At 38.0% G+C, this 224,337-nt stretch overlaps 11 protein-coding genes, 1 non-coding gene and 1 pseudogene across 26 annotated transcripts; 2 read left to right on the top strand and 11 right to left on the bottom strand.

The window, feature by feature from the left end:
- Window positions 1–16,094: 16,094 nt before the first annotated feature.
- On the bottom strand, window positions 16,095–30,747 carry LOC127452808 (tumor necrosis factor receptor superfamily member 1A-like). The gene is made up of 10 exons (XM_051718538.1): window positions 30,582–30,747; window positions 30,093–30,206; window positions 28,876–29,002; window positions 28,546–28,674; window positions 28,130–28,288; window positions 27,967–28,048; window positions 27,154–27,239; window positions 24,752–24,912; window positions 23,784–23,877; window positions 16,095–17,337 (listed from the first exon to the last, which is right to left on the bottom strand). The coding sequence occupies exons 2-10, from the start codon at window positions 30,135–30,137 to the stop codon at window positions 17,039–17,041; spliced, it is 1,182 nt and encodes a 393-aa protein (XP_051574498.1). The 5' UTR covers window positions 30,138–30,206; window positions 30,582–30,747; the 3' UTR covers window positions 16,095–17,038.
- LOC127452810 (tumor necrosis factor receptor superfamily member 23-like) lies at window positions 30,181–44,663 on the top strand. Of its 6 annotated transcripts, none has more exons than XM_051718541.1 (6): window positions 30,181–30,227; window positions 32,576–36,194; window positions 36,818–36,952; window positions 37,642–37,800; window positions 41,754–41,876; window positions 43,866–44,634. In XM_051718541.1, the coding sequence occupies exons 2-6, from the start codon at window positions 36,038–36,040 to the stop codon at window positions 43,979–43,981; spliced, it is 690 nt and encodes a 229-aa protein (XP_051574501.1). In that variant the 5' UTR covers window positions 30,181–30,227; window positions 32,576–36,037; the 3' UTR covers window positions 43,982–44,634. The 6 variants fall into 6 exon arrangements, with proteins under 6 accessions (XP_051574501.1, XP_051574503.1, XP_051574505.1 ...); XM_051718543.1 differs by lacking the exon at window positions 30,181–30,227 and having other exon boundaries at window positions 30,899–35,193; window positions 36,071–36,194; window positions 43,866–44,629; XM_051718545.1 differs by lacking the exon at window positions 30,181–30,227 and having other exon boundaries at window positions 30,899–36,194; window positions 41,754–41,770; window positions 43,886–44,663.
- A 54-nt stretch (window positions 44,664–44,717) lies between these two features.
- Window positions 44,718–55,724, bottom strand: LOC127452809 (tumor necrosis factor receptor superfamily member 5-like). The gene is made up of 9 exons (XM_051718539.1): window positions 55,584–55,724; window positions 55,128–55,196; window positions 53,979–54,042; window positions 48,985–49,092; window positions 48,642–48,860; window positions 47,224–47,340; window positions 47,083–47,114; window positions 46,821–46,980; window positions 44,718–45,840 (listed from the first exon to the last, which is right to left on the bottom strand). The coding sequence occupies exons 2-9, from the start codon at window positions 55,194–55,196 to the stop codon at window positions 45,599–45,601; spliced, it is 1,011 nt and encodes a 336-aa protein (XP_051574499.1). The 5' UTR covers window positions 55,584–55,724; the 3' UTR covers window positions 44,718–45,598.
- An 8,395-nt stretch (window positions 55,725–64,119) lies between these two features.
- LOC127452806 (non-homologous end joining factor IFFO1-like) lies at window positions 64,120–84,489 on the bottom strand. The gene is made up of 9 exons (XM_051718535.1): window positions 83,083–84,489; window positions 77,989–78,049; window positions 77,116–77,211; window positions 75,608–75,748; window positions 72,106–72,293; window positions 70,096–70,216; window positions 68,123–68,212; window positions 67,286–67,416; window positions 64,120–65,723 (listed from the first exon to the last, which is right to left on the bottom strand). The coding sequence occupies exons 1-9, from the start codon at window positions 84,120–84,122 to the stop codon at window positions 65,639–65,641; spliced, it is 1,953 nt and encodes a 650-aa protein (XP_051574495.1). The 5' UTR covers window positions 84,123–84,489; the 3' UTR covers window positions 64,120–65,638.
- Window positions 84,490–85,597: 1,108 nt separating this feature from the next.
- LOC127452807 (opsin-5-like) lies at window positions 85,598–97,649 on the bottom strand. Of its 3 annotated transcripts, none has more exons than XM_051718536.1 (9): window positions 97,528–97,649; window positions 96,737–96,869; window positions 95,634–95,784; window positions 93,358–93,497; window positions 91,619–91,757; window positions 91,190–91,304; window positions 88,062–88,142; window positions 86,892–87,426; window positions 85,598–86,535 (listed from the first exon to the last, which is right to left on the bottom strand). In XM_051718536.1, exons 2-9 carry the CDS (start codon window positions 96,861–96,863, stop codon window positions 86,249–86,251), a joined length of 1,575 nt encoding a protein of 524 aa, XP_051574496.1. In that variant the 5' UTR covers window positions 96,864–96,869; window positions 97,528–97,649; the 3' UTR covers window positions 85,598–86,248. The 3 variants fall into 3 exon arrangements, 2 of the variants coding, with proteins under 2 accessions (XP_051574496.1, XP_051574497.1); XR_007899314.1 differs by having other exon boundaries at window positions 86,416–86,535; window positions 86,633–87,426; XM_051718537.1 differs by lacking the exon at window positions 88,062–88,142.
- A 4,138-nt stretch (window positions 97,650–101,787) lies between these two features.
- On the bottom strand, window positions 101,788–111,053 carry LOC127452980 (glyceraldehyde-3-phosphate dehydrogenase). Its single transcript, XM_051718923.1, has 12 exons — window positions 110,960–111,053; window positions 110,249–110,294; window positions 107,988–108,087; window positions 107,766–107,872; window positions 105,455–105,545; window positions 105,006–105,121; window positions 104,674–104,755; window positions 104,278–104,429; window positions 103,935–104,013; window positions 103,552–103,635; window positions 103,333–103,430; window positions 101,788–102,088 (listed from the first exon to the last, which is right to left on the bottom strand). The coding sequence occupies exons 2-12, from the start codon at window positions 110,269–110,271 to the stop codon at window positions 102,019–102,021; spliced, it is 1,002 nt and encodes a 333-aa protein (XP_051574883.1). The 5' UTR covers window positions 110,272–110,294; window positions 110,960–111,053; the 3' UTR covers window positions 101,788–102,018.
- Window positions 111,054–117,078: 6,025 nt separating this feature from the next.
- Window positions 117,079–122,089, bottom strand: LOC127452981 (C-type natriuretic peptide-like). The gene is made up of 3 exons (XM_051718925.1): window positions 121,828–122,089; window positions 119,409–119,634; window positions 117,079–119,306 (listed from the first exon to the last, which is right to left on the bottom strand). The coding sequence occupies exons 2-3, from the start codon at window positions 119,505–119,507 to the stop codon at window positions 119,007–119,009; spliced, it is 399 nt and encodes a 132-aa protein (XP_051574885.1). The 5' UTR covers window positions 119,508–119,634; window positions 121,828–122,089; the 3' UTR covers window positions 117,079–119,006.
- Window positions 122,090–130,255: 8,166 nt separating this feature from the next.
- On the bottom strand, window positions 130,256–149,439 carry LOC127452684 (probable 28S rRNA (cytosine-C(5))-methyltransferase; annotated as a pseudogene).
- On the bottom strand, window positions 143,540–143,680 carry LOC127453534 (small nucleolar RNA SNORA29). Its single transcript, XR_007899427.1, has one exon. It is a non-coding gene; the product is annotated as a small nucleolar RNA SNORA29 (small nucleolar RNA).
- Window positions 149,440–150,117: 678 nt separating the features above from the next.
- Window positions 150,118–164,855, top strand: LOC127452744 (general transcription factor 3C polypeptide 6-like). 3 transcript variants are annotated; one of them, XM_051718411.1, is made up of 3 exons: window positions 150,118–150,390; window positions 158,813–159,313; window positions 164,403–164,855. In XM_051718411.1, the coding sequence occupies exons 1-2, from the start codon at window positions 150,256–150,258 to the stop codon at window positions 159,281–159,283; spliced, it is 606 nt and encodes a 201-aa protein (XP_051574371.1). In that variant the 5' UTR covers window positions 150,118–150,255; the 3' UTR covers window positions 159,284–159,313; window positions 164,403–164,855. The 3 variants fall into 3 exon arrangements, with proteins under 3 accessions (XP_051574371.1, XP_051574369.1, XP_051574370.1); XM_051718410.1 differs by lacking the exon at window positions 164,403–164,855 and adding an exon at window positions 152,575–154,892 and having other exon boundaries at window positions 150,250–150,390; window positions 158,813–160,377; XM_051718409.1 differs by lacking the exon at window positions 164,403–164,855 and having other exon boundaries at window positions 158,813–160,377.
- Window positions 160,527–163,557, bottom strand: LOC127452743 (ribosomal RNA small subunit methyltransferase NEP1-like). Its single transcript, XM_051718408.1, has 5 exons — window positions 163,231–163,557; window positions 162,976–163,077; window positions 162,606–162,747; window positions 162,240–162,448; window positions 160,527–160,961 (listed from the first exon to the last, which is right to left on the bottom strand). The coding sequence occupies exons 1-5, from the start codon at window positions 163,378–163,380 to the stop codon at window positions 160,848–160,850; spliced, it is 717 nt and encodes a 238-aa protein (XP_051574368.1). The 5' UTR covers window positions 163,381–163,557; the 3' UTR covers window positions 160,527–160,847.
- Window positions 164,856–165,142: 287 nt separating the features above from the next.
- Window positions 165,143–176,775, bottom strand: LOC127452741 (kell blood group glycoprotein-like). Of its 5 annotated transcripts, none has more exons than XM_051718401.1 (18): window positions 176,485–176,769; window positions 174,163–174,346; window positions 173,757–174,071; window positions 173,413–173,540; window positions 173,161–173,307; window positions 171,098–171,169; window positions 170,747–170,935; window positions 169,171–169,331; window positions 168,960–169,074; window positions 168,781–168,876; window positions 168,552–168,671; window positions 168,399–168,476; window positions 168,188–168,291; window positions 167,302–167,391; window positions 166,607–166,674; window positions 166,356–166,516; window positions 165,993–166,082; window positions 165,143–165,910 (listed from the first exon to the last, which is right to left on the bottom strand). In XM_051718401.1, exons 1-18 carry the CDS (start codon window positions 176,575–176,577, stop codon window positions 165,746–165,748), a joined length of 2,376 nt encoding a protein of 791 aa, XP_051574361.1. In that variant the 5' UTR covers window positions 176,578–176,769; the 3' UTR covers window positions 165,143–165,745. The 5 variants fall into 5 exon arrangements, with proteins under 5 accessions (XP_051574361.1, XP_051574360.1, XP_051574364.1 ...); XM_051718400.1 differs by having other exon boundaries at window positions 165,145–165,910; window positions 168,960–169,077; window positions 176,485–176,763; XM_051718404.1 differs by having other exon boundaries at window positions 165,145–165,910; window positions 168,552–168,611; window positions 168,960–169,077; window positions 176,485–176,762.
- A 1,968-nt stretch (window positions 176,776–178,743) lies between these two features.
- Window positions 178,744–224,060, bottom strand: LOC127452742 (zyxin-like). 2 transcript variants are annotated; one of them, XM_051718407.1, is made up of 10 exons: window positions 223,890–224,060; window positions 193,078–193,279; window positions 192,089–192,339; window positions 189,011–189,106; window positions 188,270–188,815; window positions 186,719–186,851; window positions 182,022–182,191; window positions 181,405–181,583; window positions 180,865–180,985; window positions 178,744–180,738 (listed from the first exon to the last, which is right to left on the bottom strand). In XM_051718407.1, exons 2-10 carry the CDS (start codon window positions 193,271–193,273, stop codon window positions 180,625–180,627), a joined length of 1,806 nt encoding a protein of 601 aa, XP_051574367.1. In that variant the 5' UTR covers window positions 193,274–193,279; window positions 223,890–224,060; the 3' UTR covers window positions 178,744–180,624. The 2 variants fall into 2 exon arrangements, with proteins under 2 accessions (XP_051574367.1, XP_051574366.1); XM_051718406.1 differs by lacking the exon at window positions 223,890–224,060 and adding an exon at window positions 220,423–220,667.
- Window positions 224,061–224,337: the final 277 nt, after the last annotated feature.

Here is a 224,337-nt window from a genome sequence, read left to right on the forward strand (position 1 = left end):
CAGGAAGTGTTGACAATACTGCTCTTTTGCTAATGAAACTGTTCCAGTGATTAGTTCAGTCTTAAATGGGAATCACTTTGGATGAAAGAGCAAATAATACATTTGACCTGAAAATATAAGCAGTTCATTTGCAGACCTGGTAAACACATACAGAAACAAGTGACCCAATAATGTGGTTTTCAATCATTTATTTGATTTACAAATAAAAGTAATATATTTTTATACAAAAGGGCACAGGATACATATCACTGTTTGGTGCTCATGCCTGTGTGCCTCATGCAATATTCCTTATTTTCCGCTCTAACGGACTATTTATTGACTGGCGTTGTTTTCTGTGTGCATGTCAATTAGAAAGTATTTTTTAGGCCAACGAGATAATGGAGCACACATTTGTGGAGCGAGGAGGAGAGATAATCGTTTACAATCCTTCAACAAAAAAAAAATTACTATGAATCAATATAATTTAGAATACGAGTGAAAGCACCGCAACTATCTCAAGAATGGCATAACAACTTTTTGATTTACAGATTTGAATGACAGCAGACACATCAACACAATTTGTTCATCAGTCCATGCAACTCAGTCCTACTACATTTGTTTGAAATGACACGTGAGGTACAACACAAAGTCACTTATGAGTCAAAGCACTAAAATCAAAATTATCTTTCCTAATTATTTCAACACTGACTACGACTGCATTAGAGTTGAATCTTCACCATATAGTAGGATTAGTAATTTTGCCCTCTGCTTTCAACACGACTGAAACAACAACAGGCTGCTCAGTCAGACTCCTACTACATCTGTTTGCAATGAACCATGAGGTACAACACAATTTCATTTAACTTACGAGCCACAGCACTAGGGATGGGCGGATCGATCCTAAAGTATCGATACTTCTGATACTGATGTTGAATCAAAAATGTCGATTCTAATTTTTTTTTTTTAAGTAGGGATATTATTATTTGGTTACCATGAACATGAACAATAATCATAAGCTTCAAAGTGAAATAAAATGGATTAGGCTATATTAGCAAATACTTGTGCAGGACGGGAACTATTTCTTCCTCTGCTCATCTTAATATGCATAAATGCTGAAAGACACAAGCAGACAAGCGCTTCAAACCAGAGGGATCAGTGCCTTGTGGAGGTAATGAGAGAAAATCAGAGAAACAGCTTCTGGACAGTAGTGTAGTCTAGGGCATACGCCCCACATATCTTTCTTAGGATTTTGCGTATGCCCACCTGAAATAAGTGATGATACATGTGGCCTCCAGAACAACGAGAAGTCTTTTGAACCAGAACTTTTTCAATGTGCTAATGTGATCCCGCAGCACCGTTGAGTGAATTTTGTGTGTCTGTGCGTGTGTGTGTATATATATATATACACACACACACACACAGAGAGTCCACCTGTGGCAATTTCAGTTGATTGGACATTATTTGGAAAGGCACACACCTGTCTATATTAGGTCTCACAGCTGAAAATTCATATCAGAGCAAAAACCAAGCCATGAGGTCAAAGGAACTGCCTGCAGAGCTCAGAGACAGGATTGTGTCAAGGCACAGATCTGGGGAAGGCTTCAAAAAAAATTCAGCTGCATTGAAGGTTCCCAAGAGCACAGTGGCCTCCATAATTCTCTAAAGGAATAAGAATGGAACAACCAGGACTCTTCCTAGAGCTGAGCAATCGGGGGAGAAGGGCCTCAGTAAGAGAGGTGAACAAGAACCCAGTGGTCACTCTGGTTGAGCTCCAGAGATCATGTGTAGAGATGGGAGAAACTTGCAGAAGGACAACCATCAATGCAACACTGTACTGATCTGGGCCAGACATACAGGTGCATCTCAATAAATTAGAATGTCGTGGAAAAGTTCATTTATTTCAGTAATTCAACTCAAATTGTGAAACTCGTGTATTAAATAAATTCAATGCACACAGACTGAAGTAGTTGAAGGCTTTGGTTCTTTTAATTTTGATGATTTTGGCTCACATTTAACAAAAACCCACCAAATCACTATCTCAACAAATTAGAATACATCATAAGACCAATAAAAAAAAACATTTTTAGTGAATTGTTGGCCTTCTGGAAAGTATGTTCATTTACTGTATATGTACTCAATACTTGGTAGGGGCTCCTTTTGCTTTAATTACTGCCTCAATTCGGCGTGGCATGGAGGTGATCAGTTTGTGGCACTGCTGAGGTAGTATGGAAGCCCAGGTTTCTTTGACAGTGGCCTTCAGCTCATCTGCATTTTTTGGTCTCTTGTTTCTCATTTTCCTCTTGACAATACCCCATAGATTCTCTATGGGGTTCAGGTCTGGTGAGTTTGCTGGCCAGTCAAGCACACCAACACCATGGTCATTTAACCAACTTTTGGTGCTTTTGGCAGTGTGGGCAGGTGCCAAATCCTGCTGGAAAATGAAATCAGCATCTTTAAAAAGCTGGTCAGCGGAAGGAAGCATGAAGTGCTCCAAAATGTCTCGGTAAACGGGTGCAGTGACTTTGGTTTTCAAAAAACACAATGGACCAACACCAGCAGATGACATTGCACCCCAAATCATCACAGACTGTGGAAACTTAACACTGGACTTCAAGCAACTTGGGCTATGAGCTTCTTCACCCTTCCTCCAGACTCTAGGACCTTGGTTTCCAAATGAAATACAAAACTTGCTCTCATCTGAAAAGAGGACTTTGGAACACTGGGCAACAGTCCAGTTCTTCTTCTCCTTAGCCCAGGTAAGACGCCTCTGACGTTGTCTGTGGTTCAGGAGTGGCTTAACAAGAGGAATACGACAACTGTAGCCAAATTCCTTGATATGTCTGTGTGTGGTGGCTCTTGATGCCTTGACCCCAGCCTCAGTTCATTCCTTGTGCAGTTCACCCAAATTCTTGAATCGATTTTGCTTGACAATCCTCATATGGTTCTCTCGGTTGGTTGTGCATCTTTTTCTTCCACACTTTTTCCTTCCACTCAACTTTCTGTTAACATGCTTGGATACAGCACTCTGTGAACAGCCAGCTTCTTTGGCAATGAATGTTTGTGGCTTACCCTCCTTGTGAAGGGTGTCAATGATTGTCTTCTGGACAACTGTCAGATCAGCAGTCTTCCCCATGATTATGTAGCCTAGTTAACCAAACTGAGAGACCATTTTGAAGGCTCAGGAAACCTTTGCAGGTGTTTTGAGTTGATTAGCTGATTGACATGTCACCATATTCTAATTTGTTGAGATAGTGAATTGGTGGGTTTTTGTTAAATGTGAGCCAAAATCATCACAATTAAAAGAACCAAAGACTTAAACTACTTCAGTCTGTGTGCATTGAATTTATTTAATACACGAGTTTCACAATTTGAGTTGAATTACTGAAATAATTTAACTTTTCCACGACATTCTAATTTATTGAGATGCACCTGTAATGTGTGAGTGGCCAGACAGAAGACGCTCCTGAGTGCAAGACATGCGAAAAAGCACCTAAAGAACTCTCAGACTGAGAAACAAGATTCTCTGGTCTGATGAAACGAAGACTGAACTGTTTGGCCTCAATTCCAAGTGTCATGTTTGGAGGAAACCAGGCACTGCTCATCACCTGCGCAACACCATCCCAACGGTGAAGCATGGTGGTGGTAGCATCATGCTGTGGGGGTGTTTTTCAGCGGCAGGGACTGGGGGACTGGTCAAGGTTGAAGGAAAGCTGAATGCAGCAAAATACAGAGATATCCTTAATGAAAACCTAGTCCACAGTGCTCAGGACTTTAGACTGGGCCGAAGGTTCACCTTGCAACAGGACAATGACCCTAAGCACACAGCCAAGACAAAGCAAGAGTGGCTTAGAGACAACTCTGTGAATGGCCTTGAGTGGCCCAGCCAGAGCCCGGACTTGAACCAAATTTAACATCTTTGGAGAGACACTTCAGTCTATTACGATGGACTTCAGAGGATGAACTGATGCCAACTCCAACCACAAGACATGTCAAGTCATTTTAATTTGTATAGTGCTTTTCACAACATACATCACAAGAAGCTTTACAGAAAATCATGCATAAACAGAAAATGAAACTGTAATATCTAACTGTAAGAGTGATCATTGTATATCATTGTTTGTTTTTAGATTGTATATTGTGTCTAAAAATCAAATAATTAAGCAATAATTGTATTTAGAACCCCTGTGAGCAAGCTGAAGGTCACTGTGGCAAGGAACAGAAAACTTCATAGGATGCTGGTTAATGGAGAAGAATAACCTTGGGAGAAACCAGGATCACTGTGGGGGCCAGTTCCCCTCTGGCTAACCAGCATGAATATAATGCCAATATTAGTTATTTATGTGCAGTGCAGGTCATGGTTTAAGATTAGTAAATTAAGCGTTAAGGTCCAGTGTTTAAAAAAAACAAAAACTTTTTTTATGACCTGTAAGATTAATGATTAATGTTTTTGAAGTCCATCCTGGACTAACTGCAGAAGTTCACATAGATGCATTGTCCTTTGTTAGTTGGCAGATGAAGTCTTTTGTTGGCAATTAAATGATAGTCAATGTACTCCGTTTCAAGAGTGTAGTCCATCAATAGACAAAGGTGATGCAGGCAGAGATCAATGAGGTGGATCGCAGTTCAACCGGCAGGTAAATTCGGTGAGGTTCCGTGGGGTCCATCCTAAGTCCAAGGTTCAGGCAATGGCATATAAAGTATCTGATGTCTTACAGTTGGAGTTGGCATCAGTTCATCCTCTGAAGTCCATTGTAATAGACTGAAGTGATGTCTGGCTAGCACCGGCTGCATTTAGTTGTCATCACTCAGAGACACATAGCAGTGGAGTCCGGCACCAAGCAGGAACGGAGCTGGATCTGGCCGGCTCTTGTAACCTCGGGATATGAATCCCGGGTTCAAGTTGAGACATAAGAGAAACAAATAGAATAATATTAGCGTAGATGGCATTCAATTTTATGCAGAGTTACAGATCATGATAGATGTTTCTGGTTCCGGCTAAAGCAGCCTAATTGTGAGTTGAAGGATAAATTAGGTTGGCCTGGCTAAATAGATGAGTCTTTAGTCTAGACTGAAACTCAGAAAGTGTGTCTGCGTCCCGAACAGTGTTCGGGAGAATATTCCATAGTTTAGGAGCCAAATAGGAAAAGGATCTATCTCCTTTTGTGGATTTTGATATTCTAGAAACTATTAACAAGCCAGAATTTTGTGATCGTAAGGAACATGATGGAGTATAGCGTGTCAGAAGGTCATTTGAGTACTGTGGAGCTAGACCAGTCCTGTTAACTATATGTAGTTAACAGAAATGTATATGATCATATTTCTTGGTTCTAGTCAGCACTCTGGTAGCTGCATTTTGAACCAATTACCAGTTTATTTATTGAACTTGCTGGACATCCTCCCAGTAATGCATTATAATAATCTAGTCTTGAGGTCATGAACGTCTGAATTAGTTTTTCAGCATCAGAAACAGAGAACATGTGTCGTAACTTAGCAATATTTCTGAGGTGGGAGAATGCTGTTCTGCAAACATTGGAAAATGAGTTTCAAAGGACAGATTGGTATCAAATATAACACACAAGTTCTTTGCTGTAGAAGACGATGTAACAGTATATCCATCGACAATCAAATGATATTTTAGCGGCTTATTTTTAGAGGTTTTTGGTCCAATAATTAGTATCTCTGTTTTGTCTGAATTGAGTAGAAGGAAATTTCTGGCCATGCAATCTTTGATTTCATTGATACACTCTGCTAATTTGGAGAATCGTAAATTTTCGTTGGGTTTAGAAGAAATATAAAGTTGGGTATGGTCGGCATAACAGTGGAAACTTATTCCATGATTCCTGATAATATCTCCCAGAGGAAGCATGTTTAAGGAGAAAAGCAGAGGCCCTAAAATTGATCCCTGTGGCACTCCATATTTAACTTTTGTTTGATTTGACAATTCCCCATTTACACATTCAAAGTGGTAGCAGTCTGATAAATTGGACCTAAACCATGCTAATGCAAGTCCACTAATGCCAATATAATTCTCCTGCCAATTCAAGAGAATGTCATGATCTATCATTTCAAAGGCAGCAGTAAGATCTAAAAGTACTAGAAGTGAAATGCAGCCGCAATCAGATGATAAGAGCAAGTCATTTGTAACTCTGATATGTGCAGTCTCGGTATTGTGATGGGGCCTAAATCCTGACTGAAATTGTTCATATATACCATTTCTCTATAGAAATGAACATAGTTGGGAGGACACTACCTTTTCTTGTATTTTCGACATAAATGGTAGATTTGAAATTGGTCTGTAATTAGCCAATTCTCCAGGATCAAGCTGTGGCTTCTTAATAAGTAGTTTGATAACTGCCGTTTTAAAGTTTCTTGGGACATGTCCTAAGGATAGCGAGGAGTTAATAATATTAAGAAGCGGTTCTGTGATTACAGGGAATACCTCTTTTAAGAGCTTAGTTGGTATTGGATCTAACATACATGTTGTGGCTTTTGATTTTTTGATAAGTTTTGTTAGCTCTTCATGACCTTTGACAGTGAAGGATTGAATTTACTCGTGAGCAAAATTATGAGACACTGTTTTCTGAAGTGCTGTGACAGTTGTTTCAGTTCTACCTGAACAATAGCATGGTGTAGATTGAGTGACATTAGCTGATCACAGCAAACAAGAGATCTGAGATGTCATTGCTCTGCGGTAGAATTTCTATAGTATCAACATCAACTCCATATGACAGAATTAAATCTAGCATATTATTATGGTGATGAGTTGGTCCTGTCACATTTTGTCTGACTCCAAGAGAGTTGGGAATATCGATAAATGCTAATCCCAGTGTGTCATTTTCATCATCTATGTGAATGTTGAAGTCACCAACAATTAAAGCTCTATCTACATTACTAGATCTGACAGAAAATTTGCGAATTCACCAAGGAAATCTGAGTATGGCCCAGGTGATCTGTATACTGTAGCAAGGGCAAAAGACGACAGAGATTTTTTATTTATATCTGACTAGGGTTGGGAATCGTAAGGATTTAGGATTCCGATTCCTCTTAACGATTCCGGTTCCTTAACGGTTCCAGTAATGATTCGAGCAATTCTTTCAGTACTTTTTTTTTCAAAAGAATTATTTAGAAATGAGAAATGCAATTTTTATTGCATTTACTACCCTCTGCTGTCTGTTACCAAATAATGAGATCATTTCTAATTTGTACAGAGCAGAGATAACAAATCAGAAATTGAATACAGTTCTTGTAAAAGATGTGTTTGCAGACTTTTTAGAGACATAAATACAATCCAATAATAGATCCTTACTCTATTTTAAATAAAGGCATCTAAACCAACACGAAATGTGATGGCATATTTCATTAATTCATTTATTATTTGATAAAATCCCACTATTACAACAAAACTTGCATATCTTTAATTATACATTGTCATATGAACAACCAGTCAGTAACTGCACTGCTTGATTTAACATAATTAAATAAACAGTAACACTTCCAAAGACAGTTTAGGCTGTGTTTTGTACCCTAATGTTGTACTTCAGGCTTGTGAGACTTCAACAGTTCTTATTTAATTTCGAGTTGGACATTCATAACTTGCACATTAGTATAAGATTACTTGTATACTGGAAGCGCTGTATGTTTCACGCTGTAGATTCAAAAGAACCGGCTCATTAGAATGGTTCTTTCGGGTTCTGACTATACTGAAAGCACCATATGTTTTGCGCTGTTGATTAAAAAAAAACAGATCCTTTGAATAATAATTTCGGGAATCGAACTGTACCGGAAGCGCATATGTTTTGCACTGTAAAAAGAGCCAGCTCGAGACTTGTTCGATTGGGAATTAAATACACTGGTAGCGCTGTGTTTTACACTGTAGAGTCAGAAGAGGGCAGCACTGCTACAGAAATGCGCTGCTGGAAACACTGTCAGAGTATTTCAGGACGATGTTCCAGCCACATCGTTGGAAAATTGCATGCTGGAGAACCGTTAACGGAACCGAAAGTCACGAAGATCATACAATTTCTGTATTTTTTTTAAAGAATGGAACCGGTTCTCGGTTACCAACCCTACCCTATATCTGATGGTGTTACATTAAGCATTATTAGTTCAAAAGAGGTAAATTTATATCCTGTCCTCTGAGTAACACCAAAAACTTCACTGTAAATTGTAGCAACACCTCTTCCTCGACCCTTCAGACGATGCTCATGGTTATAACAATAACCTGGGGGAGTAGATTCATTTCAAACTAATATATTCATCCGGTTTAAGCCAGGTTTCAGTCAAACAGAGTGCATCCAAACTATGATCTTTAATAATTTAATTTACAATTAGTACTTTGGTAGAAAGAGATCTAATGTTTAGTAGCCCTACCTTTATATGATGTTCATCTTCAAATTTTATTTTATTTATTTATTTTCAAGTTTGACCTTAATCAAATTTTTTCTAAATGATTTAGTGAGGGGTTTGTGTTTGGTAGTTCGGGGAACAGACACAGTCTCTATATGATATCTAGGTGATACGGTCTCTATGTGTTGTAGTTTATGTGACCTGTGTGACGTCTCAAGGCAGCTAGCAGACGTTCGGATTAGCCAGTTTGTCTGCTTCCTGATCTGGGCCCCAGTTAGTCAAATACTATCATTATTAAGACTATGAGCCAAATTACTAGAGAGGAGAGTGGCACCTTCCCTGGAGGGATTAGCAGGTCAGGTCTACCCCAGAAACTCTTCCAATTGTCTATGAATCCTATGACATGGGATACTTCATATGCCACTGCCTGAACCTTGGACTTAGGATAGACCTCACCGAAATGACCTGCTGGTTGAACAGCGACGCACTTCACTGATCTCTGCCTGCATCACCTTGGTCTAATGATGGACTACAATCTTAAAATGGAATACATAGACTTTCAATTATTTGCCAACAAAGGACAATGCATCAATGTGAACTTCTGCAGTTAATCCAGGCTGAACTTCAAAGACATTAGACATTCATTTTATAGTATATACAAAATCTTTGTATAAACACTGGCCCTTAACACTTACTTAGTTTACTCATTTTAAACCATGATTTGCACTGCACATAAATAACTAATATTGGCATTATATTCATGATGTTAGCCAGAGGGGAACTGGCCCCCACAGTGAGCCTGGTTTACATGTTATTTCTCTCCATTAACTAACATCTTATGGAGTTTTGTGTTCTTTGCCACAGTCGCCTTTAGCTTGCTCTCTGGGGTTCTAAATACAATTATTATTTAATTATTTATTTTTATAGACAGTTTACAATCATATTTAATCAATCTACATGATGATGACTCTAAGACTTAATAGATATTACAGTTTCATTTTCTGTTAATGCATGATTTTCTGTAAAGCTACTTTGAAACAATGTGTGTTTTGAAAAGCGCTATACAAATAAAAATGACTTGACCTGAAAATGAGTAATGTAAAAAAATAAATATTTAAAACATTTTAGCATAAGGCAGCAACATAACAAAATGTGAAAAAAATGAAGGGGTCTGAATACTTTCTAAATGCATTGTAGACAGCATAAATCCACACGACTCCAGTCGATCAATTAATGTAGCAAACCGATAGGTTGGTGTAAGTAAAAAATAAATAAATAAAAAGTTTTTAACTTTAAGTCATTGCTTCCGGCCAGCGCTGGGATGCTGTTTGAAATGAATTAACTCTTGTGTGACGTTCGTTCCTATGTTGTATACAAAGCACGTGCTTCCGACTTCTCATGTGAATGCAGCATTGTGCTTACATCACTGATGCGGCGACTGCTGGCAGGAAGCTATTTTTTTAAAGTTAACAAAGTTTTAATTATCGGTTTGCTACAGAAGACATTAATTGATTGGCTGGAGTTGTGTGGATTACTTATTTCATTTTATTTTTAAATTATGTTTTTTTAATTTGATCCCCTTTTCTTTTGGAATGGAAGGAATGCCCAATACCCACTACTTACTAGGTCCTTGTGGTGGCGTAGTTTCTCACCTCATTCTGGGTGGCAGAGGACAAGTCTCAGTTACCTCCAATTCTGAGACTGTCTATCCACACATCTTATCACGTGGCTCGCTGTGCATGACACCGCAGAGACTCACAGCATGTGGAGATTCATGCTACTCTCCGCGATCCACACACAACTTACCACGTGCCCCATTGTGAGCGAGAACCACTTAATCGCGACCACGAGGAGGTTACCCCATGTGACTCTACCCTCCCTAGCAACCGGGCCAATTTGGTTGCTTAGGAGACCTGGCTGGAATCACTCAGCACACCCTGGATTCGAACTCACGACTCCAGTGGTGGTAGTCAGCGTTAATACTCGCTGAGCTACCCAGGCCCCCATGTGGATTACTTTTATGCTGCCTAAATATGCTTTTTGGACAGTCAAACAGCCAGCAGCCTGATGACACCTATTTACATACATTTTATGGACAAACTGAGCTGAAATCTGCTTATTGTTTGGTTCTGCAGAAGAAATAAAGACATACATATCTGGGATGGCTTAAAAGTAAATCATAAGAGGATTTTCATTTTTGGGTGAACCAACCCTTTAATAGTGAGGGTATTGAAAAGTTGCATTCACAGTTTAACTTTGATTATGTGTGTTAAAAGCCCAGACTGAATCTTCACATGCATAACTCTTCACAGCAGAATTCACAGCAGAATTGCAACAATTCTCATTTATAAATGCTCTTCAAATTCTCCAGCACTTGAATGTTGTTTTGAAATATTTTGGCTAATTTTATGATGCTTTTAGCAACCAATAAGTATAGTACTCTTAGGTTAATTTAGCACATTTTAACATGTTTAAATCCCATCCGCAAAATTCTGCAGATTTTCCCAGAAAATCTGTGAAGAAAGTGCCAACAAAGTCTATAGATTCCATCTGGGCCTAAGCTTTCCTATCTTTAGACTATTGTGAAGGTTACTAAATCTATGAATTTGGGTGGGAACTGAAGGGTTTTGGATAATTCACAATTTTTTTGGCTGAATAACACATTCAACATGTTCAGTATTTAACACTAGATTAAAAATGTACTTTCAGGATCAACATAGTGTCCATACAAGTTGAACCACTGTGCTTCGTGCACTTCCTGTGCTGCTGAGAGAAGACGCCTCAAGATTCTTCAAAACATGCAGGTAAATTACTTTATTCATACATTTCTAAATCATACAGATTTGAAACTTAAAGGAATACTTCACCCCAAAATGAAAACTGTCATTATTTACAAGGGAAGCACAATATGTTGATATATCCTTGTTATGTTGTTTTAGGGCTGGTTTTAGCAGAGGTGGGTATTAACATGCTACATTTACTCCGTTACATTTACTTGAGTAACTTTTTGAAAATTTTAAAATTACTTTTAGAGTAGGTTTAAAATTGGGTACTTTTTACTCTCACTCAAGTAAATTTCTAATGAATCTTTTTTACTTTTACTTCTATACAATGGGGGGCGTTCCAGTCGTTACATTACTGAGTTTAATTTTAGTTAATGTGTAATTTATTGAGAGATTATTGAATGGGACTTTTACGAGAGCAGAAGTTCACAGCTGCGCGCTGTGTCACTCAAGTCATCAGTGCTGCAGCATCAAACTCTTAAAAGTGAAACACTTTCTTCGCTCCGCACAGTGAAAAAAAGAATAGTTTTGTCATGCAATGCCTTCATATAACACCAAGACAAGCTGATATTTCAAGATTAAAATCTCATCTTCAATTTAAGGCAGCACGCTGAGGTAAGTTTTGGCTTTAATGCTAACACGGGCTTTTCTGTGTAATGTGATTGTCATTTTCAGGGTGATAATTTAACTGGGCTCTTATGACATCAGTTTTTAAGTGTACATTTTTAAATCAGTGCAGCAATATATCAGCGCGCTTTGTCCGTGTCCCGCATGTCATGAGCAGTATTTACGCATTTACCGGAAACTATTGCAGCTACTTCGGGCGGATTAACTGTATAAATACATGTAAACATCCAAGTTAAGTGTAAATGCCTTTTGCTCTGCCGTTCACATGATTGACAACCGGAGCGCGAACGGACAGCATTTCTGCACGTGTACAGAATCATTTTTGTCATTTTTAATATATACTGTTTGTTAATATAAAGAGTAAACACATTTTATCAAATAAAGAGTACATTTTAAAATGTATCTGTATGTTTTGCCTCTCTATATGTTATTATGTTATTTTAATCAAGTAATGATTTGTCAAAAAGTAATTTAATACATTCAGCATGAAATAAAACATGAAGTAAACTCCCAGCTCGTACGTCTTCCCCGTGATGGACTGTGGGCAATTAACTGTTGTCGAGTGTTCATCAAATATACACTCGAAATTAGAGTGCATTGTGGGTAAGAATGAGTGAACAAAAGTAGGGAACGAGTGGCTCACTCAGAATTCAGACACTCATACTAAATGGTGGACACCCGAAATAGTGCACTATATAGTGGATAGGGGGCAGTTTCAGACACCACGACCGGGGTTGGTGCCGTACGCAGGCTGCGTACTCTGCGTTTAGAGAACGGCGGTACTACTGTACATAACTAATGATCTAAATTATTTTAACACTGAAAACTGTAACTACACTGAAATAAGAATCCATGCAGGACTTTAAAAGCTATGAAATAGTGAAAGTAGGCATTAATAAAACGTGATCTTGTTTTGGTTTATATTTCAGCATTATATATAATGTCCTTGTGGGACATTTTCACATTTTCACCGTAATAATTAATAGAAATGTTTCCAAATCTCTCTTCTTATTGACAAATTCATCCAGATCTGACAAGAGCCCTGAAAGTGATAGTTCACCCAAAAATTTAAATTCTCATTATTTACTCACCCTCATGCCACCCCAAATGTGTATGACTTTCTTTCATCTGCTGAACTAAAATGAAGATTTTTAGAAGAATTTCACAACTCTGTAGGTCCATGCAATGCAAATTAATCAGTGGCAACATTTTATAGCTCCAAAATCCACATAAGGGCAACATAAAAGTAATCCATAAGACTCCAGAGGTTAGATCAATATCTTCAGAAGCGATGTGATAGGTGTGGATGAGAAAAAGAGATACAGATCACCTTCACATTCTTCTTCTTGTGTTTTTGGTGATTCACATTCTTCTCTGCATATCACCCCCTGCTGGGCAGGGAGAAGAATGTCTAGCAGAAAATTACAAATATTGATCTGTTTTTCACCCACACCAATCATATCACTTCTGAAGATATGGATTTAACTACTGGAGTCTTATGGATTACTTTTATGCTGCCTTTATGTGCTTTATGGAGCATCAAAATTTTGGCCTACAGAGCTAAAATATTCTTCTAAAAATCATAATTTGTGTTCTGCAGAAGAAAGTAAGTCATACACATCTGGGATGGCATGAGGGTGAGTAAATGATGAGACAATTTTCATTTTTGGGTGAACTATCCCTTTAAAGTGATAGCTCAGCCATAATTTAATATTCTGTCATCATTTCCCTAGCCTCATGTTGTTCAAAACCAGTGTAACCCTTTGTATTCTGTGGAACACAAAAGATGTTAGACAGAATGTTAGGGATTGACAGTCTCGGTCACCATTCATTTTCAAAATATGGAGAAAAAAAAACATTCTCTAAAAGTAAATAGTGACTCAGGCAAACATTCTGTCTAATATCTCCTTATTGTGTTGCATGGAAGAAAGTCATATGGGTTTGGAACAACATGATGGTGAATGATGACAGAATTTCCTTTAAAAATAATTCTGTAATACATGTTAAATGTGTATTATGTAATGGAATATAGGGGAGTAAAAGTCTATTATGTCATTTGTGAAAGTAACAAGTTACTCACTACTTGATTACTCTTTTAATTGGATACTTTCTTACTCTTACTCAAGTAATTATTTATGTTAGTACTTTTACTTGAGTAAATTTTTTTTTTTTTTAAAGTAATTGTATTTTACTTGAGTACAGTTTTTGGCTACTCTACCCATCTCTGGGTTTTAGTCAGTTGCTGTAAGTAATGATGGCATTTCCCATATTATGTTTGTTTCATGAGGCAAAAAATGAGGCTATCGTTTTCGCTTATTACGTCGCTTATCTCATCGGGCGTTAATATAAACAGTGCACTCTTGATAATCTTCACCCAAACAAATGTCATTCAAGTGTCATGCATGAATCAAATGCTGCTGTAGCACTTTAAATGTTGCATTTTTAGGCAGGAAAAATGTCCTCTCACAAGAGAAGCAAAGTATCAATGGGGATCACTGGTCATGCTGCGGGAAGCGTAGTTATAAATTGTTCCTTAATTTTGCCACTTTTTTTCTACTTCTGCATTTCAGGGCTAAAGATTCAGAAGAGCCAGATGTTGGAGTCACCAGTTGCCCTGTTAACAGCGGTCAGAGAACTCACAGATGCTGCAATTTACTACAGTCTGGTCAGAAATTCTGTTCTTGAAAGTGAAGTCATCACCCATCTGCCCAGGCTTTCAGATGTATTTCTTTTTACATTTAGACTGATCCATGCATTGGATCTGAGTGACCCAAATGAGTTTTAAAGACAGGTGGCTTTATAAGGTTTTAATGTTGAAGGATTTGCAACACTAATGCAGCTGTAGACAATTTATCCTGTCGCTGTCAAATGTGTTGATTTAAAAAAAAAAAAAAATGTCAGGGTTGTGCCCCATCTTTTGATAACAGTTGTACCTTATATTTTTATATTAAAATATGTTTACTGCATGATGTTTGCTTATTTTTTTATTATAATGTTCAAGTTGCAAAATTTTCATATTTAAGTTAAGGAAACTTATTTATTTAAGAACCGACGTTGTCTTCTGCTGTTGTAGCCCATCCCTCCTTAAGGTTCAACATGTTGTGCATTCTGAGATGCTATTCTGCTCACTACAGTTGTACAGAGGGGATATCTGAGTTACCATAGCCTTTCTGTCAGCTTGGACCGGTCTGGCCATTCTTCGTTGACCTCTCTAATCAACAAGGCGTTTTCGTCCACAGAACTGCTGCTCACTGGATGTTTTTTTAATTTATTTTTTGGCACCATTCTGAGTAAACTCTCAAGGGTCTGTTGTGTGTGAAAATTCCAAAAGATCAGCACTTACAGAAATACTCAAACCTGCCCGTCTGGCACCAACAATCATGCCACAGCCGAAATCACTGAGATCACATATTTTCCCAATTCTGATGGTTGATGTGAACATTAACTGAAGCTCCTGACCCGTATCTCCATGAATTTATACATTACACCGCTGCCACACCATTGGCTGATTAGATAATCATATGAATAAGTAGATGTACAGATGTACCTAATAAAGTGCTCAGTGAGCGTATATGTGTGTGTTTTAACTGAAAACACATTTTTCAACTATAGAGAATGGAGAGACTTCAGTCTTAACAGGACTGAAGGTGCAGTCTGTACTAGCAATCTGTGCACAAACCATATTTATTGCACAAATATGGATGTGAACTTGCTTTTGATAATGCTTTTGATTGTTTTCTTTGAAGCACAGTATTACTGCAATAGCCCATGTGAAGCTGATATGAATGATATACAGTAAATGAACAGCTATACAAAAGTGCGGCTATAGACAGCTCTTTGCGGTGAAAACAGTCTTAGCTGTACAACATGAGCAGACAGAAACATTATTGGGTGAATCTCATGAACATGTCTATAGATTATATTTCACCCCACATTCAATGCAAAAAATAAAATAAAATAAAATAATAAAATAAAAGATGTTTATATTTTGTTTATTTTTGGGCATTAAGATTTTATTACATTTTTTGCATTGTTTTTGCATTTTCATGCACCCCTGCTCAATTTCCATAATGCAAAAAATATCTCATTCTAATTACTGTAATGTAAAAAAACACTATGATATATTATATAAAATGTAAATTATACATAATGGAAGTATTTGTTGCACTGGCTTTGATTTATGTTTATTTTAATTTTTTTAAAATCATTGTATTTGCATTGTACAGTACTACATGACAGTAATTAAAATATAATCTAATTAATCTAAAATCACCATTGAAAATAACGGGAATGACAAAAACCTACATTTGAAATGTCCTGATTCAATATGGAAATGAAAATATTTCTTAATGCAAAATATGATTTTTTATTTAATTTTCCTTTTATTTTCACTATTATATTCAAAGGAGAACTGGAAAACATTACACATATGAGGAACATCTTTCAAGAGTCAGACATCCATTCCTACAATCACACAATCAAACCAACATAAAACTACACACCACCATCCTCGTTCAGATATACAAGCTATTACAGCACTCATATAAAAGCCGTGATGCTAATGCACACATCAACATCAACATAGAACTATGGTATGTTCATAAACAACAGCACAAAAAAAAAAGGAAAAACTTTAGTGTGAAATCTCTGATGCAACTGGAAATATAACCTGGTGTTATAATACAGCTATAATTACACCTCTACTCTAAAAAAAAATCTAATGGTATTTAGTGAACATTTAAAGGAATACTTAAACCTAAGATTAAGATGAAGCCTCATGTGGAACACAAAAAGGAAACATTTTAAAGTATATCCTGGTTTCTTCTTTTTTTTATTTATTTTTTTTACAATGGCCGTGGAAGGTGATTCCACTTTCAAGCATAAAAAAGGATGCAAAACTGTCATAAAAGTAGTCCATGCAAACTTGCATTGAGAGTGTGAACACTCGAGACAGTATGAGTGTCTAACGCACTCTCATGAATGAACATGCGATGAAAGTTAAGCTTTTTACTAAATAATGACTGAATAATGCAGAGTGAATAAAGTCACATGGACTACTTTTATGATCCTTTGGGGTCCTTTTTGAAGCTCAAAAGTGGAATCACTTTCCATTGCCATAGTATTGAAAAGAGGGAAAAGGATATTTTTCATAATTTTCCTTTTGTGTTCTGCAGATGAAAGAAAGTCATACAGGTTTGTAGTGACATGAAGGTGAGTAAATGCAGACAGACTGTTCATATTTGGATGAACTATTTATTTAATATCTCTTTTAATGCCGTTTTCTCCATTCACCTTCAGTGGCCTCAGTGTGAACAGCTTCTGTCCTGTGAAAGGAACTTGCTCTCAATGCTATCCGCACAGCCAGCTAAATACATGGTTTTTAGTATGTCTATAAAAATCTGGATGAGGTGACATGACAAAATGTTGTTCCCTCCTCCACTCCCACTCCAAACCTTCAGCATCTGGTACTGGGCATCTTTGAAGGACCGGTGGTCTCGTTCTGCCCTTTCAATTTCCTGCTCAGAAACGCCAAGTCTCCTTACAAGTTCTCTAAATCGTCCAACAGGGACCTCGTCCAACACAAAATAGAAGAACTCGTGAGCTAAAAATGTGAAAGTCAGAGAGAGAACAGATAAGAATTACTCATCATTTACTATGTGTAAACAGTAAACAGAAATATACAGCCTGATCTCATAAAAACAAAAACATCACTATGCATACATTTTCGCGAAACCCCAAAACATTCCACTGTATATGTTCCAATGTACTGATGATGCTTTAAAAATGTTATAAAGGTGATCATAATCACAACCAACATAAACTTAACCTCAAGCCATAACTCTTGCTGAATTTTAAAATGATTTGTGATCCAAAATGAAACTTCAGTGGATAGACCACTGCATTTTTGATGCATTTAAGCCCCTTACAGTGCATTCAAGGTTCATTCTGTCAATTTGTGTGTTCCCTGGGAGATGAGCCCTTGACTTTGGCATTGCAAGTGCCATGCTCAACCAGCAGAGCTACAGGGTACCCCAACTACAAATATTTGTATTGGGATAGTGTCATGATCTTGCTACTTTAGTCTTAGTTTATTCTTGTTGTAGTGGGATCATAACAGTCTCCTCCGCCCAGTGGTTATGTTTGTACATGTGCTTGTGTTTTCTCTCTCCTCTTGTCTCCCACAGGTGCCGCTCAGCAGAGCAATCAGAGCAGAGCAGAGCTGGTTCGCGCTGCTCGTTAATAGATCGGCGGCACCTGTCTCCTATATCCTTTTTGCCTTTTTAAACCCCTCTTGTTTTCAGTCTTGTGCAAGATGTCTTGTGTTTTTGTGTTAGTCTATGTCAGTTGGTCGGTCGGTCGGTCGGTCGGTTCCTCTTCAATTGGGTTATGTTTTTGCTTTCTGTTTGTTCTCCCTTGTGTGAGTTTTTGTTTATATACTTTATTTTTTTAAATAAAGCCCATTTTCACTTGCCTCCTGAGTTTGGGTCCTTCCTCAAAAACTGTGACAGATAGTTAAAGGTGCTATATGTAAGATTGACAACAAGTGTTTGAAATGGGTGCTGCAGTCCAAATTCAAAATATTGGAGAGTTGTCTGCCCCACCCCAGACTCGAAGCTCAAGCAGGTTGCCAGAATGAGGACACGCAACAGGAACGAGCGAAACTGAAAATGTCTCCAATATTTATCCTTGTTTTACTACGCCTCTTGTCATGGTGGTTTATTAGGTCGGTGGAATCTGCAGCACGCAGTGTTGTATGCCTGCAAACTTGTTCGGTGTTGAAATACTATTGGTGAGTGGGCAGGATCACACAGGCCAAATCATAAACAGAAATTCCGGCCCGGAATGGAAACTTCAAAGTGAAATATACTGGCTTTAGCATTGTTATCTGAGAAGCCAATATTTCAACTTAGCATGTTTCCTAATTCTCTATTTTATGATTTAGTACATTAAAAATATTACATATAGCACATTTAAAAGGCAAAATAAAAGTGTTTTATCTGCTCACCCTTAGGTTGCGCTTTTCCATATAACTTATCAAAATCAAATCCCTTTATTGTCACTCAACCATATACATGTCATGTGTATTTTGTTGATTCTTGTATTTCATGTCTTTTGTTTTGAAAATTCTAGTTCCTGGTTCAAGTTATGTGATTCTTGTTTTCCCTTCATGTTCATGTGTCTTGTTTTCTTTGGTTTATTGTTTAATTATCTTGTTTAGAGTTCTGTTTGTTCATTGGTTTGTTCTCCCATGTCCATGTATTTAAACCCTCATGTTTTCCATTGTCCTTTGTCTAGTTTTGTATATGTTTGGTACGCTGTTCATGTCAGGTCAAGTTTATGTCTAGTTCATGTTTATGTCTAATCGAGTTCATGTTTATGTTTCAAGTTTATAGTTAGAGTTTTATTGGGTTTCACTTTTTAATAAATTACACTTGGGTTCTTTAATTTGTCTTCATCTTCGTCATTGCCAGCGCCAGCAGCTACGTTAAAGAAATACTAGACCCAACAATGAACCCAGCAATTCAGCTCCTCCGCCTACGTCAGGGGAATCGTCCCCTGGAGGACTATGTGGAGGACTTTTGCGTTCTGGCCTGCCGGGTGGACTTCAATGAGGTCACCCTCAAAGACTGTTTCTGTTTTGGACTAAGTGAGCCAATCTCCACTTTGATGCCTGGCGGTCACAGTTCCCTCAGCCTCTCTCAGTATATCGACCTTGCCCTGAAGATCACTGGTTCTACATTCACTGTGGGCGAGGTGGATGCCGAGCCAGAGTTCCACGACATGGCCGCCGAGCCAGAGTTCCACGACATGGCCGCCGAGCCAGAGTTCCACGACATGGCCGCCGAACCAGAGTTCTACGTCATGGCCGCCGAGCCAGAGTTCCACGTCATGGCCGCCGAGCCAGAGTTCCACGACATGGCCGCCGAGCCAGAGTTCCACATCATGGCCGCCGAGCCACAGTTCCACGTCATGGCCGCCGAGCCAGAGTTCCACGTCATGGCCGCCGAGCCAGAGTTCCTTGTCATGGTCGCTGAGCTAGCGCCATCTTTTTTCACAGCAACGCCTCAGCCTGCTCCATGCCACGTCACAGGAACGCCTGAGCCTGCTCCATGCCACGTCACAGCAACGCCTGTGCCTGCTCCATGCCACATCACAGCCACGCCTGAGCCTGCTCCATGCCACGTCACAGCCACGCCTGAGCCTGCTCCATGCCACGTCACAGCCACGCCTGAGCGTGCTCCATGCCACATCACAGCCACGCCTGAGCCTGCTCCATGCCACGTCACAGCCACGCCTGAGCCTGGTCCATGCCACGTCACAGCCACGCCTGAGCCTGCTCCATGCCACGTCACAGCCACGCCTGAGCCTGCTCCATGCCACGTCACAGCCACGCCTGAGTCTGTTCCATGCCATGTCATGGCCACATCTGAGCAGTTGGACCTGGAGATGGTTCCCACCCTTGTACTCACCCTTAGTTCTCCTGAGCAGGCAAAGGGAACTTTCAACCCTCCAACCCCGCATGAACCCTCCGAGCCCTGGAATCTGCCTTGGCCTGTCGGTCCCTCGACATTGCTTCGGCTCTGCGTTCCCTCGGCACCACTGCGGTCCTTCAGCCTGTTGGCTTTGCCGGGGTCCCTCGTCCCTCCGGCTCCTCCTTGGTCTGTCAGTCACCTGGCTCCACCTTGGCTCTCCGATCCTCTGGCTGTGCCTCATCCCTCCGATCTGTCAGCTCCACCTTGGTCCTCAGTCCCACCGGCTCTGCCTCAGTCTTCTGATCCTCCAGCTCCGCCTTGCTCCTCTGAGCCTCCGATGCCGCCTTGGTCCTGTCTGCCTCCAGCTCCACCCTGGCCCTTCAAGTCTTCGGCTACTCTCCAGGTATCCAGTTCTCCATGGCTCCGCCCCTCGAGCCTCTCACGGCTCCACCTTCCATGGCTCCGCCCCTCAATCCTCTCGTGGCTCCACCCCCCCACGGGCTCCGCCCTGATCCCATGCTCCACGCCCTGCCAAGCCATGCCTCAAGACCACCCCCCAGCTCCCTATTGAACTTTGAAATTTATGTAATGTTTTATGCGTTTTGTTCATGTGTTGGGGCGTCAGGAGCCGCCCCTTAGTTGGAGGGATACGTCATGTGTATTTTGTTGATTCTTGTGTTTCATGTCTTTTATTTTGAAAATTCTATTTCCTGGTTCAAGTCATGTGATTCCTGTTTTCCCTCCATGTTCATGTATCTGGTTTTCATTGGTTTATTGTTTAATTATCTTGTTTAGAGTTCTGTTTGTTCTCCCAGGTCCATGTATTTAAACCCTCATGTTTTCCATTGTCCTTTGTCTAGTATTGTATATGCTTGGTACGCTGTTCATGTCAGGTAAAGTTTATGTCAAGTTCATGTTTGTCTAATCAAGTTCATGTTTATGTTTCAATTTTATAGTTAGGGTTTTATTGGATTTCACTTTTGTTTAATAAATTGCACTTAGGTTCTTTAATTTGTCTTCATCTTTGTCATTGCCAGCGCCAGCAACTATGTTACAATACACAAGTGCAACAGTGGGTGAAAGTCTTGGGTGCAGTTCAATGTACAGTATACAATATACACAATATAGAATACACAGTATACAATAAAAATAGTATATATAAAATACACAGTAGGTTGTATTGTGCTGTATTAACATTCAGGCTGTCGGTTGATAGTCAGTTGCCAGTGTGTTGTTAAGAGAGAATATAATTTATGACAGTCCAGTGTAAGATTAATAAAGTGCAGTGCTGATGTATATTGATCGTGAGAGATCAAGAGTTCAAAAGTCTGATTTCTTGGGGGAAAAAGCTGTCATGAATCGACTGGTGCGAGTCCTGATGCTACGATACCGCCTGCCTGATGGTAGCAGTGTGAGCAGCCCATGGCTCGGGTGGCTGGAGTCTCTGATGATCCTCCGAGCTTTTTTCACACACCGCCTGGTATATATGTCCTGGAGGGAGGGAAGCTCACCTCCGATGATGTGTCTGGCAGTTCGCACCACCCTTTGCAGGGCTTTGCGGTTGAGGGCAGTGCTGTTGCCATACCAGGCAGTAATGCAGCCAGTCAGGATACTTTCTACAGTCCTGGTGTAGAACCGTGTGAGGATGCAGTGGTTCATTCCAAACTTCCTCAGCCGTCTCAGGAAGAAGAGGCACTGGTGAGCCTTCTTTACAACGGTCTCAGTGTGGACAGACCATGTGAGTTCCTCTGTGATGTGGACACCGAAGAACTTGAAGCTGCTGACTCTCTCCACCGGTGCTCCATAGATGGTGATGGGACTGTATTCTCTGTCTTTTCTCTTGAAGTCCACCACAAGCTCGTTGGTCTTACTGATGTAGAGGGAGAGGTTGTGCTCCTGACACCAGCGTGTCTGAGTGTACACCTCCTCTCTGTAGGCTGTTTCATCATTGTCAGTGATCAGAACTATCACCGTCGTATCATCAGCAAACTTAATGATGGCATTGGAGCTATGTGTTGCCACACAGTCATGTGTGTACAGGGAATACAGAAGTGGGCTGAGAACACAGCCCTGCGGGGCTCCAGTGTTGAGGGTCAGTGATGAGGAGATGTTGCTGCCCATTCTAACCACCTGGTGTCTGCTTGACAGGAAGTCCAGGATCCAGCTGCACAGTGAGCTGTTTAAGCCCAGAGCCCAGAGTTTCACATCAAGCTTGGAGGGCACTACGGTGTTGAATGCTGAGCTGTAGTCTACAAACAACATTCTCACATATGTGTTCCTTTTTTCCAGGTGGGAGAGAGCAGTGTGTAGTGTGGATGCAATGGCATCATCAGTGGAGCGGTTGTTGTGGTATGCAAACTGCAGTGAGTCTAGTGAGGCAGGCAGCACAGAGCAGATGTAATCTCTGATTAGTCTCTCAAAGCATTTGCTGATGATGGGGGTCAGAGCAAAAGGACGCCAGTCATTTAAGCAAGTGATTTTGGATTGCTTTGGTACAGGCACAATGGTGGACATTTTAAAGCATGTGGGAACCACAGATAAGGAGGGGGAAAGGTTGAAAATGTCCGTAAAAACACCAGCCAGTTGGTTCGCGCACGCTCTGATGACGCAGCCCGGAATGCCGTGTGGACCCGCGGCTTTACGGATATTCACCCATCGGAAGGATCGGTTTACATCTGCTACAGAGACAGCATGCTACTTATGCATAATTATGCATACTACTCCAAGTGTTCTGAAGCTGTACAATAGCTTAAAACTTAAAATTTCAGTTATTATTAACTAATAACCTTCCCTTCCAATCTTGATTTGTTTTAATAGGTGGAACATACAAGGCAGTATATTTTTGACTTTTGCAAAGTGTATGCGTAGGCATGTTTGTCTCATGAGACCAAGCAGGAATATACACAATGCAATGCATTAGGGATGTCAAAAGTACTTGTACTTCGGTACCCTGTCTATAAAAATAAAAATAAAAACAAAAATAAAAAATTGTCATGATGATAGCAGTCTTTCCACTGCATCGGTAGCACTGAGCAGTGACTCAGTTCAGAAGGGCTGTCTGACTGACAGCTGCTTTCGAATGCTAATGTGTATTTACACCCATGATTTGTAAAGAGTGTTCACGCCTCAATGCAACTGAGCACATCAATGATCAAAGTGCTTCTTGGTCAAAATGCCATCACCTTCAACCTTTTTTTGTTTGTTCTTTGACTGTTTATTAGAATAATTACTAGAAAAACTTGAGGCAATCTTTATTAAACTGAGAAAAACTTGAAGACTACACGACATGGTTTTTATTTATTATACTGTAATTAAATAATTATAATTATTAAACAGTAATTAATTGTTATATTTTTAATATTTATATTCATATTCAACTTTTTAAATAAAAGATGCGTTCCACAGCATATTCTTTTTTTGCTGTGGTTTCAAAATTGGTACAGAGAACTGTGAAATTTCACTTGTAGTGGTATAGACTACTGAAATGTTAGTATTGTGACAACCCATCTGAACAATGCATGGCAAAAAACCTACAGAGATTTGTGCATAGAAAAAAATACACACACAAACATACTTTTGATCTCTCTTGGGACACAGTCTGGAAGTTCTCTGCACTGTTCAGTTTCACATGGTTGGTTTGTGTCTGGTGACACTGTGACAATCATCGGCTGTGGAAAACATTCATAAAATATAACATTTACAAAATAACATGCAACAAATGGCACACTAATCACAACAACACCAAATGATTAGCATGTAACACAACATTACATGTTCTTGAAATGGTAAATAAATGCTCTGGAATGAGGATTTTCAATCACTGGGCTATGAAGGAACTGCAGGGGATGCATGGACTGATACACATATAGAAATTTCTAAAACAATAAATAAAAAAAATAAACAATAGATGATAGATAGATAGATAGATAGATAGATAGATATACAGCATATATATATATATATATATATATATATATATATATATATATATATATATATATATATATATATACAGTATATATATATCAGAATTTATTTGTAAGTTTTTTAATAGCTTTATTTAAAATGTACTGTCAAAAGAAACAATCTCTTTTCTAATATTTAGTTGGTACAAATGATTCTATAGATAGAACATTAAAGCATTTAGGACATAAAGCTCAGCTAGTTAAATCAACTGGTCAACATTATCATGTGACCGAATGTAATAATGATTGTTAATGTTATTACAGGAATTTTATACAGTGTCATGAAGAAATGTCTATATTTTTAGATTATTTTTATAAATATTATTATATATCCTGTATTTTATATTTTATGCTATTATAATATTTTTTATATTTAAAATAGTCTAGTTGGGGTGTCCCTGGTTTAGAAAAAGTTGACAACACTTGCTCTAGAACATTAGTGTGTGTTTGTCATCAAACATGAATCGTCTTCTATGAACAAAAACACGAATTATGTGCTTAGCGTCAAGCATGAATCATTCACAATGAGAAGAAGGATGGTGTGGTGCTTTTGTCATAGGTCAATCGAGCATTTTACCTTGTCTTCAGACTTCACCTCAGCATCAGGTAATGATAGCTGGGGCGACAAAGCCCGTTGTCTCTTCCTCCAAAGCCTGATGCCCTCGTATACCATAAACACTCCCACTGCTAGAAACGTGATACATGCGCAAACAGGGACCAGTATCTCAGGCAACGTGTCTGAAACATCAATGTAATCAGGAACAAAAATGACAACATTAAAATAACTAGACATGACCATTTACCTCTGATATGATCAGTGATTGACTGAAGATACATGTGTTGTTTTGGACAAAGTGGAGACACTGCTTAGTCATGGCAGAGCAAATTCAAATGAACATGATGAAACAGTGACTGTTATGACAAACTGAATGATAGATGGGGACTTCCTGAGATTAATCATGTTTTGTTCAAGATTTCAGCCCTATACACTGTAAAAAGTGGTAACCTGCAAACAGTGCATCCGGAAAGTATTCACAGCGATTTTGTTATGTTTCAGCCTTATTCCAAAATGGATTAAATTCATTATTTTCCTCAAAATTCTACAAACAATACCCCATAATGACAACGTGAAAGAAGTTTGTTTGAAATCTTTGCAAATTTATTAAAAATTTAAAAAAAAAATCACATGTACATAAGTATTCACAGCCTTTGCTCAATACTTTGTTGAAGCACCTTTGGCAACAATTACAGCCTCAAGTCTTTTTGAGTATGATGCTACAAGCTTGGCACACCTATTTTTGGGCAGTTTCTCCCATTCTTCTTTGCAGGACCTCTCAAGCTCCATCAGGTTGGATGGGGAGCGTCGGTGCACAGCCATTTTCAGATCTCTCCAGAGATGTTCAATCGGGTTCAAGTCTGGGCTCTGGCTGGGCCACTCAAGGACATTCACAGAGTTGTCCCGGAGCCACTCCTTTGTTATCTTGGCTGTGTGCTTAGGGTCGTTGTCCTGTTGGAAGATGAACCTTCGCCCCAGTCTGAGGTCCAGAGTGCTCTGGAGCAGGTTTTCATCAAGGATGTCTCTGTACATTGCTGCATTCATCTTTCCTGCGATCCTGACTAGTCTCCCAGTTCCTGCCGCTGAAAAACATCCCCACAGCATGATGCTGCCACCACCATGCTTCACTGTAGGGATGGTATTGGCCAGGTGATGAGTGGTGCCTGGTTTCCTCCAGACATGACGCTTGCCATTCAGGCCAAAGGGTTCAATCTTTGTTTCTCATGGTCTGAGAGTCCTTCAGATGCCTTTTGGCAAACTCCAGGCGGGCTGTCATGTGCCTTTTATTGAGGAGTGGCTTCCATCTGGCCACTCTACCATACAGGCCTGATTTGTGGAGTGCTGCAGAGATGGTTGTTCTTCTGGAAGTTTCTCCTCTCTCCACAGAGAAATACTGGAGCTCTGTCAGAGTGACCATCGGGTTCTTGGTCACCTCCCTGACTAAGGCCCTTCTCCCCCGATCGCTCAGTTTGGCCGGGGGGCCAGCTCTAGGAAGAGTCCTGGTGATTCCAAACTTCTTCCATTTACGGATGATGGAGGCCACTGTGCTCATTGGGACCTTCAATGCTGCAGAAATGTTTCTGTACCCTTCCCCAGATCTGTGCCTCGATACAATCCTGTCTCGGAGGTTACAGACAATTCCTTGGACTTCATGGCTTGGTTTGTGCTCTGACATGCACTGTTAACTGTGGGACCTTATATAGACAGGTGTGTGCCTTTCCAAATCATGTCCAATCAACTGAATTTACCACAGGTAGACTCCAATTAAGTTGTAGAAACATCTCAAGGATGATCAGTGGAAACAGGATGCACCTGAGCTCAATTTTGACTGTCATGGCAAAGGCTGTGAATACTTATGTACATGTGATTTTTTTATTTATTTTTTATTTTATTCTTTCACGTTGTCATTATGGGGTATTGTTTGTAGAATTTTGAGGAAAATAATGAATTTAATCCATTTTGGAATAAGGCTGTAACATAACAAAATGTGGAAAAAGTGAAGCGCTGTGAGTACTTTCCGGATGCACTGTATGTTACCTTGGGGAGCTATTTTTAACCCTTAAAATTAGTTTTGTTGGTGTAACCTCATGGAGTTAGGTTGATTCAGGCATATTTAAACTAGTTAATTTAGTTGTTACATTAAAAGTTAACGTGCATGTGGTAAAATCTAAATTAACTGGTTTTATTCAACTCAAAAATATTTAACATCACTAAGACTGTAACCTAAATGCATTAGGTTACTACAACAACAACAACAAATATTTTTTTACGGGATGGTCAAGTAGAAACAGCTCCATATAGTAACAATTCCAGGTTACCACATTTTACAGTTTACATTTTGAAATTCTGAAGACAAAATTTGTCAAGTATTAAAACGCTGAATGCACACACCCCATTTTAAATGGATGTTAATCAGTACTCACTGGTAGGTTTAGTTGGGTTGACAGATCTAAGAGCATTAGGTGGAGTGCTGGAGGTGCACAAGTATTCACAGCCATCTGTACGACATCTGTAAGGCATGAAGTACATTTAATAAATTGATTTAGTTTTTGGTGTCTAATGCTATTCAAATAAAAAACAATCTGTTAAAGGTGAAGTGTCTGATTTCTGGACCACTAACATCACCAAATGGAATTGCAAAAATAATGACTGATTTCAGATGAGTTTCCATTATTTATTTGTCAGACAAACAGATCTGCCCCCAAACTCAAGCTCATTTTTGGAGGAATCAGCCTACAAATGGATTATATATCTTTCCAATATCTTATCTTATATACAGTAATGTCTTTGCATATTAAGCTGGCAAAAGAAAAAATATATTTTAAATTAAGAAAATGTACACGCATCTCCTTTACTTAATCATTGCTACAGTATAAGGGACCAACTTCAAATGCTAATTCACATCATTGTTTAAAGATCCATGTATTGGCAGGTGTTATGAGAAGCAAAAACTGAAGATACAGAGAACACATCCTGTAGAAATGTTTGCATTAGGATGCTTACTTCATGTTACAAAACATTTGCAAACATTCTCACTATATAGAATTTGCATGTCTTAAATAGTGTTATTCATTTATATTTGAGAAACTTTGATCAAATAGTTTTTATGAAATAAAACTTCCCATGACAGCAGAAATTACAGGTTTGTCAATGTCTAAAAAAAACGTGTTGGTGCATTCATTAGCTTGTGGCTCCTCACAATAATGAGTATTGACGAAAACTGTAGTGACACTTACTCAACACATGGCTTGCAGGAGAATTTGTCAACAGGGTAATGTTTTTCTTTGCATTGACACTTGGTATTATTTCGCCCAACACCTGATGGAAATGAAAACATTAACATCTGCAACATGAACACATGATTCATTTAATTAAATTAATTATGCTTGAAGGACTTACATTCTCCAGTTCTCAACTGATTAGGTCCACACTTGCTACAGCGAGCACATTCCCATGTCAAAGAAACAGGCTCGTCTATTATCTTCATGTAGTATCCAGGCTTACACTCGCATACACTATTGCTGTGCCTCTTACATTGTGATTTCACCACTGCATGGGCTGTGAGTGAGTGATAGACAGTCAATGAAATAAGAAACAACAAAAACAAAAAAGGAGATGGTACACAGAATGTTAGACTCTAGAATGATGAAAAAAAGATGAAGAAAGTAAGTCATAACAACATAAAGGTGAGTAATCGATGAAAGAATTTTTATTGTTAGGTGAATTATCCCTTTTATCTCCCACCTCTTAAAAAAAAGGTTATTAACAAGAAAAGCATTAAAGATTTTATAATATAAATTATAAAATGACAATACGTTTTTTGCAGTTCTGACAAGTGAAGCAATTTTCAGAATTGTTTGATGAATCGATGTATGTCTCATCCTCGCATGGCACACATGTGGACCTTGTGCCCGATTTAGGGCATACCTTTTTCAGCTTAAACCCTAAAGAAACGAGTGTAAAGAGCAGGCAAGAAAAACGTTGTTCAGTTTTCAGTGGAAAATGCACCCTGTTGAAACATCATCTGTGAGTAAGCTCATGAGCTCTGTTTCGCATACACTGCCACCATTCAATGAACAGACAAATACTCTATTGCTTTCAATGAAAGATTCGGTCACTATAATAGTAAATTAATTTTGCTATACCTGGATGACATCTATCACAACAGAAGCCCGCAGGATTCCAGTATTCACTGTCAGAACAATTCCTTTGCACAGCACCAACACTACTTATTGCAGGATCTAATGTTCCAAATGATTGGCTGATTAGAACCTAGTGGGGAACACATGATCATTTGGGTTAGAAATGCCAGGGGAGTTCAGATTTGCATACTACACTACTCTTTCTATTTCTGCAGTATATAGCATGTATACTGTGTACAGTATGCACATTTACTGTATGCATGGAATATCTGGATGACCTATTACAAAATGTTCAGTATACAACAAAGCACAATGCATGGCATATTGTACCACCCAATGCAACGTGCTCGACTTGACCTTTAATGTCCAATGTGACAAATGAAGTCACAAACTTTAACAACTCCTTCTTGACTACTTGATCAGACTGTTTAATTTAGCATGCGACATGATGAGCTCATTTGACCATTGAAATGTTTATCATTACATACTGCATACTGTTTTACATACAATAAAAAAATTAAAAAAATAGTATACAACATACAGTCTATACTACGTAGTACACAGTAAGCAAGTTTTCCATTCTTGAAGAATTTGTTAGCTCAATCAGCTTATTACAACATAACAAACTTTGATTTGAAGCAAAAAAGTATGATATTTGGAAAAAGTATGACGGTAAAACTTAAATTCTTTAATAAGGGAATAAACTACTCATCCCACAAAGCATTGTAAAATGATGTAATTGAAACAATGGCACGTTTTCACGTTAGATTATCGTCATCGAGACTCGATGACATCATTTGCAATGCATCATGGGAGTGGGCGGTCACTGCTGAGCTCTTGTAGTTTACATGATAACAGCGACTTCACTGATTGGTGGATCCTTCTTCAGGATTATGGGGAGAGTAGTTCTTCACCAGGAATTTGGCAATTAAACAGGATTTTAAAATTTTTTATTATTGTTATTCTTGAAAATACATTTCTATATGAAGAAATTGAAGGGGGTGTTTACTTCTGAAGCCCTTAATGTCAGCAAAATTGATCAGCCAATAAAAATGCAGCTGTATGATATGTATAATGTTGACTGCATAGTCAGCCTCATGATGAAAAACATACAAATATAATCTTCTGCAGAAACATTCAACTTTATGACCTATTTTAATAATAGCCTTTTGAAAATGACGTCTCACTGTTGAGTAAATGCTTTGTAAATACTGTCTTACCAGCAAAAAATTAGCGCTCAGCTGACATTTCCTCCAGTGCCTCATGGCCACTCTAGGGTGCGCTCAAGCAGTCCGTCTCACTTCATCAAAACACTGGCCGGACGCGGGGGTGGACTGGTGAGAAGAGAGGGGGAAGTATGGGAAAGATGAAAGAGTTATTAACTTCAGTATCTATGAACATTATTCTGCTAAGGAAAAGCTGGAGTTTTGATTAACTCTGATTTTACGCAAGGCACCTTCCTGGCATCAACCTTACAGTAACCTGTTGTGCCTGTATGATGAAACTGACAATGAACGAAAACAACATTTCAAATACAGATTTTAGTAATAGTCTAATGCCAGAAGTGACTCAAGACAACTAGATCACAACAGACGCAAAACTGGGTGACGTTACTAAAATCTTTCCACCCTTCTTTTAACCTATGGTGGGTTACAACGCCCACGGCTGATCCGCGCGGAGACTTCACACGTGAGAGCGCGTGATCTTACCTCTAACTCATGTTGATCCTCCTTTATTGCTCTACTCGAACTTTTTACCCAGCCAGATTAACTCAAAAATATACATCAACAACAACAACAAAAACGCTTTTAAAAAACGTGAAGTCGGTGAAGTATCGGTATCGTCCGTTGCCTCGGAGAGCAGCGAAAAGGGCAGTCTTTAACTGGAAATGTTATGCGTCACATCAATCCGCTCCTCCTCGCGTGCCATGTCAGATGCAGGAATTCGATCGACTGCGAGCGCCAGGATGAAACCGAAACTACACACACTTCAGCTGCAAGCTATTACTGTCTATAAATGTAACTTTACATACCAGTATTTATAGTGGCACACAACAAGTCCCCAAAAGCTGCAACGTTTTTTAGGAATATAGACACTGCAATGTTGTACAATGTTGTGATTGCTTGAGAATATAGGCTAGGCTTTAATCATGTAAATTCTTTGACCTGCCACAAACTCGATTTAGTGGAACATTAAAGACCCTACTAACACGAAACCCGAGTATGATGCGAAACATACGTTTTTATAAAGGAAGCCTACATATAATTTATCAGATCCAACCAAACATAAGTCATACAATAAATGCATGTCACATGAATAACAACTGCTGTAATGATCAAAAATCATTTAAATTACGTTCTGTTTGTATTTATTTATTCGTTTATCTATAGATGGAATATAGGCCTAGTAAATCCTTTAAATTCTTCACTGCTTAGTTGAGGAAAAAGTTAGCAGATATTTTGATTATGGAAGCAGACAGAACTGTTTTAGCTGCACTGAGGCACAGAAATAACTTCCTCACCTCAGAAGCCACATCCTGTCTCCACTTCCCCTGAGACCTGCCATGTAACCATGGAGATAATACCAAAACCCACGGGTCGGTACTGAGAATAATTAAAAACATAAACAAAACATTTCATGTGGGTAATTGCCATTGGATATTTAAAATAAAAAAGCCATTGTTTGAGGGTCTTTATGCAATTTGCATGTTATGGTTCGGTGCTCTGTTAATCAGTCAACAGTGTATTTTGTTGAGCTTTTCTTTCAGTTTTTTCTATGTGATGGCAGTTGAGATGCTTTGTCTGAGGTCAGCTGAGGCCATTTGGGACCTCTGAGACTTCTGAAATCTCTCATAATCTTGATTCTCTATTGCTTTTAATAAGGAATGAGAGATGTATCTCTTTACTAGTGGCTTTAATTATTGAAGATAGGGAAGACTGGGGAGTATTAACTTGGGGTGACTATCATTGGAGGGTGGTCTTTGTACTTGACTCTAATTTACCCAATTTAATAGATTTTTAAACAGCTTTAATTTCTAACAGATGCATTTTACAATATTGTAGGACCTGAGACCAAAGTTTGAGACTCGTAGCGCAAAAAAACACTCAAAATGTGTTAAAACACTCCCTGGTTTCCCCCTGTTTAGAAAGGTAAGCATGTAAATGTGATAATAATGCAATTACTACAACCAATATTGTAATATATGCCTACATGTGGTTGGATTCTTGTGGTCTACTATGAACCTTTCAGGGATCTCGGTTAGTACAAGTGTCAGCAAAGAGAGGGAAAGAAGGATGATGTATTTATACTCTAACAATAGAATGACCTCAGATTCACTAATAAATCGTTCTTTTAAATAATGTGTTGTTAATGATTCACACAAATCAATTCACTAATCAAACTGGAGCTCCTGAGAAACTCTAGCATCCAGTTAAGGCAAGTTACAGTTGGTTACTTGTGAGTAAAACTTGTATACGTAAAAGAGAAAAGTCTGAAATCTCCAAAACTGCTGATTAAAATTGTTCAAATAACATATTTTGAATCATCAGTAAATTCTGACAAGAGTATATTGTGCTTCTTTAGCTTAAATGCAGCGACAACCAAAAATATATATGTCAAGCTTTTTTTATTGTATTTACTAAACAGACAGACAATGTCTCTATCAAATAGCGATTGACGATTGGCACTTTTAACTGTGTGGCAGATCTTCCATTCCAGTTCCTTGCCCTTGCCAGAGACCCCTGTTGCCTAGCCCTTGCCTGAGTCCTCTGGTCTATGGACACCAGTGGGTCTCCAGATCTACCATTGCCTTTTTGGTCACTAGCTCGCCCGCTGATGCCCCTGTGGTCTCCAGCTTGCCCGTCCCTTGGTCGTCTGCAGAATCTCCCGTGATCTCCTGGCCATCCACCGGATCTCTCGTGGTCTCCTCATCACCCGCCAGCACCCCCTTGATCTCCTAGTTGCCCAGAGGCACCTCCAGGTGGTCTCCCACACTACTGGTCTTAGAGCCTGCTCCTTGTCTGCCCTCACCCTCTTTAAATTTGTTTTTGTTGTTGTTGTTATTTGTCTTTTCCTTGTTCGGGCATCTGTAGCCGCCCATTGAAAGAGGGTAACATCTGGGACTTCCCTTGTGGCCAGTAAGGGGCACTATGTTGGGCTTTTATTTTGAAGTTTTTGTTTTGTCTCCCCAGTTCCTTTCCTGATTGTTTCCAGCTGTCTCCTTTCCTATTAGTCTGTGTGTGTGTGTGTGTGTGTGTGTGTGTGTGTGTGTGTGCAGTATACAGTATACCCCAGTGTTCATGTTCCTTTGTTAAGCTTTGGCTGTCTGTAATATGCTTATTTCATGTTGAGTTATTTGTTGATTTGATTGTTTCTTTAGTGGTTATCATACACATTTGCAACAGGATGTTATAAACTACAGGATTTTAAACAAAATATTGCAAATAAAATACTGCACTTCTGTAACTGTGAATGCATTGCAGAATACAAACAGAATGATGATGTGGCATTTAACACATACTGATTTGTCAGTTTGGGTTCAGAGAACAAGTCAATATACAAGAAACGTGTCATTTTAAGACCTTCGGCAAATGTTTTTCCCGAAATATGTAAATTCTAAGAAACTAGAAAATGGGTTTTGGCAGTTTTCCTGAGCTAGGAAAGCACTTGGTTAATACTACAAGGAATTTGGTTGTTTTGTTTGCTGTCAAAAATTCTTATCTTATATGTGTTTTTTGTCCACATAAATTAACGATGTAACAAAGAGCATTAGCAGCATCAGAAATGTCTCATGCAGCCAGCACCGTGTCACTGATTCTCAATTAAAATGCCACTTATCAAATCAGATTTTTGGAGGGCTGGGACTAACTTGTATAATTAAAGCTGAAATGTAATTTCAGTGCCAATAGTGTCACCAAATGGAATTGCAAAAATAATCACTGTTTCCAAACACATTCTAGAAAACTCCCCGTCTTCCATTGGTTGTACTAACAAATAGTCCCACCCCAAACTCAAACTTGCTGTGTCAGCTGAACGGGCTGTTCAAACAGAGGAATGTTCTTACAGCGCCACATTGTTACACTTTTAGGTCAAATGAACATGCAAAATATCAAAATGACTTTGAACTCAAAAATGGGAAAAATGTTCATCATAGTAAAGGTGTATTCATGTAATTGTTTCATGTGACTGGCATTTTTAATGTATTTTGAATAACTTAATAGATCCAGACAACAAACAGCATCGTGTAATTGACTTACTTGAAGACTGGAGCCCTGTAAGGTTGTAAGCCTGTCAGCACATGATGTTATCACTGTATGAGTGAGCTAATGTCGCAATTCCTGTAGCTTAGGGCTTGTAATGATGTTGTGGTAAGACCTTTTACTGTAAACATGAAATGCTCTCATGTGCATGTGTGCTCTGTGATGGGATTTCTAATCTGTGAACTATCTGGAGGACATACTGCTGCACTATTGGTATCAGTTCCACAGAATATAACAGATGAGTTGCAGTGACAGCTCATTGGTGTGAGAAGTAGTTGAGGAGTCCGTTAAGACAAACCAAAGATATATACAGGATAATAATAATAATAATAATAATAATAATAATAATGTAATTATTCTAAATAGAACATACAGAAATGTAATAGAAATATAGTCAGAAAAATGCAATGTGAACAAGGGGAAAAAAGAAAAAAAAGAAATATATTTTTTTCTGGCCAAAAATAAAACAAATCTGTGCACAGTTTACAGTCATAATGTGTTTTGCGCTGTGCAAAATCTTCATTAAACTGAACCAAGAATACAATTTTAAGCTTCATGGAGTCTGTCTTTTGGGGCATTATACCATTGACCTCAATGGCCAGCATATCTGCTGTTGAATATGAATCACTCATCTCAGAATGAGTTGCTGTTCAAAGTACTAGTCTTTTTTTAGTCACCTTTTTACTCAGAATGAGAGACAAGACTGTTTTCATCTGAGTTTGTGCACATGTGATTGTTTCAAAGAGAGACAGAGAAAAAGAGAGAATTTGTTTTGGAACAAGTTAAAAGTAAAAAACGACAGAAAATGTCTGATGGAAAGTTTGGGGTAGAGGAAAAAGAGAGATATTGACAGACAGAGAGATGCTATAGATATCAGGGGGTCCTATAAGACAAGAATTAAGTCATCAAAAACACTGGTTTAAGAATGACTCATTTGACATTTATGATAAACTGATTGAAAACTGAAGTCTTGTCCCCTCACCTTCAAAGTCTCAGAGGGGCCCGACTCACTCACATCTCTTGCCTCTTTCTCGCTGCCTTCCATCTTATACACAGACTTACGGTAAGACTTTGCTTGTCTCGGTACACACTTGAAAGTTGTGTAGTTTAACAGGTTTGGGAAAATTATGCCAGCATGTTGAAATGAACAGTCTATGTGATGCTGCCAGGCAGTACTGACTTTTGAGATGTTATGTTAATGTTGCAAATGTTTATATAGATGCTAATTAAAAGTTATAGGGAATATAAATTATAGCCTGAAATCTGTGTGCTTAAGCAGACCTAGCTGAATCTTTAGCTGAATCTTTGAATCACCAGACCTAAAGGATTCATTCATTCATTTCCACTGTGCATGGTAAAGTAAAACTATGAAATGCAAAAACAGAAAATTATTGTCAACGTCTCTGTACCACCTTAATCAGCTCTTAAAACCAGCTCTTAAAAACAGGTTAATCTAGCCTAAGTTGGTTTGCTGGTCTTAGCTGGTCTCCCAGCGTGGTCCGGCTGGTCTAACAGCTATTTTTAGAGGGGTTTCGGTAAAGAGACCAGCTAAAAACCTGCTTGGCCAGGCTTGGAGACCTATTAGATGAGCCTGGTCAGGCTCGGAAACTAGCTTGAACCAGCTAAGACCAGCAAAGCAGTTTATGTTCAATACGGTGGCTATTTAACTGTTTAGCCATTAATCTTAATGTTTTGCCATTGATTTCAATCTTAATGACTTAATGAGTAACATTAACAATAATTTCATGCATATTTGGCCATGGATAGATATGAAAACTATTTATATAAATCATTTAACTGGAAGAATTTTTATTTATTTATTATTATGATTATTATTTTATCTGTTGCCAAATAATATATACATTTATATCCATGCTCAAAGGTTCTAAAAATGCTAACATATTTACATGGTACATGGTTCTTTTTTCTCTTCCAATCAGATGTTTACCTTGCTCAGTATCCTCCTGCTCTCATCACATGCCCTCTCTCTCGTCCAATCACTGAACTGCGATGAAAAAACTGAATATAGTGAAAATAATCAGTGCTGCAAGAAATGTAAACAAGGTAAATGAAATCCACTGCCTCATTGCTTGGAATAGAATCATAGAGAATTTAAGCAGAGTTTAATGTAATATGCACTTAAGCTGCACTTGAGATAATGAAACTGAATTGAGGAGTTGAGCTAAATTCAGAGAAATTCTTTTACCTATGAATTAAATGATCTCAAGATAGTTACAGAAAAAGCAGTAGGGTACAAGTACAATGTCTACACACAGTAAAAGTTCAGATAAATCTTGACTAACCAAAATTAGGCACATAAACAATAGAAATTAGCTAATATTAATGAGAAAGGAATCTTCACAGCATTAACTGCAGGCTGTCAATGCAGATTGCTGTGTTAGAGATTCTTTGAGGCAAATTTTTAATTGAAACAGGCAGCATATACTGGACACATCACAAACGGTTGCTTTATAGTCCCTTAGCCTATAAGAAAAATTTCAATGTTTGGTTGTATGGTTTGATGACATTTGCCGAAGGTCTTAAAATGACACACATTTCTTGTATGATGACTTGTTCTCTGAACTCAAACTGACAAATCAGTATGTGATAAATGCCACATCATTCTGTTTGTATTGTGCAATACATTCACAGTATGTGTTTGCCTGCATTTGTGTATGTGTTCACAGGAGAAATGATGAGTTTGAGATGCAAACCAGGATTACACGATACTCACTGCGAGCCATGCCACAATGGTTACTTCACAGACAGCTTCAATAACAACTTCATGAAGTGCTTTCAGTGCACAAAGTGCACCAAGGAATGTACGTCCACTCCATTTCTTTATCTATGATGTCATAACGGAGGTCAGGTCCCTTGTTACAATGATACATTTTGTCTGTTATCTGAATCCTTAGATGAATCAATTCAATAATATGAAAAGTCATAAACTAGAAATGGCAAACATGACAGTAAAACATGACGGGGGCTTCCCCTTTTTTTGGGTCTTGGTGGGTTTTTCATTACAGGTGGGTGGGGGTCTGAGAAATGTCTCAGTCTTTGGTAACAAACAAAAGTCATGAAGCAAGTGATGAAAATACAAGCGGAAATTAGGAAAATTCTGCACCTGAGAGATAGAATATGATAATTAGACAGGAAAGGAAATAGCTAATTGCTAACAGGTATGGGATGTCTTGGTATGCACATCTCATGCTAAATAGAGTCAATTTGAAGATTAAAAAACGAATAGAAGTAAAAACAAAATTGAACAAAAGACTTAAAAGGTACTTTGGGTAAGATCATCAGGCAATAGAGTCTTGAGAAAAAGAAGTGATAAACAGAAATGCACTGAGATGCAAAGTGAAATTCTTGAGATGGTGAGAGAATTTATGTAATTCTGCAGATAAATTAACCCGTGTATGAGCTCATTTTATTTTGACACTTCAACCCAAGTTGGTGAAATGACTGTGACATACGCTTGTACTTAACACCTTATCACACCCTGATTTTGTAGATATGAAGTATGCGAAGAACTGTACGCTGACACATGATGCCGAGTGTATATGTGATGAGGGGTACCAGTGTAGTGGTGAAAAATGCCAAATGTGTGTGAAAGTCCTCCAGACTACTACTACTGCTGTTACAATGTTCACTAGGCCTACTCCACCCACAGGTGAGTGTCTGAACCCCTCATACACAAACTGAAGTGCTGCTGTTAATCTGTTTAAGGGTGATTCTTCAAATAGAGGCACTTTTGGCTACTTAAAATCTTGAAAAATGAAACTTGTTTCATTTGTTAAAACATTTATCTGGAATTTTGTGTGTGATTGTAATGATGTGTGATGGTAATGACATTTTTCCAACACAATCTCACCACAACTCGTACTAATTAGTAAGAATTAACTAATTAAAAATAATCATTTGTACAAAATGGCAAAATTGTAAGATATCGTTCGACTTAGCTTGAATGAAAATAGATGACTTTTATTCCCACAGAGACCAACCAATCAACTAACAGAATTTCAAATCAATACAATACAGCTATCAAATTCTATACAACACTTTATCTTAAAGGAATATTCCGGGTTCAATACAAGTTAAGCCAAAGTCTTTCTAGGAAGTCAGTCCACTGTCGGCCATCTTTGGAACGCCCCGGGAGACTATTTCCAGTCATGCTCCTATCTACTTGAATGGGGAAAGACCAAAATCTCAAAAATGGTTGGACAAGATTACGATCAAAGAAGATATTTCTAATCAGCAGTAAAATCTGACAACACTGGTATCAGAAATTGTGCTTCTTTACCTCATATTATGCTAAAAAACGCAGTTTTTTCGGCTTGTATAGCTAATGCGCATGCACGCTCTCGAGATGATTGACAGGTGATGTCTGTATCTAAAAGGTGATTGGCTCTTATACCTGTAAGGTAGGACTTCATTTCTATATCCGTTGACCATTGGGCACTAGAGCTTCTTGGATGGGCATTCCACTTTCTACCATTCATTTTAATAGAAGTGACCCGTCTCTGCTAAATAGTCTCTGCTTAAACTCAATCGACAGCATTTGTGGTATAATGTTGATTACCACAAAAACTGATTTCGACTCGTCCCTCCTTTTCTTAAAAAAAAAATCTAAAAATCTGGGTTACAGTGAGGCACTTAAAATGGAAGTGAATGGGGCCAATTTTTGGAGGGTTTAAAGGCAGAAATGTGAAGCTTATAATTTTATAAAAGCAATTGCCTTAATTCTTCTGTTAAAACTTGTGTATTATTTGAGTTGTTTTAAATTGTGTAACGTTGGAGCTGTCTCCCGTCCACCAGAGGGAGCCCTCACCTGAATTTTGAACTCTGTCACTTCCTGTTTCCTGCCACATCAGTTCCTGCCATGTCACTTCCTGTTTGCCTTGTATATAAGCTATGCATTCACACTCCAATATTGCAAAGTATTGCCAGTTCACCTGCCTTATCAAGCGTTTATCAAGTGTATTCTCGTTTTGCCTCGTTATGATCTTCTGCCTGTTTATTGGATTCACGTTTCTGGATTACCCTTTCTGTCTTGTTGACCATATTGGATTGTTTGCCTGTTATCAACCACTGCCTGTTATACTGACCACGTTTGGGCCTTCTGATTTGGATTTGTTCATTAAACTCTTACGCATAATGGATTCTAACCCGACTTACAGTCTGAGTTTGTTACAAATTGTAATTTTTACAGTCATTTGAGTTTTTTTAGTTTTTTTTCCTCCCCTTTTTCTCCCCAATTTGGTATGCCCAATTCCCAATGCGCTCTAAGTCCTCGTGGTGGTGTAGTGACTCGCCTTAATCTGGGTGGCGGAGGATGAATCTCAGTTGCCTCCGCATCTGAGACAGTCAACCCGCGCATTTTATCACGTGGCTTGTTGAGTGCGTTACCCTGGAGACATAGCGCATGTGGAAGCTTCATGCTATTCTCCGCGGCATCCACACACAACTCACCATGTGCCCCACTGAGAGCGAACCACATTATAGCGACCACGAGGAGGTTACCCCATGTGACTACCCTCCCTAGCAACCAGGCCTATTTGGTTGCTTAGGAGACTTGGCTGGAGTCACTCAGCATGCCCTGGATTGGAACTCGTGACTCCAGAGGTGGTAGTCAGTGTCTTTACTCACTGCAACATCATTGCAACGAAGATGTAAAATTGGCTATAACGTTACACAGAAAAGGTTAGTAGGCCATTATATCACTTTAAAATTATGTTAACAGGCATATTATTTATGTCTTGTGGCTATAACTTTGAAATAGTGAGTACTTTAATGTTTAAGGATTGGCCCCCATTCACTTGCATTGTAAGTGCTTCACTGGAACCCAGATAATTTCTTTTTCAAAATAAATTTTTGGGGTAATCAATATTACGCCATAATTGCTGTCAACTGAGCTTAACTTATATTGAACCCGGAATATTCCTTTAAGAAAGGAAACATTAGTGAACAAATTTGGTTGCTCATTCCATATGTATTAATGCGATTCAAATGACTGATGTCTGTCAATAACCTGTGATACGCTTCCATCATCTCTTACAAATGTTTTCTTCTGCGGAACACAACAGTGATTTTCCTATTAAAATCATGGTTAAGTTTGGGTTTGTGTAATGGGTAAAACTTTACAAATCATCATTACAACATTGTTCATTAATTTGTTTGTTTTTCTTTAAGAAAAAGTCGTCCATTTTTGTACGAGTCAACTCGCGGGATTTTTTATGATTTTCTCGTACTATCATTACGACTTAAAAAATCTGCATTCAATTTCTTGAATACCAAGTGGTTTGGAAATGACTAATAAAGTTACTCCCAGATCATTGAATTAATCACACTTCTGATCATCATACTGTCACTCTCATACTCTGATAAAGATGTCCTCCCCTGTCACTTCTCATTTCCATCTTAAAACTCAAACTTGTACTATAAAATGCTTGGTGTGACGATAATGACGACAATATCGGGGACAAAAATTCTCTTTTATAAAAAAATACAAACAAAAATTGTACACACATTAAATGCCAATCGAATTGAAAATATATTTAAGTTCTTAGTAAAAAGGAAAATATTCCTGATTTTAACTTTTCATAAATGTGTTATAGAGGTGAAGTTAAAGAGAGAGTTCACTTAAACATTAAAATTCTCTCATCATTTACTTACCTTCATGACATCCCAGATCTGTATGATGTTCTTTCTTCTGCAGAACATAAATTAAGATTTTAAGAAGAATATTTCAGCTCTGTAGGTCCATACAGTGCAAGTGAATGGGTGCCAATATTCTGAAGCTCCAAAATGCACATAAAGGCAGCATAAATGTAATCCTTAAGACTCCAGTGGTTTAATCCACGTCTTCTGAAGCGATATGTTAGGTGTGCGTGAGAAACAGATCACTATTTAAGTCCTTTTTTTACTATCACTGTCCACTTTTACATTTAAATTTTTTATCATTTGTTTTTGGTGATTTGCAAGCTTTGTGCATAGCAGGGAGGAAAATGTATGGTAAAAACAGACTTAAATATTGATCTGTTTCTCACCCACACTTATCATATGACTTCTGAAGACATGGATTTAACCACTGGAGTCTTATGGATTACTTTTATGCAAAATTTTTCAAAATTTTGGCATCCATTCACTTGCATTGTATGAACCTACAGAGCTGAAATATTCTTCTAAAAATCTTTGTGTTCTGCAGAAGAAAGAAAGTCATACACATCTGGGATGGCATGAGAGTGTTAATGATTTTAATTTTTGGGTGAACTATCCCTTTAAAAAGTCTGGTAAGGAACAAGCCCAAAATAGTGAAATTCTTGCAAATGTAAAGTTTCAACATTTCAATAGTAATGAAAGAGACAGGATAGAAACGCTATTATAGTCTATCACTAAAAATTAGAGGGATGGGTGTTTTTCTTTAAAATCATCTTTGTGGACAGAAATGTTGCCCTAATTGAAAAATCACTCTAAAATAGTTGCTGTTGAATTACTGTCAAATGTCAGAAAGCAAGCAGACAAACACACACAGATAGTATACCAGGTTTATTCGCTATTGACCTGTTCACTCTTTCTCTTTCCTTTTCTCCATCCATTTGCTCCCTTTCTATCATCCTCTTCCAGACAAAGTGTGGATCTTGGTGAGTCTGTGTTTTGCGTGTGTGTGTGTGTGTGCTCTGTTCATCTGTTTCCTTCTCATCAGCAGACATGTACGACCATATGAACGGATCATGTCAACATCAACCTGTGAGTGCCACTCATCACTGAACAATCCATCAATGCCCTAATTCAGTGGTTCTCAACTGATGGGTTGCAGGTCTCTTCTGATAGTGTTGCAGACAGCAGGTTGAAAACAAAGCAAAATGCAAATGATAAATTGACCACATAGGATTGCAAAATAAGTAGGCTTTTTGTTTAGCTTTTAGAAGGATGAGAAAATACTTACCGTATCTTTTATTGTTGACATCAAAGGCCATGCAGCAAATCAAACTCTACAGGATTTCAAATGTATCTGTCGTTGCATGACATATTTTAAAAATATTAACAAATCTACGAAAGAAAAAAGAAAATATGAACCACTACATTAAATGTGGGTTCATTTGGGATAAAATCTCACTGCACTTCAAAAGCAAAAGGATTACAACAAAGAAACCATTTAAATAAATAAATCATATTTGTGCTGTTCTGCATGCACAAAATTGTCCCTTTTCCTATCATGCCTTCACAATTTTGCATATTTTTTTAGCCTATAACTTTTTTTTGCACTTAAATTTCAGTGTTTGATTTTCAAGACATTTGACTTTACTTTTGTACCATAAACTATTTTGAGTTACACTTTACACTAATGTTCCCTTTGTTCAGGGAGTAAAGGGATTCGTTAATCACTAAAGTCATTTATATATGCATTATAAATTGATATGTGGTTATAACAAGATGAATAAAAAGGGCAACTTTCATGCAATACTTGCCAAACAGTAAGCCTTTTAAGTTACATGTTATAAAGGCTTAAAAAAAACACTTACGTATTACTTATAGCCTAATTACTTCCTATTAATCAAAAGCATAAAGTCCCCTAATTTAAGATATATGTCACAATTCAACAAAAATGTATAATTATAGTGAGATTATAAGGAGGGATTATGTCACTTTGCTAAAGTCCGCATTATGATTACATTAATGACTGTAGAGGGAATGGTGTCATGGTGCGAGGAACGGCAGCCGGTGGAGTTTTTGCCCCTAAGGTAAGATGGTGCCCCCATAGGGAGCAGGTGCACCACATAGACTGCGCAATAATATATGTATAGGGAGCACCAGTACCGGCCAGTAATACTACATTGAAGATGAATAATACCAAGAAATTGACCCTGTATTCAGATCGTCCCTTACCACATCCTTCACAGTTTAAGCAATAAATGCTTTTTGAGTTATTAATAATAAAAAGTGTATATCCTCTCTTATATGCTGAGAACTGTTCTGACCCATGACTTATAAAAAAAAATTCTTTATTTATCTTCTTTATCTTATTTATGTATACCTCTGTGTTGGTTTATGTTTTTTTTTATTATTTTTTTTTTACATTTTTTATTTATTTATTTATTTTTCCTTCACCTGTACTTCTTGTCTTTATGACTCAGTGATTGTATTCATGCATTGTTGGATCTGTGTAATTTAGTACATCTTATTGAACATTTATATTGAACCTTCTGTTTTTCAGTAAAAAAAAAAATCAGACGGTCCCTTACCACACCCTCAGTATTAGCACATTTCAGCACAATGTATGGACTTTTCAGATGACCCCTTACCCACGTATAAAACATTTCCAATTTATATCAATGTTAAATTAACGACCTGGAACGATTTTGTCCTGACGCCATCTGACCAACTTACGGGATGTTGTTACTGCATATCAGTGATTTATAGTGCATTTGTAAACAGCTTATTAGTCATAAATAAACATAAAAATAAAGCTTTTATAAATCCTTAACAAAGGGAAAATTAAGGTAAAGTGTCACGCAGTTTTGGTAGGCTACTATACTGGATCGCCAATTGATGTCAATTAATGAAAATATGTGTCCCAAAGCAAAACCAGTTGAGAACCACTTCCTAAATTCACAAATAACAGCTCTTTATACTCTCGTGTGACTGCTTCATATACTGACATACATTAATGCTTAAATGCATCTATTAAAGAATGTAGTTTGTTGTTTAATGTTGTCTGTCCTTTTGGGTCATCAGGTTTCTGGTCCTCCCAAAAGAGCGACTTCGGCTCCAGTCAGTGCACAGAGGAAGAGGAAGTACCAATGCCAGTGCAGGAGGTGTGTGGAAAGACAGAGAAACTGGAGGAAGTCTGAGAAGGGAGGAAGAAGACAGCTGATGCATCTGTGGATCGAGTATTTACTCTATTACAAACCTGCTGCTGCCATTGACTCATGAGATGAAGAGCATCTGCACTCAGGCGGCCTGTCTGAAGGTTCTGTGAGAATGACTGTCTGTGCACAACATCCTGAGAAATGCTAAGACAGAGAACTACTTTACAAATAACATTTTACATTTTCTTCTCTGTGTGATTGTTTGTATTTATAATTGGGTAGTTGATGCATAATGGTTTTTATCAACATAAAGATTTTAGGTTAAAATTTATTTGAATGTACTGTATAAGGTAAAGTGTATCTGGTCACCATTTCTTTAAAGTTCAACTATTCCATGTAGTCTCTCAAGCAATTAAAGCTGCATGCAAAAATATATATATATATTATATATACTTTACATTTACTGTATATTTATGTATTCTGTATTATTATTATTATAATATGTATTGTGTGTGTGTGTGTGTATATATATATATATATATATATATATATATATAATTATACATTATATATAATAATAGAAAAATAGAATGAGCTAAATGCTGTTTAAAATGATTTCAGATGAAATATAGTATGTCACACATTTTCCCAAAAGTATTTCATGTCAGCTACCTGATTGCATAAAATAAAAGTGGAATTTATTTCATTCTCTGTTACAGTGAAATGAATTAAGTACTCCTGGAAAATATATGAAAAAATAAACTTTTATTGATACTATTGCACTTTACAATCAATACCAGGTGTAAGAATTTGTATTCCTGTAAATATAAAACATATTAACACGATAACACATAAAGCTTTGTGTGTTCCTGAGTTGTGCTTATTGAGTTGTTTGTGTTTTGAACTAAAAAAGGAACAATGTTTACACTTCCAGACCACCATCAAAATGTCATCAAATGTTTTTTTCAAAAGTCTGCCACAGAAATGACAAAGAAAAGGGGAAGAACACTGACAACATCAAACATCAGGGACTTAACGTGATAGAACACTGAGAAACTGCGTGAGAGCAAAAAACTGTCAGTACAATGATAACAAATTATAATAACGGTTTTAATAACGGCTTAAAATAAATAAAACGTACTATTTAATAACGGCAAATGTTAAATCTCAAGATGCTGTCCTAAGCTTTTCAGCAGGGTGCAGTTATTGACTTCACTACTGTATTGGACTTTATTTAACATAAATATCTCATACATGTTACAGTATATATCTGTTAGGTCTAATGAGTGTCTTAGGCCTGCTCTTTGCCTTCAAACTCTTCGACAAAGATTTAGATTTGGCTGAGATATAGATTTGGGCCTATGGGTTATTTAACCATCATGATGAGAAAGACCTGCACCGACCTGGAAGCTTTTGATCTTGATTCTTCATGTTATCATCAACAGCATCCAATAAGGTCAAGCCTGCAAGTCTGATCTTTTAGAAACAGTGAAGCATGAAGGTATGGGTGATATTTCAAAGTTGCATGAATGCAAGACTCATCCATACTGTCTGTTTCCCTAATGCAGCCTCCTGCTCTCTAGATGAATCCCCTGCCAGGGTTAGAGTTTTAATACCGGGTACTCATGAAGCATCAGTTAAAAAAAAACACACAGCAGCTCAACAGTTCAGAAGCACCTCTTCTTTAGAAATATGGCACTCTTTCCCTTGCTCTTGAGAAGGGAAGATGAAGAAATCGTTCTCTCTACTCCTTTCCTCCTCAGATAGATGGACTGGGGGAGACTGAGGGTGATTTATAGATTCTTCCTGGAGTTCATGTGTTTTTTTCTCTCCTCCATCCCATCTAAACTGGTTGAGCAAACTAACAAAAACTGTATGGGGACCGTAGATGTGGAGAGGGCCTATGAGAGAGGGACAAGTTTGAGTCTTTTCATACTATTTTTACATAGGAATTCTGCATTTCACAGACCTTTAGGAATGAAGAAATTGAAAATGAAGACAAAAGTGGCTCAGATATTTAAAATGTGGGGGCCCCCTATTGTTTTTTTTTTATCTCTCATAAAACTTTAGTAATTTTTCTATTCTTCTAGGCCTATCTAGTTATGTTCAATACAGTTTAGTGGCTCTGCAGAAACATTAGAGAGACCTGTAGCTGTCAGTATAGTTCTGTATTCACTGTGTCAGTGTGTGAGTGAATGTGTAACTAATATGAAATCAACCCTGAAAACACTGAAACAGTGATTTTATCAAAAGAGACCAGCCTAAATAATGTAATAGCCTACTGTATGTATTCTAGCTTATGTTTATTGTGCTATGATATATGGAGGGTTATTTATTGCTACTTTTTTACTTGATATAATTTAGTCTCGTCAAAAAGAAAATTTGTGGATGAAGAAAGGCATTTACAATGGAAGTGAATGGGGCCAGTCCATAAACATATAGCCACAAGATGTGAACATTAAACGTGTTAATATGACTTCAGTGTAATAAAATTGCATACTACCTTTATTTGTGTAAAGTTTGTTGTCATGGCAACATACAGTTCCGCTGTAAACTCAGTAATCTGGCAAACGCTGTAACGTTGGTAAATCCCTGGTTTTGTAGTCATAATTTAGAAAGAGTATATTTTTAATGTTTATGTCATGACCCCATTCACCTGTATTATTTCCTTATTGTAACCGCAATTTTTCCTTTTTTAAAAACAAGCGGAAGACGAGACGAAATTATATTTTGTGGTTATCAAAATTATGCCACAATTGAGCATCCCTTTTAAAATGTTAAATGCATTTATGACACTGCGACTGTTTTGCTTCTTAAAGGAGAAGTGTTTTATTAAAAACAGAAAATCATAAGAACATGAAGTAATAACTCTTTATAGTACCTAAATTGCCAGGTGGAGGCACAGCCTGTTCAGAGCTGGTTGGTTGATGAAAAGAGCCATCTGTGTTATGATTGGTGGGAGTACTAGCATGTGACAGCACCTCCTGGGCATGAGGCTGCTCAATTGGTTGGTTTGGAGGAGGTGTGGTCTCACTCTCCATCTTAAAAAATAGAGGGACAGTCAGTAGCTAAGATAACTGGGATAAATCATGACTTGCAAAGTGTTATTTTACTGCACAAATGTGCTCTCACTCACTGCTTACCTCTAGATTACCCAACGAGTATCTTCTGACAACTACAGAAGACAGACAGTTTCTTAGACAATTGCTAAGTGATCAGCCAACAATCCAGCAAAACAACTGAGAAGAAATGTGTTTGCATTCATGTGTGAGTGTGTTACTCACATTGCTTAAAGCATTCCTTCTCTTTCTTTCTGCAGAGTCGGAGGAAGATGGTAAGGAAAATGACGGATAACATTATTGACATGAATCCAAATAAAATCCAAACCAAAACTTCATCACCTAAAAAATACATGAGGGAAGTGATTTAGAAACAGCAATGCAAGAGAGAGAAAGTACAAAAGATACAAAAAGAGAAATAACCATGTCTAGATGGTAGCCCTCTTTCTACAAAAGGTCTCACAAGACTCACAGTCGTCAGTCCCAGGAACCCTACCCCTAACCTTAAATTATTCTCACATCTTGCAGGAGTTTTACAGAATGACATTTAGCATCAAGACATAAGAGAAACAGAGAGATACTTTTGACAAACTTTGTGCTGGTGGAAATAAGGGGAATATGGGGAACAAACCAAAATAATGTTTGATCAGTGGTTCTCAACTTGTTTTGCTTCAGGACACAGATTTTATATTGACAATTTGTTTCTTGTACAAAAGTAAACAAAAATGTCCTTAAAATAAAACATTAAACTGTATTATTTTTATTTATTAAAGGAATAGTTCACCCTAGAAGAATATCTCAGCTCTGTTGGTCCATACAATGCAAGTGAATGGTGACAAGAACTTTGAAGGTCAAAAAAGCACATAAAGGCAGCATAAAATCCATATGACTCCAGTGGTTTAATCCATGTTTAATCCAATGTTTAAGTCCTTTTTTACTATGAATTAACATCTGCGCACAGTAGGTGGCGATTTGCCCAAAGAATGTGAATCGGCAAAAACAAAAGAAGAATGTGAAAGTGAAAGTGGAGATTGATAGGAAATAAGTCACTAAAAAAAGTTTCTCACCCACACTTATATCGCTTCTGAAGATATAGATTTAACCATTGGTGTTTTATGGAGTACTTTTTTGCTGCCTTTATTTGCATTTTGGAGCTTCAAAGTTCTGGCCAGCATTTATTTGCATTGTATGGACCTACAGAGCTGAGACATTCTTCTAAAAATTCATTTGTGCTCTGAAGAATAAAGAAAGTCATTCACATCTGTGATGACATGAGGGTGAGTAAATGATGAGAGAATTTTCAGTTTTGGGTCAACTATTCCATTAAGACATTAATTAACCACACAAAACAACACAATCATTGCCTATCCTAATTTCAAGTGAACCCATATTTCATGATGTCCGGGTCATATTTTGATGTATTTTTTACATTGCATAGTTTCTACCAAGTGATGAATTTGCACCAAAATACTGTAGAGTTTTATTGGACTGTGCACACAGCCTTTGGATATTGGAAGCACTTTCTTCACCCTTTTAAAGTTGATAAGCCTGTATTGCTATCCTAATTTGACCAGTTTTTGGGTAATGGCCCTCCAGAGGTTTATAATATTACCACTAAATAGAAGACAGACAGCAGCTCTTACTCAGCCAGCTCTGCGGGTCATGTTGGCGAGTGTTTGAAATGGTGACAGAGGGAAAGTCAGTGGAGGTGTAGGACTGGTCTGGGGTGGATGCTGTGATCGGCTCACAGGTGCGACAGTGGCCTGTGTATATATCTTTTTCTGTACAGAAGAAACCATCCAGGCAGCGACACTGTACATCTGATGTGTTTGTGCACTCCTTTACCACCTCCTTATTGAAGTCTAAAATACACACACACATTTATTTTCAAAATGAAGCACATTTTTGCTATACTTCCTGTTTCTATTCTCAGTTCATCTTGTTTATGTACTATGATGGTTCAGTAGATATCTTAAGCATTCATACCAGGTTTGCAGCTCTGGTAACAGCGGTGGCAGCTGTCTTCTCTGTTCTTCTGACTGGTGAAGAATCCAGAGGAACATGGAAAACACCTGCAGTTTGATAGGTAATATCCTGAAAGATTGACAGACAGGAAGACAAAGAGGAAAAAGAGGAAGTGGAGAACAAAAAACAAGAAGATGGAATAAGAAAAGTGAAAGGTCAAATGAACAATTAGTAAAAAGAAAATGTGTTTAATTCAACTTACATACTTGCACACAACTTACACACACACACTTACACACTCTTACTATTGAACATGATTGCACAGCATCAAGTTAAAACTAAAATGATTATCTTAGCATATTAAAATGTGAAGTGTGTAATTTCTGTGCCACTAGTGTCACCTGCAAAATGGGCACACAGGAAAGTGACGTGCTTCCGAAAGTTCATGTACCCTGAAATCAAGCTCATTCTGCCAAATTATTGACAAGCGCCATCCGTAATCAGACATTTTTGCATCAACTCATCGATGATCACCTTATCCTCTAGCGCAAAGTCACTCAACTTTGGAAAGCCAGGGAGCCAGAAAGCATGGTCCCTTTAGTCTCGAGGGCCACACTCTTATAATTTTGTATTTAATTAAAAAAAAGAGAGAGATTTGAATAACTTTTTTATAATAATGAAGTGAGTAGATTATACTAAATGTGCAATTTAATAGATTATGGACACATGTAATTAACAAGAATAAAATAAAACTATATATATATATATACTAGCGGACAAAAGTTTGGAATAATGTACAGATTTTGCTGTTTCAGAAGGAAATTGGTACTTGAATTCACCAAAGTGGCTGATGTAAAAAACAGCACCATCACTATTTGAAAAAAGTCATTTTTGATTAAATCTAGACAGGCCCCATTTCCAGCAGCCATCACTCCAACACCTTATCCTTGAGTAATCATGCTAAATTGCTAATTTGGTACTAGAAAATCACTTGCCATTATATCAAACACAGCTGAAAGCTATTTGGTTCATTAAATGAAGCTTAACATTGTCTTTGTGTTTGTATTTGAGTTGCCACAGTATGCAATAGACTGGCATGTCTTAAGGTCAATATTAGGTCAAAAATGGCAACAAAAGAAACAGTTTTCTCTAGAAATTTGTCAGTCAATCATTGTTTTGAGGAATGAAGGCTATACAATGCTTGAAATTGCCAAAAAACTGAGGATTTCATACAAAGGTGTACACTACAGTCTTCAAAGACAAAGGACAACTGGCTCTAACAAGGACACAGTGAGATGTGGAAGGTCCAGATGTACAACTAAACAAGAGGTTAAGCACATCAGAGTCTCTAGTTTGAGAAATAGATGTCTCACATGTCCTCAACTGACAGCTTCATTGAATTCTATCTGCTCGACACCAGTTTCATGTTCAACAGTAAAGAGAAGACTCAGGGGTGCAGGCCTTATGGGAAGAATTGCAAAGAAAAAGCCACTTTTGAAACAGAAAAACAAAAAGAAAAGATTAGAGTGGACAAAGAAACACAGACATTGGACAACAGATAATTTGTGGGATCAGCTAGACTTTAAGGTGCATGAGAAGTGCCCGACAAGACAGCCACATCTATGGCAAGTGCTACAGGAAGCATGGGGTGAAATGTCACTGAGTATCTGGACAAACTGACAGCTAGAATGCCAAAGATCTGCAAAGCTGTCATTGCTGCACATGGAGGATTTTTTGATGAGAATTCTTTTTGAAGTAGTTCTTGTTTTTTGTTTTGTTTTTTTGTAATAGTAATTTTTCATGTTAATGTCCTGACTATAGATTGTGATCAGTTGAATGCCACTTTGGTGAATAAAAGTGTAAATTTCTTTCCATAAGACCAAATCTGTACATTATTCCAAACTTTTGGACGCCAGTGTATATATAGCTTCATTATTGTAAAAGTGTGTTTTTTTGTAAAATAAAAACTGTGATATTAAAATAATGATCATATATAGGCCTATACAGTATGTTTCTTTTTTTAGATCCACAGTTTTAAAAGTGGGCTATATACTGCAGCAGAATGCACCATAAATTTATATTTTGTGAAATATGTAAGTCATGACACACTCGCTACCTAGTGAACACACACACACACACACACACACACACACACACTCCATAGCCATAATGTATTTTTTACTGTACAAACTATATATTCTATCCCCTAACCCTACCACTCACAGAAAACTTTCTGCATTTTTACATTTTCAAAAAAACATCGTTTTTTATGTTTTTTTAAGCCTTTTGGTTTATGAGGACACTTGAGGTGTCCTCTTAAACCACGTTTATAGCATAATTACATGTGTATAATCCAGAATAGTGCTAGTGAATAGTCCTTGTAAACCTCGTACACCTGAACACAAACACACACACACACACACACACACACTCACACACACATACATACACACCAGAAATACAGTACCATCAAAACATGACAGAAATATCCAATAATAGCTCCAAAAGACTGAGAGTGTGCACAAACTGTTTCTATCAACTCTTTCTGTTTGTTATAGTTTATAATCAGATTTATATTCATGGCTTTGAAGTGTAATTCATTCTTTTGCTGTTTCTTTTCCTCTATAATGGGCCAGTAACTTAATAAAACTGAGAATTACCATAAAGGCTCTAGAAAATCGACACCTCACAACTCACGTTAATAATTTTATGTCATGACAACATAACGGGGGCCACAAAAAGATGCTTTGTGGGCCATATGCGACCCATGGGCCACCTGTTGAGTACCATGGCTCTAGAGCTATTGAAAGTGCATTGCGCAAACAGTCCCAGATATACAGGTTCTGGACCAATGGGAAACTGGGAAGAAATTGTGTGTACATAAACAATGTTGACTGCATTTCGAGGGTTGCATTTTTGCTCTAAAATTATTATTTTTTTCTCCACTGATGGTTAGGTTTAGGGTTGGGGTTTAGGTTAGGAAGAACAGTTAAAGTCACCATGAATTCAGAATTGACAATTTCTTATTTTCATATTGGATGTTGGCGTTTTTTATTATTATTGATTTATCCGTGAAAGACATTTTTTTTTTTTTAAGGGTTTGCCCTCTTAATATTTAATAAAAAACAACAACTTGCCCCCCCACTCAGAACAACTTCTCTTCTCTGCTGATGTTAGTCCAGCAATGTGCAATGTGCAATGCTGAGCAATGTGGTTGATCAATAGCCAGACAAGTTTCAACCCATCCCCTCCAGCCCCCCATCATTCACATGAAATGATCGCAGCAATTAGCAAACAGCATGGTGACAAGGTATATTTTATGTTGCTCCCCTCCCCAAACCATTTTCCCCATCCCCAAACTACCCTGGTTGCATGCCCACTAGCTTGAATTTTTACACTTCGAAGAAGGAAAGATATCAGAGAATTCACGTTTGTATTGCAAGGACAAGTGGCAGGAGTTTACTTATATTTTTTTGTGAAGCCAGAGATTTCACAGGATGTACAGTTTGAGTAAGTATTCTTTATTCATTATGGTTATGCTTATTTAGTAATGTTGACAGTTAGATCATTCGGTTCTCAAAACTTTTGAAAAGCTGTCCGGTATTGAGATCGCTTCTCAAATTTTCTCTGTAAGCAACTCTGATGTGAGTAGCACGGTGGAAAGGGGTTTGTGTGTGTGTGTGTGTCTGTAATCTAAAGCCTATTGGCTATTTTTAAAAATGGAATGAGTCTTTTGACATGTCCCGCCCCCCCAATTCCTGTTTCGGTATGAAATACGTCAAAACAGCTAATTGAACAGCACTCGTCAAGGCACTTCAGTGCAACTTTGTTGAATATGTTTTGTAGTTTACAACTAAAAATACAACTTGCTTTAGGTGCCACCCCGTAGATATTTCTTCTCAATAACACTTCCAGCTTCAGCCACTGGGGGCACTGGTTCGAATTTTGGTAAGCAAACTTTCAACCTACTGTTGCCAAATTTACAGTGAGATCAGTTGTAGGCCTATTTTGCTTGGCACAGTACAAAGGACAGAATTGTAGCCGCTCATTTAAAGTGACAATTTTAAGACCAGGAGGTTGCATCGGCAGCAGTAAGCAAAAATCCGACTATGATTAGGGCCTTTGAAGTCAATCAGGTAGGCCTATTGAATATGATGCCACATTATCAATATTCACGAGTCAAGCTGAAATGTTTTATAAAGTTCACCCTTTTCAGATCGACAAAAATGATTGTTTTAAACAGAAAGTTGTTATGTTCAAACAAACATAGCAATGCTTTGAAAGTGCCACAGAGCCTGAGTGTTCACACTTTTCAGGGAATCAACCAACCAATGGTTACTTATAGCTGTTTTTGCATACTGAAATGGGACAGGAAAAAGTATTCTTACAAAAATGACAAACTTCAGCTTTAAAATGTAAAACAAATTTCAACTTTACACAAACACAGATACACACTTTTCCCAGCAAAAATGATTGCCCAACATCTAGTCGAAACTACATATATTAGCATAACATATATAAAGGTGTAATAGCTAAATTTACTTTTGACTGTGCCCAGACTTCGGCTTAAAGGGCATATACTTAATTTCTGCGTGTGTCAGTGCTTAAAGGCGGATGTGGGCGCTTGCACACACACTCATGTACATGCACACACTCGTGCATATAGTTTCTGACTGATGTCTCTCGAGGGGAGAGATGAGAATCTGCATCAAAAACAGGACGTTAGAAGCTCAGACAGGCAATGGCATTCTAATGAAGGAAGTGGTTTATGCTTCTGTGTCAAAGACACACCATTTCCCATCACGAGATATGAGAGAAAGAGAGGGAAAGGAAGAAGAGCGCAAAAAACATTGATTTCTTGGGCAATTCGTCAGACCACAAGCGTAATACTGGGAAGTGTTCTGCCAGAAACACGCTCACGCGCACCACACAAACAGGGAAGGTTTCAGAAAAAGTGATGCTGGATATTAGACACTGACTCTGAAAATAACTGCCTCAAACAAGCTCTCTCTCACCTGCTGGACACAAAGATGAGCAATTTCCTCCTGGCAAGGCTCTCGAATAACTGATTTTACCATCCTGCACAAAAAAAAACAAAGAGTGGGCGAATGAGTTAGCTTGCCATGGTAACACAGTCGACACAATGAAAATTATATTTAGCAAGTAATGGATGCAACCAATAAACAGTGTTATTATAGTTTGGGATTTTTAATTTAGTTTTTATTTCCATTTTATATTCAATTTGTCATTACAATTTAGTTGAATTTTCGTTAGTTTTCACAGTTTGTCTGTTAGTTTTAGCTTAGTTTTTGCTTTCTCAGCGTTTATTAGTTTCAGTTTAGTTCGTTTTATTTTAGTTTTAGCTTTAGTACTTTATATGGCTACAAAAGCTGAGCGTTTACAGGGGTAATTTAAAAAGTCAAACATCTAATCTAGTTATGCTTATAAACAAGTAAAAGTTAACTTAATGTTATGATGTAAAATTGTAGAAGAAAATATAAAAATGAATTAAATATATATATATATATATATATATATATATATATATATATATATATATATATATATATACACACACATCTGGGATTTGGTCAAAAGAGGATCTTCAAAAATTCTACTTCCCAGTATTTAATATTTCTTAATTTTTGCTTTTGACTATGGTAGAAGAAATCCTAAGCTTTCTTCAAATGTATAATGTTACTGTAGATTATATGGCATTTGGATCATAAATCAAAGTATCAAGAAAAGAAAAATGTCCAAAATTGTCCCACTTTGCCCATATTCACCATATTTTGTCAAAAACGAAAACTAAAATGGATTCAAGATTATTTTAATTCGTTTTGGAGTTATGAAAAAGTATTTTAGTTTAGTTTCAGTTATTTCCAGTAATTTCAGTTTTTATTTTTATTTTAGTTAACTAAATGTATTTTAGTTAGTTTTCATTTTCGTTGACTAAAATAACACTGCCAAAAAAGTCACGCTTTATCTTTAAAGCACAAGAACACATTTACACTTGGGTTCTGTGCTAATAGTCGACCAAGATCAAAGTCTGATGATCCATTTTGGATCCAGATCTGTTTATTAATCTTAACACAGAGATCTTCTAAATGTCTGTGAAACACATTGTCTTATCATATGTAGAATGTTCAAAACAAGTAGTTTACCATAGGGAGGCCATATATCAGATGATCAGTCAGCATCACCATGCATACAAGTAACACTGTAACAACCATCTGTAAACAATACAGTTATATCAGGAAAATTGTGATCTGCATAAACAGCATACATACATGTCATTATCACACCCTCTTTATCGAGCAAAACACTTAAAAGTGCTGACTGTTTGTGATATGCAATCAAACTACTGAAAGAATGAACTTATTTCCGCACAGAAATATTTCAAGTTCCACAATATCATCTTTTGCACTGCAAAAAAAGGTACGCTGAGTGTTCCTAAATTGGGGGTTAGATTGGTGGATTGGATGCAAAATAGCACATTAATAAGATGTTTATTTTCTTTATGCATCGCATCTTATGTTATTGCTGCGAGTTAAAAAATGCAGCAATAAACAAGCAAAAAAACAGAATTACTAAAACATGTAGGTGAAAATAATCAGTACCTCACAAGAATCCAGACTGTCTTCAAATGCTTTCCAACTCAATAACTGCCTCTTCTGCCAGTCGGTCTTACAGTATGTTCAACTTTTCTCATTGTTTCCTCACCTGCTGTCTCTTCCTGTCATTCTCCTCCCTCTCTTTCTCACACTGCCCTTCACCTGCTTACTGTTTTGGAGAGAGAGAAAGAGAAAGAGGCAAGTGCAGCAATAGACAATTGCTTTATACTCTGCATCTCTCTGGCACAGTTTCTATTACTAGTTTGATTAAGACCCGTAGATACATTCAGAATGTGAGTGTATTTAAAATTATGTTCGTTTTGGATTGCCTCATAACAATATACACTTATAAACACATTTACCGAATAGCTTTGCATGCATGAGTTAATACACAGAACTCATCTGCAATTTATTGTTTTATGTCCAGCAAACTCCCTTTGAATTACGCTCTCAGTCAGACATAACGTCACCATCATGAAGCATTTTAAAGACAAAAGGTCATATCTAACTATTTAAACTCAAACATTCACATGCACACAAATGTCTGTGGGTTTTTTTTTTCTCTCTTCATTTTGTGCCATTTCAATACTTTTTTTCCAGTATTACCTTATTAAGTGACTTTGAGTGCGTAACAGAGTGACAGAGAAACAGATACTAGAGGAAAAAATTACCTATAGAATGAAATAGAAAAACATGAATCAAACGCTATGACACAAAAACTCCACTGCTCAAAGTGTGTTTGTTCAGCAGTAACCTTTATTTTGAAATCTTTTTAAAGCTCCAGACTTTCTGTGCACTTGCAATGAAGCGAGAAATTCCTGTTCGGCTTTGGGTTACATACATACGTATTTATATATACACCGATCAGCCGCAACATTAAAACCACCTGCCTAATATTGTGTAGGTTCCCCTCGTGCCGCCAAAACAGCGCCAACCCGCATCTCAGAATAGCATTCTGAGATTATATTCTTCTCACCACAATTGTACAGAGCGGTTATCTGAGTTACCGTAGACTTTGTCAGTTCGGACCGGTCTGGCCATTGCCTGTTGATCTCTCTCATCAACAAGGTGTTTCCATCCACAGAACTGCCGATCGCTGTTTTTTTTTTTTTTTGTGTGGAACCATTCGGAGTAAATTCTAGAGACTGTTGTGCGTGAAAATCACAGGACATCAGCAGTTACAGAAATACTCAAACCAGCCCATCTGGCACTAACAATCATCCATGCAATTATCTAATCAGCCAATCATGTGGCAGCAGTGCAGTGCATAAAATCGTGCAGATACATGTCAGGATGCGGGATGGTGCTCTTTTGGCGGCACAAGGGGGACCTACTATTAGGCAGGTGGTTTTAATGTTGTGGCTGATTGGTGTACATATAGTCCTGTTACTCTTTCAAAGGAACTCTTTCAATCATGCTACACATATCCCATTGTCGCAGTCTGGGTCCTTTTAGATTCTTTGGACACTTAGGAAAACATCCGCTTGGACACAGTTGGATCCTAGGGTACTTTTTAACTGTTTAGTTACTGTGTAAAATATATCTACATTTCATAGAACCAGACAGAATTTTATTGGAGCATATTGTTTGGAACCCACAACCACAGAGGCACATGTGTAAATTCAAAGAGAACCCTTGGAAGAATTTAACTCCATAAAATATAAAACTTTCTCTATCACGATTCCACAGTAGGAACAAGTTGAAATGTTACAGAATGACACACCTCTGAGAGCATTCAGAGGTTCCTCCAGAATGCCATAAAGACCTTTTGAGTCTCAAATGATCATTTCAAATTGAAATAATTATCTTGTCCAGGACCATCATTTGAGCATACACTACTCAGCTGCAACCTAGTCTCATAGAATGAACATTATTAATGTTTACGAGACCAGTCTGCTACTCTCCCCTTACACTCTCCTCTGTATTACAGTATCACAACATTCATACTGTTATTGCATATAAACATTCTTTCTAAGCACTTTCTCTTCTTTTTCAAATTCCGTTATTATTTCAGTGAAGAGATTTTGTGTGGAATTTACACTTTGTTTGCAGCCAATGCAAATCTGAGGTATTCAAAAGCCATTTAAGACATAGAAACATGGAGAATTCAGTCAGTTCCAGTGAGTAATTTTTCCTGCGTACTATTGTCATTTTCATACAAGACCAGATTTGTGGTTATGCTGCAAACTGAACTGTTTACAGAATTCTCATAAAAGACTTTTGCCTTAAGGTCATATAACAACAAACATCAAGTAAATTGCTGTGGCAACCACTTAATCATTGCAGAAATCTTGAGCGCACACTCTATACATTTACACATGCATACATAGTCTTATATAGTTTAGCGGAGTGCTCCAAAACAATACAAAACAAGTCAAATCAAATTTTCTGTGGATGAACAATGGCTCAGTTGTTTACAATGCATTTTAATTGGAAAGTTCTGAATAGCAATATTCAGTTCACAAAGAAACAAACCCACTTCCTCAAAATCTAATTTGAACATTCTAAATTAATAACTGAAAGATCACCTGAGATCTCTATTGTAAATGTATTTAGTTGACTAACTGCTCGAGTTACTATTTTTCTCTATCAAACTAAGATTTTACAGACACTAAAATCATAAGGCTGTGATTAAATCAGCACTTCCATTGAACCCCTTTATACAGTAACCACAAATTGTGTTTTAAAGGGAATTTGCCTTATTTGATAATTAGAAGAAGAAGAAAATGAATCTGCAAATACCCTACAGAATTTCAGTGTGGTCAGAGGGAAAAACCTAAGGCAGACATACAATGCTGTTATCAGTCAGTATGCAAAAAACAGAATGAGATAAATAGCAAAATAACCTGAGGATGGTTCATAACATATTGTTCATATGATGAAGTTCTATTCTGGCTCATCATAGAAAATGATATGTACTGTAAACACATAAATGTTTTAAAGCTTTCACTCTTTGCTTTGTCTTTCTACAATGGAAATGTACACACTGGATGTACAGCACCATGTATTCAAAAACATGAGATTTTCATTTTCACTGTGTGAAGTATCATTTATTTCACATTTGGCACTTCAAAGGTCTCTGTCAGACTTACTCAAAGAGTTTTTCTCTATTTCTGAAGTCAGCCTGTGGCTTACATTCAAACTCTTTATTTGAATACAGATATAAATGACCATCAAAGCCAACAGGATGTCAGTATGTCAGTTTCTTTTAAAACTATTAGACTGAGTGGGCGTTTGATTAGAATTAGACAAGACTCTCCCAAAAGGCAGAGATTTATTACAAATCTTGTGATGTTGCTGTAAACATTAGCTCAGAATCAGATAATTAGCAGGATATAATGCTCAAGAAAATTCAATCTCCAGTAGATCTAACCCTCAGCATCTCACTCTCCAGATCATTCTTCAGTAGGTATAACCCATCTGGATCTTGCTCTAAAGACCCCATGAAATCCAAATAAGCAAAGTTTGGTGACTTTTAGTCAAAAACATTGATTAGTCTTGTTCAAAGGGGCATATAATTTGTCCAGTAAAATGTTTTTCAAAAAGCAAACTATACTTTTTGCTGGGCCAGGGAATAGATATTATTTAGGCAGTTGTGAAAAATGTTGCATAGTGAGGATGTCTTCAAAAAATAATTTTCATTTATTAATTAACATCATAAAAAGTCTAGTAAACATAAAAAATCTAAATCATTATTTGGTGTGATAACCTTTGCCTCCAAAACAGCACCAATTCTCCTAGGTACACTGGGACACAGTTTTTCTTGGTTGTTGCCAAATAGGATGTTCCAAGCTTCTTGGAGAACATGCCACAGTTCTTCTATCTATTTAAGCTGTCTTAATTGCTTCTGTCTCTTCGTGTAATCCCAGACTGATTAAATGATGTTGAGATCCGGGCTCTGTAGGGGCCATGCCATCTGTTGTAGGACTCTTTGGTCTTCTGATCAATTCTATTTGCAAAGGAAATGCTGAAATCTAAAACTGATATTTCCTACTGATACACTAATAGCAGAATATATACAGATTTCATATAAAATATGTCAACGCAGGGAAAAAAATTGCATTTGTCAGGCCATTTCAGGGGGTCTTTAAGAAGATCATCTTTCTTCAGTAGATCTAACCCATCAAGATTTCACTCTCAAAAAAATCATTCTCCAGTTGACCAACCATCCCCATAGTGATACATCCCTATAGCGACTTTTTGCCTGACCACTATTTATTCACCACTCAGTCATGTGCCTGAAATATGTTTTATATTGCTGATAAGTGCTTAACATTAGGAATGGGTTTGGGTTAGGGGATCTGAAATATCGATATGATAGTATAATGTAACTAAAATAATATATTTATAAGTATAATGAAACATATTGCGGTTAAACACATGATAAATCCGAAGATTGTCGGGCCCATGACTGAATCCTCCGAACAGAGGCAGGGGCGGTTCTAGGGTCACACCCTGTCTACACCGGGCTCGTCTGTTGACGCGATGCAACAGCTTGAGGCTGTCTACACTGGATGCATCGACACGAACATTCTAAACTGTTTAATTTGTGTAGTAGTGCCAGCGCGTGCAGTGCAAAATGGAACGGGACATCCGTTTATTGTCAGCACATCCACTTCCAGTGTATACAGCATCACTGATTATAATAGGGTTCTACTGCTTTTGACGAGACCCGACACACCACTTGTGTCCGGTGTAGACTGTCATGTTTATGTGTTTTGTTCTTGTTTTCATGTCTTTTATTTTCAAGTTTAGTTCCTGTTCCTGTCATGTAATGTGATTTCCTGTTCCGTCATGTGATCTTGTCATGTGTTTCCCCTGTTCATGTCTTGTTTTCATTGGTTCATTGTTTGGTTACTTTGTTATTAGTCTTGTCGTTTCATTGGTTTAAGTTAATTTAGTCTTGTTATCTTGTTTATAGTTTAGTCTTGTGATTGGTTGTCTTGTTTACCTGTTATCCATGTCCTTGTATTTCAGCCCTCATGTTTGCCATTGTCTGTTGTCAGGTATTGTGAATGTAACTTTGTTGTTTAGTCAAGCCAAGCCAAGTCTAGTTTTATGTCAAGTCAAGTCAAGTCAAGTCAAGTCATGTCATGTCATGTCATAGTCAAGTTCATGTTTATGTTTATGTTTTATTTACCTTTGGATTTACTATTTGGGATTTCACGTTTTGGATTAAATTGCACTTGAGTTCCTCATTTCTTCGTCATCGTCTTCATCATTGTCTTTGCCAGCCCATCGTTACAGAATACCTGACCGCTTACAATGAACCCAGCAATCCAGCTCCTCCGCCTACGTCAGGGGAATCGTCCCCTGGAGCATTATGTTGAGGACTTCTGCATTCTGGCCTGCCTGGTGGACTTTAATGAGGTTGCCCTCAAAGACTGTTTCCATTTTGGATTAAGTGAACCAATCTCATTTTTGATGCCTGGCGGTCGCAGTTCCCTCAATCTGGTCCAGTATATGAACCTTGCCCTGCAGATTACTGGTTCTATGTTCACTGTGGGGGAGGCGGATACCGAGCCAGCATCCCACGTCATGGTCGACGAGCCAGCGTCCCATGTCATGGTCGGCGAGCCAACACCCACGCCTACCACGGCCAACAAGTCAACGCCCACACCTGCCACGGCCAACGAGCTGGAAGCCTCGTCTGTCCCAGAGCCTGCGTTGCCAGCCTTGTCCGTCCCAGAGCCTGCACCGCCACCTTCAGCCTCCCGGAGGAGGAGGAGGAAGAGAAAGGCTTCCGTTTTCAAGTCTCAGCCCGTGTTCATGACCACAGAGGTCGTTTCCAAGTCTCAGTCCATGTACACAACCACGGAGGTCGTTTCCATGTCTCAGCCCATGTTCACAACCACAGAGGTTGTCTCCGAGTCTCTGTCCATGTACACGACCATGGAGGTTGTTTCCAAGTCTCTGCCCATGTTCACGACCACGAAGGTCATTTCCAAGTCTCAGCCCAAGTTCCATGTCATGGCCACCAAGCCCGAGTTCCACGTCATGACCGCCAAGCCTGAGCTCCACGCCATGACCGCCAAGCCAGAGTTCCATGTCATGGTCACTGAGCTTGCGCCACCTTCTGCTCCGGATCCTCAGTGTGCTCCAGGCCATGTCACAGCCACGCCAAAGTCAGCTCCAGGCCATGTCACAGCCAGGCCAGAGTCAGCTCCAGACCATGTCACAGTCACGCCAGAGTCAGCTCCAGGCCATGACACAGCCATGCCAGAGTCAGTTCCAGGCCATGTCACAGCCACGCCAGAGTCAGCTCCAGGCCATGTCACTGCAATGCCCGAGTCTGCTCGAAGCCATGTCACCACCATGCCTGAGTCTGCTCCAGGCCATGTCACCGCCACGCCTCGCCTGCTCCATGCTATGTCACAGCCACGTCTCAGCCTGCTCTATGCCATGTTGCCATGCCTCAGCCTGCTCCATGCCATGTCACTGCCACGCCTCAGCCTGTTCCATGCCATCTCACAACCACGCCTCAGTCTGCTCCATGTCTCAGCCAAGCCCCAGACTGCTCCATGCCATGTCACAGTCAAACCTCAGTCTGCTCCATGCCATTTCACAGCTTAACCTCAGTCTGCTCCATGCCGTGTCACAGCCGAACCTCAGTCCGCCCCATGCCATGTCAAAGTCAAGCTTCAGTCCGCTCCATGCCATGTCTCAGCCAAGCCCCAGACTGCTCCATGCCATGCCATGTCACAAGCAAGCCTCTGCTCCACGGTCCAGGCCCACCTCTGCTCCACGGTCCAGGCCTGCCTCCACTCCACTGGGGACCTCCATCCCTGCGGATCCACCTCTCGAGCCTCTCAGGGCCCCACTTTCCATTGGCTTTGCCCTGTTCCCACGTCCCTCGCCCTGTCTCACCAGGCCACGTCTCAAGGACCCCAATCCCCCCTCCAGCTCCCTGAACAACTTTGTTATTATGTTTGGGGGGGGGGGGGGGGGCGGGGGATATGTCATGTTTATGTGTTTTGTTCTTGTTTTCATGTCTTATTTTCAAGTTTAGTTCCTGTTCCCTCATGTGACCTTGTTATGTGTTTCCCCTGTTCATGTGTCTTGTTTTCATTTTTTTATTACTTTGTTATTAGTCTTGTCTTTTCATTGGTTTAAGTTCATTTAGTCTTGTTATCTTGTTTATAGTTTAGTCTTGTGATTGGTTGTCTTGTTTACCTGTTACCCATGTCCTTGTATTTAAGCCCTCATGTTTGCCATTGTCTGTTGTCAGGTATTGTGAATGTACCTTTGTTGTTTAGTCAAGCCAAGCCAAGCCAAGTCTAGTTTTATGTCAAGTCAAGTCAAGTCATGTCATAGTCATGTCAAGTTCATGTTTATGTTTCATTTACGTTTGGATTTACTGTTTGGGATTTCACGTTTTGGATTAAATTGCATTGGGTTCCTCGTTTCTTCATCATCGTCTTCATCATTGTCTTTGCCAGCCCATCGTTACATAGACAGGGTGTCTGTGTATATTTGGGGCTTAGCCTAAACCTTTGTGGATATGTATGGGGCCATCCTTTGATGAAATATCGGAATATAATACACTTTATAATAAAAGTTTAAATGTTACATCTGTGAGATATCATTTATATAGTAAATCTCTAAAACACTATTTTGTCCCTTTCACCTTTCCGTAGTTAAATGCTCATTGTATACATTTGATAGTTTTATAGCCTATTATTGATTTGTTCGGAGATAGCAGGCTGTAAATAGGCTGAAATGGTTGCTTATGAGGAAAAATAGTTTCTAATTTTGCCAAAGTTTGCTAGGCATTATGGTGACTTAAGAAGTTTGGCAAAAACGCAAACATCCTGGCTTGTGACTTAAATTGAGCAAATTCCTGAAGCACCTCTGCATACTGTATTACCCTTTTATTAGGGTTTTATATCTAAATATTTGGTACTTACTGCATCTGGATGGACCAACTCTACACAGTTTCACTTATCTCACCAAGACAAGGCATTTAGTCATGGGAGCTCCTCTTGCATGCATGCACATACACAGCATCCGCAAACTAGACAGCGTGAAGGTACTGAATTGTTAGTATTTGCTGTTATCGATACTGTAGAAAGACTGGTCTCATTAATTTATACATATATTACTTAATTTTTGAATATATTTATATTTCAGATTGAACTAGTAACAAAGCACTGGTACTTTTGAAATCACTACATGATGATAAAAACATTTGGGGCTCTACAGAAAACAATCATGGCTTAAGTCCTGGTAACCCAGCCCTAAAATAGGAAAGACAAGAATGATTTTATGATGCAGGCAAAAAGTCACCCTAAGTAGACCTATCGAAAAAGAAAGAACAACTTTCTAGTATCAAGAAGACCTCTGTCATGAACATCACTCTTCAGCATATCTGCAACCACACATGTCATGCTCTCCAGTTCTTAAAAGAACACACCACTGCAGTCAATCAAGACAACAGAGATGTTCACAATGAAAACTACAGGTCAGACAAACAGAATTATCTTTACATCAACACAAGTCATCAGAGTCACCAGCAAGGTCTCAGAAAAGTGCAAAGAAAAGTAATAGGTGAACTACAGATGCATGGAAAGGTGAAATATGGATTGAATACGGGGTTTCACATCTATAGTAGTGTTACACACAGAATTTTATATGAATTTCATATGAATCATGGGTGGGAATCAGCAGGGACCTAGAAATACATTATTTTATTGATATCTAGGTCCCGATACAATAATATTGATTCTTTATATTTAGTGTGTGTTTATTTAAAACTGATATACATTGCTATATTTTACTCTCTTGTTTCTCTTTCATCTGCACTGGACTTCTGTGCTTTGCACAGTTATTCTTAGTTCATTCTGAGTTTGATGTTTTTGATGACCTAATGCTACAGTATGTTACGACTTCTCACATGATACTCTTTTCCACAAACTTTTTTATGTGAAAACTGTAACAAAAAATATTGATTCTTGTGAGAATATCAATACAGTTTTGTGAGGTAAAATACTGCAATCATTTGAAATATTGAGCTATTCAAACTATCGCAATGTTTTCCCCACCCTTAAGTGAACTACTATCATAATTTCTCTCCTACAGCAGAAATAAATGCTCATACAAATGCTCAATATCATTTAGCTCGATAGGAAAAGAAAAGAGTGGAATTGTGAGAAGGAAATAATGAAGTGGTTAACATGCTCAACTCTCTAACACATAATTTGAGCCATACTTTCTCAAGCCTTACTCGTCTGACCTCACCCATCATCACTCATGTTTTCCACCAGCAAGAGAGGAAGGAAGAAAGAGTTCATTATTCTAAGAGCACATAGAACTGAGACTCTAATGCTGCCTGTCAACAGCCCAATGCCGTTTGCATGAAATGTCATATATTTCATGTGAATTCGGGGTTTGAGCAGCAGGAAGACAGCACAGAAACGGGGGGCGTGCAGGCTACAGTTACCTCCACCCTTCACTAGCATCAACAGCCCAGTATTTAAAACAGCTCAGACAGGAAGTATAACACCCGATCAACCCACAGCTTACAGCAGTGCGTAATGGTTCTTGCAGCAACAATAAGTGAGCGAATGTCCCCTCGTTGCTCAAAGTCTCTAGGAAATGGAAACTTGGTGAAAACGTTTTCAGTGAATCTCTGCCAGATATGTGAAATCAAAAGTGATTGTATTCACTGCTGAAAATATAATGACTCAGACATTTGGAGGACAAGATCAGAAAACATGATTGATACCCATTTGCGAATGGACTCGATGAAATTAGATAAAAGCAAATAATCTTGTGAGGACTCGGTTAACGGCCTTTAAGATGACATGGTGTAGGAGTGAAAACAGCATAGCTGCTCTGCACAACCACAAGGGAAAATCTCACATAGATTATTTATTCTCCTTCAGGCATTGAGCACAGTATGATGTAATTGTATTTACCACCACTACAGGCAGTGACTGGATTCACTGCAAAAACATGTGAAGGGCTCTTGTTGGTTAACTTTTGATGATGGGTGCCATGAATCAGGATGGTTAGGTTCTTGTCTTCATGCCAACACCATCTTTAGACCCGTTTCAACATCATTATCTCCTTCCCTCCTCAGATTTATCCCGTTCTGTGCCTCTGTTTACATCTGCACCTCCTCCAGGTATGGGAGAAGTGGATTTACTGCAAGGAGGGTTGAAGTCATATTTTACCAAATAAAAAAATAGACAAAAATACACTTTTCTTGTGCTTCATAAAACAGCAAACATGAAAAATCTAATTTAAAGCTGAAGTGTGTAATGTTTTGTGTTAAAATACTTTCTCCTATCCCAGCTTAATATGCAGGGCAAAATATTAGTAAACCATTCGTATGTCGGTTCCCGTGAGAAGTGTAAACGTTAAGTACGATAAGTACATCTACATGAAAATCAGACAAAAAGAAAAATGTAAAAGACTGTGTGCTTAACGTCTTCATTGATGGTGTGAACTACAATCCTGTGAAGCACTGCGAATGATGCAATCGAATTAAAATCAATGGAAAAAAGAAACTATTTATTTGAAGATGTTGTGTTAAAATTAGAAACAGTATGTTTAGGATAGCCGTCTCGATTGCGTCATTCACAGCGTGTCATGCGAGAGAGCGGTAGCTGCAGAGCTTGTTAGGCTGGCTTTGTTTGTCACGATTCTCTGATTGGTGGAGCATTTCTCCTCAGGATCATGAGTAATATAGTTCTTCACCAGTAATTCTGCTATAAAACACAATTTCTAAGAGCTCAATTTCTCTGAACTCAAGATAAGTTGGTCTTTAAAGGTTTATAACTTATAGTTACAAATTTTTTTGGGATTTTGGGATGGGATTTTTACTTCCAGAACACGACTGTTATGCTATATTGTGGTCGGATTAACGTGTAAACATGCTGGAAGAAGCCGATCTACAATTGCATTAACTAGGTCTGTTAGTCCGACTTAAAATTGGACGATATTAGTTGGACTACATGATGAAAACGCTTTAATCGGAAGCCAATCACCTTGCATCTCTATCTTTATGTAACATTTAAATTGCTCAGTTTCACAGACAAGCCAGTTTCATTGCAGTGTGCAGCAAGAGTTTTTCAATGAAACCAACCTCCACCCCAGCACCATTTGTCTAGATCTGCTACATGGGGATAGTTTGTGATGTCTAATTGTGCAGCAGCATGTTCATACATGCTCGACGCAATATGTCTTGCATTTTGTCTAATTGTGCAGCAGCAGCATGTTCACATGCTTAACTTAGAATGTCTGTCAATGTTCTAGCAGTAGCAAGTCTCAGTACTTGCTCTGCAGCAGCGTATTAAATCTAGTCGACCAAGGCCAATATCCTTTCAATATGCCATACCCACATTATCATGCTAAATCTTTCTGAGAGTTGTCGTGACTAGAATATTGTTAACATAACATATTAAAAAGACAAAATTAATATAGAAGTACTGTCTGAGGCACAATCAAAATATACTTATGTTTCTTTGAGCATTCCGACCAGCCTGAAACAGCAACATTGGCTCAACCTTTGGTCTGAGTTTGGGGTGAGACTATCTGCTTGATTCTGTGTTTGGGAAACCTGTTTGAAAACAATGATCATTTTTTTTCTAATTGTTATTTTTTATTAAATAAAATAATTACACGAGTTTGGTGATGGTAGGGGAGCAGAAATTACACACTTCAGCACTAACTGTCACAGAATGTGTATGTGGAAATATGCATACTTGTTTCCACTCTGGGTGATGAGTCTCTTGCAGGTCTCCATCTGCACATCCAGTCCTCTCTTCATACTGCACATCTCCATGTACTCATGCAAGTGTCGGTTCATGTCCGACTTTGCTGTGGCCAACTCCAACTATAGAGAAACAGACTGCATCAAACGGGGCTGATGGGACACAGCTTTAAACCTTTTATATTTTATTTGCATTTATTTACTTAGAAAACACTTTTAAACCCTGCATCTTGCTAATCAAGAAATGACTAGTACAGTAGTCTTTATGTGTAAAATATATTAAACAGGGCTGTATGAATAGGATAATGCACAGTCAGTCATTATTGAAAATAAACCTCAACAGGGTGAACAAGGCTGTGCAAAAAAATAACAAACCATTATGAGGACTGGGTTTCATGTCACAGCTCATAATATACTGCATATTTTAGCACAGCTGGAACACTGTATTGAGCAATGAGTATCAAGGACCAGAATTTTCCACTTTATAATTAGTGATAATGACTGGCTGACTGTACATTATCCTGCTTATTACACAGCTACTAACCAAATATTGATTTGAGCTGAAATTACTTTATTATGTAAGAAGAAAGCGATACAAGAGACATAAAACTAACTAAAGACATTGACAGCCTGGGACAATGGTCAATTCTACAGTTTTACAGTCATTATGCAACAATATTTGATCACAGAATGCCACAGTTGACCAATCAGAATCAAGTTTTCCATGAAAGCTGTGAAATAATAATCTGATAATACATGAATGTAAAGTAAAATACTGGTTAATGTAAAAAAAACTGAGATCCATTCATCGGTACATAAATCATCTCACCTCTATCTGGTCTATAGTCTCCTGATATTCCTTCTCCCTGGACTTAAATAGACACTCAGTGTCCTTAATCACCTTCTCCAAACACTCTTCCTGCTCAGACAGACAGAGAGAGAGAGAGAGAGAGAGAGAGAGAGAGAGAGAGAGAGAGAGAGAGAGAACATACATTTTCTTAGTGCTAAAGCATAAGCACTCAGTAGCAGATGAGATTTTACCAGAGGGAAAATAAAACACTAGATTAATGACCCCGCTGATGGAAAACTCTAAACACTTTGAATCCTTGACACTTGAACACTTTGAGCTTTCCATGAAACGCAACACACTTCCAGCCAACATCGCATTAACTAATGTCAGTAATGTTTATTATCGAACTGCCCCTCAGCAAGAGTAGCCTGACCTAAATCTGTGTATGTCTGCATGTGTCTTATGCCCAAAACTCATGACTCAACATGACTGGATGAACATTAGCATGCTATACTCATCTGGATAACCTCTATCACACTCAGAGCGAGCATGTGAACATGAGATTCAGCCTATATCACATTTTATAATGTTGCTACTGTGTCTTAAAAATTCGGCACTCATGGTGCGAGATGCTAAAAAAAGGCCCAACCATTAAAAAACAGCACATAAGGACACAGGAAATAAAGTCCTATGTGAATGTGACACACTTGCTTGCAAAATGAATTGGTGTGGACTATAGGCAAGTGACAGGTTTATGTTTAATGATATGGAGATATAATACAACCAATATATTGATATTTGAATTATTAATATTGTCTATTCAATTATTAAATAGCCTTCCACAATGATGTAATGTTTTTGAAATATGTTAATTTAGCCAGTTTTCTCAGCAAATATTGCAATTTACAATTAATTATGATTAATTTGATGAATCAGCATATCATGCAATTAATTAAATTAAAACATTTAATTAAGTGTTTACAATCTTGGGGATTCAAAAAAGAATAAAAGTCGTTCAACTCAAACTCAAAGCTCTTAGTCTGTGTTCATCATCCACAATGCTAAACACAGGCTTCACCTTCAAAACACTACAACAACACAACAAGTACACCCTCTGCCCAGTGTAAACAATAACAACAACAACTATTGTTAAGATTGCTTTTAAAGCACTGTTTAATCTTGAAAACAGTATTTAGGAACAACAGGTTGCAAGAGAGTGTGTGTACGATAAAAAGACAAGAGATACTGCACTTTGTGGATATTTTCAGAAGCAGAAAAAGTCAGAAAAAGGACATGAACAGAGCTAGACATTAACGTTTTGGCTAACCAGACACTGTGGCTTGTGGTTTTCACTTGACACGAGCCACTTGGCATTTTCACAAGCCAAAATCCCCACAAAAAAATGACATTCCCTTTATGATGACGGTGCAGTAAGTCTGATAATCAATGTAATGTGTTATTTTTTCACATTTTATCACATTGACTTAATTTGATTATTTCAGATCCTTTTTGTAAACAAAATTTTTCTAGAAAATGCTACCAAATTGGGGCATGGAAGGGGCAGTGCCAACTATATTGGACCAGACAGCAAACCCACAATTCAAGAATAGTTATTAATTTCACATGCTCTTTGCAATCATAAAAGTGGTCATTTACATATGGTATGTCTATATGGAAGTCTTAATAGAAATTGTTTGTGAAATGCTAAATTATGAGCAGTTTTAATGCTAGAAACTTGGCTAACGTTGTGGTCGGATCTCAGAGAGAAAAAAAAAATGATGACGTGTAGGATATTGCCTCTTCAATTAATTATTAATGGTGAAGTTTCCATGTATACAAAAACGTGTTTATTGGATAAGGAAGTAGTAAGCAATATGTCTAATGTCTATACAAGAACATCTTTTCACCCACAAATATCAACCAAACATAAACCATGTGATTTAAAATCAGATGGAGGAAACCATCACTCTAGTAAACTTAAAACTCAATGACCAAGAATGCAATGTACGTACCTCGCCCTGATTGGTGTCGGCTGTTAAAGTGGATCCTGGGAAATCCTCCCACAGCAGCAGCGTCTCCTCTGTCTCTTCCCAAGCAAGAGAATCACAGTCATCCTCAAACTCACATTCACGCCTGATAAACACACATACACATGTCAAGTCATTATGTTAGTACGAATATTCACAGTGTATTTTTAATGATTTTGCTCCCAATATAAAATTAAGCACAATTGAAAATGGTTTTGATGCACTTTTTATTTGCCCTTTAAATTTCCTAAAAAGTTTGTCATAAGCCTAGTTTTACAGTTCACAACTCTCAAGTATGAGAGCATTAAGAAAGATGTTTTAATAGAGCCTCTAATTTAAACATCAGTAGCAAAAAAAAACTAAAAGGTAATTTAATACATTTAAGTTGATTTAAACAATTAAGAGTTAAGTTTTGATTAATTTTTGTAAATCAGTTCACACTGGTCATTCTACCGAATGTATTCAAAACAATGAGCACTTTTACATGCACACCAATATGCTGATTACTCTCTAAAATCAGCTTATTTAAAAACCTGACAAAACAAGAAATCTGTGTTTCCATGACATTTGAAATAATCATGTTATTCTCAGATTTTTACATCAAACCGCGAAGAGGCATGTGCTCAACATGTGCGCACATTGGAGGAGCCAGTGAGAATGCAGTTAAGGTGTTTACATGCCACACGAAATCGGCTTAATGGGCAAAAATCTACCCATATCGACCGGTTCATTATTACACCGTTTATGACCTTACGCCAATGCAACCTGCATGTAAACGTGCTCAAGACCTCAACAATTTGTTTCATCAATATGCACGTTTGCATGCACTTAAGAAGACAGTTTATTGCAGGGTTTTTGCAGAAAGTGGCATTCTGAAACGTCACGTAAACTAGAACGCTGGTTTCCAACTTTGGAATATCTGGAAATAAAAGATAGCAAAAGAGAATAAAATACTGAAGTCTTCCCCTGTTATTTACACAAGAGTCACTTGGAAATTACATTGAGGGCTCTTTTATCACAGTAACTCACTTTCTCGCAATAAGCCACTATCTGGTGTCTATGTAAACGTAGTCAATCAAATATGTTCACAGAAGTCGTGCATTTTTCATATATTTAACTGCTAAGTTTGTTACAACAGTATGTTCATATATCATGTGACTCCAGCCAGGTCTCCTAAGCAGTCAAATTGTCCCGGTTGCTAGGGAGGGTAGAGTCACGTGGGGTAACCTCCTCGTGGTCGCGATTAGGGGTTCTCGCTCTCAATGGGGTGCGTGGTGAGTTATGTGTGGATCGCGGAGAGTAGCAAGAGCCTCCACATGCTGGGAGTCTCCATGGTTTCATGCACAGCGAGCCACGTGATAAGATGCGCGGATTGGCGGTCTCAGAAGCGGAGGCAACTGAGACTTGTCCTCCACCACCCGGATTGAGGTGAGTAACCGCGCCATCACGAGGACCTAGTAAGCAGTGCGAATTGGGCATTCCAAATTGGGAGAAAAGGGGACAAAAAAATAATAAAAAATAAAAAGCAACAGTATGTACCATTATTGGTGCATATAAATTATTGTGATTAAATTATTCTTCCTTGTGTTCATTTTGTTAAAAAAAAAAAAAAGTGGGAACATGCCTTGATTATGATTAACTAGATTTTTAGTTCTTGAATTATACTTTTTTTGGGGATTTTTCATCTTTTTTAAAAGGAAAGTTGAGGAGACAGGAAACACCAGGGGAAAGTAGGGGAAAGGGATAGGACCTCGAATCAGGACTGGAACTTGGGTACCCACAAGGCTACGGCCCCAACTACATTAAACTACCTTGAATCTCTGATTGAAAACAATAACCCTTTAAACCATTTCAAAGCAAATACATACATCCATACATTTATTATTTTACCCAGTCCTAGTCTAAAAATAGGGTGGAAAAGAACAGCAAAGATGCAGTTCACAGTTTGGAACCACAGCTCTGACCAAATATTGCACTGCTTATGAAAGTGCTCACAGTTGAGTTAACATCCTCTGCATCTCTTCATTGATCTGCTGGGTTGAAGGGGTGCACACGTCCTCCTCTCTCGCACCACCTCCATCACTCTCAGAGGTGCTGACTGGCTCATCTGTCTCACTGCCATTGACAGGCTGAGATGCTTTTTTACGGGCACGAGAGGTGATGGTATTCTGAGGACTGGGAACCTGAAACAGAAAGAGAGGAAAGGTAATACCATTGAACTTAATTTAAAGGAGTAGTTCACCCAACAATGAAAATTCTGTCATCATTTACTCACCCTCAGGTTATTCCAAACCTGTATTAGAGCTTAACAAGGATGGCCAGGGGGACAATGTGAGGGCGTTTTGGGCAGTTGACAAAACTGTTGTGCCAGTGCTGCGCTGTCACTACTTCTTATTGTTGTTCAGCATGTACAGTTCATGGTTTTTATGCCTTGCAAACGTAGCATTTAAAAAAAATAAAAAATTCTTCTCCCCAATTCCCAATGCACTCTATGCCCTTGTGGTGGCATAGTGACTCACCTAAATCCGGGTGGGACCGTCAACCCACGCATCTTATCATGTGGCTTGTTGAGCACATTACCGCGTAGACATAGCGTGTGTGGAGGCTTCACGCCATCCACTGTGGCATCCACACACAAATCACCATGCGCCTCACCAAGAGCGAACCACATTATAGCAATATTATAAGGAGGTTACCCCATGTGACTCTACCCTCCCTAGCAACCAGGCCAATTTGGTTGCTTAGGAGGCCTGGCTGGAGTCACTCAGCACACTGTGGGATTTGAACTCATGAACTCCAGGGGTGGTAGTCAGAGACTTTACTCACTGAGCTATCCAGGCCCTCAAGCATTTGGTTTTCTAGGATATACTGATCAAAACTGTTCCAAATTCTGCTGATTTCACCAAGGTAAAGTTATTTAGTTGACTGACACAGATTGTTAGAATGGCTTGATAAGAATAAACTCGATAAGTAGTTTGTGAAGAAAAAATCTGATGTTGGCTTGAGAGAGCCATGCCTGAAAGTTTAAATAGTTTTGAAGTTTGATTGGTTATCTATTGGTTGGTTATACAGACATTATAGAGACAAACAGCCAGTTACCTAGCTAGATAATCAGACAAACCATCAGATACATAGATGGAGAGAGAGAGAAATAGTGAGAGCAACTTAAAGGTAAATGTTCCGGGTTCAATACAAGTTAAGATCAATTGACTGCATTTGTGGCATTATATTGATGACCACAAAAAATAATTTAGACTCGTTCCTCCTTTTCTTTAAAAAAAGCAAAAATAGAGGTTACATTGAGGCACTTACAATGGAAGTGAATGGGTTTAAAGGCAGAAATATGAAGCTTATTTTATAAAAGCACTTACATTCATTCTTTTGTGTATAGTTTGAGCTGTAAAGTAAATCGTAACTTTTTCAGCCGTTTTAGGGTTTTCGGCATTACATCATCATGGCAACAAAGTTGTCAAATTGGATATGACGACTGTGTCTCGTTTTGTGTGCTTCGCATTTGTCGGCCGCTTATGTCACAGAGTCTCATTTCAGAAAAACAAGTAGGATACTCTGAATGCAGCCTTCGAATGCAAACTTCTTTCACAGGAATTCAGAGGATGTAAGAGGTATATCCTTCATTGGCACTCATAACACACAAAAATCTTTGCTTCAACGGAAACGTACACTATTTCTCTAAAAAATTACGTCGATTTATCCGAAATATGATGTTCAAATGCAAGTAATGTTAATTCCCATCTTGAAGTACCTCAGTAGACGGGAGTGAAATATACAGTATATATTATTTTCAATATAAATATAAAAATGCAGCCGCAAAATACATTTTCTTTTCTCTCTACATCGGTATAACTCTCCTAAAGTTGACCTCAGATGGTCCCTTCTCACACAGAGCACTTGTGCAGGTTGAGAGCGATGCGTGCTGTCGTAGCAACCATGATTTGTTGTGTTTCCGTTTGTCCTACGAAGGTTGTCTCGTTTAAACAAAGCTAATTCGAAGTTGAGGACACTCGCTATACAGCTGCCTACAAAGTCCTACTTAACAAAAATGTTCTTAGTTAGCAATTTGATCACACTAAAATCATGTTAACACACTGTTTAAGTGCTGAGGCTTTACTTTTGTGTGCCTTACTGTAACCCAGATTTTTGTTGTTGTTTTTTTAAAAAGAGAGGGACGAGTAGAGATTAAGTTTTTAAGTAATCAACATAATGCCACAAATGCTGCCAGCTGAGCTTAACTTGTATTGAACATATTGAACAAACCTTTCGAAATATTCCAAATAAATTGCTCTCTCTCTCTCTCTCTCTCTCTCTCTCTGTGTGTGTGTCTCTCTCTCTCTATTCCTTGTCTGGTTTACTTTTTATTTAGATTTTTTGGTTTTTTGACAGTTTTAATAGGCCCATTTGAACATTCCATCAATGTAAATCTATGGGATTTTCTAATTCTTGATAGTCCACTCTATGAAAACTGTTATTTGGATCAGTTAGAAAAGTCATAGCAACCCTTGTCAAAAATGGTCTGAAGGTCTGTGCTGAGTTAGGTGGATGTTGCTTGAAAGCTCTAGCAGGAGTTACAACTGATAATTTTGTCTTGGTTAAGGGAATTTGGAAAAACCTCAAACCGTGTCTGTAGACTTGTTGTAACTTTCAAATTTTTCAAAGAAAACTAAACCTTTAATGAAAAATATAAATGTTTTTCTTTTTGACACATATACAAATGTTGGCAAGGCAAGAAAAAAATGTAACAACTGACTCGACCAGGTCAGCAGAAAATGTCTTATTTTGAAGACCTATATCTGATTTTCTTTCTTCCATTGAACACAAAAGGAGAAGTTCAGCAGAATGCTGACATCTCCGTTTGTGGTCTACAGAAGAAAGAAAATCATTGGAACAACATGAGGGTGAGAAAATATTGACAAAATTAAACTTTAAGGTGAACCATCCCTTTAATTGTTTTCTTGGACCAAATATAGTGCTAGACCAAAAAATATGAAGAGGTTGAACCGCTCCCTTGTCCACACCATGCAATACAGATCAGTTCTCAGAGCCACTAGTGAGATACCAGTGCACGCATCAGCAGAAAAAACACTGCAGCTGAATCAGAGAGTGAACCAGATACACAGAGAGGCTCTTTACACATATGAATTGCAAGCGTGCAAGATTACAGGATAAACGACTTCCACATAACATATCAAACCAGCTTATAGGGGTTAAACATGTAGCATATAATATTTAAGGCATAATCTAAATATGAAAGGGAGTTCAGGTGTTGAGTTGATGCCATAACATGTCCAAGGTTTTTTCTTTTTTTTTTTTTTTTTATCAACATCATCATTTCAGTTTAAAATAGATATGATATACTAAGGAAATGGTACTTTAGATGCCGTCACAGGTCAAATTAAAATTTCTACCATTTTAATCACACGTTGCCTTCAATTTGTCCTTTTTATATCAACTACCCAGATGTCTATGTGTGAGTGAATACCTTAAAGATCTTGATCGGATCTTCACAGTTTCTTTGTTGGGCAACGTCACACAGGCGAGCTGTGATATCAATGCGTCTGCAGATGTCCATGTCCACCTTCATGGCTTTCTCCTGGATTTTACTGTCCAACTCTGACAGGTTCTGTATGTGAACAGATTTGTGTGGATATTTTGTGTCATTTGTAGCAATAGTAATTAGATTACTGATAGTCTCTTCCTGTTAATAACATAAGTCAATTCCTATAAAGCCTTCTTTTTAGTATTGATTACAATGGCTCTCATAACAGTTTCATATGTAGCCTACTAATGTGAAAATGAAACCGCAGTGATGCTCAATTAGGCAAACTGCGATGTTTGTATCATTCTTTGGACAAACAGCTAGCAGCAAATGTGTGTACTAATACTCATTTACAAAAACAAGCTATTTTTAGCTCTTTGAACTCTGTGATAAATCATTTCTGGAAAGAATATTTCCACGTTTAAAACGTTTAAAACAGTGACATTCTTCAATGAAGCACTTTCAAAAGCTTCAAATAAACAAAGTGCAAATTATGGAAAGGTGGAGGTGGGCAATTCTAACGGTATGCTGAGCATGTGTGTGTTTGCATGTGAGCATTTATGTGAACATTCATAGCATTTCTTCAGAAAATGTTATAATTGTGGTGGTGCTCTCAAAAATGAGTCTAGCTACTAGGAATGCACATTACAGTTTTCTTCAGAAACAAACCCCTGACTTTGTGTTGATTTAAACACTACATGAGCGATGCAATTAAATCAAATGGCTGCTGCACTATAAATAAATAAACAGCTTAGAGCAGCATGAGTTTCCATGTTAGTCCAGGCTGGTTTATGCTGGTTAGTGCTACTCCGATGCTGGTCAACCAATGTGGTCCTGATGATTCAGTTGACAATCTGTGGTTAAAGAACTCATTAAAGCAAAATTTTAATTTTGTAGTTTTAGTCCAAGCCTGTTAGCTGTGAGGTCATGTATATGCTTGTGTACTCCTAAAAGTTGACAAAATGAACTTTTAGCACATAAGGTGGACAACAGACAAATGCTGATGACTCATCTTACACTCATGGGCATGTCAAAATTTGTATCTAATAAAATTCTGTCTAGAATTAGAATGTCCCTCCCCCTTCCCATACCAACTCCCTCTGACTAGCAATAACAAGTAGCAAATCATGTCTCACAACTGTAACGTAAATTAAAGGCTATTGTCTTAAAAAAAGGGCACTTTGATATGCCCCGTCCCAACTTTTTGTTTCAATAGGAAATGTGTCACAGGGAAGAATACTGCGCTTGTCAAGCCATTTCATGGGGACTTTATCAACTGAATCAGTTGAATCATGGAACAAAATATAACATCCTGGTGATCAGCTATTCTGTCTTTATTAAAGGTGTATTGTATATTAAGGTGTTGCATTGTATTTGCTAAATGTGCGGTCCAGTATATCTGGAGCATATTTACAGGAGGTTTGTCTGAGTGTTTTGCCTCTCACACTCACATTACTCATGAGTCCTTTAAAGAGCACGAGTTCGGCTTTCAGCTGTTGCACCTTGAGGGCCAACTCATCCTGACATACCTCGCTCTCCTGGAGGTCCTATACATTGAAACGTATATCCAAAAACATTCTTGTTAGTACACAATTATCTGGCCATACAGAGAAACACATTTCATACTTCCTACAACCCAGGTAAACCTAACTCATAGTGTCCAATAGTCTTACAGTTCACCTACTTAGCCACAATGAGCAAAAAGTTACATTATTAAAACTTTGAATTTTTTTTTTTAACTAAACCTCTCCTTAAACACAAATAAAGATGCATTTTTTTGACAAGCTTAAGAACCATACCATTTTGAACACAAGGGATAGTCATCTTACACATTATGTCCTGGGATAAAATAATTCAAATAGGAATAAACAATGAAACAAAAGAGCTCAGTGGTTGAAGCTAAGACTGAATGCCAGATTTCAGAGATTAAAGTAATGCAGTGAATAACAGAGCACTTTTCAAATAAACAATAACTGCCAACATCAAACATTACAGCAGCTTACTAATGTAGAAAAGCTGCAATTTTGCCTTTAAATGCCTCAACACTAAGAATTTTGACTTTTGAAGACTTTTGAAGCTAAATACTCATGTACTTACTGTAGCTTTAATATGATTTAGTCAAAGTAAAAATTGATCCCAAAGGTGCAACAAAAGCCCCAAGCCTGCTGATTGACAAAAAAGGGTCAGGACTCAGGATAAGTTGTAATTAACATCTTAGATGCACAATTAACATCTACAAACAGCACATCAGTTTAAAGAAAGGACCTTCTCTTTTCTTTTAACTGATGTGCTGTTTGTAGATGGCTTTAAAAGGTGTCTCTCACCTCCTGTAGATCACTGACTCTCTGCTCCAAGTCCATTCTGATGGCGTATTCATCTTCCCATCTGAGAGCAGAAAACCAGAAAAAACATAAGAACCAAACTCAGAGCATGTGTGCCAACAACAGTATGAATTTTAACTGTTGTTTATTTGACTAGGTAAAGATTTGAATAAATCATGCCTTAAGAAAATGACGTTTTAAAGGGATAGTTCACCCAAAAATGAAAATTCTCTCATCATTTTTCACCCTCATGTCATCCCAGATGTGAATGACTTTCTTTCTTCTGCAGAACACAAATGAAGATTTTTAGAAGAAAATCTCAGCTCTGTAGGTCCAAACAATGCAAGTGAATAGAAAAAGCACATAAAGGCAGCACAGAAGTAATTCATAAGACCCCAGTGGTTAGATCTATATTTTGTGATATATATTAAGTGACATGATAAGTGTGGGTGAGAAACAGATCAATATTTAAGTCATTTTTTACTATAAATTCTTCTCCCTTTCCAGTAGGTGGCGATATGCACAAAGAATGTAAGTCGCCAAAAATCAAAAGAAGAATATGAAAGTGAAAATGGAGATTTATAGTAAAGAAAGGACTTAAAAATGTATCTGTTTCTCAACCACACTTATCATATCGCTTCTGAATAAATGTATTTAATCACTGGCATCATATGGATTACTTTTATGCTGCCTTTATATGCTTTTTGGAGCTTCGAAGTTTTGGTCACTATTCACTTGCACTGTATGGACCTACAGCACTGAGATACTCTTCTAAAAATCTTCTTTTGTGTTCTGCTGAAGAAAGAAAGTCATGCACATCTGAGATGGCAATAATTATGGTCATAATTATTTTTTTGGTGAACTATCCCTTTTTAAGTGACTTTTTTTAAGCATTAGAATAAAAAAAATGAAAAAATAAAATAACCATTGACCTGGTGATATTAGCCCAAGTTAGTTTATCCCACCACAGAGGTCTTGACATTGCTGACTTATCCAACAATTAAAATAATACAATAATGTTATAATTTGTACATAAATAAAATTAATTGATATTCAATTCACTGTGGTAAAGTGACTAATTTTAATACTAAAAAAACATACTACTTAGTGTAATCTTAACACATGATTTGCCCTCCAAATAAAAAAACGTAACCTTCCATAAAATTTACACCACATTTTTGTAAAAGGGTTGCAAAACTCGCAAAACTCATATAAAATGAATACAATATAAAACAACATATAATATTTAATTTGACCTCCTGCAGTGGACAAACAATATTTCCTGGAGATCAAGATCGCCTTGACCATTTGTAAAATAAAAATTGTCATATTTGACAAAAACTAGCAGTAAAGTGCAGCTGAAAAGTGTTTATGTAATCTTCAGTTGTAATTTATTTTTATTTTTATTTTTTTCTGTGACTGTGCTAGCTCAACTTAAGTGCAATGACTGCATACTTTCAGTCCTTTAAATGATCCATCTGTTCAGTCAGGGCTAATTTATTGTGTAGTTGTTCAACAGTAATATTGTCCAGTGCAGTAGTACAGTGAAATGAGGTGGAACAGAACAAGCCCTGTTCATGTAAGAGCTGTTTAACATTCAGAGCACTGCAGCAGCCTCTACATTTATTAAACATCCTCACTGGACTGTAAGGTTGGTCTGAGGCTATGCATTACTGCCAATTCAAGGTGCAAACATATAGTTACTGAGGGGAGTGACAGATAATAAGAGGGAGGGGAGGAGAAATGGTGGAGAGAGAGAGAGTCAGAGAGATGCTTCTTCTCTGCAGACTGAGTCCTTGTGTATGTACTGCAATGCAGAAACAACACAGATCACTGCATGCTGCTTGATGTTCTGGTTCAGATGGAGTGGTTGAGAGAGAGAGAGAGAGAGAGAGAGACTTGCATGAGTCTAAATAAGACTAATGACACAAATACCATGCGTTAAAGAGTTAGAAAGATCCAATAAATGGTACTTTCCATGAATAGAATACAAAACAGGACCTGAAACTCTGAAAGGGGTATTTTGTCCTTTTTCAATAAATGGTCAGTAAAAGGAGGTGCTTAACCTTCAGCAAACGTCGATTGTCAACCTCAGGAGGTCAAACCAAATATTATGTGTGCTGATATATTTCTATTCATTTTTCAATGCAATTTTTGCAATCCTGTTACCCAAATTTGGGACATGTCTACATACTGCTTAAAATACTTTGTGATTGTATTATTTTCTGGCAATAAATATTAAACAAACATAACAATTAAATAGACCAAATGTATTTAATTAAAAAAAGGCTTGAATGTTTTGTAGCCTAAATTATGCTATTACTCGGTAAGGCCAAGCAAGTTTTAGACCAAATGATAGTGTATCGTTATCGATGAGCTTATATTTCCTAAAAATTCCAGAAAAATATTCTTTTGATAATAACAATAAGTATAACAAGGTGTAACAAGGTTGCATGCTGAGCTTGACTAATCAACATATTTGTTAAATTTTTGCAATACAGTGAGAATTAAAATGTGGGTAAAATTAGGAGTTTTGACGTTATCGGACAATTTGAATTGTTGGATACAGTTAAACAGGTCAAGACCTCTGAAGTGGGAGAGGTCTGGAGGGATACAGAGATTTGATGTGTTGAAAACCAGCTACTGTACTTCTCATGCTAGCTACATTTTATAGACAATAGTTTATCTATCCAATAGTTCTCATAACAAATGTAATGGAATTTGTCCCTCTAATGCCATGAAAAAAGTAATGGGACACCAAAGTGTAACATACTCATGGAATGTACCAGATAGATCAAAACAGACTTTCTAGGATGATTGCCACAGATACCAAAAGCCTGCTTACTAAATTAGCAAGCCAGAAAAGAAATAGAAATGAAGAACAGAAAGCCATGAGAAGAGGTGAAACCAGAGTAAATGGCAAAGCAGCCAGAGAGAAAGATGCTGAACACGCAAAAACATCTGCTATGAAGACCAAGAGTGAAAATGAATTTTCTGCTTTTCAAAAGTGTCTTCACCTGTCCTGATGAGTCAACACACATACAGTAATGAGTTTGCGTGCTGACTGTCCGTTCAGCCCTAAATGAAGCTGCAATCCATGACTGACAACAGGTGGAATGTGGCGCTCTGGCTGCTGCAGGTCTGGACATAAACAGCCGTTGGCTTTTCCTGATGGTTTGAATACCTCTGCTTATGAGAACACTGAGCCATTATGAACAGAACTTCTGTATTTCCATTTAGACACATTGGATAAGCCTGTAAGAACGCCGGTAAAGGTGTTTACATAAAACACAAAATCGGCATAATGGACAAAAATGTACCTGTGTCAATCAGTTAATTCTTATGCTGCTAATGACCTTACACCAATAAAGGAACACCTTTGAATGCGTTTACATGACCACACATGTTGTCGGCTTATTAAGCATAAAACGGTGTAAGAAAGTGCATGTAAACGTGCTCACTGTGAATTCGCTTGATATATTTCCCTTTGAAACAGGGCGTTTGCAACATGATCACACAGGAAGTCGGCATGTTGTTTCCGAGAGTTCCAGTACACTAGGATCGGCCACATAATGCAGACTCACTGACGAGCTTTGATATGCTACTTGCTATATGTGATGTTCTTAATCTAAAGAACATTTGATTGGACAAAAAATATTTGTCATGTAGGATGGTCATAAAATTTTTTGTCCATTTCTCGGAAGACAACGTTTTAAACATATCTATCTGCTAATAGTGAATTTTGTCTAAATTTAGGAGTACACTAACATACAGACAACCTGAAAGCTAAAAAACATGGACTAAAAGCCTCAAAACTTAAATTTTAGTAGTGCATTTACCTCCACCTATGATGAACACAGAGTTTTACTAATGTAGGAGAAAATTTGTCACATTAAAATCTTGTCTTAGATAACGAGTTTCTGTGACCCTCCATTTAATAATCTCAGGGAATATTTAGTCACACGTGATGCTAATAACCTCAGTAGCCTTGAGAAATAAAGATCATGTCTACTTCATGTCTCTGCACATGACTGCCAGCAAATGATAAATGCACATGTGCTCCATTTCATCATACAAACGTTGCAAGTCAAAACTCGTTTTCTCTTAACAGGTTCCAGCCACAGGATCACTAATATTTTGTTGTTGTCATTAAGACTTAGTTTAAGGCACTAAAAAAAAAAAAATAAATAAACCAATTCATATTAGCAGCCACAGTTTTGATTAATGCCTGAATTAAAGCAAGATAATGTAGCTGCTGAGCATTCAATTCAATCACAAATGCAGCCTACTCTGCATTACAAAAGTGTTTATCTGTGACTAAAGCACAGTTCCATTATGGAAGAAAGATTAAGCTTTCCTCTCAGCACCAGGAAATGGACAGCGTATTAGAACATGCTGAAATAATCCAGTGTGCAGGTGTCATATCCTCCTGAGACCCAGCAATAAGTAAGGCTTTGGCATTTATTAATTTTTTTAACATTATTATAGTGTTTGTTGCAAAAAGCAAAATATTACAAAGATATATAATTTTTTTAAATAGAATATTTATATTATTATTTCAAGTATTAAACAGATGTATACAGATATATTTGTAATACTTTAAAACAATATAAATATTTTATTATAAACAATAACAATAATAATAATAATTTTATTGTATTATGATGTTAATATTTGAATTATATTATAATTTTATTATTTTTATAATCACATCCTGTCAGTATTACAAAATAATTTATCTCATTACCTTGGCCACACCCCCAAAAATTTGGTATCATAGAAAAGTCCTGAATGTCCTCTTTAAGATACACCATAAATGCCACTGACTTAAAAACAGTGACATGCAATGTCTCAGAAATATTAACAAAAACGTATAACACTAGACTGGGCAAAAATTATTTGCTGGATTTCATGAATATATTCAAAGTGATTTGGCTGTGATTTTTCATTATAAATTCCATCATCGCTCCCATTAAACAGAAAGGTTGGGGGCTTTGCAGAAAAGGCCTGAAATAAGTGCCCAACACTGAACCTTTCTTATAAACAAACATTTTAGCCTGTCAAAAATACAACACATATAATATTCTCCATATTCACCTTCGCTTGTACTCATCCCTCTCCCTTTTGATTTTAGCCAGGACGTTATAAAGTGCTCTGATCTCTGGGGTGATGGTATCTATCTGGACGCCCACTCCATCCGGGTGGACCCATGAAACTCCTGGACTGGTGACCCGAGTCTCTGACCCGCTTCCCAGTTTACAGGTGTGGTTGAAGGACCAGATAGTGCCTGGGAGGAACCGTGGAGGAGGGTTAAGCGATGTCCCGGTGCCAACACTGCTGACGTGAGGAGTATTATTGGAGTTGTTGGTGTTGGCCGAAGCGGGTTCGGTGGTGGGTGTAGAGAGACTAACTGTGATGGTTGGATTTCTGTTGGAGTTTGGGTCTATTCTGCTCTCATCATCAGCTTTACTGGTCTCAAGTTTGAGGACAGTTGTAAGAGGAGGCATAAACAAACTAGTGGGTCGTTTGGCAGAGTTGTTGGTGTTTTGGAAGGGTAGAGACCCAGGCCAGACAGCAATAGGCCCGATAAACCCAGTCTGGACCCCAATGTCTTTGGTCTTTCCATCCTCCACGCATCCACCCGCATTATTGCTGCCTAAAGCCTGCTGCAGCTGTAACTCCAATATCTTATTGCGTCTCTCCAGTTCATGCACTTTGGCCAGAAAGCATCGGAACCGCAGATTGAGGGTCTTCAGGACACTGATGTTGGAGCCCAGGTCGTTTCTCAATGCCATGGCTGTAGGAGGAGGAGGTTGGGACCAGTGGAGTGATGGGTTGAAATGCAGGTAAGGCAGCCCAGTCTGGGACGATGCTGGAAGGTCAAGTACGGTTTGGGGGACGCCAGCTGGGCCCAGTCCGAGTCCGGATTGCTCTCCAAGGAAAAAAGCGGATGGGTCAGGAGCTCCGAGGACGGCAGCCTCGGGGAGTAAGCCGGAGGGTGAATCGGGATGGCCGAGTCCTCCTGCGTTCTGATGCTGCTGGTACTGCTGATAATTGTGATAATGATGGTGATGATGGTGATGGAGAGGAGAATTCATGCTACGGTACGGGAAACTGAAGCGCTGCAGATCGGGCATGAACACCAGCTTTACCTGACTCTCTAAACACTAAACGGCTTGATTTCAAAAGTTAATGATTGTCGCCGTCACAATGATGTAATGACGTAATGTCCACGTTTAACCAGTTAAAGCCTTATATAACTAGTTAAGGGTATTACTGATTGCGCATGAATGCCGAGTAAGAAGGATGAATAAACGCTGATGGAGATCTTCACTGCAGCAACACGGATAAAGAGCAAAATATGAACACATTTTGGATTTAAAATGGATAATAAAATCAAGCAAAGCACTATTCTAACAAACTAATTAAACTGAAATGACTAATCTAAACAGAAATACGTTTAAAATAGGTCCAAACGCACGTATTGCTGCATCCCAACCTGTAACCCGAATACACGTGAGCGCGTCTCTCTGCAGGGCTTCAGCACGCGCACTAGCGTAATATCAGCAGTAGTCTGGGCTTGAAACTGCTTAACTTCAATATTCCGCTGCTGTAATATGGTGTTTATTAGATGACATTGTACAAATGTCCTGTTGTATATAAGCCATCACTGTTCCACAGCAAACAATAGCGCCTTTTGTCTTTTTCCTCCTTGTGGGTTTGTGTCTGAGGAGAGGTACTTACGGTAAACAAAAATTACGTCATGCATCATAAAAACAAAGCAAATCTGACATCACAGATCTGCAACAAATAACCCTTTTACTTGATTGGGGTTCATCAGTGTAAACGTGCAATCCCTTTAGGAGAATTTGAGTTCTTATTTGTCTCCCTTTATATATCTTATTTGAATATATATATATATATATATATATATATATATATATATATATATATATATATATATATATATTGTACATCTTATTTGGATATACCTTTAATTATCTTATTTTCTTCCTTTATAAACTGTGAGTTAATATTATCAATGGAAAATATATTTTTCTTTATTTTATTTTTTTTTCTTCAAATAGGCTAATAACTATGCAGTTAAACATATTAAGTTTTTTTTTTTTCTTTTTTGCAGTGTAAATATTTTATTCATGAGAACAAATTTGTTGAATCTTTGCCTAGATTCAGTATCTTTTTGAAATATCCCACATTGTACAATCTCTAAAACTCATTAATAATGGCAATGATTAAACATTTCTAAAATATTATTATTTTGTTTTTCTTTCTGGCTGAGATATTTTTTTTTGTTGTCTTTTCCCCTCTTTTTTCCCTGTAATTCTCTTACACAGTACAAATGTTCTGTTTATGAATGTGCTATAAATCTACTTCGCTGAATCCTATGGGGCTTCTGATTTAGGTCTTTTTGGAAAGTACTAATAAAGAATAATTTATATATATATATATATATATATATATATATATATATATATATATATATATATATATATATATATAATTATAGTAAAGTTTATTTACATTTCACATTTATTCAGAAATAGTGTTTTAAAACACTTTAGACTGAATAGAAAGCACGAAACATGTAGAAACTGTTTCATAAAATATAATAACACACAAGACATTAATTAATAAATACATGGGATTCAATAATAAACATACATAGGACAAAACAAATAAGAAAACAAATAAACATTAAGTACCTATGAGAGCATAAAGATTGCGTGGATGCAAAATTATTTTTTAAATTGTGTGTAACATTGCATACTGAACAACACTTATGGAAAAGAACATTTTACTTCACACTGTATTTTAACTACAAACATAATAGATACTTTTAGTTAACTAATTGCATTAAAGAGATTATTCACCCAAAAAAACAAAAAAACAAAAACAAAAAAAAAACACACCCTCTTGTCATTCCAGACCTGTATGACTTTTTTCCCCCTCTGTGGACAATAATGGGAAATGTAATTCAGAATGTTAATCTCAGTCACCATTCACTGTTATTGCATCTTTTTACAAACAATAAAAGTGAATGGTGACTGAAGCTAACATTCTGCTTAACTTCTCCTTTTCTGTTCCAAGGAAGAAAAAAAAAAACATCATGTGAGTATGGAACAACATGAGGTTGAGTTAATGATAACAGATTTTTCATTTTTGAGTGAACTATCCCTTTAAGAAGTACATGGCATTTCTCTGTAAAACTGCATTTGTTTGGTATAGTAGACATGACTCAGCATCAGTCCTCACATGTCACCAAGCTGCTAGAAGTGGATCCTCCAAATTCTTTCTTTGTCTCTTTCTCCCCTTCCTTCCCTTTCTCTCTTTCTAAGTTGGCCTGCGTATCTAAGGTTGCAGTATCCAGTGATGCCCACCCGGCTGATGCATTGCCCTGACCGGACCCTCTCTTCCCTCTACTCTTTCGTGAAGACTCTTTTTTCACACACTCCCCAGACGGCTGACTTGTAGGTGTGCTTCTCCTTCTCCAGCTGTGAATATAAGAAAGACTGATGCTCCCACGATACCCTGTGTTAAAGAAGGGGATAAGAATGGAGGGAAAGAACAAGAAACAGGCAGACATACATATTAAATAAATATAAGGATATGAACTATTGTTTGCTACCTTGTATCTAATTGCATCAGTGGTTTTATGAGGAATGAATAGCCACTTTTCCACCATCGGGCCGAATGGTTCTGAGTACAGTGAGGAACGGTTCCAGTAGCATTTCCCACTTGAGCATGGTTCAGCACGGCACCCGTTCTCGGCCCGGATTTCTCAGCAGTCCTAAAAACTGGAATATGCAATCATCCTCCATAGCACACTCACTCTAACTTTACCTTTCTGGTGGAAAAGCAGCTATTGTGATCATTGAACTCCTCACCATCAGAATCACTCCCCTCTCTGCTCCTTCCTCTCCTCCTCTCTCCATCTTTCCCTCTAAAGCACAGCAGATCATAGACATCCTCTCTGAAGTCGCGGTTCATGATCTGATAGATGAAGGGGTTTATCATGCAGTGTGACTTGGCAAAAATGGCAGGTATCAGTGTGACCTCTGGCCTCAGGCTGGATACAGGATGTGACATATGTCCTTCCACTCCTCCATGCATTGAACCCACAGCTGAACTGGGTGCATTCCCTACTGAATGAGAATGAAGATGATCTGATGTCATATTCCTCCAGGAACCAAAAGCATCTGGAAAGTGTTCTGGAGAGGTCCAGTTGATTAGGAAGGGAAAACCAAAGACATCAGAGAACCCTCCACCATGCCCGATCCCAGTTCCGGACATTCCGGCCAAGAGAGGCGTTCCTCCATCATCTCCAGGGTGCTCCTCTCGAGCAGTTAGAGCGGAGTAAAGTGAAACAATCGCATAGGGAGTCCAGGCAATCAGAAATGAGGAACACACCACTGCTGCTGTCTGAAAGTTTCAGAAAAAATGTGTCGTTTTTTTAAACTGTATTACACAAGAATGAGGCGTAAAGTTACATTTGAGCCATATAAAGAGAGATTTGAATAAAAATGTGCACTCAGAAATACAGTTTTAGAATTACTTAAACTATCATGTCAAGTGGTTTATGGCTGTGTACATTATAATTATGCAGTCATTTAGCTGGCACTATTATCCATAGTGTCCTAAAGTACACTTATTACAAGTTCAGCACTTGCTAAAGGGCTCAATTGTAATGGCTCATCTCTCAGCCTTTGTAGGACACTTTGTTGAACCAGCAGCCTTTTTATTAAGAATCATGAGTTTTGTCCACTACACCACTTTTACATCATATGGCTCTTGGTTGGGTGAAAAGCAGGTTGTGACATGTTCGGTGCATGTCGAGGGACAAAAATAATTTTACCAAATATTTGTGTTAATGTTGTGTTAAGCTAAAAAGCACTCAATTAAATCTAATGAGACAAAGCAGCTAGCTTAGTCTCACCATGTAACCTGGGCTCCTTACCCTTGGTAGTAATTTCAGTAAAAAGGGATTTAATAAAACCAACTAAATGTATATTTGGATCATTTCCAACATTTTATGGATGATCAATTAGAGTGGGTACCTTTGTCAGCCGGAGATCTTTGCTGCTGTGAGTGACATTTGATGAAGGAATTGAGGCCAATACACGACCAGACCGATACACCTGAGATATTACAACATCGTGAGTGAAAATTAAAAATTATTTTCATAGTCTCAAATGTGTCAGTTCATCTGCACACAAGTATGTATTAAATATTTTTTAAGCTTGATTAAATATATTTTTATCATTTTAGTTGATATCAGTAATTATATTATATTATATTACATATATATTTTTTATACTTTATTATGTATTTTTTAGACTGAATTATTTGTGATCCTACACTCTTAAAAATTGCTGTTAATTTACTTCAAAATATCAACAGTATAATCCTGTTATTTTTAAATACAGTACATTACTGTTAATTTTGGTTGGTTAAATGACTTAGACGTAATATTACGGTATTTTACAGTATTGATTGCTCAAAGGAAAGAAAACAGTACTTTACAGTATTTTTTGCATTGCATTTTGGGAACACAAGACTACAGTGAGCCCACACGTGTTTAAGGGGTGATTTTTTTCACCCATCTTCATCTTCTGAATTAATAGGTGAGTACCGTTTTGCTTTGCTTTTTAGCATAGCCATAAAACATTACATTTATGTTCAACTCATATTGTGCTGTGATAATGATTTTGGTAGCCTACCTGCCATCAGATCCCAATATCAACTAAATAAGCTGATTGTAACATTATATTTCTGTCAAGATCTTTGTTTCTTTTACTAAAATTGTTTTCTTTAAGTGATTTGTTGTCAGATTGAATAATGCACTGGATTTGGGTTAATTTGTTAATTTGCATGTCAGATTTGAAATTGGAGTCACACAAAACAGTGCAGAAACACCTCACTCAAGCGGTCAGTGTGCTCAGATAACGATAACAACTTTAACGTTCAGATCTGGGCTGCAAATCGCAAAAGCATTTTAAGCTTAAATAGGTTGTAGAAACCATTGGTGACAATACTTTCTACAATCTACTTACAACGAAGTCGAAGTATACAACGGTTTTGGGAAACGCAGCTGAACAGCTGATAATGTTAAGTTTTATGCAGGGATGCATGATATTCCTTCTCTTTTAATCTGAAAACATTGGTGATACTGGAATTGTATCTAACTTTTTAAACACTTGTTTCAGTGGGAAACCAACTGTAACTGTGACACTGAGTGCAGCTGGATTTCTGAAACGGATCTTCCATATTACAGGGTGAGATTCATAAAAACTTAACTTCTTTTTATTCTGCGAAGTGCAGCTTTCAAACAACGTTGCCAATTTTATTTAAATAATGTTCCATTGTTGTCTCTGTAGCGCGCTGAAATGACAAGCATCTTCGTTTGTGTTATGATGATGATAGAAAATCATACACATTTGGCATGGCATTAAGGTGAGTAAATGATGATTGAATTTTTATATTTGGGTGATCTATTCCTTTAAGAAAGCTCTCCTGACACTAATTATGAATACACACATTTGTTTTTCAGGCGTTTCATCGGGATAATCCTGAGAGAGGCACCAAGGCTGGACGAGGCAAAGTCCTGTCAAAGTGTACGGGGAAAGTCGCCCAGAAAAAGATGACATCAGTCAACCCTCGTGTCTCCAGTCTACTAAAGAAACTAATGGACTTTGAGTGGGACTTTATATAAGTCAGTGAACCCAGTCATTCACACACACACACTCACTCAACTCACTCAAACTCACACAAACACTCACATACGAACACTATCTCACACTCAACACACACAAACTCACACAAACACTCTCTCTCTCACACACACACACACACACACACACACACACACACACACACACACACACACACACACTCAACACACACAAACTCTCTCACACACACTCAACACACACAAACTCACACAAACACTCTCTCTCACACACACACACTCAACACACACAGTCACACAAACACTCTCACACACACACAAACAGTCTCACACACACACACACTCAACACACACAAACTCACACAAACACTCTCACACACACACAAACAGTCTCACACACACACACACTCAACACACACTCTCTCACACACACACACACTCAATACACACAAACTCGCACAAACACTCACACACACAAACACATGCACACACACACAAACTCACACAAACACTTTCTCAGACACTCACACACACACATACATACACACACACACACACACAAACTCACATAAACATTTTCTCAGACACTCACACACACATACAGACACACACACACACACACACACACAAACTCACACAAACACTTTCTCAGACACTCACACACACTGTTTTAGTCATTCATTCAGCCACTTTCTCAGTTATTTACTGAGTGTTTGTGTCCAGAGTTCAGTGTTTGGACAGACAGAGATTTGTTATTATTTGTTATAATATGTATTTATTATTTATATGGCTGAAATGTAAGTTTATTTACCCAAATCAGCTTTGGGCTTTGTTTTACCAATTGCTTTATAATTTTGTACAGATGTTTTGCAAGAATGGGGTTTTGCAAATAAAGAGAGACGTTTTGAAAAGACACTTTGAAGCTGTATTATTTGTCTTAAAAGTTTAAGTCACCATTTCAAAGGCTACATTTATACACTATTAAAACATGGTATTTTTTATTGCAAGACTAAGGAATAATTTATTAAATCACAAGGTTTAGAAAAAAAGTAAACACATTGTATTCCTTTTTGCTAGCAGTCCATTACTCAATAGCTTATACAGTAGCATGTAGTGTATTTTTACTGTAGTTTACAGTAAAAACCTGCAAATATACCTCTTGTGAAAAAGTGCAAATAAACAGTAATTAACTGCTAATCTTTTTGTCAGTATTGTACTGTAAAGGTATTAAAATAACAGCTTTATGCTGTATTTGTAAAAACAGTAGCAAACTGTAAATTTCAGCTACAGCAAGATACTGTTAATTTTACAGTAACTTGCTGGCAACCCTGCTGCCAGTTCTTTACTGTTTTTTTACGGGAAAATTTTTAACAGTGTATATACTGTATAACTAAACTCTTATTTTAGAAAGGGATTTAGTAGTGCAGTTCTAATAATGTCATGTCAGTTGTTGTTGTTTACCTGTTACCTTTTTTTCCATTTCTGTTTTTCTCTTACCGTGACGAGGATAGCAAAGTATGAGGCAATGATGGTGAAGGTTGGTATTCCAAAGCAGAGTGTCAGGATAACAAAAATATAGACTCTGTCATTCAGAGAAGACTTCATTCTCCACCTGTAGCCATGGTAGCAATATATAAATGCATCAACACAGGGAAAACTATATGAATGCATACCCACCAGGGAGAAATGTATGAATACATCAACGCATGTTTCTGTGCTGTGGGCATGTTCTAATGTTTTTTTTTTTTGTTTTTTTTTTTTTTGGTAAAATTATGCTTTCAGCTGCATAGAAGTGAAACTCGTTTGTACTGGTCCCTTGAGCATGCATTCTAAAAATATACTGCAAGTATACAACAGCAAATAATTTGGGAATAGGTTTACAACCTTATATAGGATTACTTTTCACTAAGTTTATGGTACAGTTACCAGTTTATGGTACAGCTGGTCCCAAACGGTTCAGGTCCATAACTACCAAAGCCAAATGCAGGAAGTGAGGCCCAGAACATTGTATAGATCCACACCAGAGCAATAGACAGAGAGGCATGTCTTTTCTCAATCCACTGACCTGAGTCAGAGGAAAAGAGACATAAATAAACATAAACAAGCTTGTTTGATGACTCCATAGTTGCTGGAAGAATTGAAATATACTGGTATTACTGCCATAATCTGATTGTGTTATCTCAGAGGAGAAAACACAATATCAGAATCAGAGATTTATATTTTGCATTGGATATGTTTAAACGACAACTGTAATCTCTATGGAGATCTTGTGCAATGACACATAAAGTTAAAGTAATGGAGACCAGGGTCAACTCTAACAGGGGACAATTGTAACACTAAATTTCTTAAATCAGCAACAAGTTAAAGTTGCCAATTGGTTACTAATGAAAAATAAATTGTATGACTGAACTGAGTGGCTGAATCTTTAAAATATGCAATGGACATTATTTCATTAAAGTATCCCATTGAATACTGTTCTCGACTTATAAGATGATCAAGATATTTAAAAAGATTAAACTCATTGCAAATAATTATAACGTGGGTTCCACTTAGACTTTTGCTTAAACACATATTAGCTAAAAGAATTAGAACCAAGTAAAGACTATTTAGTAATATTAATAAGTTCTAAGGCAAGGATATTTTTACTTTGATGTGTGCACTTATTTGAGATTATTTGAGAATATTTTTTCAAGTGCTTCCAGCCATTGTTCCAATCACATCTCTGATAGAGTAATTGTAACATTTTGACACCACGTACACACTGCAGCTAAATTCGGTTGTCAGATCACCTTTTATCCTGTTTTGTATACACACAGTTTGATAAAATACGGGAGTGACAACCGCATTCTACAGCTTAAAAGGATAGTTCACCCCAAAAAATGAAAATTCTCTTATCATTTACTCACCCTCCTGGCATCCCAGATGTGTGACTTTCTTTCTTTTGCAGAACACAAATGAAGATTTTGAGAAGAATTTTTCAGCTCTGTAGGTTCATACAATGCAAGTGAATGGGTGCCAAAATTGTGAAGCTCCAAAATCCATATAAAGGGAGCATAAAAGTAATCCATATGACTCCAGTGGTTAAATCCGTATCTTCTGAAGCAATATGATAGGTATGGGTGAGAAACAGATCAATATTTAAGTCATTGTTCATCATAAATTCTTCTCCCTGCCCAGTAGGGGGTGATATGCACGAAGAATGTGAATCAGCAAAAACAAATGGACAAAATGAAAGAAAAGGGACTTAAATATTGATCTGTGTCTCACCCACACCCATTATATGAAGTCTTATGGATTACTTTTATGTTGACCTTATGTGGATTTTGGAGCTTCAAAATGTTGGCACCCATTCACTTACATTGTATGGAGATATTCTTCTAAAAATCTTCATTTGAGTTCAGCAGAAAAAGAAAGTCATACACATCTGGGATGAAATGAGGGTGAATAAATGATGAGAGTAATTGTTTGTCCAAAAATGTATTGTCCAAAAACACAATTAAACCTGTTCTTCCATCAATAATTCAAAAAAAAAAAGAAAAAAAAACGTTTTTGACAGATGTGCACAGCCATTCAAACTGGACTGGATAAACTGGAGCATCTCATTTGATGTGCAATATCAAAACATAAAATGGCACTGTATACATAAGAACATTAGGGACAATTACCATATTGAAAGCTACAGATCTTGAAGCAGCGGTCAAGGGAGATAAGGCAGGTGGTGATGAGGGATCCAATGCCAAAAACAAAGCCCTGAAACCCATACCACAAACATCCTGTTTCACCAAAAATCCATGCATGGGACAGACTAAAAGAGAGGAAAAAAGAGAGAAGCAGTTTCAGTAACAGTAACAAAATCCAGAGAACAGCAAATCCAAAAAAATATCCAGAAGAACTATTTAAAATGCTCAAATTCCACAATAACTCAAATCATCTAAACAGCACATGCTACTGTCTCTTATCCATTATAAACTCTGGTTACGTTTTAATAGTAAGCATGTGAACCAAAAACACAATCCAAAAAGCCAGACAGAGTGACCCTTTATCCATTTGTCATGTAAGCTCTATAATGTCTGTTTTACTGACCCAAAATGTCCAATGAATATACAGCACTGTAAAGTTAATAAATTATGAGCTGCAACCTGGAAGCACATGAGAAGTACTGACCTAAGATTTTAGAGAATTTGTATTTTCTTTCTCCTAACAAATGTATTTGTAATTTAATGACATAAAATTATAGCCTAAATTAAAGACCCAAAGAAATGGCTTAATATGCACCACTTGCTTTCCTGTGCCTTAAACAGGAAGTTGGGCTTTTGTTGTTGTTGTTGTTTTTAAATAGCCAGTGGCTTTTAGTTTACATCACAGCCATAACACAACTTGCTACTTGCTATATTGCTTGTCAGACAGAGACAGGAAGTGTTAGGGTAGGGACATGCTCATTCTAGAGAGCATTTGACTCGACAAAATTTGTTCACGTCCCTCAGTACAAGATGAATCTTAGATATTTTGGGATAGTTTTCCTGAAAGGCTGTAAATATGTGTTGGTCTATGTCTGCTAAAAGTTTGTTTTGTCAATGTTTTGTGAATGAGTGAGCTAGCATTTAGATGATCTTAAAGCTAATACACAAGGACTATAAAGCCACAAAACTCCAGTTTGGAGTCCATGCAGTTTAAGTCAAAGTGATATAGGCTATAATATAAAACAATGCACTTTGTTTTCTGTATACAACGGATACAAGAGCACATCTAAAGTGTTTTCCTTTGACTAAATTCCTGTTAAATGTTAAATTGTCTCTCAAGCCAAATCAGCTCAATATTATTCCTTGGTCTACACCCAGATAGCAAGAGCCTTTGGGCCAAATGTGGAACCTAGCCATCACACATCTGGCCCAGATCTGGCATGGCTAAACACATTTGGGCCAAACCTGTCACCATATATGTTATGCCAAAGCTTGAGAATTGGAGGGAATTTTCTCTTGAGTCACAACTGGCATTGACAACAAATAGCTGAGAGCCATGTGTGGCTTGGCTATGGGAAATATTAACTTGTGGTTGACATTTGGTTTGTACTTGGAAAAACACATGTAGACAGGTGTGGGAGTCCACACCTCAGCCTGTTCAACAATGCCATTGGTTGGTCTTGTTTTTATTGCATCTTCTTTCAATTCCTATTGGTGGATTAGTGAAACTGTTACTGCAGCAGCAAATTAAACACTGGACTGTGGCCTTTTGTCCCACTCTTTTCTCTCCTCACAACTGCCGTATCCTTACACACCCTTAAGTAGCTTCAGAAAAGTGGAGTTTTGGCATTTTAAAATCCTATTACTGATATATTCCCATCAGACGAAATGACTGGATGCCACCCCTTACTCAACACTTGCCACCTCTTTGCCACCCCTGGCAAAAAATCCTGGACACACCCCTGCAGTCAGGCCTTAACAGAACTCACCAAAACAACAATTATATTTAAGGCCCATGTATGGGCCACACAAGCTTTTCTAATTTGGCTAATTGAGTTATGGCACTGTTTTGGTTCAGTTATGGCAAAAAAGATATGCACCAGATTTGGACCGTCATTCACTTTCTGAGTTGGGCCACATTCAAGCTATTTATTTGGGCCAAAGCTGTGCCAAAAGGAAATTTGCTGACTGGGAAATTATGTAATAGCATCATTAATGGCTTTCATATGGACTGCCATATGGACTCCTTTCTTAACCAACACAAAACTCTTTCCTCGTGTGATACCTGTACTCTAAAAGACATTAGAGTTACATTTGATACATTTGTGATATCAAAGACTAATACCCTGACAGGCTTTGGCAAACACAAACAGAGCTTTTCTGTACTTGTAATGAAGACTACGGGCATACCAAAGTAAACAAATTAGTGTTACCCTCTAAACGTTTTATTAAAATCATGCCTCATCTAGATATGGTGATACCTCGAGATGATGAGACATGGCGCTCCCAGCAGGCTGTAGCCGAAATCACACACAGCCAGATTGATGGTCATGAGCTCGTGCGCTCTGAGCTTCTTTCTCCTCTGACCGTATACCAACAGCACCAGGCCATTCCCAACCACAGACACCACACCTGAGACATACGCACACAGAATATACAGCAATATTAAGGATTATGTGAGCGCATGTTAGTTTTAAGCATCTCAAAATTCGGTAACACTTTACAATAAGGTTCCATCCGTTAACGTTAGTTTATATTCCGGGTTCAAAACAAGTTAAAATCAATCAACAGCATTTGTGACATAATGTTGATTACCACAAAATAATTTCGACTCGTCCCTCCTTTTCTTAAAAAAAAAGAAAAAAGAAAAAGAAAAGAAAAAGAAAGAAAAGAAAAAATCGAGGTGACAGTGAGGCACTTGCAATGGAAGTGAATGGGGCCAATTTTATATTAATTTAATACATTAGGTATCATGAACAAACAATTAACAATATAATAATATAAATATTTTTTTTTACAGAATTTATTCATCTTAGTTAATGTTAGTTAATAAAAATACAATTGTTCATTGTTAGTTCATGTTAGTTCATAGTGCATTAACTAATGTTAACTAATACAACTTTTGATTTTAAATATTTATTAGTATATACTGAAATTAACATTAAAAAAGATTAATAAATACTGTAAAAATATTGTTCATTGTAAGTTCATGTTAACTAATGTTGTTAACTTATGTTAACAAATGGAACCTTATTGTAAAGTGTTACCAGAAATTCAAACATCTGTGTTGAGTGGTAAACTGAAACAACCAAACTAAAAATATTGATCTGGCCTTGACTACATAGTAGATTATTTTCCCATCTGACGTAGCCTATATAATGCATTGATTAATAAATATAGCCTTACAGTGGTGTTCAAAGGTCTATGTCCATTGTGAAATTGTAATACATTTTTTATTACAAATTATATTATCAGCATAATTTCAGAGACCTCAGATTTTTGGACCCCACTGTAGATAATGCAATGTATAGACCATTAAAGCAATATAATAGTGTATGGCCATCACGGTGACACTGTGACTGACCTGTGATGATGAGGAAGATTGCTATGCTAAGATCAGCGGATGAAGAAAGGTGAGAGCGGAAGGCAGGAGGGATGGAGGACGGGACAGAGACAGACCCCATCCATGAGCCATTCAATCCCTTAGACATTAACTACTGAGAGAGAGAGAGAGAGAGAGAGAGAGAGAGAGAGAGAGAGAGAGAGAGAGAGAGAGAATTGTTGTCATAAAGTCCAGGAAGAATTAATTGGTTTTAAAATCCCTAACTAATTTGTAATAATGAATCATCTAAATCTTAATTAAGGCTGGACTTAAACATTAAACAAGAATGAAAAAAAATATAGCTGCATATTCAAAAAGTATTAAATTACCATGATAGCACTTTACAATAAGGTTTTATATGTTAACGTTAGTTAACACAATAGTGAATGAGCTAAAAATTAAATAAACTCTTTCAGAACTTATTAATCTTTGGCAATGTACATTTCTACAAAAATACAGTTTTTCACATCATAAGTTGTTTATGTTAAAATTTGTTAATATATCTATTATGAACTAACAACAAACACTAGTGTAATAAAATATTGATTGAAAAATTAATTTAAAACAGGAAAAACATGACAATTACTTTTTAAAAAAAAACTTATATTTATAACCCAAGATAAAAGACAAATATCTATTGCATTCAAGAGTGATTACGATTGTTTCACTATAGTGAGCTCTACGCTCAGGCTTTAGCCAAGACTATGCAGAAGCATTAAACATTAGAAGTAGAAGCACAGCTGATCAAAGCAGAAAGCAAAAGTTTTAATCACCTTCCTCTTTGCCAGTCCTTTCCCTCCTGTGATTATCTCTCTCAGTGTTTCTCAGTCTGCCACTGTCCGTTAATCTCAAAGTGAAATGCTTGCTTTTCAGTTTTAAGCGTCTTTTGTTCTTGTTTCTCTGTTTATACGAAAGGAGTGAATCAATTTTGTTGTGGTCAGTCAGGACCTTCAGGATTCATGCACACACCAGACAAACCCTCCCATCCTTTTGATCCTCCCTCTATTACTTTCTCTCTCTCTTTCTGTATTTGCACCTCTACCTAACTCTTATCCCTTCCTCTCAATCCTTTGCACTTTAACTTTGGAAGTGGGGGATACCACCAATGAAAGTTTGTTAGATGCCAGAAGCTATTAATGATGTTTAAGTGAGTATGGGAGAAGTGACTCTTGGCAGACTCAGCACAAGATTAATAGAGCACTATGACATAATCTGTGTATGTGTGTAAGAGAGAGAGGAGGGGAATGCAGTGGGGTGGCATCACATATTGAAGAGTAAATGTGCATAAGTAATAGCAGTCTGAACTGAGCAACATAAGTCTCTAATCCTCGAGCCCCATTTTTATCAAAAGAATTGGACGGCTTAAAACAGTAAAAGTACATGCAAACACACACACACATACATTTAAGGACAAGATGTCCCATAAATGTCCTCGAATGTTCAAATCAATAATCAGAATCAGAGCCATATGCAACTATTCATTCATTTTTCTACAAGATGATTGTTGGGACCCTTGCATTGTAAATAACCGTTGCGAATGGCATTATTAAAAAAAAGAATTCAACTTCCATTATAAATGACATGGTAAACAATGTTATGCACTCTTCAGTGAAAGCATTTATGTTTCCTTGGTTTTATTGTATTATTAAAGGGCTAGTTCACCCATAAATGAAAATTCTGTCATCATTTACTCATCCCCATGCTGTTTCAAACCTAAATTACTTTATTTCTTAAGTGAAAAACAAAAGGAGGCTTTAGGCAGAATGTTACTCTCGGTCACCATTCACTTTCAATGCATCTTTTTTTTTCCATACAATGAAAGTGAATGGTGACCAAGAGTAACATTCTGCCTAACATCTCCTTTTGTGTTCCACACAAGAAAGAAAGTCATACGGGTTTGGAACAATGCAAGTTTTCGGTTTTTCTGTGAACTATACCTTTAAGATTGGAAAAAAAAAAGAAAAGAAAAAAATCTATATCAATATAATCAATATATATATATATATATATATATATATATAAGAAAAGCAATAAATTAATAAAAGAAAGTTCAGTTATTCCATAGGTGACCTATTAATTATTATTATTATTTTTATTTTTTATTTTTTGCCCCCAGTACACCATGTTCGTCATTGTCAAAGTGCCCTGCTAATGCAATACATTAATGGTATGTTGAAACGGAGGAGGATAGCTGTGTCCACTGTACTGCTCTTATTCCCACATCAATAACATTGATAGACATATTTCATAAAGGTCCATCAGGTAAAATAATGGCCTGCCTATGTCAGGTTGCATTATTCATGGAAAACTACCCCCCGATCTACAAATGGACAGAGTATTGAACTAAAAGAGAGTGTCATGGAGCAAAAGATAATGTGATAGAGAGCTTAGATGAGTGCACAGTGTAAAAGCAACAGACAAGGGAATGTGAATTCAGTTGAAAACAGTAGGAGGTTACAAAATATTAAAAATGACTTACATGGCCATTATAAATTGTTGGCCCCTACACTAAGAAACCAGGTCCAGTAAAATGTGGGAATGTATTCTCAGGAACAGTGATCACGTTCAAATGCATATCATTTTCTGATTGAGGTCTGTATTCTGGTTAAGCCTTTACTCTAAAGACTTTTACATGCTTTGTACAGCTAATGGAATACACCTGCATGCCTGGTAATCAGCATATTCTGAATAACTATGAACATTCTTTTCCTGCTTTGTGGAAACCCTGGAGATCCTTGCTTTAGCCATTCATTTTAATTAAGTTTCGGCAATTCTGCATAGTAATATGGCCACAATATTATTCATGTCCTTGACAACAGCACATGAGAACAATGAATTGCAAAAGCCAGAATGTTATATTCCATTTGTCTATCTGTATATATTGATTTATGTCCATTTCTAGTAATGTTAGTGAACAACCCATCTCACACCAAAAAAGTTTTTTCTCAATAGCATGACCTTTGACAACTGCCCACTTTAACTGCCCATTTTATGAATTTCATTTGGACATGCATAAAATGTAAATTCAACCTAAAGTCAATATTCCATTGTTTAAGTTACAGAATTTTAATTAAAACTGTCAATTAAGTGGTCTTACTCAGATTTCTAGAATCCAGAATAATGGCTAAATCAGGTTATGGCAAACAGGTTGATGTTTACATGACACAAGCATAACCAGAATAGAACCAAATTCCACTATTAATCAGAATTGTCATGCGTACGTAAACACTGTCATTGAGCACATATACATACATGGTCTTACACTGATTATGCTTAATATGCCAACAACATACTATAAAAAGGTTTTTTTTATTGTGGTTTGATCAAAAACGGTTTAGGCATAAATGTAAAAATCAGCACTCATTGATTTTTGCCTATTACCCCAATTTTGTGTTGCATGCAAACACATTTACAGCTTACCAATGTGTACAAGTGTTGTGTGTTTGCAAGTTTATTTGATGTTATAAGTAGCGAATAACCCAGTGATTTTAAGTTAGGTAAACATGGTTTTCTTACATTGCCAGATATGAAACTTTTTTTGGTAGTTATCACCGCATTGATGGGCATGTAATCACACTCACTTATGTCCATTTAAAAGACAACTCTTTGTTTTAACTTTTCACCCACTGGTTGGATTTCCCACTCTGCATCAAATTCATTAAACCTGCAAAAAAATCAATCTTGAAATATCATTGTGGAAAATATACACAGGCGGCCAAAAGTTTGGAATAATGTACAGATTTTGCTCTTATGGAAAGAAATTGGTACTTTTATTCACCAAAGTGGCATTCAACTGATCACAATGTATGTCAGGACATTAATAATGTGAAAAATTACTATTACAATTTGAAAAAAAAAAAAAAAAAAATTCAGAACTTCTAAAACTACTTCAGAGAGTTCTCATCAAGAAATCCTCCACATGCAGCAATGACAGCTTTGCAGATCTTTGGCATTCTAGCTGCCAGTTTGTCCAGATACTCAGGTGACATTTCACCCCACGCTTCCCATAGCACTTGCCATAGATGTGGCTGTCTTGTCGGGCACTTCTCATGCACCTTAAAATCTAGCTGATCCCACAAAAGCTCAATGGGGTTAAGATCCATAAAACTCTTTTCCAATTATCTGTTGTCCAATGTCTGTGTTTCTTTGCCCACTCTAACCTTTTCTTTTTGTTTCAAAAGTGGCTTTTTCTTTGCAATTCTTCCCATAAGGCCTGCACCCCCGAGTCTTCTCTTTACTGTTGTACATGAAACTGGTGTTGAGCGGATAGAATTCAATGAAGCTGTCAGCCGAGGACATGTGAGGCGTCTATTTCTCAAACTAAAGACTCTGATGTACTTACCGTCTTGTTTAGTTGTACATCTGGCCTTCCACATCTTTCTGTCCTTGTTAGAGCCAGTTGTCCTTTGTCTTTGAAGACTGTAGTGTACACCTTTGTATGAAATCTTCAGTTTTTGGGCAGTTTCAAGCATTGTATAGCCTTCATTCCTCAAAACAATGTTTGACGAGTTTAGAGAAAGCCGTTCCTTTTTTGACCTAATATTGACCTTAAGACATGACAGTCTATTGCATGCTGTGGCAACTCAGAAACAAAGACAATGTTAAGCTTAATTTAACAAACCAAATAGATTAAACTGTTTGATATATTGGCAAGTGATTTTCTAGTACCAAATTAGCATGCTTAAAGGATAAGGTGTTGGAGTGATGGCTGCTGGAAATGGGGCCTGTCTAGATTTGATCAATTTACTTTTCAAAATAGTGATGGTGCATTTTTTTTATATCAGTAATGTCCTGACTATACTTTGATCAGTTTAATGCCACTTTGGTAAATTAAAGTACCAGTTTCCTTCCGAAACAGCAAAATCTGTACATTATTCCAAACTTGCTGCCAGTGTAGGTTGCCATGGAAACAAATTAACAACTCTGGCATGCTGTAATGAACAGGGAGAGAACAAGTGTTTAGTTTTAGAACAAGTGCTCACATCCAGAGCATGTTACTAGATATAAAATAACACAGACAGATGTTTCTCCAATTCTCACAAACAGAGGACTTTATTCCATCACAGGTTGTAAGCAGACAGAAATGCTTTTGAAGTCAACGTCCATTTTAAATCTCACACAAACAGAACAGAGCGTTTACATATAAAAATAACATTGGTCTTCAAATAAAGCATGTAACTTCCTTCCAGGCATGTGAAGCAGGCATCCAATCAGATGGGAGACTGGTGGGTCACGCATCAAAAAAAAGGTGAAAAATGTCACATTTACTCCTTCGAGGCCATGTGTGCCATCAGGTCACAGACACGGTTGCTGTAACCAAACTCATTGTCGTACCTACGGGAGAAAGTAGAAGAATCAGTGCCCTTTTGAAACTACATGAGGCTTTTTTTGGAAAAATATATCATACCAACAATTTGTGAAGTATATAGCATGTATACTCTGCATACATAGTAGTAGGTCCTCACATACTACGTCAAAATGTGAAGCAAACAGAGCAGTCCGCCAGGTACTGCACTGCAGAATGCAGCGCACTTTACCTTCCATTTCCAGTGTCATACATGAACCCGAATTAATGACTATTAACATCTTTAAACTCATTTGATCATACTGAAGGTAAAGACACTTTACATACCCTACAAAATAACTTCATTCCAAGATAACTGGGCTTTGCGGATAAAAGGAATATTCCGGGTTGAATACAAGTTAAGCTCAAATCAACAGCATTTGTGGCATAATACTGACTACCAACCCCCCCACAAAAAAATAAATAATATTTTACTTGCCCCTTGTTTTCTTTGAAAGAAAAACTCTGGGTTACAGTGAGGCACTTACAATGGAAGTGAATTGGGGGCAATGTTTTAAATATAAAAGTATAGCCACAACACATATGCATGTAATGTCAACAAACCATAAATGACCGCAAATTTAAAACAACTCATTCAAATAATACACCGTTTTAACAACTTATTTGATAAAAGCAGTTAGATTAAAAGCTTCACTTTTCTGCCTTTAAACCCTTCAAAATTTTTCTCCATTGCAAGTGCCTCACTGTTACAATGATCTTCGCTTTTATATAAAAAAAAAAAAAAAAAAAGTCAAAATTAACTAACAAAATTAACATTATGCCACAAAGGCCGTTTGAGCTTAACTTGTACTGAATCCGGAAAATTCCTTTAAATATGCAACGTAGGGAGTTCATGTGCCATGTTGCACACAACTGCATGAAATATTTCATATAGAATGCAGAACTACAGCAGAGTAAAACTTCAAGTAGTACATAGAATAACATGGGAATGGATTTTGAATTCCAATGTGCGGTTTTTTTTTTTTTTTTTTTTTTAAAAAAACACTGGCCGTCATACCCTCAGCTATATTTGAAAGCCCACTGCAGCGGCAATTATTATTATTTTTTTTAAATGCAGGCAAGTATAGTAGTTTGCTAGATTTCAGCTGCTAAATTACAGTGGAAAGAGGGTCCATTCAACTGTTCCAGATACTGAAAATAAATGTACTGTGCAGTATTCAAGTACACCATTCCAAACATAGCTCCAAGATTCTCAAAGGCAACTCAGCCGTACCATGTGACAAGTTTGACAAAGTGATCGTTGAGGGCGATGCCAGCACCAGCATCAAAGATGGATGAGCGACAATCTCCATTGAAGTCAGTGGACACCACCTACAGACAACAAATGGCTAAATTGTACTTGAAAATTTAAGTGTCAAGACTATAAAAAAGGAATTCCAAAAATTGCTTGGCACCACCAGGAGCATTTTAAAATGGAATGAACTATACACACCTGGTGCTCTGTGTATCCAAGAATGCCCTTCATGGGTCCATCAGCTGCAGCCTTGACCACTTTCTTGATGTCATCATACTTAGCCTATAATTACAGGGAGCAGAGGAGAGACATGAAAAGCCAAAAAGAGTTAAATCATTCATTCTGAAATTTAAGCGTGTGGATTAAAGCCTCATTACAGAATATCAGAAGCAGGAAGAAAAAAAGCTTACAGGAACCCTTCAGGACACCCATTAAAAATGTTCGATTCTCAACTGATTTATGTAGGATTTGTCAAAGCAAGTTAAAGTAAATGAATTTCCCCTCCTGCATTGGATGAAAACAGAATTGAGCTTCAATTCAACTGGAGTATCTTCATCATGCAGGTCTGGAAATGAACTCACTGGTTTCTCAAGGCGGACAGTCAGATCCACCACGGAGACATTGGGGGTTGGGACGCGGAAGGCCATACCAGTAAGCTTGCTGAAACAGGAAGCAAAAAGCATTAGGCTATGTGTGGATGGCCAAAAATGGGAAGCAAGAACGAAAGTGAAAACACTTCTGTGGGAAATTGAATTTGTCTTTAGCCACTTTTTGCAGTCAAGAAAATCCACTGTGCTCAAGTTGTTTTGAAAGTTCAATCAAGTCTGACCTTTAATGTGGCCATGCGACACTAATAGAAGGGAGCGTTTTTTGTGAATGTTGGGGGGGGGGGGGGGGGGGGTGGTTGGTAATGCTGGTACTAACCCGTTGAGCTCAGGAATGACTTTGCCCACAGCCTTGGCAGCCCCAGTGGAAGCTGGGATAATGTTCTGACTGGCACCACGGCCGTCCCTCCAGAGCTTTCCAGAGGGCCCATCAACAGTCTTCTGTGTGGCTGTAATGGCATGAACAGTGCTCTGAAAGACAGAAGAATGCAGGCATAAGTGTTATTGTTCTGGGAACGCAAAAAAAAAAAAATAAAAAGTGGTTTTATAACCATCTCATTTACTTGCATCATTTGATGCACTTCAATAAGAGTCAAGTGAAGAGCTTGACAAAGAAAATGAAACAGAATGGGGACAAATCACATCACAGCAGGTCGCAAAATTGCTTTTAGGTCAAAAGGCTTTTGGCGAGATTGAAATGAGAGATTAATCTTACCATAAGACCCTCAACGATGACAAAGTTATCATTGATGACCTTGGCCAAGGGAGCCAGACAGTTGGTAGTGCATGAGGCATTGCTAGAGTAAACAAAGACAATAGAGAGTCAGTCATAAAGACTCTTATATATATATAAAAAAAAAAAAAAAAAAAAAAAAAAAAAAGTCACGTCAATTTGTTTTACGTCGCCCTCTACAGGACATTGACTATCATTACAAATCTTCTGCAGAACATGGGCACTGACAATTGCATTGCACAAAATGACTGGTAGTGTCGAAACTCCATGTTAATTCAGTACATGTTTGCAATCATCCAGATCTATATCCCTACCTGACAACTTTAAGGGAATTATCGTATTTCTCATGGTTGACGCCCATGACGAACATGGGGGCATCAGCACTGGGGGCAGAGATGATGACCCTCTTAGCACCACCCTTAAGGTGAGCCTAATGAGAGAGAGCACAAAGTTCTAGAAGTTAATTCATAAGAAATGTCATACACGCACCATTTTAATACATGTAACAAAGGGATAGTTTAAACACACACACACCACGAGATGTTAGGCAGAATGTTAAATCTCAACAACCCTTCACTTTCATTGTATGGGAGAAAAAATAAATAAAAAGGATGCAATGAAAGTGAATGGTGACCGAGCCATTCTGCCCAACACTTTCCCACAGAAGTCAGCAGGGCTTGGAACATCATAAGGGAGAGTAAATGACATCTAAACTATCCCTTTGAGCATTCCTTCTTGGCTGACAGCCTATTGGGATACATACAGAAGCCTTCTCAATGGTAGTGAAGACACCGGTGGACTCCACAACATAGTTGGCGCCTGCATCACCCCATTTGATGTTGGCTGGGTCTCTCCTGCATGGAGACAAAATGGAGGATAAGGGACTTTCCCCACTGGTGGTACTAAAGCCCATTTTAGGTACGTTTCCCCTAGGAAAAGTGCTTTTCGTTGCTTTTGCACCTAAGGAACTATAGTTCTTCCAAGCCGTTTTACTCTGGGGTAGATACTTCTGGGGCGTATAGGGACTGTGGGAGGTGCTGCAGCCTGTGATTGGTCAAAAACCTGCATTGAGAAAGGAGCAGCTCCACAGCCACCATAGTAAACAAACTAGCTGCTAGCCTGCTACTGAGAGGATTGCACTTATTTTATTTCTGTTAAGGGAACTGTAAAATATCCAAAGAGAATCACCCATTTCAAATGTGCGTGTATGTGTGTGATTTCATTGGAAGACATGCTTTGAGTTTTTAAATTGCATCTGTACTGTGCGACTATACAGAAAATAAAGTGAATTCTGGATTACTACATCAAATTTTTCCTGGGATGACGGATAAATAAACAGATGTTTATCAAGGGTGGGTAATTGAACTTACACTAAACTCATTAAATCTAGTTTCCATGAGGGAAGCATCACGTGCCGGTTACTGCATGGTTAACTTGCATCAAGATGTCTTAAGTCAGTGAGTGAGTACTTCGGTACAGTAATTTGAGTAATAAAAGCCTTTATTGTAAAAGGTCATGTTGATAAATAGGTTTATCGTGCATTTTCAACATGTTGTTCGACAAGTTCAGCATGTGCTCCATGGTTAAAGAGCACTTTTCGCTGCCTCCTCATTTCCAATTCTGGCTCAGGCAGCACGGAGCACTGCATGCACAGTGCATGCGCTTAGTTTAAAGCTTACTTTTAACCTGAAGACACAGGCTGCATATGAAAACAGGAAAATGCTGCCTTCGGAGACTGTATAAGGATGGATGAAGGTAGGATGTAATACGGTGCTTTTTAAAATGTTCAGGGAGTTCCATTCATCCAAAGACACTGTTGGTTAAACTATTAACTGATAAGGCAGCTGCCCGTTTTCTAGTGCAGCCAAAGTTCATATAAAACAGCCCTAACAAAAGCATAACTTCGATTCCCTGTTGTTGATTTAGTTGTTGCCATTGAAACGCATGTGCAAATAATCGGGCTGGGTACTGATGAGATTTCCTGATTCAATTAAATTCCAATTCACAAGCTCTTGATTAGATATCAATTCATATGGGTTTATTTCGGTTAAAATGTCCCTTTACTTGCATATAAAAAGGGATTCTCTCCCAGCTAATGCCATTTATTATACAGGGGACCTTCTAACTAGGTACATTAATAAAACATAATTAGGAAAATATTTTACTAATTATATTTTATTACTCATCTTTTTAAAAGATAATGCAATCAATAAGATTTCAAATATTATTCGTTACATATTTAAAATTGCATAATTTGTACCATTTACAAGTATTTACATTGATTTGTTGAACACATGCTTAAACCAGTAAGGTCTCTAACAAAAAAAAAAAAAAAAAAAAAACACACCTTTAAATTAGCACGTTAACTAGAGGACTCTAATGGCTTGACCTCATCTGTGCAATGCATGATTAGAATTTTTTTCTCTCTTTTTTTTTTTTTTTTTTTTTTTAAAATCAACAACTGACTGTAAAGGACAGAAAGTGTATTAAGAGTATTCAATGACAAATGGGTTGTGAGGATCTAGTCTTTGGACACGTTACATGGAACAACTTTTACACTCAACATGCCGTGAAAGGATCTCGCTGCTGAACATTTCACGACTATACTACACAATTACCGGCGAGTGAAAATGTAAACATTTACAAGCCAGTTGCCAAATATATTCATTTCGGGTCACATAGCGCGAAATTTCATTGCAAATGCGAGTGATTTCTTCTCACTGAGGTAGCAGGTTGCGCATTGAGTGAAAGATGGAACTTGGGATTTAAGAATCGATAGAGATCATTCAAATGATGATTGCGTTTAATCGGAAAAAAAATCTTTTTTACCCACCCCTAGCAAATAACCTCACAAGAAAAATGGTCGATACTAGATGTCACTACGATGGTACTTTATGAACGCAAATGCAACAGGGGAAAATTCTCCTTGTGTATTCCATTCCTCATAGGAGTTCTCATCTAGAAAGTTACTAAGGGAAAAGTACCAGGACTGTAGGTCAGAAAGGGCCTATAGATAATGAGCAGGTCTCTCCAGGTGCAGCACTTAATACAGCGTTTGTATAGAAAGCACTTACTCGCTAAAGACTGTGATAGCATGACCGTCGATGATTAACTTGCCTCCTTCGGCCTTAACCTCACCCTTGTATTTTCCGTGGGTAGAGTCATACAAGAACATGTAAACCTGTGAAAAGGGAGGAGAATCAGACTGAAGATGTATACAAATGCATTTGTGTAAGGTGTCAGTTTTTAGGAAGTCAAACTCTCAAAATCACTCAAAATTAGGAATCAAGACTCGCCATGTAATCAAGGTCAATGAATGGGTCATTGATGGCCACAATCTCCACTTTCTTGGATTGGAAAGCAGCACGGGTCACCAGACGCCCAATGCGGCCGAATCTAAGAAGCAGAGGACTCATTTTAAACCATTTGCTGCAACTGCTGCCTGTATATAAAATAGTTTGATGCTGACATGGCATTAAGACTAAACAATGTCTATTTTCATGGCAAGATCAAGGCAAGTATATAAATAGTACACAGTATATAATATACCCCGGACACTGACGTCAGTTCTTGCATTGGGGAAGACCTAGGTTTAGGCAAATAGCAGTAGAAATCAAAATGGTCAAAAAGGACCTCAAAACATCAGGACTAAGTTTCACATTGCCAGAGTTTCTCCATTTTTCTACTCTTGCTCAACATTGAAACAGCTTTGAAGTAATTTGCTGCATCTCATCCACTAGATGGCACAGGTGCCCCATTTCTGAGCAAATCTACTTTCTCTCCCCCCCCCCAAAAAAAAAAAAAGCCCTGTGACTGGCCCCCGCATATGACAGTCAAAAGATGGCAAGTAGGCTCACCCTTCACACAATCCAGAATGCCCTCTCTACATAACTTAAGCACTTCATGCAATAATGGTTAAAGCTAAACCTTAGCCTTACTCTAATAAAATAAGTTTAGCAGTTTTCCCAGATGCTGTTGCTGCCAATGCATTAGACAGTGGCAAACAGGTAACTTAGTTTGTCAAAACTTGACAAGACTGCATTCCAGACAAGAGTTTATGCCTCCAGCTGTTTTTGTGGGCTATTGAGGCATAGACCACCAGAGTTTTACAAGCAGCAGATACAAAAGACAACAAATCTTCCACATCCCTACTCTGATGTAATCTGTTACCCTTAAATTGGTAAACTAACAGTACACATTACTTTCCACTAATAAGACATACTGATATGGTTAAGATGCAATCACCTAAATGTTTTTTTTTTTTTTGCATGAAATCAGTAAAAGGTTGAGTAACAGGACAAAGGTCTCATCATTTGACCAGTGGAGTTACCATTTAAACCTTTTAATTAACCAGAAAGCAATCACTTCATTGAGGGACATGGTACCAACGGAGTACACTTAACCAACAGCAGACTTCCATGAAATGCACTTATATAAAAGTGCATTTGTAGGGGGGAAAAGGGGGTTAAAAAAAAAAAAAAAAAAAAACACGACTTTACCAACAACAGCGGCAAGTATTGCTACACAAAAGCCCCATACATTTAAAACTCAAAAGCCAAGGCAAGGATGCAAATAGAACTTTGGAATAAAGGGTGCTTGTTTTACTCTGCTGGATGGTACCTCTCAAAGAGCAGGGTTGAGTTCCAAATTAACACAAAGACCTTGCCCAGCTGGTTCAAGCATGTTGGTTTAAAGCTGGACCCAAACGCTGCACGACCATAGATCAATAAGCAACAACCCCCCCCAGATAAGGAATAAAAGGGTGCATGTGCCCTGTATGAGTCACCCAAGGATCAGATTTCCTATTGCATAACAGCACAAGCTTTTGAAAGGTTACAGCTGGTGCTGGGGGTCGTCTATGGCAGGGAGGAATCAGACAGTTATTTAGACGTGAACTTGTGTTGTAGGGGTGTTGCACTGCAGTGCCCCTAATGAAACAGGCAGGCAGATTTGAAAAACTCTGACCTTGGAGTAAAAAGTGGAGGCTAAGAGGCAAAGTACACAAGATAAAACATGCCATTATTTGACATCGGATGACGTCATTAAAGCATGGCGAGCGATGGCACAATCCCAATAGAGTGGCGCGACTGGCTCACACAGCCTACGCCCCCTCTCTAATCATTCATCCGATTCTGGATCAATGAGCGGCCAATAAACACACCCTGACACAAACACATACAGACTGATTTGCTCTTGAAGGGATTAATTGCCATATTGGGATACTTTTAAAGTACTTTTAAAGTTTTTTTTTTTTTTACATAACCAAAATAAACACCTTGCTAGAATAGATCTTATTCAGAGTAGCACCATATATAATATTTGACTGTATAAAGTGTCCTAAATCACACTGATTTCATAACTAATTTTTATCTACTTAAATTTTCAGAAAGAGGTTTCACCAATTTAAAGGAGCCAACCCATTGAAGAGACTGAAAGTCCATTCTTCACACCCCTCACTTTCATTGTTGTCAAATTAAATATGGCAATACTCTAAAGAAGGTCAAAGTAACTTTGATTTCTGGATAATTGTGTCACTTGGAAAAGACAACTTTCTTACCCATTGATACCAACTTTAACCATGATGCCTGATTTGGTCTTGCCCTCTGAAAAAAAGAAAGTTTGATCATACTCTAATGATACGTTTTGAATGCTTTAATATTTGTTGTATTTTGAATCAATACATGTGATATAGCAAAGAGCCTAATTCAACACACACACACAAAAAAAAAAAGATATATATATATATATATATATCTATCTATCTATCTCAAACAGAAGATCACATAAGTTACAAATATAAAATATACGCTTTGAATATACAGAGATATGATGCGTCTGTCATTTCGAGATCAGAGAACAAAATACAACAGTTTGAATACGTGCAAAGTTGAGATCTACACATACGGAGTACGTGTAAATCAAGTTCATGTCTTTTAACACACTGTTTAAGTGTATACACAACTTGCATATTAATAGATGTTCAAAGGTCGCTTAAAGGAACTCCTTTTGTGTTTCTTGCATCGAGAGCCGGTGAAGTTATCCTGAGTTAATGCAACGTCGTGGCAAAAATACATTCCACACTTTGTGGGAGCTGTGCATTCCATGAATGTATAATAATTTATTTTACATTAACTCTGTGAATAAGATTGATTTATTATAAAAAATTAAATAAAAAAATAAAAATAAATAAATGTAAGTCTAAATTATGAACACGTTTTCATTCAAGGATCTGAAGTTAACTTAAATTAAATTATGAACGCTGGTTTACCGTTTGTGAGAATCTTCTGTCCGTCTTGACACTTGGTGTGAGTTAAGCAGACAACAGGCACGAGGTTCAATTATATCTGGTGAGACAAGTGTCGGCCACGCCCCACTTGGATTTTAGAACCTAATTGCCACGCCCCCTTATAATGTCAAGGTCGTGTTGAGGTAAAGTTGGAGAAATCAGCTGCATCCTTTAAATAATCATAACATATGCAGTCAAGCTAACAGCAAGTGTTCTTATATAAAAATATACATTATATTTATTAATATCTGGTGTTTTTTGTACGTTTGTTGTTGAAAGCCACAGTGGTTAGAATCAGGTTTTGACATTCAGAAATGGGCTAGACCTATGTTGTGAAAACTCTTCAGTAGGCTATTAATTTCTTCCTGAGTTTCCAACCCTCTGCTGGGTTTTGCAGGTGTACCAACTGTGCAATTAGTGCACTGTGAGTCATTTTAGATAAAACACGCTTGTGAATGCTGTGAAAGTATCTAACTAGAAAACTCTTAAAAGCAAGAAATTGATGTGAGCATGTTGATCCCCCCTGACCTTCTAACAGTAACTGGCCCTGACTGAGAGAGGGATGGAGCAGGGGATCAAATCGCCATCATAGTGAGTGTGTGACATTTACAGGAAAGACCATGACCCCTCACTTGTATTCAGCTGTCTCTCCATCCCTGAATCCATATATTTAAATCCTCACACTGATAGGAACTCTGTTGCCTTTGTTCCTACAGCATCTCTTACCAGGGCATGCAAAGTGGAGGTTAGGCAGAATGTTAATTACATCTTTTTTTTTTATTGCATCTTCCACACAATGAACGTGAATGTTGACTAAGGCTGTTGTTCTGCCTAACATCTTTTGCGTTCCACAGAAGAAAGTAAGTCATGCAGGTTTGGAACATCATAAGGGTGACTAAATTATGACAGAATTTTAATTTTCAGTTGAACTAACTAAACTAAAATGGACGGAATTTCCATTTTTGGGTGAACTAACCATGGCCGGGTCTAAACTTCTGACACCCCCTCTCATGGTCTGATGAAGACACAACCACTTGCCCCAACTAAAGATCAAAATGAACCAAGTGTAGATAAGTTTGGACGGTCCTGACCACTCTTGCAAACCTTCGGTCTTTAAGCTTCCTTTGATAGTTCTGAGGCCACAAAGATGAAGAGAAGGTCAAACTGCATTGTTACAGGTTGTTGAAATTGGATGGGAGAGCTTGTAAGGTTACTATCACTCTTTTCAATCGTTCTGCACAGATTGAGAGTGCTCAGTAACCGGCCCTCTGTAAAGTGTATGTATCCCTGCTATCTTCTCCCCCACCAGCAGAGAGAATGTGCTGGAGTGTCACCAGGGTCAGGCTAAAAATACACAAACACTTTAGGGCTGACTGAGCACCCTTTCCTCTGTAGCTACCTTGTGCTCCTGTGGAGTGACCTGCACAAAGCCACTTTGCACTGTGACGACTGCCTCACATGATTCAGACTGAATCAGACAAGCTTTTAAACGTAGCACTTATACACACAAACAGCACGTCTGTCACGTCACAGTACCGAGTTCACCGCAGAGAGCTCAGCTTCTTGAGCTGGAAGATGTTGCCAACTTTTCCGAGGAATTTTAAACTCTGTTCTCTTGTGTGTATCATACTTTACTAACCCTGTTCATAGGCATGTGAGTGTGTTATACATTAACTGCTGACCATAAAGCTGCCTAGCTGGACAGCTCAGAGTCCAGGATCCCATATGCACTAAAGTGCAAACTACACAGACAAGTCCAGTGCCTTGAGTCTCAAGATATAGTGCCATCTTGTGGTCAAATGCAAAACATGCAGCTAAAGCTGTTTAACTTCCTTTAATAAGACAGTGCTCCCCTAGCCCTTTAAATTTCGATTGGTAGTAGACTGAAAGTCAGACCCAGATCTGATTTGCACATCTTTTGACCCATGATAATCAAATGCCCATCATTAACCATCTTTGCTTTAGTTTTTTTAACTTCAGCACTTAAAAGCATTCTCACAATTTTACATAGAACACAATACATTTCAACCAAATGTTTGAGGTCAGTCATTTTGTTTCATTAATTGTCAGAATGAAAAACTGCAGAAATCTCCATTCATTGAAACCTTTTACAGAAAAATCTATTTTTCCTTTACTATTTGTTGTAGTTAAAGGGTTAAGATTTAGACAAGTTTACTGTACCCAAGAATACTAATACGTTTCTATGGGCAAATATATAGATAATTGACATTCATGATTTGTGGAAACATATGGGAAACAGTATGTAAGTACAAAACACCATTACAAAACACTATATACTGTAGATTATTTATCAATTATTGTAAATGTCAATTTAAGGATATAGTACATTGTTTACTGTTTCTATTTGTAAAGGGATAGTTCACCAAAAAATAAAAATTCTCTCATTATTTACTCACTCTCATACCAACCCAGATGTTTATGATTTTATTTCTTCTGCTGATTATAAATGAAGATTTTTAGAAGAATATTTCAGCTCTGTAGGTCCTCACAATGCAAGTGAATGGTGACCAGAACTTTTCTCATTTGAATGAAGCATAAAAGTAATCCAGTGGTCTAATCCATGCCTCAGAAGCAATATATATGTGGGTGAGAAACAGATCAATATTTAAAGGGATTGTTCACCCCAAAAAATTAATTTTACTCACCCTCATGCCATCCCAGATGTGTGTGACTTACTTTCTTATGCAGAACACAAATTGAAGAATATTTCAGCTCTGCAGGTCCATACAATGAAAGTGAATGTGTGCCAACATTTTGACACTCCAAAAAGCACATAAAGGCAGCATTAAAAGTAATCCATATAACTCCAGTGTTTTAATCCATAACTTCAGAAGTGATATGATAGGTGTGGTGAGAAACCGATCAATTTTAGCTAGAAATTCTTCTCCCTGCCCAGTAGGGGGCGATATGCATGAAGAATGTGAATCACCAAAAACACAAGAAGAAGAATGTGAACGTTAAAGAGGAGATTAACTGAGTAGGGAGGAGAATTTATAGTAAAAAAGGACTTAAATATTGATCTGTTTCTCACCCACACCAATCATATTGCTTGTAAAGTCATTGATTTAACCACTGGAGTTTTATGGATTACTTTTATGCTGACTTATGTGATTATGTGATACATATCATAGCACTGAATCTGCCCTTCTAAAAGTTTTTAATGATATTCTTTTAACTGTTGATTCAGGGAATTCGGCGATCCTGGTCTTATTAGATCTTAGTGCAGCTTTTGATACTGTAGACCACAGTATCTTTATCTCACACCTTGAGCAATGTGTGGGTATTTATGGTAACGCTCTCAGTTTGTTTAAATCCTATTTTACAGATAGAAGTTTCTGAGTTCGTCTTGGGGAGATCTCATCTGTGTCAGCTCCTCTTCTCTTTGGTGTTCCTCAGGGCTCTATCTTGGCCCCTGTCCTGTTTTCTCTCTATGTGATTCCATTAGGAAGTATTTTTAAGAAACATGGGGTATCATTTTGCTGTTACGCAGATGACACCCAAATTTATTTACCACTAAATAACAGAAATGCACTAAAACCCCTGCTAGCCTGTCTAACTGATCTGTAATCATGGATGTCACGCAATTTTTTAAGCCTTAATGATATTAAAACTGAAATAATTATGTTTGGGCCATCTGATACTACTGGTCCCTCCAATCTTAATCTGGGCCATCTGGCTCCTTTCCATAAATGGTCAGTGAAAAATCTAGGTTTTGTATTTGACAGTACCCTTAAGTTCAACAAACAGATAAATTCTGTTTAAAAACGTTTTTTTTTTTTTTTCTAAAACTTTTATCTAAAGTCAAGCCTTTTTTGTCATTTAACAATTTTGAAAAGGTTATTCATGCCTTTATCTTTGCCCAACTAGACTATTGCAATTCCCTTTATATAGGAATTAGCCATGCATCCCTTGCTTGACTGCAAATGGCCCAGAATGCAGCCAGACTGCTGATAGGTGCCCATAAGCGTGAACATATTACTCTGATCTTAAGGTCTCTTCACTGGATTCCGGTACATTATAGAATTGATTATAAATTATTATTATTTGTTTTTAAATCCTTTAATGAATCAGCGCCCTTGTTTCTTGCCAACATTTTACATAGACACAATCCCCTGAGATCACTTAGATCCTCAGATCAGAGGCTATTGACATTTCCTAGGTCTAAACTAAAGCTGAGGGGTGACTGTGCTTTTGCGGTAGCTGCGCCAAAACTATGGAACAGTCTACCAATTTACATTAGAACTGTTTCAACAATACATGATTTTAAAACCAAGTTGAAGACATACCTTTTCTCCCTGGCTTTTAACCAACCTTAGAAGTTGTATTTTGTATCTGTGTCTTTTAAATAATATTTTATTATAAGTTTTTTGTGTCTAAATTGGCTGCTGTACAGCACATTGGTCAACACTTGTTTTAAATTTTGCTTTGTAAATAAACTTGAATTGAATTGAATTTTTGGAGCTTCAAAGTTCTGGCCACTATTCACTTGCATTGTATGGACCTACGGAGCTGGGATATTCTTCTAAAAATCTTCATTTGAGTTCAGCAGTTACACACATCTGGGATGGCATGAGGGTGAGTAAATGATGATAGAATTTTCCATTTTGGGTGAACTATTCCTTTAAGTCCTTTTTTACTATAAATTCTCCTCCATGCCCAGTAGGTGGTGATATGCAGGAAGCATATGAATTGTAAAAAACAAAAGAAGAAAACTGTGAAAGCGAAAGTAGAGTTTACAGTAAAAAATAAAAAGGACTTAAATATTGACCTGATCTCACCCACACTTATATCACTTCTGAAGATATGGATTTAACCACTAGAGTCATATGGATTACTTTTATGCTGCCTTCATATGCTTTTGGACCCTCACAGTTCTGCACACATTCACTTGCATTGTGTGGACCTACAGAGCTGAGAGATTCTTCAAAAAATCTTCATTTGTGTTCTGCAGAAGAAAGAAAGTCATACATATCTGGGATGGCATGAAGGTGAGTAAATGATGAAAGAATTTTCATTTCTGAGTAAACTATTCCTTTAAGTGTGAATCTTATTTTTAAGAACAGAGGACAGGGCTGCTCTTATCTGCTCTTTGCTTATCTGATTAGTTGCATCATTACAGTCTAAATTATCTTTACAGTCTAACTCAATTTGTGGTTCTCATTGAAGAGAATTTTTGTGCATAAGATCAGTGGTGTAACTACAGACAGTGCAGGGTGGGCAACTGCCCTGGGGCCCAGGGTAAAAGGGGGCATTGAAAATAATCGAGGGGGACCGCATCCCCTCCCAGAAGGTGAAAACGACCAAAGGTTTCGCCCCACCCCTACTGGAAGGAGAACATTTTTTGGTGGCCGACAGGTGCTTTGAACTGGGGCCCATTAGATCCATGTTACGCCACTGTATAAAATGTTTTCGTTGATAATTTAAGCTATAATATTTTGTCCCTGTACTAAGGATTTTTCATACATGATTCAAGGTACTTTATAATCCCAGTGCCTACATAAACATTTCACAGTGAGAAGATTTAGTGGCAAGAAATGTAAAAGGGAATTTTCATGCAGTTTTCAAATTGATTCATGTTGTGGATGTGGATGTATATAACACAACAAATAACATCTCAGTGTCAGAGGAGGAAAAATATCATGACATGCAGTTTAAATTCTATAATCGTTGGGTATTGTTTAGTACCTCATGTTTATGTTAGCCTGACCTCAAGGTGAGAAACTCAGATAGCAACCAAATTAGTTGATTAATCCATAAGCAATTATTAGGTTCCTTGCAAATAATGCATCACTTTTCATGTAATGTGTGTCAGCCAGTGTGTCAGCAGCTAACTGATACTGTGAAAATTCTGTGGGTTGAATCTTTGCCTCAGGGTTAGAGATGAACTTGATGATTAGAAGTAGATCATGAAAAAAAAAAAAAAAAAACAGGCTTGTAGAAATTGGTGGAACTCTCTGATATGCAATGTGTGGGAGTAGACGAGGAAGACACCATGGGTTTAAAAAATGGTGCCAGATCTGCAGGACAGAAGTTCTCCACATAAAAACAATTAAGACACATGCAGGGTGCAAAAAGAAACATGAATTAGGAGAAATTTTATTCATGCAATATGTACAGAAATATAAGGTGAGCAGTACTACATTTGTTCTGTAAATCATGCATTTCCCTTAAAACAGAAATTTCCATAGTTTTAAGATCTTTGCTCACTAATAGTTGAAAACCAAAATACAGGTAATTGTAACTTACAGTGGCATGCAAAATTTAGACACCCCTGGCCAAAACTTCTGTTACTGTGAATAGTTAAGTTAATAGAAGATGAATTGATCTCCAAAAGGCATAAAGTTAAAGATGAAACATTCTTTTCAACATTTTAAGCAAGATTAGTGTATTATTTTTGTTTTGCACAATTTTGGAGCGAAAAAAGGGAAAGGAGCACCATGCAAAATTTTGAGCACCCCAAGACATTTTAGCCCTCAGATAACTTTTACCAAGGTCTCAGACCTTAATTAGCTTGTTAGGGCTATGGCTTTTTCATAATCATCTTTTGGAAAGGCCAGGTGATGCAAATTTCAAAGCTTTACAAATACTCTGACTCCTCAAACCTTGTCCCAAATATCAGCAGCCATGGGCTCCTCTAAACAGCTGCCTAGCACTCTGAAAATTACAATAATTGATGCCCACAAAGCAAGAGAAGGCTATAAGATGATAGCAAAGCGTTTTCATGTAGCCGTTTCCACAGTTTGTAATGTAATTAAGAAATGGTAGTTAACAGCAATGGTGGAGATCAAGTTGAGGTCTGGAAGACCAAGAAAACTTTCAGAGAGAACTCCTTGTAGGATTGCTAGAAAGGCAAATCAAAACCCCTGTTTAACTGCAAAAGCAGACTCTGGAGTAGTGGTGCACTGTTCTACTGTGCAGCGACACCTGCACAAATATGACCTTCATGGAAGAGTCATGAGAAGAAAACCTTTCCTGCGTCCTCGCCACAAAATGCAGCGTCAGAAGTTTGCAAATGAACATCTAAACACGCCTGATGCATTTTGGAAACAAGTCCTGCAGACTGATGAAGTTAAAATCTAACTTTTTGGCCACAATGAGCAAAGGTAAGCTTGGAGGAAAAAAAGATGCAGAATTTCATGAAAAGAACACCTCTCCAACTGTTAAGCACAGGGGTGGATCGATCATGCTTTGGACTTGTGTTGATGCCAGTGGCAGAGGGGAATATTTCACTGGTAGAAGGAAGAATGTATTTAATTAAATACCAGCAAATTCTGGAAGCAAACATCACACCATCTGTAAAAAAGCTGAAGATGAAAAGAGGATTGCTTCTACAACAGGATAATGATCCTAAACACACCTCAAAATCCACAATGGACGACCTCAAGAGGCGCAAGCTGAAGGTTTTGACATGGCCCTCACAGACCCCCGACCTAAACATCATCGAAAGTCTGTGGATAGACCTCAAAAGAGCAGTGCATGCAAGACAGCCCAAGAGTCTCACAGAACTAGAAGCCTTTTGCAAGGAAAAATGGGTGAAAATCCCCCAAACAAGAATTGAAAGACTCTTAGCTGGCCACGAAAAGCGTTTACAAGCTGTGATACTTGCCAGTGGGTGTTTTGCTTTTTTGTTTTTTTAAACTGTAAAAGATTGAAGAAATGTGTCATCTTTAACTTTATGCTTTTTGGAAATCAGGCCATCTTTTGCTCGCTTAAATATTCACAGCAACAGAAATTTTGATCGGGGTGCCCAAACTTTTTCATGCCACTGTATCTACTAATTTAAACATTTAATTTTTTCTAGCCTCCTTATTAAATTAATATACATATACAGTGAAACATGTCATTCCAAATCCAATGTAGAGATACACCATATAATGAATCTGTCCACCTTGTTTGTACAACTCTTTTTACGGGGTCCAGACCAGACCAGAGTTTGGTGGTGATCTCTACCTAAAGCTAAGCAGGACAACAGTCATCTCATCTTCTTGGTTCATCTCTCAGTCCATTATTAGCACCCGAGCCCACTCATAGAGCCAATCCGGTCCAATTTCAGGCCAAAACAGCCTCGATTCCAACCCCTCCGCAGCCGGTCTGGTGGAGCTCGCTTCTGATTGGCCAAAGCCCCTTTTAAGAGGCGGAGCCAGGCATTCTTGCTCTGCACCGGTATGTCAATCCACTTGGGATGCTCTGCAACCTTCAACCCAGAAATGAAGGTCTGCATGGGTTCTTCTGATTGGTCAATTGTGAGGTTCTCAAGATCATCAAGGGTCAAAAGGTCATTGTAGCGCTCAAGGAACTGCTCGATGACCTTTGAAAGAGCATTGTGGAGACAGAAATTTTTTTTCAATGACAGGCGACAGTCTATTTACTTAAAATGTAAGAACACACACTGTGAGGATTGGAAGCCCACCTGCATGGCTTTGTCAGGCGTGTGCAGGGCTCGGGCATGTCCGGGCACTGGATGAGCCAGCAGGACTAGAAGTACCACAAATACAGAGGAGCACAGCATGGTGCAAATAATATTGGCCCCAGATACACCACTAATGCAAGCCGGTATGGGCAGATTTAGACGAACAGATTTAGATGAACACACTCAGACACATACAGAGTAAAGAGAAATACAAACACAAAATATTCTGCATAAAATATAGATACAAATACACAGTGCACACAAAGAAACACACAAAACACAGAGAGAGGTTAGTTGCACTGTGGAATCGGTATTAAACCATTTTGAACACATTTAGGTACATATACAGTAAACTATTTAGATTTTCAAAACCAAAAATACAGTGGTGGCCAAAAATATTGGCACACTTGGTAAATATGAGCAAAGAGGGCTGTGAAAAATATATCTTTATTGTTTATCCTTTTGATCTTTATTCAAAATATTCACAAAAATATATCAAACAATGGATATCAAACAATTGCAAACACAACACAAGTTTTATCAAAAAACAAAACAAATATTATGTGTGGCACAATTATTGGCACCCCTAGAAATTCTTATGAGGAAAATATATCTGAAGTACATTCCCATTCATATTTTACATTTTTAGTACACCTGGGTGACTAGGAACATGAAATTGTTCATCCATGACTTCCTGTTTCACAGGGGTATAAATATGAAGTAACACACAAGCCAGATTCCTTTAATCATCTATCACAATGGGTAAGACCAAAGAATAAAGTTATAATGTGTGGCAAAGGGTTGTTGAGCTTCACATAATGGAAAATGGTTATAAGAAAATAGCTAAAGCATTGAAAATACCCATTTCCACCATTAGGGCAATAATTTAGAAGTTCCAATCAACTGGAGATCTTAAGAACTGACCTGGAAAAGGACACGTGTCTATATTGTCCCAAAGCACGGTGAGGAGAATGGTTCAAGTGGCCAAAAATTCACCAAGGATCACAGCTGGAGAATTGCAAAAATTTGTTGGGTCTTGGGGTAAGAAAGTCTCCAAAACTACAATTAGATGTCACCTACATCACCACAAGTTGTTTGGGAGGGTTTCAAGAAAAAAGACTCTGCTCTCATCCTACAACAAATTCAAGCATCTTCAGTTTGCCAGACACTACTTGAACTTCAAATGGGACCGGGTTCTATGGTCAGATAAAACAAAAATAGAGCTTTTTGGCTGGAATAGTACCTCATGCCCACAGTTAAATATGGTGGTGGATCTTTAACGTTGTGGGGCTGTTTTTATGCAAAAGCTTAAAATGGGCCCTGGTTGCATCTTCCAGCAGGACAATGATCCAAAACACACATTAAAATCGACACAAAATGGTTCACTGACCACAAAATCAAGGTTCTGCCATGGCCATCACAGTCCCCTAACCTGAACCACATAGAAAACCTGTGGGGTGACCTGAAGAGGAGAATCCACCAGCGTGGACCTCTGAATTTGAAGGATCTTGGAGAGATTCTGTATGGAGGAATGGTCTCAGATCCCTTGCCATGTGTTCTCCAACCTCATTAGGCATTATAGGTGTCTACCTCATCAGAGATGTTATCTTGGCAAAGGGAGGTTGCACAAAGTATTGAATAAAATGGTGCCAATAATTGTGCCACACATATATTTGACAAAAACATTAATTTTTTGCTAAAACTTGTGTTGTGTTTGCAATTGTTTGATATCCATTAGAGGATAGATTTTTGTGAATATTTTGAATGAAAGATCAAAAGGATAAACAATAAAGACATATTTTTCACAATATGGTGCCAATATTTTTGGCCAAAACTGTATAAGAATACACTAAAACACTGTATGTGTGAATCTAATGAAAATTAATTATATTTTTAGGACCATTATATTTTTTTTTTTTTTTTTTTTTTGAAGTTATGAGAATTAATTTTATTTGGTTATTTGCATAAAAGTGAGAAATATTATATTGGTTACATTTTGCCTAATTGTCATGAAAATCTTAATGGTTAAAAAATAGCCTCCATTTTCTGTTAGAATATAACTTCTTATATCCTTCTTTTGATTTCAGGATGAAATATGACCATGACAGATTTAATGTTCTTGACAGGTTTCATTAGATTTTTACCACGCTAAACAAAACAAATTTCAAAATAAGTAGAAGGTTCATGCAAAAATGTGAAAAGTATTGCATATTTATAAAAACAATTTTTTTAAAGAAATATATTTGAATACATTTCTTGTAATAAATCTGTTACAGTATATACAAATGATAATTGGATATTAATTATTAGGCATTAGATGCTTTTATAGTAAAAGCTGTCCTGTTGGACCTATTTCAAAAATATAAAACACATAAAAATATAAAACAAGAAGTTTTAAAAGAGAAGAGGGTTTACTTACCAAGGATAGTTCAAGTGTCTTCTATAACGTTACTAAGTGTTTTAGTCTTGCTTCATCCCTCTGTCTCTTTCTCGTCTCACTCAGTTTTTGGCACCTGCTAAGAGCATCCCTGTTTTTCCCTTTCCTCTCTGAGTGCAGGAATTTGATTTAATGGTGTTTGTATGTCAGTGTGTGTTTGCATGAGCTGGGTGAGTATGTTAAGCGTACCTCATGTGTAAGGATGAGGTGTCTATATATGCTTTACTTTCCCACCCTCCCACTATATGGCACACACACACCTCTTTTCCCTCCCATTCTGTTTCTCTCTCCCTCACACACCAATGCACTTTTATTATCTTGATGTCTCTCGGATGATGTCAGAGGTATCATAGGGGTGTTTGACATTGTTAGGGTGATCAGGCAGGGGGATGCCACCTTCTGCCTGGAATATGACATCATACGCACACACAGCACAAAATAAAAGTCGTAACATGAAACCAGGACACCACAACCAGGTGTTGTCTTCCTTCACCCTGTACTTTAAATGATCTCATCCTTCCTTTCTTCATTCCTCATCCATCTATCCCTTGACTCCTAACATCCTTCTGTTTGCAAGGTGCAACTTTGGCTGCCAAAAGCACCACAGGCTGGCAGAATCTTATATCTGTTGAAAGGATGCCAACATGTCTTCAGTGGACTTAAGGAGATATAGAGCTTTCAATGTCTATTTGAAGAGAGACATTTCTTGCTTTTCCTGTGTCATACGCATATGTTTTGAAAGCCACATTTTACACACACTTTGCTTTGAATGCCAATTATTGTGTATGAAACCTTGAAGTTGTATGCACATAATCCAAGTGATTTTTTCCTCCTCATTAATCCTCTTCTGTGGGTCACTGTTAGAAGTGTCTTCATATATTTTTTGTTTTTTCTCTCTCTGCCAGTACCATCTGCTTACTGCTCCCCCCACCCCCAAGAACACAATGCGAGAGCCAGCACGCACGCACACACACATTTGTTTTTTTATCAAGATAGGAATTCTCAATTGACTTATATTTTTGTTAAATAGCCTATTTACATAATATTGTTTAGATATTCTGAATTATACTAAAAATAAAAATAAAAAAATGTATAGTATATTCTGTACATATATATTCAGTCTCCAACAACTAAGCCTAACACTCACACAAAACGTTTTGCATTTTTTAGGTGTAAAATGAAGTATTTAGTATTTTTATTAATGTTTTCTTCATGAGGATTTGTTGGTAGACACAAAGTAGGTTTTCAGGTTTTATTAAATTTGTGGGGACACACAACCACAGTAGTACATGAACACAGATTCTCAATGCAACGCTGTGTAGGATGCAGTGATTTATTGTGTCATGACATACAGGCCATTCTCAGGAAAACTATGTAATTTGTTCTAGAATTTCAGGAAAATTTTAATTTAGAAATGTTATATTGTTTAAAATCATTTATAAAAAAAAAAATTGAAGAAAAAAAAACACATGAAAAGTAGAAACAACATTTTAATTACAATAAAAGCTACATTTTATTTAAATAACCCATGAAAACATATTTGAATAAATGGGAACATGCAAACTGCATTATATTTAGTTATACAAATAACTACATTTTAAATGTTTTATTTCATTAAAAATATGAAATATTTTGGCATTCCAGGGTAAAACTTATCAATAGTTATCAATAAAATAAAATGAATATAATAAAACAATGTGAATATGTTCAGAATCGGTAGTAAATCATGGGCACGCATAGCACACTTATTGCATGACTTCCGGAGAATGACTCATTAACAAAAATGGAAAGAACCTGAAAACAGGTTCAAGATCAAATTAAACACACACTCCAACAAAATATACCACCCATTTATAATCTAACTCACACAAACAGGCACATCAGTGCAGTCTGCAACAATAATAGTCTAAGATGATTTTTTTAAAATAAAACCACACACACAGGCCTGAGGTCTCCCTGGCTTCATATAAGCATCAGAGTTGAGAAAGGGACTTTTTGTTTGATCAGGTTGAAGCCAATGTTTTTTACGGTTGTGTACCCTGTCTGAGTTTTTCACACAGTAAAGGATCACAGGTTTGTCCAGCCAGCTGCTGCCACTAGCAACCCATCCAGCAGGAGCCAAGCGACAGCCATTTACAAAGATCTAATTACTTATCAGTTAAAATAAAATTCCCATTTTTTAAATACAAGTCATTAGAGCTCAAAATATATATTTTTTTTTAAATAACAATAAATATATATATATATATATATATATATATATATATATATATATATATATATTTTATAATTTTGCATGCTCTCTCTGATTGCAGTAAAGGATCACTTTAAAGGAATGTTACGAGTTCAAGTTAAGCTCAATTAATATTGTTTATTTCCACACAACATTTTTTAGACTTGTCTCTCCTTTAAAAAACATTTTTTTTCAGTTACAGTAAAATCACAGATAATATGAAGTGTGAAAATTGCAGTAACTACAAAATCCACACTAAAGGCTAGGGCAGTATCAATGTATTTAGTTTTCTTAGGTTGGAAAGCTGCGAATGTTTGGAACAAGCCCTTTTTGGAGATAATGGTCTTTTTATGCTTGGAAGTTTTAGCATATTTTGTTGTCATAGTACAATGAAATCTTAATTTCAAAAAGACTTTTTTTTTGAAAATTTTGACTTCTCATCCAACCTTTTCTAAACTTTTACCCTAACAAGTAGATCCACTGAAATATTACAAGCATTACAGAATGATTAGAAAAGTTTTGCCAAGTTGTGAATACAGACATGCACAGAAGGCAATTGAAATGTTTGCCAGTTGCAGACAGCAGAAGGTGCTCTTATTTTATATAACACACTCACCAAAACAGCAGAAGGGTAATTGGCCTCTACAGTCCTCTCTGCCTGTCATTTAAGAGACAGCGAGAAAGAGCAGAAGAGAGAGTCTGCAAGAGCGAGAGAGAGGGTGTGTAGGAGGATGAGTGGGCGAAAAAAGAGGGATGAGACGAGGAAGAACGATGAGGATATGGTAGATAAGGCTAGAACCCACAAGCGTGTCACCTCGGAGCATGCACAAGAGACGAAGGTGGTGCGTGTGTGAGGAATGTGTGTTTTCTGTAGTTCTGTAGGAAGGGCGTCTGGTAGTGTGTTTGTATATATGCGTGGTGAGAAATAAAAGTGGGCAGAGTAGCCTGTGTAGGCTTTTGTGTGGGTGAGAGGACAACAGACCCTGAAAAGGTCACTGAATTGAAAAAATAAAGGTCATAAAGTTCAGAAAGTTTTGCATTATACGAAGAATGTGAAAGAGGAGATGGGTAGTGATCGTCAAATCCACCTGTGACAGACCTCAAGACATCACCTTACAATGCACCAGGGCTAGATTTTGAACTGGGCCAGTGGAGCCAGTGCCCGGGGGCCTCGAACTGCCAGGGGCATTCAAAGCTTCAGACTCCAAAGTGATTGCCAATGAAAGCTAAAGCCATCAATGCATACAGTTAGCTGACCACTAAGGCCCTCTGGCCTCTCTACAAAAAACAGCACAAGCTGACCTCTAGGGCCCCCTGGCTTCTTGGTGCATTTAGTAAGAGCTGACCACTAGTGCCCCCGGTGCATACAGTGGGAGCTGACCACTAGGGCCCCCAGGCTCTTCATTACATTTAGTGAGAGCTGACCACTAGGGCCCCCAGGCTCCTTGGTGCATACAGTATGAGCTGACCACTAGTGTCCCCAGGCTTCTTGGTGCATAGTGAGAGCTGACCAATGGGGCCCATCTTTGCATACAGTAGGAGCTGACCAATAGGGCCCCTGGGCTCTACAGTGTATACAATGCAAGCTTAGCTCTTTTCCACCGACATGGTTCGGGTGCGGGTTCCTGGGCCGGTGCTAATTCTCGAACTGTTCCGTGTAATTCCACTACAGAAATTGCCATTCCGGGGCCGAAAACCTGGTTCCACACCAGCCCCAAAAGCTTGCTGGTCTCTACGCAGGAACTGATTACGTCAGGGGACGGAAAGCAGGATAATGTTTCATCACCATGGTAAAGTTTTCCCAAACAACAACAGTAGTTACCGTCTGCAGCATGGAGTACTTCTTCGCTCTATAACAACAATAAAAAATAAAAAAAATAATTCAGACATCAAAAGCGTTCAGATAATACGACGAAACGAGTGCTCTACATGTGATATGGTATTTACGGAGATCCAAGATGAACTAGAAAGATCGTAATGGAAAAAAATACTTTACGAGAATGAAGATACAGCACGAAATAATGCATGCTGCCTTCAATCAGACAACTGACCAAATCATAAACAAATTGAAAACACTTAAGAGAGTACAGGGGCCATAAGAAGGACATAAGCAAAAGTGACAGTGGATGGAGCAATGATGTTTTGGATTTGGACACCAACCAGCCTGCTAACCAACTGGGGCACTGAATTCAGCCAGCAACGCTCGTGATAAACAGTGAATCGCCGGAGTCCTCTGCAGCTGATCTCAGTAAGTTGTTATATTTGCCAACTTTGTTAGCTTTTCTTACACTGTTGTCATCTTATTTTGTGCATTGTTTTGTTCTGTAAGGTGATTTTTGACCAGCTACTCACTAAGTTTGGAAGATCACGGCTATGTGTTAAGTAAAACGTTGGGATTCTCAAACAATAATATTATATGCTTTGGCAAAAATCCAAACACAACCATCTGCTACACCAATGTTAATAGTGATTCCACTGTAACAGTTTACAGATCTTAGCAAGTTAAGGCATAGTTCATACAATATAATGTAATTACCTGTCGTCTTTAGCGTAGATGTCGTCTCTGACAATCTTGTTGAGCAATGTAATAACAATGGATTGCAGTAATCCGTATGTTTAAATATGTCCTCAAAAACAAGAATAAAAGCTGTATACAAACACACTGTGATGCGCCATGTTTATGTTTGAGGTAGTCATGTGAAACTACCAAGAAGACATTAACCCATTTCGTCACCGTTCGGTTCTCAGGTCAGTGGAAAAGTGTGGCCGGTTAACGATAGGCACCAGATTGCCCTGACCATGAACCAGTGGAGCACAGACAGGCTCGGCATGAGAATCATCGCAATTTTGGTTGGAAAAGGGCTAGCTGACCACTCCTCAGTGCATATAGTATGAGCTGACTACTAGGGGCCTCATATTCTTTGGTGCATACACTATGAGCTGACCACTAGGGACCCTGTGATTTTTGGTGCATACAGTATGGGCTGAACACTAGGTCCCCCGGCTGCTCAGCGCATAAAGCGAGAGCTGACCACTCGGGTCCCTGGGCCCCTGGGTGCATATAGCGATACAGCTGACCACTAGGGCCCCTCGATGCATATATTGAGAGCTGACCACTCGTGCCCGTCTATGCATACAGTGCAAGCTGACTACTAGGGTCTTCAGTGCATACATGATGAGCGGACTAGTAGGGCTCCCAGGCTCCTTGGTGCATACAATATGAGCTAACCACAAAGGTCCCCAAGATTTTTGGTGCATACAGTATGAGCTGACCACTAGGGCCCCTGTGCTGCTCGGTGCATATAGTGTGAGCGGACCACTAGGGCCCTCTGGTTGCTTGGTGCATTTAGTAAGAGCTGACCACTAGTGCCCCTGGTGCATACAGTGGGAGCTGACAACTAGGGCCCCTAGGCTCCTTGGTGCATACAGCATGAGCTGACACTTAGGTTCCCAGAACCCCTCAGTGAATACAGTGCAAGCTGATAACTGAGCCCCTGAGCCCTTTGGCGCATATAGCGAGAGCTAATCACTAGGGTCCCTAATCCCCTCTGTGCACACAGTGCAAGCTGATCACTTGGGACCCTGTGCCAGACACCTCTTTGCATACAACGTGAGCTGACTACTAGAGTCCCCAAGCCACATGGTGCATACAGCACAAGCTGACCACTAGGGCCCCTAGGCCCCTCTTTGCATACAATGTGAGCAGGCCACTAGGGCCCCCGGGCCCCTCTTTGCATAGGATGTGAGCTGGCCAGAGGTCCCATGGCACCTCAGTGCATATACTGAGAGCTGACCACTAAGGCTTTGAGGCCCTTTGGTGCACACAGCAAGAGCTGACAACTAGGCCCCTCTTTGTGTATAATGTGAGCTGACCACTAAGGCCCCCGGGCCCCTCAGCATATACAGTGCAAGTTGACCACAAGGAAAAAATACAGCTCAAGCTGACCTCTAGGGACTCCGGGCTTCTTGGAAATGCAGCAAAAAATGAGCACTAGCAACCCCAGGCATCTCGGTGTATACAGGGCGAGTTGATTACCCGGGGCCCCTCAACACATCTGTATGACTGATCACTAGGACCCTTGAGCACCTGGCTACATATTTGTTGTTCGAATAGTCTTTACATTTTCTAAATATTACAGAAAAAAAGAAAAAAAATCCCAAATTGGAATGCTTAAGATTTGTCTACTAATTTAAATGTTTGTCTTATGTTATTTTAAAAAGACACATTTCCTATTTTTTATTTTATGAAATCGCTCCAAATTTCTCAATGCAGGATAAGAGGAGAGGGGCGGCCTCTGAAGACATGTATCAAGGAGCCACCTTTTGGACAAGATTGAGCAAACAAACAGATCAACAAATCATGCTGTACATCTTAAGGGCTGCAGACAGCAAACAGAAACTTCTCAAGGGAAAATTGTTCATGATATGTTACTCAAGACATTTTGCATTGATGGCAGAAACAGAGCGGTAAGATTCAGTTCAGTTTGACAACCGACATCTTCCAAGTACAGACAAAAGTGAAGGCCTACACGTTTGTGCCGTCAATCCTGATATGGGCAACAGGAGGATATATTCAAGACTCTGGCACATTTCTCAGCTCTGAGAGGATTAACTACATGGTCAAAGTGTGCAGTCACGACAAGATACAAACAAACACACACACAGAGATACTCTACAGAGAGACTGAAGTAATGAGAAATATAGCGGAACATAAATTAAAGGGTTGGATAAGAGGACACATTTACATATAGGCAAAACCCCCATGCTGACATGAATGCTCTTAATTGAATATCTGTCTTGTATGCTAAATCATTCCTCTGGTTCCTGCTCTTTCTTCCAAACAAAGTCAACACGGAGTGTGTTTACATTCATACTAACACGCAATACCAAAAAAAATCAGCTTATTAAAAAAAATCTGACAACTAAAAAAAGTGTTTAGATTAGTTTTTTTTTGCTTCTAATGGCAAAATAAACAACACAACATGCGCATATTGGATATGCCCCTAAAGGTGTTTAAATGCAGAGCGAATCAGGGCAATGGGCAAAAACCAATAGTGCCAATTGTTTTTTCCCCCTTGGAAACATGTTCACTATTATTAGAATGTCAAGAAGCTATGGCATAAAAAGCACATATCAATTAGATTTTTACATTTTCTGAAGAAACTGTTTTGACCAAAAGTGCCCATTAGAAAACACCACATCTCTTCTCAACAAGCAACATGATTTTAGGTATTATTTGTGTTCATAGCACAGACGGTGTTAAACAAGTTACATGCTAACCTACTTTTAGCTACTAGCCTACATACTAGCCTACTTTCTAACTAATCTAAAAACTCAAGTGTGGAACTGGTATGACAGTAATAAGTAATAAAGTACCAAACTCATTTGTACAATTGAACAAATTGGGGGGGATGTAGTTTGTATTAAAGATATACCGGACACTCTTACCTCTGCAATCATGCATACAGGTAATCATTATAATTACCCCTCTACAATAGCAGTTAATCAGTGAGGTGTCAAACGAGGCTGATCTACACTGCTTTACCCACAGGCCAACTGAATGGTTTCATTTACCCTTCAGGCACAACCTTAAATTATTTCTGTGCGTGTAATCACTGCAGTGTGATTACAATAAATGCATTGCCTACACATGCACGACATTTCAACAGAATTAACAGTTTTGGGAGGAACAAGCGGTGATAATTATGGCGTTCTGGGCCATCTTTTGTGGAGAATGAAGGATTTAAGCAAGCACGGAGAAACCATTGCAGTTCAGAGGGTATGAGTTCTGGGCTTTGCAGCACACAACTAGATAAGTGTGTTACCATGGTTACACGGCACAGGGCCAAAAGGGTGGGAAGGAAGAGGTGATTGAGCATAGCTGAGGTTCATGCAGCGAGTGCTTTAGCCGTTTGAACCTGAAGAAACCTTTTTATCGTGTTATGTGGTGGCAGCTACGCGATATGAAATGTGAAGTCAGTAGGTTTTGTTGAATAGCAGTCGTGATGATCTCAGGCTCAAAGGAACATTTCACTTCTACCTCAATAGTTTCTGATTCGATTTCTGAGGTGACGTTCTGAAAGACTAAAAGAAAAGGTCAGATTGGTTTAGTCACTCTCTACTCAAAGAAGACGATAGCCACAATGTTAAAAGGTTTTTTCAGAATGACACCATATCTTTCTTTTGAAACTTTCTTTTTAATCAGTGTGAGGAAAAAGCAAATGCTTCCAGGAATCTACCAGCAAAACAAACTGTTTACTTGCATTCCTTTGCAACAGTTAAATGTTTCTAAGACAAAATACATAAAATGGACAATGAAATATACATTCATAAAATTTATTACCACAACGCTTTAGAGCAATACACAATACTCTTTGTGTACAACATCTGTGTAAGCTTGTAAAGGATTGTGATTGTGGATTGTCTAAAGGACTCGAGATCTTGGGATTCCTCAACAGCAGTGTGGTATTGGTTTAAATTTCTGTCCAGTCATTGACAGAGACATAGGCAGTCATTCACTTTGAAACATGACTGAATTTCACTGTCCACTCTCCTGTTGTCCAAGCTTCTTTTTTAACTTCCTAAATGTGTTTTTCCCCATTCTGTTCTTCTTCAAGTTCTTCCTTTTCATTACATGTTTCTTCTCAAAATGGCTCTCCTCTTTCTTTGCACCTCTGTTAACTACTTTGACCTTCTGCTTTTTGTTGAATTTCTCACTCTTTGAAGCTTCTCTATCTAACTTGGCAATTTTGGCCTTTTTGGGGCCCTCTGATTTTTTACCATCCAGTTTTACTCCAGTTTCTTTCTCCATGATGTGTGGTGCAGCTTTTTTTGGTTTTAATTTCTGCTTTTTGTTCATGGGGGGTTTCTCCACAGTTGAAGTGGGCTTCTGCTCCTTAGATTGAGACTTCTGGATCTTCTCTAATGAGGTTGTGGTTTCCATTTTTGTAGATTCTACTTCATCCTCTACAGAAAAAACAATTAAGAATTAAAAATGGATACAAAATCACCTCCACAACAAACTTCAGGTCTTATGCTGGAAAAAAGGATGATAGATGAGAGGGGAAGGACTGTGAAAGCTACTTGGAAATTTTAGCCTGCCAAGCTAAAAGCTACTTTCAATTTAAAGTAGTTAAAACTTGACGTGTTGTCAAAAGTCGGTACCAAAATAAAAAAAGATGTCACGATACCAGTGTTTCTGCAGTACTGGTAGTACAGAGAACCAACTTAATCTGGTACCCGCACAATGTCTGACAGACACACGACTGCTTTCAAATGCTCACACGCTTACAGTGCTGTGCCCCATCCTGATTTCTTCTTTTTTGTGTACATCTCATTCTAAATTGTTTCAAAAATTCAAACAAAATCTAACATAACAAAAGGCAATCTGAGCAAACACAAAATACAGTTTTTAAATGATAAAGTTATTTATTGAAGCAAAAAAGTTATCCAATACCAACTGGGCCCGTGTGAAAAACTATTTGCCCCTTAGTTACTAAATCTCCAAATCTATGAAAGTGCATTCATAATGTGGTTCAGCTGGACTAGACACACCCAGGCCCGATTACTTCCAGCCCTGTTCAATCAAATCAACACCTAAATAGGACTTTTCAGCAGCAGGAAGTTGGCTAAAAGGTTTCACCCAGTAGCACACTATACCAAGGTTGAAAGAAATTCCAGAAATGATGAGGAAAAAGGTAACTGAAATTAGGGATGTGCGCTATGACTAATCTGACTGTCGTTTAAACGCAAGTTTTGTAACCGACTAGTCGACTAGTCTAAAGAGAAACCAACCTTCAGAAAACAGTAAAAAAAAAAAAAAGTGTGTTTATGCGACCCATTTAAAATACTTAATCTATTCCAAATCCGATGCTAAATTCTACTGAAAAGGGGCATTTATCTGCGACATGCTCGCCTTGAATTATGATCATTGTACATTAAATATAGAACATGACACGCATTCACAATCAAAATTAGCGAATATTTAAGACATATTTATTGAAAACAATTGAATGAATAGTGCAGGATCAATAGAGCAACCCTAAATGCCTGTTCTAAACGGAAATCAAGTAAAAGTTACTTAACATATTAAAACAGTCAGGACATTGTTGAAAATAATTAACAGGTAAGCCAAACCTATGAGAGAGAAAAAAAAATGCGCTGAAAAGTTGCGCGTATTTCACGCCGTGCAGTCGTGTATTAGCCATTGATCTAATATGACAGCTGTTCGGTAAAGAACGTTAACCAATAACAGTTATGATGTAAAAAAATAAAATAAAATTAGCTATAGGATAGAAAAAAATAGGCCTGTGATGTAGCCTACAATAAACCTAATGTATTCTAAACATGACGTGTACACAGAATAAAAGATAGTTTAACACGTTAAGCAGTCGGCACCTCATTGAAAATAGCCTGTCTAAAACAGTTATTTTCTAAGCTACTTACTCAAAAACATACATTTTTTGATGAGTAAAATTAACCCGTCGACATGGTCCGGTGAAAGACAGGACTTCACTCACCTGAGGCGTCTATCCTGCGCTTGAAAAAGCCCACTCAGCGGAAAAATAACAGATTTATGCACAGATGTAAAGAAGACTCAAATGTGAAAACATCCATAGGGACTTCCAAACGTTTGATAAGCCGATTCCCGCACCACCGAAGTGATTTCATTACTACTTTGCTGAGTTTGCTTGTCTAGCGAGAGGACATTTTCCTGCGCACGCCGCGAGTGAGAGAGGGAAGAAGCACACGCAGCCTGAGGTGAAATTAAACTCTGTATCTGCTCCAGCTATCCTCTTTTTTTTTTTTTGAATAATATTTGTATTATTAATTCTATTTAAAATATGTAACATTAATATGACAGTAATTTAAGTGCAGCCTCTGTAAAAATATAAAGCCAAACATAAATGTGTAAAAATTCAGTTTAATGTGGGAAATATTAACCGACTAGTAATTCCAGTGTCGACTAGTAGCATCAGAACCGTTTAGTCGACTAGTATCGCACATCCCTAATTGAAATACATCAGTCTGGGAAGGGTAACAAAGCTATTTTAAATGGAGAAAACTTGGCACAGTAGAGAACCTTCCCAGAAGTGGCCGACCTTCCAAAATTCCTCCAAGAGCACAGCAACGACTTATCCAGGAAGTCACAAAAAAGCCAAGGACCACATCCAAGGAACTGCAGGCCTCTCTCGCATCAATAAAGGTCACTGTTCATGACTCCACTATCAGAAAGACACTGGCCAAAAATGGCATCCATGGAAGGGTGGCGAAGCAAAAACCACAGATAACCCAGAAGAACATTAAGGCTTTCTGAATTTTGCCAAAACACACCTTGATGATCCTCAAAGCTTTTGGGAGAATGTTCTGTGGACTGATGAGTCAAAAGTGGAACTGTTTGGAAGACAGGGGTCCTGTTCAATCTGGCATAAATCAAACACAGAATTCCACAAAAAGAACATCATACCTACGGTCAAGCATGGTGGTGGTACAGTAGACTGATGGTGTGGGGATGCTTTGCTGCTTCAGGGCGAAGGCGACTTGCAATAATTGAGGGAAACTTGAATTCTGCTCTCTACCAGAAAATCCTAAAAGAGAACGGCCGGTCATCAGTCCATGATTTGAAGCTCAAGAGCAACTGGATTATGTAGCAAGACAATGATCCAAAGCATAGGAGTAAATCCACCTCTGAATGGCTCAAAAGAAGCTAAATTAAAGTTTTGGAGTGGCCTAGTCAAAGTCCTGACTTGAACCCAATTGAGATGCTGTGGCAGGGCCTTAAATGGGCAATTCATGCATGAAAACCCTCCAATGTGGCTGAACTAAAGCAATTCTGCAAAGAAGAGTGGGCCAAAATTCCACCACAGCGTTGTGAAAGACTGATCTCCAGTTATCGGAAGCGTTTGGTTGCAGTTGTTGCTGCTAAAGGTGGCACAACTAGCTATTAAGTTTAAGGGGGCAGTTAGTTTTTCACATGGGTGATATAGGTGTTGGATAACTTTTTTGCTTAAAAAATAAAATAAAAAATAAATAAAATAAATATATATATATATATATATATATATATATATATATATATATATATATATATTTGAAAACTGTACTGTGTTAATTCAGGTTGCCTGTGTTTTATGTTATATCTTGTTTGAAGATCTAAAACAATTTAGTATGAAAAATACACAAAAAAAGAAGAAATCAGTTTTTCACAGCACTGTTTTTGAGCATGTGCTCTGTTACTCTAACACTGAAATGGGCAATTAATAAAATTAAAATCATGATATGTCCTAGTGTGATTATTAAACCACAAAAGACTGCAATCTTAGTCTGCATGAGCTGCGTGCTTAAAATGAATGTATAAATCCAACCGCTCATATACTGGAAACTCCACAGACGTTGAGAATCATTTACGTTGTCTAAAATGACAAAGCAGAGCACTCATTCACCGTGAAGCACACAGCACATGTAGACTATATATATTTACTGTATATAAATTAACAGCATTTGCGCTTTATTAAATCACACTGGGCCATATAGCGACCTGTTTATCCATCAGAAGAAGTGAAGCTTCCGTCAAAACCACAAGTCAAAATAAAAGCTAGACGCATGAAATTCAAGAAATTCCAACAGAAATATATTACAACTGTAGAGTAAAATATGATTTTCACTGTAGTAATATTAATAATAAATAATAATTAAATAGTAATAATAATTAAGCAATATATCACAAGCAAAAGTGATGTTGTACTGAATTAAAATTTGTAAAAAACAAAAGCAATGGTATGTTTTATAGTAATTGTTCTATGTTTTACCTGTTAAAACGTTTTTAAGTTTTAAGAATTACTTTGATTCATTCGATGATGAAATTATATTAAATGTTAAAATGTAGAATTCTGGAAAATAATTTAAAGAAAAGGATTTGGGAAAAAATAAAACTGATTTCAGTAGGGCCCTCCTTAACACTTAAGCAATGCATACTTAATTGAGAAACACTTATGATAAGATGCGCGGGCTGATGTTCTCAGATGCGGAGGCAACTGGGATTCGTCCTCCGCCACCCGGATTGAGGCGAATCACTACGCGACCACGAGGACTTAAAAAGCGCACTGGGAATTGGGCATTCCAAATTGGGTGAAAAAGGGGAAAAAATAAAATAAAAAAATAAACATGCATTTCTTCTAATTTATTATTTACATTGAAATATACCTTTAAATAGGCTAAAAGGCATATGTTCAGTTGCACATTACCATGTTAACATACAGCTCTGAAAAAAATTAAGAGACTACTGCAAAATGATCAGTTTCTCTGGATTTACTATACATAGGTGTGTGAGTAAAATGAACATTTTTGTTTTATTCTATAAAGTACTGACAACATTTCTCAAAATAAAAATATTGTCATTTAGAGCATTTATTTGCAGAAAATGGTCAAAACTGGTCAAAAGAACAAAAAAAATGCAGTGTTTTCAGACTTCAAATAATGCAAAGAAAACGCGTTAATTTTCATTTTTAAACAACACAATACTAATGTTTTAACTTGGGAAGAGTTCGGAAATCAATATTTCGTGGAAAAACCCTGATTTTCAATCACAGCTTTCATGCATCTTGGCATGCTCTCTACCAGTCTTTCACATTGCTGTTGGGTGACTTTATGCCACTCCTGGTGTAAAAATTCAAGCAGCTCGGCTTTGTTTGATGGGTTGTGGACATCCATCTTCCTCTTGATCACATTCCAGAGGTTTTCAAACACAGTTTTGATTTATTTTGAATTTTGTTTAGTCACAACATAATTCCCATAGTTCCATTTATGTTACCTCCATAGTTTTGATGACTTTACTATTATTCTAAAATGTGAAGAAAAATTATAATAAAGAGTGTTTCAAAACTTTTGTGTATAAATAATTTAAATTGTTTTAAAATAATGCCTTAGTCTTTCTTTACTGTTGATGGCCCAGACACAGAGACTACAAGAGTGCAAATTGACTGAAATCTCAGATGTAGTTTATTGTGTTACTCCATTCCTAATCAATAATTACAAGGAAAAAAAAAAGTGGTACACAATACAGGATTTTAATTATAAAGAAGCCCAAACTACACATGGGACTCTTATTTTTAAATGTCTGCGCTTCCAGTTGTGAGCTCACTGATGGCTGATTCACTGAGAAAGTGAATCTGATTCAAACTGCTAACCTGAGCTCCAGAGTTTTTTGGGGTGATTCATGAATAAGACCCGGTTCAAGAGTCATTTGTTCACGACTCTCTCGCGTTGGGTTTGTTGCTGCGTGCGGTGCAGCAAGCTCGTCAGAAACAGAATGGGTGAAAAGCAGCACGAGACACGCTGTTCACGCCACAGGCGACTAGATTTTCAATTATTGTCGCAAATCAATTATTTTTGGTCGCATTTGTGACCATTTTAATCACAGACTGGAGCCCTGCCACATATAACAAAAAGGACAGTCGAGGAGAGCCTCAGCTTGCTAAGCTGTAAAACTGCTTGTGCGATACAATGCAACATTAAAAACAGTGAGGTAGTGGCAAAGTGCTACAAAATGCTTCTTGTTGGAATAGGTAGTTAACTACCATCATGCAGCTGAAAAGGTGTTGTTAAGTTAGATACATTGCTAGTCATAGTTAGTTACTCTCCACCACTGGTGAAAAGAGTACACACCTGCTTCTCTTGGTGCAGTGAGGATTGTGTTTGAGAACTTCTTTCCATAGAAAAATCCATCCATGTTGTGGGAGTGAGGGTAGAATCGGCGAGAATGTTTGAGAGAGGGATGGAAATGTCACTCTTTGAATCTGTGGAGAGGGGAATAGTTTATTTTCCGTTTGCACTTCACAATTTCTTCCTCTTGCAATTCACTTGAACTCAATTTTAGGGAGAACAGCCTTTATTACTGAAGAGATGCCTGAATAAGGCCTCATTACCTGGTGAATCCTTCCTTGCCAAAGCCAGTCCTGTGGGGACCAGCTTAATATTTCTCTTTTTCAGAGAATAGTCTACCACCCACTCATTCTCCTCTACCTATGGAGAAGACAAAACAAATCTCCATAAGAAATACACTACAAAATATATTAGCAAAATTTTGTGACGGCTGATGGACAGAAACACAATCTTCCAGGCATTGCAACAGGTCTAAAACAGATTCAGACAATCCTCTATCCATCTCTACCCTTTCCCCTCCAAATAGACTTGTAAGGGGGAAGTCACCCACAGGTCCAAGGAAGGTATCCAATGGCGTGGCTGAAGATCTCCTGCGTGTTCTGTCTTATCGTGCACGACATTAAATAATACTTTATTTGATTTGAGTGTTAGATTAATGTTTTATTAATCTTATCATTAATTCTTTTCTTTATTTCATCTGACTCCAATTATGAAAAACCTTGTTGATGTATCTATGCTCTGAATTTTAGTAATTCTCTCTTCTAGACTGCATTTGTTATTTCAATGTTATTTTTAACTACAAATTCATCAGTTTCAGTTATTAGTACGTTTTAGACTAAGACATTATAGGTTCTCGGCTTTATCCGTTTAGTCTGATTTGGCTAAGTTCATATAGATTCTCAACTCACCGTTTAGCCCCAGTCAATTAAGTTCTGTTTTACAGTTTCTCGGTCCTACCTTAGTATTCCCATTTAATTCTACTTGGCTAAGTTCTATTATAGATTCTAGGTTTGCCGTTTAGCCTTTTACATACTTAACTAATGGGTTACTTCTGAAGTAGCTTAATTAAGCCAACTCTGACCATAGATTTGTAGTTAATAAGAAATATACTAGAAAACAGTCCTTCAGAATGAATCATAATAATTTATTTACCAGGTAATAGTAATACAATCAAACAATCCAATTAAAATAATAAATCAAACCCAAAGCTATCAGTGAACCAAGCATAATAATTTAAAGTTGCATTCCATTCAAATATTTACCAAACATAAGAAATACAAATTGCCATTACCTGGTAGAGAAAAAACTACACACAATTTTTACTGTGTGGATCTTCTGGCTACAGAGAGACTTTGATAAATATAAACTACATGCAGCGGTACAGCATGGGAGATCTGCTTACAGATTCCTTCAACATTTATCAATAATAAGAAATACCTGGTAGAGAAAAAACTACATGCAAACAACAAAGCATGGGAGATCTGGCTTACAGATTCCCTGAGCTCTTCTGCCATCCTTAAGTACCAAACGATTCTATTGTTGTTTCAGATGTGTATGTCTGATGTTATTTAGGATTTGGTTTACAATTTAGGGAGTTGTAAGTTGACCTTTAATTGAGTAGGTTGTTTGATGTTTACAAAGAATGCACCTAATCTGTATAAAGCATCTGGTCTCTGTGTGAGACTTTGGAGGGGCATGTCCCAGATAGAATACTGTATTTTACTAAGTTCTTAAATCTTACTTGTGATTTGACTTTGCTGAAAGGGAATGAGACCGTTTTACCAGTTGCACTGAGACCTCTTGAATGATACCAAACATGTATGATCAGAAAACCTTTTACATTATAGAACAGAATAAGTCATAACTTAGTTTTTATTGTCCTTAAAGTGACCAGAGGTGAGCGAGAGAGATTGCAGATATGAGTGTGATTTGCGTTTTATGGTCCCCAATCAGTGGGGTGTGTTTTCTCAGGTGGAGATGCTCCTCTGTGTGAGAGTTTTATGACATTGGTTCTTGCAGAGTTCTTTGACTTTCCCGGAAGTGATGCAGGCAAATTTTGTGACAGTCTTACCGACTGTTGCATTTAAATTCAATATCTAGTAATTACCAGCATAGTCATGAACATGTTTTTTTTTTTTTTTACACAGATACTCATCTCTAACACAGTGGTTCTCAAATGGTTTTGCTTTAGCACCCTGACTTTCCTTTTATTTGTTTTTACATTTTACATATTCCATCAGACTTTGACCTTTGTGTCCACGAGTTATAGTAGCAGTGCGTCTCAGCACGTGTCTCACCATAACAGGAGCAGGTGCAGTAAACTAAGTATCCACCGGTCAGAGAGTCTGCATTTACAGAGTCAATGGCAGACAGGAGGAGCTCCTTCTGCAGGTGAGCCGACCGAAGAATATCAGACTCATCCTGACAGATAAAGAGAGAACTATTTTAGAATTCTGAAGTGTAGCCGTTTTGTAAAATGCATAAAGCCCTGCAGAATAAAGAGGTGAAAGCAGTCACGATATCTCACTGTGAGAAAATAATAAAACAATGTTATTTTCAGAAGAGTTATTTACAGTCTACCTTACCAGTTTTCACAGCTGGATCTTTAGAGATGACTCCCATACCTGAGCAGGGCACATCCAATAACACTCTGTCGAAACCTCCCATCACCTACCATTCAAGACAGAAAAAGATTAGAGACGTGTAAAGAGTAGTTGACAAAAAAAACATTTGGGAAAATGTACATGTTCTGTGGTGTGACATGCAATATACACCATCAAAAACATTTCAGACCAATTATATGCATGCTATTTTTATGAACCCAATTGAGAATTGTACATTGTACAACATGGAATTTGTACATTAAAAAAAGGTGAAGAAACGGAAGGAACCTCATGAACAAGTTATCAGATATCAACTACCAAATAACTGATCACATCAAGCTTATTGAAATGAGTCACAAAACTGATCTAGGACTGTCAATATAAATTATTTTGGTAATGTAGTGATTATTCAAGTAATCGGAAAAATTATTTAATAACTCAAATTGCCTAAAGTTGTCAAGGTGAAGACATGTTTGGCTAAAATGTATTCATTAGCCAAAGTTTTGATGTAATCTACAATTGAATAACAACAAAACAATTTTGCAAACAATATCTAAAGTCAACAGTCACCCAAAGCAGATCTATAATATAAAAAATGTATATAATTCAATCTGACAGAGATTGGCTTCTCCAGGTGTGCTCAACTTTTTTTTTAATTTAAGATCTACTTGCACTAGTTCAACATGATCTAGACATTTCAGTTTGGAACTCAAAAATGTGAAAACAGGCCATGAAAATAAAATATTTGATCTTTTCAGAGACAATGTTTGCCCATCAATACTGTTTGAGGATAAGTTACATTCATGTTAAACCTTTTTATTGGAGTTATAAAAGCCATTTTATTTGGTTGTTTTTTTTTTTTTATCCATCACTTACACTGGCGGCCAAAAGTCTGGAATAATGTACAGATTTTGCTCTTATGGAAAGAAATTGGTACTTTTATTCACCAAAGTGGCATTCAGCTGATCACAATGTATAGTCAGGACATTAATAATGTGAAAAATTACTATTACAATGTGAAAAAAAAAAAAAAAATAATAATTCTTAAACTACTTCAGAGTTCTCATCAAAAAATCCTCCATGTGCAGCAATGACAGCTTTGCAGATCTTTGGCATTCTAGCTGTCAGGTGACATTTCACCCCACGCTTCCTGTAGCACTTGCCATAGATGTGGCTGTCTTGTCCGGCACTTCTCACGCACCTTACAGTCTAGCTGATCCCACAAAATCTCAATGGGTTTAAGATCCATAACATTCTTTTCCAATTATCTGTTGTCCAATGTCTTTGCCCACTCTAACCTTTTCTTTTTGTTTTTCTGTTTCAAAAGTGGCTTTTTCTTTGTAATTCTTCCCATAAGGTCTGCACCCCTGAGTCTTCTCTTTACTGTTGAACATGAAACTGGTGTTGAGCTGTCAGCTGAGGACATGTGAGGTGTCTATTTCTCAAACTAGAGACTCTGATGTACTTATCTTCTTGTTTAGTTGTACATCTGGCCTTCCACATCTCTTTCTGTCCTTGTTAGAGCCAGTTGTCCTTTGAAGACTGTAGTGTACACCTTTGTATGAAATCTTCAGTTTTTGGGCAATTTCAAGCATTGTATAGCCTTCATTCCTCAAAACAATGATTGACTGATGAGTTTCTAGAGAAAGTTGTTTCTTTTTTGCCATTTTTGACCTAATATTGACCTTAAGACATGCCAGTCTATTGCATACTGTGGCAAATCAAAAACAATGTTAAGCTTCATTTAGCGAACCAAATATCTTTCAGCTGTGTTTGATATAATGGCAAGTGATTTTCTAGTACAAAATGATCAATTTAGCATGATTACTCAAGGATAAGGTGTTGGAGTGATGGCTGCTGGAAATGGGGCCTGTCTAGATTTGATAAAAAATGACTTTTTTCAAATAGTGATGGTGCTGTTTTTTACATCAGTAATGTCCTGACTATACTTTGTGATCAGTTGAATGCCACTTTGGTGAATTAAAGTACCAATTTCCTTCTGAAACAGCAAAATTTTTACATTATTCCAAACTTTTGGCCACCAGTGTACATGCAACATGGAATACAATATTCACAGTAATTGAGTCACTAAGAAATGTTTTCACTCTCTTGCGTTAAACTGCAGCATTGTTGCGCTTGTGCTACATACTGCACAAATCGCAAAAGCTTTTCACTTGCCATGTACTGTGTAAAATGCCCTTAAACATTTGGACATTTAGTTCCTTCTTGAGTAAACATGGTTAATAATTTCACTTTGACAGCATACAAATCTGCAGCGTTATTCAGCAAGTTCTCTGAATTCCCACATTGAGTTTTACCTGTAATAATGGCCATAAACTATAAAATATTTATCAGAAGTGGGGCATTCCGATCATTTTACACTTAATCATCATGAAATCTAATGTACAAGAGAAAGAAGATCGCGTTTACATTCAAATGGTAATTAATTTACATAGAACGGAACCCAAACCACAATCTGCAAAAATAAGCATAGATCGTCTGGATTCAGTCAGATTTACTGAACAGAATGTGTAACTGCGTGTGTAACTTTCATCAAGTTCAAGGGACGTCTTTTTCATTACATTATTAAATGTTGCTTCATAAAAGCCTTCTATACTGCAAACAATTGTGTAGATAAATAGGTTTAGAATGCATTCCAATGTGTTTTTACGTGCGTGTCCCAAGCGGCAATGAAGGGCTCAACTTCTCTCGCGCATCTGGACATGCAGCACTGCAAATTGCGTGTGAAGTGAGTCTGTGAAAACTGGATGTCATCTTTTCAAGTGCTGTTTCATTGCTGAAGTGATGTTATGGTTTTTCAGGTCGACAGACAACCGCATGGTTTTTCAAATCTAAAGTGAAGTGCTCACACAGCTGACACCTCGTCATTATGTGTTCAGACCCTAGTCCTTGGATGTCGATTCGACAACTTTGTAATAGAGGAATTTTTTAATCTAGTAATCTAATTAAATTGAGTAATTGTGAAAGAAGTTTCATTTTAAAAGCATAGTTCACCCCAAAATGAAACATTTTGTTTGTTTTTAATGCCATGCAAATTTGTTTTTGCCATGGTAAAATCCAAGTTAAAATATTTAAACAAGTAAAACAACTAAAAACCTATGGAAAATGTTTCCGATGCATTTTTAATAAAAACAATTTAAAATTTTTTAAAAAAAAAAAAACGATTCTGGAGTGACTTTTTTTCAAAACTGATTCAAGGATTTCAGGCACTGCATGTAAAGACTAGGTTGTAATGTAGTGAGAATGGGACAGACCTTTGGAAACTGTCTGCTGTCATAGTTGCAGATGACAGTGTTGGTGACGCTGAGATGATGAATGTTTCCCACCACGCTCTTCAGTCTGTCTGCGTTTGCATCATTAGCCACAATCACACCAAAAACACACAAATTACACGCATTCAAGCTTGTACACACACTCAAACATTTTTCATGCTTAAGTAACATGCTATAAAAGCAAAATAATGTATTTTTTCCATAGGATTTCCTTACTTTGATGCCAACTATATGAAAAAAAAAAAAAAACGTTTTCCTATGTAATAATTAAGTAGAGATTAAGTGCATTACAGAGACCCAGTGGTTGGTATGATTGCTATAGAGAAGCATATGCTCACCTATATATGTGGATTTGCCTCCTGGAGCTGAACTCATGTCTAGCACTGACTCCCCCTCCTGGGGAGCAAGCGCCATTACAGGCAGCAGGGACGATGCACCTTGCAGCATGTACTGGCCTGCTACATATTCTGGAGTTGCTCCTGTTAGAAAGAGAGAATTACAATTAACATCAATGAACAGAAAAATAAATAAATATATATTGAAACTGCATTGGTTCTGACCTATAGAAACAGAAGAGTCATAGATATCCAGCCCTACTTTGGACCATTTCCCTAATGGATCCAGGTTCACCCCTCTGTTAATCAGAGCCTGTTTTAAAGAAAACCATTTGATTACACAAGCCATCTGTGGACCAGATCTGTCTGACATCTGTGTGAATATTACTTCCTGACCTGGGCCAAATCTCTCATCCTGGTCTTTAAGGTGTTGGTTCTGATGGTGACCGGCCTCTGAATTTCATAGATTTTCTCGAGGCCAATCAGCTGAAATTCAAAGACATATTCAGGTGTAGAACTATCAGCACATTAAGATGACAACAATTTACAAAATCAGATGATTGCTTTCTGATTTAGATGTACTGTCAATTCATATAGAGGTGGAGGGGGTGTGGCCATCCAACCCTTCAGACTTTGACAGACAGTTCCTCTATCCTGTTAGCATAGCCACACACCTTTGGGGATGCAGAAGGGTGGTACTAAAACAGGAATTGTCTCTAGTTTAGGGATTGAAGAGGACTGGTGTACATATCTGAATCAGAATGATCCAGATTTGGAAATCCCATGTTTTGCTATACAGGATCAGGTAATCCATCTTACTTTTGTGTCGGTTTTTCAAAGCAACATTGGACTGGACCACCCTGATCCAGATACAAACTTTTCAAGATTACCAAATCCGGATTACCAGTGCACAAAATGGGACTACATATCACAATGTAGGCTACTAGCTATGTAAAGAACAACAGGTAGAATAGCCAGCATGGGGTCACTTTAAGTGTTTTTATTTGAAGAGACAGAAAACATCACAATAAACAAACATCCCCTTCCTTTTTCAATTTCTTTTAAACTGTCAGACCCCTCATCTAAGCCACAACAAATAAATACAAACAAACAAATATACATTATTCACAAATACATGGTGGATATTTTGAAGATGTGTTTTAAATCATTAAAAGGCTGAATGTCCAATAGTTAACAAAATAAAGAAAGTTTAGAGCTCTTCATTTGTAGAGAGTCCAGCTTTTTGAAGCTCTGCTTTTAGGAGTCGGATCTCAAGTCTTGCTTTGGTTTGCAGTAGAGTAAGAGTGATTTGTTCCTCTGCCAGACAAATCTGTACTTGTGCTCTTTCGGTTTCTCATTTAATAAGTAATTTTAGGCATCATCATCTGTGTTTGGGAAAGAACGCTTCTGGCCTCTTTTCGGAGCTCCTGTGGCAATAACTACTGGCTCTACCAGTGAGGATCCACCTGCTTCCTCAATAACAGGGCTGAGATCCAGAATAAATGCTCCTTCTGCATTAGAAGGATCTGTGTCGCTTTCCTTTTCAGTCGTGGACTCACCGTCCCCAACAACACCTTGAATTCCATGCAGAGATTGAGAGTTTCTACCTCCAATAATGTCAAGAACCACATCTGTGTAATCACCTCTCCTAAAGGGTTGCCTGTTTGGGTGCATTTTGCTTCAGCATGGTCCTTTGTTGCCCTGGCCTTCAGATTTTTCCATCTAAATTTCACTTGCTCTGTAGTCCTCTTCTGGTCACACCCCATGGCATTCACATTTTGGGTGATTTCATCCCAAATAGATTTTTTCTTTTTGTTAGACACTTCTCCACCGTTAGTAGAATTAAAACTTCCTACTATTGAGGCATAATGATGCCTAACACCCTCCAGCAATGCGTGGGTTTCTGCAACTGTGAATTTAGGTCCTTTTGAGTCCATGGTGCCACCTCTTTGGTGTAGTGAATGTAGAGTTTATAGGCCTTGGTCTTGATTGAGTTAAGTGAACATAAGCCAAAGCACATCAGCTAATTGATGTTTACTGGGTGTGTGTCTGAAAAGACCAATCACAGTCATCTTATTCAGCCTTTCTCAGAGGACTTACAGAGAGGCACTGACATGGCAGGCATTGTCCATCGTCACCACCAGTTTGGAAGGAGAGAATTTAATCAAAGGATGTATGTTGAGCGTACAAAGCCAGTGGAGCAGTACACCACTGAGGAACCGTATGCTCGGTTTCGCTTTGGGAATGCTGATATTAAAGTACATCGCAGACCTTATCAGGCCAAAACTTCAACGCAGAACCTGAAGGAGTCACGCTGTCTGTGGAAGAACAGGTCCTCATTGCTCTGCGCTTCTATGCAACTGGGACTTTCTACCAAGTTGTTGGTGACAATATGAGTGAACAAATCTACTGTCAGTGATGTGGTGAAATCTGTGTCAATCGCATTGGCGAGCCAAGTCAATCAATTTGTTTCATTTCCAAAGGATGACCAGATTGCCCAGAGCAAGCACAAGCTTTTTATTTTAGGAAACATGCCCAATACTATTGGGGTTATTGACTGCACTCATGTGCACATACAAGCACCTCATGAGAGGGAGTGGGAGTATGTGAATCGAAAGGGAAGGCACAGCATCAACATCCAACTTGTGGGCGACGCTGACCTCATCATCCCCAAACTGCGTCTTGAGGTGGCCTGGGTCTGTCCATGATGCACGTATCCTGAGGGAGAGTGCTCTATACGGAGAGCTCCAAAACAGCAGGCTGGATGGCATAATATTAGGAGACAGTGCCTATCCACTCCTACCATGGCTGATGACCCCTTTTCTTACAGCAAACAAACCTGAGCAGGCACGCTTCAACACTGCTCATTGCAAAACAAGATGTACAATTGAGCGCTAAAATGGGAGTCTTCAAGAGGCGCTTTGCACGCCTTTACTACTTGCGAGTGGAACCACAGGGAGCATGCAACATAATACTTGCCTGTATTGCCCTGCACAACATTGCTAGAAAGCGCAATGTCCCTCTCTGTGATGAAGATAATGATAATGATCCACCTGAGCATGCTGAATACCCAGACCAACCTCCGGCATTCTCTCAGAGTGAGGAACTGACTGGACGTGCAATAAGGGATTCAATCGTTAAAAACTACTTTTGACTGGTTGATTTCTGATGATTGACTGCAATTAATATACTGTGACAAATGACAGTTAAAATTAAATATTTTTCTTTGCTATTGACATCTGTTTGGGGGATTATTTATAGTTTTTATTCTTTTATTCTTTTTCACTTTACTGAAAAGGCTTAACTGGTAGCCCAGTGTGTACTTTATACTTTACTTGTATACTTCATCACTTTAACGGTTAAACTAATCAAGAGCAAAATAAAAAAAACTACATTTTTGAATATATTACATGATACAAATGGTGTATTTTTGACTTTTTATGACGTTTTATAACATTTTTGTTGTTGAAATCCACCCTTCTTCTGGGATCAGTATAATCCTGATTTTTTGGATCAAAAGTATCCAAAATCTTACTGAAAAGTTTTGAACAACACAAACTGACGATTTGATCCAGATCAAAACCAAGATTGGATTTTGTGATCTAATCTGATTTCAGAATCCTTTTTTTTCTTTTGAACAACCCCTTTTCAAGATTTGATCCAATCCGATAGCCATAATCCGATCAGATTACTTTTGAACAACTGGCCCCAGGGCTGTGTACAAACACCGGATTTTTTCCTGCACACACAAAGAACGGACAACTAGTGGAATTTAACAAAAAGTGTACTGGATTAAAATGGCTTACTCCACCTTTAAGTGATCTCTAGGTGCGGTCATGATTTCAAGTTTGATTACACTTCCTAGTGCGTTGCGCATGCGTCAAGCACTAGGAAGTGTAATCCAGCTTGAAATCATGATTGTGCCTAGAGCACTTAAATGGCATGACACTAGTGTTGTCACGGTACCAAAATTTCAGTAGTCGGTACCGATACCAGTGAAATTTCACGGTTCTTGATACCAATTTCGGTACCACAGCATAAATATGCTAACATGACAATGTGCTATTGAACACACCTGTTTAGTCTAAATAAATAATAAATTAAAAGAAATGCATGTTTCCTTCAAGTGTTTCTCAATCAAGGATGCACTGCTTAAGTGTTTTTAAGTAGCGCCCTACTGAAATCTGTTTTATTCTTTACCAAATCATGTTTTCCTTTTTGTTATTATTTTCCAGAACTCCATGTTTTATTTTAATTTCATCATCAAAATGGTGTCTAATCAGTTCATTCTTAAATCTTTTAACAAGTGAAAACAGAACTTTTCAACATGACATCATTGCATTTTTTTTGCCAAACTTTTATTCAACAGCAGTCTTGCTTGTGATATATTGCTTATTTATTATTATTATCATTACAGTGAATATTACATTTTACTATACAGTAGTCGTAATATATTTCTGCCACAATTTCTTCAATTTCAGGGCTCTAACTTATATTTTGAAACGTGCTTTTATTATGATGTTTGTTTATTTTTTTTGCCTGAATCTTCACTTTCCGGATACAGTTTTGCGACACATTTAAGTCACGTCTGAAATCTCATCTCTTTACACTGGCCTTTGAGTCTTACAAATTAAATATAGGACACAGATTTGTAGTGTTTGTATTTTGTGTTTTAGATTACTGGTGTTTGTGTATGTGGTCATTTTTAAATGTTATGTTTTAAATTGTATTACTGTGAAGCACTTTGGTCAGCTCTGTTGTTTTAAATGCTATATAAATAAAATTGAGTTGAAAGCGCAAATGCTGTGATTTAATTATATAAATATATCGTTTACATGTGCTGCATGGTTCACAGTAGATTAGTGCTCTGCTCTGTCATCTGATACAACATATGAATGATTCTCAATATGTATGAGCGGTTGGAATTATACATTCATTCAAAGTACGCATCTCTTCCACATGAAGACTGCAGCCTTTAGCAGTTTAATAAAATCACTCTAGGATGTCACGATTTTAATTTGATTAATTATCCATTTCAGTGTAAGGAGTAACAGAGCACATGCTCAAAATTAGCATTTTAAAGCAGTCATGTGTCAGTCATATTGTGCGCTGGTACAAGATTGAGTCGGTGCTTGGTACTACCAGTACTGCAGAAACACTGGTATAGCTGCATCTTTTTTTATTTTAGTACCGGTACTTTTGACAACACTACATGACACTATGAAAAAGGAGTTACATTTTAGTCTGTTCTAATCCAAAACTATTTTAGTTGGTTCAGAAGACATGGATTAAAGAAGACTTCTGGATTACCTTTATGTGCTTTATGAAGCTTTAAAGTTATGGTCACAATTCACTGTCATTGTATGGACCAACAGAGTTGAAATATTCTTCTAAAGATCTTTGTGTTCTGCAGAAGAAAAAGTTATTCACATCTGGGATATCATGAGGGTGAGTAAATGAGAATTTTCATTTTTGGGTGAACTATCCCTTTAATTTGGCAGTTCAGTCAAATAATGGGGAAGAGAGGCTAAAACTGTGGTTCATATAATTTCAAAATTGTCATAGAAATTGACAGAAATGGAAAGTCGAGAGCACTGCATTCTGGAATCCAGTTTTTCATACTGTGTGCCCTGTGTACTGCACATTTTTTCAAATGTAGTAGGTCATCCATGCATATAAATAATTTGCATACTGTTGCACTGTATACATACTATATACTGCAGAAATAGTAAGAGTAGTATGCTATTCCGAAGATTTAACAAAGGACAAGCTTTCCCATGTACAAAAAGTTTGTTGCAGTTGTTGAAAACATACCTCTTCTCCATCACTGTCTTCTTTATTCACCTCTTCCTCCTCACCTCCTGCATCAGCACCATAGTCATCAACCAACTCTTCATCATCACTACCACCATCCTTCATTTGTTCCCCGTCAGGGCCCTCTTCATCGTCTTCTGATTGATCAAGTTTTCGTTTTCTCTGTGCAGGTTTCAGCCATTCACTATTATCGTCGGAAAATCCTGCAAAAAATAAGAATTTATTTCCAAATTCAAGAATGAATAAAAAGTGTGCCATTCCAAGTTCGATTTTAAAATCTTGAATTACCTTTTATGGGCTTTTCCTCTTCTTTGGGTTCTTTGGGTACTTCAGCTGTCTTTACAGCGCTGTAGAAGTGCATTTTTAAAATATAAAACTGACACAAGTAACCATCAAAGACATCTGAAAATACAACAAGATACCAAGTTGAAAGCTGTTGTTTTACTTACCGTTTTCTTGCCCTGCTTGACAGTCTCTTTGGACAACTTGTAACTTGCCATCAAGAAAACAAAGCACAATGATGAAACCTCTGAGAGTATGTACATTTTACCATCCACCAAAAACTTGGTCAGCTCAGTCTCAGCTCCTTTCTGTTTCCTAGCCTTGCGTCCAGGTCCTCTTTTCACCTTATTGGTGGTATCCAACTTCCTGCCCATGCTTGACTCCTACAAATTGATTCTATGATAACAGCACAAGAAATCACTTGAAAAGATTAATTTTACCTAGACATAAAATGATTAAGGTTTGAAAAACACAGAACCATGGACTGTGTGAGGACTTTCATGTTGCATGCGCTGTGTGGCTTTAACAATGTGTATAAAATTCAGTCAGAGCTTGCCTTGCATTAAAAGAGGAAGAAACAGTTATCCAGCTTGATGCCACCAAAACATATCTGCCTTTTAATTCAGACAAATAACAATTTTACTAGCTTGATTAGCTACTTGATCGTCATATCAGAACGTGCAGCGGTTTCAACAGTTCTAATGTTAACATTAATAATGTAAAATATTCATAATGGTTCTAATAAATGAAAAAAACTTTTATAAGACATTTAAGATAAGTATATATTTGCACACCATTTACTAAACACGCTTTACGCTACCAAACTGTGCATCACTGTGATGCAATTAACATCCAAAAAACACTGACTCTGAAGCCAAAAGATACTTACTTTTTAACAAAAATCTCTTTCTTCGATTCCCACTGCCTTCTCTAAAACGTCTCAACACATTTCATATTATTCAATAATTTATTATAGATATCACAGCAGATGTGCCTCTCTCATATTGCGTCGCACATGTGACTTTTATGCACGCGTTTGTTTTCCGGAAGCTGTTTCATTTCACTTCCGCCGTGCACATTCTACGGAAGCAATTCACTAAGTTTGAAGATGCCGAAAATCTTCAACACGTGAAGCATGACATATCAACATGAGATAAACTAACACAACTGCTTCTTCAGCTGCTGTTGCAATGGAGGAAGAGTGGGAAGAGGAGGAACAGTTAGTTGTGGCGGAGCTGTCTGGAATGATCAGCTCGGATTTACTCTCCAATCGACGGGGCGAGTGTAAAATAGTGGACATTGACAGCGAGCAGCCCATGATGCAGGTGGGACGGTAGCTTTAATGCAGAAATTTGAAGAGTGTCTATAATAAGTAGTCTAGCCAATAAAATAAAAATAAAAAATAAAAAAAAGAACACTGAAGGGTATATTTGAGTTTCAAATATAGTATAGGCTATGCTGTACTCTATGGCCAAAAGTATGACGACAACCCCTTCCAATAAATGGGGTTGACTATAGTAGTAATTTCCGAGAGGATAAATCTTAATGCAAGCTACACCATACATTACATTCTAGAGAACTGTGTGTTCCTTGATGCTTTCGTGTCTGAATGGGAGCAAATCCTTGCAAATACATACACTCACCGACCACTTTATTAGATACACCTGTACACCTACTTATTCATACGACTGTCTAATCAGCCAATCGTGTGGCAGCAGTGTAATGTATAAAATCATGCAGATATGGGTCAGGAGCTTCAGTTAATGTTCACATCAACCATCAGAATGGAGAGAAAAAATGTGATCTCAGTGAATTTGACATGCCGTGGCATGATTGTTGGTGCCAGATGGGCAGGTTTGAGTATTTCTGTAACTGCTGATCTGAGATTTTCACACACAATAGACTCTAGAGTGTATAGAGAATGGTTAAAAAATAAATAAACATCCAGTGAGTGGCAGTTCTGTGGTGAAAACGGCTTGTTAATGAGAGAGGTCAGAGGAGAATAGGGCTGAAAGATTGTCGACAAACATTTTCGTGGTCGAATAGTCGTTTGATCTTAACGTAACATAAGATCATATGAAACTCTAATGATTGCACATAAGAGCAGCACTGCAGCTCGCGCCTGACTGAGGAGAGGAAGAAAACACATCTCACAGTCCAGACGTACTCTAAACTTTCCAAACAGCTTCAGGTGATGTAGATCGCAAAGTATGAGGGAATTATAATGCAAAAATACAAAATAAGTAAATACAGAAGCACTCTTGTTGTGGAATAAGCAGAGCCGGAGCTGACGCTCAGCTTAAGTAAAACTTGCGTGTCGAGCATCTTTAAAGGAAACACACCGGCGTTACATCTTTAATGCAGTTCTATTTGATGCGTTATAGCTTTATTAAAGTTAAAATAATAAGGAAACTGCCATTTCTCTGTGCAGTCAGCGCCTCTTCTATAAGTTGGGCGAAGTGTCCCGATCTAAGTGGGAGAGACTGAAACTGCACCCGGCTCATCCCTCGAGTGCACACGCTCAATGCAGCTAGATTATAACGCGATGGCAACTTATTGAATCATAATATATGTCACTGTGCATTTCTTATCGCAGCTTTATTAATAAGAGAGAGTTTATTTTTTTGTGAGTTAAAGATGGATTGAAGTGAACAAAAAGGTGAGAGAGATAGTCTTCACCCCATTATACACTGCAAAAAAATACATTTATTATTTGTTTTTGTTTTGGCTTGTTTTCCAATATAAATATCTAAAACTCCTTTAAAACAACGTACATTTACTTTAGCAGCTATACGGCAGAAGAATGGTTTTTTTTGTTTTTGTTTTGAGAATGTTGAATATATTACAAATACAAATATTTTAAAATATCTAAAAATCCTTTAAAAAAAGATGCATTCACCTGAGAAGCAGCATATAAGATATTTAGACTTGCTTTTAGAGAAGTAAATCTTGAATATAAGTGTATTTTGTCTTTACTGCACTCGCAGAAGTATAACCAAGTGAAAAAATACACTTATATTTAAGATACATTCTCTTAAAGCAAGTCTAAATATCTTATATGTTACTTCTCAAGTAAATGAATCTTGTTTTAAGGATTTTTAGACAATTTTAAATGGAAAAAAAGACAAATACACTTGATAACAATAGGATTTTTTTGTAGTGAAATTTTTACTCAATTAAACATAATAAAAAGTATTTTTTCCCTTTTATTCAATGAATGTCATTTAGAGGTATTTCTAAAAGATGATTTTATCCTCTTTATTGTTAGCAAGCACGTTTAATACAACCTTTTAAGTTGGAGCACAAGCTGAATAGTCGGTTTAGAGCTAATGATTAATCATTGCAATAATCGCCCAAATAGTCGAATAATCGTTCTAATAATCGTTAGATTAGTCAACTATCAAAATAATCGATAGTTGCAGCCCTAGAGGAGAATGGCCAGACTGGTCCAAGCTGACAGGAAGGTGACAGTAACCCAAATAAACACATGTTTCAACAATTCTATGCAGAAAATCATTTCTGAGCGAACAACACAAAACAATGAGGCGGATGGGCTACAACAGCAGAAGACCCCTCCGGGTACCACTACGGTCAGCTTTGAACAGGATACCGAGGCTGCAGTGGGCACAGGCTCACCAAAACTGGACAGTAAACAATTGGAAAAACATTGCCTGGTCTGATGAATTTTGATTTCTGCTGCGACATACAGATGGTAAGGTCAGAATTTGGCATAAACAATATGAATCCATGGATCCATTGTGCCTTGTGTCAACAGTTCAGGCTAGAGGTGGTGGTGTAATGGTGTGGAGAATGTTTTATTGGCACCCGTGAACTGCCAAAATACAAACAATACATCACATGCCCCACCAGAGAAAGAAATATCGCTCTGTCCCACGTGCAATTTTGGATTCCTGACATACAAGCAGAAACTAAAATCAGTTAAGCCTGTAGTAAGGACTGTAAAGAGATGAATCTACAAGCCTGCTTTGACTGTACTGATTGGAATGTTTTTGAGGCTGCAGCCTGGACATACCTGGACGAGCTTACAGATACTGTGACATTATATATCAGTTTCTGTGAGGATATATGCATCCCTACTAGGACATTTTTATCATTCAGTAACGATAAACCATGGTTTACAAGAAAACTCAGACAGCTTCGTCAGGCCAAAAAGGATGCTTGCAGATGTGGGGATAAAACATTGTACAACCAGGCCAGGAACACAATTAATAAGGAATTCAGAGTGGCTAAAAGAAGCTACTCTGAAAAGCTGAAAAAACAGATTCCAGCCAATGAACCTGCATCTGTGTGGAAAGGCCTAAAAAGCATCACCAAGTACAAGACACCTCCCCCTCACTCTGTAGAGAGTCAACTAATGGCTGTTGAACTGAAAGTGTTTCACTGCAGGTTTGAAAAGCCCAGTCTCACACCCTTCCCCTGCTCTGATCTTCACTTCACACACACACACACACACACACCAACACCTTCTGGAACCCCCCTCCTGCTACTCAATCTGCACTTATGATCTGTGAGGAGGATGTGTGCTGGGTTTCTCAGAAGCAAAAACTAGGAATGCTTCAGGCCCAGACGGTGTTTCACCTGCCTGTCTGTCTGAAAGTCTGCGCTGACCAACTGACCCCCATCTTCACACAGATCTTCAATAGATCACTGGAGCAGTGTGAAGTTCCCTGCTGCTTCAAACGCTCCACCATCATTCCGGTCCCCCAAAAAACCCAAATCACAGGACTTAATGACTACAGACCTGCAGCTCTCACGTCTGTGGTCATGAAGTTGTTTGAAAGACTAGTTTTGGCCTACCTGAAAGTCATCACTGGACCCCTGCTGGACCCCCTTCAATTTGCTTACTGAGCTAACAGGTCTGTGGATGATATTGTCAGTATGTGACTGCATTCTGTCCTGCAACACCTCGACAGACCTGGGACTTATGCAAGGATCCTATTTGTGGACTTCAGTTCTGCCTTCAATACCATCATGCCTGATCTTCTCTCAAGCAGACTGACCCAGCTCTCCGTGTCCACCCCAATCTGTCGATGGATCACCAGCTTTCTAACAGATAGGCAGCAGCTAGTGAGACTGGGGAAACTCACATCCAGGACCCTCACTATTAGCACTGGTGCTCCTCAGGGATGTGTTCTCTCTCTCCACTGCTCTTCTCCCTGTACACGAATGACTGCACTGCAAAAGACCCCACTGTCAAGCCCATGAAGTTTGCAGACGACACCATGATCATCGGCATCATCCTTGACTGTGACGAGTCTGCATACAGATGGGAGGTTGATCAGCAAAAGGTTGATGGCTCTCTGGTGTAGTCACAACAACCTTGAGCTGAACATGCTCAAAACTGTGGAGATGATAGTGCACTTCAGGAAAAATCCCCCACACTTGGCAAGAAATCTCATTCTGATTAGGCACCTTAACACCAATTGAGCATCGTTTAAATGCCACAGCCTACCTGAGTATTGTTGCTGACCATGTGCATCCCTTTATGACCACGGTCTACCCATCTTCTAATGGCTACTTCCAGCAAGATAACGTGCCATGTCACAAAGCACACATCTTTTCAAACTGGTTCCAGGAACATGACAATGAGTTCAGTGTACTCCAATGGCCTCCACCAGATCTCAATCCAACAGAACACCTTTAGGATGTTGTGGAATGGGACATTTGCGCCATGAATGTGCAGCCGACAGATCTGCTGCGACTGCGTGATGCTGTCATGTCAGTGTGGAGCAGAATATCTAAGGAATGTTTCCAGCACCTTATTGTATCCATGCCACAAAGAATTCAGGCCGTTCTGGGGGTAAAGGTAGGTCCTACCCAGTATAAGAAAGGTGTACTTAATAAAGTGGTCGGTGAGTGTATGTTCTAATATCTAGTGGAAAGTCTCCCTAGAAGAGTAGGAAAGTATGGCCAAGCCAAGTATATGGCCATATAGCCCTGCTGAGGGGAGAAAAACAATAGAAACCCTCACAAAAATTCTAATGGTTATAATGGGAATGGCACTGGTTTGTAATGGAATCTGTAATGTTAAAGTGTTGGCTTATATTCATGGACTCTATTGTGGATACTATATGGGACCAATACATATGTAATGGAAACCAATACAAACCATTAAATCCTAATGGAATATGGCCCAAAACAACAGGGATGTCACTAAAAACAAAATGTTCTTCATTTTGGTTCGTTCTGAGCAGAAACAATATTTTTTTGGTTCTGGCGTTCTGCAGCCTCCTTTCCAAATGGTAACCTGTTAATGCCTGTTCACACCAAACCCGTTTTTGGTACAAATGTTCGTTCTGAATTAGCTTTTGTACGGTAACAATGCATTCCTATGCCGCTATTCACATCAGGTCTGACAAATCGTCCGCAACAATCCGAGGGTTTTTTTAAGGTTTTCCAAGTCTTTTTTTTCTTCAGACTGCGATGTACAGTCAGTTTTCAATGAGAAGAGCTTTTTGCGTGTTTGTGGTGCTAATCATCTGGCAAACTCCGTTATTGGACGTGCAGCTGATACACAATCCCGAAAATTATTTACTTAAAAATAAATAGATGCAGTTCATGAATCCTTTGTACTGCAAACAAAAACCCAGTTTGTTTTTGAAAGTCTGCTTATGGTGTTTTGTCTTAATGTACATTATTAGATATAATTCACTGTGCCTGTTATATTCTCATGCCTTTAAAAATAGCAGCGAGGTTCAGCAATTCATTTGCATTAAGCACGTAGTAAAATCCCTGAAGACATTTTATGTGCAATATTGTACTGTACACAAACGAATTACAGAACCACGCTTTTTATTGCAAGTGCAATATAACAAAGTATTGCAATAATTTTAATAAAGAAAAGACCTTGAGCCAGGGTATTTTATATTCTTTTAATATTATGCATCATATTTTATATTTTACCTGTTATTCTTAATGTACATTATTCCACATGTATTTATATCACTGTACCTTGTGTTATATTATCCAGACATTAATACAGGCATTATAAAGAGAGAAGTTGGCTTCAGGAGCCCGTTTGGAAGATACTCGTAGATTAATACATTTGCAAATATAAATAGGATGTATATTTATGCAACAGCGCTCTTTACTCATCTCACTCACATACAAAACACAGATTATATACTCCTCAAAATGCATTAACACCATGGAAAGAACATAATGAAATAGTTATGTTAAATTAGGTAAACAAATGCTTTAACAGCATTAAATGAATCCTGCATCCTGGCAGCTGAAGGGTTCGGGCAGGACACTGGTATAAATAGCTGGGTTTCCATCAAAATGTTTCACATTTTTAATGCGTATTTCTAAAAATTCGACTAAAGAAAATGAGACATTGCATGTTTCCATGAACTGTAAATGTGCATTATCTTGAGGGAGCCCGCCTTTTTATCATGGAGCAGCTGAACGACCTCTTTGCTTCAGGGAGAGTTGTATTTAGGGCAGCTGTGGCTCAGGTGGTAGAGCAGGTTGTTCACTAATCGCAGGGTTAGCGGTTCAATTCCTGGCCTACATGACTCCACATGCTGAAGTGTCCTTGGTCAAGACACTGAACCCCAAGCTGCTCCCAATGGCAGGCTAGCGCCTTGCATGGCAGCTCTGCTGTCCTTGGTGTGTGTGAATGGGTGAATGAGATGCAGTGTAAAGTAGAAGCTTTGTAGAACCACTAAGGTTAAAAAAAGGCGCTATATAAGTGCAGACCATTTACCATATTTGCTGTAATAAAGCAATTGTACAATATTAAATGCTGCCAGGAGACATTACAGAATAAGTGCAATAGCTCACATAATGAGGGCTCAAATGGCTATTCCCATTCACCAATAGCCTTAATATACCAGGGAGCACCTGTGCTCAAAACAGTTCTGGTGGATTGTGAGGATCCACTTTAACGACAATCTGTGGGTGGGGCACTTTCGACTAACCAGGGCTACATTTGAAGAATTGTGTGCTATGTTCGGGCCTTTCGTTGAGCCAGTCAAGTCAAGCTCTCAATACCATCCGAAAAGTGCATTGACACCGGGCTTTACAAATGGTCATGACATGTCATCGTTCATGCGAATAAGCCGTTTCCATCACTTTAATGTAAATTTTAACTAATTTGAAACTCTTTTAACTAATGTCCACTTCCGCCTAGCACATTAAATCTTATGGGACTTTTGAGAGTTTATTTGCATACCAAGCATTTCCATTCAGGATTTATGCACATTTTGAAAATGCGCATTAAAATAGTTGGATGGAAACGCAACTAATGTTTGTAGAACAGCAACAGCACCACCTACTGTACAGGAGTGAAATTATTTTTAGTTTAAAAAAATTTGTACTCTGTGTAGACCTTTCGTTGGAAGTTCTCGCAAAATCGGCAAGGATTTGGTGTGAACAGGCCTTTAGAACTATATAAAAGTGCGATTAATAACGTTCTTTTTAAAATGGCATTACTCTGTGTTAAGGGTGGGTGAAATACCAATTGCAGTGTTCCCAGATCTTACAAGAGAAACAAGGCACCTGTTTTGGAAAAACAAGCTCAAAATTAGTGACTTGCCACACTGAAAATGAGTGATTAATTTGTTTTCCCCATTTGGGGAGTTTTCAGGATAGAAATTATGACATGCAAAGTATACAGTAGCATTTATAAAGTAATGCCTTTTAAAGATACAGTATGTATTCTTAATATTAAATATATTCCCAAAAATATTTTAAATATTCATTTGGCCAACTAAAATAAATTAATAGCCAAAATCTCTCTCCTACATGCATGCACACACTGCGTGAGCTTGTTTGGACTAAACGTCATCATTTGTGGGCCGAATGATTGCTTTTTGAACTTGCGGTTTCCGCAGAATTAAAGTGCATGCTAATGGTCAACTAAAAAGAGAGAAGCCTAATTTTATCGGCCAACAGGAAGTGGTGTAATTCCAAAAATTTACTGTGATATTCTTTCACTTCTTAAATTGATAAGTGTAGTACAATACAAACATGAATAGTTGATAAGACTCTTGAATGGTCATATTAAAATATTCTGAGTCCCCTGTTCTTTATGTAAAAGTGCTTTGAGTGTAGTGTCAAAAAAGTGTGTGTAAAATGTATTCACTAATTAAAAATATGTAAATAGCAGTTACCTTTATCAAAGCAGGTAATATTTCGGTTTTAAATGTTTAACAGAATAACATAATATCAACATGAAAATAGCACATTATGACTCCGGCTCTGAATATCTCCCAGTCACGATCACACACAGGTGATGTCCAGGTAAACTCAAACCATGAGATTCATCCACACAGAAGAGCAGTGCCAAAACACGACTCGTGTAAAGTGTCCTTCTGCAAATTGCTTGCAATTTTAAGTTTCAACCACAGATGTCACTAGAGAGCAAAATTCCGTAGGGTGCAGAATAAAAATAATTTCATTTGTTTTTGGTTTTCATTCCTTGAACAGTTTAAAGTCCATGCGAAACAAACATAATGCTACAGTATTTGTTATGGAAACCATTTAAATCTGTGAGTGTAGTGTATGGACTCAAAAAGAGGATTTTTTCATTTCTATCAATGTGTTAAAATAAATACTTTTTTCTTTTTTTAAATATGTGATGTTCGGTTTTTCTATGGATATAGAATTTTCCACAAACTAGCAGTACAATATACAGTCCACAAAAAAGTTAATGTGTTCAATTTCTGTTACAAAAGTGGATTTCAAATCAATGTCTTTTCCTAAATCACTAACCTGTTCCAGGTGGGACGGTATCTGTTTGCCGGGGAATACGAGAATGCCATCGGAACGTGTGTGATTTTTGAAGAAAAGTGCCAGGACTGTGCAGACTTGAAGCCAGTCCTTAAATACAAATGTCACACAATGAAGAAACTGATGCTGCAGAGGACATTCCTGTCGGAATGTCGGAAACAGGATGAGCCAGTCTCTAATCGCATTGAAGTGCTGGCTCTCAACGAGGGAGAAGTATTTGGGGGTCGGGCGATCGCAGTTTGTCACTATTTGGATCCGTCAGAGACCGAGAAATCTGTGCTTGATGAATCAAAAGTTTGCGAGGGCTCTGAGATGAGTGATGAATCGCCGGCTGAGATGGATGAGACTGAGGCAGGCACTGTGCTTTTAGACAACTTCACAGAGGAGACGATAGACACAACAGTGAATGCCAGTATCTGTTCTCTACAGGCGTCTACACAAGAAGGGGACGTAGGGTCTTGAATGACAAATCAAGTCTACTCGATTATACATGTAAATACATATTCTTTGGTTTATAATAACAGTTGGTTTGTATTTATATTTCAAGACAAAATAAATCCAATATGGATGTAATACTTTACTCTTTTTATAGAAAGATACAGTATGCAGGTCATTTAATGGGAATTAATTTAAGTGAAAGAATAAAACAAACTCATGTCACTTTAGTGACAGCGTTTATTTGTGGACCAGTCTCTGTAAAGCAGGGACCAAGCATTGGTTTAGATTTGCGTCAGAAAGTATTTTTTTTTCCTCCCCAATTTGGAATTCCCAATACGCTCTAGGTCCTCGTGGTAGCGTAGTGACTCACCTCGATCCGGGTGGCGGAGAAAGAATCTTAGTTGCCTCCTCGTCTGAGATGTCAATCTGCGCATCTTATCACGTGGCTTATTGAGCGCGTTACCGTGGAGACATAGTGCATGTGGAGGCTTCACGCTATTCTCCGCGGCATCCACACACAACTCGCCACACGCCCCACCGAGAGCGAGAACCACATAGCGACCACGAGGAGGTTACCCCATGTGACTCTACCCCCCAGCAACCTGGCCAATTTGGTTGCTTAGGAGACCTGGCTGGAATCACTCAGCACACCCTGGATTCCAACTTGTGACTCCAGGGTTGGTAGTCAGCGTATTTACTCGCTGAGCTACCCAGGCCCCAACGTCAAAAAGTATTACTGAATGCAACAAGCGTAAGTGAGAGACAGCAAACTAAAGGACCAGGAAATTCTGAATAAAAGTAGAAATTATTCAATCATTTTTAGAAATCACATATTAAATGCAGCCTACTATTTATATCAGATATTGACTAACCATTTTAGGCTGTGAATTGTAAAGCAGTACTTATTCTGTATGGACAAATGACTATTTTAGCTTCTTGATTACAGAAAGGTACTGTAATTATGTGTTGCATGTAAGAGAATATGTCAGACAGGAAAGTTGTGAAGACAAGGCCAATGAGGAGAGATGATCAAGGAGAAAATGGCTCAGGAGCGAGCAGACAAATGTAGATAAGAAGTCTTTAAGAATAGAAAAACTACAGAAGCAGCATACAAACTGAAAATATCTACAGGCAAAAGCTCACAGATGGCCGGCAAACATACAAAGCCTGTAGTGGTCATTTGAGTCAGTTCAAATGAAGACAAAAGCTCTGAGATGGGAAAAAGGCTGAGGTATGTCAAGAGAAAAAAACCAAAAGTGTTTTAACATAACAGGAACCAAATCTGTTTATTGGCATCATGAAAACATATTAATACATATAAAATGGGAAATTTTAAATGCATAAACCAATTTGTAAAAATTCAAAAGAAAAATTAGGTCCAACTGCCTACCACAAACAGTGAAGGGTACTGTTGTTTGCTTCAGTTTGAGTTATAATTGTGTTATAACACATGAAACATATTCTCCTGTGGTGACAGACAGCACATTATGCACACACGACTGGCCCGCATGTGTGCGCACATGGTGAAGTCCAATGGCCTGTTCCACACACAGGCAGAAACACGACTGTTCAAAACAGGATGGTTTCGTCATAACACTCCCCATACCTCCTCAAACGCAGAACAGATTTTGGCACAGGTCAGAGCTGCTGACAGAGGATAGTTACTTATGGACAGCGTCTTCTCTGTGAAGTCAGCATTCACCTATTACAGAATGGGGGGAAAAAAAAGTGTTTAAGTTGACCATTTAAAAGTGATTTACTTTAAAAGTCAGGACACATCATGTTTGCCACTTCGATTTCTGTAAGACTGCAAATAAGGTGCTCTTACAACAAAGATGGAATGCAGTTGTTAAAGGGGTAGTTCACCCAAAAATGAAAATTCTCTCATCATTTACTCACCCTCATGCCATCCCAGATGTGTGACTTACTTTCTTCTGCTGAACACAAACTAAGATCTTTAGAAGAATATCTCAGCTCTGTAGGTCCATACAATGCAAGTGAATGGTGACCAAAACTTTGAAGCTCCAAAAAAGCACACAAAGGCAGCATAAAAGTAATCCATATTACTCCAATGGTTAAACCAATGACTTCTGAAGCGATCTAATTAGTTTTGGGTGAGAACAGACAAAAATATAACTCCTTTTTCACTGTACATCTTGCCATTGCATGTCTCTAGGCACGATCATGATTTCAAGCTTGATTACATTTCCTAGCACCATCTAGCGCTCTACACATACGTCACTTACACAGAAGTGTAATTGAGCTTGAAATCATAATCACCAAGGAGACTGCAGGTGTCAAGATTTATAGTGAAAAAATTAGTTCTATTTTGGCCTGTTTCTCACCCACACCCATCATATCATTTCAGAAGACATGGATTAAAACATTGGAGTAATATGGATTCCTTAATGTGCTTTTTTGAGGTTCAAAATTTTGATCACCATTCACTTGCATTGTATGGACCAACAGTGCTGAGATATTCTTCTGAAAATCTTCATTTGTGTTCTGCAGAAGAAAGTCAGTCATACACATCTGAGAAGGCATGAGGGTGAGTAAATGATGAGAGAATTTTCATTTTTGGGTGAACTCTAAAGTAAAAGTGCACACAAACATTTTTATTGACATTATTTACTTGCCTTTATGTAGTTCCAAATGCATATGTTGCATATATTGTTTTAATAGGACAAAAAACTAGCAATTTTAAAATATTTTTTTGTCCATTGATAGCTTGATAGCTGTGATCACTATGAAATGTCATTGTGTAGAAAGAGCTGCATAAATATTCTTTAAAAGTTCTCATTTTGTGTAAAATAATAGCATACAGGTTTTGAACAACATAAGAGATATGACAGACATGTAATTTTCAAACAGGTTATTTGTTGAACAATTCCTTCTTTTCTATAGATTTTGTGCTTGGAGATGCTTGAATTTTTGAGTAAAGTCTGTTCTGCTACAAATCTATACAGGGATAAACACATACTGTTCCATGTGCAAATGCTCCAATGACAATAGCAGCAGGTCCATCTTTAGGTACTATTGTTCTGGGACACACAGCATCTCCGGCTTTGAAGGATGTAGAATATCGGGGACATCCAGGAGGCAGGTGGTCTGACACTGGATTTTTAATCAGTCTTAACAAACGCTGAGGGCCGTCTGCTGCTCTCACACTCATCTTGTGCAGGAGCTGGACTATAGGAGGGAAAACAGTAGGTGAATGATTTAGAATTTATATGATACGACAGTTCTTCTGCATTACTATAGTTTTAGGAAATAATGTATAATTAGGAAAAATTGTCAAATATGACAGGAAAGGAAGAAGTTAATGTGCCAATGCATGCAAATTTACCCATAAGACCACAAAATCTCGCAAACGTGCGAGGAATTCTTGTCTGTGGGTTGATCTCGATTAAAACGTTCTTCTCTGTGTGAATGTACACTTGAAGCAGTCCAGCTCTATTCAAAGGACTGTCCAGTAACATCAACAGGCACTGTGAGAATTAAGACACAACAGTCAGACACTCAGAGAATGGAAATGAGATGGGATACCATTTTAGACAGAGCAATAATTTGTCAATAAAAGTCATCTAAATATCTTAAGATGGAACATTTTCTTAATTCAATATGGGAATAGTAATGCTAAATTTAATTATTTAGATAAATCTCAATACATTTAACACCCAATTAAAACACTTATAAGATTTACTATTAAATCTTACCTGATGCGTGATATCAGGGCGGATCTTTCCAGGATCTCTTCCACTCTTTATTATCATACTCTTATGCTGGTCACAGTTCAACAACTCAAATGTCTTCCCAACCTGCAAAGAAATACGTTTACGTTCAGCATCCTCTGAAAATAAACCTTTTTGCCAAGAGAAATCTTACTGCCACATCTCCAGAGACTTTCCAGTGAATAACACCTGGCTCAACTAATGCAAAGTTTCAACTTAGTGAATACCGTTGTATTTTACCTTTACGGTTTCAAGCGTCGCTCCTTCTAAAACAACAACGAGACGTTTTTCCGTCATCTGATCATGCAGACTTCGCTGTTGTTTAGCTTGTTGCGGTTCATATTCATCCAAATGCTCCAGACCACGCTTACTTCCAGCGCGCGCAGCCATGTTGACAGAACTACGACGCAGCAATTGTGCGTCACAACAACATATTCAGAGATCTTATAGTACTTTAATAACAACTTTCGCTGTTCTGTCATTGTAGAGAGCGTAACGGTAAGCTAGCGTGTTACGACAGTGAGTCAACGTATGGGTATTGAATGGGTTACCATACAAATGAATGGAGAGAGTCGTAAAGTGATACCTACCTGTCGCAAAATCGTCTGTGACTTTCTTATAAAACATCAATTTATCGTAGTAAACTCCACACATAGTTAATTCCAAAAGGATTGTTTAGTGTACAACATGTTGAATATTGGCTAAAAGGTGGTCAATTCATTCAATTATGAGCCGTTTCCTCACAAAAGCGGTTTATTCAGCGTTGTGAAGAATCTCCTCCATAGACATCCATTCAAAAAGAACGGCCTCTTGTCTCCTCGATAGTGTCCCGCCGCATTACGCTAATCAATGCTAACCTACTGGCTCTAATGCAGAAGGGCTTTGACAGATTTGCTCAGAGCGGCGTCTGTTGATGACGAGTTCTCTTCAGAGTTATAATAAACAAGTGATGAAAAATACTACGCTTGGCCTCCTCTTTTATAACTGTAATGTAATATCTGTTTTCGTTTAAAAATCAAGCCATTCTTGTTTCACTAATTCATATTTAAACGATAGTTTTATTTGTAAAAAAAAAAAAAAAAAATGTGTTATGAAAAAAGTTTTTAGAGATTACTATTATTAGGTTATTTATATTATCATATTTAATATTTTTCATTAGCGAAATTTCATATACATCAACAGCTTTATTAAAAATACATATATGTTGTCATGAAAACAAAAATACGTTTTTAGAGATTACTATTATTAAGCTGTCATGGTTCCGGCATTTGTGCTGGCTCATATGATTTGGCAATGATTTACTCGCCTGTTCCACCTGCTTCTCACTGATTGCACTCCCTACTTATTCCTTGTGTTTTCCATCCTTTGTGTTTATTGTTTGCTGTCAATGTTAACTGTGCTCTCTTGTGTAGCTGGAGCGTGCTTGTGTGTCTGTTGGTTGCCTGTCTGTAGAGGTGTGGTTACCTTCCTGTTCACTGTCGTCTTAGCCTGTATTGTCGCCCAGTTCCCTTGGAGGAGGATTCCTTGGTCTCTGCCCACGTGTTGGGGGAGGATTTTGTCTGGGCTTTGCTTCGCACCACACCAGGTTCAACGGACTCTCTTCGGATTGCTCCTGACTTCCACAACGCACACACTCATCGTACAAACACACTCATTCCTTAGCCCATAGTGGCTATAGCCTTTTGACTCTGCTCATCACTGCAGCCGGTGCCATATGCACCTGTCCTTGTTCACAAATGTTGTTAATAAACTCCTTGACTGTTTCCCTCTGCGTTTGGGTCCTTTTGTCTCCCCTCAACTTCTGACATAAGCTAAATATATTATTAGACCTATATTATATTTTTCATCCTTAAAGTGAATTTTCACATTAACAACTTTATTAAAAAAAACTATATTTTGTGATTTCCTGTTGAACACATGACAAATGCACTTAAAATAGCCTAATTTATACTACAAGGATTAATACATTTGTACATTTTCATAATCAGGTATATTCTAAACCAAACTGATCTATGAATGTAGTAAGAAAATATACCTTTACTATGATGTCTATGCATTTTTATTTCGTATTTCCTTTCTATTTTTGCTTATTTAAACCATTAGTAGTGACAAATACAACCATAGTTTTTTTATTTAAAATATATTTTTATTTATTTTTCCTAACTCCCCTAATAGGATTATTCTGCATGAATCTACTACATATTTTCCCCAAAACACCATAGTTACTAGAGCTAGTGTTACTATTGTAAAAGTATGGTAAATTCTTGTAAGGGGTGTGAGAGACAATATCCACAAAGCAGCTTTTAACTTGTCTTACATAACTTATCACAAGTGATAATATTTTACTTCAATTTGCCATTATGATATTTCTAAATCATAGTGCGATTAAATATTTATCTTCCCATTAGTCGTTAGCTATCATAACCCCATTAGCTATCATAACCAGCAAAACTTCCTTGGTCAAACAGCTTCTCCAGAAAGACCATGTTGGTCGACCAGCTTCATCAGTTTTGCTGGAGAGCAACAGGCTATGCTGTTCCACCAGCCAGACCAGCAATAAACCAGCACAAACCAGCATCCTAGACCAGCATGTAAATTAATGTGAACAGGCCTTAAGCTGGTCTTTTCAGCAAGGATGACTCTCCATTTCATTCAGACTCTCCAACTCCATTCATTAAACAATGAGCAGCTCCAATGGTTCAACAGTCCCACACAAGCTCCTACAGGTCTCAGGAGGCATGTGCTACTCCCAGATTCAGGGCAGTGTTCGACTCTGACACATCTCAGGAGGAGAATTCTGGTATTTATTCAGGCAGGTCAGTGGTTTTGGGCAGATGCTTGTATTCGAACACAGAACTGTCACCAGGAAGGATGGTTCAAAGGGCATGAACTCACGGTAGGAGTCAGCATCACAGCTTACCTGTGAGAGATTTATTAAATGCTTGATTAGCACACGTGCTTATTGGGTGCTGATGTACTTCTCTTTGGCATGTTCTCTGTACCTTAATAAAGGATGAGAGGAAGAGGTGAGCGTAAGAGAGCCCTGATAAAGATGAGTCTGCAGGATGCCTAGTGAAACTTGTCTTATAAGCCTATATGGAACAAATATGGAACAGTATAAGACATTAAAGTTTCCCTGCTGCGTTAGCTGGTCTCACAGACAGTCAGCTAAACAAGGCCAGTTAGACCAGCTGAAAAACACCTTGGCCAGGCTGGAAAACTAACTAAATCAGCTTTAGCTAAGTTCAGCCTACCGCATTGGCTGGCAGTTAAAATCTGGTTTAAGCAGGGGGAATAAAGACAAATGTTAGGTTATTTGCTAAACAGCTATGATGAGAGTATTGTTTTAGAGTAAGTCAGCTTACATGCAGTGCTACTTGTAGAGCGGTATACTGCACCCAAACCTCCTGTTGTTTAGAGGGGGAAAGAGAGAAAGCACCAACCCGTCCCGGACCCTCGGTCACACTCAGATAATGAAACCACACACATTCACTCTCCAACTCTGGATTCTTGGCTTGTGTGTGGACTAGTGATGAAAAACAAAACAAAAAACATGAACACATCCAAATGTTGACATATATTCACACTTGTACTCCATATCTAGAGACTGACTTACTATCAGGCAGCAGAAGGTGGAGAAGATCTTTAGCCATCAAAGATCCCAGTGTCCCATAATTCACTGCCCTGGAGAAAATATAATGCTAAAGTACTCACAAAAAATAAATAATTTTAATCTCCTGCACATGACAACTAAAAGTGTGGAATCATAGACTAAAGGTGCAGTCAGTAAATTTTTGTCCATGTCATCTTGGACTTAAACTGATACCTAGCAGCTGGGATGCACTGTACAATATTTTTCAGTTACCAATGCCTTTGTAGGAATTCTCTATTCACAGTCAGTCAGGATTATTTGAATTTATTAGTGAAAATGTCCAATAACAGGGCAGTTACTGACATTAAGCGAGTAGTATTTGGCTGGTCATGTGATCCAAATATGGCAGCCCCCATGAGGGGACCCTCTCCAAGTAGAATAAAACAGGTTTTTTATAAGATTACTGATATGTCTCATGTGAGTGATGATGATTTTATGCATTTGTTTCAAAATTACAAATCATTTCTTTGGGAGTAAAACTTCTTTAATGAAGAAAAAATACTGAGTGCACCGTTAAGGTATAAAAACATATTGATAGTTTGGACAATTTAGGACAAAAATCGTTATTTCAGGGGTATCACAACATCATATTTCAGAACAAAAACATTTAACAAATGCTGGTGCAAGGAATACTATGTGTTTATATTGTCTCAAGCTACCTGGGATACGAGGGATGGAAGAAAGGTGACACAAACATTCCAGCAGGGATGATGATGTCATTACCAGAGAGAAATGGAGTGATAGATAAACTAGAGGAGAGGGAAGACAGAAGCATAAGCTGGAGGATGTCCTAAGATCAGTCAGAACACAATAAAAGAAAAAAATATGAAAAACATGAGCCTAAAATGTGAGCGAGTGAGTCAGACCTCAGACTGGAAATATTAATGAAAGAAAATCCTAGTAATTCTACTTTCATTAGCAACTGCAATTGCCTAATGTTAATAAATAAAAAATAAAATAAAAGGAAATTCAGCACGATTACACCCTTGATTATCAAATTACCCAGTTTGTTTACTCATTTAAAAACAAGCACTTAACACTTCCCATCACACATGAAAAGCTGAATATAAGATAATGCATGCATTTATTTACAGTTATTTAAATACAATTTACAACTATGTACAGATTTTAGAAAGCATAACGAATGTTTAATTTTGAAATTTTGAAATGTCACTTTTTGTTTCTATTTGGGCAATTAATTGCTAATTTCAGAAATGAAAACATATCATTTTAGGACATACAAGCTATGTTTAAAGGCTTAATCTCAAGAAATATTTGTATAAATATTAAAAACTTTCATTTCTATTTTGGCAATTAATTATTAAATTCAAGAAATGAAAACATTTAGGAAATACAAGTTAGATCTAAATGCTAAATCTAAAGAAATATTTGTATAAATATTAAAATCAGAATAAAGGTAAGAAAAATCATAAACAAACAAACAAATAAATAAATCAAATTTGGTTGAGAAATTGCAATGGACCCTATTTAAAGTGACAGAAGATTGATCTACATTTCATCGTATGAATTTATGAAAGCACAAACCCTTCAGTTTGTCTGCCGTGTGAGAGCAATCTGCTCCTGCTCTTCTGTTCCAGTCCCAGCACCTCCAGGTAGTTGGAGAAGTAATCCTCCTCACGCATAAACACCTGAGTGCAGAGAAACAGAGTGAGTGAAGAGTGAAATTATTCCATATATCATTCCATTAGGCTGATGGTTCATTCATTCATACAATCAATCAACCATCAGAAGCTACCTCTGCATAGATCTGGTTGAGTTCTGTATGACTCAGGGCATCTGTTTTAGTGGAGAGACTTGGAGTGACAGATGTTATCTGAAAAAGATGTGAGATTATCTGAATGCAATCCATACAAAGTATAATTGGATGTTTGTATGATTCTCATTTTACCTTATTCAATATAACACCTGATGAATTCATGTCCCTCCAACTCATATCTGCCAGTTTTATCTTGAGGGACGAGTAAATATCATGAATCAATTCTTCAGCCTGGTAGGGAGAGGAAGATATCTAATAGATACTAGAAATTGATGAATGTAGTCTTAAAATGTGCCATTGCTTTATTAAAACCACCATCAATTCTTTTTTTTAAGTCCAACCAAAATGTAATCAAATGTACCTCTTTCTGTGTATGTCTTTCTTTGATCACATGACCGAGTAAGGTGTCAAACCCTCGCTTTGTCTGCTGGACACATTTCAACCAGCGTGGTATGTCCTACAATAGCACACAGTTAAAGAGAGAGAATGCAGTCAGCAATTCCACACTTTATACAAACAATTCAGTCCATGCAGACCCACCTCCTGTGTGTCTCCAGTTGTAATGGAAAAGTTTCTCCTTATTTGATTGAACCTTGAGTCCAGTGCAGGTATTAGTGTTTGCAGAAGATTAAAGATCATGTATGTATGAAGAGGACTGCTGCACATGAAAACAGGGAGAAACAAAAACATGTGTCATTTGTCAAGATTTCTAAAGATTTCTTCAAGACATTTACTGACTTGCAGGACTTACGTGCCCATAATCTCATGCTGGACTTGCCATTGGCTGATAGTCTTGGACATGTGGATGATGTACGGAAGATTGTGCACTAAAACAAGATCTGATTGGTTGATAGGAAGAGGCTGAAATGTGGCTTGCAGGCAAGCAATCCAATCAATGGCTGGTGCAAGAGTCTATGAAGGACAGGAAAGAGTAAGGAATTATTATTGTATATTATTTATATATAGTGTTGGAAAGTAATGAACTAAAAGTAGTGAATATACTAACCTGTAATTTTTTCTTTTTTGTAGTGAAATATTTAGTTAAATGCTGCTTCCACGCAGTTATATGAATGAGTTTGTTTTAGTAGTTTTCTAGTTGTACTGTACTATATATAGTGTACATACATTTTTTTAAGTTTAGAGGAATAGTTTCCCCAAAAATGAAAATTCACTCATCATTTACTCACCCTAAGGCCATCCCAGATGTGTATGACTATCTTTCTTTTGCAGAACACAAACAAAGATTATTAGAAGAATATCTCAGCTCTGTTGGTCCATACAATGTAAGTGAATGGTGACCAATACTTTGAAGTTCCAAAAAGCACATTACGGCAGCATAAAAATGATCTATTTGACTCCAGTGGTTTAATCCATGTCTTCTGAAGCGATATAATAGGTGTGGGTGAGAAATATATCAATATTTAAGTCCTTTTTTACTATAAATCTATAAATATAAATCAATAAATCTTTGACCAGCCCCAACCAGTAGGTAGCGATATGCATGAAGAATGCAAATCGCCAAAAAAACAAAAGAAGAAGAATGTGAAAGTGGAGATTGATAGTAAAAAAGGACTTAAATATTGATCTGTTTCTCACCCACACCTATTATATAGCTTCTGTATTTAACCTTTTTTACTATCAATCTCCACTGTCACTTTCACTGTCACTGCCACATTCTTTTTCTTTTGTGTTTTTGGCTATTTTCATTTTCCGTGCATGTTGCCCCCGTCTGGTCGGGGATGGTCAAAGGTGTATATTTATAGTAAAAAAGGACTTTAATATTGCTCTGTTTCTCACCCACACCTATAAAATCACTTCTGAAGATACAGATTAAACCACTGTAGTTTTATGGATTACTTTTATGCTGCCTTTAAGTGCTTTTGGATCTTCAAAGTTCTGGCCACCATTTACTTGCAGAAATATTTCAGAGCTACAGAGCTGAAATATTCTTCTAAAAATCTTAATTTGTGTTCTGCAGAAGAAAGAAAGTCAAACACATCTGGTATGGCATGAGGGTGAATAAATGATGAGAGAAATGTTCTTTTAATGGAATTACCCAAATTGAGACTGTTTATTCAACAAAACATTTGATTGTACTAGAAGTAATTTTTGATTAAATTATGAATTATACAATCGAATAGTTATATAGTTAAAAAGATATTGCCCTATCTAGAAGCTGTAATGTAGTTGTAGTTTAGCTAACTACTTGAAAGTAGTTTAACTATATAAGAAGCTTGTTGCTTGACAAACTACAGTTTCAAAGTATCTTCCCCAACACTGTCTACATATGACATATGAAATCTGAGTTAGAGTATTCATACACAGACCTGTAGCTCTTGAATGGTAATTCTGTTGTAGAGTAACTGCTGACTGAGGCGGTAGGAACGAGGGGATGTGGCCAAAGCCAGATTTGTAAACAGAGAGATGTAAAGACCACAGTGTGTCCCGAAGCTACTGGAGGGAACGCCCAGGAGAGTCAAATACTGACCACAGGAAGACAAGAATGGACGCAAATACTGATAGGGGAACAGAGACAACAATAAAGATGTTACCAGAATATTGTAATAAATGCATTTTGGATATGACACTGGTGTGCCACAAATGTTAAGGGTAGAATCTTGTGCTACAATGTCAATCTAGACAGAAATATCTGCAGACCCAAAGGCAAATAAACCTACCTGTGAACTAGCTTTGGATTTATGTGTCGTGCTATTCCAGTCAATGGGGAGTTGAAAGTGTGGCTCATCAATCTATGGAACATGGACATGGGCATTTCTTAACCGCCATATAGAAAGTAAAAACAATCACAAAAACAAGGGAAATCCTCTCTAAAAGACCCCATATTACCAAAATCTAAATGTTTCAACTTTGTAGCCCTTAGTCAATGTCTATTAGCTTTGAGCCATCTATAGAGTATGTGAGTAAACTCCTGCAGTTGATTAAATAAACTTTTAGTAGCGACAATGCATAGTTTAAGAGTCTAGGGAAAAACGACATGACTGCGCTTTTCACAACGCGTCGTAGGAGTCTGCAGTCGCTGCTTGGCTATTTTGGCGCACTTTGTTTGCCACGATTCTCTTATTGATGGAACTGTCTCTTGAGGATCATAGGCAGTGTACTTATTCATCACAAATTCCACTATTATTATTATTTTTATTTTTCTGGTTCTAATGAAGTTGAGATAATGCGGACTGATGAAGGAGCATACACCATCGATTTACAACCTCGGACCTCATGTCTTTTATTAGTCGTTTAAAAATAGAGGTTGTGTGCACACATTTAAAACAAATAAGGGAGTATGCATGATCAAAAAAAGATTACAATTCACAGTAAAAAACAACTTTTATCATTAATAAAATGATGGTCATAGTTATCATTAAAAATCAATTCCCCTGTTGAAAAAATAAGTGTGATTTTTACCTACCAGAACCAGCCTGTTGTGTTCATGTAGCAAATCATGATTCACAGCTGTAACATCAACTAAAGGCTATTGGGTATTTAAAAAATAATAGCTAGATGCTATTTGCACCCCGGTGCAAATAATGGTTTATGCTATTTACACCCCAGTGCAAATAGTGGCAGATATTTTTTGCACCCCAACCCTTGGTGCAAATAATGGTAGATTCTAAATGCACCCTGGTGCAAATATTGTCAGATACTATTTGCACCCATATTTAAATACTAACATATAGTATGAGCATTACTGCAGTGTGTTTATTTACAGTCCCACAGACATACTACATCAGGGGTCGGCAACCTATGGCACGTAGAGGGGTAATCACTGGCACGCCAGCAACGGCGAGAGGAGTAGACTATTTTATTTATCTAAATTCCGCACCTGCATTCCAATCTACATCTTGATGTAATCCTTCCTCTTGATCACGCAGCGTGTTTTCATGAGCTGAATGGGAGACTAAACAAAAAGTTAAAATGTGATGAGACTGCAATATACCCAACAGACTCGTGCAGCACATGCAAGCCATTGGTGCATCATGAGCCGGCAGCACTTCACTTTTGGTTAATCGCGCAAGTAAATGCACCCGCTTTGCTTTGCCGATCACTGCACTACATTAACCCTTACCCATAAAACTACCCCTAACTTTACCTTAGAAAAAATAACCTTGATTTTACTACAGTAACTACTTTCACCAAGGTATTTTGTTGTAAATTTACAATAACCACAAAATTAACCATGGCTACTATACTAACAACATATTACTGTACTAACACCATGGTAATTGCATTAAAACAGGAATGAGTGTGATCGACAGACCCCACCTCCAGATCAAACCCTTCTCTTCACTCCCCGACATTCACCGTGACCAAATCACTGTGATTATATCAACATTTATTTTTATCTCTTTTAAGTAGTATTAAAGGAAATATTAAAAGTAGAAACAGGAAATTAGATGGGAAAAAGAGTGGGACAAAATGTGGATTGGAACCACGGTTGCTAGGAGGACACACGCATTCACACACCGTCTTTACACCCCACACCACTGCAGCGACACCTAATGTTTAGTTTGTCATATATTTCTGTGGTTCCACCAGACTATTGGGGTGCAAATAGCTGCAAATAGCTGCACTGTGTGGAAGATGCTATTTGCACCAGGGAAAATATTATGCCCCAAATTCCTATTTCAATTGGGTCAAAATACGAAAGAAAACTTATCAAACCATTTCATGGGGTTCTTAAATTATGCTGCTAGATGTTAATATTCCATATTTATTCAGTGATCACCTGTATGTAGTATTGATTGGAATCACTGGAGTCTGGCCCCACATACACATTAAAAAAAGGAAATGTAGAGTATTGCCCCATCAGCAGGGCCAGTGTGGTGTTAAAATCTGTCAGATTCCATCCACCTGATACTGGCCAGCCACCTAACTATAATGAGGAAGAGAGAGAGAGCATGAATGAAATCTTAACATTGGAGAATTACGCAAAAAAATTTCATAAATGAATGTAAGTGTCTTTGTTCTGTATGTGCACCTGATGGAGTAATGTGAAGAACGGTTCTGAGCCCACTTTCTCTGGGGATTCTGAGTCCATGCAGCTTTTGAAGAATTTCTTTGCCTTCTGCTCTGCTGTATTCATAGAAACACCCTCATCAGGAGCCTCTGACCACACAGAAATCATACACATCAAATGTCAAAGATTTAACTACAGGGCTTGTCAAGACAAACTTTGGACATAGTTAGATTACAGGATGACGGACGGACGGATGAACGGACGGACGGACAGAAAGATAGATAGATAAATAGATAGATAGAAACCATAAATTACTTTGTTATAACTGGTTGTAACTTAGGTAGTTCTAATGAAAATTTACCAACCTAGTACTTCTTTAATGGCTTTCAGCAAAGCAGTCTGTCTGTCTGGAAACTTGTCTTGCTGTCCATAATTTTTTCCTTGAACATCCGTCTCTCTTCTAATCTCCACCAATCTTTCCCTCCTCACTGCCCTTTTCTTGTCCTGTCCTCCACTGTCTTCACTGGAGACCCCCTTTTCTCTTTTTCTCCCCCTGTTGGGGGAAGATCCACCAGCCCCACAGGCCAACAGGTAGTAATCACAGGGGTGAGAAAAGGGATCCAATGCAACTGAAAAACTCTCTGATGCTCTTAGACAGGCAGGAGAAAGGCAAGGAGGAGCTACAAGATGGCAAACACTGTTACCGACAAAGTAAAACCAATAAAGTATGAGTATTTGTAGACGACAGAATAGTTTTTGTCAGGTCTGTACCTGATTTCCATTGTGACGTCCAGGGGTCTTTAGTCTTTTGATGGTGGGAATAGATCCCCAGACCAAGCGCAGTTGCGAAGAGAGAGAAGGCAAAGACAACCAATAAGAGCTTGCGGCACTTGTTGCAGGCCACTGGATTTAGCTCATCAAACTGAGGCTGTTCTTCTGGCATCGTGACCATTTCCTGTGGGAATATAAGGTTTAACAAATGACTGACTCGCTCTTTATGTTTTATGGAGCTGGATGTGCTGTATGGAAATGTCATTTTTAAAGCACAACTGGGAAAAGCAGGAATTCATAACTCATAGACTTTGTGATGGACTGAAATTATGTTGACAGTCAAACATCCAACCACAATGAGAGTGAGCTGGCCAACTCACTAAAGAACCAAGAAAAGAACTTTCTTGAAAAAGTTTAGTTTGCAAAAACAACTTCAGTTTTTGAAAAGGACCATTCACTTTCATTTAATCTTTTTTCCATACAATGAAAGTGAATGGTGACTGAGGCTAACATTCTGCCTAACATCTACTTTTGTATTTCATGGAAGAAAGAAAGTCATACAGGTTTGGAGGAACTTGCAGGTGAATAAATGACAACATAGTCTTCATTTTGGCATGAACTTGGCAACATGATCACACAGGAAGTCGGCATGCTGTTTCAGAAAGTTCTGGTACCCTAAGATCGGCAACAGTATGCCAACTCACTGACATGCGGCATTTCCCACCAGACATTTTTGCATCGGTTTCAATGTGTGTGAAGAATCAACTGTGTGAAGCGCTGCAGGGAACACGGAAAAGGCAACAGTGTTCATCAGCCCCGTATTACTCACCGAAAGCGCATGGAAGGAAAGTGTGGTTTGATATTCAGCTTTTTTGAAGGGGTGAGAAGGTAATCGGCACCCATCAAATGTGTCTTTAGCTGTGCGGCAAGATGATTTATATTGTAATATGATAAACATCATCTAAAATAGCTGCAATGTCAGCTCAACATGTGCGTCTATAACTGCTAGTTGAAGAAAATGATTTCAAATAACCAGTGTCTTCAACACAGTCAATGGTTTTTAAAATCTGAAATGTATTGACAGATATGAAAAATTTAAAAATCAACCAATTAATCTTAACTGGGCCAACATTAGATTAATTTCTTAACGCTGTGTACAGTTTAGCTGAGACATCTCTGTTTCTTTTAATTTGAAGTCAATAAACAAAAAAATTATCGGTTAGGCCTACACTTACACATCACGTTCTTTTCGATTATATGAGCCAAATCTGAGGCAAATCAATAACATGTATAGTTAATCTCACATTTAGAAGTCATTATTTATTGAGGAAAGTGATACAAGAATATTAGTCTGTCAAAAGCACAAATTTCTTTGGCTGAAAAGAGCATGTGCGGATCAAATGCGCGTTCACGTATACTGTAGCTATCAGACGCAGGCAGGTAAGAAGAAAGCATTGCCCATTAGATATTAAGATAAGATATTAAGGTGAGATGGTACTGCATATTCTTGAATGCTTTTCTCATCATTTCATTATAATGTGTTCAAATCGCACGTTCTGTGATCTTTTTTTTCTAAATGTAATGAAATGCCATACTGCCCAGCTCAACCTCTCTGCAACGTTTATGAAAAATGATCAAATATATGATAATGAAAAATAATATAAAATGTGAAAGAAAAAGAAAAATGGCCATAAAAATAAAACCTAATATCCATTACAGAACGTTCTGTATTGTACTGAGAAAGTTCTTCTAAGGTTGTCACACAAAAACCTCCCTGCAATGTTCTGGGAAGGTTAGTCTATGGTTATATAAATAAAACATAAAAAAAATAACCATTAAAGAACGTTCTGTATAAATTCTCTATAGATTGTCCCTTAAAAACCTCCAAGCAATGTTTTGGGAAGGTTAGTTTATGGCTATAAAAATAAAACCTAATATCCATTACAGAACGTTCTGTATTGTACTGAGAAAGTCCTTTTAAGGTTGTCACACAAAAACCTCCTTAACCTAAAGAGAACGTTCCCAAAAAAAAAATAACCAAACGGGAACCAAATGCTGACGTTAGGGGGAAGTTTTGAGTTTTGTATGTATATATATATATATATATATATATATATATATATATATATATATATATATATATATGCTAGACCACACTAGAAAGAATTTCCTGACAGCAAATAATAATAATAAAAACACTACAACACTATGTTTCCTGTGACCTCACTACCCTCCTGTGGATAACATAAACAAAAGCCAATTAATAAGAAAAAAATAAAAAAATAAAAACAAAAGACCAAATTTTAGTATTAATAGCCTCACCTGAAAAACAGTTGGGTTCTCATCCATCTTCTTTTTCTTCTCTTTTGTCACTGTTTTTGTCAGGATTCCAGTGACACTTCTGTCTTTCGTCATATAGTCCCTCTTTCTATCTCTCCCTCCGTCAACCACAAGTCATCCAACTACTATCTTCCCTCATCACGCTCTCTGTTCACTCTCTCACTGACTGATAAACATGTAATGAGCTGGCTTTCTGCAAGACCCCTCTCTTTCACACATATGGGGTGGGGGGTCCATAAGTGTCAGTCCACATTGAAAATCAGGGAATCACAACCTATTTTAAACCCAGAAATAATAATAAAACTGTTTCAGGATTTAGAAAATATTAAAACAAACTAACGTTGTGATGTAAAACAAACAAGAAATATGTACAAGTCTGCACTATTTCTAGGTCACTAATCAAGCCAATTTGTGACATTTGTAAAAAAATGGTCAGATGTCCTTGTTTCCATTGAAGCACCCATGATGCTCTTTTAGAACATTCTCAAATTGTGCTGGATAACATGAATTATCAGGTTTTACACAAACTTGTGGAGATCATGCCAGCTCAAGTGCATGCTGTCATTAAAGCAACAGATGGACATACTGAATTCTGAAAAATTCTGAAATTCATGTAAATATTTCAATATTCAACAATATGGTTGTGCGTATAACATTGGAACAAATGGAATCAAATTGTATGAAAAATGCAAATAAAAATAATTTTCAAAAGTGGGCTCAGATTTTTCAAACCTATTGTACTTGGCAATTCTGGATATCTGAACTCTTTTTTCATTATTACTCAAATTCATATTATCCAGAAAAAGATTTTAGCCCAAAGTCCATTATCTGGATTAAGTCTCCCAAGTTTAACCTGGGGAAAAAACACAACACACACAAAACAATCCAATAAGTATTAGATTAAAGTTACATTAGTATATAATGAAGCTGTATAGTTCATTTTCATACTAACATCTTCAGTGTGACATTTTCACACACACACACACACACACACACACACACACACGTTGGTATTTGTGGTTAACGAGGACTCTCCATAGACATAAAGATTTTTATACTGTACAAACTATATATTTTATCCCCTAACCCTACCTCTCACAGAAACCTTTCTGCATTTTTACATTTTCAATAAAACATTGTTTAGTATGTTTTTTAAGCGATTTGAATTACAGGGACACTAGGGATGTCCTCATAAGCCACATTTATAGCATAATACCCTCGTAACTACTAGTGTATAACCTAAAAAAATTTCCTCTTAAACCACCCAAACCTGCACACACACACACGTCTGCACTCCTATCAGTGGTGTGTGAGAGGCTGGAGTGTGCTGATAAGAACTGAAGGGGTGTAAGAGGAGTGAAACCACAAAAGAGCACGTCACACATTGCGTGGAAACGAGCATGTTGAGAAGGTGTCACATGACACAAGACGTAAGCACTTACTTACAAAAATACATGCTCCTATCACATGAAAATGAAACTGAAAAATGTTAAGATGTTTCATTGGCAATAACTGTCTGAAGTACTTTTGCAACCTGTTTATTGTGATGTATATACAGTATGTAGGCCCATTTATTCATTCTCAAAAAGTGATTTGGTTTTTGACTTTAAGCAATATTGCATGAGCAAAAGTGCTGATATGGACCAATAAGACAACTGCGAGTGCGATATTAAGCTATTTTTATACAGTTAATAACGCTGAATAAATTACGTTTCTGACAAAAAAAAAAAAATGTTCAGTTAATTTGTAACTTTGCATATTTCTTCTCCACCAGCTAAAATAATTCAAAAAGAAGCTAAAGCATCAAGCACAACTCGCTCTTCTCTCCACAGGTTTGAACTAATTGTGTCTCACTCGAGAATGAATCAGTGTCTGAATGAATCTTTTAAGTAAATTAATTGTTCGTGTTCATTTCCACTGTTTCAGTAATGAACGACTGTTTATTTTTATTTTTTACCAAATCGGTTCATAACATAAGAGGTTCATTTAGTTGCTACCTGCTGGTGTAAGATGTAATCTGCAAAAATGATTACTGAACAAATCGGGAAAAGAAATGAAAACGAACGATGAATCAAAATCCCCACCACTATTTGGAAAGCCGCGAGCACAGAGAAGTGGAGTGATAGCCTACAAATAGTGAAGCATCAGAGTCCTTGGAACGCTTGGCCAATCAAATTAAAAAACTACAAAACAAACGTACATTTATATATGATCGAGCAATAGAAAAAACAAACAACTGAATCAGTCAATCAGAATATCTATTTTATTAGTTTAGAATACAGTACAAATGTGGGAGAAAAACAATGAAACAAAAATAATATGTTGGCATACTTTTGACCGTAAACATACACACATTCACATATTAGAGAGGAATTTAGATGTTCAGTTTACAAAAAATGACAAAGCACTTATATAAACAGTAAATACATGGGAGGTTAAATTAGAAGTGTCAAATGGTCAATCACTTCTCACTGAACCATGAAGTATGAAAACACTGTTATAACACGACAATAACAACAAAGCAACAAATCATGCATAATGTGTTAGATTTGGTCATTTTATTGTTTCTTTTTATGAAAGGAGCCATTACTTTTTATTCGGCTACGTCAAATACTAAAATTTCTTGGACTGGAGAACCAAGGGACAAGGCCAGAGAGGGAGACACACCTAGAGATGCAAAGACGGATAAATCTAATGTTTTTGAGTTATGCAAATATGTTAATGTTATTCTAAAAATTATATCCGAGCTCCCTTAAAGCCACACTGAACAACAGTGGTGATTGTCTGACTAAAATAAGACCTTTTTTGAGGATACAGTACAGATCTTTCTTGTCTTTAAGTTTAACAGAATAACTAATCAGTAAACTAAAATCTGTTGGAAGGGTGTGAATAAACTACATGGAATGCTGACTATTTAAAACTAAGTTTATTTTGTTCAGAATCATGCTGAATCAGCTGTATCCACAGTAACACTATTGGTTTATATATATAAAAAAATTCTTTACAGTTTTAAGATGTCAAATTAATTATTTTGCATACAACGAGAAGGCTCTAGTTAAGGATACCCTTTAAACCTTAGTGCAGATAATACTATTTTATTCACTAATCTATCCATTTTTTTTTTTTTAAAGCTGTAACTACAACGACAAAAAGTCATAGACTTATTACAGTATATCTATGTAAATTGGAAATATTTTAATGCAATTGTGCAATCACTAAATACCTCTGGCAAAATGTGTTATGTTCTTAAAACAATGGAAAACAGTTATGGAAAATATTCTTCAACTGATACTGGCTGTGATAATCAATGCAAACACTTAATTTATCATCATATTTTGTTCAATACCTTTTAGGTCAAAGGAATTTTTTGCTTTTTTTAAATATTATAAAGCAAGCAGTTCCATAAATGAAGCATGCATAACAAATAGCACTGTTTCCCCCCTTTTCCTCCCATAGTTTTTGCTTTTTTTTTTACATCTATGTTCTGACTCTAGAAAAACATCACACCAAGCCTTTCTAAAAACTAAAAAGTCTGTTTGGGAGAAGCCCTATTGAAAGTGCATGCATTGCTGTGGATATACAGACTTTATGTGTCCCCTCAGTAGTCAACTGTGATACAATTTATGGATGTTTTGAGTTTTATATAAGGCATGCTCGGAGTCCTATGGCTCGCTGAACCGAGACTGCAGTGCAGTACAGTACTTCTGCACTGACTCAGTCAGAGTTAGGTCCAAAAAACGAATCAATTCCACCCTAAAATCACTTCTCCACCACCCCACTTTATATATCAAACAATCTAGGGCTTAAATTGTGTCATAGGCTCAACATTCAGCCAATAAGAAGGAAAGACGGAGGCACTACTATTATGCTCACACATATCAAGCCCGATCAGGAAAGAGAACAGGGTTTGGAGGGTACGTATGGCCTTGGCTCTGAATAAGGCCATTCAGAAAAGGCAGCAGAGCTTTGTCAGACATTAAGAAAACGTAAATAAAGGCAAGAAAACAGGAAGCCAAAAAGAATGAGGAATATAAAACACAAAGCCATGTGGCAAATACATGATCAAAGCTGAGCCAATTTTGTGTCTTAAATTTGGTTTAGGTTTGTGGCAGGTTTCCACAATCACTGCTTGGCCTGCTTGGCACGTTGGGTGTGGCACTTCATGCACAGAATTCTACCATCCAATGGGTAGCAGCCATCAGCGTCTGCCTCTATGGAAAGGGGGCGTGCACAATCCTGCAATGAAAAAGAGTGACAATTTGTTATTTTAAAGCAGGTTTTTTTTTTTTTTTTAATGATTCTTCTGCTTACTACTTTGTCACTAGAACATATATTGAATGAATAAATAAAGTATCTTCGTACCTCACATCTGTAGCACTTCAGGTGAAAGTTCTTCTCTAAGGCAACAACCCTGATTGTCTCTTCACTTCCAGGGTCGGGAACAATTGGCTCATTGCAGCTTACGCAAAGCGGAGAGAAACGACTGAGAGACAGATTAAAATAAGAAAGAGAATGAAAATGAGAGCATTAAAAGGCGACAAGACAGAAAATATATAGAATCTCTCTTTTATGACGTTCATGATAGTATTAAAGGGAAAGTTCACCCAAAAATTCAAATTTGGTCATCATTTACTCACCCACATATTGTTCAAAATAAGTTTGTCTTTTATTTTGTCATTTTGGAGCTCAACAAATGTATCCCCATTCATTTTCATTATATGGAAATGAGTGGGAGGTACATTCTTTGATATTTCTCATTTTGTGTACGGAAAAACATGAGGGTGAGCAAATGATGACAGAATTGTAATTTATGGGTGAATGGTTCCTTAAATGGGATAATTAGTTAAATTACTGAAGAGTTAACAGTATAATTGTGAGCTATGGTTCAGTGCAATGGCTCACCGATGGTAATCTTTGACACAGTAGGGGTTGTTGTTATCATCAGTGATAAATGGAGCACCCTCCAGGGTGCAGCTACATGTAGTGCAGCAAAAACAGTGGGAATGGAAACATTGGCCCACTGCCTTCAGGACACGATCTGTGATTCGCTCCCCGCAGCGTGCACACACAGACAGAGACTTCTGGAAACACACATGCAGAAAAATAGAGAGAGAGAAAAAATAAAGAGATGTTTAGCTTCTCAGAACAAAATGGTACACAGCAATTCATCAGTATTATTTCTTGTTTTCCAGTAAAAATATCTAAACATCCTTACAGTAAGTTATATTTAGTTTTCAGAGTTTTCAGAGTATGTATCTTGAATATAAGTGTATTTGGGTCTATGGGACTGGCAGATATTTTTAGTGGTTTTTCACTTGAAGAAATCTGCCACTTCCACAGGACAATATACACTTGTATTCAAGATACATACTCTGAAAACAAGCCTTAATTTCTCACACTGTTCAGCTAAATTTAACTTGTAAGGATGTTTAGCTGTTTTTATTGAAAAACAAGAATGTATAAAAATAAGTTAAATATACATTTAAAATAAAAATCATGTTTCTAAAGATGTTTCTCACCATGTAGCAGTCCTCACACTCAGGTGTGCCGTCACGGTCGTAGAACTGCATGCCCTGTAGGGGGCGCAGGCAGGTAATGCAGCAGAAACAATTTGAGTGGAAAAGTTTATCCATCGCTCTGACTGCGGGTTGAGATCTGGACAAAGCCTCACCACATTTACCACACACCTCTGAAAGGGAAAAAGGTTTTCATTAGAAACAAATAACAGACAAACTTAAGAGGTAAGGGATGTTAATTACAGTGTAGAAAACACTTTGGTCTCTGGGGTGATAACTGTGTGACTGATGAGGCCACTGTTATGAACTATTAAGGAATAGTTCATTAGTCTCATCGTTTACTCACCCTTATGTTGTTTCCAACTTGTATGACTTTCTTTCTTCTGTGGAACACAAAGATATTTTGAAGGAGATTCGAGATGTTTTTGTCCATACAATGCAAGTGAATGGTGACAAAATTTTCAAGCTCCAAAAAAGCACATAAAGGCAGCATAAAGGTAACCTATAAGATGCCAGTGGTTTAATCCATGTCTACTGAAGCGAAATTGATCCAATCAATTTTGGGTGAGAACAGATGTATAAATCTGGACATGTGCAGTCTCCTTGGCGATCACCATTTCAAGCTCGATTACACTTCTTATAGCACCATCTAGCACTCTGTGCATGCTTCAAACACTAGGAAGTGTAATCGAGCCTAAAATCATGATCGTGCCTAGAGACTGCAATGGCAAGGAGTTACATTTTGGTCTGTTCTCACCCAAAACTGATTGGATCACTTCATAAGACATGGATTAAACCACTGGAGTTGTATGAATAATTTTTATGCCTCCTTTATGCACATTTTTGAGCTTTAAAATTTTGGTCACTATTCACTTGCATTTTTATTATCTCCAATAAAATATCTTTGTTTGTGTTCCGCGGAAGAAAGTGATAGAAAGTCAAATGAGTTTAAGACAACATAAGGGTGAGTAAATAATGAGAATTATATTTATTTTTTGGGTGTACTATTTCTTTAAAAGATCTTCACTAATTGACCCTTTGCTACGCCCCGCCTTGAAACGATGACCAACTGTTGCCAGAGGATATATGCATTTTTTTGCCTTAATGCTGACTGAAAGTCTCTGCAGTATTTAATCACATTACTGCATATCTTAATCTCGTAAAGAAAAATGGCACATAAAAATGACACTAACATTTTTGAGCCATGATGAGTTCCCTCTAGAATTTATAATAAATTATTTTCAGAATAGCGATTTTTGATTTATGAGTAAAATAAGGACTGTGGTTAACATCACTTGCAGACTTTAGCATTTTGTTCTACAACATCATTTACATGCAGTACCTCACACGTGAATTCTGAAACCATTTTTCAGTGAAATTCCATGCACACCAATATGCTGATACACAAAAAAATGATTTCAAGATTTAAGCATTTCAATTTCATAACAAAATTCCATCATATGAATTTCATTCATTTAACAAAATGAAATAAAATAAATAAATAAACTAAATATTTTAAGTTTTATTAATGTCATTTTGTAAAAACAAAAAAAGTTACACAATTCAATGAAATTGTATTTTGTTATGAAATTGAAATCCATATCCAAATCCATAATTGTTTTTTTTTTTAACTACCAAAAATCAGCTTTTTTTCTCCCCTTTTCTCAATGCGCTCTAAGTCCTCATGATGGCATAGTGACTCGCCTCAATCCGGGTGGCGGAGGATGAATCTCAGTTGCCTCCACATCCGAGACAGTCAATGTGCGCATCTTATCACATGACTTGTTGAGTGTGTTACCACGAAGACTTAGCGCATATGGAGGCTCACGCTATTCTCCGCGGCATCCACACACAACTCACCACGCACCCCACCGAGAGCGAAAACCACATTATAGTGACCACGAGGAGGTTAACCCACTGTGACTCTACCCACCCTAGCAACCGGGCCAATTGGTTGCTTAGGAAGCCTGACTGGAGTTACTCAGCACGCCCTAGGATTCGAACTTGCGACTCCAGGTGTGGTAGTCAGCGTCTTTACTTGCTGAGCTACACAGGGCCCCCCAAAAATAAGCTTATTGAAATATTCAGACAATGCAAAAAAAAAAAAAAAAAAAAAAAAAGTATGAGATACAAAATCAAGGGATTAATCTGTGCTTTGACATCAAAATGTAAATGGTCATGTACACAACACTTGCGCACATTGGATAAGCCGGTAAGAGCACTGGTGAAGGTGTTTACATGCAACGCGAGATCGGGGCAATGGGCAGAAATCTACACGTGTCGATGGGTTTTTGCTTATGCTGTATGACTTTACCCTGATAAAGGGAAGCCATTTAAGGAGTTTACATTACCTTACACATTGTTGGGTTAAGCATAATCGGCGTAATATTGTGTATGTAAGAGCGCTCATAGTGTGCTTAAAACATAAAAAAACATTTATGATTAAAACAAAAATAATTGCCTGATTCGTTGAGCATTTAAACATACTTGAGTTAGCAACTTGTGATTATAAAGCACAATACTCACTTTTGAGCTTTGTTGTTATAAAGTTCCAAACTCACATTTGAGGTTTGATTGTAATTTATGAAAATCAAAAAATGCTATTCTAAAAACACTGTAAATTCCAGAGGGAACCCATGGCGAATTAGCCTTCTGGGTTGGCCTACAAATTAAACAGCTAAATAGGCACCTACAAAATCGATGCTGACAAAGACAGAGCAACATCACTATAACACTCTTCCAGAGACATCCAGACAAGGGAGAGGTGAACTGCTATGGTGTTTAGACACTGATAACAGAAAAATAAACTGACATAGAGTCAGTATCAACCAGAACACCTACACAGACAGATAAAGCGTGAGAGAGAGAGAGAGAGAGACAGACAGAGGCAGAGAAGTCTGGCACCATCACACAGTCCATATTTAGTACAGCTTGTCTGCTGTGCTTCCAACATATGCCATATGGAAGCCAGTGAGGCTGAAATGTAGTATCAAAATAATGATAGAACCAAGACATCAATGCAAACAGAAAAAATTTAAATCAAGTTTCAAAAGGAATGCAAAGTGAAATCTTAAGGGTGTGGGTGTGTTTACGCAGGATGGAGAAGTTAGAGTTCAGTCAGTGCGAGGTGTAGGTGTGCATACAAATCAAATCAAAATCAAATCACTTTATTGTCACTCAACCATATACACAAGTGCAACAGTGGGTGAAAGTCTTGGGTGCAGTTCCGAGCAACACAGCAGTCATGACAGTGATGAGACATATACCAATTTACAATAAACATCAGATTTACACAACACAATTTACATATCTAATATGCACATAATTACAACACAATACACAAATAATAATATACAATGTACAGTATACAATACATACAATACAGAATACACAGTATACAATAAAAATAGTATATATAAAATATACAGTAGGTTGTATTGTACTGTATTGACATTCAGGCTGTCGGTTGGTAGTCAGTTGCCAGTGTGTTGTTAAGAGAGAATATCATTTATGACAGTCCGGTGTGAGATAATAGGATTAATAAAGTGCAGTGCTTATGTATATTGATCGTGAGAGATCATGAGTTCAAAAGTCTGATTGCTTGGTGAAGATGCTGTCACGAAGTCGGCTGGTGCGGGTCCTGATGCTGCGATACCGCCTGCCTGATGGTAGCAGTGAGAACAGCCCATGGCTCGGGTGGCTGGAGTCTCTGATGATCCTCCGAGCTTTTTTCACACACCGCCTGGTATATATGTCCTGGAGGGAGGGAAGCTCACCTCCGATGATGTGCCTGGCAGTTCGCACCACCCTTTGCAGCGCTTTGCGGTTGAGGGCAGTGCTATTGCCATACCAGGCAGTGATGCAGCCAGTCAGGATGCTCTCTACAGTGCTGGTGTAGAGCCGTGTGAGGATGTGGTGGTTCATTCCAAACTTCCTCAGCCGTCTCAGGAAGAAGCAGTGCTGGTGAGCCTTCTTCACAATGGCCTCAGTGTGGACGGACCATGTGAGTTCCTCTGTGATGTGGACACTGAGGAACTTGAAGCTGCTGACTCTCTCCACTGGTGCTCCATAGATGGTGATGGGACTGTATTCTCTGTCTTTTCTCCTGAAGTCCACCACAAGCTCCTTGGTCTTACTGACATTGAGGGAGAGGTTGTGCTCCTGACACCAGCGTGTCTAGAGTGTGCACCTCCTCTCTGTAGGCTGTTTCATCATTGTCAGTGATCAGACCTACCACAGTCCTATCATCAGCTAACTTAATGATGGCATTGGAGCTATGTGTTGCCACACAGTCATGTGTGTACAGGGAATACAGGAGTGGGCTGAGAACACAGCCCTGCGGGGCTCCAGTGTTGAGGGTCAGTGAGGAGGAGATGTTGCTGCCCATTCTAACCACCTGGTGTCTGCTTGACAGGAAGTCCAGGATCCAGCTGCACAGTGAGCTGTTTAAGCCCAGAGCCCGGAGTTTCACATCAAGCTTGGAGGGCACTATGGTGTTGAATGCTGAGCTGTAGTCTACAAACAACACTCACATATGTGTTCCTTTTTTCCAGGTGGGAGAGAGCAGTGTGCAGTGTAGATGCAATGGCATCATCAGTGGAGCGGTTGTTGCAGTTTGCAAACTGCAGTGAGTCTAGTGAGGCAGGCAGCACAGGGAGGACAGGTTATAACAGTGTGTGTGTGTGTGTGTGTGTGTGTACCTGTAGCTGAAGAGGTGCTCACAGAAGGATGTTTGTCCATGTCTTTGATGAAATCCTTTGTCATTTTCTCCAGCTCTTCTACTTCCCTCATGGTGAGAGGAGCTCCACCAGGCCCTGAGCCTGAACTAGACAGCTAGCAAACAACAGCATATTACTCCAAAACATTCCTTTAAAACTAACAATTACATAACAATCTACTACTGTACTCACACTTAGCTGCTGTATCAGTTTTTTGTCAAATTTATTCTCAAGAAATTTAAGATTAGTAAAATTTAAGTTTGAAAATTTGAAATTGATATACAATGTTCAGTAATCATTATCTAACTAACGGCAAAGACCTTGTTGTTATATGTACCTAGGGCTATTTTTCCATTTATAGCTGCCTATGAGGTCCTTTCACACCAAACGCGAATTTTCGCCGCAATTAAGATTTTGAATAGAAACAATGGGTTCCTATGGATCCTTTCACACCATGAAAGTTTTTTTTTTTTTTTTTTTTTACAAGGAGTGTGCAGATTCTTTTTCCTTTTCCCTGTGTTGAAATGCCATGGCCAATAAAATATGAGCTTTGGATGATGTGTTAGGAGCCCCTGCAGTTATCAAAACCAGCATAACTGGTGATGCTAATGCACAGAAAGCAGTTTTGCCCACCGACATTAAACGCTGCATTAACTCAAGAAAGAAATCCTGAACCGGCAGTGAGGATGTGTATTATATTTGCATCAAATTAAAAACCCAAACCATCTTTTCTAATATGGGTTCTCTTCACATGTAAATGATAGTTTATTGCTACATCTCTGTCTTTAACTACACAGTAAATGTGGGTTGGTTCTTGTTTGCAGCCAACAGAAAACAAAATGTGTGCTAAATGTGGCTATGAAGCAGCACTAATGAGTTAAAACCTAGGCTTACCTAATACTTTGAAGGAATAATTCACCCAAAAATGAAAATTCTGTCATGATTTACTCAGTGTGATATAGTTCCAAACCCATATAACTTTCTTTTTTTATGCGGAACATAAAAGTAGAATATCCCGGTCCGTCTTTTCAATACAATGGCTGTTGATTTTCAATCTTTAAAAAGGACCCAAAAGCATCACAAAAGTATTTTTAAAAATGTATTACTTTTCCAGTGAAAATCTTGATGTCTGTTGTTCGTTCATGAGTGCAGGAGAGAAGCTCGTTCACTTGTGTTATTTTTAGTCACATGGACTACTTTAAAGATACGTTTGGGTCTTTTTTTAAGATCTAAATTCACTGAAAAGATGGACCGCAATATTCATTACAAATTACCCCATTGTATTCTGTTGAAGAAAAAGTCATATGGTTTTGGAACGACATCAGGGTGTGTAAATTATGACAGAATAAAAATTTTTTGGGTGAACGATCCTTTTAAAATAATTATTTTGCTACCTTGCAAGCACTGGTATTTTCTTCTGGAAATGCAAATCTAGTTTCTATTTTGATCTTTTTTTTTTTTTTTTTTTTGCTTTATTACATTAATAAATTAATTTATATTAATGCATCATGTTACAATCTAAAGCACACCCACCTTTGTAGAGCTAGTGTTTGTTGGTCTGATGAATGATGACACAGGTGATGTCTTGGACTGAGGTGCAGCTGGAGGAGGCGGGATAACATTTTTCTGGCTGCCAATAGGTGATGTTACAGAGTGATTAAAAGCAGGTGCAGGGGCGGGAACACTCGCTGGAGGAGCAACAGGGGCAGGAGGAGCAGCAGGTGGTGGTGGAAATGAGCATTGGGCAGGGGGTTTAACGGCATGATTAAACCCTCTTGCGACTCCAGAGGGTGCGGGACTCACTGATTTAGAGCCAAAATTTGAATTTGGCTGACTGGGAGTAAAGTTGGTTTTCGGAGCAACAGCTGGGCCTTTAGCCAGTGACTGTGCAGGGGCAGAGGTTTGGCTCTGAATGGCCGGTCGGAACGTTGTTCGGGCACGCAGCTCCTCAGCCCAGGGGGCGGGGGGAGGCCTATCCTGTAGTTCAGGAGGGGGCAGAAAGGAAAGGGCGGGCTTGGGGGCAGTTGGTGGTGGTGCCGCCGGCTTTGACACTGGTACTGATGAAAATTGGCTAGGCAACTGACCAAACAAATAGACAGAGGCATGTGTCACACATCTGATGGGAAAAAGGAACTTAACAGGCTTACACAATCACTAAATTGTAACATCATAGTGTTGCAAGACTGAGATTCTTAGGCTCATTAAAGGGAAATAATTAAATCATGAAGGTCAACATTAGCATGTCAGAGGTTAAAGGTTGTGTGTTGTGTTTACCTTTGGTTTGAAAGGTCCACTGGTCTCCATCTCTGATAACATATCAGACAAAGAGCCCAGTTGCCTGTCAAAACTTGTCTGTTTCTCCAGCAGCTTCTACAGACAGAGAATAAGAGACAAATTGAGGAGGAGGAGGGTGAGAGGAGCGAAGCAATGAGACAAAATAAGTGTGGGGTGAGAGGATGTGGTTTAGGACAAGAGAGAAGACAAGAAAGGGTGAATCATCCATGAGATCAGATGTTATGTGAGAAAGAGAGCAAGCACATTCGAATTTGAGGCGATAAAAGGGTGGGAAAGAGATACAGCAATAAAATAGACTATATAAATATGGAACAGAAAATAACAGGGTCAGAGCTGAACAAAATACTCCTGAGGAGAAACTAAAAAGTGTGGAGTACAGCTATAAATAAGGATGAAAGAAACTGTGCCTGGAGTATAATTAATGCAAATTCTGAGAAAATAAAAGGGCAGAATGTGTGTTTGAATCCACAATGAGAGGGATGAAGATCTTAGAAATGTGGATGAGCTGAGAAAGAAACAAACAAATGACAGTCTTTCACTCAGCAAACCACAGCACTGTATGATCACTGCAATGAGCCCTGTTCGAAGCGGAAACATGCACTTTTCTATGGATCATAGTCGTATTTTATTTTTATTTATCTCGAGTGAAAACTAGGCTGTGGGGGTCTTGAAGGAATGTTCCAGGTTCAATACATGTTAAACTCAATCGACAGCATTCGTGGCATAAAAAAATTTAACATTTTGAATAAAAATCGCAGTTAGAATTAAGGTGAATGGGGCCACTGTTACACACTCTTTCAAAAGTATAGCTACATAACATAAACATTATAGAAAACATGATTTTAGTGTGATAAAATCACCTTATCTGTGTAAAGTTGTCTCCAATATTACAACTTCGTTGTGATGACGACACAACACCGATAAACCCTGTAACTTGTTGAAATGCTGGTAAATCTGAGATTTTTCTCCACTAAAATTAGATTAACACATATAATGCAAACATCTTGTGGCTATAGTTTTGAAACCATGTGTATTTTAATGTTTATTTACAGGCCACTTTTCACTTCCATTGTAAGTGCCTTACTGTAACCGCGATATTTGCCTTTTCGAAATAATCAAGGGACATTTTGAAAGAACTTTTCATTGTAATCAACATTATTCCACAAATCCTGACAATTGACCTTGACTTGTATTGAACCTGGAACATTCCTTGAATGTGTTAGCTTGCGTCTTATTTTTACTGATATTTCCCAGATTTTTTGTCCAATGGAAAATTATTGGAGAGGTGTTTTTTGACTTAAAGGTGAAGCGTGTAATTTCGTTCTACATTAAAATCACAATCCAATCTATCCTTTAAAATCAATACTAATTTTATATGCAGAGACAACTACAACCAAAGTCATTCATAAACTGGCTTAAGCCCAAAGTATACTTTGGTCAGACCAGACGCAAACTCTAGGTGTCTGTGTACAGGACGTGTGATGCAAATTTCACCATCAGCAGAGTGCTCGAGCACTGAATGCATGCGGCCCAATTTTTGTAACCACGTGCACTCTGACGCACATGTGCCTGGAATTATTTGCAGTCATTAGTTGGCCCACAAGGTGGCAACACTCACCGTTGAGCCACTGCTGTCACGAAGTAGTGATAGAAGATGTAATCACCGATAAACAACAGTAGATGTGCACATCAAAAGCGCATGTGTGAGGAGGTCTGGAAACCTGCATTTGTATAACTTGAGCTGAAGGATTATAAAAGACATCTTTATGGGTCTAAACACCTGAAGAGAAACAGTCCAGTATCTCATAGCAGTCGTAGCGCGCAACGGCCTGTGTATGCGCACACAGTTAAATGAAGTATACAGTACTTCGAAAGGCTGAGTGTTCAACTGTATGCAGACGCTAAGCGTTCACGTCAAAACCGAAGTATACTTTGGGCTTTACTGATAAGTGTAAACACTATGTCTCTGTCGTGCTATGAAAACATTGGTATTTCTGTTTGATCCTGACCTCCCAACACAGAAACATTGGCTCAAACAACATCTCTAGGTAAACTGGGGGCATTGTTCAAGAAACCTATTTGAAAACAGTCATTATTTTATCATTTCGTTTGGTGATGCTAGTGGTGCAGAAATTACACACAACAGTACGACAAACTGAATGAACGGTACTTTTCTTCTTCACAGCCTCGCTTTCATTCATGCACAAATTAAATATGACATCTACCTTGACTAAGGTCTATTACAGTGAACTTCACTACCCGACTGTGATAATGCAAGAGTGATCACACACACACACACACACTACTAAAAACAGTTGTATTTAGATAAAATTCTAAGAAAATGCTGCATGAAAAAAAAGTGCAATGGTTTTTGTGCTGTAGTTTAATTGCTTACAGTAGGTCTATTTGATTCAACAAGGCCCTGTGCAAATTATGATGTTGCCCAATTAATGTATATCACACGCACCACAATAACACATCCACAAATAGAGCCAGGGCTTATATAGACATGTCAGCAGCCAGCACACATAACTGCTTAAATTGACTTTCCCATGTCCTCTCTGTTCCCACAAAGAAAGAGATGAACTAGGATAACTTAATTCTGTAAAACATTCTAGCAGGAATGCCATAATGTGTCAGAATGGAAATTTGGCTTAAAGGCAAATGCAGTGAAATAGTGCTCGGTACAGAGCAGAAGCATTTTAAATGGCTTAAGACTTATGGGCAGTTAAGGGAATAGCATAAATTCTGTCATCATTTACTAACACCTTAATGTCATTCCAAACCCATATGATTTTCTTTCTGCTGTGGAAAAAAATGAAAAGTTATATTTGCATAATGAGTGCTCTTTTTTTCTTTCGAGATCTAAAAATGACAAAGCACTTTGGACATTATGCAAAATATCGTCTCCTAGGTTCAGTGGAATAAATAACGTTGTACAGGTTTTGAACAATATGAAGTTGAATAAATGATGACAGAATTGATATTTTAGGGTAAACAACCCTTTCTGAAGACTTGAATTCAGCCTGCACTTAAATCCAATGTCTGGAGGCTTACCTGAGAGTTGCCACCTGCACCAGTCTCAGGAAGAGGAGGAGGAGGTGGTGGGGGAGGAGGCGGAAAGTGGGCAGAGGGTACGGAGGTGAACTCCTCAGGAGGAGCAGGGAGGGGCAGGTCTTCTGCGACGGGGGGCGGGGCTGGGAATGAAGGAGGAGGAACATCAGATGCAGGGGGTGTGATATGGCATTCCAGAGGGGGGGCTGGGAGCTCTGCATCATCCAGCGGAGGAGGTGGAGGGGGCGGGAAGTCTAATAGACAGAGGCAGTGAATTTCATTACACTCCACTTACAATTAACAATGACAAAAACACAATCGTTTCTGCATTGTCTATTCACCTAAACACAAAGCAAGATCGCATAGCTTTTGTATATAGTGTACAAGTATTACTTTACATCATTGCTTCTTACACATCCAACTCTTGGAATCCTCAGAATTGGAATTAGACGGACAATTTAGCTATTGAATACAAAATAATGCACTGCAATGCAATGCTTTGAGTCAGACTCAACAGCTTACACCCTGAAAAATGCTTTAACACTTGGCTCAAAAGTGGTAACTTGTTTTCTCTTGTATTGTATATCTCTAACAGAAATGTTTGGAAATGCACTTTGTTGCCAAGCACATGTGTTGCAATGCAAGGCTAAAAGGAGAGGATTACTAAAATTGTGCAAGATGTTACAGTCACGGCAAAAATAAACAAAGCTCAAGTCTAAAACAATCCAACGGAGGCTTTTGAGATGGTAAACCAAAGAAAATGTGGTTACTAGTTGCTCTGGTTAAAAGGATAAGATCTATAATGCCCCTTTTCCAAAAAAGGGTGATGATGCCAGTTCCCGATCTCGAACCACATCACCAGTCTAAAACAAAACATCTGAACTAGATATCAGTGGGAAAAGGGGTACAAGTTGTTAAGTTCACAGGTAGTTAACTTTAAAGAAAATAGTTTAATAAATTAAAGAGATTTAATTTAAAGGAATTAGTCTTACCCTCACAAACTGCTGAAGGGGGCGGGGGCATCTCTCCAACTCGCCCAATTACACCTGTGCTTACGGTCTGTACTTTGGGCCGCGGAGGTGCGACTGACGCAAACTTTTTGGGTTGGTTGTAGAATGAAGGGGCGGTGACTTTGAGGGACACAGAGGAAGTTACCACAAAGGGCTTGCTGCTGCTAGAGTCAGCCATCTTAATCTGAAAATAATGGACAATATGTGGGGGGAAAAACATTGTAGTCATGAGCCAAGAAAGAAAAAAATGCATCAGTGTTACAGTATCAAATTACTTGTCTTTTTCAGTTCATGTGCAATGTTTTGCAAAGAAAAAAAAGAAAATGTAATTCAAGACCACCAGGACTGATCAAGTTTGTATAGTTAGGCAAAATAGCATATGGAAAATCTGAATGTTTTGTCAGTGGTCTGTTGCTTTGGTGTTTGGAGCAGCTTTGTTTTTGTGGAACTGGTACTCTAGAGAAGGGGTGGGGAACCTTTTTCCTATTAAGGGCCATTTGAGTATTTACAAAATACTTCGTGGGCCATACATTTGCTTACATTTTCTGATTGTGGGTTGAAATTGTACTCTTTTCATACTAGATCTTTCTATTATACAGTATTTTGCGTTAATAATTATTTTTACGTTTTATTATTTTTATTATAATTATTATTTTTTTTTTTTACAATTAATGGAATCAAGGCCTTTTTTTGCTTTTCAAATTATTTCTCGAATGGCCTCGCATGCTGGGTAAAATGGTCTTGCGGTCCTTATACACCCCTGAGGCCTGACGTTCCCCACCCCTGCTCTAGAGAGTCATCCTGTATATAGATTAAACATCTGGGTAAAATTTCAAAGTCCTCTCCTGCATCTCCCAAGTGTTATTATCATTAGCAAAACTAAACCAAATGTTAACTTTACAAACATTATGTAAAAAACTGAAACTAAACTACAATACATGTAGTTTCATGACGGCAAATTTGACCTAAAATAAAATAAAAATGACCACAAAATAATTTTGGTATATCATTATATCATATAAACTAAAAACTTTACAAGCTGTCTTCATTAAAAATGCCACTATTAATGGCCCAGTGAGATTTAACCCTGTTAAATATTAAATGATATCAGTTAAAGCAAAAAAAAAAAAAAAAAGGCAACTCTAAATGACTATAAACAAAATACAATCTAAATATACTTGGAAAAACTAGAAGCAAAAAACACAAAAAATATTACAACTAAAACTAACAAAGCAAAATTACATTACAAGTTGAAAATAAAATAGAAATAAAAAATACATATAAAATTCTAAAATATAATAATGCTGGTTGCAAGTTTTAAATAGCCTGAACTTGAGCAATTTAACAATGTTTGCAGAGTTTTTCCAATAACATCATGGTTGTAAAATAAGATAATTTCAAAAGCATTCTTTAGTGATGCTGAACAGGTGGTGATGATCTGTTCCTATTTTGAGTTTACTGTAATTACACAGAAGTAAATACATCATGGTCCACAATGCTGCTTCTTGTCTTTTCAACACTTAAGTTCTGGCTTGGAAGGCAAGTTTTTACTGTAAACTGTTAAGTGTTTAAAACTAACATGCACAAGCCACGAATAGCGCACTGTCTAACTAGACCGGAACTAAAACTCTGTCTGTCTGCCCAACCGTTACTCATCACTTGGGTGAGGTAAAACAAGGAAATCCTTTACTAAAATACCGCCACCGAGTGATTTTCATGAAATAGATGCCAAACAACTACACTGCATGGGGCTCGTCTGGACATGGCCATTGTCATGCTGAAACTAATAATGGGCGTAGCTGAAATAGCCAAATTAGAAAGGTATGTTCAACATTGTCCATATACTTCAGGCCACTTCCCCTTATATAATCTCAGGTACTGTTTTGCTGCCTAAATTGACTGGTTTCATATCCACACTTTGCTTGACTTTGTTTCAAATCCAGAAAAAGGTCTCACTCTCTGAATCCAACAGTCAGTTTTTTTTGTCCTTTTTTGAGCTTGACAATCTAGAGACACTATTCACTTTCATTACAAAGATTATTCAAATTTCTCCTTTTGTGCTCCTTGAAAGAAAAAGTCATACAGTTTTTGAGCAACATTAGGTTGCGTAAATAATGACAGATTTTCATTTTTGGTTGAACTCTTCCTTTAAGTCATGTACTAACAGGACACAGCTGACACAGATGGTGAGAGAAACATCAAGATACACTGTCGTCTTGAGGATATAATTTCCATTCTGAATGTGTGTGCATGCAAGCGAGCTGACCAAATGGAGGTTCTCCCTTTTAAAGCCTTAGGTATGGTCAACTGAGCTTGAGCTAGAAACAGTTGAAGTGCTTGAGACATGTGGATGTGATATTCCTCAGGAGTGCTCTAATGGCATGTGTTATGCACAAATATTTACTTCAAGCATGTTTGCCATTAAAAACCATGGCGTTACCTCATTCTCCTCCTCTTTCTACTGTAGCAGATCCAAGTCTCATTTGACCCAATGACTGAGTCATAACTTTTTTCCATTGTAATTCTCGTAATACTGCCAGTAAACCATATCAAAGACTCCTACTTTTGAAAGTATGAATTACGGACGATGGTAAACATTTTAAATGCAGAATATTCAGCTGTCTGTCCCAGCCAATCAGCTTTCGCCTTCAACCCACTGTTGACTTTCCAGGGAGATGTACATAAGAATTTTGTGATAGAAAGAAAAGTTTCTAGTATTACCAATTGGAGCCACGTGCCTGTTATTCTTGCCTGATTACCTCATTATATCCTGTCATATCATGTTACAGTTTGTTGAAGTCAACTGCCAATGGAGAACAATAAGATAAAAAAAAAAAAAAAAAAAAAAAAAGAGAAGAGAAGGAAGGGTGACATGCTTTGTGGCTTAGTATGGGATCCTATTCACATGTAGTTTCATGTATCTCAGAATTAATTTACACCTTTTCATTCATCCCATTGCAATTCTATCAACCTCAACCTGATCTGTGCTCTACAGTACAAATGTAAACAACAGTACAACATATACACACACACACACACACACACACACACACACACACACACACACAGGCAGCCAAATGTTTGGAATAATGTACAGATTTTTCTCTTATGAAAAGAAACTGGTACTTTTATTCACCAAAGTGGCATTCAACTGATCACAAAGTATAGTCAGGACATTACTGATGTAAAAAACAGCACCACCACTATTTTAAAAAAGTAATTTTTGATCAAATCTAGACAGGCCCCATTTCCAGCAGCCATCACTCCAACACCTTATCCTTGAGTAATCATGATAAATTGCTAATTTGGTACTAGAAAATCACTTGCCATTAATCAAACACAGCTGAAAGATATTTAGTTTGTTAAATGAAGCTTAACATTGTCTTTGTGTTTGTTCTTGAGTTGCCACAGTATGCAATAGACTGGCATGTCTTAAGGTCAATATTGTCAAAAATATTTTCATATAAGTCAAAAATGTACTCAGCTGACAGCTTCATTGAATTCTACCCGCTCAACACCAGTTTCATGTTCAACAGTAAAGAGAAGACTCAGGGGTGCAGGCCTTACGGGAAGAATTGCAAAGAAAAAGCCACTTTTGAAACAGAAAAACAAAAAGAAAAGGTTAGAGTGGGCAAAGAAACACAGACATTGGACAACAGATAACTGGAAAAGAGTGTTATTGGTCATGTAAGGTGCATGAGAAGTGCCCGACAAGACAGCCACATCTATGGCAAGTGCTACAGGAAGTGTGGGGTGAAATGTCACCTGAGTATCTGGACAAACTGACAGCTAGAATGCCAAAGATCTGCAAAGCTGTCATTGCTGCACATGGAGGATTTTTTAAAGTAATTTAAGAAAATTCATGTTCTGACTATACAATGTGATTGGTTGAATGCCACTTTGGTGAATAAAAGTACCAATTTCTTACCATAAGAGCAAAATCTGTACATTATTCCAAACTTTTGGCCACCAGTGCATATATATATAAAACAATATAAACAATTCAATACTTAAATAAAAGACCTTTCACCTAATTTTCAGTTTTAATTTGGAACTTGATGGACGGAGACCAAAATATAAGATTATTCATAACAAATGAATAAGTTTGTCATTATAACACACACATACAAAATGACTCAATGAACAATGCTAATATGAAACAAATAATTCTCTAAATTCTGATTGACATTCATAAAATAGGTGATATGGATTATTTACACATGCATCCTCACATCTGTTGAATTATATAGTAATGCAGAAAGTTGTGACTAAACAAATAAAATTTGCTTTAAGTTGCACCTAATTACAGCATCCACATAAGTTCTTCCTTGCTTTGACTAGGGATGTGCACGAGTAGTCGAATACTCAAGTATTCGTTCTGCAATATTTATTCGAATAGTAAAAATACTATTCGAATTTCGCAAAGTTTTGCTTTGCTGGCCATAAATACAGTGAGATGCATGTAAATGTAAATCCTGAACACAACCTAAAACTGGCAGTTATAACAGAATACACTGGATGGCAACAAGTTGATCACATTTGATGAGGAAAGGGTTCTGTCAGTATGTTCAGATGGACACCAAAAAAGCGGGTTATTGCCAGAATGTGGCTTACTGCGAGAAAGCTTGGTTCCTGTTTAAATGTACTGGATAAGCGGTGTACTCTTTACTCCCGTATATGTGCAGCTCGTCAGAAAGCAGCATCCCCGTAACAACGTAATCCCCGCGACGCTTCTGTAAACAACAAACATGGCATCCGAGAAAGACTTTGCTAGCTGAGTTAAGGGACATTCCATAATTTAATCTGGTGTGTATAAATGAGTATAGTTTACTGAGCATGTGGATATGCTTGTTTTTCTCAACAAAAACATTATACAATATAAACATAACTATTATATGTCGAGTGTTTATATTCGTCCTATACGTTAACTGCGTCAGTCTACTTCATTAGCGTTTTCTTTTTGTTCGCTTTGCGTGAGCTTCAATGCTTTCATTCTATACTTTTTTGTTTTCACACATTGCTTGTTTAAATATTTTCAACAACAAAAAACACAGGACATAATAGAAACTTGTTTTTTTTTTTCTCCCAATTTGGAATGCCCAATTCCCAATGTGCTTTTTTAAGTCCTCATGGTGGCGTAGTGATTTGCCTCAGTCCGGATGGCGGAGGACAAACCCCAGTTGCCTCCACGTCTGAGACCATCAACCCACACATCTTATCACGTGGCTTGTTGAGCGCATTGCCACAGAGACATAGCGCGTGTGGAGGCTTCACTCCATCCACTGCGGCAACCACGCTCAACTCACCATGCGCCCCACCGAGAACGAACCACATTATAGTGACCACAAGGAGGTTACCCATGTGACTCTACCCTCCCTAGCAACCGGGGATTCGAACTAGTGAGCTAGCGAACTCCAAGGGTTGGTAGCCAGTGTATTTTCCCAATGAGCTACCCAGGCCCCCCAGAAGCTTGTTTTTTTTTTTTTTTTAATGGTGACGCAACCTTTATGACTACAAAAATAATTTTACAACATCTCTTTCTCATTAATTACCTTCATTTAAATAATAGAATATTCGAATATTCATTTTTTTATGAGCTTAAATATTCGAATACCAAATTATTGATGAATGCCCATCCTTAGCTTTGACTGGTTTGGGACACGTCTGTTGCAAATGTTAATTTGTCACTCTTGTGTGTAAATAACGTAAAGCCCTTTGCACACCACATGCAGATGTTTACATTTTGAATAGAAACAATGGATTCCTAGAGAGCAATTCACACCTTAGGGCCCTAAGATTTCCGCATTGTGGAAAACGGACGGAATCGCGGAATCCAGTCATAAAAATGGAATTAACTATAGAACGCAGAATGTCATGGAAATGGACAAACTTGGGATAAAATTAATGTATAAATGCACAATTAATCAAATTAAAATCGGGATATTTCCAAATGTGATGATTAAACCACAAAAGGCTGTGATTTAATTCAACAAATACCATATACGGTCTTATATATGGCTGAGCTGCAAGCTTCATCAGTAAGTGAATGTGAGCTGCATCATAAACATCATGTGCGCTCTGTGTGTATAAATGACAACGAGCAGAGAATTGTATTCTCTGTGAAGCGCAACACATGCATAGTATATTTTTATATAATTAAATCACAGGTTTAACAGGCACATTAGCCCACAGGGTGAACTGCTTTTATGAAGAGAAGTCTGGTGAAGTTGTCTAAAGCATCTGGTTCTCTGCCAAAACTTCAAAATAAAAGTTCCTTTTAACTAGACATCTGAAATGGAAAAAATGCGATAGCAATATATTACTTCTGTATAGTAAAATGTAAAATTCAATGTAGTAGTATTAATAACGATAATAATATATAAATAATTATTACATTATATCTAAGCAACATCTCACAAGCAAGATTTTATTTTCTGCTTTCATTGACACTGTGATGCTCTACTGTGCAGCACTGTATTTGACAAAATAAATACATAAAAAAACCTCAAATGTTGTGTTTTGGATTCTGCTGTGAGTATCAGTATAGAAGCTCTTCATTTAATAAAAAATAATACAATGGCATGTTGAAAAGAAATTGTTCTGTTTTCACTTCAATAAAATTCTAGAAATTCATTTGATTAGATAGTTTTTTAATGATCAATTGTAATTCAACTTCAAAACCTGGAATTCAGAGAAAATAAAATGGAAAACATGGAATTTGGAAAAAATGTAAATGGATTTCACAGGCCCTAACACCTGGAGCGAACATTCCCACGGTGACAAAGCAATGTTTGGTTGGCTTTTTTTCGATGAGTGTGCCGGGATTTTTTTCTTCACCTGTGGATAAAATGCCTTGACCAATAAAATATGAGCTTTGGAACATGTGTCAAGAGTCACTGCAGTTCCCAAATCAGTGCAATTGGTGGTGCTAAAGCACAAAAAGCTGTTTTGACAGCTGAATTAAACATTGAAGTAACCTGAGGAAGAAATTCTGGTCCAGCAGGGATGATGTGTATTTAATTTGCATGAAATGCCTTTAAAACGGAGAAAAAAAAAACCCCATATGGGTTCTCTTAACATGTAAATGATATTGCTGCAACATTGGCTTGTATCCCCTTTAAAAAAAACCTATCTGATCTTCCGTGGATTGTCTTTGAAGAATCTAATGTTCCAATTTGAAAAGACGCAATTAAGATTATTCAATAAACTCTGCTAATTTTTACCATCACTTCAACTCCTGCCTTCTGCAACTGTATATTCCCCTGCTGACTCTGCCTAACTCTTGGGCTGGTAGAAGAGTGGGTTAACATAACAAGCTGGTGATGTTGACTGGTTTTGTTCATCATGTAGAACTCTGATATTTGGAGATATTCACTATCATCTGACGGAGAGAGAGGTCTAGTGGAAGACTGGATCTAACATCTTCATCATGTACACTATATTGCCAAAAGTATTCGCTCACCCATCCAAATAATTGAATTCAGGTGTTCCAATCACTTCCATGGCCACAGGTGTATAAAATGAAGCACCTAGGCATGCAGACTGCTTCTACAAACATTTGTGAAAGAATGGGCCGCTCTCAGGAGCTCAGTGAATTCCAGCGTGGTACTGTGATAGGATGCCACCTGTGCAACAAGTCCAGTTGTGAAATTTCCTCACTACTAAATATTCCACAGTCAACTGTCAGTGGTATTATAACAAAGTGGAAGCGATTAGAATGACAGCAACTCAGCCACGAAGTGGTAGGCCACGTAAAATGACAGAGCGGGGTCAGCGGATGCTGAGGTGCGCAGAGGTCGCCAACTTTCTGCAGAGTCAATCGCTACAGACCTCCAAAGTTCATGTGGCCTTCAGATTAGCTCAAGAACAGTGCGTAGAGAGCTTCATGGAATGGGTTTCCATGGCCGAGCAGCTGCATCCAAGCCATACATCACCAAGTGCAATGCAATGCGTCGGATGCAGTGGTGTAAAGCACGCCACCACTGGACTCTAGAGCAGTGGAGACGCGTTCTCTGGAGTGACGAATCATGCTTCTCCATCTGGCAATCTGATGGATGAGTCTGGGTTTGGCGGTTGCCAGGAGAACGGTACTTGTCTGACTGCATTGTGCCAACTGTGAAATGTAGTGGAGGGGGGATTATGGTGTGGGGTTGTTTTTCAGGAGCTGGGCTTGGCCCCTTAGTTCCAGTGAAAGGAACTCTGAATGCTGCAGCATACCAAGAGATTTTGGACAATTCCATGCTCCCAACTTTGTGGGAACAGTTTGGGGATGGCCCCTTCCTGTTCCAACATGACTGCGCACCAGTGCACAAAGCAAGGTCCATAAAGACATGGATGAGCGAGTTTGGTGTGGAAGAACTTGACTGGCCTGCACAGAGTCCTGACCTCAACCCGATAGAGCACCTTTGGGATGAATTAGAGCGAAGACTGCGAGCCAGGCCTTCTCGTCCAACATCAGTGTCTGACCTCACAAATGCGCTTCTGGAAGAATGGTCAAAAATTCCCATAAACACACTCCTAAACCTTGTGGAAAGCCTTCCCAGAAGAGTTGAAGCTGTTATAGCTGCAAAGGGTGGGCCGACGTCATATTAAATCCTATGGATTAAGAATGGGATGTCACTTAAGTTCATATGCGTCTAAAGGCAGATGAGCGAATACTTTTGGCAATATAGTGTATACTATTGTGCAGCATCTTTGTCTTTGTATCCCTTTTTTAATAAAGAACTTTATAGCTCTTCAGTGTTTTTCTTAGCTAAATATTAATAATATTTTAATACTTCTGCTGTGACTTGCAGTGCACTCTATGTCTTTGTAACAAAGTGCTTTTGTATACCAAAAACGTGGTGGTGTCTCTAAAAAAATCATGTAATTATTGCTGTGCTACTGTTAACATTTACAGTCATTAACAGCTGTGTTGTCGTTAAGTTTGTGGTATCTAATAATGGGTCAGACTGAAGATGGGTTTTGCTGGTTGGGATTTCTGTTTTATTGTGCATTAAATAGACTCTTGTATCATTTAAATTTTTGTCACGTTTAATACATAGCATGCAGGGTTTTGAGCAAATATTCAACACAAGCAGATATATATGGCAATAAGATACAATCTGTATTGTCCCAATTGACAACATTGGTTTTAACAGTCATTATGAGCATGCATTATGCAGAGATTTTAAACAAATGTACTTAACACAAGTAAATACAGTATGCATGGCAGTGGCATATAATCAGAATTGTTAATACTGATAACATGTTTTAATCGTTTATATTATTTTTTACACTCGATTCTATCTAATCACCCCTCAGACTGCCAGTGAATGATAATACTGCCAGTCAACTTATCCAGCAAGTGAAATTAAATAGTTTGTGAAAGTGTCTTGAATGTTTTTTCTATTTTTCTCTGGTGTGCAAAGGCCTTCACAGCAGTCATTCCCACTTATTTCCATGCAAATAGTCTAGTCTACCGCAAATAAACAGCATACCAAACCTCTACCGACGGACATACTTCTACCATCGCACAATATATACTGTACACAGAACGCATTTACATTTATATTCTTACACGATCATGCTTAAAGGTGCATTTAGTATGTTTTTTGTTAACGTTGTCTTAGGCTTACACTGACACCTAGTGGCGTGGATTCAAACGCAATAGTTTTCAGATACAGATGCTAATGTAGAGATTCACTATTCACAGTCAGCCATGATACATTTTATTATAATAATTTTTTTTTTTAATTTCATTTATGAGGGAAAATGTCCAATAACAGGGCAGTTACTGAGATTGAGTAGTATTTGGCTGGTCATGTGATCTTAACATGGCAGCCCCCATTAGGGGACCCTCTCCATGTAGAATAAAACAGCTTTTATTAGGTTAATGATAACTGGAGTCTTCATCTCATGTGAGTGAACATGATTTTATACATATGTTTCAAAATTGTAATTTATTTAAGGAGAACAACTTTTTTAATGAGGAAAAAATTACTAAGTGCATCTTTAAAATCCGTAATGTAAATGCCTTAATCAGCATTCCTTCATCAGGGTAAGGTCATAAACAGTTTAAACTAGGGGTGTAATGGTTAAAATGTCTCACAGTTCGGTTTGTATCACGGTTTTAGAGTCATGGTTTCAGTACGGTTTGGTATTTGATATGTTCAGGGGAAAAAAAGTATTACTGCCAAATCCAAAGTAAGAATATTCTATTTGGTAACAGACACTTCAAGAGATTTTCCCTCACTACAAATCACTATGGTTTTACAATAGTAACCATAGTTTAAACATTGTATTTGTTGTAAAATCATAGTAACCACAAAATTAACATGGTTACTGACATGATTACAATACTCTAGTAAAATCAAGATTACTATATGGAAACTACAGTATGACTGTTGTAAAACAATGGTTAATTGTATCAAAACTATGATTTCTGACAAGAAAACAAAGGTGACAGCAGTCATTGTTACTTCAGTCATGGCTACTACAATATTACTATGTTTACTATATGGCTACTACAGTATTACTACATAAAACCATGGTTAATTCTATCAAAACAATGATTTCTGCTAAGAAAACCATGGTGACAACAGTCCTTGCTATTACAGTCATGGTTACTACAACATTACTATAGTAAAACCATGGTTAATTTTCATTAGGGTCCTTAAAAATAAAAAAATAAATAAAAAAATAAAAAGAACTTTCCCTAATTACTAACTCAACATTTTAACTTAATCTGCACTATTAGGCTATATGCATCAACATAAAATGCATTTCAAACTCAACGCATATTCAAAGTTCAGAATCTGTACATCACTACAGAAGAAATAATCTTGCTATTAAAATGAATACAAGAATGGATGTCATAACACGACTCGAGTATTTTAATCATACGTGGAAATCCCACATCTTTATTAACGGAGTAAGAGCAACATAACTTTGGCTATGAACACCCCAAGTGTTTTAGTTCTTGTTTCATGTCTGTCCGAACTAGCACCAAGTGCCTGCTTAAAGACGGAAAGGAGTGTGTCTGTATGCAGTTTCAGGCTCACCTGCGGTCTGTGCACACCATGTGCTATATATACACTCGGGTAATGTCAGCATAAATAGCTAATCAAATACTGATGTATTATCAGTATATGGCACTCGCGTTGAGCAATGTCTGCAAACAATGCCCATTTAGTAAATGTTTTTTTGACCATCGCTGTTGTAATTGACTGCAAAATAAAAAGTTCCCAGACAGGAGACTTAAATGATGCAGGGGCTTCTCTCTTGTGGCTTGTTTTCTTCGCTTACCATTTTGCCAGCTAACACATGCAGAACTGCGATGTCATCAACTGATTTAACATACTAACAGTTAATAGGACAGCTTCTCTCTGTAGAAAGTTGACCCACGTGAAACACAGGCGGAGTGTGTCCATCTACAGAGCTATACAGGTGCATTAGCGGAGGTTACAACTGCGCATGTCTATTTGGCACTTTATTTTCTTCGCCAAACTGTATGATCCAGATGTGTTATTAAACTAGAGATGAACTGCGGGGCTTACCGAACCGTGGTTGGCGAACCGTATGCTTCGTTTTTTTCTTTTTTTACAGAGAACCGTTGCACCCCTATTTTAAACCGAACAAAACATGTAGATTTCTGCCCATTACCCTGAATTCTAGTTGCATGTAAACACCTCTACTGGAATTCCTAGTGGCTTATCTAGTGTGCGGAAGTGTTGTGTATATACAGGTTTACATTTTTACGTCAAAAGCACAGAACCATCCAATGATTTCAAATCTCATGTAAACATGATTTTCTTGCTTTGTCAGACTTTTTGATTATGCTGATTTTTTTGGTGTGTATGTAAACATGTTCACAGTCATATCACCCAGCCCTAGTCTGAACTCATTGGTGAATTAATTTTATTCAGGGTAGAAATTATGGGTCATTTAGTAGTTGAGTCCCACACAAAACCACAACCACAGACTCCAGTGAATTTATGACATGAAGTGAATTTCTGGCATTAGCAAAAGAGTTTCAGTTCACATAAATATTCTTAAAATGTCTCAATCACCTGACAGGAGGTAGCCTATAGATCCATTCTGCCTTGATGGTTGATTTAAGATGCTTCTGTAAAATGTAAAGATGCTTTGAAGTGGGCCAGCATACCATCTCCACATCTGAGAGGCTCTTAACGGATTCTGTATAACTAAGTGGAAGCACACAATTTAAGGCCAAAAAAGAGAGAGGTGAGAGAGGTCCCAGACTCTTTTTAGTCCCCAGTTTTGAGTGTGCTGTGAGAGGCAGTCACATGTAAAGTGCAAATTCTTCACCTTTTTCCTCTGGTTCAGCTATGGAGTTTAATAATGCAGAAGTGCATGCTCTGATGAAATATTCACACAAGACAAGTCAAGCCAAAACCCTGAAGTTCAAAAGATTCTTTATTCTTTTTGTGTTCAATACAAACTTGCGAGAACTAACACTGAACTTGCATGCAGTGTTCTGTGTAAGCCGTTTCCACTAACTGATCTTCTGCAGAGCACACATTGGTACTCATTTTTGACTTCCTTTTGAGGGTCCCATGCCACAAAATAGAGAGGATGACCGCATCCCCAATTCTGAGTTCCTTTTAGCTAAGTGCACCATAGAGAAGAAGAGACCCACAGGTTGGCCACATTTGCTATTAGTTTTGGTGCTGGTACAACCACCTATCCATCCTTCTTCGGCCGCCTATGCTTCCATCCAAGGTTTTTTTTTGCAACAAAAGGTGTAGCGCATCAAAAAGTTTACTGATATGGCTGACATATCGCTAAAATGTCACGTGTCGACATAATATTTTTCCGTTTAACTCTAGTGCATAAACTGTATGTCGATACTTCAAATGTCGCAAAAAACTGGTTTGGAAACACTTTTTGTCAAGAAAATTGGCATTAACGCAAAAATATAGTGCGACATGACAGAATTTACCCCAGTCGATAGCCTGTGTTAATCATGACGACAAGGTATACATCCTTTTTTCAATATATTGTACGTGAAGCATTACCCGCACTATTATGGATTCGTCTTAACAGCATATCTGCACAGATCCGATGATGCAAACACATCTGCATCACGACACTTCCAGGAGTGCCAACACAAATATGGAGAACAAATGAATGGCCACCCTTTGCGATTAATGTAATCGCAGTATCCATCCATTTATTTATTAAAGTTGCTTTTCCACACCATTCAAAATAATAGACGGCAGTCATGGAATTAGCCTACAATGCAAAAACATATAATTTCTATGCACAAAGATGTTTTAAATTAAAAATAAATACACAATACTAGGAGAAAAGCTTCAGTGTGCTTTTTTGGAACACTAACATACAGCCCAATTCTATAAAATTATTGTTTAGCTTTTGAAAAAATGCCGGCAAAATTCCCTGTATTAAATAAAATAAATTACCAAACGAAAAAAAAAAAAACATTAAATTAAAATAAATTACCAAGCAAAAAAATATTGTTAGGCCTATATAATTGCCTTTTCTTTACACAAATTTAAATTAGCCTTACCCTGTTCTGTATAAGAAAAGTCGTCTGAATGACATTCTCAGAATGTTCTACACTTTTTTCAAAACTATAAACTATCAGAACTATTTGTCCAGTGCTGAATTCACTTTCAGAAAACTAGCTTTAGAACATTTTAAAACTTTTAAATATTTAAAATCTAACCCTGGGTCTTTTAAGGAGAGGAGACAGCAGCAGTTGAGAGAGAGAGAGCCCAGCTGAGAAGCTGCTTGTGTGTTGGCCGCTGCCACGTCACAACTGTTTTGAGTTTTGTTTGGAAGCTTCACCGTTACACTGTAAGCGAACGTGTTGATTGTGCTGAAATAAAGTGACATTCCTGCGTTGGAATCACCATCTCCCGCTTCCTCATTACTGAACCTCATTACACTGGTGCTGAAAACCGGGATTGAGGGAGATCTGTCGTCATGGAGTCCTCGCTGTTGGCAGACATCATCAAGACCCTTGCTGGCATCCACCAGACTCAACACCAGGCCCTCCTGGAGCTTCGAGCAGAACAGGAGCAACGTTTCAAGGAGCTCCTACAAGCCCAGGCAGAGGACCGGTGGGTGTTCCAGAGCTTGCTGTCATGTGGTACTCCAGCAGCGACCCCGACCATGTGACCCCCACCTCTGATCACCCTGGCCAAGATGGGTCCCCAGGACGACCTGGGTCGGGCTTGCCCCAGATGTAGTGGGCGGTCCACCTGTTGCCACTTTTGTTGGAGGAGGCTCAGCTCGCGGCCCAACAACTGCCAGTGGCTAATCCTACAGCGGGTCGCCAGAACCCCGAGCAACATCGTCAGCACATTCGGGCGCTGACATATGGGGAATTTGGCTACCCATTCACTTTTGCCCAGCAGCTCTATGATGCCTGCCGGAGGTGGTTGCTAGCGGAGGATCGTGACATCGGGGGAATCGTCAACTTGGTGGTGCTGGAACAGTTCGTCGATCAGCTGCCCAAAAGGACCATGGAGTGGGTCCGGTGCCACCACCCGATGTTGCTGGAGGATGCAGTCCGCCTAGCTGAGGACCATTTGACGGTGTATCCGGGAGACGGCTAAGCTTTATCTCTCTCTCTAATCTCCTGCTGTCTCTTCCCCTCCCCTCCCCTACCTCGACCTGTTCCCGTCCCTGCTCCCTGGAGATGAGGGTTTATTCCCCCAAACCCCGCACCGCGAGCCCGGGGGGTTCAGGGCACCTCTACCCCCCCTTCCGTTTCTCCTTCCCTTTCCTGCCAGGTTGAAGAATCTGTAGCCTCATGTGTGGAGGGAAGTCTGAGCCGGTGTGCTGGTGCTGCAGGGAGCCGGCCACTTCCAGGACCAATGACGTACCAGATATCTGTGAGTATTCATGGGGGTACATACCAACCGTTGGTGGATTGGGGTTGTAATCAAACCTCGATTCACCAATGCTTGGTTTAACTGGAGGCTTTGGGTACAGCACGTAGGGTGAAGGTGAGGTGTGTGCATGGGGATGTTAACGAATATCCCTTAGTGCCTGTGGCTATTAAATTTCAGGGGCAAAAATATAGAATAGAGGCGGCGGTTAGTCCTCGTCTCACCCATTCGCTGATTTTGGGTACGAATTGGCCGGAATTTCAGTCGTTATTGGGGGGTTTATGTGCGGATGGGTCCTGCACCAAAGTGTCTTGGTGTGTGGTGTGGGATTTGCTGGCTGGGGAGGCAGAGTGTCAGTTCCGCCTCCACAGGGTTCTCCCCATTTGAATTATTGTATGGGTGTAAGCCTCGCAGTGTCTTAGATTTCAAGTCAGCCTTTGGTCAAGTCAACCTTTATTTATAGAGCGCATTTAAAAACAACAGAAGTTGACCCAAAGTGCTTTACAGATCAAACAAATAATGACAGAGAGATATAAAAATATATTGATTTAAAGTTAAATATAAAATATAATAAAATAAATAAAAACCTTTAAATACAGTATCATGTATTAATCCATTTTAAACTATTCAAAAGCTACAGAATAAAAATATGTTTTTAAAGAAGATTTAAAAATGGCTAGTGATGAAGCTGACCTCACATGGAATGGGAGACATTTCCAAAGATTAGGACCTATCACAGAAAAGGCACAATCACCCTTATATCTATAGTGGCAACGTGGAACCTTCAATAACAGATGATCAGAAGACCTGAGTGCTCTGGTAGGGGAGTAAGGGAGAAGGTCACTGATGTATTGGGGTGCATGACCAGATAGTTCCTTGTAGACATTAATCAGAATCTTAAAATCGACCCTGAATTTCACAGGAAGCCAGTGTAGAGATGCTAAAACCGGGGAAATGTGATCTCTCTTTCTTGACCCCGTTAAAAGCCTAGCTGTCGCATTTTGAACTAGCTGCAGGCGGTAAAGCATGTACAATTAGTTACAGACCCATGTACAATTAGTTACAGTAGTCTAACCTTGATGTAATAAGTGAGTGGATCACAATTTCCAAGTCTTTATGGGAAATCATATTTTTTTATTTTAGTGATAGATCTCAGGTGGAAAAAGCAACAATTGACAACAGCACTAATCTGCTTATTGAAAAGTAACGAGGAGTCTAAAATCACTCCAAGACTCCTTACATGATCACGTACATTTGACGACAGAGGACCTAACTGGGCAACCAAGTCAGGTAAAGAGGACATGGAGGAACCTAAAATCAGAACTTCGGTTTTACTTTTATTTAATTGTAAGACATTTTTGCCAGCCAATGTTTGATATCTTTGAAGCAATTTAGGGCATTCTCAAATAAACAATTCTTGTCTATACTCACTGGGAAATAAAACTGTGAATCATTAGCATAACAGTGATAAGATATGCTGTACTTCTGAAAAATAGAGCTCAGAGGAAGCATATTCAGTGAAAATAACAAGGGTCCTAAAATCGACCCTTGAGGGACACCACACTGTAATTGAGCTGACGCAGAAGAAAAATTACCTAAATTAACAGAGAACAACCTTTCTTTTAGATAGGAGGAAAACCACAGGAGGGCCATACCCTGGATGACAATTGAGAAGAATATTATGGTCGACAGTACTGAGATCTAATAAAACTAAGACGACAGGTGAACCTGAATCCATGGAGAGTAAAATATCATTGGTGACCTTCAACAATGCAGATTCAGTGCTGTGCAAGGGTCTGAAACCAGACTGAAATGTATCTAAAATGTTAAATGTATTTAGATAGGAGTAGAGCTGCGAATAAACAACTCTCTCCAAGATCTTAGAAATAAAAAGGCAGTTTTGAGATTTGTCTGTAATTGTTGTGTATTGCCGGATCCAAAAAAGGATTTTTTTTAATAAAGGATGTAGAATTGCATGTTTAAAACTTCTTTGAACAAATCCACTTGCTAATGAGCTGTTAATTATAGCTGTCACACTGGAACTGATGGTCATGAAAACTTCTTTAACAAGGCACGGAGAAAGAATATCCAGCTTGTAACTGGAAAACTTCATCTTAGAAACTACATCTGCTAACTGTGCTGACATAACTGGTTCAAAGTGAGTCAGGGAGCTGGATGGGGAAGGTTTTAGAGGTTGATCAAATTGTGAAAGAACAATAGCACCTTTAATCTGCTCAATTTTGCGAGTAAAGAAGTTTAAAAATGTTTCACAGTTCTCTTGGGTGGCGTCCAGAAAGGCATTTTTAGTTGGGTTTAAAACAGATTCAATTATTTTGAACATTACTTTTGGTCGATTTGCGTTATCGGAGATTAATGTAGAGAAAAACTTGACTTTCGCTTCCTTTACACCTCTCTGAGTTAGGTAAACACTCCTTTAAAATATCATAAGAGACCTGAAGCTTGTCTCGTTTCCACTTGCGCTCAGCTTTTCTGCACTCTTGTTTGAGAGTGCGGGTGACGTCATTTAGCCAAGGCTGTGAAACACACTTAATTCTCCTTGGCTTAAGCGGAGCGACATTATCAAGTGTAAAAGTACAAGATTTATTAAAAGCTTCAACCAATGATTCAGTGTCAATTCCAGCTATGACATCATCTGTGAAATGAGTTAGATACATTTCTGAAAACAGATTAGCAGTAGATGAGTGAATGGACCAGGAGTGACGTAAGGGCTGAGAAAAAGTAGGGAGAGGAAAAGTAGATACAGACTCAAACATTATAGAATAATGGTCAGAAATGCCAATATCTAAGACCTCAAAGTTGGATATTGAAAGACCATAAGATAACACAAGATCCAACGTATGACCCATATAGTGAGTAGAACCAGTGACATGTCATACAAAAATTTAAAGACTCATTGAGGGAGGGGCCTGGGTAGCTCAGTGAGTAAAGACGCTGACTACCACCCCTGGAGTCATGAGTTCGAATCCAGGGCGTGCTGAGTGACTCCAGCCAGGTCTCCTAAGCAACCAAATTGGTCTGGTTGCTAGGGAGGGTAGAGTCACATGGGGTAACCTCCTCGTGGTTGCTATAATGTGGTTCTCGCTCTCGGTGGGGCGCATGGTGAATTGTGTGTGGATGCCACGAAGAATAGTGTGATATGTCTCCGCGGTAACCGCGCTCAACAAGCCACGTGATAAGATGTGCTGATTCACGGTCTCAGATGCGGAGGCAACTGAGATTGTCTTCCGCCACCCGGATTGAGGCAAATCACTACGCCACCACGAGGACTTAGAACGCATTGGGAATTGGGCATTCCAAATTGGGGAGAAAAAAAAAAAAAAGACTCAGTGAGATCAATTCATTTACCAGAAGTTTTGATGGATAGCATTCGTGAATGTTAAAATCCCCAAGAATCAGGAGTCTATCACAATGAGACACCAGTCCAGAGAGAAAGTCTGAAAGTTGATGGATGAGGTTCTTATTAAATCTGGGAGGTCTGTACACAAGTGCACAGAAAGCAGAACCCAAGACGTCAATCTTTAATAATTGGACCTCAAAACTGGAATACATGTCCATAGGCAGTGTCCTGCAATTTAAATTGTTGCTACAAACAGTGGCAACGCCACCTCCTCGCCCTGAAGTCCGTGGGGAATTTAAAAAGTCACAGCCTGGCAGTGTTAGATCCCCCAGGGCCATTTGTTCGCCAGGATTCAGCCAGGTCTCAGTGATGAATAAAATGTCCAATGATCGTGATATAAAAAAGTCATTCAGAATAAAAGATTTGTTTGATATTGATCGTGCATTAATGAGGGCCATCTTAATAGTGGCAGCCCTCTACATTGCGAGTAAATCACTCGCATATGCGAGTAAATTTCGCACTATGCAACCAAAAAACATCTGTTATTAGCCACTGGCAGGTAAATATTAACATTTCACTCACCAGTGATAGAGTTATGTAGTGTCGAAGCACCGAGGCCCTTTTACTGAATAAAAAGCAGTTGATTAAGAAGCTGGATTCAGCCTCGTCTTTCCCTGCATGCTGTCTCATGAGCATGCAGGAAAAAGCACTTGTGTCTCATTCAGTTGAACTCCGAGCATCTCAGGGAACCGCACCACGGACGTCACAAGCAGCTCTCTTGAGAGCGTGTGCAGATGAACCACTTCTCAAGCACTCTGATGTGCACGCTGTCTACAGAGGCTTGCACCAAACTCCCGAGAAAATAGAAACAAGGAATAAAAGTATTAATTTTGTGAACGCAAAGCACTCCAGTTTCACTTAACGGCCATGTAATGGCAAATGTCCGTGGTCATTGTGGGTTTATTCACGCAGTGTTAATAACACACAGTGAGACAGAGAGATGCCCTGCTCTATTTCTGTGGAGATGATAAAATGCAACAAACAGAATCTCAAAGTCTTCCTTCATGAGAAATAAGGGCTTGCGAGTTAATCAGAGAGCCTTAAAATAATGTGTGAAAGTGAAGAATTTAAGGCAGAAATATTTTACTATTGCATAATATAATATAATATAATATAATAGCTATACAGGTTGGCTGGGTTACAAAAGAAGCAAAAGAAAACAAAACATTGAAAAAGTCCAATGGATCAAAAGCAAATCGGACAAATAAGAGAGATATATTTTAGTTATTTAGACATATTTTGATAATTAAAATATTATTTTAATTATTCTAAATTTTATACTTTTATATTTGACTGTCATTTATACGTTTTTGAAGCCTGAAAAGAAAATCATATACCCTTATTTTATGACCCAAGCTAAATTTGTATAAATGACTTTGTTGTGTGCATGAAGCACACATAGTGAGTTTGTATGGTAATTAATCGTCATATTCATGAAACACCTTAAACAGACAATTAATCATCATAGCGCTAAAACAGGCAATTAATCGTCATAATCGCAATTATTTGTTTGACAATTAATTGTCAGCCAAATGTCATAATCGTGACCCCTAATTTTCATTATTAGGTTCCTACCTTGTGAATTGTTTTGTTAAAAATGTGTACGAAATTTCAAACAGTGACAACAGCTTGTATCATTTTTAAAAATGCGATTTCATGACATCATATAAATTGATAGAACGTGAAATCTGTACATTTTTAAAAAGATAAATGTGATTAAAATCATAAAGCAAAATATAAAAAAAAAAAAATTACAATATACTATATTGCGTGAATATATATGAAGAGGCCCCCTCTCTCAGTTTGCTTAATATTGTTTTGTTACATTATGCTTACATGTTATCAAAAGTCTGGCGAATAAAAACAAAAATGTACTAGCCAATGATGATTCTTTCTCCAACATGATCGTAGAGGGTTGACTGGTGACATCAGTGAAATAAAAGATGTGCGTTTAAGCAAATTGAGATTATCAAAATTGACACCCTGCTTCATTTCACTTTCACCAGTCAGAGGGCAACGGCGTGAAGGCCAGATGGATGGTATGTGATGGTTGTCAGAGGAATCAGTCTGTAATCTGTAGTGATGTTGGTGTGACCCTCGATGGACATACTAGGGGTGACACGTGATTCCAAGTGCTGCGCAATAATTGTATACTCCGTCTGACAGGTGGGCTGAGGAATTCAAATGCCGTAAATCTAGAGATGAGTAAAATAAAACCATGTCGGAAAAAAGATGATTGTGTGAACCTGCAGACAAGCAGGGAGCTCTCTGCTGAAACAGGCGAGGGCCAACAACAAAACTCCAGCAGGCCAAGATGGGCAACAGAAGGCAGAAAATCCTCAATGAATCCACCAGCACAACCCAAATTCAAAGTCCACGCGCTCCAGCCCCACTGAACATCGACGATTGTCAGGGAATCAAACAGCCTATTTAAGACTGCACGTAGCAGTCCCGGTGAAGACCATCGATGAGTACAGTGGTGTTTATTTCCTTTGAGGTAATCCAGTCAAATTTCCTGAGGTTTAGCATAGATTTCAAACCAAACTAAAAAGTCAATAGTCCATAAGATTGTCCATAAAAGAGAAGCATAAAACTAAATTTCCCGAGGTCGCTCCTGCAAAAGGTCACTAAACAAAAGCATCTAAAAACACTGAAAAGAAGCCGGAGAGCAGCGCCAGCGTTCACTCTACTGGAAGTCATAGCAGTCGTAGCAAGAAAAAAAAAATGTTGTGAGGGAAAATTGGGAAGGACGGACCTTCAAGCAGCAAAAACGAAATTCAATGCATTCTTGACCTGAGAGCAAAACTCCACACATTGGGGCAGCTATCAAAGGAGAATTTGCTACAGGCTTAACAATGTCAATCCCGGCTGTATAACAGGGGGCTTGGCAACAGGAATTTACACAGGGAGATAAAAGTCCTTGTATTAATACCCATATCGAGCTCTAAATTACTAGCAAAGTGGCAAGGGCCCTTTGAGGTCACACGGCGAGTCGGGGAATAGAAGAATCCCACAGTGATAGGGACTAAGACTACCGGACTGGCCCAAAGAGTGACAGGTCGGTCTGGTTTTTTGTGGATTATAGAAAAGTGAATGCGGTGTCAACATTTTATGCATACCCAATGCCTCGCATTGATGAACTACTTGATCAGTTGGGTGTGGCTCGTTTTTATTCCACACTGGATTTAACAAAGGGATATTGGCAGATTCCCTTGACTCCCATGCCCTGATAAAAACTGCCTTTTCCACTCTGTTTGGCTTACACCAATTCGTTACACTTCTGTTTGGTTTGTTTGGGGCCCCGGCAATATTTCAGCAACTCATGGACAAGGTCCTTCACCCACACGCTGCGTATGCCACTGCCTATCTGGATGATATCATCATCTATAGCAACAGCATCTGAGGGCTGTCCTGAGGTCGCTCACAGCAAATCCGAAGAAGTGTGCAATTGGGAGGGTGAAAGTACGGTCTCTGGACTTCCACTTGGGTCACGGACAAGTGCGCCGCCAAATTGATAAGATCGCAGCCATTGCGACTTGTCCGAGGTTCAAGTTCAAAAAGGGGGTGAGACAGTTCCTGGGGTCGGCTGGCTATTATCGGAAGTTTGTGCCTAATTATTCGGACGTCACCAGCCCGCTGACTGATCTCACTAAAAAGGGAGCGCCAGACTGGTCCAGTGGACGGAGCCATGTCAACAGGCTTTCCTTCAAGTAAAAGCCGCACTCTGTGGCGGTTCACTGTTACATACCCCTGACTTCATTCTCCCTTTTGTCTTATAGATGGATGCATCAGACAGGGGTTGGGGGCTGTGCTGTCCCAGGTAGTGGAGGGTGAGGAGCGCCCCGTGCTGTACATTAGCCGAAAACTCTCAGTAAAAGAGACTAGGTACAGCACGATAGAAAAGGAGAGTCTGGCCATCAAGTGGGTGGTCCTCACTCTCCGGTACTACCTGCTTGGGAAGGCCTTCACCCTCTGTTCGGACCATGCCCTGCATGACCATTCAGACCATGCCTAGTATGAAGGATACTAACGCGTGGATCACTCGTTGGTATCTGGCACTTCAGCCCTTTAAATTGGAGGTGGTCCACAGGCTGGGGGCGCCGATGGCTGTGGCTGATTTCCTCTCTCGGAGCGAGGACAGTGCCTCAGCCTGAGTCGGGAGGTGGGGGTATGTGGAGGTGATGGCGTGGCCGAGTGCCGTGCTGTGGAGAGTGAAACTTGGGAGATGAGTGGTGAATGATTGCCACCTGTGCTTAACACCTGTCTTGTGTTTCAGTGAGGAGTGATTGGGGCTTTTAAGGAGCGGAGACAGCGGCAGTCGAGAGAGAGAGCCCAGCTGAGAAGCTGCTCACGTGTTGGCCGCTGCCGTGTCACAACTGTTTTGAGTTTTGTTTGGAGGCTTCACCGTTACGCTGTAAGCGAACGTGTTGATTGTGCTGAAATAAAGTGACATTCCTGAGTTGGAATCGTCGTCTCCCGCTTCCTCATTACTGAACCTCGTAACACCCTGATATTACACCGCATCAATTTTTCTTTAATTGCTGTGCACACAGCATATACAAATTGATGGATGGTCCTTATACTAAGACCGAAAGTTTCACCCAATACTTGGTGCAGGTTGCCAGCTTGAACAGGGCCATGACTTGACAGGGCTTTCGGGTCGGAACCGATGGCAACCTGCGATAGGTGCAACATCAGGACCAATATTACAATACTATCAGAAGGGCAACTGTTCCCTTTTATATTGAAATTCCTCATCTTCTGATTGCATTTATTTGTGAAATTAAAATGACAGTAAGCTGTCTAATTTAAATTAATTATCTCCCCATTTTACCAAAACTTTGGAGGAAAAAAAAATTAGGGACATCTGGGAGGCGAAAGGTACACAATTAGCGAAATACACATATTACTGTATGGAAACGGCTTAAGGGCAGATTTCTTTTGCGATAAACCAAAACTTAAGGGACAAAGTGTTTGCCGTCATCACGCACACCATTTTTATCGATAAAAGGCCATTTGAAGGGAAACAAGCATTTTTAAATGCATTTTTACTTTGTCGACAACAAAACAGTGCGAAAAGTCTATGGAAACTAATGTGTGTTAAGGGAAAGATTCATTCTGGGTCAGTGGTTTCCTTTAGTTCTAACTGAAAGCTATGCCGGATGTTCCCTCCTTGCTGAGGCCACCTGCTGCCAGTAAGGCTACTGTATCAGGTCTCTCTGTTCAGACAAAGATATTTTGGGTACATTGTTGTACTCTATGATAATGTGAAGAAGGCAGACAATACAATACTGAAAGGAGAGCCTTCTCATTCAAAACAACTGTTTCTAACTGTAACACAATGCAATCCAAATCAGTCTAAACACATACCCAGGGAAAACACACTGGGTATTTTCATTACCCACTATTTTAAAGGAATAGTTCACTCAAAAACGAAAATTTTGTGAACATTTAGGCTATTTATCCTCACATGTTCCATAACAGTACAACTTTTTGTCATGGAACAGAAATGGAGAAATCTTACAAAATTTACTGGTTTCTCTTTCCATGCAATTATTCAATGGGACTAGAGCTTTCAAACTTCAAAAATTATTCAAAAGCATAATTTAAATATCATAAAAATTGCTCATATGACTTATATTTAGAGTCTTCCGCAGCCATGCGATACCTTTTTTGTGGAGCAGACCGAAATTCATTCAGGTTTGTAATGACATGATGACAGAATTTTCATTTTGGGATGAACTAACCCTTTAACTTGAATTTGTGCATTTGGAGCAGATTTTCTGAAGAACATCTCCAGAAAAAGGATTAGGTCTGACCGAACTAACACCTTCTTACTGTAAGTGTGTGTGTGTGTGCGCGTGCGCCATGAAAAGAGAAACAGCTGCAATATAAAGATTCCAAAGGCCTTACTCATGCGTCTGCATTTCATCATTTGATCAGTATGAGTATGAGATATAAGGAGTCTGACTGTTTTCCCCCCAATGGATGAGAGAAGCAGTTCATTTGAGGGATCCTGAACACTGATCTAAATCGACCGCTGGCTCAACAAGGCCTCCTTGTGCAGCCTTGATGGATATACTGTGGCTTGTACATGTTGCCCGTAATAGGGAACTAGCTGGAGATCAGTGCATGAGACATGCAAGTTGACAAATTCTTCAAAATTCAACCTTCATCAGACAAAAAGCAAACAAATAATGGGACATCTTGAAATTGCAGTAAGAAAAGTATGACTGTGCTGACAGCATAGACTACCGATGGGAAGATAGCTCTTTATCAGAAGCAGTGGTGTCTCAGGGTCATTATTTAGTGTGGGGCACAAACAATCACTTAATCAATTATTTGATGATCTTTGAAACACTGACAAATAATTCCAAATTCTGTCACAGATGTGCTTCTCATGTTACACTTTGTGTTCACATCAGGGACTATGAAGTTCTGTGAACTTGTGCATGTGTGTATGTGCTTTAACCGGCAAAGTTTAAAAACTTCATTTTAGCACAGCGGTTGATTTGACAGGTAGAAGTTTCACACTATAACGCATTGGTTTCACCAGACTCAAACAAGGGGAGTTAAAAAAATCTGTCAATAAAGCCTATCTACTGTCATGTATGTGCCATTATATTGGATGCTACACCCCTCAATGCCCTAGTAGGTATGAAATGAAAACAAGCATGACTGATAAAAATAGACCATTACAGAAATTTTACAGAGAGTGATGAATAAAGACTTTTCTACCGTAACCTCTGAACATGATGCCACACAAACATTCCTAATGATTTAATCTCAGCACAAAACACCATTAAGACGTGCACATCCATGTCAAAAAGCTCAAGTAAACGTAAAAGTAAATTGTCAAAGGGTGTGTATATTATCTCACTAACTCAAATGAACAGCATAACAAAATTAATCAAAACGACAGACTCCCAATATCTAGCGGTCATTGTAATCTAATACAAACCAATGCACCAATGACACAACACATCAATGCAATGGGATACAATTCAATGAAATGATGAACGGTGCTTAACTAATCCAACCAACAGCACATTAGGAAAAAAAACTGCTTTTAAAACTTACCAATTAAGTGCACCATGCAGTCTACTCTGCACCCGGTAACTTCCGGTGCTCATGTCAACAGCTTAACATAAATATGATCGAAGCTTTTGATTGGCTCAGGGGCAAAGTCAAACTAGCCCCTCAGGCTATCGTTGAATGCTCGTTGCACGTGCGCATTATGCTCTCCAGATCTCCATTGATTAACATTGAGGATGAACGGCTAGAATGAAGTGTAATGTTGATCTTATTTAAGATCAGTTGTAGCCTAAATGAAACAGTGTTGAAAGCTACAGCTCTTCACACATAATAGAAATACTTACGCAATAACAGACGGTGAGCTGTCAACTTACCACTGCATGACACTACTTCATGCAGTCTGTTTCAAAAGGTGTTGTCTCCTATGACATCACTGATCATTCCACAATAACTTCTATCACATTACCTGTTTACAATGACTAAAATGTGAGGAATTTCCTTTCCTGGATCCAGTGTAAGAAAAAAACAATAAAAAAAAACTTACAAAGACGCTTGTTTTGGACAATTAACGTAAGACAGCACACACACACACACACACACACACACACACACAGTACTTCTGGGATATGCTTGGCATTCATCCCAGCAAACAGAAAACGTTCCCCTAACGTTAACGTATGGTTCCTATTTGGACATTTCCTTTGAGAAGCAACCCTTAACGTTTAAGGTTTTATTTTTTTAAAACATGCCATCCCTGGGATCAGGTATGCAACAGAATGCATTACGTCATATGAGGGAGGAAGGGGTCATAGTACGGGTAATTACGTCATAGAATATGTCAATTATGTGCTTACACCCTTTTAAAAAAAGACAACTGTGGTTTTCTATCGATGGTGGTTTATTATTGCTTTAAATGGCACATCATTAAAACACAAGACCAGTGTTTAATAAATAGCTATATTTATTGATAATTTTAATAAAGTAAACAATTCGTCCACCAAGTTATATAGTTCTTTAAGTATTAACTTACTGTGGGCTATTTACGGTTACCAAGCAACGCAAGCACAGGGCGCAGTATGATTGAATCCACTGAATTTAAATTTAGAAAATTTAAATTAAGCTACAATTCGTTTAAAAATGCAACTATGAGTGGGGTCGCATTCCAAAGTTGTTTTGCAAGTATTAGGGATAATTTATACAGAACTAAGCCATAGTATTTACAACATGATCAGTTAAATCAGTCAAATGACGAGTCCAGTCCGACGACTATCAACATTCATCTAGGAATATACATTATTAATTCTTAATGAACTAAACAATTTAAAATCACTAAAGACCAGCAAACCCCACTGTCATTGAGGACTCCACCCACAGAAATCCTGCGTTTATCATTATAGCATTCTTACTTTACACACTGAATAAACATGACGTGCAATTTCGGCCTCATTCTTCAGACGCAGTAGTGTTTTTTAGATTCGTAAAGCTGTTCCTGGTGTTCGTGTATCAAACGCCAGCGCTGTGCAAGCTAAAACAAGTTGCTTTCACCTTATATGGATATCTGAGTGGAAACCCAGTGACAGAGAGATAAAGCTCCCACTCCCAACGAATCTGATCCCATCTGATTAAGCAAATTTCAGCCCTGAATCTAAAGCTAGATGCACATTTCTTTACATTAGACATGTTAATGTAGTATAATACACAGTTAATGCCACACCCCTTTCTCTTTGAATGCATTTACACGTGTCATAAATCATTTTAATTAATACACTCTTCACTGACGACGGAAGATGTTCCCAAAGCTGTCACAAAACATGATCCATTGCCAGCCATATAACCATCATGATGATTGTTTCACTACAACAAAGCCTATAGCCTATCATTCAACAAACCAACATGAGTGCATACAGAGTTTGTGGTGGTAACGGAGACTACTGATAGCAGCACTATTGCGGTGTGACTAACTGCTGTGAGGCTTTATTGGTGTGTAGAAAAAGGTGAAATAAAACCACTTACTGGTCGGTGTTCCAAGAGAGGTGCAGCTACGTCAGAAAAAAATACAGATTCTCTTATGCAGACACAATTACATACAGTCTTTTGGATAAATCCCCGACTTTAAAGATGGTACCATTTACTGTATATCGCGTTATGGAACTGTCTCCGCGTTAAGCACCATTCTGTGAACACTTGTCTGGTTGCTCGCGAATGAATCTAATCTGTCCGCATGAACTTTTTCCCTAATGTACCGACACTAGACACACTTCCGGTTCGCGCTTCCGCATTCCCCTGATCTGGAGGTGGGACAAATCTGCGGCCAACGATGACAACACTGTGCTGATAGACATCTACATGAGGCCAACTCAAAGAATATGCAAATAAGAGCACTCAAGCAATCCCAAAGTTCCCAAGGAGACTGTTAAAACTTCAATTGTATTCACTGTCAAGAATGGTTACTTTCGTGAGTAGTTGACAAAAAGCATGGACATGAACTTGGACATTCAATATTGAGGTCTCAGGTTAAGATTACATGAGCAAATAAGGGAAAGTGCAGACCTATATTTTAGGTGCTGTTACTGATCACCATTTATTTTATGTTTGTCATCATTTTTAGTCACCTTTTAGCTTTTTTGCAATTAACTTTCTAGGAAGTCAGTCCACTGTCGGCCATCTTTGGAACGCTCTTGGGAGGCTATTTCCAGTCATGACAGTGCAGCTCCTATCTACTTGAATGGAGAAAGACCAAAACCTCAAAAACGGTTGGTGAAGATAACGGTCAAAGAACATATTTCAAATCAGCAATAAAATCTGACAATACTGGAATCTTAAATTGTGATTCTTTACCTCATATTACGCTAAAAAATGCAATTTTGTAGCATAATATGCACATGCACGTTCTAGAGTTGATTGACAGGTGATGTCTGTATCTAAAAGGTGACTAGCTCTTTTAACTGTAAGGTGGGACTTCCTATCTACATCCATTGACCGTTGGGCGCTCAGAGCTCCATGGTTGGGCGTTCCAATTTCTCCAATTCATTTTAAATAGAAGTGGCCCGTCTCTGCTAAATAAACTTTGCCATAACTTCAATGGTCTTGTGTGTTAAAAATTTATTTTAAAAAGTACAAAGTCATTCCACGCAGTCTTTCAATTAATTTGAGGTCATAAATATGATAATTATACAATTAGTCAAATGTTGTTTAAAATAGTTTTACATGAAGTATAGCATGACACATTGCAGGACAATGCTTACAGCAGCCAGTTTAAAGGAATATTCTAGGTTCAATACAAGTTAAGTTCAATTGACAACATTTGTGGCATAATGTTGATTACCACAAAAATTTATTTTGACTTGTCTCTCCTTCAAAAAAAGCAAAAATCAAGGTTACAGTGAGGTACTTACAGTCCAACCTAATCAATAACCTAAAATCAATAGTTTGATATATTCTTATAGTTTTTATTCAATTACATCTTTCGCAATGCTTCATTTGATTGTAATTTGTGCCCTTGTGAAAGACGGTAAGTACAAAGCCTTGTACCTTTGTCTTTTTGTCCAATTTTCAAATACTTTTTTTTTTTGTTTTTGCCTCAAACAAAGTTTGTAATGTTGTGATTCACCTTGGAGCTGGTCGGTTTGGATCATGGCTCACAACTCTTTCACGGTAATGCAAGAATGCGTGTTAAGCATGTTCAGACGGACCACTTATTGTAATGCTGTGGCCAAGTGCTTGCGTCTGCGTTCACATTCTTGCGAAGAGTATGTTTCAGCCCTCACATTCAATGTCATAATTTTGAGATTTAGGGCTCTATTTTCATGACCGTGCTAGGCGCAGCGCAACGACCGTGTGCAACACCATATCTAATTTTCGTGAGAGCGTTATTGTAAATGCATTTTCTGTGCCAGCGCAAATGGCCGTGAGTGGGAGTGTTTGCACTATCTGTGGGTGTATGTGCGCAAACTGTGGGTGTATTGTAAGTTAATAAAGTGGCGCAAGGTGCAATTTGCTATTTTCCTGAAAAATAGGTCATTGCGCTAATATGTTTGAAAACCACGTCTTAATTAGAGCAAAGTTTAAACTCAGATCCTGCATTTGCAGTTTGGAGATTCCACCAGCTGGTGGTAATAAAGTTCATGTCCAAACTCTTAAAATATAGTGGAACATCCCTGACATTCACTGTTGTAGCTGTTGTATGAAATAAAAATGTATGAGATTTGTGTTAATCTTTCTAGAGGACATGGTTTATTTTTCAATTATTATTATTATTGTGTTTATATTTACAATTGTATTTATGATTTAATTTGTATTGTTATTTTTCCACCTGTTGTTGTAAAGTGATTTTTAAGTCACTGCAAAAGGGGCTGGTAGAAGATGTTGAAGAGGGCACAATTTTTGGATTTAGGGAGGTGGTTATATATGATTTTTTTGACCACTATATTATTTTTTAAGTTTAAGTTTCAATAAATATTCAAAGCAAAATCGAAGAAGGGAAGTGCGTGCAGAAAAAGTAAAAAAAAAAAAAATGATCCCTTGATACACAGCCTAACCTGGAAGACTGATATAGCACAATCACTGTTAATACTAGCCATGATTTGTGTGTCATTAGATCAGTTTGATTAATTGGCCTAATACTTACATTCTTTAGAATTTAACAGAGCCTACATTCAAGTCCTGATGAGAACAACATTTTCCATGCGTATAAAAGGAGCATGTCACTCTCATAGAAATATGCCTGACATGGACACAGTTAATGCATAAGATAACATAAGTCCATATTTCTATTCTTCTAATTCATTGCATACAGCCTGTTTACACTACCAAATTCTTACGAATGTGCTGCCTTTGTTTATATCACTGGTGCTTGACAGGGAATGGACTATATGACACAGACGGTGCAATAAACGGAGAAGAACCTTAGAATTAATTTGCATTGGACCCAGCCCATTAGCGCATTGCGTATGCAATTTCACCAAACCCACTTGCGCCTAGACGTAAACATGAAACTGCTGAAACTGCCCACTGAGTTTGTGTGTATGACATATCACATAGCGCTGTGCTTAGCGCTCTTAAAATAGGGCCCTTAATTATGAGATACTAAGTTGTAATGAGATAAAATTCACAACTATTAGATAATAAATCATGATTATGAGATTAAAAGTCATTATTATGAGATAAAAATATAAAAATTTGAGTAGTATGTCATAATTATGATTTATGGTACTATCTCATAATTTTGACTTGTGTCATGAATTTAACTTAGAATTTAATAATTTGGACTTAATCTTGTAATTATGACTTAGTATGTCATAATTATGACTTTTTCCTCAAAATTATGATTTTGAATCTAAGAATAATGACTTTTATCTCATAAATATGACCTGGTATGTCATAATTATGACTTACAAAAGCTATTTTTTTCCCAATGTGGCAGAAGTGGGCTTCTCCATGAAAGCCATTGGACAGCGATTAAATAAAAAGCTTTGGCTTACCTGTTTGTCACAAATCCGCTCTCCCTCTTTGTCGTTCTCCTCCTCTTACTTGTATGTCTCTCTGTAAGCCTGACAAACTCTGTTTTTTAGATGATAACTTTTTCTGCTGTCTATACTCCTGTTTCGTTCATGCACAGCTGTTGGACCCTCCCCCTAAATGTCTCTTAAAGGAATGACACCATCCCTCCTTCCAGGCAAGTTCTCTCTCGTTTGACTTCTGCGCAGGTCATGTGTATTTCAAATCAAACACTTCTTGCTCTCTCCCTCTTTCCCCCACTCTCTCACCCCCTTTTGGATTCTTTAAACATTCTTCATTCTATGACATCAACCCTGCCTGCCTTTCCTTGTAAGGGCAGAGTGGGTGAGTACGTGTTTAAAAAAGAGAGCCAGAGAGAGGGAGGGAAAAAGGGAGAGATAAAGGAGGTTGGGGGTTGATTAAGTACAGACA

Source organism: Myxocyprinus asiaticus, chromosome 15 (genome assembly GCF_019703515.2).
Source record: "Myxocyprinus asiaticus isolate MX2 ecotype Aquarium Trade chromosome 15, UBuf_Myxa_2, whole genome shotgun sequence".
NCBI lineage: Eukaryota > Metazoa > Chordata > Actinopteri > Cypriniformes > Catostomidae > Myxocyprinus > Myxocyprinus asiaticus.

What these genes read in the sequence shown, in the direction of transcription:
- LOC127452980 (XM_051718923.1), bottom strand. Translation starts at nt 110,271, where the DNA reads ATGGTTAAAGTTGGTATCAATGG. An exon ending in AATTCCCTTAAAGTTGTCAG is followed by an intron (nt 104,756 to 105,005) that starts GTAGGGATATAG and finishes TGTTTACTCTAG; the next exon opens with CAATGCCTCATGCACTACCA. An exon ending in CTGTCCGCCTTGAGAAACCA is followed by an intron (nt 103,636 to 103,934) that starts GTGAGTTCATTT and finishes CTGTAATTATAG; the next exon opens with GCTAAGTATGATGACATCAA.
- LOC127452806 (XM_051718535.1), bottom strand. Translation starts at nt 84,122, where the DNA reads ATGCCCGATCTGCAGCGCTTCAGTTTCCCGTACCGTAGCATGAATTCT. An exon ending in CAGAGGATGTTAACTCAACT is followed by an intron (nt 70,217 to 72,105) that starts GTGAGCACTTTC and finishes TGTGTTTATCAG; the next exon opens with GCGTGAATGTGAGTTTGAGG. An exon ending in CCGACACCAATCAGGGCGAG is followed by an intron (nt 68,213 to 70,095) that starts GTACGTACATTG and finishes CTGTCTGAGCAG; the next exon opens with GAAGAGTGTTTGGAGAAGGT.
- LOC127452981 (XM_051718925.1), bottom strand. Translation starts at nt 119,507, where the DNA reads ATGCTGTGCTCCTCTGTATTTGTGGTACTTCTAGTCCTGCTGGCTCAT. An exon ending in CGCCTGACAAAGCCATGCAG is followed by an intron (nt 119,307 to 119,408) that starts GTGGGCTTCCAA and finishes GCTCTTTCAAAG; the next exon opens with GTCATCGAGCAGTTCCTTGA.
- LOC127452741 (XM_051718400.1), bottom strand. Translation starts at nt 176,577, where the DNA reads ATGACGAAAGACAGAAGTGTCACTGGAATCCTGACAAAAACAGTGACA. An exon ending in AAAGACATACACAGAAAGAG is followed by an intron (nt 168,672 to 168,780) that starts GTACATTTGATT and finishes AGTATCTATTAG; the next exon opens with ATATCTTCCTCTCCCTACCA. An exon ending in CTCTACAAGTAGCACTGCAT is followed by an intron (nt 166,083 to 166,355) that starts GTAAGCTGACTT and finishes TGTTCCATATAG; the next exon opens with GCTTATAAGACAAGTTTCAC.
- LOC127452810 (XM_051718541.1), top strand. Translation starts at nt 36,038, where the DNA reads ATGGTACATGGTTCTTTTTTCTCTTCCAATCAGATGTTTACCTTGCTC. An exon ending in CTGCAAGAAATGTAAACAAG is followed by an intron (nt 36,195 to 36,817) that starts GTAAATGAAATC and finishes ATGTGTTCACAG; the next exon opens with GAGAAATGATGAGTTTGAGA. An exon ending in CACAAAGTGCACCAAGGAAT is followed by an intron (nt 36,953 to 37,641) that starts GTACGTCCACTC and finishes CTGATTTTGTAG; the next exon opens with ATATGAAGTATGCGAAGAAC.
- LOC127452807 (XM_051718536.1), bottom strand. Translation starts at nt 96,863, where the DNA reads ATGTCTAAGGGATTGAATGGCTCATGGATGGGGTCTGTCTCTGTCCCG. An exon ending in CCATGTCTCATCATCTCGAG is followed by an intron (nt 93,498 to 95,633) that starts GTATCACCATAT and finishes CCTCTCTTTTAG; the next exon opens with TCTGTCCCATGCATGGATTT. An exon ending in GATCTGTAGCTTTCAATATG is followed by an intron (nt 91,758 to 93,357) that starts GTAATTGTCCCT and finishes CCTCTGACTCAG; the next exon opens with GTCAGTGGATTGAGAAAAGA.
- LOC127452742 (XM_051718407.1), bottom strand. Translation starts at nt 193,273, where the DNA reads ATGGCTGACTCTAGCAGCAGCAAGCCCTTTGTGGTAACTTCCTCTGTG. An exon ending in GTGCAGGTGGCAACTCTCAG is followed by an intron (nt 189,107 to 192,088) that starts GTAAGCCTCCAG and finishes CTCTGTCTGTAG; the next exon opens with AAGCTGCTGGAGAAACAGAC. An exon ending in CAAACACTAGCTCTACAAAG is followed by an intron (nt 186,852 to 188,269) that starts GTGGGTGTGCTT and finishes GTTGTTTGCTAG; the next exon opens with CTGTCTAGTTCAGGCTCAGG.
- LOC127452809 (XM_051718539.1), bottom strand. Translation starts at nt 55,196, where the DNA reads ATGGTTGTTACAGTGTTACTTGTATGCATGGTGATGCTGACTGATCAT. An exon ending in ACTCGTTGGGTAATCTAGAG is followed by an intron (nt 46,981 to 47,082) that starts GTAAGCAGTGAG and finishes CTATTTTTTAAG; the next exon opens with ATGGAGAGTGAGACCACACC. An exon ending in GCCTCCACCTGGCAATTTAG is followed by an intron (nt 45,841 to 46,820) that starts GTACTATAAAGA and finishes CCTCTCTCATAG; the next exon opens with GCCCTCTCCACATCTACGGT.
- LOC127452744 (XM_051718411.1), top strand. Translation starts at nt 150,256, where the DNA reads ATGGAGGAAGAGTGGGAAGAGGAGGAACAGTTAGTTGTGGCGGAGCTG. An exon ending in GCGAGCAGCCCATGATGCAG is followed by an intron (nt 150,391 to 158,812) that starts GTGGGACGGTAG and finishes AACCTGTTCCAG; the next exon opens with GTGGGACGGTATCTGTTTGC.
- LOC127452743 (XM_051718408.1), bottom strand. Translation starts at nt 163,380, where the DNA reads ATGGCTGCGCGCGCTGGAAGTAAGCGTGGTCTGGAGCATTTGGATGAA. An exon ending in GCCCTGATATCACGCATCAG is followed by an intron (nt 162,748 to 162,975) that starts GTAAGATTTAAT and finishes TAATTCTCACAG; the next exon opens with TGCCTGTTGATGTTACTGGA. An exon ending in GAGATTTTGTGGTCTTATGG is followed by an intron (nt 162,449 to 162,605) that starts GTAAATTTGCAT and finishes TCCCTCCTATAG; the next exon opens with TCCAGCTCCTGCACAAGATG.
- LOC127452808 (XM_051718538.1), bottom strand. Translation starts at nt 30,137, where the DNA reads ATGAGGCACTGGAGGAAATGTCAGCTGAGCGCTAATTTTTTGCTG. An exon ending in TGAGCGCTAATTTTTTGCTG is followed by an intron (nt 29,003 to 30,092) that starts GTAAGACAGTAT and finishes GTTCCCCACTAG; the next exon opens with GTTCTAATCAGCCAATCATT. An exon ending in TCCTGCAAGCCATGTGTTGA is followed by an intron (nt 27,240 to 27,966) that starts GTAAGTGTCACT and finishes CATGCCTTACAG; the next exon opens with ATGTCGTACAGATGGCTGTG.